Source organism: Microtus oregoni, unplaced genomic scaffold, assembly GCF_018167655.1.
Source record: "Microtus oregoni isolate MIOR12 unplaced genomic scaffold, Mior012 000101F_ref0000407, whole genome shotgun sequence".
NCBI classification, from domain to species: domain Eukaryota; kingdom Metazoa; phylum Chordata; class Mammalia; order Rodentia; family Cricetidae; genus Microtus; species Microtus oregoni.
Window position 1 is genome coordinate 1911126 of NW_024544715.1, and position 288358 is coordinate 2199483.

A 288358-nucleotide genomic window follows, 5' to 3' on the forward strand; every position below is an offset into this window, starting at 1 on the left:
ATATAGATGGAACAGTCTTTGAAATTTCCTGCTTCGTGGAACAGTCTGCCAGACACTATGGGCCTGTAGGCTGTAGATGGATGCTGCAATGGGACAGAAGAACTTTGGGTGACTGTCCAGGTAGTGAGATGTCTCTGCCAATTCTAGAGTTTTGAAAGTTGCTAACAGTGTACTTCCTATTTACTTAGGTAATATTATATCCTTCTGGAATCTTTGATAGAGTTGAAGAATAGATTGTTATAGTTTTCCTTAGTTATGATAAAAAATAAAGTAGATATAAATGTTGTAACTGTAATTCTTGCTTGGTCCCTGTTTTGTTGTATGTGATTTTATTATGTTAAAGTTAAAAACCTTCCTTTTAACAGAAAAGGGAAAATAATGTGAGAAGTCTTTCTGTATATGTATATGTGTTGCTTTTATTGGTTAATAAAGAAGCTGCTTTCGGCCAATGGCTTAACAGACTATAGCCAGGCTGGAAGAGATACATATAGAGAGAAAGTAGGCAGAGTCAAGGGGATGCCATGTAACCACCAGAGGGGAAAGACATGAGCTGCCAGTGGAAACCTTGCCAGTAAGCCACAAGCCTTGTGGTAAAATATAAAATAATGGAAATGGGTTAATTCTAGATGTAAGAGCTAGCTAGCAATGCACTTAAGTGATTGGCCATGCAGTGATTTAAATAATATAGTTTCTGTGTGATTATTTTGGGTCTAAATGATCAGGAAACTAACAAGCGACCTCCAACAAGACAAAGTGCTTAAGCACACATTGAAGCAAAAACAGCTTCAACAAATGGTTCTAGAGAAACTGGCTGTCCATGTGGAGAACAATAAAACTCCATCCTTTCCTTTCCTAGTAACAAAAGCAACATAAAGTGGATCACAGACTTTATAATGAAGTCTGAAACCACTAAAATGAGGGAAATACTTCAAGAGTTGGGTATAGGAAAGAAATTTTTGGAAAAGTCTAATAGTTCAGGAAATGATGAAATAGACAAGTGGGATTTTATTACATTAAAAAGCTTCCACACACAACGTAGAAAACTCTTTAAGAATAGAGACGGCACACATAATGCGAGCAATTATTTTGCAGCTCTCCATCTCATGGGGAGGTCAAAGCCACAATATATAATGAGTTCAAAGAGTAAACACCATTTCAGTCCCGTTAGAATGCCTACATCAAAGAAGCAAATGCTGGGCCAGGTGGTAATGGCACACGCCTTTAATCCCAGCACTCAGGAGGCAGAGGCTGACGAATCTCCGTGAGTTCGAGGCCAGCATGGACTACAGAGTGAGTTGACAGGTTCCACAGCTACACAGAGAAACCTTGTCTTGAAAAACAACAACAACAACAAAAAGAAAAGAGAAAAAGAAAGCAAATGCTGGAAATGCTGGTGAAGCAGATAAGATGCGATCCTTTATGCATGGTCAGTGGGAGAGAAAATTAGCACAGTCATATGGAAATCACTATAGAGGCTGCTCAAAAATAAAACTGGAAGGTGGAGAGATGGCTCAGCAGCTAAGAGCATTGCCTGCTCTTCCAAAAGTCCTGAGTTCAATTCCCAGCAACCACATGGTGGCTCACAACCATCTGAAATGAGATCTTATGCCCTCTTCTGGCCTACAGGCAGACACACAGAATGTTGTATGTATAATAAATAAATAAATATTTTAAAAAACTGGAATGATATATGATCCACTCCTTGGTACACAAACAAAGGAATTGTCAGAGAGCCACACACCAGTGTTTAGTGCCACATGGTTCACAACAGCCAAGTTACAAAATCAGCATAGGTACTCATCCATGGATACACGGGAATGTAAGAGAAAGTCAACTCAGAAAGAAGCCTGCTTACTCTCACATGTGGAGAAGAAAAAGACATGAAAGTAGAAGAGGGTAGGGCTTTTCTTTGTTTTTCCTAGACAGGGTTTCTCAGTAAAGCCCTGGCTGTCCTTGAGCTGGCTCTGTAGACCAGGCTAGTTGAACTCACAGAGATCCATCTGCCTCTGCCTCCTTAGTGCTGGGATTAAAGGTGTGCACCACCGCCTCGGGGCTAGGATAATGTTAAGGGAAGTGGAAACAAAAAAGGTAATAGGAATGAATACGGTCAAAGTACAATATTTGCTTTATGCAAATGTCACAATGAATGGCACCATTATTTTGTCCAATATATGGTAATAAAAGTGTTGGAGAAAATGAAATTTTTGAATATCCCTGCTGGCATTCAAAGGTGTCTTGTTGAGGAGCTGGCAGGTCTCAATTCTGCTTTGCTTCTCTCCTTGGTCTGCTCTCCCTGTGCAGCCTGTATCTCCTGTCTTCCTATCTTCTGTCCCTCGTAGTAGCTATTATTAGTCCTACAGAATGAGCAGGCGTTAAGTGCCCATTCGTGCTGAAGGTCTTCGGCACACAAACAGCAGCACCATAGTCTGTACAGATGGCAGCTCTGCAAGCAGCTTCCCCTGCCCTGAGTCTTTCTGTCTCCTCCCTGGGGAAACCCTCGAAGAGGTTTGTAGCCTCCGGGGTTGAAAAAGTTTTCTGATTAAAAGGGCCACCTAACTACATACCCTAAAACTCCCTGATATTTTGTCAACAGCAACAGAAACCCGGCTGTTTAAGGCTTAACATTCTCTGTCCTCTAGTTATGGAATCAAAAGCTCAACGTCAATTGTGAACGACCACCCTTGTCTGCTTTGGAGCAATCTTCTCCCCTGCCTGTTAGTACTCTCCCTCTCCTGGCGTGTTGATGTGCTATTCTCCTGTCACAGACAAGGAAACCAAGCTCAGACAAATCCCAATATTCTGCCAAGCATCACACGAGGGTGAATTGTGAAACTGATTTGCTGCCTCTGAACTCTCTTTGACATGCTGCTGTTACATATTGTTCTTGCAAGTTCCCAGTACCCACATAAGGAGGTTCACAACTATCCAAAATTCTAGCTCCAAAGGAGCCAATAGCTCTGGTCTCCTGGGGCACTGCACTCATATGTACACATATAGACTTAACAATAAAAAAATAAATAAAAATGAGTGCAGACTATTTCTTACAGGATAATGGAACACAGTTTACTTATACATGTTGTAGAATATTCTTTTACGATGCGTTGCATTTGTTTATGCTCTGGAGCATTTGTGTTAGTGATGCACAGATGTGTGTATTCTTTTGTGTTGTACTTGTTTAACTCTGGGAAGCTGTGCTACTTTGCCTGTCTAAAACAACTGTTTGGTCTAATAAAGAGTTTGATAACTGGACAAAGAAAGGCTAAGCAGCCGGGCAATGGTGGCACACTCCTTTAATCCCAGCACTCTGGAGACAGAGGCAGGTGGATCTCTGTGAGTTCAAGACCAGCCTGGTCTAGAAGAGCTAGTTCCAGGACAGGCTCCAAAGCCACAGAGAAACCCTATCTCGAAAAAGCAAAATAAATAAATAAATAAATAAATAAATAAAATAAAAGGCTAAGCAGGGCTGCCAGGCAGAGAGAATAAACAGGAGGAGGAAAAGAGCTGAGGGCGGAGAAAGAAGAAAAGGAGAGGACATCAGGGGCCAGCCACCCAGCTACACAGAGTAAGAAGTAAAAGATATTCAGAAATAGTAAAGATAAAAACCCAGAGGCAAAATGTAAAAAGGATAATTTAAGAAAAGCTGGCCAGAAATAAGCTAAGGCCAAGTGTTCATAAAGTAATAATTAGACTCCCTGTGTGATTTATTTGGGTTCTGGGTGGTAGACCCCCAAAAGGGTCAAAGAGCCAATGAATAAAAAGCAATACATACTTGGTAAATTGGGACTGAGGACATAGCAGAGTTGATAGACGGCTTGCCTAGCATGCATGAAGACCTGGGTCCCATCCCCAGCACTCCACAAGCCAGGCTGCTTCCCAGGCTCCACTCTCTGGGTGACTCCTGCAAACGATCGATCCATTTATATATATATTTTTTAGCAAAATTTAAAATCAATGCTAAACATTAACTGAAACAATATGGAAAAGGTCAAAATGGATGATCTTATACATATACTTTTTAAAAGACCTTTTGTAAAACTAATAATTACCTTCTGAACTGGAGACTTACCTCAGTGGTAGAGTGTTTGCCTAGCGTGGAACCTAGGGTTCATGAAGCCCAAGGTTCCATCCAAAGCGTAGCAGATGATAATGGTGGTGGTGATGACAGTGGTTGTTAAATTGGGAGCGTAGCCTCCAGCCCCTGGCATCCATCCCAGCCAACCTGGCCTCGGAGATGCATTGCTCTGGACTCCGAATCCCAGCATGCCAGGTCCTGACTCCTGGGGATGGGGGGAGTGGGGGAATGGGGGGTGTCAGGACCACTCCCACAGGTATTTAAGTGTGGTCCCAGAGGAGAAACACGTGGTTTTCGGGTCTGCTTGGGCTTCCTGCTGTCCTGTCTCCCTGCCATGCACTAAGCCATCTGAGAGAGTCATTCATTTTTTTTTTGGGGGGGGGGGGGGTTCGAGACAGGATTTCTCTGTAGCTTTCGTGCCTGCCCCGGAACTAGCTCTTGTAGACCAAGCTGGCCTCGAACTCCCAGAGATCCGCCTGCCTCTGCCTCCCGAGTGCTGGGATTAAAGGCGTGCGCCACCACCGCCCGGCTGAGAGCGTCATTCTTTTTTTTTTTTTTATTTTTTTATTTTTTAAATTTATTTATTTATTAAGGATTTCTGCCTCGTCCCCACAACCGCTTCCCATTTCCCTCCCCCTCCCCCGATCAATTCCCCCTCCCTCATCTGCTCGAAGAGCAATCAGGGTTCCCTGACCTGTGGGAAGCCCAAGGACTGCCCACCTCTATCCAGGTCTCGTAAGGTGAGCATCCAAACTGCCTAGGCTCCCACAAAGCCAGTACGTGCAGTAGGATCAAAAACCCACTGCAATTGTTCTTGAATTCTCAGTATTCCTCATTGTCCGCTATGTCATTCTTAATAAAACGATGGACATTTTGATTTGGTTAGATTTGACCTAATTGGATTTCTTGCGCTGGCGGAGCTGCCTTTCTTATTATTTTTACTTAACAGTGGTGGTGATGATGATGATGGTAGTGGTGGTAGTGATGGTAATGATGATATCAATAACCTCTTTTAAGTAAACACTGACGTTTACTTAAATTAGATTTTTCTCTTAGTGAGACACCTGACACCTAGTTTGTCACAATACCGGGAAGGTCCGTTGTCTGGTTGCCAAATCCCACCTTATTTTCTAAACATGTGGATGGATGGGCTCCGAGAAGTCATTCACAGTGATGTGCGGAGACAATAAATAAATAAACAAATAATATTATTTTCTTTTAAATAGACCACTCATTTTCCAGGTACATTTTCCAGGCTCTGCATCTAACTCTCTGATCAATAATGGCACTAAGAAGTTTGGGTCCCAATGTTGCACTATTGTTTGGATTCCCTACCTACTGAAATCCTAGTCAAAAGGCTTTCTTTGATTTTGTATTACACTGTCTCATTTGGTTGGTTGCCTTAAACAACTTAACTGATTATGTACCAGCTCACCTCGTCCCTCCATGTAGGCACCATATCCAGTACATGGGAGTGACTTCTGGGACCCTGGCTTTTTGGGTTTTTTTTCTCTGACTATCCAGATTCTCTCCATCCTCCCTCAAACAATGCTGTTATCCACAACCTCAGATCCTAATGCTTTCCAGCGTTTGTTATTTGGTTTGTGTGGAAAACAAAATTAGTTGTTTGAGATTGCTTTATTTCCTAGTTGGGGGAGAGGTAATCTGGGGGAGAGCTGGTGAGGTGGCTGAACAAAGCCAGTTGTGCAGTTAATGCTTTAACCTTGCGTATAATTTATACAATAAACAAAGTCACATGCTCCCCTAATAATTTAGATGTAAGCAAATGTTGATTTATTCAGAAAGGCTACTGCCCGGAGCAAGGCCCGCGGCACTAAAATCTCAATGGAACTAGGACAGAAGCAGGCTAGTCTATAATAACATTTGTATAATTTTATTTTTGCCCTTGGCTGAGTTCATTTCCTCATACAGTAGATGCATGAAATTGGCTCTTCAGCCACCTTCAGCTGCTCACTGATACCCGGGCAGGGGCGGAAGCAGTACAAAGCCCTTCTCTAAGTTTGGTTTTTAATCATGTCGGCCTTAGATTCCTAGGTCATTTCTGACAATAATTACCTTTCTCTGAATTGTGTTTTTGGCAACTATCTGCTAGACTAGCTTTGTTTTTCCTAAGATATAGTTTTTTCCATCTAACTCTGAGCAGACTCTGGGAAGTGAGCCGGTTAAACAGATGTGAGTGTTGTTGTAATTTTTTTTTTCTTTATTCAAGCCCTGGGGCATGAAGTCTGAGTTCTCCTACCTTCCTGTCAGCAGTGAAATGAGAGGCTTTGGAAATTCCTGAAATGGTGAGGGATCAGCCCCTCCCACCATTAACCTTTGACTTAAATAAAAATTAAGAACTATATCATATGGGCTTCTGGGGTGGGGAGGTCTGACTTCCTCTCAAGCCAAGATGTTTGAGCTAGTCAATCATTTGTGAGAACTTCTCAAAAGGAGGTAAAGGTCTGCATCTATACAGCCACCCTTACATCGATGTCCACCAATGGGTCTTTCACAACCTAGTCACCTTAAAATGCACCCACTTTTACTCACACTTTCATCTCCGCAAAAGTAACAGCACTATTTGGGGTCAAAAGTTCAAAAATAAAGAATTTTTTTCCTCAGGGCAGGAAATCAAATATGCTAAACCTTCTCCTTAACCTTTTGTTTAGGGGGTAGTTTAACAAATGGGGGGGGGGGAATCCTGAAAATTAAAAATGAAAAAAAATAATTGGCATTTACGGTCTATGTGAACTATGCATTTATCTCTCCTCCCTGCAGCTGGGAAGGTAAACAACAGCCCTAGTGTTTGGGAGGCAAATATTGTTCCCTCCTATTCTCGGTAACCAATCTGCTCCCAGGCCTCCTCCACACGGGTCTGATTGTGCCCTGGGGCTCTGCAGGCAGCAAAGGAGGCTTTCAGAGAAGCCAGGCCCTGTTTTGCCTTCATTACAAATTCCAAATAGAACAAGTTTTCGCCTGGCTTAGGCTCTGGTTATGAAAGTTTCCCACAGCTCTCAAAAAGATACACAATAATAAATGGTCAGGCAGAGAAGTAGAGGGCAGTAGGACCATCACCAAGGGTTTCTGGTCACATCAGAACCAAAATTGCAGGGCCGGAGGATCTGCTGTCACTAAGACCTAGAGATTAAATATTTTGCCTTTGACCTGCAGTCAGGAGTTGGGACCCAGGCTTTGAGGTTCTGGTCTTTGTTTCCAGGTCGGCTGATGAGAGGCCCATGGCCCCAGCCCCAGAACGGAGAGAGTCCTTCGCTCCTGGCCTTGTGGCCCCTGGCTGTCTCTGGGGACATGCTGTGAGGCACCACCGCATTGGGAAATCTTCTACCCCAAGGGGCAGCTGTGGAGCTTCAAATGTTTTCAGGCATTTCCAGCATAAAAGCAAAAATTGATGAGTCTCTGAAACTCAAAGGAAAAAGCCCCGAGGCTGCAGAGGGAGAGGAGGAAGCGTTTTATTGTCTTGCTGCGGGTTTCTTTCTTCCTTTCCTTTAGCTGCTGTCTTTATTGAGTCAAGATGTTCTATGATTGCACCAGGGAAATACCACATGCGAACTCTTCGGGAATCTCAGCTCCGAGTTTACAGAGGAGGCTCCTTGGTGAGCCCAGGTTCCTGCTCCCTGGGTTACCGCCCTTCCTCTTCCACCTACTCCAGATTCCTGTCCTCTCGGCACTCCTCTGAGAGGACTGAGATGTTCCACCACCCCATGACAAGTTCCAGAAGGCTCTCATGAACCCTCAGACCTGGGCTCCATCAACTTCTATACAATAGCTTCATTTTCTACACATTTAAAATTTTTTTCAGACTACTTGAATCCAACTATAGGGAATTTACAAGGTTTTTTTTTTTTAACCAAAAAATTTGATCAGTCTATGTGTCCCTTCCTAAAAGTTGGCTTATATTATTGCTTTTATTCTATTTTATTTTCTGTCAGTAACTAGGGCCTGGCAAGCTGTCATTCACCACACTGACATCATAGGGTTGGACTGTAACTTTATTGCATTTAAGCACTTCATTGTGGCTTTTCATACATAGTTCATGATGCAGTTGTGCAGACATCATAACCCCTCGGCCTCATTGAAGCACATAAGACACAAGAAACACTCAGCGCTGGGACTACAGAAGTGTGTCAATGTGCCTGGTCCCTAAACTCATTGTTTAAGAGTTCTTGAACCTGACCAGATCTCATCATATTAACGAGCTCCACCTAAAGAACACACCGCATCAGTGTGTCCTTTTCAGCCCTACACTTAGTTAAACGTGCAGTAGTCTGGGGCGTGTCTCCGTAGTACAGCCAGTCTAGCATGCAACGTAGCGCCAGAAAAGTGTGTGTGTGTGTGTGTGTGTGTGTGTGTGTGTGTGTGTGTGCTGTGGTGTCTGTGTGTGTGCTGTGTGACTGTGAGGGTGAGGTGTATGTGTATGTGGTGTGTGTGTGTGTGTGTGTTATGTGGTGTGTGTATATTTATCCTTCTGATGGACTTCCCTGGGTAACCCATTGAACAGAAGCACTAGACAGAATCTATAGGAAGACTTTGATTCCTTCTTTTCTCTTTCTGCTTCAGAATACACATAAAATATAAACCTTAAGCTTGATTTTCCTGGAATTATAATACAAACAGAAATAGTTTTATTGAGAAGTCTGCACTTGCAGGGGGATTCTCCAGGCCAATGTGCCACCACGTGACTGTCTTTATTACGGGAATGAAGGGAAAACAGCCAGGAACAATGTGAATTAAAGACCTGAGACTTCATAGTTGAAAACATACTATCTACATGAGACGCTAATCATAAGTTCTCACGTAAAACACAGGTACCCCCGACAGCCTCAGGCTAACCTGTGCACCCGGAGACCACTCTGCCTTGGCTGTGTGTGAGTCAACTGACTGTTTAGGGACTTAATAAAGTTGTGTTCCATAATACCTACCCTTCTGAGGAGGGAGGGAGGGAGTAGGGGAGGGAGGGAGGAAGGAAAGGAGGGAGGGAAGAAAGAAAGGAGGGAGGGAGGGAGGGAAGAAAAGGAAAAGAAAATTTCCACTTTAGAAGATAGGAATAAGATCACATCTGATAAAAAACAGAAAAGCCTCTTCTGGGTGGTTTGGATGAAGCCTTAAACTGGAAACAGCAAATCAGGCCTTCCTTAAAATCCATGAACTCGGAGAAGTATCTATTTCTGTTTAAGGCAGTAATCTGTGTAATAAATCTCAGACCACCAATCAAACTGCTTGTTTGGTAAGAGCAATTTTTTTTAGTGCATAAGATGGCAAGGTTGGCTTGACAGAAAACAGACAAAATGTTTATCAAAACATTAATTATTAAAAAATACTTCCATGCGGCTCCCCACCATTTTCTTAGGAAAAATGACTTTCTTCAGGGCATTTCAAGATGATAGGATTGTCGGCGCCTAAAAAGTGGCCCTGTCAACCCTCTCTGTGAGATTATCCCTGAGATCTCCACCACACCTGTCTGCTCCCCTTCCCCTAGCTCCTGGATGACATGGGCTGCACTGAGTCATCCAACATTCCGTGAGTGAAGCAAGGTTGTCGTCAACAGCACCATAGCCAATCCTTCATCCCTTCTCCTCATCCCCTGTGCTTGCTTGGGTCTGGCTCTGGACCTCAAAGCTGAAGGAGGTAAGGAAGAGCCTCCACTCACATTTAGTTCTTCCATTTTTTATTTTTATTTTTTTTTTTAATTTTGAAACATTTATCTCATATAGTCCAGGCTGGCATCCAGCTCACTGTGTAGTCATGGAATCCAGAACTCCCCATCCTCCTGCCTCTACTTCCTGAATTCTGAGATTAAAGGCTTGTGCCACCCTTTAGATCCTGCTTTAGATCCTGCTACTGTGAACCGAACCCAGGGCTTCATTCAGGCTCGACCAGCACTCCCCCAACTGGGCCGCAGCCGAGCCCTCAAGGTCATTTTCTATTAGGCAGATGTTTGATAAACCAGCCAACAGATAATGAGACAACCGTCTCAGCAGCCTTTAGTGAAAGAAGGGGACCGGGTGGCGGAAGGAAGGGATAGTGGGGGATGGAAAGGTCTCACTGGGGAGGTGGAGATATTGAATTTGAAACTAATCATTACTTAATGTTGATTGACTCAAATCACTGCATAGATTTTTGAACCTCTCCCTCTCCCTCTCTCTCTCTCTCTCTCTCTCTCTCTCTCTCTCTCACACACACACACACACACACACACACACACACACACACACGAATACACTCCAAGCAGAAATATTAATCTCCACACAGCATTCCTCTTTCACGTACCAGCAGGACCACCCCAGGCATCACGGCTCAGCTGAGGACTTTATTTAATTATGGGATGTTCTGCAAATGTCTTCCAAATTGTAGAGATAAAGCTGTATAAAGTGCTGACCTTCAAGAGTGCACAGCCCCTCGTTTATCAGAAGAAAGTCCCCGGTGAGTCCGAATCTTCAACAGCTCCCCATTTGTTTTAATTTACTGTTGTTTTCTTAAATTCTGCTTAACAACCTGCCAAAGAGTGTTCAGGTTTTTCGTTAGATAGCCAACCCCACTGCCGTGTGAGCAATTCTAGGCTCGAAACATGCAGTAAACATGCAGTCGCTGCTGCCAATGCAACACTGCGCAAGCAGATACAGAAATGATCGGTTTAGTTCATGGTTTACAAGAAAAATCTTAGTATCATTAATTCATTTAAAAAATGTTTTCTCAAGGCCTTTTTCACCTTTGTGGCAAACTCAAAGGTCAAGTGAAAGGAAGGAAGGGAGAGAGAGAGAGAGAGAGAGAGAGAGAGAGAGAGAGAGAGAGAGAAAGAGAGAGAATGCTTAGACTATGGTTGTATTTAAAGGCATCATGGTTCACCATGCCTGCCTTCCCTTGTTGCGTCCGGATTCCTCCATTATGGTTACTTAGGTATCTGATGGTTTGTCACAAAGCTAACCATAACTTAGGCAGAAAACTGGACTCCATTAAAAAAACATTAAAAGCCGAGAGGGAGGCAAGTTGATGTGGCATGGCTCTCAGCAATAAGAAAGCAAGGGTGCGTGCTGGAGCTTCGAAATAGAAAGTGACGTCCTCATAAAAACACTGCTCCAGGCGGCTGCGCTGCTCCAAGTTCTCCTGCCAGCTTAGAATATTTCGCTCCAAGGGATTTCGACTTTCAGATGTATCTTTGGATGCAAAATAGGTTGCCCAAGAGACGACAGCCTCCAAGAAGGGCAAGAAGCATTTGTTCCCAATTATGACCACTTTCTGCTTAACCTAAGTTTTTGTTTTCCTAGGTAGAATATTTTATCAGGAGGTGTGCAAGGGCTTTCAATGTGCCACCTGGCTGACATGGAGTGATCCGCTGGCCTTCAAAACCAGAGAGCGCTGCTGTTAGCCGGAAGAGCTAAACAATATTAAGAGCTCCAACATTATTGGATATCAGGGGAACTCTTCATTCTAATTGGAAAACTCAAAGCTTCAGGCAGCTGAGATTTTTGGTTTGGGGGTTTTTCCACGGCATTCCATTGCAGTATAGCTGATCAATACATAAGATGCTGCGCACAAGACCAGAGCGAGGCTCATCAGCTCCCTTGAGTTTTGTATTTGACTTGTTAAACTGCAAAAAAGAGTTAGAGAAACAAATAGAAGACAAATAGCTTGGTCCCTAGCAACCAAAATAGAAAATAAATAAACAACCCAGTGCTCAAAGAAAACCGGAAATGGGGTAATGGGAAGGACAAAGACCTATTTTCAGGCATGGTGCACAGGCAGGTGAGGCTGTCCTGTGGACTATGAAGGGTGCAATTGCCCTTCAGCTGGAATTCTGAAATTGAGGTGTGAGGGCTGGGAGGAGCTCGGTCTGTAAAATGCTTGCCTTACAAGCACGATGTGTTCTATACCCGGCCCCCCAGTGAAAAAGCTGAGCATAGCGGTGAGTGCTTTTAATCCTGCTGCTGCAGACTCAGACACAGGTGGATTTCTGGGCTTCCAAGCCAGGCAAATTAGCCTCCAGGCCAATGAGAGACAACGCTGAAGGACGACAGCCAAAATTATCTACTGACCTCCACAGGTGTGCGTACACAGGTGTGTTTGTACCTACATACACCAACATGTGCCTGCCCACATGTGAACAGAGGCCAACACACACACACGCACACACACACATGCAATTGGTTAGAAAACAAAAGAAATAAAACCCTAAACAACAAAAAGCCTTCAGTGTGTGAGTGTGTGTGAGTGTGTGTGAGTGTGTGTGAGTGTGTGTGTGTGTGTGTGTGTGTGTGTGTGTGTGTGTGTGTACAGTGTAATTGTGGGCATGTGTGAGAATGGAAGTCAATTCTGCTTTCCCCTTATTGGGGCTGGGTCTCTCTGTCCCGGCACTGGTACTCCAGGCTTGCTGACTAGTGACCTTTAGCAGCTCCTACCTCTGCCTCCCACTTCTCCATAGGAATACAGATCATACCATCCAGCTTCTTCCGTGCATCCAGGGAGAGAGCTCTGGTTGCCAGGCTTTCTCTGGCAAGCCCATTTACTTGCTGAGCCATTTCCTTGCTTTGTATGGTTTTCTGAACAGTGTTACACTCTTTCTGAGTGACCTGGAATTCACTATGGACCAACTCATGGCAATCTTCCTGTCTTGGCCTCATAGTATAGGAATTACAGGAGTGAGCCATTACATGCCACCAGCACAGCAGTGAGCCGTTACATGCCACCAACCCAGCAGTGAGCCATTACATGCCACCAGCATAGGAGTGAGGTGTTACATGCCACCAACCCAGCAGTGAATCGTTACATGCCACCAGCACAGGAGTGAGCCGTTACATGCCACCAACACAGAAGTGAGGTGTTACATGCCACCAACACAGGAGTGAGGTGTTACATGCCACCAACCCAGCAGTGAATCGTTACATGCCACCAACAGGAACCTTTTAACCACATCAGACTATGACAATCTTCTGCCATTTCAGCCACATGATGTGTTATGAATACTAAAACTAGAGACTCATTGAAGGAAGTCCAGCACAGTCCCTTCCTAAGAGCCCCCACAGCCAGGAGGTTCTGTGATTTTCCTTTACTTTACTTTCACTTGAGTCTCCACGGAATGAAATGGAAAAGAAACACACTCATAGCTGGCAGAACTTCTTTGTCTCAGTCTTTCGGACTGGGCGCTCCACAGGAGTCCTGAATCCTTGAGTTTTGCCGACACGGACTGAACAAGGCTCTCAACTGATTTGTAAGAGGGCTATGTGGGAGCATGAGAGATGTTGGAACTGGGGTGCTTGGAGCTGGAGAGATAGCTCAGTGGTTAAGAGCACTGATGACTTTCCCAAAGGACCTAGGTTTCAATTCCCAGCACCCATATGACAGCACATAACTATAACTCCAGGATCCAATACCCTCACATAGATATACATGCAGGCAAAACACAAATAGAATAAAGTAAAATAGAATAGAATTATGGTAGTGAGAAGCTAGATTAAACCCAGCATTGTGAAACACCCACCCCAGGGACAATCACGTGTGCCTAGCAGACAGAGCTGTGGGTCTATCCACACACTGATATTTCTAAACTCTACACAGGAACACTTGGACTTGACCAAGTGGGAGAAGGATAAGAGTCAAGCTCAGAGTACAGTTGCCAATTGATTTATATTTTTGTGTTTACATCAGATATAAATGAGAGAAACCAATGCCCAAACAAACTAAAGAATGTTTTGCAATAAGTATCTAATACAAATCCCAGTGGAATTGCATATCTTCACAGCTCAGTGGCAGAGCACTATGTCAGTATGCGTGAGGCCTTGGATTCAGTTTCCAAGAACCTACTTTTTCTAATTTAAAAATCTAAATGAGTGTAGGGGTCCGGTGCTAGTCTGAACCATAAATTATTTCTCTGAACCAGACCCCAACATAAACTATCTCTCTGGACCAGCGTGGAGGCACAGGAATAAAGACACAACTCACATGGCTTTATCGGGAGGGAAAGTCTCAGTGGTCCCTCATGACATCTGTCTCATGGTCGGGTTCCCCGTGGTGATTCCAGCTGAGCTGGTGTTTTGCTGCTGCTGGCCACGATGACTCAAGTGAGTGGACAGGCTTATCCTCCGTGTGCAGTGACATTTCTCAGACCTCCACGATGTTTTCAGGTCCCTGTTTAGGTGCCATTTGTCTCGCTTTTCTACATTTTTAAAATTTTGATCTCTATTTCTGAGCGCTCAATACTCACGTATCCATATATGGTGAAGTTTTTTTTTTGTGTGTGTGGGTTCATCACATCTGGTCACTTTTTCTGTGTTTTTGGGGGTTTGCAGATCAGCCCTACATCTGGGCACCATTAAATGAGGGACTGGAGAAATGTTTCAACAGTTAAAAACCCAGGCTGTTCCTCCAGAAGGCCTAGGTTCAATTTCCAACACCCACATGGAAACTAGCAACCATCAGTAATTCCAGTTCCAAAGGATCCAGCACCCATTTCTGGCCTCTGCTGGCACCTGACACACACACACACACACACACACACACACACACACACACATTTACCGGGTGATCGTGTTATACCTGGTAGAGATGTATTCACAATACTTTTCCACAAACCATTTCCCATCATGCCACACTGTTTCACCACAGACCCAAAGACCATAGGGCTGAGTGACCATGGACTAAAACCATAAACCAAAATAAGTCTTCCCCCATGTTAAGATGACTATCTCGGCATGCATTGTGTCACAGTGACGGAAAGGTGAGAGAAATAAAACACTGTTGTGCCTTAGGACTGACGACGTCTTGTTCCTACTTTATTACCAGGTCCACAAGGCCAATCTCTGGCCCCTAACGACATCCCCAGACACTCTTGCTCACTTCACAGCTGAGAAGAGACTTCCAGTGAGACCAGAGTAAAAGGCTCTTCAGAGGTTGAAACTTTAATTCTTAGGTTAAGAGACGCAGTCCACCTTACACCCATGTAGTGGGCAGAAGCCATGATGGACAAGTTGTTTCATGTGTATTTTGAAGCAAAAAGGCAGCCCCCACAACAGTTTGTCCCCTTTTTACCCCAAAAGTGAGTGTGCAGCTTCTGTGAGCCTGCTGTCACAGGGCAAAGGCTGGCCCAATTTCTCTGCCTTACAGCCACATGAGCAAACTAATTGAGAGAGGTTCTCCTTCTTAGAGACATTTCACACACAGGGCCAGTCCTAAGTGATTCTTCTGACATCTCTGCTAAAGATTGAGCATAGGTTAATACAGGATTGATCTTACCAAGAGAAAAGTAAGCAGAGCCGGTATTCTTTGACTATAGAGAAGTATATGTAACCCTGACCCGTTCCCAAGAGCTGTGGTGCCCCTGTGCTGCAAACTTGAAACCATTTATCACTCAATTTTCATTTTTAACTCTGGGGAATAAAATTGAAGGGCTCACACATGCTAATCAAGTGTTCTACCATTAAGTCACATTGCCAGCCCTCTTCTAATTCTTATTTAACAATCTTACTTGGGTCCTTTCCAGATATTTGTAGAAGCAACTGCAAGAATGAGCAATGAATGAATAAATGAGATAGAGACCATATTCTCAAACCTCTAAAGTCTAGGACGGGGCCACTTTGGAGGAGAATGCCCAAAGTTGGGTGTTAAGTTGGGTGTTAGTTAGGAATAAGTAACTTTAGGCTGTAGATACAGGCCATGTTCACAACTACTGTAGCTCAAATTTCCACAATATTCTCTGGTCCTAAGAATTCCAGAGAAATCCTAAAGTGTGTGTGTGTGTGTGTGTGTGTGTGTGTGTGTGTTTGAGTAGATGCTAGGATGGCAAGACACCTTAAGGCTGCTTTGTTGTTGAGTGTCTTCCAGAATGAAAAAGAGTGAGGAACACACCTGGAAAGAAAAAAAAAATGGTTCTTTCTCTGAACGAGGTGAAATGGACCAGAGTCAAGAGAGGAGGGAGTGTACACACTAAAAACTAACAGTTAAATACTCACTGCTAAAGGGAACGTGGATAGCACCTGGTCCGAGTCTCACAAAACACTGAAAGAGGAGGTGGAAAGAATGTTGGAGTGAGGAGAAGGGGTGGAGTGTTGCGGAACACAGCCCTCCAGGTATGCCATGACTACCGCACTCTGGAATGCTCAGCAGCTCTAATTACATGCTTAAGAGCTACAGAAGATGAAGCCCATCAGCATTTCATCATGAACTGGGGAGAAGGGCTCGTAAGTCCCTGCCCTTCCCCCAGAACCTATAGGCATTTAATAGCTGCTGGGAGAAGCAAAGACATTTTCTTCTGCGGTGTAGGCAGTGGCATAAAAAGGCATAGATGTGGAAGGATACCTCATAGGGAAAGAGAAGGGGATTATCATGAGGAAAAGGAGGACGGGGTTGAACCATGTGGGTATGTGATCAAATGCACCGTACACATGAGTGTGGAATGTCATCGTGAAATGCATTGCATGATCCATGTGTGATAATACAAATGTCTGAAAAAAAACGAAACACAGTCTGGATGCTGAGTTGTGGAGGACCAGCTAGGAGGAAGAGAGATGGACAAGGGAGGGAGAGAAAATCCCTGCAGAGTGACCTGTGGCTTTTGTTACCCAAGGACAAGCACTCTGAAGACCAGTCCAAGCTGCGTGCATCTCAAAGGTGAAAATAACTCCAGAAGAATTTTATCTAAGTCACTGGGTTTCAACCAAATGCCCAAAGAGACTGAAATAAAGTCTTTAGGGGAAAATGCCTCTTTACTGAGTAACAACTGAGGGGCGTTTCTGTTGCTTCTGCTTTATTTGCACCTTTGGGGCTCAAACCAACAGCCTTGCACATGCTAGGCAAGCTCTCTACCGCTGAGCTACATGCTCAGCCCTGAAACTGTTAAATCGATAGTGATTAGAATGGCAGAGTCTCTGGGCCTTTCCTTGTAAAGCCCACTAGAGGTTGCCAAGGACATGATGGATGAATGTTTTCTTTCTTCCTTTTCTTTCTTTTCTTCCTTCTTCCCTCCTTCCCTCCTTCTTTTCTTCCTTCCTTTTAGGTGTGTGTGTGTGTGATTGTGATCTGAAACTGGAATCACAGGCGATTGTGACCTGCATGGTGTGGGCACCAGGAACCACACCCAAGTCCTCCACAAGAGCAGCATGTACACTTAATCACTGAGCCATACATATCTCCACCCTCAGGGATGGATGACTTACAAAGGCTCTAACACAGCGCCTGTGGATACTACCAATGGAGGGCAGAATCTGCAGAGTCCTGTAGAGCTGAAGGAGACAGAGGGTGAGACCTACAGAGGGCAACTAGGTCCTTGCCAGGGTTGAGTAAGTCCCACATCTGCTCATGTGTTTGAACACTTTGTCCCCAGCTGTTTGGAAGGATGTGGAACTTTTCGGCAGCGGAGGAATGAGGAGGCTCACTGGGTAATGCTGTAGACTGCCCGCTTCCTAGCTATTCTTTGCATTCTTGTTGCAGTGCCTTTCCTGCCATGATGTACTATACCCGTCTTTAAATGATGTTTAAACATCAAGAACATTGTTTAAACCAACAAGAATATTGTTTCCTTGTGTTGCTGCATGCCAGGTATCCAGGCATAGCACGGCGAGATCCAGGCAAAGCACCGCGAGATCCAGGCATAGCACAGCGAGAAGTAACTAAGACATCGCCCTGCCCCCAGCCCATGCAGCAAAGCTTGATGTTATCATGGAAGTTGACTCTCAAGAGAAGCTCCATCACTGTGAGCTTGAGAAAAAGGCACAAGCTCCAAGAAAAGGGTTAATAGCAGGCTGAAGGGCCAAAAGGTCCTCAGAGGAGCTGCAGCGGGAGCAGGAGAGCCGTGGTGGAGGGGGCCTGCCTGCCTCTGAGCACACACGGGGGTGTGAATTGGAGGCAGGAAGAGTGCAGGTGGTGTGTAAGGGCAATGTTGGGCGTTGTACACTTTATCAGAAACGGATCAAAGAGAAGGTCTTTTTCCCTCATATTCCCTACTCCTGCCCCATCCTTAATTAAAAGAAAAGATAAGATCCTAAGAAGTTGAAGGGTGGGGGAGAGGGGAAACAGGAACAGAAGTGATTTCTGCATTTGAAGACAGAATCCTACAGGTGAGACTGGCGGCGAGCGTTTCCAATTACAGGGAAAGGTGAGAATGGCAGAGAAGATATGAAATATCATATTTGTGTCTGTTCTTTACCAAAAATGAGGCTCTTCATACCCCAAGGACAATTTTCACAGAGAGTAAAACACACCGTGAGGGACGATGGTGTCTCTCTACAGATTCTTGCAGCAACTCAAATAGTGGTGAGCTCTCATAATGGCTCTCCTGGAATCCCTGGCTCCACACCTGCCGGGTAAGGCCCCCAAGACTCCTTTACTCCAGACACTGGCATTCACTGCACGCCAGGTAAAGCAGACTCCAGCTAGATCAGACACACAAACACACACAGAGACGTGTCCATTGGCAAAGGACTGTACCACTGAGCTGTGCACCCAATACTGTGGTCTCGTTAGCGCCAAACCCCCCACAGGTTCTCCACGTCCCATTTTTTACTCCTTTTCCCCAATCCATGCATTTGTCTCTGCGCTTTCTGCTACCCCAGGGAGGCCTTGGGCTGGCTGCCTCTAGGTTATCTTTGATTTGACAAGCTGCTCCCTCTTAAATGCCTGGCTTTTGTTCTTCATCCCATCCCATAAGTGTCCATCCGTTCTCTTCCATCACTCAAATATATGAGCACATAGTTAGATCTGAGAACCTCCTTTTTCTCCACTCTGGCTTCCTGTCCCTCTCTGCCAATCAAAACAGCAAGCAAACTCCCTTTGATTTGTCTGTTTCTGTGTCTCTATGTGTATCTGTGGCATGTGCGCAGGTGTCCAAAAAGGACAGAGGTTGGATTCCCTGAAACCAGAGTAATGGGTGGTTGGGATGCCCAGTGTGGGTGTAAGGAACCAAACTTGGGTCCTCTGCAAGAGCAGCACATGCTTTTCACTGTGGAGCTGTCTGTTTGTCCCCCACATATGTGGGAAAATTCACTTGTTTCTTGTGTAGATTTATTTTCTGTACTGTGCATTACTTAACTTTCCCTTTGCTGTGACAAAGTCCCCAACAGAACAGCTTAAAAGGGAAAGGATTTGACTCAAAGACCCAGAAGTTTCAGTTTACCTCGCAGGCTACAGCAGAATGCTCAAATCACAATGAGAGAGAGAGAGAGAGGGTGGGGTGGAGAAAGCCTACACTCTGGTCATTTTTCTTAATGTCTTTGATTTTATTTGGGTCACTAGAATGTGAGATATCCCCATACTGAGGGTAGGTCTCTCCTCAGTTGAACCTCTCTGGAAACACACTCACAGATACACCAGAGGTGTACAAAGGCAGGCTTTTCTAATCTCCCTGGTGCTTCTCATGTCAATAGAATTGACAATTAAAATTAAATTTTTCATATTTTATTGCCCATTTAAGTGTTGAACTATGTGATAGTTAATACATTAGCAATATTGAGTAAGCACCATCATTAGTCCCTGACTATGTCCATCCAGCAGCCCCACAGCAGCCTTAGTTCCAACAACACTCCTCCACTTGCCCATGCTTTCCTCCCTTTACCCATCCCATGCCCTCTGGCCATGCCCTCTGCTCTCTGGAGGATTCACCTTGTCTTAGTCAGTGTATATATCACTTAGTCTATATCATGATCTTGGCAACTTTCATAAAAGAAAGCTTTTAATTAGGGCTTGCTTACAGCTTCAGAGGTTTAGTCTATTATCCTCATCGTGGGGAGCATGGCAGCACACAGGCAGACATGGTAGCTGAGAGTTCTGGATACATATCCACAGGCAGCAGCAAAAGAGAGACACTGGGCTTGGCTTAGGTTGAAACCCCAAAGCCCACCTCCAAAGACTCACTTCTTCCACTGAGGCCACACCCACTCCAATAAGACCACACCTCCTAAGCTCTCTCAAGTAGTGCCACTCCCTGATAACCAAGCTTTCAAACAGGTGAGCTGTTGGCAGCCATTCCCACTGAAGCCACCACACACCTATCTGGGACCTTTCGCACAGGTGACATCATAGACACTGCTCCTGGTGGGCTCCTTTCATTCCCTTAGTTTTCAAAGCTCACTCATGTTTCAGCATGTGGATTTGATATTTTCCTGACTGTTGTGACAGAGCACCAGACAAAAGCAGCGTGGGGAAGGAAGGGAGTGTTTGGCTCAGGGTTTGAGGGTGCAGCTCATCATGGCTGGGATGGTATAGTGGGAGAGCAGCTATCACGTCAAACCTGCAGTCAGGAAGCAGAGAGCCAGGCGGGAATGCTGCTGCTCAACCTGCTTTCCTGTCTGCAGGTGAAGCTTCCTCTCCATTCAACCTATTTGGAAATGTCCTCACAAGCACGCCTAGAGGTGTGTCTCATAGGTGATTCTAAGTCCGGTCAAACTGACAGTCAAAAGTCATTATAATATGCATCAGTATTGCCTTCGTTTTTACTGCAAATAATACTCTCCTATGCAGATATGCCACATTTTGTTTGTCCATTCACCAGCTGGTGAGCCCACCTTTTAGCTGCTAAGAATATTGCTGTGTAAGTATTGAAATGTATGTTTCATATGTACACATAACTTTATCTCCCTTATGCACAAATGTTGTGTCAGATAATAATTTGACATTTTGTTGTTCCTAACTTTTGTGTGTATGTGCATCAGATGCATACCTGGGGCCCACAAAAGTCAGAATCAGCAATCTCTTGGAACTGGGGCTACAGATGAGTCACCATGTGGGTGCTGAGAATTGAACCTGGGTCCTCTGCAAGAGCAAGCGCTATCAACCACTAAGCCATCTCTCCAGGGCTAATGCCATCCTTAATCCATTGAGGAACTACCCAGTTTTCTGTGAAAAATGACTACATCTTTTCACATCCCCCAAATAGGTGCAAGCGTTATAGATTTCCTACATTCTTGCCACTTTTTGCTGTTTTCTAAGACTTACTTTTAGTGAGATACACCATTATGTCATTTTGCCAATCTTTCATTATAGATCGACACCTGCCTCCTCTCTCTGTCTCTCTGTCTCTCTGTCTCTGTCTCTCTCTCTCTGTTTCTTTTATTCAATATTTAAATAGACACATATATTCCATATAATTTATCTTGTTTAATCTTTATAATATCTTGAGAAGCAAACATCATTTTTCTTATTTCACAAATGAAGTAACCAAGGATTGGAGGTTGTCAGGGGCACAGTAAACAAACAAACTAAAAGCAATCCTAGGTAGGACAATGGCTCATCCCTCTACCTTCCTCCAAAGCCCATTTCAGGTACCATCCAGCTGCCCCGACAATGCCTTTGCAAGCAGAAATACTAAATCATGTGTCATATTTTTTTCCTTTTTAAAGCTGAATGATACTATTTCCTGTGTGAAAGAACGTGTGTATTCATGGGCAGCAGGGGTGCAGCTGTGCATGTGAGTGCACTCATCTGTGCACATGAAGCAGGGGTGCAACTCTGGGTGTGAGAGCACTCATCTGGGCACATGAGGCAGGGGTGCAGCTCTGGGTGTGAGAGCACTCATCTGGGCACATGAGGCAGGGTTGCAGCTCTGGGTGTGAGAGCACTCATCTGGGCACATGAGGCAGGGGTGCAGCTCTGGGTGTGAGAGCACTCATCTGGGCACATATGGCAGCAGAGGAGGATGGAGATGCAATGCTCTATCAATCTGTTTATTCCTTTGAAACAGGATCTCTTACTAAACCTGGAACTGGGCTGGGCCTTAACAATCCCCAAGTGGTTTTCCTGCCTCCACCTCTCCCCAGACTCAGTTCACGTTTGTGTTGGGGTTACAGAAACATGAATGGCTACGCCAGCTCCTAATATAGGTACTGGCATCCACATGCTGGTGTTCACACCTGTGCTTGCACAGCGAGCGCTCTTCCCCACTGAACCAGCTCTCGGGTACTTTATAAGACAAAAAACAGTGGAGCCCAGTATGACCTGATTATTCTTATGCCATTATCTCCAGGTACTGGTTTTCCAAGTATGTGGCACCACCCAGCTAGACAACTTAGTATCCATCTATTCACCGTGACACTTAGTATCCACCCATCCACCTGTGATACTCAGATGTGGGCACTTCTTATCTATAGCAGTTCTGTGAGCTCAGTGTACAAATATACAGCCCAGTCTCTGTCTCTTACTCTTCTGAATGGGGCCTCAGGTTTTAAGATTCATTCTCAGGGCTTTGGAAACTGAAAACAAAGCCCTGTCCTGCCAAATCGTGACATCACCAAATGGCAATGACACACAGTCTTCCCTCCTCAAACCCTTAGCAGCCCTGGTCTTTTCTGCCCCGTCTAGCTGCTTTCTTGATGGCTCCTTTGCTTACGCCATTCATTTTCTCTTCTATTCAGTAAACGTCTTCCTTCATGTCACATATTGGGCAGAAGCGCTTTGCTGAGCTTTATGTTAGCTGCTGGAGCCACTTCTGAGAGAAGGCAGACATTGTTCTTACCTTATGGAAGCGGAGGATGAGCAAATCTCCAAAATTCATAGGCATTGGCTTTTTTCTAGTTTAAAGGCAAAAGACTAGCCAACTACACCAGCTGACTGTACTAGAGAGCCCTGGGCTGGCCCCAAGGGGAAGGAATAGGCGTTTGAGCGAAAAGCTGGAGAGGAATTAGATGGGAAAGGGGAAGAACAGTTTGCATTCAGGTAAGGTCTCTTTTGTAAAGGCCCACGGCAGTGAGTAAGTTAAGTCGGAAAAGCTATAGAGTAGAAGAGGCATTGGGGGGGGGGCTAACCTCAAAGAGATGGGCAAGATGAGGCAAAGCCTGGAGAGCCCTTGGAGACCTGTTATTAACATCAGGTGCTAAGGTCCAGATCCCATCTATGAGCAGTGGGACTCCATGTCGTCAGCAAGCATAGAAAGCTACAGTCTCTGTCCCAGCTCTGGGGTGACGTCGTTCCTGCGTGCAAAGGAGAAACTTGGCTCCTCTACAGGACATAAACGAAACATGAGCCTAATGTGCGACAGGCTCACTTTCTATATTGGAAGTCAGTGGCATGGATGCAGATTCTTCCTGAACTTTCTTTCGATTTCTCACTGTTAGACTGCCTGGCCACAGATGAGCACTGAGAGTCCCATGTCAACATGGTCCTTTGTCAACTATCAAGGACATTTGGAATATACAAGCCACGGGTAATCAATTCAGTTGCTTTAGGCTGTGAGACCACCCGTGGGGCTGCAGAGAGATATTTCCTGTTGTATATAAAATATACAATTGGCTTTGTGTGCCGCTGGGACTTATTCCCCCTGTCCTGACGGATGGCATTGTGGCCTCTGCCGGAGGCAAGTTACCTGACTCCCCAGAGCAGGGTCCAGTTCAGCTTTGGGAATCTTAGATTCATTAAGAAATAATGGAGCTTGTTTTCATTTGTGGGAACAATTTCCTTTTTCTTCTTTAGGAAGAAATGTAAAGCTATGTGTGGAATTCAGAGGGGATTGCACAGAAAGACAGACTGGTCAGAGAAAGCTGAGACAATCTTCCGGCTTTTAAAGGGATAAACTTGGACACCCTCCTCGCCAGACTTTCAAGTGCTTTCAACATCTGAAGTACATATAACTAGGCAGAGAATGAAAAGCCTTCCTCTTGCACAAAGTGCAGGTTGAACTGAGGCAAGAGCTTGGGAGTGTAATTACAAAGGAAAGTGCCTGCACTTTCCTTGGGACTGGGCAGTGCCTTGTGAACGCAGCTTGCCTGGGGGAGGCAGTAGCTGCAGTCCCATTAGGGCTTCCTAGTCTAATTAGGAAACATACACAGCTAAGCTCCTCACAAATTAAGAGCCAGCTAATTAGGCTGTAAAGATTTTCCTCTAGACCTCACTGCGGTTGGGAAACATCTTCCTTTTATTTGTTGTGAAGAGGAGGTGAAAGGAAATGACAAAGAGGAAAAGAGCAGGAGTAAAGAGACTGGGAAGGAAGAGGGGAGAGGATGGAGAAGGAGGGAGGAAGGAGAGATGGTAGGAAGGAAAAAGGGGAGGTGAGGAAAGGAAGGGAAGGAAAGAAAAAAGAGAAAATGAGAGGGAGGAAGGGAGGGAAGGAGGAAGGAAGAACCAGGATGAATGGATCATCCAGTCAATGTTGACCTGTGTGCCCAGTCCTATCTCCATTCATTCAGTTCCCAGGCACTCGTTGGACCCTGGATTCCATCCAGCCACAGGGTTTGGGATCCAGCACAGCACTGCCCAGGAATTTATTAGCATGGTTACCCTGGGAATGTTCCTGCTCCTCTTCGACCTGCCTGCCTTCCTGCCTCCTTCCTTCCAGAGATCAAAAACTCAATCCCACCATGAAGAGCTTGTTACTCATCCTTCATGGCAAAGCTACCACTTTGCTGCTCCCGAACAGGACAAAGTCTTATTGGGGTTCCCAAGGCCCGCTGTTTCTTGCTACATGAAGAGCAAACAATTCCAGAGAAAGAGGCTCTGTCTAGAGAGATGGGTGCGAGGCAACTAGACAAGTCTTCTTGGAACCAAAAAGAACAAAAAAGGAGTCTCACTCTCCTAGCTACTGTTCCTTGACTTGATTTCCCTCTCTTACTTGCTGGGTAGTGTGGTGTAGAGTTATTCAAAAGCTTGTGCTGATTGACTTAACTTAAGCATGCTTGCTATAAGAGTCCGTTTGCTCTCTAGAATGCCAAAGATGCAGGAGAGAGACAGGAAAGCCAGGGGACTGGGTGAGGACTGACTAAATATCGGTGTGGGCAGCCCTCTTCTTGGAGTTAGGATGCCTCTTCCTCAAGCTGTGGGACTTAGTGAAAGTCACTTTTTCTTCTCACTCATTTCCCACACAGTGGGAATGAGAACCCTGGGGGAAGTGCACAGTAAAGTCCTGGAGGTAAGATACCTGCTAATGACTTCTCATAGTCTCCCTCTATTAAAGAATATCATAAACAAAGAGAGCTGTGATCACAAGACAAGCAGAACTGAGTGAAGAATGTCAGAGGCAGCCGAGATGAAACACACACCAGCTCAGATACAGACTGGGATCTGGGTCGAGACTCACTGAGAGTAAACACGATCTCTAAAGCCTTGCTGGGTGCTGCCACCTTCATCTCTGTCTCTCCGGAGGTAAGCAGTTTGACACCCAAGATCCCAGCGAAGGGAGTGGTGGTTCTGTATAGTCAATCCCACTCAGCCCTGGTCCTTGTGCCCTAACCCTGAAGAAAAGCCAGCTGACTGAGTATGTGTTATCCCTTAAATTGACAAGTATCGCTTAACTTTTTTTTGGTAGATTTTTTTTGGGGGGAGGGGTACATTTTTCTGTCGTAGACTTGATTCTTCCTAGAAGCCTTCTCAGTCCTTTTAGGGTTTGTTTGATCTTCTTCTTTCCTTTGCCCTTCCTTTATTTCTTACTTTCCCCTTCCTTTCTTTTCTGTATTTTTGGGGGGAGGAGGCATAGCTGGGAGAGACAGGGCCTCTTGTAGTTCAGGATGGCCAAGATCTTATTATATAGCCAAGAATGATCATGAATTCCTGATTCTCCTCCCTCCATCTCCTGAGTACTAGGATTACAAACACACTGGGTTGGAGGATTTCTTTCTTTCTTTCTTTTTTAAGATTCATGATTTTAATTTATGTGCATCTGTGTGAGTGTGTGCCGCAAGTTAATGGCTATCTTCAGAGGCTAGAGGAGGACATCTCCCTCTCTAGAGCTGGTTTACAGACATATGAGCCACAGACATGGATGCTGGGAACCAAACTCAGGTCCTCTAGAAGAGCAATAGGTACTCTTAACCACAGAACCATCTCTGCAGCCCTGTTTTTTTTTTTTTTTCTGAGACAGGGTTTCTCGGAACTTTGGTGCTTGTCCCAGAACTAGCTCTTGTAGACCAGGCTGGCCTCGAACTCCCAGAGATCCGCCTGCCTCTGCTTCCCGAGTGCTGGGATTAAAGGTGTGCGCCACCACCGCCCGACTGCAGCCCTGTTTTTGAGATAGGCTCTCAGCCTGGACTTGAACCTACTGTATAGCCAAGGAAAACCGTGAACTCTTGACTCTTGGCCTCTATATCCAAAGTTTGAATTATAGAAATGTTCTAGTATGCACAGAAAGTAACAGAATTGTGACAATTGTCTATCAAAATCTTCAGAAGCCAAACAATAAAATAAAATTAAAAAGCTAATGTGTTCCTGTCATTCTCGTATGAGCCGCTCATGAAGGTTCCAGAGATGTGCAGGCCAACTCGTGTTTTCCCAGTAAGAAATGCAGCGTGCTTCGTACAACATATTTTTTCCATTTTAACGAATTAAAAGAATCCATTATTACAGAGTAACCTTGCAGGGAGAGGCTGAGGGCTGTGTTTTCGAATTTCCTATCTGCCTTTCACAGCTAGACAGTCTATAAGCAGTAGAGGGTCCCGCCATCACACACAGTTGCTTCTTAGGGCTGCTGTGAATGGTCTTCTTACCAACTGTGCTAGACCCGTTCTAAAAGTCCCGTAGGGCTGCTGCCCCGTGCTCTCTTGAACTAATCAGGCTTAGACTCATTAGTCCCGTAGAAATTCTCTTTCCCTCTTAACTGTAAAGAAAACTACATAGATTCCTACTTCCATTAGTGATTTTACTTCAGTTTGGAGATTTATTACTTATTTAATTATTACATTTTGACCAAACAGTCTGTGTGTACATGAAGGATCGCGCACTTGTGTGTGTGTGGGTGTGGGTGTGGATGTGCGCGCCTGTGTGCGCTCACGCGGGTGCATATGTGCATGTTTTAAACTGGAGTACATTTGCCATTCTTTTAAATAAATTGTGTTTTTAACCTTAACATCATTCCATTGGATAAGTTTTACACATCTTTTTTTGCAGGGGTGGAGCATAGAGAGGTTTTTTTAAAAATTGAAATATAACATCCATATCATTAGGGTTTTAAAGTTAGTAATATGCTTAAGGCAGATTTTTTATGGTTAGCAAATCTGAGAGGTTCTGACACCACAGGGCACAGGCGGAGATAACTTACATAAATGTATATGGTCCCCCGAGGGGCCACAATTGTATTGCGGGGCTTCTCATGAACAGCCCAGCTTCAGTGGAACAGCCAAGCAAAGCTAAGTAGTTCTGAACCGGATGAGCTGTCCATGAGCAGAATTACCGGCAAATGGAAGTAGCTTGGATGCCTGCCCCGTTCCTATGAAGCGCAGAAATGGGAAAGCATGTGCATCTAATGAAATGCTTATCTTATCTTATTAAAAATGTTTCTTTTAAAACGGCCACTGCATGACTTGAAAACCGGTACCCTAACAGATTTACCCGGCACAACCGGAACATGAAAAGGTCTGAAGTCTGGGAAAGAAAATCACAAACCTGGAGGTGAACCGGACACAGATTGGTGAGACACCTTAGAAATTGGAATCAGTCCCAAAGTTCAGTTTCCCCTATTTACAAAACTGTATTATCTTTTCTTCTTTCTCTTTCTTTCTTTCTTTCTTCCCTTCTTTCTTTCTCTCTTTCTTCTTTCTTTCTTTCTTTCTTTCTTTCTTTCAGGGGCTTTGTAATTTCTGAAAGGCAAAAGCAAATAATTACAAAGAAAGAAGTTGTGAAAGAATTCTAGCCAAGTCTTGCTTCTCACTCAGTTATACAAAATGCTTAATTAATTGTTTTATGTGCATGAGGCAGTCTTGTCAGAATGAAGTGCGCTCAAAGGAACAGACAGGAAGTGTGCTCTCTAGGAGGCAGCATCATAAAAATTGGATCCTCTCCCCCCAGCCCCCCAACTCTCCACCCTTGCGTCCCTGCTCTTTGATCATTGACTAGGTCTTAGTACACGATCTAGGTTGATCTCAAACCCCCACCTCAGCTTCCTGAGTTCTACAATTACAGGTATGTGCCACCATGAGTACCATGTATATTCTCTCCTGGCTAGCATTTACCTCATGAGGGTTCCCATTCATTCCTCATTATGTTTCATATAAAAAGATAAAAGATCGTCATGACCTGGAGATGTTATAATAACTAGACAAAGACAATATCTATCTACCTACCTATCTCTGTCTACCTATCTATATATACATTTACACACACACACACACACACACACATACACATATATATATATAGACAGGATCTCCCTATATAGCCTTGGCTGTCCTAGAATTCACTATATAGACCAGGCTAGCATCAGACTCAGAGAGACCCACCTGCCTCTGTTGAGAGCAAAGATGTGCACCACTATGCCCAACCTCTGCTTCCTTCACATCCACCCTCCAAAAAAACAAAAACAACAAAAAAACAAACCCAAAAAACAAAACAAAACAAGAAAAACAAAAAGAACCTACAGCAATCATAGTGAAACGCTGTTTCAAAAATAAGTAAGTAAATACTTCATTATTTTTTGCAGTGCTGGGAATTAAACCCAAGGCCTTGTACATTTTAGTTATGTACTCTCCAGCCTCCTCTATTACAAACTCTAGTTTTCAGATAAGGTTTGCTATAGAGGCAGGCTGACCTCAAACTCCAGGCAAGCCTCCTGCTTCAGCCCCCCAGGTGCTGGGATTGCAGATGCATGACACCTTTACTGACTACACTTCTCTCTTGTGATCAAGTATGTTTTCCCACTAAATACAACTACTACAATTGGTGGTTAGACCATAATTGCATGTGATTTCTTCTTGTATTATCTGTATTGCTGTATAATGAATGTTCACATTGGGAAGTCAGAGAAGAAACTCTGACAAAAGATGGCATTGATTTAAGGGCCTCTGTAGGAGGCCTTGGTATCTGTCAGAATCACACGCCAGTGGAAAACGACCCATCAGGGCACACAAGTGGCAGAAGAGCCGCCTTGTCAGAGAGAAGCAATACCAACCTGCGGAGAACATCCCCGGAGAAGCGGAAAGCCATGATGCTTTGCAAAGGCTAATTATAAACAGGTGGTGGCTGGGGCCAAACTCCAGGAGTCACAAAAGCGTTCTGCTCAGTTCATTAATGCTTCTATTCAACTCCAAAAAAAAAAGAAAAGAAAAAGAAAAGAAAAAAGAAAAAAATGCACATTCCACAGCATTACAGGGAGTTTCAGGTTGGCTGATAAAATCCAGGTGATTTACAACCCCTAACCCCTAGCTGACTCGGAGATAAAATAAAACAGCAGAATTGCCCTTTCTGTGTGGCGGGACCTCTCGTGGCATCACTGGTGGAGGGTGCTGGAGCAAGCTCTTCATCCAGAGAACATGCCAGTGAGAAAGGCTGGCCATGCAGCCCCAGCTAGTGAGGTCTCAGCGCAGGCAGCTTGAAGCCAAGTTCTGAGGTCTGTTTGCATTTCTTAATATGAAACTCAACTGAACCTTCAGTGAGTTCCGACTGTGTCTGGCTGCTTCATTGGAGGCTTCTTCAATTTCACATTTCATCTCGGCAGCTAATGTCCACAGCTTGTCAAATCACCACCAAGAAGGCACCTCGGGCTGCCCTGGACAAAACTGCAGCGTTCTGTGGGAACTTGTGATTTGAGGGTTCAGCGACTATGCTGCGACCCAATGGTTCGCCCCACAGAGACCCTGGGAAGGGAGGCACACACTCCTGGAAGGACATCTTATTTTCTCTCCCACAACCATCATCATGCTCAACTTTTTCAGCCAAGTTTCTGGCTGCAATTCAAAATAGCTTTTTGTTTTGTTTCATTTTAGTTTTTTTTTGTTTTCGTTTTTGTTTTTTTTATGATTTTTCAACACTAGTAGAACTCATTTTGACTCTAAAATCTTGGAATAGTCGTGGAAAAGTCTGAGTTTGTGTCCTCTTTGGTTTTTTTTTCCTTCTATTTTTTTTTTTTTTAATTTTGTTCTGTGTTTTGAGGCAGTCCAGGCTGGTCTCACACTCACAGCAGTTCTTTAGTCTTCTGACCTTGGCTTTTTGAGCACTGGCAGTACAGGTGTGCACCACCACCCTGGATGTTTCGTTGCTGACAAAAGCAGTAACCAGCCAGGCGGTGGTGGCACACGCCTTTAATCCCAGCACTCGGGAGGCAGAGGCAGGCGGATCTCTGTGAGTTCGCGACCAGCCTGGTCTACAAGAGCTAGTTCCAGGGACAGGCTCCAAAACCACAGAGAAACCCTGTCTCAAAAAACAAAACAACAACAAAAAAAAAGCAGTAACCATTAGCTGTTGCTAATGATTTTTAGACTGCTGATTTTTAATTATTTGTGGATAGTAAGAGCTTAGGAAGAGTCTGAATACATTCCCCTTCTCATTTGTAATTGAAACACATACGATGTTCACACACGTGTTGCACAAACTCTAAAGAGGCTGACGTTCATTTATGGTATGAATTACAGAAAAAAAAGTATTTTGGGTTTTTTTCTCTCCCTCTTTCTTTCTTTCTTTCTTTCTTTTTTTTTTTTTATTTTCAAGACAGGGTTTCTCCGTAGCTTTTTGGTTCCTGTCCTGGAACTAGTTCTTCTAGACCAGGCTGGCCTCGAACTCACAGAGATATGCCTGCCTCTGCCTCCCAAGTGCTGGGATTAAAGGCGTGCGCCACCACCGCCTGGCTGTCTCCCTCTTTCTTCTTTCCTTTCCTTTCCTTTTCTTTGACACAGGGTTTTCTTATATAGCCCTGGCTGTCCTAGAGCTCTTTATGCAGACCAGGTTAGCCTAGAAATTACAGAGATCCACCTGCCCCTGCTTTCAGAGTGCTGAAAAAGGTATTTTCAAGTCATTTTGTGATTGGAAATATAATTTAAATTGGCCTCGAGGTAAGACAGGGCCTGGCTCTTCTCATACTGTTTTATTAGTAACCTGTTTGTTTGTTTTAGGAGGCAGGCTCTATAGTCCAGGCTGGCCTAGTGCTCCCTGAGTAACCTAGGATTACTTGAACTGGTAATCTGCCTCCTCCACCTCCCAAGTGCTGAATTACAGGTGCACTCTCATGCTTAAATTTTAAAATTTAAAATTTAAAGTTCATCATCTTTAGAGGGCCTAAAGTTTATTTATCTATTTGTATTGCATAAAACAAAATGCATTTTCAAGGTAGTGAAGTGAGAATTTTCTGGAGACTTCCTGCCACTGGAACTACCACAAATTTGGAGATCTGTCCAAGGCTGGACCACTTCAACATATCAATAACCCGACTTTTTTTTTTTTTTAAGTTTTTTGAGACAGGGTTTCTCTGTAGCTTTGGAGCCTGTCCTGGCACTAGCTCTTGTAACCAGGCTGGCCTCGAACTCCCAGAGATCTGCCTGCCTCTACCTCCCGAGTGCTGGGATTAAAGGTGTGTGCCACCACCGCCGCCCCCGCTAATGACCCGACTTTTTAAGTGAGGACCTTGGACCAGCACAATGGCTCAGCAGGTAAAAGGTTCTTGCCTGAGCCTGCCGACCTGAGTTGAGTCCCAGAGCAGATATGAACCAGCTCCACACCACTGTCCTCTGACTTCCAAACACCCGCTTCCCTCTCATTCAGCACAGACACACACGATAATAACCAATACAAGCGAAACCGCTTCCCACCTCATCTCCGAAATGGTGACAACAACATACTAGCCCGCCAAGGAGCGTCCAGCTCTAACATCCAGGATAGCAGCAAATTGTTCTCCACAAGACACGTGGGTTTGAGAGCTCAGGGGGAAGTGTTTCTGTTTCTTAATTAATATACCCTCTAAGCCATGGCTTTAACAAACAGGTTGAAAATCCCTGATTCCAAAACTCTGAAATGCTGTGCCTTAGTTTCTTTTTCTGTTACTGTGATAAAATGCCTTGCGAAAGCAGCTGAAGGGTTGGTTTCACTGACAGTTCCAGGTATGGCTACCACAGGACAGGGAAGTCACAGCGTCAGGAACCTGAAGTGTGAAGTCAAATCACATCCACAGTCAAACACAGAGAAAGAAAGAAATAAGGAAGGAAGGAGGGAGGGAGGAAGGGAGGGAGGAGAGAGGAAGGGGGGAGGGAGGGAGGAAGGGAGGGAGGAGAGAGGAAGGGGTGAGGGAGGGAGGGAGGGGGGAGGGAAGAAAGCCTGTGCTTGGCTTGCTGTCTCTACTCTGCACAGTTAAGGACGCCCTGCCTATGAGATGCTGCCACACGCGTGTGTTGGTCTTCCCACTTCACTAATGTTATCAAATTAATTACCCATAGACATGTTCAACCTCATCTAGACAATTTGTCATTGAGATGCTCTTCCTAGAAGATTCTAGGTTCCATAAATTGACAATTAAAGCTACCACATGCTCCAAAAGTTGAAATTCGTTGAGTAGCATTGTGATTGACCACACAAGCGGAAAACTCCCCACTGTGAGACTTCCTTTGAGGCACAAAAGTCTCGAATAAATTGCACAATGGCAGGGAGATTGGCTCAGCCAAAACTCTTACCCTGCAAGGAGTGCAGCAGCATACATGTGTGATCCAGAGCTGAGAGGCCAGATGTAGGCGCATTCTTGGGGCTTGCTGGTCGGTAAGTCTAGCTGGATCCGTGAACTTCAGTACGAGATTCTGTCTCAAAAATCTAAAACGAAAGAAAAACCCTAAATGTTGACCTCTGGCCTATACACACACACACACACACATAAAATTGCATCTGCATATATGCACATACACACATAAACACATACATAGATACCCCACACAAATGTGTGTGTTTACCTTCAGGCTGTTCATAGAAGGTATTAAGTAAGACATAAACGAATGTGATATTCCGGGCTGGATCCCAGCCACTCATGTCTCTTTATGTGTATGCTTTATTTGAAAATCTGAACTCTCCCTATTCTAGGCATTTCCAGTAAGTTTCCATATCAAATGATTGGGCTTTTTTTCTGCTGAGGCCCCCTCCTCCTCACTTCTCTATGTTAACAACATTTGGAAAATGAACCATTAATTCTGTTGAATTTAGCTTTTTGTAGTGACTTTAAACATTTTATTTCAGTTCACAGAATATATTTACCAAAGACAATATGCAAAAAAACTATGGGTCTCTTTGTGTTGCATTCTAAACATATTTTTGTTTTCTTCTTCCAAAGGAATGATGTTTTCAAAGCAATTGCCTATACCAACACACTTTTCACACTACATATAAAAACCGACCACCATTCCTGGTTCTCATTATAGCATCAATCTCTTGAGTCATTACAGACTGGTTTGTTGGGGCCTATTAAAAAAAAAAAACATAATCCTTTCTTTTTCTGCTGACATTGAAGCAGTTCCTCACCTTAAGAGATAAAATGATGGGTAAAAATCACTTCCTGAAAAAGGCTGCCAGCTACAAATATTTGCAAGGCATATCTGCTGCTGTGTGGGTTTCCTGTTTCTGTATCCTTGGCAGTATAGGCTGTACAACCATACCATCCCCCTGCCCTCCTCTCTCCGTCTCCCTCCCTCCTCTGTGTATGTGTGTGTAGTCTCTCTCTGGTGTGTGTTTATACACATGTTTATGTATTTTATATGAAGTGTCAGCAAAGTCTTTGAATTAATGAACTGTGAAGAACTCAAAAACATACCATTTCAAAATGCATGCTGCAAAGATTTAACACTAATGGGAGGTGACCCTTGAGTTTACAATCGAATATCCCACTCTAACCGAAAAGAATTAAGATAAAAGACAGTCTTCAGTAAAAGTCTTTGAACAAAGACCTAGAGAGGAAGAAGAGATGGAGTGGAAGATGGTCAGAAGTCAGAACTGCAACTGGGGAGATGTGTTTGTATTCCTATCTTTGCCTCCAACAAATAATGGACTCATACAAATTCCCTACAAAGGTACGGGAGGAGGTGGGGGGAGGCAAGGAGAGAACACAGGAGGTATGTTCGGAAGGTTGACAAATAAACCTAAATGGTAGGTATGTTAGGTTTTGTTTTCTTTTAATTTTGCCACTAAAAAAATGCAGTGTAACTCCTTCAATCTCTTTACAATTCTGCATGGTTGAACATTTGAAATGAGTTTGTGTATCACCCCCAGGCACTGATTCAGACTTGATTGGGGCAAAGCAGGCTCCATGTGCTTATTTTTATCCACGTCATTTGGGATATTTATGTCGCCAAAGGAACCAAAACCACGCTGTTCTATTGCCAAATTATCACCTAGCCTTTGATCAGACAGGGCGGCAAGCCTCATCAACAAGTTGTGCGACCTTCCTGTAACAGTAACGTCAGGTCAACTCGAGAAAGTGAAGCGAGAGCCCTAAACACAAATAGAAAGAAACAACCAACAATTCTTGTAATTATCATCATCTGCTGCATTTCCCTCTTTTGGCAAAGAAACACTCCATCCATTTGTAGAAATCGCCTGCGGACACGTTACATCAAAACTAATCACAACGATTAAAATCAGCTTTTCTGTGCAAGAGGAGAGGAAAAAGCAAGTTGGAGGCTGAAATGAGACTGTTTTTCCAACAAAAAAAAAAATCTGGGGAAATTTTCTATATGTATATTTCTCTATAGCCTATGTAAGTCTTTATTTTTGAAGATCAACTGTGAGCCCTGTGATCGGTTAATTTGATTTAAGTTTTATTTTGGAGATTTGGACTAGAGGTAGAGGCGCGAGTTAATTGTATCCTGATCCTTGCCTTGAGGGGTTTCAAAGCCCTGGAGCAACTCTCCTCTGTATTTTGTTCTGTCTACCTTAGCCAAGCTATTGCATTTCTCTCTGGTGTGGCGAGGCGAGCAGATCGCTGGGAGAGAAATCGGAAAAGGGGGGAGAGGAAAAGGAAAAGGGGACTTGGAGAGAGACTTTGTGCTTCAATGTTTCAGGTAAGATCTGACGGTTTGGGTTTGTTATTATTTGCTAAGGAGGGTATGGCTGGGACTTTGGGCGCAACTCGCTTTTACGCATGTGCCAGGCATGGGGCGAGAGCGCGGCACACTCGCACACACGCAGCCGGGCGCGGACGGCGGCTTGGGAGCCGCTCGCACCGGCTGCGGCTCCTCGGTTTTCTTCCTGGCCAAGGGAGCCGAGCGGGCGCGGGCGGTGGCCACGGAAGTCCGAGTCGGGGGCTCCGCGGGGTCGGTAGCCGGAGCGCCGACCGGGCTGGGGCGGGCAGAGGGGAGGTTTCCACGGCCGGGTCCTGAGTCTCGGGAGCGCAGCCCCACGACTCTCGAACCCCCGTCGCCCCCGTCCCTGCTCCCGCGTGCCGCGCGTCCATTCTTCCCGGGGAGCCCCGGGGCTCGGGGCTCGGCGCCTACCTCGTGGGGGTGGGGATCGTCGCCCTGCTCCCAGCCAGCCTTGGCGGCGCCCCCCGGGACACTCGCTCAAAGACGCCATTGTGGCTGCTGAGCGGATCGGGCCCCGGGGCGCCTTATTTATTTATTTATTTGCTTATTTATTTATTTTTCCCTTCCCTTTTCTCCCCGGCCGAGCCCTTTTGTGAGCCGCGGCTAGTGCCGAGAGCCGGCCCGCGTGCAACCCGGGCTGATCCAGATTCGTCGCCTCCGCCCACTCGGGCGCCTTTAAAGCCCTTTTCCATCTCCTCCCATTTCCCCTCCCCCCCTCCCTGGGTGCAAATGTTTCATTTATTTTTAAAAAGCGCCGGTTCTTCTTCCTCCCCACCTCCTCCCTTGTTAGTGAGCTGGGATTAAGAAGTCTCCTTGGGAGGCGGGCGCGGACTGGGGCGCTGGGGTGGGGAGAAGGCTGCGGTCGCCGCAGGTAACGGTGGTGGCTTTTGGCGTTCGCCTCCTCTCCCCGAGCCAGCAACGTGGAGTCCAGAGCCCGGTCCTTCCCTTCTCTTCCTCCTCCTCCTCTGGCGGCCACTGTTCACTTAAAGGGACAGAGTTTCCTGGTCGCCACCGGTGTGCACGGTCTGAACCGGTATTCGGGGCGCAGGGGTAGGAGGAAGGGAGTCAGTTTGGCTCCTTTCTGACCTCTTTCCTCCCCACCCCCAGCCTGCCTCCCCTCTTGGTGGAATTGTGGAGTGCGCTTCCTCTCCTGCCCCCAAGAGGGACCTGGCTGGAAAATAAGAGTCCTCAACTCCTGGAAAAAAGACAGGGGAGGGTGGCACGTTGTGGTGAATTGCTTCCTAAGTGAGGTGGAGCCCCTGAACGTCCAAGAAGGGTAGTGAGAACCTGTGGTGCGGGGACTCCTTGCCTGGACGCCGGCCTGGCACAGGCGTCCGGCATACAACTTTCTAGCGATCGCGGGCCGATAGGGATTGCCTTTGTGCTTTCCAACATTCAGGCTGTCGTGGAAATGATTTTCCAATGTAAACACGTTTTCACTGTCTGTGCTTCGGGTTCCGGCTGGGCCGGAGAGGACTAAGTTAGCAAAGTTTCGATGGGGCGGTCGGCTTTGTACGTGGAGAGTCGCACGCGGAAACTGTCCAGGACCCCTTGGCTCTGGCTTCCTGGCTAAGAGAGACACCGCAGTAGGCAGAAGTAATTTGGTACAAATATTATACTACCGTTTAGACCATAAGACTGGCTGCTTTGCCCACCTCCTCCTGTGTGTGTGTGTGTGTGTGTATGTGTGTTTGTGTGTGTGAGTGTGTGTGTGTGCGCGCGCGCGCCCTTGGTGGCACTTAGACACACGGTTTAACATACTCATTCTTTAAGAAACGTTTGCCTTCTGTTTTCAATCAACTAAACTGGCAGCCGGAGATACAAGTTTATTTGAGAATACCCTCTGGGTACCAAGCATGCTTGGATTGTTTTAGCAAATTAAAAATGAGCAAAATGCTTTTACCTTCTCAGCAGTAGACTCCTTAAGAGACCTCCTGTTTCGTGTGTTATTGTGTGTGCGTTCCGGGGGAAGCGTTTTCTGTGTGTATCTCAAATGTTTTTAATGTGGAAAAAAACCAAAATAAAGGATTTTTTAAAGGCTGAGACTGATGTTGTGGAATGATTCGTTAAATCTGGACCATTTATGATTCATTAAATCAAGAAATTCACCTGCCTGTATGGGAGGCTGTGGGAGTTAATAGCCAGCCGGCTAGGCGAATTTTAAGTAGCTGTGAGTTCATTTGTCTCGGGGATAATGGGCAAGATGCCTATTTAGATTTTGGTGGCATGTGGCTTCGGAGAAGGGGCTGTCTGTGTAGGAGTCCTGCTCATGCAGATTGAGAAGAGCTGCTGGTCACTGTAAGAATAGCAGTAGGTTAAATGTTTACCAGTGAGGTGACAAAGGTGACCCTGGAACTTTATAACTTAAGATCAGAGAGAACTTGGCGGGATGGGACTTTTGTGTGTAAGGAGAACATAAGTGACTAGTCAAAAGTGCCGAAATCTCTAGATGCATTAAGTACGAATGATTGTGTGTGTGTGTGTGGGGGGGGTATCTCCCACCACAGCATGTAAAATGACTGCAGTAGTTTTTGCTCTATTAATTATGCCTGAAGCACAATATAGACTCCCTGAGCACACACTAGAGGTCTCTCTTCTAGCTGTACAATTATTGGCTTGTAATCCTTTGCCAGACCTTGTATAATAAGGGTGTTCAGTGAAGGCCTGGTTCAGAAGTAATTTTGCCTTCCTGGTTATTCTCCGTACTTGGGGGAGAGTATTCATCAATTACTGCCCGTTTTATGCTGCCCACGCATTTGGAAAGGGATTAATTTAAGAAAAACTTCCCTTGACTGGTGAAAATGTTCCTCAGTTTGCTTTGAATCCTGCATTTTAGGCTTGCCTGCACCAAATTATTTACCCAAAGCAATTTCTTTTAAAATGCAAACATAAACAGTGAAAGTTGCATTTGTTGGAGAGTGTTCTGAAATGAAACTTTGGTTTGGCTCTTGAGTTTAGCAATGCTTTCTAGTCTTTCTAAACTCAAAGCGATTGCTGCAGCAGCCTGAAATTTGCTCAGATCTCCCCTTTACATCCCGGGTGAGTCACTCAAACAAGGCTTTTTGAAAGTTGCTTTTTAAACTGTATTTCTGAACTTTTTTCAGCTATTATTTATTATTTTCCAATAAACAAAACATTTATCCTGAAGATAAAGCATCACGGGAATACGATCTTTTGGATATGTGTGTGTGCGCGCGCGCGCGCTTGCTTGTTTTGAGAGCTTCCCCATGAAGGCATGAGAAACAATTGGCCTTCCCTTCCTTGGTAACAGCAGCAGCTCCCTTACTTCTCATTCATAAAAATGTACTATACTAAGGCTTTGCTTTTGAAGAGTTTGGTTTGAGAGCTCTGGGAAGAGGAAGATGAGGTTAACTTTTAAGAATCATATTCTGAAGTTTGTTCTCATTAAGCTCATCCGATCATTCAACCATTATTTCTTAGTGCTGACTGTACAGGAAACTCCCCGCTAGATGCTGGAGACACCATGGTGGGAATGGCATGCAGCGCCATGATTGCTTGATTACAGAGACAGACATTCACCGAATAACTGAACAACTGATAAGAGATTAGTGCTTTGGAAGAAAAGGGAAATTTCAGTAGAATGAACCAAAGAGGGGCGAAAGAGCCAGGACTGGGGTCAGATTTCCAAAGAAAGCTCTAGATTCTAAGATCTAAATGTTGAAGAGGTAGGTGGAAGATCTGGGCTGCAGGATGGAAATCTGGTTTTAACCCTCACCGAGGGATAGGTGGGTGAGAAAGATGGGAGAGGCATGGCGTACTGTGTGCATTGAAAGGACAGTTCTGGAAGTGCACAGGCAGATAACTAGACAGCCCACGGTGGGAGATTCATAACCCTTACATCGCTTAATACAGTGGTTGGGCAAGAACAGATGAAGCCAATAACAGAACGTGATGAAAGAATTTGAGATCCACTTAGAAGGAAAACGGGTGGAACCCAGGGAAAGGTTGGTTACAGGTCCCCAAGAAGGGAGAAGTGTTGAGTGTCAAGGTTTCGGGCATCTTGTGACTTGGCTGTGAAGGGTCCTCCAAGTAGAAGGCAGCTGCTGCTATAGGTTTAGATGATTATGGACCCTTTAGGGGGGAAAACCTTACTTAAGGAAGTAGGCCACCGAGGGTGGGCTCCGAGCTTCGTATCCTGGCCCTGCTTCCTGCCCACTCTCTGCATCAGTCCAAACATGATGTGAGGGTGTGTGGAGTCCACCAGCATACGCCTGTCACCATATAGCCATGGCTTCCATGCCTTTCCCTTGGAGATGGACTGCACTCCTCACATTGTCAGCCCAAGCAAACCTTTGCTTCCTTAAGCAATACAGTAGAAAAATTAGTGAATACAGGGCACGTTAATCAAGTATATGATGGTGTTCAGGATGCGGGCTTTGGTAATGAGAAGCCTCATTCACACCCAGGGCATCTGAATTCACAGAGGCAGCCAAGGCATCTGGTCTGGTCATTCTTCAATTGCTCCGTTTGTTCCCCAGTCCTGTACAGGGCCTGCAGTCCTTCAGGCCCCACCTGCCTGCCTTTCGCATCCTGTCCTCCAAGCCTCTCTTTTCTTTATGACCTGCCCTGGGAGGTCTGCGTAACTAGCTCCTGATAAGCTGGGAGTCATCATTGAGAGAGTCTTGTTTTAACCTGCTGGAACAAAATCAAGTCTGTGTCTTATAACACACATTGTGTCAAGAATCTCATAAAACCAGTGGTGTAGTGACTGGCAAGCTGCCTGTGTTATAAATAACTCTGCATCCATGCCCCTGTAAGCAAATCTAATTCAATTCGTTGGGTCACTGAAAGCAATACGAAAGTAGGAGGAGTGGGTGGGAAGAGGAGGGGCACGGGCAGGAGCTGGGCGACAAGGGAAGGAAATGGGGTGAATAGAATATATCATGTAAATGTATAAAATATGTTATTGCGTATAAAACATTTATACTAGTAACTTAAAAATATTAAGGTATTAAATTACTAGAAAAATGAATTGTTTAGTGACTGGAGAGATTGCTCAATGGTTAAGACTGCTTACTGCTCTTGCAGAGGACCTGAGTTTGGATTCCAGCACCCACATGTTGGCTCACAGTGGCTTATGATGTCTGGCTTCTGTGAGTTCCTGCATTGCATGTGGTGCACATAACTGTAGCAGGCAAGGCACACATACACATAAATAAAATAAGTGAATATATATTTATAAAAAATTAATTTCATCTCCACCTTTTAAAGGCATTTACATACAAATAATATAATCATTGTATGTCATAAGAAAGAAAGAAACGAAGGAAGGAAGGAAAGACCTGTAACTATACAAATCACCCTTACATTGTCTCCTACTTTGATAGATTTTTGTGCATCTGTCCTTTGTATAGATGACTGTCTTGGTCAGTGTTCTATCGCTGTGAAGAGACCCCGTGACTTTGGCGACTGTTGTAAAAGAAAACATTTAATTGGGACATACTCACTTTTTCAGAAGTTTACTCCATTATCAGCATGGTGGGAAGCACGTGTCACACGGGAGACATGGTGCTGAAGAGGTAGCTAAGAGTTCTTCATCTGGATCCAGGGGTGGCAGGGAGAGACAGACACTGGGACTGGCTTGGGTCCACCCCCAGGGGCATACTTCCTTCAACAAGGCCACAATCCTAATTCCTGTCAAGGTCCACTCCCTAAAGACTGAGCATTGGAAGCTATGAGCCTGTGGGGGCCATTCCTACCACCACAGTGACATTTGTGTTGCTGGGGAAAAAAAATCCAAGACAGAAGCAATTAGGAGAAGAAATGATCTTCTTGGTTCTTGGTTTCAGAGGGTTTCATGAGAAAGACATGGTAGGGAGGAAGGTTCGGGAGAGAGGTTCAGTCTGGGGTTGCAGGCTCCTGCGGGGGCTATTTATGTACATGGTGACTAACTAGGAAGCACAAAAATTGTGACTGGGGACTTCCTAGTGACCCATTTCTACCACCTAGGCCCACCTCCTAAACAATCCACAGCCCCCTAAAATACCTTCAACCACTGGAGAACTCCAGGCCATCAACCAGTTGGGGAACATTTTAAATTCAAACTATAATGATCCCTGCATCTCAGACTTGCTGTACTGATCCTTGGCTAGCCTGATCTTCATACAGCCTTTCGTATTTCTGTATAAGTGAACATTTTGGTACTTCTGATGTCTTGTTCCTTCTTTCAATTTGTTCTTATTTCTACAAAACGTATTCTTTGATGTCTAGATTCCTAAAAGATAGAGACCTGCTAGGAAATTGTTTTGTCCAGTATGGGGTTCACTATCAAAACAGCACTTACTACTGACTGTTGGCTAATTTTTAAATAATTTAGAATTGGGCATTAAGTGATCTTACTTTCAATATCAAAATATATTAGGAAAAGAATTTTCACTGAAGAAGCCCGCCATAGATCTTTTATAATAGTATGTCTCTTTCTGCTTGTACTTCTTCCAAAAAATTCCAGGCTGGGGCTACTTCCAGAAAATTCAGGCTTCAGTTATTTCCAGGAAATAATGCAAATACCATTCTCTTCATGGGAGTTTGATACACAAATGAATCCCCTAAGTCTTGGGGGTGAGCTTTGATTAGATAAACATCCATCCTTTCGGCCACATCACCTGGAGTTCCATTTCCAATCTCCCTTGTGTGGTTGCTGAGAGTATACACAGCATCAAACACCCCAAGGCACGCACTATTGCAGGAATCAGCCCAATTCTGGATGCTTTCCCCTCTGCACACTTGAATCCTGCTGTTTCCTGGCTTCGTGAGTGCCCAGAATGTCCGTGGTTAAGAGGAGCAAATCCACCACACCTCACTGAACCCCTGGAATAACACTAACTACAAAGCTTATAGGAGGTAGTGTAAGTCTGGGGTGGTGGTAAACCCAGTGAACTCACTCTCGGATGTGTCAGGTGGAGAATATTAATGATAAACTCAGAGTCACCAATAATGTATTGGTAGTGAACTAAAGGAAAGAAATTATTAAGCTTCCCTTTGGTGTAATTTAACCAGAGTGAGGCTAGATTTGAATCCTTTCTCCCTTCTGTCATTCCTGTCTGTTTCATGAACTTGAATCCAAGCCTACCTGAATGCTGCCTTATCTGTCTCTCTGTCCCTCTCTCCGTACATCCATGTCTCTAATGTGTGTGTGTGTGTGTGTGTGTGTGTGTCTGTCTGTCTGTCTGTCTGTTTATCCGTCCGTCCGTCCTTGCATGTCTGTGTCTGTTCCTCTATTAACAAAGGGCTTTGCTCTGTGTTTACTTCACAGGACAGAAAGCGCCCCATGGGGAAGGAATGAGTACCTTATAAAAATCTTTAACAGAGTTTCACAGTCACTGACTAGCAACACTGCCCAGCCTTTGTGATGAGTGCTCGTTTATAAGGCTGCTTTCAGCCTGTTTTCTGTTTCCAGCATTCATTACCATCACACACACACACACACACACACACACACACACACACTTGGGTCTGGAACTTGGAAGAGTATGTAATTTAAGATTACAGCTATGCATTAGCTTAGGTTATAAAAGCTGATTATATGGGAAATCCAAGGCAAGTAAGGTTGGTTTCTACATTGTTCTTTTAAAGGCAGGTTAAATGAACAGGCTTAGTATGCAATATGATAACAATCTCAAGCCCTACATGACTTTAAAGTATATTATTAACTTTGACTATGGGGTCCAGCAAAAGCTTTGGTCCCTTTGGATGTATTATTTTGTAATAATGCATTACCACAGCCAACCTTAGCATTAATCTCTTTATTGTTCCATGAACATTCCTAGCTCGCTCTCCAATCCAGGCTAATATGAGAGGTTTTTTGTTTGTTTGTTTCTGAGGTGGAGGCTTTCACTATGTGGAATTCTGTAGATCTGGTTAGCCATAAACTCAGAGACCCTTCTGCCTCTGCCACCTGGTTCTGAGCATTTTGATAGACACTCTGCAGAGTGTTCCTGCACTGCCATCAGCTCCCATTCATTCTCTGCCCCCACTTTCCTCCCACTGCTATGCCGTTCATAAGAGAAAAAGCAAAGAATCGAAATGGTTGGAGGTGGTGGACAGATGGCTCAATGGGTAAAGGTGTTTTCTGCACACACATGAGGACCTATGCTTGGGTCCCCAGCACCCACATAAAAGCCTAGGATGGGGCTTCTCACCCATAATTCCAGCAGAGGGGGAGGGGTATGGAGGCAGATGCTGGGAGCTCACTCCCCAGCCAATCTAGCCAAAACAGTCAGCTTCAGATCCAGTGGAAGAGTCTCTCTCAAAAAATAAGATGGAGAGCCATTGAGGTAGACACCAGATAACAACCCCTGGCTTTCCCACATGCCAGCACGCATGTACACACCAACTTACGTAACCCTTGTATCTAAGTACACAACAAAGTGGTTTGTGATTGCTGCCATCAGAACATCCCGGTTGTAAAGCTCTTGCTGAGCAAAGTATACGCTCACACATACTCCGCCACATCAATCAAAATGTGGGTTTGTTTTTCTACTCAGAGCGAACTGACAGTGGCCCCTGCTGCCGCCACAGGCTGCCACTATGACAATGCCTTCTGAACTGGAGAGTGTGCGAGTTGGAAGGATTTCAGATGCTCTCTAGAGGCAGTAAGATTCTTCCTGATACTTCCTTCCTAAGCATCTGCTGTCAGCATCACTTTTTATTTGGATATCAATCCCACTTTGCTGGAAATCTGTAGCTAATGGAACAGAAAATGTATATAAAACCAGAGACCAAGTATCTCTGTGTGAAAGAATCAAACACTACATTGGTCCAGGGCATTAACAATTCTCCCCCAAACCTACCTGCTCCATGCCCATATTCACACCTGCCTCGATCAGTTTCTAACTGTATCGGCTTGACGAACTTCTCTTTTCTAAGCCTTGGTGTTCAGACTGTAAAGTAACTGGTTTGCTGCCCCGTGATTGAGTAACAGCGTGGGCTGGCTATAAACAAGACAGCAATGGGCTGAAGATCATTCTGAGAGTCAAGTGAGGCACACATGCCTGTCATGTTCTGGCCATCAGAAGAAAGTGTAGTCTAAGAGTAGAGGCTGTGTTTATTTTCCTCGCCTCTTTTTGTTAGAATGGGTTTGGTTTTAAGTATTTATTTATGTTTTATTTATGTATGTCAATGTGTCTATATGCCCACAGAGGCCAGAAGAGTTTTTCCTACTCTGTGGAGCTAGTGTACAGGTGGTTGTGAGCTGCCCAACATGGCGTAAAAACCAACTCTTCCTCTGGAAGAGCAGCAACGTACAGCAATATGCCTAACCTTTGAGCTTCTACTTTTAATTTTCCTTCAAAGTTTTATTTCTGTCTCTGTCTCTCCCTCTTTCTGTCTTTCTCTGTCTCTGTCTCTGTCTGTCTGTCTGTCTGTCTCTCTGTCTCTCTCTCTCTCTCTCTATCTCTCTCTCTCTCTCTGTGTGTGTGTGTGTGTGTGTGTGTGTGTGTGTGTGAATGGATGTATTTTCCCTATGTGGGGATTTGTTGCTCTGAGGCTCAAAAAGGGTGTCAAATTCCCTGGACTGGAGTGGGAGGTAGTTACGGACCTTCACATGGGTGCTAGGAACCAAATCCAGGTTTTCAACAAGGACAGCAAATGCTCTTAAGAGCTTAGCCATCTCTGCAACCCGTTTTGCTTGTTTATTTATTTGTTTGTTTCTTCTTCTTCTTCTTGAGTCAGGTCTCACGTAGCCCAGGCTGGCCTCCCTTGTTACTATTCATAGTTGGCCCTGAACATCTATCTGATCGTCCTCTTCTGCCGTCAAGTACTGACATTGCCAGAACTTAGGGCCATACCCAGTTCTTTGAGGCATACAGCGTTGATGCTCAATAAATAGTTTAGAAGCCAGATGCTGACTTTGCCTTCCTGGAAGCCCTTTCTGCTACTGACAAGAGAATCCATGTTCTGCCAGATGCCCTGGCCTGATGGTTTTCGGCATTGTCTGATTAAATAGATCGATCATTTGGGACAGACGAACTTTGTTTAAAAGATAGCCCTCTTTTACTTTTTGTTTTTTTTCGTGTTATTAAAGACAGGGTTTTATGTAGCTCAAGCTGGCCTTAAGCTTTGTGTGCAGCTAATGAAAACTTTGAACTTCTTGGCCTCCGGCTCCCGCCTGCTCGGTGCTGGCATGGTAGGTGTGTGCCACCACAACTATTGTAAGACGTGCTGGCAGATCGAACCCAGCTTCGTGCTCACAGGAAATTCATACTGTGCAGATTCGTAGGGTCACCAAACAATGCAGACAATTAGAGTTGGTGTTGGAAGACAGGGCAAACAAGCCACCCTGTTCTGACCCCGCCCGGTTCTGGAGTTTGTTGCACCATTGAGCGACTCAGGAGCTGGTGCGATACCCATTCCATCCAGCAGATGGCGGTGACGCACACTCCTGATCTTGCCAAGCCTCCGGTTTTTTACTTTCTGGCATTGAGAAAAGCTAGGTTAAGCCAACTTTTAAAACCTGCCTTGGCTGCTCCCTGGGAACAACTGAGGCGCAGAGGGGCAGCTCCAAGCTCGAAGCATCAGCATCTCCAAGTAGCCCATTTCCTCCTGGACAGTGGGCCAGGGAGGAGACATATCCTTGTGTTAGCATCCACGACTGTGATTTCCCGAGAACGGAATTATCTGGGACTGGGGTGGGATGGGGGGAAGAAGTGGAAGGGGGGAGGTTGGAGGGGGTGCTGAATGCCTAATGAAATCAACAGAGGAAAGTGCTATTATCCCCCAGCATCAGCCATATTATCACATGCTCCATTGAAATGACTTGGGATTCATCAGAAATCAAGAATTAAATAAAGATGATAACTCAGTTTTAAGTATTCATGAGCCACCATGAAGGGAAAAGTGTTACATGTTACTGAATAGTAATTTGTAGTTCTGTCTTGTAGGGCACTGGTAACTTGGTCTTCCAGTTGCTTGGAGCCCTGAGTCTGCTGTTAACACTTTGACCATACTCCTAGCTTCATTAAGCACTTTTGAGACACTAATTCTTCTCGGCAACTCTGTAAAATGGGGGAAATAGTTATGTCTTGACCTAGAAAAACCACAAGGACCTGAGGATGTTGTTCAGTAGGGGAAGTGCTTGCCCTGGGACCTGGGTCATCATCATCCATCAATCGGGGATGGTGGCACAGGCCCGTAATCCCAGCACTCAGAAGGCAGAGGTAGAATTAGAACTTCAAGGTCATCCTTGGTTATGTAGCGGAGCTTGAGCCTGCCTGGGATGCAAGAGACTTCATGGGGTAGGGGGAAAAGAGGGTTTCAAAAGAAGCATAAATACATTGGCTGTGTTTCATGCTCAGACTCCAGAAGACAAACCAATGGTGCTCCTACTGCAGAGTAAAGCTCTAACCGTGGGTCCTTGGAGAGCCTGGCCTGATTTACAGACACAGGAAATCAACGACGAGAGGGTATGGGCTTATGTTCTAGTTGTGCATGACACAGCCCGTCAACATTAAAAAAAAAATTTCTTTACATTTTTAATGAGGGGTCTTTAGACATTTATAGCCATTAAGGTATTTTCTGAAACCTAAACTGTTAGCAGAGACCCAGGATGGCCCCACTCCCTGAGAGATTCCACTCCTAGACTTGCCACTGGTGTTCTCCCGAGGAAGTAGGGAAAGTCAGGTGACTTGCTGAGTCTCTTTGTTTGCTACATAGTCAAAGATGATTGAACTCCTGATCCTCCTGCCTCTGCCTTTCCAGTTTTGGCACTGCAGGCACACTCCACCACAGGTTCTTCCCATCACTTCTGAGGGACATCTAGTAAAACAACTCTTACACATGTGTTCTGGCAACACACACTGGTGAAGCAAGCCACCTGCAGCATGCGCTAACTTAGCCTTCCTTGACCTGGGGTGTAGATCATTGGCCTTGCGACATGGAGGCAAGCAGATTCTGAGCCTTTGCTACCTTTATCAAGAACCCTCTCAAAAATAAACAGACTGACAAAGCAAATACCCCTTGAAGTGTGGGAGGCAAGGCTGGTTCTAGGAGCTGAGCTTTCGTGGGTTTGGACTCTGCAGCCTGTGCTACCATCAAATAAAGTGGTTAGACACATCAGTCTCTAAGAGAAAGCCAAAATTTCAGAATTAAGTCTGCTTTTCGGGTGGCTGAAATATTTCAGAGATCTGAAGGAAAGAAGTGACGAGTCATTCCTAGGTTTCGTAAGTCACACTAGCTGCATGAAAAACAGGGTTTTCTGAAGGAAAACCAGATCTTGATCTACCCTCTGCCCAGTTTATCAGTCACTGCTGAGCAGGAAAAACCATGAGAGTTCACAGCCGGTGGAATCATGGGTACTCTGGCAGTCATGCTTGTTGGTAGATGGGTCAGAACTGAGGATGTGAGATGGGATCGAAGCTCTACAACCTTCCACCTGAAGCAATCAGGGCTATTTCTCCTCATGTTTAGCCCTTGCAATCAAACCTTTGTGTTTATGCAAATCACTGAAAAATGCTATTCTTTTGCTTCTGATGTGTCTTTGTGTCTAAATGCACGAGAAACTATGAATATTTCTAGCTGAAGTTCAAATAATTTAAAAAAAAAAGCACAACCAAGCCAGGTGGTGGTGGCACACTCCTTGTATCCCAGCACTCGGGAGGCAGAAGCAAGGGACTACTCTGAGTTCGAGGCCAAACTGGTCTACAGAGCAAGTTCCAGAACAGCCAGAGCTATACCAAGAAACCCTGTCTGTTTTGAGAAAGACAGACAGACAGACAGACAGACAGAGACACAGACACAGAGAGAAGGAGGAAGGAAGGAAGCTGAGCTGGTTCATTCTACATAATTACTTAAGGAGTCTTCCATGGTCATCCCTCCACCTTAAATACTGTGTTAGTCAAAATATATTTTAGGGCCAAGAGAAACGGTGCGTTCTGGTAAAGGTGCCTGCCACTACCAAGCCTGATAGCCTGCGTTCAGCCAGGCTGAACCTGGTGGGTGGAAAGAATCAACTCCCTCAAGTTCTCTAAACTTTAGAAACTGCCCGCATGCAAACAGGAGTGCACACACCCCTAAAGACACGAGTAAATAAAGCATAATACAATTTAAATGCATTTCAGACTTCAGACATAGATTCAGTTTTTGCTTTTGAAAATGGGCTCCTAGATTTCTTTTCTTTTCCTTTGGTTGTACAATTGCAATATTCATGTACTTCAGTTATTTTTGACAGTTCTTCTGCAAACTATAAATGCCTGGGAAGAACATTTCTAAATTACCCCACTAAGGAATAAGACAGATACATTTTTTAACAACTGAAACAAAAGCTACGTTCTGCTAAGTTTCCGCATTAACTCAGTGTCCTTATGGAGAAGGCACAGTGCTTCTCGGCTGACTGGGGGACAAAGCCCTTCGCACACAATAATTCCTAACCTCGGATTATGGATTTGTGTGTATGGCTGCCCACACGTAGGATCTGTTTGTGACTCTTCAAGAGCTCATAGTGGTTTTTACAAATGTTCTGTGCTCCAGGGCTGGGGTGCAGCTCAGTTGGTAGAGTGCTCTCCTAATATTCGGAAAGCCTGGGTTCAAACTGTAGAAATGCTTACACTACACCCTGCTGGCACTGCCTGCAGTCCCAGGGATTTGGTGGTAGAAGCAAGCGCTGGGGTCACCCTTGACTACAGAGTGAGCGCCACATTAGTTAGCGTGGCTTTTGCTTCTGAACCTCGCTGCTGCTGCCCTGTTAGTCAACAGCCCCTGCCCCTTATTCCTTCATTTCCTGGACCTCTTGGTCCTTCTTGGCTTTCTAAGGTTTCCTTTTCATCCTAGGGACATGAGTGATGATGGCCAGTCAGTCTAGTCTAGTAGGAGAGTTCCAGGATAGTAAGAAGCCCTTCAGAAGCAAGGTGAAGAGTTACTAAGGAAGACAATGAAGGATGACCACTGGCTCACACACACACATGCACATATATGAACATGCATACAAGTACATGCACAAAGTGGTTAAGTGGGTACAATTAAGTGCTGTGTAACAGAACAGGTCAGTGTCTGGATGGTGTCACTGTTGCTGGGCATAGCGTGTCCCTTGTTATGGCTGTGCTTGGCAGACTCTCTACTGTCTTACCTCATTCTTCATGGGGGGTTTGATATCAAAATTCTCTTCTTCTCTTAAGTGCCTTTGAACCTGGCTTACAGCTGCTAGACAATCCACATGTCTGTGTTCTCCCAACCCTCAAATATTTCATCTTTAAGCTATAGTGTGGCTGTATTTGGAGAGCTGGCCTCTAGGCATATAGCTAAGGACAAACAGAGCCATAAAGGCCTAGAATTGTTATCTGGTCAGGTTAGCCGCGAGATCTTTCTTCTCTGCTTTTGCATCAAGAGACAGCATTAGTTACTTTGGACTTCACTGTTACAAATACCTGACGAAATCAACTTAAGCTAAGAGAGGTTTATGGCAGCTCAAGGAGGTGGAGTTTAGCATGGTGGAGCAGGCGTGGTAGCAGGTGTGTCCTAGTCTATACTGTCTGGAGGGAGAGCAGTGGTCTCGCTTCACCAGTGGTCAGGGAGGTCAGCACTGCATGCTGGATTCACCTCTTTTCACTCTGAGACCTCAACCCTCAGATGTGCAACACCCACATGCAGTGTGGGTCTTCTGACCTCAGTTAACCCCCTGGACACACCCAGGGGTCTCCAGTCAGTAAGGCTTACCCACCAGAGGCTGCCGAATATACAGCAAGTAGGTGGCTGTCTGTGCACCAGGAACCGAACCCTTGCCAGCTCTTGAGGTGGCCAGCACCTTGATCTTGGAATTCCTGGCCTCCAGAATCATGAGAAATAAATTTGTTTAAAGCCAACTGGTCTGAAAGTGTGCTTTAGAATCCAAGCTGAATAAAATACACACTTCTAAAAATAAAACAGGTGTGAGCACATGCACACGCATGACCACATACATACACACTCAGCTTCCCTTCACTCCTGACTCTTATTTTCAAATCATTTCCTTTCCTCGTGTGTTGTAGTAGCAAGGCCGAGCAGAACAGGATCCCAAACACGGATCTGCAGACAGTCCACAGGGCTTTCTCTAACTTCTCTTCGAGTAGAAACCTCTGCTGCCTTCCGGTAGCCCATGCTATTTAACTGACCTTGTAGGTCACTTTGGTCTCTGCTTGTCACCAAATCTCAGCCTAGTTCCTAATATAGTACTGCCTTTTTCTTTAACTGAATGGTTTTTTTTTCCCAAGTGATTTAGAAAAATGGGAAGCTATCTCTGAATTTCTTAGTATTCCACATAGGTGGTACCATCCGTCATCTGTCTCATTCCAGTTGAAGCAGAAATGCAAGTTTGGAATCAAACTTAGGAAGATGGTTTAAGGAAATGTTCTCTTCTAGACTCTACTGTGAGCTCTCTGTCTCCTCTCTCTCCCCCTCATGTGTGTGAAACATCAAGATTTATATATGAAATTAGAATCCAAACCATTGTTTATTTAATGGAATATTGTCACACCACAAGCCTGCAAGGTCCTGTTTATCTCGAGGATAAATGTCATCACTGTCCCTGTGACAGTCAGATTCTGGCACTGTCTATGAGAGATGTGACAATAGGTAAAGATGAGGCTGTAGAACGTTGGCTTCTGTTGCCGTGGTGACTTTTAGTTTCCATGTTGGTCCTCTGCCCTCACAGGACACCCTTTCCGTGTCGTCCACAGTGAATCAAGGCAGGGTCTGGGTTCCGAGCACAGGAAAGGCACCTGCAGGGCAAGGGAAGTAGTGACAGCTGCAGCGATGTCACCCCAACCTCTGTGAGGTACTTGTCACATCTGCATACACACTCAGGGACACAGATGCACAGGTACAGGAGTGAGGTGCTTTTGTCTGTCTACTGTGTAGCACAGGCTGGCCTCGGTTGTGGAAATCCTCCTGTCTCTGCCTTCCAAGCATTGAGATCACAGGTGTGTACCATTAGTCTGGCCTTTCTGCTTCTAAATAGAACCTACTGGTATGGTTTTACTTGTTTGTTGGTTTGGTTTGGTTTGATTTTGTGTATTCAGTCTTCATAGCAGAGGATAACCTTGAACTTCTGATCCTCTTGGCTAGGGTTACGAGTGTGAGTCACTATACCCAGTTTGTGTGGTGCTGTGGATGAAACGCAGGACCTCATGTTAAGCTCAGTTGTTGAAGGAGCACAGGATGGTGCTGTGATAACTGTAACACCTACTATACCTCCTATTGGAGTTGCTGGTAAAAAGCCACAGCATTTCGTGCCTAAATGTGGCACTGAGCAGAAAAAAGCCCTGGCCATCGTGATGGTGATGAGCTCCTACGGAGAGCCCAGTGCACTGTGAGCTCTGGGGAGGGGGCTTCTCACAACTCAGGGTAAGGAGACTTGGGGGAAATCACAGTGACAGAGACCAGTAGGAGAATTTTTCAAAAAGCAAAGTGAACAGAAAAGGAGGTTCATCTGTGGCTGCCCGAGTTACCAAATGCCAGCCTGACAGGGAGAGGGGCTGTCGTGGGAAGAATTCTCAAAGCTGTGACTAAGCTAAAAAGGGCAGAGGAGCTTCTGCTGAAGAGTGCGGGTGTATTTTTAAAAATGCAAACTGTACAAGTGGGTATTACATATGCTGTCAGTTACAAGCAACTGATGCACTAGCAGCCTGTTACCTGGCACTGCTGGGCTGGGAGAATGGTTCCAGTTCTCCAGGCTTAGGATCTTGTGGGAAGAGAGTAGATGGCTGCTGGAGAGGGTGATGACCTCTCATAGTGCGGCAGAAGCCCAGCAAGGTCCACAGCTCACTGGAGGGAGCAAGTACCTACGAGAGATTAGAGATGCACACAGCTGCACACGGGATGTGCACAGCTGCACACAGGATGCACACAGCTGCACACAGGATGCACATAGCTGCACATGGGATGCACATAGCTGCACACGGGATGCACATAGCTGCACACGGGATGCACACAGCTGCACACGGGATGCACACAGTTGCACATGGGATGCACACAGCTGCACACGGGATGCACACAACTGGGACAGTGAAGCAGATAAAAGAAGTAGATCAAAGATAAATGTGGCTTTGACAGAGACAGGCAAAGAATGTGGGTTCCAAGATGCTGCTGGCTCCTTCCTAGGATCTAGAGCCCACCAATTTGCCCAGCTTACAGTTCTTGTCTTCCGTGGTTTCCCTGGGTTTCCTCGGAAGATGTCTCTATCCCAGGGAGTGTTGTGTCCCTTGACTCTCGTAAGAACTATTTCTATCTGTGTGTCGACCTGCCTAGGGTACACCTTCACTTGGCAGACACTTCTGTGGCATCTCTAGGGGAGCCCACAACCTTCCTGCTCTCTGTGCCTCTCCTGCAGTGACCTTACCATTCGCCCACATTCCCAGTGTAGAATCCTTGTGGCTTTCTTTCTTCCTCTATTACCCCCTAGACTCAGAGTTACACATGAAGACAGATGTGCAGTGCAGGAAAGCATGCGGTGCTCGCTGACACACACACACACTAGATGGCTGCTTCAACCGCCCTGATACAGGGATCACAGGCATACGCCACCGCACCTGACAATAACTGTGAGATCCTTTCCCAGCCGTCAAACTGCTCTTGTCTTCGACATTCTATCCTTGCTTTAAAATATTCCAGAAACTCCCATAGCCTACTGGACATGACAGAAAAGCCTGGGCCTGACCTAGCATCCATACATCCACTGGCCTTGGCCTGACTTACTGGGGACCCCTCCCACCACCCCACTTATATGCCAGATTAAGGCCTCTCTAGATTCCTTGTCCCAAACTGCTGTGTCCTGCTGCCATCTTCTCTTTATAGTGTCCTTTGTCCTCAGGGACCCTTATCTCCTTCAGCTTCAGGACAGATTCCAGATACTTGCTCCCTCAAGCTCTGGGAGCTTCAAGCCCAGGTCTCGGATGCTGGCCTTGAAGGAGAGTTTAGGTTGCAACTGTGTTAGCATCTCCCCATTTCTGTCAAACTTCTCTGGTGTTTGAAGAGGACCAGAGATGGGGAGCAGAGGCAAAGGGAGGGGGAGGGGTTCCTTAAGAGCATCACTAACTGAGTTATCAGAAAAACCCTGGAGACAAATAAAGTATTTATGAGGCTAGAAGATCGTGAACTGTCCAGATGTGGTGATTTAAATGAGAAATGACCCCTCTACTGTCAGACATTTGAATACTTGGTCTCCAGTTGGTGGCACTGCTTGGGGAGACTTAGGAGGCAGGGATTCGCTACAGGAAATGTGCCGTGGGAGAGTTTAAAGTTAAACTTGTAGCTTTGTTCTTGGGGTTTGTGGAAGTCTGAAAGAACATGGCCTTCAAAGGGAGTGGCACTATTAGGAAGCATGACTTTGTTGGAGTGGGTGTGGCCTTGTTGGAGGAAGTGTGTCACTGTGGAGGAGGGATTTGAGGTCTCATATATGCTCAAACCAGTATCTTAATTCGCTTCCTGTTGCCTTCAAGATGTAGAACTCTCAGTTCTTTCTCCAACACCTTGTCTGCCTGCGTGCCTCCATGGTCCTACCTACCATGACGACAGTGGGCAACACATCTGGAACTGTAAACCACCCCAATTAAATGTTTCCATTTGTAACAGTTGCCATGGTCATGGTGTTTCTTCACAGCCATAGAGACCCTAACTAAGACACGGTTCAAGATGTGAGCGCTCAGCTCCTTGATCCTGCTGCCTCTGTTCTCCTGTATCACATACACCAACCCTCTGGAACCACAATCCCAAATCAACATCTTCTTCTGTAAGTTGCCTTGGTTGTGGTGTTTTATCATAGCATAGAAAAGTAATTAGTGCAGCGGGACCTTGTGGAAGTGTAATTAGGGTGACTTTGAAATGGTTTGCTATTACCTTTGGAGAATCAAAGGCTTAATCAAAGAAGCCTCGAATACAGAATGGATGGAAAGGCTTTGAACTTGGGAGATGAAGGTATACAGTGGATACAGAAATTTTGGGTGTTGTTAGTGGGTGAATTATCTACAAACGGTATGATATGTATGAGAGAGACTTCCTGAAATGACGCTAGGGGCCTGTGGTCCATTAACTCAAACTGTCCTTAGTTCAACTTTCTAAGAGGAACGTAGTGATGTCAGCAGCCTGCAAGACTTTGTACTGGGCCTGGTATCAGCATCATGTTCCTCACTGTCCACAGCAACTACTTAAGGGTTGTTGTCCCACCCTTCTGATAAGGAAGCAGCGGCACAGAGAGCTGTATTTTATGTCATTATCATAGCATTGCACAGCTTAGACCACAGCGGAACTGAGATGCCAATCAGTGGACTCCAAAGCTGGGCTAGTGGACTAGATTGTTTCCCGGCTGCTGTAACAAAACACCCGACAAAAGCAAGGGATGAAAGATTTACCTGGACTCTGCTTGAGGGTACAGGGATGGCGTGGAGGAGTGTGAAGCCACTGATCACATTGCGTCTACACAGAGAGGTGAATGCCGGTCCCAGTTCATTAGTTATTCAGTCCAGGACCCCAGCCCTCGGACGGGTGCTGTCCACATGTTGGGTGGGTCTTCTCACGTCCGTTTACCTATCCTGGACACCTCTTCAGCAACACACCCTGAGGCTTGTCTCTTGACAGGATTGACTGACACATGGATATTGCATCTAGGGTGGGCTGGCCACTGTTCTCACACAGCAGCTTCCGGCTTTTCTGGGTCACCAAGCAGCTCCCAAATCAAGACATGGAGACATTATTGGTTAGACATGCTCAACTTTAGCTTTAGCCCATTTATGACTAGCTTTTTTTCTTTAACCTGCTCCTCTTCATCTTCATTTTACCTCATGGCGTTTTACTTTTCCTTCTGCATGATCCACTCTGTCTGTTGATGGGTGGTGTGTGTGTGTGTGTCCCACTCTGTGTGTTGACGGGTGGTGTGTGTGTGTGTACCACTCTGTGTGTTGACGGGTGGTGTGTGTGTGCGTGCCCCACTCTGTCTGTTGACAAGTCGTGTGTGTGCGTGTCCCACTCTGTCTGTTGACTAGTCATGTGTGTGCGTGTCCCATTCTGTGTCTGTTGAAGGGTGGCTGCCTGGCTGGCCTTGGGCGTCTCTCTCTTTTTCTCCCTCATTCTCTCCCTCCTTTCTTCCCTCCTCTCATGCCTGGATTTCTTTTTTTCTTTTCTTTTTTTTTTTTTTTTTTTTTTTTGGTTTTTCGAGACAGGGTTTCTCTGTGGCTTTGGAGCCTGTCCTGGAACTAGCTCTGTAGACCAGGCTGGTCTCGAACTCACAGAGATCCGCCTGCCTCTGCCTCCCGAGTACTGGGATTAAAGGCATGCACCACCATCGCCCGGCTCATGCCTGGATTCCTCCTACTTACTTTCTCTGTCCACCAACCCTGACTATCCCTTGCCTGCCCAGCTGTTGGCCATTCAGCTTTTTATTAGACTAATCAGGCACTTTAGGCAGGCAAGGTGAAACAGCAACTCATCTTTACATAATTAAAGAAATGTAGATAAACAAACATAACACCTCTTCACATTGTTAACAGAAGCAGCAGACACAAACGTAACACTTCTCTGCCTAGTTAAAATAATAACTTAAACAGCTTCTGAATGCATTTGTGTTCTAGAATCCTCTCCAGAGAGGTGAACAGGCCGCATCTCACAGGGATGACTGTTTGCCTCGTCTGTTGAAAAGATGATGAGAGAATGAATGGAGTTAAATCAGAGCTCAACTTCTGTCTCCAGTTCCTGGAACTGGTAGAGTGGAGGGTGACCACACTAAGTGGGCTGACCCCATAATAGAAGACTTAGCACATTTCACAGCCTGCCCACATGCTCACCACCTCCTCCTCACAGCTAACCTCAGCACCACCCCCAGCAATCTGGCTCGGCAGCCTGCTGCGGGCCTGTCAGAGAGCTGCCTTCCTTTTTGGAGGCTTGGGGGGCCAGAGAGCCAGGGTGGAAGCACTGAAGCGTCGATGTCATCCTGAAACAAAGGGGGATTGAAGGGAGGAGGCGGCTCAGATGGAGCGTGTAAGACCCACCCAACCTCAACCCCAGCAGGAGCAGAGCTAGGGAGATGGAAGGAATGGGAGAAGTGGCCAGAGAGATGAGTGCAGGTTTCCAGATACTGGGCAGGAAAACAGAGAAGGGCCAGCCCAGCGATTTACACACGCAGAACAGTGCTGACCTCTGTGAACCCTGGTGAACTCTTCTTCATCATTGGAGAGGTTATCATGAACATGGACAGTGGCACCGGCCCGGGAGGCTGTGATGGGTCCAAGCCTGGGTGTGGGTGTCCCAGGCAAAGAATTTCCCATTTGTTACAAAGTGTGTGTATGTGTGTGTGTGTGTGTGTGTGTGTGTGTGAGAGAGAGAGAGAGAGAGAGAGAGAGACAGAGACAGAGAGAGAGAGAGAGAGAGACAGAGACAGAGACAGAGAGAGAGACAGAGAGAGCAAGCTTGTGGATTCGAGTAGCAGAAGAGGGTATCAGATCCCCTGGAACTGGAATTACAAAAAGTTTTGAGCTGTCATGTAGGTGCTAGGAGCCAAGCCCAGGTGTTCTTAACCACCAAGCCACTTTACCATCCCCCAGAGTAGCTCTGTAACCGGACTGTGGATGCCTGGTTGTCAGGGGGAGGAATCCCGCTTCTGTTCAAGGAAGCACTGCTGTGGCACAAGAGACCTCACCTCCTGCCGCGTGCTCAGGCTGGGGTGGAGGGCGTGATTAAAGAAATTGCTGCCATCTAAACAAAGACCAGATTCTTGGGGGTTTCCCAGAAGTTGGTGTAGGGAAGCCAAGCTTGCTCGAGGAGTGTGTACAAGGCTAGGGGCCTTACGTGCGCAAGTGAGACTTCCATTCAAGAGCAGTTCCAACAACAAGAACAAAGAAATGGCAGAGGCAATTTCATATCCACATCTTCATAGTTTCTTACCCCAGCCCTGTGAAGCAGCACAGAGTTTAATGTTGTTGTTCTCATTCCGTGGATAAGAAAACTGAGCCTCAGAGATGTCAGGGTCTCTTCGGTTTCCCGAGGACGTCACTGTATAGAGATGTCAGGTTCTGTTCGGTTTCCTGAGGACATCACTGTGTAGGATAAATGGGCCAGAGATCAGCACGAAACAAGTGATATATACTAACCACCAGGGACAAAGTTTCCAGTCTGAAAACAAAATCCCCAGAAACTGCGATAAGCAATAAATGTTTTCATCAGTATGGGGTGGGGTTTGAACTCAGAGTCTCACACAGGCTAGGTAAGAACACTGCTGCTGAGCTATGTCCCCAGCCCTTTCCTAATTTAACTTGGAGACAAGGTCGTGTGAGGCCTGAAGACCCATTCTCGCCTCCGTCTCCTTGGAAGCTGGGACTATAGGCACCACTGTATCCTGATGGAGATAAGCAATAGTTTAATGCAAGCTTTGGGAACCAAAATTCATGCACAGAAGCTGTGGGGAACCAAATATGAAAATAATCGATAAAGATAGGGTCTAAGGTGGCTGGAATTGGAGACAGGAGTGAGGCAAGAGAAGAATAGGGTTCTGTTTTGAGTTGTTTTGAGTCAGGCCTCATATAGTTCAGCCCGAACTCAAAGCCACTTGTAGTCAAAGATGATTTTGGATTTCTGATGCCCCTGCCTCCACCTCCGGAGGGCTGGGATTATAGGTGTGCACCTCTATGGGCAGTTTTCTGCAGGGCTGGAGATGGAACCAGGGCCTCAGGCATGGTAGGCAAGCGTCTACCAAGTGAGCAATCCCCTAATTCCTAGGAGTCTTTCTCTATTAATACCAGGGTTTCTGGTAAGCCTAGATTTAAAAAAAAAAATCATTCACTTTTATGTGTATGTGTGAGTGCCTACATGTATGTTTACACACCCCACTGCACATTCGTGCAGTGCCCTAGGAGGCCCGAAGCATGTCAGATCCCCTAGAACTGGAATCACAGCCTGCTGTGAGCCACTATGGGTGCTGGGAACCAAATCCTGAGCCTCTCTACAAAAACTGCCAGTGCTCTTAACTGCTGAGCCATCTCTCCAGTTCCGCAAGGATATAAAACATAATAATTGAAGGATTAATAGAAGCTCAGAGAAAGAAATCGAGGTTCAACCTGAAGATTCGAAAAGCAAAGCAGCCAGCCACTGGCTCTTACCTCTACCTCTGTCTGAAATGGCGATCCTGCCTCCAGGAATCTCAGAATGAGACTGAGACTGAGAGCTGTCTCCTCCTGTTTTATAATGCTCTCTAGAGCTGGGATTAAAGGCTTGTACCACTGGGATTAAAGGCATTCACCGCCCGGTTTCTATGGCAACTAGTGTGGCTACTGGGATTAAAGGTGTGTGTTACCACTGCCGGATTCGTAAGGCTGACCAGTGGGGCTGTTTTCCTCTCTGATCTTCAGGCAAGTGTTATTTATTAAAATACAAATGAAATGCCACTACAAATAATATTTGTATAGTTTTCAGATTCTCCCTCTTGCTTCCTGAATGTTTTGAACCTCTCTTAAATGTTACCACTGCCATCTCTGCGGCAGCTCTCAGAGGGTGTTGGGTGTGTGGCTTGCAGAGTTGTGCTGCCTGGCTTTAAATCCTGGGGTCCATACTTCCCCACTGTGTTCTCCTGGGGAAGCCATAGTCCACAGCTCCTGCTCCTCTGTAACACTGAGAGAAATGAGGTTCACCTTAGGGGCCAGTGAACACAGCACTGCCGTTCACCTTAGGGGGCCAGTGAACACACACTGCCCTCCGGGTGCAGAGCTCTGCTGTTCTTGTTACTTCCAGGACCAAGGCTAAAGCAGTGCAGGATGATGGACAGCAGGTTTTTGTTGCTTTGTTTTGTCAGAAATCACCTTTAAACATAAATTTTGATTCTGTGACTCACAAACACACCGTATCACTTTGTTTACTTTAGTCTAGCCTTTTCTCTCTGTGGGACGCCCCATTCCTCCTCTTTTGCTTTCGTCCCCGTGTCTTGGAACCCATGCTGACATTCCCGAACTGGACATGGCACATGCCTGTAGTTCCACTGATGGGGTGCTGAAGCAAAAGACTCGGAACGTGAAAGCTAACCTAGGCTGTATGACAAAATTCTGCATCAAGAAGTTTGAAGAAGCCGGGCTGTGGTGGCGCACGCCTTTAATCCCAGCACTCGGGAGGCAGAGGCAGGCGGATCTCTGTGAGTTCAAGGCCAGCCTGGTCTACAAGAGCTAGTTCCAGGACGGGCTCCAAAGTCACAGAGAAACCCTGTCTCGAAAAACCAAAAAGAAAAAAAAAAAAAGAAATTTGAAGAAATACACTTAAAAAAAAACCTGAAAAAAATCCAATATGTATGTTTTTATATTTCTCTCTATATTTCCATAGTGAGATATAGACATGACATACTAATGTGTATAACAATACACACACTCGGATATGAAGGCCGGGGACTCATGTTGCATAGAACAGGATGGTGTCATAGAAACTATTCTGAATTCTACTGGTGAATAATAACCTAGAAATTCCAGCAACTAAATCCCTGTCTGTCAGTGGCGTACACTGGTCCTCAACACAACTCAATCTCCCATTCTCTGTGGATACGGCTGTACTTGACCCCACTTCTGACAAGAGAGCTGCAGTCGCTGGTACTGATCGAAGGTTCCGATGTTGTAGATTCATTCGCCCAGCTCTAGAACATGATATAAATGGAATCCCACACAGCCAGGACATGGCTATGACTGGATTATTTTGTCAGTGTCACATTGTTTTAGATGCTTGTCTTGGTTCTTTTTTCTGTTCCTGGGATCAAACACCCTGACAAAGGCAGCAAAGTAAGGGAGAAATAGTTTCTTTTGGCTGACAGTTTGAGGTGGCCACCTATCAAGGCAGGGAAGCCATGGCATAGGAGCTTCAGGCTGATCACGTGGCATCCTCAGTCAGGAAGCAGACAATGGTGAGTGTGCACAGATCATTTTCTCCTTATTATCTGACCCACGATCCCAGCTCAGGGAATGGTGCCACCCACAGTAGGAGGGTCTTCTTGCCTCAGTCTACCTATAAAGACAATCCCATTGAGATTCAGGGAGAACAGCTTCCTAGTTGATCGCATAGATGTTCAAGTTAACAGTGAAGATTAGCAATCATACTGTTGCGTGTAAAATAGTTCTGGTCATTGCTGAGTGGCCTTCCATTGTACTCATAGGCCACAGTTTATTTTTTGACGTCTATTTCACATAAACATATCTATTTTAATAGATACTGCCTAGATCTTAACCCAAATGCCATAAACACCATGTTTCTGACCACAGCATATATTGTAGGAAGTTTTTATTTTGGCGGACTTGGTGGACCTGGTGTCATGTGTCCTTACTTCACATGACTATGGCAAACTACAGCATCTTTTGTACATTTGTCTGATTTATGGCTCTATAAACGCTATCCCTTTTTCTCTTTTCTTCTGCCGTGCCACCAGCTTCTAAAGCCACTTCCTGTGTTATATGATTTTTTTTGTTATTTTAATTATAACTTTTTTAAACCCCAAATCTATCATGTGACTTGAATTTGTTTATAATAGCATTTACTACAGGTGGGGTATAGACTTTAAATTTTTTTATCATAATTTTCAAATAATAGTTGTATGTATTGTGGGATCATATAAATACGCCATCTTTATCTTTGTGTGGCCTCTATGTTTTCCAGTCTTAAACAACTTTCTTTGTCTCTGTGTTATCTGTGAACTTTTCTCAATATTGCTGTAATAATTTGTTTTGTTTACACTTAATACTGTAATCTCTGGGCGATGTGTTTTTGCAGAAGGTTATTTTATTTTAGCTGGGCAGCCAGTTACACTGGTATTGTTCTGTGAGTAATTTGTCTTCCCACTGAGCAGAACTGCTCATTTGGTGTATAATGTAAGTTAAATTCTCACATAGAAGACCGTTCCTAGGTTCTCTTTTCCACTGACCATTCTTCTTCCGATGCTCACATAACCCTTATTTCCTGTCATCTTTGCACTGTGCTCTTAGGTCTGCGGAGGCAATTCCCTTCTTTGCTATTTCCTTCCAGGATTTTTGTGCTGATTTTAAACATCGATTCTCCCGTGAAAGCTTGAAATCATTTTGTGTAGGCTCCTGCCACCCTATGGGTTACACTTTGGGAACGATTGCTCTAGACAAATGGTTTCCTCTTTTGCCCTTTGAAAAAGCCAATGTCATTCTGGCCTCGGGACCAGCACAGGCTGGTTCCTCAATGGGACCTCTCCTACCGTGTGTTCTTTCCTGCAAGTTCCAGTTCAAACTTCTCTTTCACAGGTCAGTGCCCTGAGTCACAGTTGCCACTGTATGCTGGACCCCCAGAAAACCTCAACATCACCACAGCTTTTACTGAACCTTAAATTACATAGTCCTTGTATATTTATCCACTAACATTTGCTTCTCAAAGGTCTGACTCCAGCCACCTCTTCTGCCTCATACTCCCTCACTCAGCACATAGCTGAGAATAGTGGATGTTACTGAATAATTCAATGAGTGAAAGGCCTCTGTGCCTGGTACCAGCTCCGTCCGCTTGGTAGCTACTGTGCTGAGGCAGTATCATGGCTGCACTGTGCTGTCGGTACCTTTCCTGTTGCTTGATTAAACCCCTGACATGAACAATGAGGGAATCTTACTCCCCTCAGTTCCGGAGGCTTCCATTAGTGATGGGTGATGGGGGGGCTGATGTGGCAGGCTGGCAGCGACATTCACCATCATGCCAGACAGGAGGCAGAGTGGAGAAGGAACAGGAAGATGTCAGATAGAGGCCCCAGGGCACAACCCAAGAGAATTTCTTCCCTCAATCTGAACCCACTTTTCACAGTTCCACATCACCCCAAGTCTTATCACGTCAAAGTCTTCAGGAGCCCACTGTCTCTGGAATAGAAAGGAGAGATGCACTTCGTTTCCCACCAGACCATTCTCCACCCAGTCCTGTCGACTGCCAAGATTCACCACCACACCGCTTAGAGTGGTGCACTGTAATCCCCATGTTCGCAGCCACGGGAGGATGCAGGACTCCAGTGTCTTTCTTGGCTATATAGGAAGTTCCCGGTCAGCCTGGGCTACTTCAGATCATGTCTCAAAAATAAAAACAGGCTGACCAGATGGTTCAGTAGGTAAAAGCACTTATTGCAAAACCCGATGACATGAGGTTGACCATATTATGGAAAGAGAGAGAATGGACTCCTGAGAACATTGTCCCTTGACTTCTACACCCATCGCGACCCCTGCACGCACGCGCATACACACACGTGCCCACACTCACCACAGATATAAATAAACATATTAAAGAGTGTTTAAATAAATAAAGATCAACCATGACAACTCCCCCCTTTCCCTCCATCTTCCATTTCTGCAGCTTTTATTGCCAACGAAGTGGGGTGGAGGTGACTAAGGGCAAAGCCATCGACTGATGGAAACTGCCCACACTTCCTTCCTCACACTTTGCCTTGGGCTTCTCATCATCTGAGCCAGAAAGACAACCCCCGCTCTTCCTGTTCTTCGGGGACAACCTCAGACTTCCTGAGACTATCAAATCTTATTTATTCAGTCACTGAAAGTCCCCCGGTGCCTCAGCAAATACACACACTTTGCAGAGCTTGAAAAGTCATCAGAAACTCTCCTGCCATTATGAGCCACACTTAAAAAAAAAAAAAAAGCCACTCTGCACTCTCAAAATTATCATTCCGCCCCAGATTTAAAGCCAGCTGTGGTGACTGGAGTGCACGTTCTGCAGTTCTGGCCGAGAGGGCAATTTAATTAGAAGCCTCTGTCTCTAGGCACCTGTAACTCCACCCCACCCCCAAAAATAATTCTTTAGGATGAAACTCACGCTGCTTCTCCGCCTGAAGGTGTATTTTCTTGCAGAGCATTGAGTAAGATTTCATTTAGGCTATTTTAAAAGTCCTAGTAAAAGGGCAAAGGGGGGATTTCACCACTTAAGAAATCACTCAGATACTTTTTTACTTAAAAAAAAAAAAACTCAAAGCAAAGTGATTTCCTAAGAACTTTCAAGTTGCCTTTCTTGGTGCCTTTGGCACGTATAAAGAAATTCCGTTGAACCGTAATGAAGTTGTTTCCCAAATGTATGTTGTTTGGATAGAGATTCATTTCCACTTTTTAAAAGCAACAGCGTAAAAATGATCCAAGCGGAATTATGCAAAAATCACATCCGTATGTGTGTGCATGTGTGTTTGTGTGTGTACATGTGTTTGTGTGTGCATGTGTATGTTTGTGTGTGTTTGTGTGTGCATGCGTGTTTGTGTGTGCACGTGTATGTTTGTCTGTGTGCACGTGTGTTAGGGGTGCATGTGTGTATTGGTCAGCTACTTGGCTTTTGTATGAAAATGACCTCAGAAGTCTGTGAGGGTCAGCCCTTATTTTTCAGGTGAGAAATTTCATGTCCAAAGAGTTGCCAGAGTGCCTTGGCCTGAATGAGAATGTGAATGGTGAAATGTGTGCTTCACACAGAGAACCCAGTGGATTTTGGAGAGCGCCTTGCCTGGGGTGAGGCTGTAATCACACAGATCCTGGCAGTTACATGAGGGGATGTACGGCCCTGGCAGATCATGTAAGGGGAGCTGGGCGGGGTCCAGGCAGCCTCCTGGCAGCCTGCCTGTCTGTGTGGGCACTAGTTTGCCTTCTTCCAGCCGTTCACCATTTTCAGTGGTGAAAATCTATTCCACCACCGAATTCCCAGCCTCCTTGAGAAGCAGGTGCTTCTTCCCATGTGGGAAAATGAACCCGAGACTTGACTCAAAGAGGTTCGTGCCTGTAAGCCAGCCTTTGGGAGGTAGAGAAAGGAAGATCTGAAATCCAAGGCTCAACTACACAGTGAGTTTGGGGCCAGCCTGGGCTACATGGGTTCTGTCTCAAAAAAAGAAAATGTGAAAATGTCCAAGAGTTAGGCCTAGGGGCACAAGCCTTTAATCCTATCTACTCAAGAAGCTGAGGCAGGAGGATTCAAAATTCAAAGTGTGCCTGAGCTACAGAGTAAGTTCAAGGCCAGCCTAAGCAACTTAGTGGGACTTGGTCTATAATTAATTAATAGTTCTAAGGCCAGGTCACCCAGGTTTGAGTAACCCTTCCTTTTGTCCAACTATATCACTAGAAATCGGATAGACATAAACCTAAATTAAAATGAATGCTAAATTGCATAGTATTGGAGTGTTCCATTGTGGTTCTTTCGTTTACTGACCACAACTAATTAAGGTGACCAAAGAAATACAGCTTGATCATACAGCAACCTTTCCACAGAGAGTTTTTCTGGAGCTGAGAGAATGGCAGCTGTGGACTGTGGTGACATTTAAAATCATGCTACAGGGGCTGGAGAGATGGCTCAGTCGTAAAGAGCACTGCCTGCTCTTCCAGAGATCCTGAGTTCAATTCCCAGCAACCGCATGGTGGCTCACAACCATCTGTAATGAGATTTGGTGCCCTCTTCTGGCCTGCAGACAGAATACCAAGAACACTGTATACATAATAAATAAATAAATCTTTAAAAATAAAATAAAATAAAACCATGCTACAGTACGGATCAAACCGTAGGGTTTTGCTGGTGGGCAGTTTTCTTCCATGTTTCTAGCTGTATTATGCGAGGTTGGATAAGGTCATTTTCACACAAACAAGTGCGAATTTGCTGGTGTGCAGTTTTCTTCCATGTTTCTAGCTGTATGATGTGAGGTTGGATAAGGCCATTTTCACACAAACAAGTGTGAACTTGCTGGTGTGCAGTTTTCTTCCATGTTTCTATCTGTATGATGTGAGGTTGGATAAGGTCATTTTCACACAAACAAGTGTGACGTGCACATTGGTGCTCGCACCCAAACCCTGCTGCTCTTTTTTACCCCGACTAAGCCCCTTATTTCCATAAAGAGTTTGTTTCTATTTTCATGATGTATGTACACTTGACTTTACTCATCTGTAGTGTTCAGTGCAGACAAGTGAGAGGAAGCAGGCCATGCTGGTCCTTCCATAGATGGAGCGGATCCATTACTATGAAGACCTTGATTACATGCACTCCCCTGCAGAGAGAGAATTGCACTCTTCTGGGAAAACGTCCAGTGTGTGTAACGAGCCACACTTCCAGCAGCGAGGCTGGCACCACAGTGCTGCATGGTGTCCAGCGACTGTGACCGCAAAGCACATTGCAGCTCCATTTGTTTTATTCAAATGCATCGTGTGCATCTGGTCGGGAACCTGTGAACCTGGTGTGGATTACACACACAAAGATTTTGTGATGAGCAAATCAATAATATGAGATGCTCTCCAAGACCCAAAAGTAATAAGACAAGGGGTGCAGTCGGTAAGGGTGCTTGCCTCCAAATCTGGCAGCCCGACTTCAGCCCTCAGGGCCCGAATGGTAGATGAGTGTGCTGGCTCCTGAAAGTTGTCCTCGAATGCTACGCCTTTGCCATGGCAAGTGTACACTCGCGCACACACACAAATAAGTAAATAAATTTAAAAAATTAAATCGTGGGGAAAATAAATGACAATACAAGGTGATACACTACTTTCCACATGAAGTTTGAAGTACAGAACTGGCTTAGCCTGGAAACACTGTGGCCCCTGAGACCAGTCAGAGAACGTAGCAGAAGGCGGTGGGACGTAAATTAGGCCTGGAGATGGTCGAAAGATGTATGGTTACCATGGAGCTTTCTTTCTGTTTCCGGGATCTATCAACTGACTACCCATGGTCTGTGATGGCCACACCCTCTCCTCAAATGTTCTCTCCCATCAGTCTCAGCTCCTGTTTGTCAGTGAACGTCAGCCCCTGAGCAAGTGCCTGCCTGCCCAGCCAAGCAGCCTTCCCCAAGTCAAACCCTTTCCCTCATTCTGTTCCCTTTTCCTCCTAGACATCTCCAATATGTAATCTGCCTCCTCCAAGCCCCGGGACGAGAGCACAGCTTCATGAACGAGGGCATGCCTAGCACAGGTTTAGGCAGTTACGTTATAAGCAAATGAAATCCCACTTGAACCAACTCCAACAATAAAGGTATTTTCTTGGCCACTGATGCTGTAAGTCCCAGTATCCATTACTGAGGGAAGATCGAATTTCTCTTTCCGTTTGCCACAGTGCCAGCTTCGGCTTAAATCTCAAGGTTGCAAAAGGACTACAGCAGCTCCAGGCTTCACACTAACATAACATCCTTCATGGTACAGGGCAACTCTTCCCAAGGATTCGAGGAGTCTTGAATGTCTGATCAGGCAGACTGGAGTCATTTCATGTGCTCTCTCCAAAGCCGTAGCAGTTGGTCCAGAGAGAAGATGTTGGGTTGTCTGAGCCAGGGTAGAAGATGCAGAGATTTAAAAGAAGAAAACACTGGTAGGAGGTGAACTGTAGAGAAGGATGCCCGCTAATCACACCGAAAATCTGAATGCAGAAAGACATGTAGGGTCTTCGTGTGAAGAGGCTATTTTGTTTTTTCTAAAAGGGTCTTGCTGTTGTGTAGCCCCAGCTAGCCTCAAACGCATGGTAATCCTGCCTCAGCCTCCTAGCTGCAGGGATCACAGATGAGATTTCACACCAGCTGCTGCCGATGACCTTAGAGGGAGTGTTTAGCCATCATTCAAGGAAAGCTTGATTTCTTCACAGTCTCATGAATGACATGCCAAGGGGAACATAGGTAGATGTTTGTAGACCCTGTGACAAGAGGTGTCGGTGTGGGGAGGGATGGGGTAGATTGTTGGGGACAGAGAAAGTCTGGAGCCAGGAAAGCCTAGGAAGAATAGTCTAGACAAGCACAAGGGTAAGATAATGGGAAGACAGAGCTGGGACTGGGTACGTAGTCATGTGATCCAGTCCTTGCCCAGACCTGGGGGTCCATCCAAAGCACCCCATGAACCAGGCATTGCACATACATGTAATCCCAGTCCTTGAGAGGTAGAGGCAGGAGTTGAGGTCACTTAGGCTACGTAGTGAATTCAAAGGCATCCTGGGCTACAAGAGACCCTATCTTAAAAACAAACAATCCAGAAATGTGTCCAAAACTAGTATGAACCAGTGTAAGAGCTGGCTAGACAGAGAAACTGGCAAGTCTCCTAGACTAAACCAGCTGCTGGGGGCCTGGAAGACCTGCCTGCCACTTCCCCCTGTGTCCCCTCTCTTCCCAGGTCACAGCCACCTTCTTTGCATTTCTGATCTACTCAACTTGGTTCTTGACAAACCCAAGAAGCTGCAGGCATATCTCCAAATGCCACTACCTGTCTCCTCACAGCTGGTGGGCTCCTAGACCTGCTTCAGGTCATGCTTAAAAGTCACCTTCTTTGAGAATCTGCCACAATCCCAAATTAGCATACACCCATTGTTTCTAGTAAGTTCCCCTTTTCTGTTTTGGCACTCACCCAGACCATAGTGGAAGGACTCTGGGCCTGTGTCCAGATGACTGGAGGAAACAATATGCCCCCAGAAGGTTTGCCTAGAGAAATGGCTTCAGGGAAATATGATGTCTTTGATGTGGGTGTCATTGATGTGACCGAATCTTGGACAGAAGTAACTTTAACTGAAAACAGGTTAGTTTAGCTCAGTTTCATGGTAAAGAAGGCTTAGTGGCAGAATCAGCTTGATCTAAGACAACAGAAGCTTGCAAAATGCCTTACACTCAATTGGGACTGAGAAACACAGAGCTTTGATCAGAGGTAGACTATGCTATAACCCTGAAGGCCCACGCCCACCCAGTGACCCACCTTTGCAGCCTTTCTCCTATCCTGGCATGTTCCAGAAACTTCCCAAACAGTGCCGCCTACAGGTCATTAAGTACCCAAACACATGATCCTATGGTGGGTAGTCACACTCAACTCTTACTCCCTTCTCTGCACATACTCCTATGCTGTAGTAGCAATGAAAATGGGGGAAATTTCTGTTTTTGGAAGCCTGCAGTGTTGATGATGACATGGCCTCTTCATTCTTTAAACAGCAAGGACACAAGCTGCATGTACTCAAATGTCACTGGGCTGTAACAAGAGAGGAAGTATGATGGACACTTTTCACGTTCATTATTTTGTCAATTGCAAAAATGGAGCACATAGTCTCTTTTACACAATCAGAGGCAAAATCTACACAAAATTAAGAAATAAGTACTGCTTGGGGGATAGTTAGTGCTGGGGGGATTGTTAGTGTTGGGGGATTGTTAGTGCTGGGGATTGTTAGTGTTGGGGATTGTTAGTGCTGGGGATTATTAGTGCTGAAAGATTATTAGAGCTGTGACATTATCTGTGACTGCCCACACAGGAAGCTGGCCCTGGGCATCTCAACAGAATCAACTCTACTTTCTCACTGAAGGAGCTGATTAGCCTACTTAGGACAGCAAGATTCTCCCGTGTTTAGGAAACAGCAGTAATGTGTATGCCATATGTGTCTAGACTGAACTCTGTCCTCTCCTGTCATATTGGAAATTAGAGGAGTGTGCTGAGCTGTACCCTTCAGCAGAGGGCTTACAAGAGGATGGGCAAGACTCTGCATTTGATGCCCAGGACTGTAACATCCACCACACACATCCAACCCAAAATGCCATTCATCCTGTATAACTTCTCAGAGAGGAACACAGTTGCTTCAGTTCTAGCTTGGTAATAAGAGCCCTGATATGCCCGACAGAAAACCACCTAGAAGAGAATGCTAACCAGATCCACAGCACCTCACACTCTGTAGAGATCCACTCAGAACCGACCAACCCACTCAATGCTGAGCTCCCACCCTGTTCACCCTTTTCCTTGTCGTGGGACTTTGTGTGAGCAAGATGGAGATGGAGGTGCTCTGTTCTAATTTCCTTCATTCCTTGACTTGTGATTCCTGAAGAAGCAGGTGGGATCTGCTGCTCTGGTACTCCATAGTGGGGCTCTCCAACACCTCCTGCCTTACGATCCAGGGACCCTGATGTTGCACAGTAGGTCAGTAGCGCCTGTAACCACCGTTAGCATCCTGTAAGCTCAAGCCCCTGAGTCTTCCCACTCGGGCCACACCCAACAGTGCTACCAGCCATCTGCACCAACACATGGAAGAACCTTATGCCACTTCTTTTGCAGATAAAAAAAAGTAAGTTTTAAAAAGATAAAGTGGATTGTTTGCAGTCATATGACTTTCCGTGGCAGAGTCTCCCCTCCCGCTCCAACCCTTTAACTTCTTACTCATTCAACTCTAGTGTTTTTAACTCATGACTGCAGTCTTGATGCCCAGCATAGGAAGAACAAACAGTAAAGGAGGGATTATTTTCTGAGCTGGGGTGCAGGCTATACTTTAAAAGTTTACCTGGCCAGCTGACTTTCTTGTCTCCTTTCATTCTGTCTTTTCTCCTTCCCTGCCTCCCTCCCCTACTTCTCTTTCTTTCCTTCCTTCTTTCCCTTCCTTTTCTACTCCTTTCCTGTCTCTTATTGCTAAGAGTTGTGGTTTAGAGATAAAAGCAAATGCACTAAGCTAAGTTCTCTCTCCCATCCAATACTATATACATACATATATACATCGTGTGTTTGTGTGTGCACCTTTCATTTCAATTATAAAATTCAGGAGATCTGCATACCACATTCTAAATGCCAAACCTGGCATAGTTTGAAAAATCAAAAGCATTAAACTGATACCGTTGGTTAACTTAAAATACCTCTCACCATTTATAAAACATGATCCCTCTCTGCCTTTTTCCTATATTTAGTTCAATAATAAAAGTATCTAGCAGGGCAAAAGAATCCTGCTTGTCTTGATTTTCCTGTCTCATATTTCAGAAGCTAAGTTGTCAGTTCCCACACTTCTAGAAAGCTGCTTTTTCTCAAAGGAATGAAATATTTGGAGAAGCCCTATGGATGATACACATCTGTGTGCAGCGGTTGACAGCGCATTCCTCCTGACTGACGTAACTAGCCTGGTGGATTAGAGCAATGCCTGCTCATTGACCCCGAGTTTGGCAATACCCAGACATAATCTATGCTTTGAGTGCTTGAATGGGCTTTGCTAGAGAGGTGACCTTGGGGGTTATTTTGGAATGGCCAATTTTTTTTTAAAAAAAAGGGTTGTGCCCACCACTTATAGGTGTCAAGTGGGCAGAACATGACAAGCCCAGAAAGTCCTGTCCCCTTTCCTTTCTGGCTGTGCTCGGTCAAGGTCAGAGAAAATACACATTCTAGCAACAATCAAAATAATGGCAAGTTCTGCTTGTTCTTCACATCAACAAAATATAGAGTATTGAACTTACATATCAAAGTCTATCACTTTGTGATGTTCTCCCCAAAGCAAGCCAATCTCATGACCATCTCTTTGACCATGTGTAAGAAAATAGATGCTGAGCCGGGCGCTGGTGGCGCACGCCTTTAATCCCAGCACTTGGGAGGCAGAGGAAGGCAGATCTCTGTGAGTTTGAGACCAGCCTGGTCTACAAGAGCTAGTTCTAGGACAGGCTCCAAAACCACAGAGAAACCCTGTCTCGAAAAACCAAAAAAAAAGAAAAGAAAAGAAAAGAAAGAAAGAAAATAGATGCTGGGGGCTGGAGAGATGGCTCAGTGGTTAAGAGCCCTGCCTGCTCTTCCAAAGATTCTGAGTTAAATTCCCGGCAACCACATGGTGGCTCACAACCATCTGTAATGAGATCTGGTGCCCTCTTCTGGCCTGCAAGCATTCACGCAGACAGAATATTGTATATATAATAAATAAATTAATTAATTAAAAAAAGAATTTAAAAAAATAGATGCCACTGTAGGTTATGTTAGGTGTGGTCCTTTAAAGAAGAGGGCAAGATGGTTCAGTGGGTAAAGCCTGTTGCTGAAAAGCCTGATGACCTTAGTTCAATGTCTGGAACTGAACAAACTCAACCCAAGGAGAGCCACAAGTTGCCCTCTTATTTCTGCATGACACACCTGTGCATCCCACAATCAATAAAAATCAATAGAAATGTTATAATTAAGTAAAACAAGAAGTGACGCATTAGGGAACTAGGAGGTTGGTAGAGCACTTGCACAAAGCCCCTGGTTCAGTCCCCAGCATCAGTTAAAAGTCAAGCATGGAGTCACATGACTATAATCCCAGTGTCTGGAAGCAAAGGTAGAACGATCAGAAATTCAAGATCACCCTTGGCTAAATGATAAATTCAATGCCAATCTGGGATACATGGCATCCTGTCTCAAAAAGAAAATTGCATATTAAACATCAAGATAATGTCTTGGGTGAGCCTGAAAGGAGTAATACAGACTGGGAAAAGAAAGAGGCAGAGACCAATATCCTGGTAGCAGTGCACAAAACATGGAAATAGCCCCGTGACACTCCCAAGCAAGGTTGCCTGTGGTGGGGGAGTGAAGAGGGACAAGGACAAAAGGCACTCAGTCTACCAATCCCTGCAGCACAAACCCACGACAGTGAACCATGGATGGCAGAGTTGGCTAGCTCTAGTCACTAGCTGAGGTCCACTGGGAAAAGGAAACAGACAAAACTACTAACCAACTGTTGTCCTGCTCCTGGACCTGGGCTGTTGGCTGTGCAAGCCACGCGCATGTGCACTCATCCAATGATGCTCCACAGTCCAGGTTCCCCGCTGAGAGTTCTCTTCTGCCTCTGGTCAGTGCAAACACTGCCACTTTAAAACAGGCAGGCACACAGTCACGCTCCAAATGGAACAGGATGCTGTCTCAGGCTTCGCAAGCGCCCAGTCCTTGAAAGGGGTGGCACTGAGAATAGAGGGACTTTCCCAAACCAAACATTTTCTTGACACCTCCAGCTCCAACTTGGCTTCACAGTCAATTCATCATCGTCCTCATCGGGACGTTACAGTACTCGACACTACTCATTTCTTAAGTCCTCTAACACTGCTCACCACTCTCTCTCCCCAGACGCTGATTAAGTCAAACCAGCAAAGTGTTTACCATGGCACTGTGACCCTTCCAGCGGCCCTGACATGGCCTCTTTCATCACAGCCATCATGTGTGGGTCCCCAAAAATGCTATAGCTGGCAAGATGGAAATCAGCTCAGCATGACTTAGTTGGCTGATGCTGGTTCAAGCTTGTAGCCTGACTCCAAGCAGTTTATTTTTGCCATATTTAAGCAGAGTAAACTTTGGAAGAAAGTTCCTTTTACCATTATTACAACGAAGCTTAAGGCACGACTACATGGAAACTCCTTTGCAAAGAGCATGTCTTTTGTAAAGTACCTGTGACCTCTTCTATAAGGATGGGTTCTGTTGACTGAGAAGCAAGTCTCAGGATGAGGGTTTAAGGAGGAAGTGTTTGTAATAAGCATAATAGTAAAGTCTTTTCAACATACATGGCACCTCTTTCATAAGAATGGGTTCTATTGACTGAGAAATGGTGCTCAGAAGTCTGGGAAATTGCAGTGAAGTCTGGCTCTACAGAGCAGCAAAGGTCACCAGGTTGTAAACGACATCCACTCCCAGCCTTCCGGGTGGAACACAGGTGCACAGGTCCGTTCCTTTGAAGAGACAGACATGCATGTTTATCATTCCTGGCTTCTCTGGTGCTTATGCATGAGCGTGAGAGCCTTGTGCCTTCTACACCAGATGTCACCTGATTGGTAGGTTTTGTCCAGCCTCTAGGCCACTGGGTACTGTTGGACAGGCTGAACCCTGCTTCTCCACTGTGAAGAACAGGAATTAGGGGAGTCAGATAAAGAGATGGGCTGGGAAGCTGTTGGTAAGGTTTTATGGTAAGTTGGTCAATTAGCCTTCTGTAAGTCCTACTTAGACAGGGAGATTATTGTAATTGATGGCCCATGAGTCACTATTCTGCCTTTCTACAGGCCACATGTGATTTATCTGGTCACATAACCAGATCTAGAAGCTTCCTCAAGTAAGTGTTGGGTTCATTTTTAAACAGAAACATAAATGAAAATATGTATCTTTTTTTAATTATTCAGTGAGCAAGCCATCAGCGAAAGTTTCTCGTTATTCTTACAGTGTTGTGCTCTCAATATGTGCACTTGCTGGGTGGGACAATCAATCTTCATGATCAGTTTGACTGGGTTAAAAGAACCTAGGTGATCAGGAAGAATCCCCCCAAACCAGTGCTGAAGTGATGTTTTCAGACAAAAGAAACAGTAGGGGAAGACTCACCCTGAATGTGGGTGTCTCCATTCTATGGTCCTAAGCAGAAGGAAAGGGGAAAAGGAGAAAAACCAGCTGAGCAAAGGCCTTGCCCCTCTGTTTCTCATCTACCAAGGGAAGACCGACATCTAGCACACATGCCGGCCTCTGCAGTTTGAGCAAATGCATGGGGCCAAGCAACCTCAGACCAAACCTTCTAAACCCACAAGACACACTGAAACTTCCCCTCTGTAAGTCATTCTCTCAGGCATTTGGTCACAGCAGCTTAGAAGTAACCTGCTAGAAACACAGCACCCTTAAGCATACTTGAAGTATCAAGACACATGCTCGTTACCACGTTAACGAATTTATGGTCAGTGGGGCACTGCTAGACATTCCTAGGTTCCAGATCAGAGGCTGGAGAGCTAGGGGTGGTTTTAAAATACTAACTTGCCTAACTCCTTTAAGATACATTCTAAATACCAACCGCTATGGTCATGATTATGCCCTTAGCTTCCCATGCAATCTTACCTCATGGATCCATCCATGCAGATCTCCCCCTTCCCCCATGTCGACAGCATTCTCCCAACTCCTAGTGTCCAGATAGCTGCCCATTTGGTACCTTCAGGCTAGACTCATGCTCTCTTCTCTGCCCATCGCCTTCTGGGGCAAAACCACTCCACATTTTCTTATCCCTTCCTCCTTTGTTCTTTGAAAGTGAGGTTTCTGCACTGGGGCACCTTCCACAGTCTGTGGTCTTTGCCTTCTGCCTAGAGGAAAAGTCCATGGAATAAGGGATGGGAGCAATTTACCGCACAGCTTCTCCTTGGGCAAGAGCTGACAGACACATCTTACCAGTTCATCAGGTATCTGTCGAGAGCATCCTGGTGCTACTCTAGGCACTGAGAATGCAGCGTGAGCTGCTTCCGTTTCCATGAAATACGTCCTGCAGAAGGCAAATGACAAACGCGCTAAACAAGCGGCTGGATATATGCTTATGGAATTGTGACTGCCAAGGCAGAAGGAGCACATGATAGGTATAAGAAAAGACATCAGAGTAGATGAAAGAAATTTCACGTGGATGTGAGTGGTGGCTGCCAGGCTCTTAAGGGTAGGGTAGTCAGTAAAGAGCTCACCGAGGTGACCAGCGAGCCTAGGCCTGAATGAGTGAGTCCAAGAACCCTGTGGATACCTGGAGGAAGAGAACTCCAGACAAAGGAAGCAGTATGTGGGGCCCTGAGAGAGGAACATGTCTAATAATCAATGCATAAATGTGTATACGATATTATCAGTCCTGTTATTGTTTGTCTTGGGGTAAAATTACCTCAGGTGGGCCTTGGGTTGCCAATGCCCAAGGTGAGCCTGAGGTTTTGCCCATCTCAGCTTCCCCCATCAGGGTCTGTGATGACAGCCCTGCATGTTGCTACCACCACCCCACTTAGGTGGTGCTGTGGATCACACTGAGGGCTTCTGGTAAGCTGGGCTGACCCTCTCCTTACTGAGCTACATGTCCAGCATGTTCTGTCAGCATTTTCTTCTGTGAAAGAAAACCTCTCCTCTTTGATAAAAGTAGGGCAAAAACACTCACCTTGTTAACAATGTATTAACATTATGACTCCACCATATGACAATCTACCATTTTTAGTGTGTATAAGTGTTAGCTTGTATCATGTAGTGCATCATGTGCGACCTGGTACCCCCAGAGGACAGGAGGAGGCACTGGATTCCCTGGAGCTATGAGCTGCAGTAGGGATGCTGGGAATTTGCGTCCTTCACAAAAGTACCAAGTGCCCATAATACTGAGCTGCCTCTCCAACCCCACTTGTGAATCTTAAAAAGCTGTGATTGGCAAGTCCATTGGTCTCAGTGGGTGTTTTTCTTCAGCAATGACATAAAAACCCCAGTGAATCTGATGCTTCTCACTGAAAGTGAGATGTCTCCAGGGCCCTCGGCACCTCTATCATGGAAGGTGGGATCTAAAAAGAGTTACAGGTTTCTTTTAAAGAAGCAAGCAATGACGACTGGAAATCTAGATGAAACCCAGCAGGCTGTTCGTTCTGCTTGGCAGTCGGGTGGTTTGAGACCCCAGAGTTTCTTCAGGGCCCTGTGCTGTGGCACACATGACTGTTCATTTTAGAAGGAAACAAAGTGTCACTTCATTGAAAACAAGAGAAGAAAAAAGGTATATTCATTTTGGATTATTTTTCTTCCTTTCTTTTTTTCCCTCTTTTCACTTTTTTATTTTTGAGACAAGGTCTCACTCTGCAGCTCTGGCTATTCTGGAACTCACAGAGATGTACATGCCTCTATCTTCTGAGACCTAGATCGAAGGCATGTACCACCACAACCTGCCCTCGAGCTATTTTTCACATTCCAAAAATATCAAGTGAAATAAAAAAATTTCCCATTCATTGATTTTTTTTTTTTTTGGTGGGGGGTGAGTCGATCTTTAGTGTGCTGAGCCAAAGAACCAAAAACTACATGTTCAGGTCAGAACTGTCCAGCACCGACTGGGAATAGGGTCCAGACATGCTGGTTGGTGCAAGGAATTTTATTTAGATATGGCCTCTGATTTAGAGTTTAAAATCCCATTGGTGTGTTGTTTTGTATTGAATGTGAAATGTCCCTCAACAGGCTCGTGGATGTGACTACTTGTCCCCAGCTCTTGGTGCTGTTTCAAATGTGTGTGGAATCTTTGGGATGCAGGGCCTCTCTAGCAGAAGGTAATACCCACCTCCATTTTCAGGCCAAGTCCTCTCTGAATCCTGTTCACTGAGAGGTGAACAAGCCAGCCCACAGGCTCTGGCCACCACAGATCAAGCCATTCCCGCTGACAGGCTTTCCCTTACTGGCAGGCTGCATCTTCTCGGTACAGTTCCTCAGGCTGGGGTGACCTCCAAACCATAAAGTTATTTTGTTGCTACTGTAATGAATCATAAAATAAATATCTGATATGCAGGATATCTGATATGTGACCCCTGGGAAAGAGGTCATTAGACGCCCCCTAAAATGGTCAAGATCCACAGGCTGAAAACAGCAAGCTATGAGTCAAAATAAAGCTCTCCTTCTTGAAGCTGCTTTTGTTAGGTATCTGTCACATGACAAGACGAGCAATCAAAACACAAGTCAAAACAAGGTTCCAGGGGTGCAAACTTGATCAATACTTAGCATCACACAATTAAGAATCAAATGAGTAGGCAATTCAGTCAATAAAGTCCTTGTGATATAGGCATGAGTATCTGAATTCAGTCTACAGAACTCATATAAAAAAGTCAGGTGTTGTGACACACTCCTGTAATCCACTGCTGGGGACACAAAGATGGGGATTTCTGGGACTGGGCAGTCAGTCAGCCTAGTGGAATGGGTGAGTTCCAGCCAATGAGAAACCCTGTCTTAAGAAACAAGATGGACAGCTTCTTGCGGAACTGCACTCAAGGCTGACTTCCGGCCTCCACACAAAAGCACACATGCAAAGAAACTTGCACGCACTCAAATGCTATAGTACACACTGTAAGGCCGGAGGGCAAATCATGGAAGTCGATCCTCTCCTTTCACCACGTGGGCCTCATACAATGAACTCAGATGATAAGGCTTGGCAGCAAATACCTTATCCACTGAGCCATTCCTTGTACTATATATAAAAAGTACTCAAGATGGATTATAAGAAAATCAAAACTAGAACTTCTAATGGGTACCACCCATGCAAGAGCAAATTGATAAATTAATTTTAAAAAAACTAAAAATTGCTCTCTTCAATTGAGACATCTAATAAACAACCCACAGATTGTATCTGATCAAAGACAGGCATTCAGTAGCCCCCATCTCTGATGAGGTCCTCGGTGGATGCCTGAAAATGCAGATGGCACAGAGCTTGCCATTCAACCCTTTCTGTCTTGATTGGGCACCCTGCTCTGCTGGGCAGCATGTGTCTCCTGGCAAAGAGAAAAAGAAGTGGTAAACCCCTATAATCCAAGCACTTCAGAGGCAGGGGCAAGAGGACCAGGGGTTCAAAGTTGCTCTCAGCTTCTTAGTGAGCTTGAGGACAGTCTGCACTGGTTTCTATGAAACAAAAAAGATGAAACACCACTAACAATTAGGAAATCTACATTACAGACCTGATCTGAACAAATACTTTACCAAAGAAGACACAAAGACCCAATGCCAAAAGGCTCTGAAAAGTGACAAGTGAAAGACTGGCCATGCCAAGAACGGGCAAGAATGCAGAGGTGGAACACACCTCAATGCTGGGGATGTGGAAACCACAATCACATTGGAAAATGAGTCAGTAATATTTCAAAAAGATAAAATATGTGTCTCACCCAGGTCCCGACTATTTCATCCTAAGTACTTCCCAGAGAGACCAAGCTTGTACTTATCCAAAGACTCGGGCATGAATGTTTACAACAACTTTATTATAAAAGTCCATGCCGAGAGTAACCCAAATGACCATCAGCAGGTGAAAGTATTTTTAAAAATTGATGGTCTATACACTAGAACACCGCTCAGAGAAAAATGGGTGTATACAGCAATGAATGATTGATACAAGATCATGAGTAGATTTCAGAATAATTAAGTTAGTGACAGGAACCAGACAGACTCGTACTGTGTGATGCTGTTCATGTGACTCTTGAGAAGATGTAGACTAGTTTACAGCGACCTCAAACAGATTAGTACTTACAGAGTGGGAAGATTTTCTAAGGACAAGATTACAAAGGGGCACATGAAAGCTGGAGGGGAAAGGAAGGAAGGGCAAGCAGCAAACTGTGTTTCACATATGTGCGGTCTAGCAAATACCTATCCAACCTCAGTGAAGCTATTGTCTGTGTTGTGTTTAAGGCTGATGTGTTTAAGGTGATGACTGTCTGAGTGGATTAGAAAAAAGACAAGAGCTTACAGACTAGAGAGAACAGGAGGGCCTTCTTAGAGATCAACAGGCTTGTAGCTGGGGAGGAGAGCAGGGTTTGCAATGACCTAGTGGCTAGGAGAGACTCCAGACAGAAGCATGACATATGCAAAGATCAGAGAAGAGACCCGCTACAGTCCATGTGGGCTGCTACAGATGACTGTCACAGACCAGGTGGCATCGAGATCAAGGTGCCTACCAGTCCAGAGTCTGTTGACCAAGCTCATGGACCTCTTTTCTTCACTGTGCTCACATGGCAGAGGAAACAAGAGAGTGGGTCCCCTGGAGTCTCTGTGGTAGAGACCCTACCCTCATGACTAGTTAAAGCCCCACATCCAGATTCACTTTGGAGGATAGATTTCAATACGGGGATCTGGCAGGAAGGGGTAGATAGTTTTCATTATCTTCAGAGGACGTAGGTAGTCTGATATATGTGCCTTCCTAAAGAGAACAATATAATTTACATTTTGTTGTGGCTTATACCTATTTTTAAACAGTCCTCTTTCCCCTTCTATATTTCCAATCTGTTTCTATATAAAGAACTACCCCCTCATATTTAATACCTTTACACAACATGTAACTCAGGGTTCTGCCAGTTTGCTGGTTGGCTCTGCCCTGTGCCATGCTGACTGAGACACTGGGAAGGCAGTCACTGGAAAGGAGCATTCAAAATGGTACCCACACATGCAGGGAGCTTCCTGGGGCCTGACCACCAGCTGCATCCTGATGTAGCATTCTATGGTGTGTGTGACAGCTAGAGTCTGAGTGTGAACATCCTGAGAACAAGAACCATCAACAAACCCAATGAAAAGGCGAGACTTTGATAGCCCAGCTTCGGCAGAATACAGGTTCTACAGCATTCTTTCAGACAAAGTAAACCAGAGGCTTGGACAAAACTCAAGGACAGAGGAAGAATAAAAGATAGTGGCTGGGGCTGGGTGATGGCTCACTGAATAAGAGCAGACACTGCACAAAGCAAGACCGCCTGAGTTTGAATTCCCAGCAACCCCATGAAAAGCATAAATAAACATGCTGCCTCTGTAACCCCAGCACCGTGGAGAGCAGAGACAGGAAGATAGCTGGAGCTAGCCAGCCTAGCTCCAGGTTCAGTAAGAGAGCCTGTCTCAAGGGAAAGAGAGAGAGAGAGAGAGAGAGAGAGAGAGAGAGAGAGAGAGAAAGCAGGACACTTCGTGTGCACATTCTCTCTCACACATGTTCACATGCCCCATTGCACCATGCACACACACATTCACATGTACACACATACAAGAAACTGTGACGGTCTCTGATCTACTGCACTTCCTTCCCTGACATCTGCCAACATGAAAATCTTCGCTTATAGATGTGGTTACACGGTTAGCACAGATGCTTAAATATCTTAGTGTCCTCATAAATATCAAGGCCTCCTTCTCTTGCCTCTCATAGGACAATTTTGAATGAAGCAGCTGGTTAGATAGGTAGTAAATCCTCGAAAGAGAGGGCTTTTGTACTGTTAGTCTGCTTCTCTGTTCTGTGATTAACACTCTGATGAAACTGACTTGGGGAAAAAGGGCCACACAGTCACTGATGGAAGCCAAGGCAGGAACTCGAGGCAGGAGCCTGGAGGCGGGAACTGAAGCAGAGACCACAGAGGAGCTTAGCTTCTGGTTCCCTCTTCCTGGCTTGCTCAGCTTGTTTCCTTACACAGCCCAGGACCACCTGCCCAGGGGTGGCCCCGCCCACCATGGGCTAAGCCCTCCCACACTGATAATTCGTTTAGAAAGTGCCATGAAAAACAGGCCCACCACTAATCTTGTAGAGCCAGTTTCTCAATCAAAGTGGCCCTCTTCCCAGGAGACACTAGTGTGTGTCAGGCCGACAGAAACTAACCAGCCAAGTGTGGACGCTCTGTTTCGCACCTCACAGACCCAACAATAATGCGGCGCTGTGCACGTCAAGGCGAATGTTTTGTTTACTTTCAACCACAGCATTTTAGAAGTCTACCAGAAAAATTTTAACAAATTGTCCCCCCTCCCTGGGAAACATAATTGAGTTTGCACTTGTAAAATTCATGTCTTGAATTTGCAGCATGGAATGCCACCGAGACAGCAGGAAATAGCATTAGCGCTATTTTAGCAAGAATCGTTAAGAATTTGAGGGTCGGTCTAGCCAAGCAATCTTCTTCAGAGTTTAGAGGAGAGGGAAAACCAATTGTTTAAAATGTGAATTGAACCCAGAGTTACAAACAGCAAAGAACTGTACAGAAAGACTTGCCTGTCCCCTGACCTGGGTTTGAGACCTGGTACTGCGACACTGTGAACCTTGTAAGAGGGCCAAAGTTGGTGCTTAAGAGAGAAGCCTTCTCGAACTCAGCTTTTTTTGCCCAGCATGACAGCATACTGTATGGGAGGCCGGAGCTGAATTCATATTAAATTCATAGCCTGTTACGGAGAATTAGGCCATGGAGCATGATGGCCAGGCACTTGGGATGTTTACTCTTTTCATTAACTGTTTTTCTCCTTAAATAATTAATGCTTAGGGATTTTTATTTGCGTGCAGTATACAGAGTGCAATGGCTGATACGGCGAAATTTCTTTGTTGCATTGTATGAGCTGTTGCTACTGTTTTAAAAGTTTATCCAAATAAAAGTTTATCCAGAGAGATCTAGCGGGCAGGACACAAGATTTATGACCCCAATTGTGACATCTTCCTTTGGACCCAAAGGCAAGTGCCACTCATCTATCTCCTGCCTGTGTTTCAGTATCTGTACGGCAGGCGTCACAGCTGCCGGAGCCCCACCAGAACACCATGAAGTGAGACTAATGAGTCTCTGCACGGTGGCCTGATGGACGGCAATAAACGCTTTCATTTAGTCTGTAAAATGATTGCTAACTTAGACTTCAGGAACAGCCAGCTTGAACGACAGAAAAGCTTTGCCATGAAATAGAAGTTTGCAATGCACTTCTTGTTACTATAGTTCCTTCTCCAGGATAATGACAAACCTGTGTTCATTGTAAAGGCCGTGAAGCATAGCTAGGCATAGTGGGGCACAGGTCGTGATTTCTGTCGGCTTAGGGTTCCATGCCCACTGACACAACCACTCACAAGTGGATAATATCCCCTAACTCATATGTAATAAGCATGTAAAGACAATTTATTGTTCTTGTCATTATTCCCAAACAACAACTACTTCCTCAACATTTTCACTATTTAGGTGTCACACCCATCTGGAGATCACATGAGACACAGGAGGCTGCTCATATATTATATACAAGTACTTGGAGTTTAGCATTCTCAGAGGACCAGAGCCCACCCTCAGTAGAGACTAATAACAGCTATAACTATCATTAAGATATTCGGAGACGATCATAATATCACATGCGTAGGGAAAATATCAAATGCAAAATATAAAGGACACTGGGGAGCAGTGGGCAGGGTTAACGATGCAGAGGACGGACAGTTGGACACTGGAGTGAGGGCTTCTGTGTCTCCCGGTCTCCTAGAATACTTCAATGACTAGCCAAAGGATCACATTGGGCCTCTCTTACGTCTGACTAATGAGCGTTGGGTTAATGGGACAGCTCTAACTGAAGCCACAGGACACAGAATTCCACCTGACTTCCAAAGCTCATGGTGAGAACAGTGTCCTTACTTGGGAAGTACAATTAGTGAGTCCAATAAGCTGAGAGATCAAACAGAATGGCCACAATTGACTCTACCCAAAACGGATGTTCACGCTTAAATATGCAAACTTCAGTTGCCTTCGGGAGCAGAACTGAAAAGTAAGTGGAACAATCGAGAAATTTTTAAGAACCCAAAAATCTCACAGTCACATGACTACCAAATATGGGAAGTTGCCAATCAAAAACAACGTGACATTGCATAGCCTTGTGGAACTCACTCAGGAAGATGCCTGGTGTGGTTTCTAAAGTCTGTGTTGGAACCTTGACCCGGTGCAGAAGCACCTTGACATCCACTAAGAGGGATCTACGCACTGCTCTCGTGGGTAGACCCTTGTCATTCCTGTGGTCATCTGTCCCTTCTCTCTCCAGAAGAGGTTTCTTTTAAAACAAGAACTGACCTCTCTTGACCTTCCTTTCTCAAGCCTCTCATTCTCTTCTGCTGCATCCAGAAGGCCCTCACAGGGTGCAGCCATTGGACCTAGGACAGCTCAACCTCTAGACCCGTGACCCAAATACATTTCTGTTCATTACGAACTACCTGATCTGTGGGGCTCTGGTAAGGAGGCACAAAAGGGATTAAAAAAACAAAAACCCAGCATCTACTAACGTAGATGAGGGTGGAGTCCCACACCTCAGAAAGGACCCAACAGTTCAGGGAATGGCCTTCAGTTCTGAAGAAAAAGAAAGGAAAGGAAAGGGCATTTAATTTGCTCTGAGTTTTTTTTTTTTTTCTAAATTCATGTAAGTACTTTTGGTATACACTCTACAAGAGGTGATCCTTGCCCTCAGTCAGCTCAGACTTGAGGAGAGATGATTTTGCATGTGAGAAATCAGAGGTCATATGCTCAGAAAGAAACATGAAGATAATCGAAGCTAGACCTGTGCCAGAAACTTGCCTAGTTACTGTCAAATTTGATCTGTGTCTTGATTCATAGAGAAGTTTAGGAGATTACAAAGATGGAAGCAAGGGGGTGGGGCCTTCAAGCCAAAGGAGGAACACACACAATATAATGCTGCCTAACAAGCCGTGGCTGGCTTTGCGGCTTACCCAAGCAACTATCTATTATCTTTCAAGGGTCCATGTGTCAGCCAGGCCAACCATGCTCGGTGCCTGGCCAGGCCTATCTCACGCAAGCTTGCTCACAGTGCAGAGGTCAGCAGGTGAGTCAGCTGAGGGCTGGATGATCACAGCCGGTTTTGGCTGGGCTGACTCAGCCGCAGCCCTTGCTTTCTCGGGGTCCAGCAGAAGACTAGCTCTGACTTGTGCTAATGACAGAGACAGTGGTTAAGAGCCAGCAGGACCACATGAGGCCTCTTTAGACTCAGATTCAAAACCTCTACCAGTTAGCTCTATACCTGACTAGACAAAGCAAGTCACAGAGCAGCCAGAGTGAAGAAAATAGATCTTATCACTCAGCTGAAGTAAGTCAGTCACATTGCAGACTGGGATGGGTAATCTAACAACAGTTACAAAGATGTCAAAGAAATTGATTTGAGGAAGCAAAAATGGGCTCTAGGGGTGACAAACAAGTTTAGAAGTTTAGTTGGTGGGGGCAGTTGCAAGATCATCATAGGATTGGATGGATTCCATCTTATTTGAGAAGAGTTATAAAGGACATATCCCAGAATAGACTGGAGTTTAAGAAACAATTAAGCAATTACTTGGGGGATAACTCAATGATACGACACTTGCTGAGAGTATGAGGCCCTGGGTTCCATTCTCAGTCTTGGGGAGGTGAGAAACCTGTGCTAATGTTGGTAGGGAATGATAAGGGTTGTACCAGGAATCAGAAGTGGACAGAAAGCAGCTAACTAAACTTGGGAGTCTGAGGGACGAACGTGTGGCAGTGTCCATTGTTGCTGTTGTCTCCCCATGCCTGCTGAGTTAATGGGCTGTGCTGGCCAAGAACAGAGACCATGTTTCCCACTTTTGCGTGCAGTTAAACAAGATCATATGTTTTGGTTTGACCTTCAAGTATCCTAAGTGGACTTGTGTTTAGAATACTCTGACCCAAGCTTTAGAAGGCCATAGAACTTTTAGAAGGTAGAGTTTGCCTGGTGGAAACAGCCACTGGGGATAGAACTTTGGTGGTCCTTGCTTTTGGTTTTAGTCAGAGTGTTCTGCTTTCTGCTCTGTGATACATGACGAGCTTCTGTCACACCCACACACTTTGGTCTTTCTCGCTGTCATGGAATGGAATCAGTCTTTAAACTGTGAGCCAAAATAAACCTTCACCTCCTTAAAGTTGTTTTCATCATGGATTTGGTTACAACTGAGAAGGCATCCAGGCTGCAGCCAAGTGTCATGAGGTAGTTTCTCGAATTTTTGCTAAAGCAGAGTTGAGCACACTGTCTGGCTATTTTCTCCACTCTCTGTCTTCTTTCCTGGAACATAAGCATTCATTTTGGGGGCCAGGAGGATAAAATCAATACCTGAAATAGCATGGTGAGCTGGAGGGAGTCCAGGTTCCAAAAGCCTCCATCGTAACTCTGCTCTGCCCGCCTACTTCCTGACTTCCAGATGAAAGAGAAACTCAGCACACACGCTGTCTGGAATGTGAAATCTCTGCTCATGTGTTAGCCTTCTCTGGACTGTTAGGACAACCCAGGACTGTTAACATTTGTGAGTTCTTTCATAAATCTGGTTTATCACATCCATGGAGATAAAAAGATTTTAAACCCTAAGGTTCAGAGTTATATGAAGAGAACCTGGAAGAGGAACTGAGGCCTCTTAACCTGATATGAAAACACTTTTTTTCATACATCTCTGCTATGCTGTCTGCTTATTTTACCCAAGCATGAATAATCAAATGTTAATACTTGACAAACACTTCTAGGAAATAGAAGAGGATGCTTCTCAGTTTAGCCTGCAAATGACATCACTGTGGTATTGGTCAGATAAACACATCCAAGGCAGGAGAATGACATTGACATTCCTTACAGATACAAATGCACTGATGAACTAGACACACACACATACACACAGACACACACACATACACACATGCGTGCGTGCATGCAAACACACATTTATTTTTTAAATAGATCATTTTCTAACTCTAATTTCTGTTTTTAGATTTATTTATTTTATGTGTTTAAATGTTTTGCCTACATGTATGCATGTGTCCCACATGTATGCCTAGTGCCCAAGGAGGTCAGAAGAAGGTGTCAGATTCTCTGGGTCTAGAATTATAGATGGTTGAAAGCCATTCCATAGGTTCTGAGAACTAAACCCAGGTCACCAATGAGAGCAATACATGCTTTTTACCAGTGAGCACATTCTCCAGCATCCATGGGTACATTTTAAATAGCAGTTAGAAGCTGAACAGTTAATAGCACCTGTTGCTTCTTGCAGAGGACCTGACCTCAGTTCCCAGCACCCATGTCAGGTAGCTTCCAGCTGTTGTAACTCCAGGTTCAGGAGGACCCAATATCTCTGACCTCTGCAGGTGCCTACACTCACGTACAAGGACCCCTCAACCCATCCCACAAAAAATGAATACACATAAACGGTCTTTTGTTTTTAAGTTTTTAGTTAAGAAGAAAAAGAAAATGAAAGCACCTGATTTAGAAGAGATAAAACTGCAGATGACTGTGTGTGTGTGTGTGTGTGTGTGTGTGTCTGTCTGTCTGTCTGTCTATCTGTCTGTCTTGTCTGTTTATGTCTCTGTGTGTAAAACACCAAGAAATCCACTAAAGAGTTGTCAAAAAATAAGTTCTGGAAGGTTGTAAAATACAATTTCCATGCTTAAAACAACGCTGTATGTTAACAGTGAATGGTTCTCAATGAAACAATGAAATTAAGCAGGAAGCAGTCTCATGTAGTCAGGAGCGGTGGCACACACTTACAATCTTACACTCAGGCAGCGCATCACAAGTTTGAGGCTAATCTTGTATACACAGAGAATTAAAGGTAACCCAGACTAGAAAATGGAAAACCGAATAACAGAAACAAATGACCCCTAACAATTTCACGCATGGTAGTATAAAAAAGAAGAACTTCTCTAGGAACATTTTAATGAAGGAAATGCCCGACTTGTGCATTGAAAACCACAAATGTCATGGAAGGAAATGAAAGAAGAAAGAACAAGCAGGGACAGCACCCCATGTTCACAGTTTGAAAGTTGTTAAGATGGCGACACAAATTGACCTGCAAATTCAGTGCACTCTGCCAGAATCCAGCTGCCTTTGTTGTGGTAATTGGCAGTAGGGTCTTGACATGTAGGACAAAATTTGGAGCCTCACAGTGACCAAAACTTTTTTCAGTGCTGAGTGTCAAAGCCAGGGTCTCCCACATACAAGGCAAATGCTCCATCAATGAGAGGTACCACCTAAGCCTCCACAGAACCTCCTCAGAAAGAGGAAAACAAAATTGGAAGACCCCAGTTTTTTCAATTTCAAAACATACTACAAAGATACAGGAGTCAAAACATTGGGTGTTGACATAAAGATTGTACTATAGTTGGAAGATAAAAATGTCCCCTTAGGTTGGGTATGTTGAAGGGCTGGTCCCCAGCTGGTGGCACTGTTGAGAGATAGTTGGATCATGAGAGCACTGACCTCATCAAGAGATTAACCCATTGGGAACTTCATGACTGAATGATCTGTTAGGAAATTGGACCCTGGCTAGAGGAAATAGGTTGTTTGGGTGAGCCTGTCTGGTCTGCCTTCTCCCCCTCCACCTCCAGTCTCACCATGTGGTGAGCCACTCCACTCTATCAAATGTGCCCTATGATTTTTCCACCTCCCCGCCCCCCACAAGATGTTGCAATGGGCTAGGGATGTAAGCCAGGTGATAGAGTACTATCTATCATTCATGAAGATCTCGGCTAGATTGCTAGCCTGCACACCTATAATCCCTACATGAGGATGTAGATGCAGAAGATTATAAATACAATCTCACAGCCAGTTAGCAACAAACTTGCCTCAAACAGGCAGCCTGAGCTACGTAAGACCCAGTTTCCAGAAGCCGTAGAGACAAGTGGCCACAGACTGAAACCATAAGCCAAGTAAATACTTCCCCTTTCCATTGTCTCTCAACTGTTTCATCACAGCAATGGGTGGTGACGAATACAGATTAATGCACAGATTAATGGAATAGACTCAAGATTCCAGAGGCCTCAACTCTATTATCAATTAAATGTGTATGAATGCCAAAACAGTTGAATGAGATATTATTCTCGGCAAATGGGACAGCTATGTCCCTATGAGTATGAGAATATGACAAGGAAGAGAACTAAAAGCCATTATAGAGCATACCATATGCAAAATCACCAGTATAGAGCATACCATATGCAAAATCACCATGTAAAAAGGTGAATTTAATGCTAACCAGCAGTAAAACTCAGAAGAAGATGAAGAACAAGATCTTCATGCCCTTATATTTGGTAATTTTTTTTTGTGGTTGTTGATACTAAAACCACAAACTGACAAGGAAAATAGCTTTATTAGACTTTCCCAAAGTTAAAAACAGTTTTTTTTTATTTCAAAAGATATTCTCATGGGCTGAGGATGTAGCTCTGTTAGTTGCCTAGCATTCATGAAGATCTGGGCTAGATCTCCCAGCACTAAATGCCTATAATCCCAGCACCTAGAAGGTAGAAATAGAGGAAGGGATTAGAAATTCAAGGTCATTCTCAGCTATGTAGCCACAGGAAACCCTCCCCAGCTCTTACTCACAACCAAGATGCCATCAAGAACTGAACAGGAAACCTATAAAGTAGAAAAACATTTATAAATTATGATCTGGTAAGAGACTTTTATCCTCAATATATAAAAAACTTTTATGATTCAACAATAAAAAAGATACTTTAAACATGTAAGAGTTTCATGAGAAATTTAAAGTTTGATTTTTCTGGGAAGCCTCAGCTCTGGTGTTTTCACCACAGGAAGACTCTTCACAGCTGGCCAAACTGCTCCTCCTCTTTAGTCTCTTCTGTCCTAAAGGTCCTGGGTGAGGGGCCACCTGAGTCAGAGGAGGGGGGATTTGTGTAAATAGGAGCAGGACACTGTAGCTGACAACACACACTGTCTAACACACATTTATTTAGTAATGAGAGGAAATTTTGGCACGCACGCTAATATCCAGTCTTTGCTGATGTTTGTAAGTTGAGTGGATGTGTTTCGGGTCTGGGCATTTTGTTTTGTTTGACTTTGCTGTTTTATAACCCAGGCAGGCCCTGAACTCACTATCCTGGTTTCCTGATTACAGGTGGATACTAACTTAGAAGTGATTCTTATTAGAATCTCTTAAAAATCATAAAGTTTCAACTTAACGAAGCCTTTTAAAGGTATAAATTTTGATTTATGATAACTGTCTATCACTGTGAGATGTAAAAATCACAGTGGACCTCATGGGGGTATCCTCTCTCTCCCCCCTTCTTCCCCCTTTCCCTCCGCTGACCTCCTTCTCCTCCTCTTCTACCTGATATATTCTGAAACCAAACACGCAGAACCTTTGTGGCCAAGCTAATGCTTCCGGCGGCTGGGAACAGGAGTGAACCGTGGGAGAGCTGTATTGTCCTAGGGTTGGGACTGACCCAAACCAAGCAGAGCCCAGAGGAGTGAGGAGACTGGAAAGACCAGCCTCGGCTTGGAGATCTGAGAACAGAGTGGGTGTGAGGCAGAGCAAGGGGAGGGAGACCAGCTTTTCCGAGCACCGACTGTGTCGCTGGACACTCCCATTCCCATGAAGCACCCATCAGGGTCCCGACACATCAGGGTCCCAACAACTCCTCTGTCCCATTGGCAGTTCAGACACATGAAGAATGTGTCTGCGGTCACAGCCAGCTAGGTGATCTGCCTACTGCTAAAACTGTCCTTTTTTTTTCTATTTGTTTTTGTTACTCAACTGCCTTCAGCGTCATGAGCAGAGAAGAAAATAGGACAATAAGTAGAAAGGGGATTCCAATATGTAAGCTCAGAGAGCCAGAGCTGACATAGGGAAAGGCAAAGACAGGAATGTGGCCATGGAAGTGAAGGGTCTCATATTGGATAGAATGGACCCATTGGAGGCTGGTGGAATCCAGTTGAAAAAGCAATTTGGGGGAAGAAGCCAAGAGTAGATGCTGGATGTATCTACCAGTAGACTGGTATAATGAGATACTGGGCATCACATGAGATACGCATCTATCACAGGTAAATAGTGTTCCCATCATCCACTGCAAATTAGCCATTTCAGAACCTTGGATTCCTTCATATCCTTCACTGCTGAGAAACTGAATGGTTTCAAAGGTTTATTTGAATTATCTTTGTTGTCAAGTGAAAATAAATTAAACAGTTTTATACCGCAAAATTTATTTTAAAGGATAGGTTTTAAGAATCACCCAGGTATGGTGGTCCTCCCCTTTAATCCTAGCATTTGGGAGGCAGAAGTAAGCAGGGCTCTGTGAGTTTAAGGCTGGGCTGATCTACATAAGGCATTCTGGGCTGTTCAGGGTTACAAAGTGAGACTCCGTCTCAAATCAGCCAACCAACGAACCAATCAATAGTACAGTCAACTTATAAGAGATAGGATCTGAGAACTCAGTCCCTTTAATTCGCACTCCTGTGCAGCCAGCAAGGCCATGTGAGACAGGACAGATGTTCGTCACCTAGTAATGGGGAGAGGCTATGACAAATTCATCTTTAGGAAGTGTCATTGCTGAGGAAACATCATACACAGGCCTACATGGTTTTAGTCTTCAACTTGACCTCTTAATACACCCAAGAGGTGAAGAGATAAAGGAGGCTGCTTGCAGCGAGCATCACATTGGTATTCTGCTAGACACTAAACTCTCTTGATGAGTATGCTCACGTATGATAAATAAAAAACATAACATAACAAGTACACAGAGTGGTCACATAGCGTTTATTATCATCACCAAGTATTGAGTACTGCGCACAATTCCATGTGTTCTCCTTTGAAAGAACATATTTTGCCCTCATGTACACGAGGCTCTGGCTGGATTCCACCCCTATCACTCCATGGCCCGGGCACAATGGCACACACCTGTAACCCCATCACTGGCAAGGCTGCAGCAGGAAGGTCAGAAATTTAAGATCACTCTCAGCTACATATAGATTTTGAGGCAGGCCTGCCCTAGATACCTGTCTCAAAAAAATAAAATTTTATGTATATATAAAATTTATTATTACTAATTCTGTAGTATTTTTCATAGCTGGGGATCGAACCCAGATCCTTACATGCGCTAGGCAAACACTTGCCCACTGATCTACATCTCTATTTACTGTACCCTTATGTGCCCAGCTGCACAACAGGCTCTTTAGGGCATCACCACCGTCACGTGACCGGTGTATTGCACTGCCTGGTAGCTACTCGTCCTAGGTGATGGAAGTCATTTAGCTCTGTTCTTATGGAACTGGCAGGTGGCACATGGCTCTAGCGGACATGCCAGAGGCATCATGAGTATGTACAGGTGCCAAGGTTGCCTCTCAAGTAGAAGAATGAGTAGTCATGGTAACTGAATATTTTGTGGTTTTATATCTGCTGGGAAAACCAATTCTGGGCCCAGGGTTTTCTTTTTATCGCTTCAGACAGGGTGCTAACGTGTCTAGAGATTTGCCCAGCTGCCTGTGCTGACTCTGGTGTCTTCCTGCCCACTCCTTTTGTGTATCACGTGGGCAGCTTATACGACGGCTGTGGGCGGTAATTCTAAAGCTAGGACAGAGTGTGGCCCATAATTGTATTCCAAAGTCAAGTAGACTTGACATTCAGCTCAGGGCCTCTTAATGTGAGCCAGGAGACCTCGAACCATACAAAAGATGATTGGGTGGTCCCTAAAAAAAGTGCAAAAAAAGATTGAAATGGGTTCTCAAGGTGTTTTGAAATACACAATCTAATCTGAAGCACATTCTATTTCCCTAGCATAGAAAATAAACGACATAACCTAGCAATTAACTAGAGTGTACCATTATGGCCACCAAATAGAAACTTTCTTTTTTAAAATCATTTAAGTGGATTTTTTTAAAATGAGTCCCTGGAAGAGATATAATATGGCTTAGCCAGCATTTGCTAAAGATATGATTAATGCCATACGTTCCTTGTGGGTCATGTCTAGAGTTGTGGAGTTAGGAACACTCAGAATGCATACAGACCATCTCTTCACAATAGACTATGCACAGTGGACAGAGGAGGGAATGCTTGCTACTGCAGCCTTTAACACAGCTCTGCAAACCGCAACAGGGGCGATGTCCTGAGGCATGGAGATGGCAGGAGACTGGCTGAACACACAGCCTCTGTCAGTATCTTTTCAGGGCAGATGCTTCTAGCATAAAAACATTGGAATATTAAAAAAATATTCTAAAATGTTTCTAATAAACAATAAAACTTTATTGTTCCTTAAGAAGTTCAGCGCAGCTGAGGAGTTATCTCAATTGGTGAAGTGTCTGATGAGCAAACACGGGCACCTGAGTTCAGATTCCCAAGCCCCAATAAAATCTGGGCTCAGGGACACTTGTCTGTAACATGAGCAAGAGGAAGAGGGGACAGCACGACAGGAGGATCTTCGGAGCTTGCTGGCCAGAGAGTCTAGCCCCATAAGTAAACTTCCACTTCCGTGAGAGACCCTGTCTCAAAAAGTAAGGTAGAGAGCAATTGAGGAAGATACCAGGCATTGACCTCTGGCCTCACACAGACAAATACACATGTGACTGCTTGTATACGCACACACATACATGCATGTGCACACACAGACATACAGACACACACACACACACACACACACACACACACACACACACACACACCAGCATTTGGTAATTCTGTACCAAGCTTTTTCCAAGTTTGCTTAATCCAAACCAAGTTTTTAAAGCTAGTTTTAATTAAAAATAATTTTAATTACATTTATTTATTTATGTGTTTGGGGTGTGTGTGTGTGTGTGTGTGTGTGTGTGTGTGTGTGTATGCACACGCACATGTGCAGGTGTGAACACAGCTGTGTGGCACACACAGGGGAGGAGTCAGAGGACAGATTTTGGGAGTTGAGTCTCTGTTTACACTGTCTGGATCCCAGGACACAAACTCGGGCTTGGCAGCAAGCCCCTTTGCTCACTGAGACATCTCAGAAGCCTTCTAGCTACTATATAAACTCATTCAGAAGCCTGCTCCCTTTGCTGTAGTTACTTAATTTCTCTGTTTCTATAAAATGGGGGCAGGGAGGGGAATAAAACCTCATAAAATTTTTGTGAGGATGAGGCAAGGTTGTACTTGGAGGTTTCATCACAGAATGCCTAGAATATAATAAGTGCTCAATTAATGCTAATCGTTATAATCCCTCGCTCTTTATTAATGTTCTCATGTGCTCAATGGCAACTCCAGGACCTAAGACCGAGCCTCACCTTTATTGCCTTCATTCTCTTGTCTCCATCCCAGATGCAATTCTTGGATGTCTTGATTGGTTTCCGTTTTCAGCTGATCTTGTAGCTCATCCACCAATTGGCCCAGGAACCTTGGGCTTGTCAAAGCTCTGGTGATGGTTTGCAGTTAATGGATTCTTCCCACATTCCCTTAAGTCTAGAGCCTGAGGCCATGCTTCAAAGTTGGCTAGGCCAAGATGAGAATCAGTAAGCCAAGCTTTATGGGTCGCTCCCCTACCTGAGCCAAGGCAGCCCACTTTCCCACTGTCTCTCAGGGGGTTCCGTCTGAGTCTTGTTGAGAAGAAAACACAGTTTGCTTCTAGCACGGACTGGATGATCACTGCAGTGGGGTTTCCAGAACTTACAGAACCTCGCTTAGCTCTGCACTTTGTCTCTTCTCTCAAGCAAAGTCCAAAAGTCTCACCTAATGCCCACCCTAGGGCTCCCTGTGGTTGCGTGCCTCTTGAGTAGCCCAGCTTGCAAGAATGTGGTTTTCGAGTCTCCAGGTTCCACGATGTGCTGGTGCACGCTGGCTGCCTTGTTTCCGATGTCAACCTGTGTACTTGTCACCACCGACACTTTAGCCAGCACATCTGTCCTTGACTCCCAGACAGTCTTTCAGCCTCTCTTTATTTCTCCAAATGCTGTGCATACCGATAAACATTGTCTATGCCCACATTCTGTTTTCCAGAGCCTCCCTTCTACAGAGACAGAAGCTCTGAGGCTCACGATTCACGGGTTACGTGAATCAGATAATCTTCCTAGTGCTGTCAGCATTGCTACTGTCACTCGATCGCCCTACAGTGTGCAGTGTAGTTTTCTCAAGGACACGTCATGTGTGACACCAGGACAGTCAGTGCAGACGGAAGGGTGAGGGCCCTGCTGTCTCTATTACATCACACTCTGCAGAGACTTAGGGACAACATGATGTCACACTTCCTATTGCGCATTTGGTTTTGAAAAGTAAAACCCACAGTTGAAATAAGCATGTTGTCTACTCATAATCCCTGCACTCAGCAGTCGGATGCAGGAGGATTGTAAGGTAAAGGCCAGCCTGGGCTAGCTATGCAGACTTGGTTTCAAAAATGAGGCTGAACAAAAGCCAAATCCATTAAAACACATAGGCATTCAGGTGATGGGTTTTTTTTTTTTTTTTTTTTTTGATTTTCGAGACAGGGTTTCTCTATGGCTTTGGAGCCTGTCCTGGAACTAGCTCTGTAGACCAGGCTGGTCTTGAACTCACAGAGATCCGCCTGCCTCTGCCTCCCAAGTGCTGGGATTAAAGGCGTGCGCCACCACCACCGGCTCAGGTGATGTTTTAAAAATATTTTTAAAACTATATTTTTAATGGTTTCTCAGCTTTCATTTATTTAGATAATAAATATTGATAGATATATTCCTTGTATGAAAGTTTTTGAGGACCTAAAATGGTTCTTTATAATCTCAAATAGATGGCCTCAGTTTTTTAAATTAGTTGTGTGTGTGTGTGTGTGTGTGTGATGTGTCTGTACATGGTATGTATGTGTATAAATGTGTGTGCGCACACACAGCACTACAATGCATGGAGGTCAGAGGACACCTTCCTTCCACTTTTAAATAGGTCCAGGGTGTTGAAAGGACATTTCCAGGCTTGTACAGCAAGCCCTGCTACCCCCTGAGCCATCTTCCCATTACCATCTGAACCTTTAATGGCTTTTTGCTAATGTAAAGTCATTGCAAGGCTAAGCAGTCCAAGGGCTGCTATTTGACACTATGTTCTAGGATTTCCCATCACAGTGCCTTCTAGAATTTTCCACACCAAAGTAAGTCCCACAACAGGGGTTAAGTGTTGGCTCGGGTTGGAAAAGGCTCTGAAGCAAATGGGAGGTCTGTCATGGGTCTCCCAGCATTGGGCTGAGGGTGTGGCCGAGCAGTTGAGGTTCTCCAGGTACACGCTTTCAAGGTGAAGCCCTGGTTCAACCCCAGTGCCATGAAAAGGGCTGCTTGGCCAGCCATGTTGGCTTAGCTAATATTTTAATTGAAGTATAAGTTTTACATTTCCAACGGCAGCTCATCTTTTTTGATAGCTTTAAAAACTAGCGTCAGGAATATTCTGTCCCAGGTTGGCTGGTACTCTCTTGTTTGCCAGTTTTGCTTAAAAATATCAGATGCCTCAACACAGCATAATTCATGAAAACATGATACTTTGAATAATAGTTGCAAAATATGTAATTACTCCTCTGACTTGGACCGTTGAGCTCAATGAAATCTCTCTCTCTTTCTCTTTTTTTCTTGCCATTGTAGACATTTCCCAGATAGATAATTCATTACTGGTTATGTACCATTTATCAGACTCTGTGAAAGTTGAAACCCAAAGAAAACTACAGACCATAGTGAGAAAGCCCTCACTATAAAACAACAAAGAGGCACCGACATGGTACTGTGTTGTTGAAGGTCACACTTTAAGTAGAGGAGGAAGAACTTCTGACACCAGGATTTATCACAGTTTCTTGGTCAAACACTGAATTCTTTGTCTGGATAAAGGACTCCTTTTAGGGCTAACAAGATGGCTGAGCTGTAAAGGCTGTGGTGCCAGCCTTGAGGATCCGAGGTCCGCCCAGGACGACCTGGACAGGAGCACTAACGTCCACTGGCTCCCCTCTGACTTCCATGTGAGCACCGAGTGTGTTCATGCATGCATGCACACTAAATGACTGTAATTTTTCAGAATGAATTCCATTTGAATAGAGGTGTTAAGCTTGACGTAAACTATGAATACAGATAGTGACTTTAGCATAATTGCAGAGTCATTCTCCAGTGATCAAAAGGAACAAGGAGTGCCTCTCCCCTACAGACAGACGTCAGCTCTGGCCAGGTATGACACATGGGGCAATGAGACTCTAGCTGTCACCTCTTTCTTCTACTCTCAGAGGTCACCTCTAACATGATAACAACAGGAAGGAAAAGGCTTAGAGCTGTGCTCCTAGGACACTGAAACAGGGGCATTCTGAGTTTGAGGCCAGCCTGGGCTACATAGTAAGGCCTTATTCCGACCAACTGAAAGAAATAGAACAAAGGTAGAAAGTTTGCTGAGGTCTCACATCATGCCATAAGCAGCCAGCAGCTGGGAGGGGGCATCCCCAAGACCAGTCCTCCCTGCATCCCCCAGTAACTGGGAGGGGGCATCCCCAAGACCAGTCCTCCCTGCCACAGTCTTTGTTCTCTGCTGCCAGATTAGGGCCAGGCAGCTCCCGCTGCCTTCCCTGGCCCTTACCCATCTCCTACCAGAGGCTCCTCCCTCAAGGTACTTTGCTAACTCAGCCCCCATTCCTAGCTCTTGCTTTGCGTTGCATCTTCGCTGGACTTCCTTGAGCCTCTGGCCTGGGTCACCACACCCTGACCACCTTGGCTGGGTCAGTTGTCTTTCTGAACATGCACTCAAAATACTTATGAGGACCCGTCTCTACATTCTTCATCTGCCTTGTGCACTAAACGCAGTGCTCCTGAAGGCAGGCAGTGTTCTCACCAGGGTGCCCCATGGGCCCAGCTCTGTGCCTAGCACATAGTCATCTCCAAGAGGATCACTGCTGAAAGGATGCCTGACTGAGCTAGGAAGCCTTTAACTCGGTACTAACAAATATAAAAATAATGCAGGCCCACACATGTGGGTTTTAGCTTCTATGATCAACTCTCAAAAAGCAAGAAGAAGCAAATGAAAAAGATTTTACTCATATCTTTTGTTTAACCCAGGGTTGTTGTTTTGTGTTTTTGTTTTGTTTTGTTTTGCTTTGTTTTGTTTTTAAGACAGGGGTTCTCTGTGAAATAGTCCTGGCTGCCTTGGAACTGGAACTCACTATGTAGACTAGGCTAACCTTGAACTCACAGAAATTCGCTTATCTCTGCCTACCAGGTGTTGGAATTAAAGATGTGTGCCACAACCACCCAGCTCCAAAAGTTCTTTTTAAAATTACTTTTAGCATTTAGTTATTTAGTTATCTATTCTGCGTGCGTGCGTGCGTGCGTGTGTGTGTGTGTGAATCAGACCCAGGACATTCTGGTGCTCAGCATGGCACCAACAGCCTACAATTTGTCTAATAAATTTGAGGACCATGTTCCCTCGAGGATACTAAACAACAGGTCAATCTCAGAATCCAGTAAGTGGGTGTTTATGAGAAGGGGAAACTGAGCCCCCACCCCCCCCCCGTTACGAAAGAGCTACCATGCCAGGTAAGGTGGGGCACACATGTAAATCTTAGCACTCAGAAGGTTGAAGCAGGGAGACTGATACAAGTTTGAGGCCAACTTCATAGCACATAGTAAGAACCAGGCCAACCAGAACTGTGTGACAAGACCCTGTCCCAGTCACAGACACAGATGGTTCCTCTGGGTGCTTAGGAGCTGGTTTTATAGACTGCAGCCTGATAAATCCAACAAACTTTCTTAAACAGAAGAAGGGTTGTTTTGTTTTTATTTTTACTTTCCTAAATGAACTGCTCAGGAGACTGTGACGAAGGTCAGAACAGAGTGTCCTGTAAGTGATCTCGCTGCAGCTCGGCGTGCTGAGGATCTAGACAGTGGCGGGATCAGATGAGAAGGCGTGTCCACCCTTCCTCGTGTAACTATCCATGGCCAAGAGCTTTCAAGGCAAAGGCAAATTGGGGCTCATCCCTATCATCAGTGTAGGATCAAGTCACACCCAAAGCCAGTGGTTTTCAGAGTTGTCAAAAAAAGTAGTTACTCATGCGTCTCTTAATTAGAAGCCCACGCCCCCCCCCCCAATTTTATGTACATTGGTGTTTTGCCATGGGTTTCAGGTCCCCTGGAACTAGAGTTACAGACAGTTTTGAGTGCCATGTGGGTGTTGGGAACTGAATCTAAGTCCTCTGGAAGAGCAGTCGGTGCGCTTAACTGCTGAGACATCTTTCCGCCTCCCTTTTCTCTCTTGTATACTCATTGTGGCGTCTTTATTCTCAGTGTGCATTCCCTATTAAACAGTACAGAGATATGTGTCTTAGGACTCAGTGAATTGAAGCACTTGCCACACAAGCCACGCTTTAGATAAAGATTGAAAATATGAAATAAAAGTGAGTCTCCCTTCCTCCCGGTCCCCAGCTGACCATTCCCCGCTTGCACGTAACTGCCAGTACGTAGTTTCAGATGTATTTTTCTAAAGGTGATTTGTGTTATGGACTCCATATAAATCCTTCTACTCTTGCTTTGTAAACAAATGGTGGCTGCAGGCATGCTCGTCACACTGCTCCACAGGATTTGAAAGCCATTCCAGTCCCTATACAGGGAAAGCTGATTCAGTCTTCCCTAGTACTGTACGGCACTTTTCAGGCCATCCGCTGGTCTATCTCTCCTGTTGCTAGACTCCCCCGCCACCACCACCATAGTATGGAGTTATAAATAGCCCATCCATGAAGAAGCACTGCTATCATTTTCGATGGGGTGTTTCTGTAGGACAGTATTATTGGCTGTCAGAGAATAAAGCATTCTTAACTTGGCCAGACAGCGTAGATTTGGCCAAATTGTGCTCCCTAGAAAGTCTGGCCAAGTTACAGTTCTATTGGTACAGTGTTTGCTGCCTATTCAAGAGGTGAGGGAGTGTGGCATCTTATATGGCGCCATTTAGTTTCTCTGTGCATGCGCAGGGCCGTTTTTGCCTTATGTTCATGAACCTTTGCAGCTGACTTTCTGTTAATATTGTAAGCGCACATGTCCATACAGCTCATGACAGTACTATTTGTAGGAAGTCATTAAGAGACAGGCTTCTGGGGATGGACCACTGTTGGTGGGTCAGGCTTCTGGGGATGGACCACTGTTGGTGGATCAGGCCTCTGGGGATGGACCACTGTTGGTGGGTCAGGCTTCTGGGGATGGACCACTGTTGGTGGATTGCTGGTCTAGCATGCATAAAGCCCTGGGTTCGATGACTTCTTTGAGCTTAGGAAGTGGAAGTGGAAGGGTCAGGAATTCAGGTCATCTTTAGCTACATAGAATATCTGAGGTCAGCCTAGGGTACATGAGACCCTGTCAAAAGAAGGAAAGGAGGGAGGAAAGGAGGGAGGAAGAGACAGGCTCTCGAGGAAGCCAGGTGTGGTGGCACAGGCCTAGAATCTCAGCACTCGGGAAGACAGAATTGCATTTCAAGGCCAATCTCAATAACGGGGTAAATCATGTCTCAAACAAACAAACTAGAGATTTTGAAGGCAGGCATGATGGTTTGCAACGAAAATCATGCATTTACACAACCAAATCTATACATCTTTTCCTTTGTTGTTCTCTGGATGTTTGTGTTGTGATCATTCATTTATTCAATAAGCATTTATTGAGCATGTACCATGGCTGGCAAAGTCCTAGGTAGGAGAGACACAAAAGTGAGCTAAGCAGACATAGGAAGCTCTTGGGATGATGGGATCCTACTGGTACAGAAGCCAAATGTACTGCATTCAGATTGGTTTTGTTCTTACCAATGCAAATGTTGACCATATGGACACAGCAATTTTGTATGACTGTATAGTGTCCTTTCCCCAGCATGTTACAACCTCCCAATACTCTTACAGGAGATCAGCTCATTTTTCCTCATACGATGAAATCATAAATATTTGAGCCTCCATGGAACACACGGTCCAATCCAGCTATCAGTTCTGCTGATGTGGCACAAAAGCATCCATGCTCAGGACGCTGAAAATGAGTGGGGCCATGTTTCAGTAAAACTTTATGAATTCCGAAAGTGGAATTTCATAGGATTTTTATGTCACAAATAGTCTTTATTTTATTTTTTTATTTTAAAAATGGGAGGAAAACAATGACAAAATCATCAACAAAAAAAGAATCAAATACTCATTCTGAGCCCATGGTGTCTATAAAACACCAAGAGGCCTCGACTGGCCTGTAGGCCACAGGATGCTGACTGAAATCTAAAACATTTCCACCACACTGTCTCCTGGACGCCCTCCAAGCTCTGTCTGCAGCCTGTGATAGAATCAGGTTTAGGAACGAATGCCAGTACCAAGGTCTGCAGAGATCAAAGCATCAGTAATAGTAATAACAAAAGCAATTAATCATTCCCTTGGGCAACTGATGCCACAAACCAGGCCCTCTCCAAGATCCCACCTATTGAGCAGTCTCGGTGTGGCTGCTTTTAGCAGTGTGTAGACCACTATTGGTGACTAAGACCCAAAGTGTTCCAGGGAATCCTCTGCAGCCTTGGCTCCGCCCCTATGGACTGCAAGCCCCGCCTACCTAGCTTCCCCACCCTCCGCAGTTGCCTAAACTCTGCAGTCCTTTGCATCCCCTGGTCAGGACACCTGACACTATGCCATGGTTGTTCCTACTGGAATCGGTGTGAGAACTTAGGTCCGCCTTACTCACCGTTTGGCGGCCATAGTCTGGAACGTGGCTGGACATCAAGTGGGCTGGTAGCGGACGCCCTCCCTTCCCGCGTCAGTGACCTGTCTTTAGGCTGGCGGAGCCGGAACACACATCAGTGTGGAGCCTCACTAAAAATGAAGCTGTGCTGAACAAGATACTGAATTCAAGGCTGACAGCTACAACTTACAAAACACTCTCTCAAAAATTCTAAAAGAGTTAAAAGTTAAAATGCCAGGAGTGGTGGAGCACTTGGGAGGCAGAGGCAAGCAGATCTCTTGTAAGTGCTAGGCCAGCCTGGCCTACAGAGCAAGTTCCAACCCATGTGGAAAAAGCTAGGTATGGCAGCTCATACCTGAAATCCCTGAGCTGGGAGGCAAAGTGGAAACAGGTAGCAGACTAGGGCACCTGGCCATCCAGTCTAGTCTATATGGTGCGTTCCATGCCGGTGAGAAACCCTGCAAATAAATAAATAAATATTAAAAAAAAAACAGGTTCCATGGCATACCGGGCAGGAGAACTTGTCCCCTCCCTCACCAGTGACTGCAATAGCAAAACTGGCCCCAGCTGGCCCCACCCACCCCTTGCTAAGCACACCAGGAGAGCTTGCCCTGACTCTCATCTGAAGGGGGACGGTCACAGTGGAGGCCTGGACTGACAAACTCTGTGGCCACCCAGACTCCATCCAGGGCTCTGAGTTGACCCATACCAACATCTACTTCATATATGACCCCCTGGAGCATGAAGGAACTGGTCCTAAAGAACCATAGCCTCAGGATCTCCAGGACTGGGGCTGCAGCAGAATCTCTGAGAGGAGTTTCAGAGCAGGTCCAGTGAGGATGGTGGACCAGAAGCCAGAGACCTGAACTAGACCAACACCTCATTGCACTGAACATTTGCAAATGAAGCTGTTTGGACAAAGGGGTACACTGCGGGACACACTGCAGCTCCCAAGGCCGCTACAACCAAGGAATTTGGAATGGAGAGGTGGGAGAGAAGGAGGAAATTTTTTAAAATTTTCTTTTGCTAGGGAGGCTACCAGAGTGGAGGACAGACGTGGAAGGAGTGGGGAATGAGTAGGATTAAAGAGCATGATGTGAAATTCCTAAAGAATCAACAAAAGATTATGTTAATAAAAGATGGTGGACGGCAGTTGAAGAAGGACACCTTTCGGTCCTCTGGCTTTTGTGAACACACACACTCACATACACACACACATACACACTCACTCACATACACACACACACATCCACACACACTCACATATACGGAGAGACACAAATAACAAAAAAGACAAATAAATAGTATTTATTTATTTATTTATTTATTTATTTATTCTTTCCAAGACAGGGTTTCTCTGTGTAGCCCTAACTTTCCTAGAACTCACTCTGTAAACCAGGCTGGCTTCAAACTTAGACGTCAGCCTGCCTCTGCCTCCTGAGTGCTGTGACTAAATGTGTTTACCACAGCACCGGGCAATAAATAATATTTTAAACATGGGACTCAAAGACCCTCCACGAAGAGCAAGTTACTGCTGGCCGCTCATTTGTATGGCTGAGCAGACAGAAGGATAAAGGTGGAAACGCTCACATTCTTCTTTGCTCCACTTGCCCTGCGACTCCAGAGGTAACCAGGTCCCTGCTGGAGCGTGGAGACACATTAGCAGAGGAAATTGCCCAACAGGAGAAAAAGTAAACCAAACAAAACCTAACTGGCCCCTCACACTATCCTTGGCCAGTCCTGAACTTCTCATTATTGCTCGTGTTTCTTCATGCTAACAGGACAGAAACAGGAAGATGAGTATTAACAGAGAATTCATCTAGAGCTGACCTTTCCCCCAAACATTTCTTCTCCCTGTGTGAATATCTGTGTGGTGCATGAGCATATGAATGCGTCCATCCACGAACAGGCCAGAGGAAAACATCGTGTGTCCTGCTCTGTCACTCAGTTTTGGGGTGGGAGGGTCAGGGCCGCTCACTGATCCTGAAGCTAGACTATTGCCAGCAAGCCCTGGCATTCTGGCTGCCTCCACCTCCCATAGCTCTGGGTTACAGGCTTGAGCCACAACCAGCTTTGTGTTTAAATGTGTTCAGGGACCCAAACTCAGGTCTAGACACGTGGGAAGCACCCACTCTTACCCACTGAGCCATGTCTATAACCCTCCCCCAAATATTTTTGTATAATGTTTTCATTTGAAGAGAATACTACTAATATTTATACTAAAGAGAATATTACTAAACTCTCAAAGGGCAGCAGGACATCTTAGGTGAAACAGTACAAAGCCCAAGCTAACTTGTTGAATTAGCCTAATTACCTTGATTGGAAATCTGTTTTCTCTCCAACACAACACCTCGTGTTGTCCAGGTTAGCCTCTGTCTTGTTGCATAGCTGAAGATGACTTTGAGCTTCTGCTCCCCCTGCTTCCATCTCCAAGGGCTGAGATTCCAGGCATGTTCTTCCAGGTCTGGTTTGTGCAGTGTTGAGAATTGACTGGAGCTTCGTGGATGCTAAACAACCCAGCAAGCAAGCAGAGACCAACTGAGCTACTTCCTTAGCCTCTGAGTTGTGAGATATATATAGCTAGCTATAGAGGATCTGCCAAATAAGTGCACAGTCAGTTTAAACTATCCCACAGATAACCTAAGTAACTAACCCAAATAGATTTCGATTGCCAAGTATGCAAGGTAACATTTCAGACACTGACTGGAAAAAGAGAAATAAATACAGATAGAAGAGGTATGTTTGATTTGGTCCTGAGCTATAGTGTAGTTATAATGAAGGGAGAAGAGCAGGGTGTAAGGCTGGGGAAAAGGCCCTTTGGCATAGTGTCACATTGTCATCTAGAACCTTGGTCTTACCTACCCATTGTGAAATCAGGAGAAGAGAGTCAATCACTAAAGGAAATCCCAGCTCTAAAGCTTTTTGTAAACTTAAACATTACGCCGGCACATTTTAACCTCTGGGGGAGTTTTTTTTTCCCGTTTATTTATTTATTAAAGATTTCTGTCTCTTTCCCGCCACCTCCTCCCATTTCCCTCCCCCTCCCCCAATCAAGTTCCCCTCCTTTGTCAGCCCATAGAGCTATCAGGGTTCTCTGGGGGAGTTTTTGTGTGTGTATGACAGCAAGGAAGAATTCACATTATATAAATTTGCCTTCCTTTTTACTGTAAGCCTTTAAAAGATCCCACAGGTGTGGCCAGGGCATCCTCAGCAAGCCCACCTTAGTGCTAGAGGAACAACAGAGAGAGAAATGCAGAGTTTACAGTCTAGCGTGATTCCTACTTCGTAAGTCGCCTTCTGAGTATGTTCAGTATCTGGTAGGGTAGGGAAGAAACAGGCAAGAACACATCCTGTGGCAGCTACATGGGCCACAGAAAATAAGCCTGGCTTTGTTGGAAAGCATTCTTATTTCCTATGCAGTTGGCGTGTGGTAATTATATTTGTTTTTTCATTCCTAATGAGCACCTCTTAAGTAATTGGCACCCTGTTCCTGCTCCTTTGCACTGAGCATTACACTGGATCACATCCACGAAAGTGTGTGTGTGTGTGTGTGTGTGTGTGTGTGTGTGTGTTGATGAATGGGAAGGGGAAGCACCCATTATAATTGAAATCAGTTTCCTTGGTACATTTACTATTGGCATACCAAGAAAGAGACAGGAAGTCATAAAACTGATTAAAGGGGGGTTCTCAGCATCTCCAGGGCTGCTACATATGGTTACCTATAGACAGAAGGGGAAAACCATGACACTCTCATGGCCTAAAGCCAAGAAGTCAACACTGTAGAAACAACAGGAATCGTCAAGGTAGGTTCTCTGGTTCTACGATGCGGATCCCAAGGACCGAACTTAGGTAGCGGGACTTGAGGGCCAGTGCCTTTCCCAGCCAAGCCACTGCCAGCGCCTTCATAGAGTTTTAGCTTTGACTTCAATTGTAAAAGTTGGCCTATTAAAGCAAGTTTGGGTCCTTTGCAAACAGCAATATCCTACCTGTGTTTGTTTACAGGACTCTGAAGTCATTGCTCACAGGAAGTACACTGAAGGCGGGCTGCAGTGGCCGCATGGAAAGGGTGGTCTCCAATGGCTTCTTTCCAGGGTTTTAACGTGTTCCCAACCCAATTCAAGCCACAGACACCATTCATTTTATGGGGAATCAGAATTTCTAAAACACGCTCATTAACTTACCTGAAAGGATCAAATTGGAGACCCAGTTCAAGATGGCACTATAAGCTCATGTGACTCCCCAAAGCCTGTACAACAACAAATAGATCCTAGGATGTGTGTGTCTATGTATAATCTAGGATGAATGAACCCCAGGACAGATGTTATTTGCAGACAAGAAATCTCAAAGGAGCCAGGCATGATAACTCACGCTTGTAATCCCAGCTGAGGCAGGAGAATTACCACGAGTTTGAGGCCAGCCTGTGCTACTGAGTAAGACCTTACCTCAAAAACAAACAGCAGCAGCAGGAGAGGGCAGAACTGAGGAAAGAGTGAGGGAAGAGAGAGGGGAGGGAGGGAAGAAAGGAAAAGTTCTGAGAGCCATAAGCAGGGGCTCTGCACGGAGAAATGGGAATTGCTAAGGGCCGGATGTAAGCATCATAAACCCGTGACAGCGATGAATGGGCTGAGTGAGAGAAGGTCAGAGGCTGGAGGGAGCTTAGCTGCTCTAACATCTGCAAGGCACCCAGCAGGGTACCAGTGGCTGCTAAGGTTGATGGAACCACACAGAATGCTAAGTGCTTTGCATAATGTTGCCAATGTAACCACCAAAAAAGCTAAACAGCGCAACAGAAAATCAGGAGGGGAAAGGGTAGGAGGGGAATGGAATAAAAACACCAAATTCTCAGCTCCTCAAGGACCTAACAGAGCCTGTCTGCTGTTGAAACATAAAGAAACAGTGTAAGGCTAGAGAGACGGCTCAGTGGTTGTCCCAGCACCCATGTTAGGCGGCTCACAATGGCCTGCAACTGTAGCTCCAGGCAATCTGATACCCTCTCCGGCCTTTCTGGTTTTTCTCATCCACTGGCATGTACCATACTATCACACAGACACATACACACATTCCTTTTTTTTTTTTTTAAAAAAAAAAAGGAATAGTTTGAACTTGTGGGGATAAACTATTCAGCACATTAAATGTAAGCATGGTCAGTATATTGGTTTATGCCTATAACCCCAGCACTTGGGAGTCTGAGCAGAAAGATTGCCCTGATGCGAGGGTCAAGGCCAGCCCTAGCAACAAGAGCTCCAGGTCAGTCTTGACCACCGTGTACGACTCTTTCAGACAGGTAAACCATGTAGGCCAGTCTAGACCACTGTGTAAGAGTCTCTCAGGCAGGTAAACCATGTAGGATTCCACGCATTTACCTCTGAGGTATTGAATGAGGAAAGAGCAGTTACAAGGGCAATTTTATACTTTATTTCATAATGCTGACATTCGAATAGATAAGTTGGTAAATAAATATCAGAATAAGTGAATATTCTGAATGTATATATGAAAAATGATTTATATACGTTGTTTGAAAAACAAAGGGTGGAATATACCTCAAATAAAAAAATAAATATTTTAAAAATATTTGGATGATATATTAAATACATGCCTATAAAGGTAAAGGAAAGGCTTTTATGGTAGTTTTTCTGCACAGAAAGATCGTGGACTGGAGGAGAAACTTTTTCCTCTAAGAGTTCTTCTCATTGTTAGAAACCATTGCCAGGAGCACCTATGACTCTTGAAGGTGTAAACACAGCTCATAACAACTAATAAGCTGGTGACGGCATGGCTCGGTGGAGAACAACCTGCCACCAAGCCTAGAGAGCTGAGAGCCGTCCTAGAGGAGCAGAGAAAGGACCCTCGCAATGTCCTCTGTCTGCAAAAGTACTATGGCATGTCTGTGCACCCCCAGTGAATATATAGAGTTTTTACTAGCTAAGATAAGAAAGTAAAGAGATGGTGACAGTATCAATACACAAAAGCACACAGGGATGCCCATGCGTTCACTTCTCAAGCATGTTAGACACCTCCATCTCTCCCAGGATGCTTTGTGCTCAACACAAGAGAAATGGCTATAAATGATGGCACCCATGTCTTTAAGGAGTTCAAACACTGTGATAAATGATCTGAGAGATATAGGCACAGAATGTTGGCAAAAAATAAATGTGAAAATAAAAAAGAAGCTAAATGTGGTAGCACATATCTGTCATATCTGTAAGCCCAGCACATGGGAGGTGGCGGTGGGAGGATCAGTTCAAGGCCAGCCTGAAAGCTGCCCCTGGGGAGGGAGTTGGGCTGTTAGGAGGGCTTCCTGACAGTGATGTTGTCACATGGGGTACAGAGATATTCATGCGGAGGGATAGATATATAGGACATGCCCTTCTGTAGGTATATAACTGAATATGTCTGTGTATCTAGGATGTGCAAGCATTGGAATGACACAAAAGTGTGCGAAACAATAACCAGGGATTGGCAATCATTGTGACAGCTGTTGATTAGAGCCACCATTTTGGGCTCTGGTCCAGAAACTCCAATAATAAAACCGGAAGTTTGTGCACTGAGAGCCTAAGGAGAAAGCATAGTTCCCGGGCTTGCAAACTTCCTGGGAACCTGGGAAGTATATTAAAGACTGAAGTCCTAAAGGATGATCAAACATCCAGATGATGGTGAAGAATCTTTCCTACAAGGGTTCTCAAGGTTTACCTAGCTAACCCAGGGCTGAGCAAGTCTTCTCCCAGGTCAGAGGGACAGTGAAAACTCACACAAACAGCACGCAGAGTCTGACCAAAGGGATCCAGAGGAAAGTCTAACAAGACTTTGCCCAGGAGGTCCCCATGGGTGGGAGCCAGCCCTCCATCCCAGCCAGGTCCCCACGCACACACCACGCTGCATGTGGCCTCGGGGGACGCAGGCCTTGGCACCGGCTGGACCAGTTCAAGTCTACACGTGTCTCAGTCACCGCAGCCCCAGCAGAGCCTTGCTGGCAGGTTCGTTATGCCCTGCAGTACTTTCGGTTGGATTTTATGGTCTTTTAAAGCCACCGTGAAAGTCAGTAGGCCTGGAATTCAGACTTCTGACATCTTTTTCCCCCACTGGCAGGACCGGAGTGGCCCAACTTGTTTCTTTTTGCAGCAGGAACCTTAGTGTTTAGGACAAGATAGACGTGATAGAACAATAGCAGAGGAAACTGTGGGTTTATGTCTCCAGGTGGGCTAATTTCCAAACGACACTGGAGAACACTGCTTGTGATCATTTCACAGATTTCCTCGCTGGTTTGCAGGAGCGGGGCTCTCGCACCTGCAAATTTTAATTACACGTTTGTGTTTTTTCTCTGCCGCCAAGATACCACGGTAATTGGAGGTTGCATGTATTAGCTGGGCTTGTTTCTTGGGGGAGTCTAAGAGAAGCAGCTCTATCCCAGGTTTGAATGATGATGACGCGGGATTATCTAGCGTAATTATGCTGCAGAATTCAGGTGACTTCACTTTATCTCCGATGAAATCACCGGTTCAGCTACATGAAGAGTTTTGATGTTCCGTGCCGCTCACCTGAGTGAGGCCACTCGCTGAGCAGATGGCACACTCTCATGTGACCCTTGAAGCTGTGTGTCTGGAAGCACTTGCGCTTGGGTGTTTTGGTTAATTTAAAGAATTTATTTTTAATGTATGCATTTTGCTTGTATGTGTGTATGTGTACTGCCAGGGAGCCTGGTGTGCCAGAGGCCAGAAAGAGCATGTCCAGTCCCCCGGAACAGGAGTGACAGGAATTTGTGAGCCCCATGTGGATCCTGGAAACCCAACTTGAGCCCTCTGCAAGAGTAGCAAGTGCTCCTAACTGCTGGGCCATTTCGTCAGACCTTGATTAATTTAGTATCAGTAGCTCACGTGGACAAACTAAATTCATTTCAACAGACACATTGAAAGGAGTGTGTTTCTGTACCGTGAGAAGTCCTAAGACAAGGAGAGCCGTCTCACAACGCCCGCACTCTGGGAATGTGTGTGTGCTGTGTAAATACCAGTGCTGGGTGTGTGCCCTGGGACTGGTTTTGAATGTGTGTTGGTCTCGCTGGCGGGTGCTACCTGAAGGGTGTCAGTGTGGATTCCAATTGCAGCGAGTACCAAGGACTCTTTCCAGCGTCGCCTGTTATCAAAGGAGGTGGGGGAGGGGTGCTGTTTATTTGAGAGTCTCTATTATTTGGTTTTCTGTTAATTAGGAAAGCTTGGTAAAATTATTTTTTATGTATTAATTATTATCAATAAAAGAGAACATAACTGTAATCATCAAGAAAGGGAAAATTGGGTGGGAAGAGAACTCTAAACCAGAAGCTGGGTCTGACAGAGAGCAGTCGGCCCATGTCTGTGGCTCTCAAGAAGGGCTGTGGTGTCTGTTTGGGGGGCTTTCAGCAGTCACCATGGCTGCCGTGACTGTGGAGTGCTACTGGTATGCAGTGGGAAGGAGTCCCAGTGGGACACGTGGCAGGATGCTAAAGATAGTCCCAAATGACAAAGGCTTGTTCCTGTATCTTTTGTGAATTTCAAATGCAACCCAATATGGAGGTGGAAAGAAAATCTTTTGCCGATGAATGCAGCCTGTTTTGCATATAAACATTCTTTCTGTAAGATTTTAAACAGCATCGAGTTTTCCAAAACCTAAACAATGGTGTACATCCAGAGAAAACCTCAGCGGTTTTATGCAGACTTCCCATGTGTCATTTGGCAACCGGGTCCAGGATAGCTTTGGAAACGCACTTTGGTAAACTGCGTTCTAGCACTCATATTCATGCCCCGCCACCAGCACGCCACCGCCGTGTTTCCTCCTTTAGTGTTGCTGTGCCCAAACATTACTGCTTTCGTTGGTTCGTTTCAAAATAGCTTGACTTCCCTTTATTTCTCATTTGTATTACGAATAGGACAAGATCATTACATTTTATATAATGTGTTTTTGTCTGGGGGTGGGGTGTGTGGAGGTGTCTGTCTGTGCGTCTGTGTGGTCCACAGTGAACAAGTGGAGGGCAGAGGATAACTGGCGGGACTCAGAAGGCAGCAAATTTGTATACTAATGAGATGGATGCTTGTTTCATCTTTACACAAAGAAGTAAACTTTGACTGGGCATTTGATACTGGAAGTCATGGAGCATTTTCAGTGTCCTTTAGAGCTGGGAATTCTGGGAATTCTGCTTCACATAAACACATAGCATAAAATGGTAGAAGTTTGTCTAGTGCCACTTCGGAATTTGTTAGGGACATGCTAGAAATTCTGTCCTAATCCCCAGCCAAAATTCACGCAATGTTTTTTTTTTTAAATGAGCAACTCCATTCTAACACAATATAATCTGAAGATATATTACTGTAAGAGCTGCATGCTGAAGAGTAATAGAAACATGTTAAAGTCTTTGGTTTCTGTAATTTATCATGTTCTATAGAGAAGAAAATTTTGTGTCTATAGTAAACAATTTTTTCAACTCTCACAGTGGTCTGGATTCCTAGTCAAGGTGTTTGGGGTAGCTTATTGGTGTGGTCTGATAGCTTGCACAATGGAGAGTGTGTGTGTTACGTGGGCAAAACCAAGGCTGTGATGACGTGTGGTACAACACAGGGGAATGCAGCCAGAAAGAGGAGAAAGGTGCGCTTGATTTTTTAATTATTTTTTGTTTTTTGTACATTCACAAACCTTTTACTATCAATGCCCTTTTCTTCTGTAACATGATTGGACATGAAGTCCTCACTCAAATTAAGAAACTGGTCTAATTTATTTTGTATCTTGGGAGCATACCACCATGACATCACTCATGGATAAAGAATTGTTGGTTGGTTGGTTGGTTGGTTGGTTGGTTGGTTGGTTGGTTGGTTTTTTGGTTTGGTTGGTTGTTTGGTTGCTTGGTTGGTTTGTTGGTTGGTTCGTTGGTTGGCTGATTTGTTGAAGATACAATAATGAGAAAGAGCCTGCAGCGGTTGGCAACCAAGCCATGAGGTTCATCCACTTTCCATGTGATGGTCCCTGCATTTGGAAGGAGCCAAGCTTTCCACCCGTAGTCAGAGCACCGCACATTGATCAGTTCTGATGGGTTTGTTATACTGCTGACAGACATCACAGAGATCATACATTAGCACTCCTGAATCCTCTGGCCCCAGCAGAACCCTCCCAAAGCCAAAAAAACTGGGAAAGTGAATATATAGATAAGTTGGTAGAGTGCTTGTCTTACACTCAAGTGTGTGAGTCTAGCATTTGAAAGATAAGAGGTCTGGCAGTTCAAGGTTGTCCTGGGATATATAATCCAGGACTGGGATACATGAGAAAAAAAAAAGCAAACAAGCAACAACAACAGCAAAAAAAAAAAAAACCCAAAACCAAATAAAAACCCAAAAAGAACAAAGCAAATAAACAAAAAATTGTTCCAGTGAATATCATCTGACCCGTGGACTGCTGCTGAGCTTCAAACCTGTGATGGTTTACTTCCCCTGAATTATCTGAAATGACTTTCTTACACAGAGAGAAATCTTATTTGTCATTCCATAGCAGCGCAGGTTATGAATGAGGCCAATTTTTAAAAAAGCTATGAATTAGGCCCACATTACTTTCCACCCTCACTGAGAGAATTCACTTGGCGTGTCCAAATAGGTGCGCGTTACCAAAGGTTACGTTTGCTCCTCTGCTTCTTCTAAGGACATTTATCTGAGCTGCGACTGCTGGACGACACACACAGTTGTCACACGTGAGTCAAATCCCGTAAAGAGTTGGCTGTGGGCGTGTTTTAAAACTGCAGCTACGCAAGGTTCTTGAGTGCGTCTCATCTTTTCTTTCTTGGCCTTAGGATTGTGTCACTTTCCCAAGGAAAGCTGACATGTAGCCATTCTCTCCTTTCTGACGCGTCCATCCATTCACTGGCATGGGCTGTACAGGTCGAGGAAGAAACAACCCTGACTCCTGCTAATGTAATAAGGGTCAGAGACTCAGTCCTGTTCCTCCAGCTAGTGAGAACACCTTTCCACACTTCATGGTTACTTGTATTAGTGAGCCCTTAGATTCTCTACACAAAAGCAGAGGGATTTTAGATGTAATGGCTATGTACCAGCACAACTATTTTATACTTAGTAATAACAATGGAAGCAAAGGGTTCAGAAATGGTTTGTGCAAATATGTCCTTAGAATGCCTAGAACAAATCCAGATGGATTATACCCAGAATGAGAGCAAGACGTCTGCAGAGAGATGACACTATCTATGAGCTGCGCTTTCTTGGAGAGCTTTGGAGATCTCTTCAGAGTACCTAAGAGGGTGCTCAGCAAAAGAATTATAATGACAGGAGAACCGGAACATTCCAGCACAGATACTGAGTGGTGTTTAAGTGTATGAACAGACCATCCTTGGACATTATGGAATCCTAAATCTCTGAAGATTATCGCCATATTAAATTTCTTTATTTCAGTCAACTGAAGTGTAATTTTCCTGTCCCTATGTTTTATGGAATTCTTCAATATTAGAGAAAGAAGGAAAGATGGCTGTCTCCAGATGTCTCTAGAAAGTCTGGTTAGCCTTTTTAGTCGGAAATCTCATCGGGAAAGTGTTCAGACAGGGCCCACGTCCTCTTCTGGGGATTTCTGCACTGGATTCCAAGCCAAGCACATATTCTAGAACAGGCTTGTGACAGTAGCCCTTAGCTCAGGCCTAGCTTCACCTCTGCTGTTCCCAGGCATCCTTCTCTGGATTCTGCTGCATGTTCACAACATGAATGGTTTCAGAACACAGCTCTCTGTGCCTTTAGTACTCCTTGATTTGATACGAACAGGGGTTCCCAAGGTGGCTGAAGATCCCTCCTGTATCCAAGAAGCACCCGCTTACTACTCAAGCTTATTTAACTCTCCCCGTTTGGAACTTAGCTGTCTTATTACCAACAACGTGATAGACAGCATGATTCTCCGACCTTTATAGTCTTTACTCAATATTGTAGCCAAGGTTCTTCAGTGACAGCCAAGCTCCAAACCAATTGGTTGTTCAACTGGTGAACTTGCCCTTCCCGTCCTATGAAATCTTGGTCTGCAGGTGGCAATGGATGAGCCATGGTCCCAAATCTAGGTGTTGTTTTAATTCCCAGGCTGTTGCCATATAATTGACTCAGACTTTTGGACAATATGTGCATCGTCGTTATACATTTTATGTGCTGGGTGTCTTTCCATCTAAAATTAGTTTCCAGTAGCTGGTGTTCTGTTTGAAGGGAGAGGATAAAGACCCAGTTTTAAAAACATCTTTCTGACCCTAGGTCAACTTGAAGCTACCCATTCCTCAAGAACAGCCCTCACCCTGCTTCCCTCCAACAATTAATGTAACAGCTCTGTCCTTGTCACTGTCATAAAAATCCAGGCAACGCTGCCGTCCCTCCTCCCCATTGAGTCCCAAACGCTTTTTGCAAGGAGAATCTGACAGCCTGAATAGAAGAGTGTTGCTGGGGGTGGGAGGAAGGCAGGGGAGGGGGAGGAGGTGTTTCTTTCCCATGACATTTGAGCTGGGAGTTGTCAGGAAAAGAGGGTCTGAGTGGGCTTCTTTTCCATACTTAGTGAGGCTCTGAGGAGAGCGAAGCAGCCAGCGAGCTGAGCCAGCCTCCTGGAGCAAGCACTTCTGGGGTGCGTGAGCACTTCTGGGGTGCGTGGGGGCTGCAGTAGCACAGTGGTGGGCCCGCATTGAGAACCCAAACCCAGGCCTAAGTCCTTCACCCTGCATATTGAAAACAAACAACCATCTTCACATTCCATTTCTGTATGTAATCAGGTGCAAGACCGTGTGCACATGCCACAATGCGTGGGTAGAGGTCTGAGGCCAGCTTTGGAGAATTGATTCTCTTCTCTACAACGTCCGTTCTGGGGATAGAACTCCGGCTGTGAGGTCTGAGGGCAAATACCTTCCTTCAGACACTGAGACATCTTGCCAGCTTCCTCACTCTGCATAAGACCTGGGTCTTTGGTAGCAGGGTGCTAACATGCCCTCAGTTTTCCTCAAGCAAAGGAAAATAGAACGACTTCCTTGCTGTGTGTTGTGGAGTGTAGTTCAGTTACATGGGAAAGGGGCTTGGCAAACTGTAACCCATTGTGCAAAACCCAATTCCATGTTAATGTTTGAGGTGATTTTCCCCAATAGTGTGTTAAATATTACTTCAGCCATAAGATGGGGTTGGTTTAAAAATATTCAGGAGCAATTCCTATCCGTTCCCCACAAGTCAAATCAATTGTTTACAACCAAAATTGAAAAAGAAGAAAAGGAAAATACACGTGAATGCAGCGTTAGAGTTGTTTAGTTTAAAACAGGGTCTCATGAGGCCCGTGGGGTCTCAAACTCATTCTGTTTATGTAGCTAAAGATAGCCCCTTCCTCCACTTTCTAAGCGGCTGAGATTACAGGCACTTGCCCCTATGCCTGATGTCCTGGTGTTTTTTTCTCCAGAGCTAACACAGAGCCCAGGGCTTTAAGTATGCTATTCTACCTAAGCTAAGCTACACTGCTTTCTCTTATATTTATGGGTGTTTGCCTGCATGTCTGTCTATGTACTTGTTTCACGCCTGATACCCTCAAGGCCAGAAAGAGGCATCTGATCCCCATGGTTGTGAGCTGCTATGTGGGTGCTAGGAATCAAATCTGGGTCCTCTAGAAGGGCAACAATTGCTTTTATCCACAGAGCCATCTCCTCAGTCCCTCAGTCTTTAATAGAACTGACCTACAAAGGTTGCTTTAGCATAAGGAAGGCAGCATGGGTAGGGAACGAACCGGCAGTGTTTGCTGTCAGTCTTCAGAGCTGGTATCAAAAGCAGAAGATCGGCTGCAAATTAGCTAGGAAGAGAATGTCAGCCCTGAATGAGCTTGAAATGGATCATGCTAATTTGATTTTTTTAAAACTTGTATTATTCTAAGGTGTAATCATTAGCTGCATGGTGACATAAAAGAGGACTGTCTTTACACCCTATCACAGGCAGGTTCGCCAAGGTGACATAAAAGACTGTCTTTACACCCTATCACAGGTGGGTTTGTGTTTGTTTTCTGTTGTTAATTTTTTAATATCAAAAGTAAAAAATATTTAAGTGCAATGACTGAACCAGCATGCTAGGTGCTTGCTTAGCATGTGCGAAGCCATGGAAAGAGAAGAGCGAAGCTTGAACTGGTTGGTCCGCCGTTACCAGCTAACTTGTCATCTTTCCCGTTGATAACTTCTACTTCTTCCTTTTGCTGCATTTGGGTTTTCTCTGACATCATTGAGAATATCACCATTGTGGTTCATTAAGCAGGTAGGAAATGAATTCTCTGTTGACTGTAGAAGAAAAAGACCTCCAATATTCTAACTTAAAATCCTACAAATGTTTCAAAAAACAGGGCTTTGATCTTCTTGGTTGGGATTGCATAGGCAATATTTGTCTGAAATGTATCATTCTGTTGCTGTTTCCTTCTGACAGAGAGAGGCACTTTTGTGTGAAAAAGCTGCCTAGGGAGAGCTGGAGAGGCTTTTGAAGGCTTTGAAGAGGAAAAGTATATGTTTATTTCTTGTTTGGATCACCAAGTCCCAGGCCTGTTTCTGCATGAGAACAGGCTCTCAAATTCCAGGCTCCCTTCAGATAGGGTCCTCCTTTTGAGCTGCACAGATTAATGTATCCCTCCTCTCAAGAAGTCACAAGTAGATAGCGCAGCCATTGTTACATAATTTTTATGTAACTTTCCACTGAATTGCTAGCACATTGCCTGATGCTCTGAGACATGCCTGGGGTTTCTTATCCCAACATAAGGATTAACAGAAGCCTTGCAGTCCCTGTTCTGAGGGAAAATTCCCAGAACAGATACTATCCTAAAAGATAGACTTGAGCAGCAGGATCTGTTGGGAAATATGATTTATGACAGATTAGGCAGCTAATATCAAAGGGAGGATGATGGGGATGTGAGTTCCAGGAGGAGGTGAGCTTGACCTTCTAGATCTTGTCCTCTCATCCCTTCCCTACCAGGGTCCCCTGCAGCCTGAAGCCAGGGAAAACGCGTCCTGTTCTTATCTCGGTGAGCAGCCCCAAGTGGCACAGACCTCCACACTGACACTCCCACCAGCCTGGAGACACCAGGGACAATTCTGGAGTAAAAAATAACAGCTAGTTAATACCTTCTCTTTCCCTTTAAGATCCCAATGCCCAGGGAGATATTTGGGGACCATAGCCTAAGATTCTTGAGCCAGAAGAGAAAATGCCTTTTGTGTGGGCTGTGACTTCGGAACGAGACCACAGGGCCTGTGGAGTCAAGTTGAGCTTCCAGTGCCAGACTCTGGGCTCTCATGGCATCCTGGCTGCTCCACACCATGCTTCAACAGATGCTCTGTGAACCACCACCCTCCCAGGCTGCAAGTTCAGACTCCCTGTCCAGTAGGAAAAGACTCATGGAGCCCCACCATCATCCTTGGTGGGAAAAGACACGTTCTCTGTGAATTGTTAAGGAGCTCAGAGATCCTGTAGCGTGGTGGGAGGGGCACATCCTATCTGTTTGTTTGGGGACAAAGAGAGCTTGATGGAACTGGCCTGGTGCCTTCGAGGTGCAGGTGCGAGACTGTCAGGGTAGGAGACACAGCCAGGGAAAACACCAGGCAGGAGGCTGGGCAAAGATCACTGTCCTTGTGGAATCCGGTCTCCCACTCCCTCCAAAGAACCCAGGGGCTGTGAGCAGATCAGGAGACTTTGTCAAATCTCTGGGCCCAGGAAGTAATTCAATGATGGGGCACATGCCAGGCATGTTTCATATCCAGAAGGGAAGGAGAGAGGAGAGAGAAAATGAGCAGGGGAGGAGGGAGGAGAGGAGGAGAAATAGTGATAGTAGCAGTAATAAACAATAATGATAATGGTTTAAGATACCCAAAATTTGTTTGAAACAGTTTAGAAGAAAACAAGATTTAAATACAGCAATAAAATGGCAAGTCATTAGATCTAATTAGTTCCCAAAATGGTTCTTGGTCATTAGGCACTTGGTAGGCACTGGGTATAAAAGGATACAACAGAACAAACCATTGAGCTCACATTGGACCAGACACAGGTATTGTCTTGGGTAAGAAGTGTAAAAAATACTTGTGAAAAAGATTTTTTTCCTTAAGCGAAACGTTAACATCATAAATCCAGAGAGAAAATGATCCAAGCGTAAGAAAGTCTCTGAATGGGTAGTTCCCACATTAATAACAAACAATGATGCAAGCACTTAGCACAGATCCCCCCACTCTTTCTTTAGCAGACACTGCTGTGTTGATCCTCAGGTACTAAAGCTGACTCTTCCATATGTCTTTCAAACAACCACATCCCACAGGGATAAGGTTCTGGAGACCATGTGTGTTCACCCTGCATGAGAAGCATCTAGCAAAAAATTTAAAGGTACAATTAATTCAGCCCGAAGAGTAAGGTAGTACTCAGGAAACAAATCAGACACAAAGCTCACAAAACGCGAGTACTCAAAGGGAGCTGGGTGAGGAGTGTGGAGCTATTCTAATGCACCTCTAAGCATTTGGGTATTTTTTTTCTTCTTCTTCAGAGTCAGGCTGGGATTCTATATGTCTCAGAGACTTGAAGTCCCAGGTACATTCTGAGAAGGTTTATTTTCACAAACAGAGAGAAATGTGCCGGGGATTTAGCTCTCTGGATAGAGTGCTTGCCATACAACTGCGAAGAGTGAAAGTTGGAACCTCAGCGCCAATATAAAAGCCAGGCATGGCGACCTGTGTCTGTCAACCCCAGCAGAGTGTGGAGCCAGGCAGATGGCCAAAGCTCACTAGCCAGCTAGGCTGCCTGAAACTAAATCTCCATCCAGGTCAGTTTCTCAAAAACTTAGAGAAACAACTGATGAAAACAACCTGGTCTCCAAACACACCTACACAGGCAAGAGCATCTCCATAGGCATGTGCATACCATACACCCCACCACCACCACACACACCAGAAGGGAAAATCAAGGCTCCATCTCCACATCATGATAGTTAAAGGCATTAAGACAATCTGATGGCTGACTCTATCCAAGCCCTTTTGGTGGATCCCCTCAGGCACATAACCATGTGAAAAGGAAAGTGACAAATGTAAAAGGTCTGCAGAATCAGAGCGAAAAAGGTCCCTGTTATAACACTGTCCTCCTTAGCGCTTTTCCCCACGTTTCGATCTTTCTCACCGCTGCTGGGATTCTGTACTGCCTCTCCCTGTCTTCTCCTGGACAGCTGCTACTCAAAGAAAAGTTCATCTAACCTGTTCAGGCTTGGCCCACACAGTCCTGTCATCTGAGGAAACAGTTACCAGCAGCTGCTGACTTCGGTGTCTGTGATGTCTCCTTTTGTCTGGTTATCATCCATGGCTTTGCAAAATTCCTCTGAATACTCTCTGTCCCCCCCCCAACTTCTCTGTAGATATATCATTGTAAAATAATGCAGAAGCATTGCCATCTGAGGATTGGTGATGCAGGGCAGTTGGTGGAATGCCTGCCTAGCGGGCTCAGAGCCCTGGATCCGGTCTCCAGCATGACATGAAGCGGCTAGGTGGCCCAGACCTGCAATCCCAGAAAAACAAAAAACAAGAGGAACACTAGTTCAGGGTTATTCTTAATTGTTTATCAAATTTGAAGGCAATGTGGACTAGACCCAGCTTCAAAAACATAATAGCAAAGACAAGTATTAGAGATGGTTTTGTGAAACCATCGGAGTCTGCACAGATAATTAAGAACGTGTCAACTATACCAGACAGTAAGGCACCCGAGGCAGAGTGAGGACACTTGAACAAAGGCTCCTGACATAAGCAGACATAAATGGCCCAGTTTATAAGGTCACTCTAGTGAGACTACAGCCCAGGCTTGGAACATGAGTGGAGCTCCATGAATTGAGACCGGAAAAGTGACTTGAAGGTTACAATAGCCAGGAAGTAGCAGTGATTGATATTAGCAAGGCTGTTGGCTCTGGGTCCATGTATCTTGCCAGCTCACTGTCTCTCCTTGTACAGAGGGAAAGATAGAAAGGGTAGTTCATGGGTTAATGGGTGACGCGAACAAGTTCAGTTCCCAGCTATACACATGCATGCGAATCTGTTGAGTACCTTCTATGTGCCAGTCACGTGCCAGGCAAGCTCGGTACCAATAAAAAATAATAGTTCAAGGTAAAGCACACCAAGGCATCCATGGACATCCAAAGACAAGAAGCCTGGACACAATAGGAAGCAGTCCACTCTCTTTCCTCTGCCCCGATATTGCTGAACGGTGGCAGCCGCCTGGATTAGTGACAGACAAGCTATTGGAGCAGGAGAGCATGGTATGGATGGGACAGATTTGGCATGGATGCAACCGGGCAAAGAAGAAAACTTCCATGCTCCTGGCTTGTGAGGATGGGAGTGTAGAAGAGGGTCATCCCAACCGATTTGTACCTTGGAAGTGATGATCCCTCAGTGTGCCTCTATTTAGAAACACAGTGTTTAAGGAAGTAACTATGATAAATGAGGTCCTGAGGGTAGGACCTTAATCTGGTAGAGCTGGGGTCTTTTGAACAAGAAAGACATAAAAAGACACTGGAGATCTCTCTACACCCTTTCAACCAGAGAAGAATCAGCCAGCTCCCACTGGACCTTCAAGTTGGGACTTTTAGCCTTCAGAACTTTGGGGAAATAAATTTCTGTCATTTAAGCCCTCCAGCCCCAAGCATTTTGTGACGGCAGTTAAAGCAGACTAAAACAAAGGCAACAACAGCTCACTCACTGGGGACTGAAGGCAAACCATGCGCTAAGCAGGGTGTGGCACTCCTGTGGAGCTGGGAGCTGGGGAAGGACCTGGCAGATGAGCAGGGGTTGTTTAAAGTCTTAGATGAAGTATGGTGGCCTGAGTCTGAGGTGCAGCCTGGACGTGGGCAGAGGGTAAAGCAAGGATTAGCATTTCTTAGTTGTAAGCAAGAGAGATTTCGTCAGGAGTGATTGGCAGTTCAGGTGCCATGATCTATAATGGAAGTGGAGCATTACTGAAACCCAAGGTCAGAATCTTAGAGTGTGTCCACTTGGAGGCCGGTCTCCAGCACTGTCAGCTGGAGTGCACACTACAGGCATCACGGCTGGACTCCTTTATGGCCCCACTGTTCTTCCTTCTCTCAACTAGGTGAGTGACACTTAGCCTGATTCCTGAGAGGCAGGCTCATATTGGCATAGGGATTGGTGTCCCAGACACCCATTCTTGATCATGTGACAGACCATGCCCCTTCTCAGTGTCTGTGAGCTGTGGGAGTGACAGGTGCTTTAATAGAAGCATTGCGTGTAGAGAAGGACACTAAGATCATTGTTTTGGGTTCTAGGTTTGCTTGATTTAAAGGATGTTTAGTTGAATACACAGGACTTGGGAAAATCCAGTAGTTTTTTTGGAGATATGGGTTACTCAGTCGAGCAGGGAAAGCCATGGAGACAGGTTCATGGGTGATGGATAAACACCCATCTCCAATAATGAAGCAAGAAGGGACCACGTTTCTTGGATATAAAATTAAAACAATACCGAAGCATAGTTTCTGGGAAATTAAAGTCTTTCAATACACGTTGAAGGGTGCACCCCACCCCAGTCCCCTGAATAGGAACAGGACATACCCAGCATCAAATTCTCAGCTCAAAGGAGATTTATTTCCCTGGAGGGGCAAGTAGGGCATGGGGAGAGGCCGCAAGGGCAGCAGCAACAGCAAGCAAGCAAGAGAGCAAAGGAGCAAGAGCGAGAGCCAGAGAGGGTGTTTCTAAGGAATGGGTTTTTAAGAAGAAGGGTGCTGTGGTGAGCTGGTGGATCCAGATTGGACATATTAGCCAAATAGTGAATTTTGATTGTTGGACCTTGGTGTTTTGTCTCAGGAAAGAGTCAGTGGCCAAATAAGGGAATAGACCTTGGGGGCTAGCTTTAGGAATGCAACTTTCTCTAGCAAGAGAGAGGAAAAAGGGTAAAAGGGCAAAACCTGTCTGTAATGCAATGCTTGCCATGCTCAGACCTGTTAGAGCCCTTACCTGCCTTCTCCCAAAGACACCGCTGCCAATGGTCACACTTACCCCCCCCCCCCCCCCCACACACACACAGAGATGCTTACTCTGCAGAATTTGTCCCTATCTTGTTAGTTCAGTTTTGTCCATCAAAAGTCTTAGTGGCAAGTCCCCTCAATACTTACAGATCTACGTTATCTGGTCTACAGTTGGCATTCTGTTGAATGGATCAGACATTATTCACCATCCACTTCCAAAATTAGATTCAGTTCGGCAATTTTGAATTAGGAGCCGTGATTCAACAGCATTCTGGAACATGTCTGAATCCAGCCCTGGTTCTTAGAAATGAGTTGCTGGGTTGAAAGGGTTACACATTTGCCCATTGGTTCCACCCGCCATCCGTCCTCTAGAGCAGAGCTTCTTACCCTTCCTAATGCTGCAGCCCTTTAATGCAGTCCCTCATGGTGTGGTGATCCACAACCATAAAATTATGTTGATTGCTACTTCATAACTGTAATTTTGCTACTGTTATGAATCAGAATGCAAATGTCTGCTTTGCAGGATATCTGCTATGTGGCCCCTGTCAAAGTGTCATTTGATTCCAAAAGGTGTCATGACCCACAGGTTGAGAACCACTGCTCTCTAAGGTGGTACCAATATGCACTGCTTGCAGTGATAGATGGTGTCTAATTAGAGCCCCACATCTGGACTGCTTAAGCTATTTTGGGTCATGGACTTCTTTAAAATTTGCTGCAAACCGTGGATCTCTGTTCTAGGAAAATATGCCGATATATCACACACATGCTGCAAATAATTTCTGTGGGTTTTAACCACCCAGGAGCCTACCCCTTTCTATGAAGTAACTCTGAATATGCACGTGTGAATGGGTCTCCATCTGAACTGCTCACAAGAATCACTTGCAGAGATTGGACAAGCTCCCAGGCTAGACCACTATTAAGAGTAAGCCCAGCAGGCATCCTGGGAAGGAGCTTTCGGTCAGCAGATTCTGCAGTCTCTACATGTGATTTTAACTCACAATCAGACTCAAAAGCTACTGCAGTAGAGAGGCCAGAGGGAAGTAAGGAATTAAAGAGGTCCCAGTGACATGGCTCCACAGATACATATGCTGACTGCTGAGCCGGACAGCCTGCGTAGTGACAGCCTGCGTAGTGAAAAGAGAGAACTGACCCTACACGTTCTTCTTTTGACTTCCAAATGTAGACCCTGGCATGCATTCACATGACCCACCCCCCAACACTAATAAATACAATTAAAACAATTTATGTAAAGAATGAAGACAGGACTGGAGAGATGACTCTGCAGGTTAGGAATACTGGCTGCTCTTTCAGAGGACCCAGGTTCAATTCCCAGCACTCACATGGTAGTTCACAACTCTGTAACTCCAATTCCAGGGAATTCAACACCCTCTTCTGGTCTCCATGGACACTAGACACTCACATGGTACACAGACATACATACAAGCAGAACACCCGTACACATAAAATAAAATAATAATAAAAATTTTAAAATTAATCAATAAAAGAGCAAAGACAATGTGGATCAGCAGAGGAGAAATGAGAAAGAAAATTGGTGCTTCAGGGCAGGGTCAACTCAGATTTAGCACCCTCCCAGCCTTTCCCACACTGCCTGAGCTGTGGACATGGCCTGAAAGACACCTTACCATAGTCCTGCTTACCAACACAAGGCAGCTTTGCACCCTTGACCCTCACCCCACCGTCCCTCCTTCGCTGATTCTTTCTTTTGGGTGTTGTCTTGGTCCATTATCTGCTGCTCTTACAAAATAACAGAGAGGACGACTTATAAGGAAAGGAGCTGATTTTGACTCATGATTCTGTAGGCTGGGAGCCCCGCAAACATGGTGAGGGCATGGGCCTACTTCAACCATGACAGAGAGCAGAAAGGCAAGCAGGCTGGTACAGAAGCGAGATGAACAAACACACATGGTGGCCTCACTTTATAACAACCCAGTCTTGGAGTAGCTAGTCTAGTCCCTTGAGAAAGGCATCAACAGCCCCTCTGTTTTTCAGGGCTCTTTGTAAGGCGAGCACCTACTACCAAGTTACATCCCCAGACCATGTGTAAATCCCTCTGGGTGATCAAGTCATTAAGGCTCCACCATCCAACACCATCGCAACAACAAACATCTGCACAGGCTTCAGTGGGGACACTTGACGTTCACACCAGAGCAGCTATGTATAGCCACCTCTCCTGGGCCTGAGCTTCTCGAGAACTATGTGGTCAGCCAGGAGCAGCAGTGCCTGGGAGCGTGAGCCCCCTTGCCCACATGGGACTGGCTCCTCCAGACACTTGGAGAAGGCCCAGCACTAGCAGTTTCTATTGGCGTCCTGGGCCATTTGGAGGCCAAGTCAAGTGTCAGGATCAGCTGTGACTGCCGGCCAGGATGGTCCAAGTATGTGGACTTTCTAGCATTTTTCCCCCTTTGGAGTCCTTTTACACAAGGGAGACTGGTGCCAAGGAAATCCTATACAGAATGCTGACGAATTAAACTGGGGCTAAATCCTGAAGTTAGGCTTGGTGTTAAAAAAAAAAAAAAAAGGAAATATGGTTATGTTTTGGCTAGGGGAAGACATGGATTACAGTGCTGTTGAAAATCAGGGCCTAGGCAGCCTTGACCCCAGTCCTTTACTTCTCTTAAATGATTGACAGGTCACATTGATTCAGCATGTGGAGCTTCTAAGGAAGAGGTTTCATAATTTTCATCCGATTTTCCAGGGGATTCGCAGTTCCAATGTGGTTAGTTACCATTGCTGGAAAGGAAATTGCTTTCTGGTTTAATAAATTATATTAGCTTTAGCAGCAGTGTCTCTTGTGGTGGGGTCAGACTGGTATTAGATTTGTTTGTGATGAGAGTGGCTCTTGCATCCCTGAGCGACATTCCCGACCTCTGGAGACACCTGAGAATCTGCATTTTAAACTAGTTCTCCAGGTGAATGGGAGATTCTGATGCAGCCTTGGGCTTCAAGTCTAAAAGACAGTAACGCTTGCAAGCTCAATTCCCAGAACCCAAAAGAAAAAGACAGATGAGGTGCAACCTGCTTATAGCTAATTCTAGCACTGAGGAGGTAGAAACTGTGGATACCTGTGCCATCCTGGCTGGTTAGCTTAGCCTACTCTGTGAATCCCAGGGCAGTGAGACACCCCTTTTCAAAAAACAAACTCGACAGGACCCAAATCTGACCTCTGTGCTGAATCCTGAATGCACACATACATACACACACAGAGTTCTAAGAAAGCTTAATTAACTATGAATTTAGAACACGTATTAGTCACAAAAACCATTGTGCCAAGGTCTAAAAACCCTTGCTATCAAATTCCTAAATGCCACCACACTGGGAATGACACCAGGTAACTACTTCCCAGTCCCCTCTCTCTCTCCGTGGTCATCCCCTTAAATGTTGTCTCTGGGTGTCAAGAAGTGGCCTGGCTTGGATTTTGTCTTCAAACCCCAGTAGTTCAAAACGGTCTCCAGGATGGGAGATCTTCTAAGGCATGCAGAAATGCGACAGTCGGAGGAAAGGCACAGGAGAAAACCATCAGTAAGCACAGCAGCCTACCTAAGCCACAGCCTCTCGAGAGCCAGGCGATGTGTGCTTCCTGAATCATGGCCCCTTCCTACCTGCTCGACCATGTGCTTGGCAGATGGTACCAAAAATCCATCATCCTAGAACCTCACAGAACAGGCCATCTATGAAGGAAAGAGATTTATTTCTTACAGTTCTGGAAGTTGGGAAGTTTAAGATCAATGAAAAGGACAAAATCTATTGAGAACCTTTTCATGCAGGTGTGGATGATGCCGAAGCCTGAAGCAGCACAGGGTGTCTGATGCAAGACGGCGCAACTGTGCCAGAGAGAGCCGGCTTTTATGGCAAGCCACTCCCTCCATTACCCATTAAGCCATTAATCCGAGCGGATTAATAGAGCCATGAGGGCCAGGCCCTCGTGACCCAGGCTTCTCCTAAAGGTCTCACCTCTCAAGTGTCATTAATATATCACTTTAAGGATTAAGTCTCTAGCACATAAAATTGGAGGAGCCATTCAAACCATAGGCTCTATTGATGGCATATTTTGGCTTCTGAATGTTTAAATATTTAATACTTAGAACTTAAACAGTAAACTCTATGCAGTTGAATCTGTGAAAATATACAGGAGTACAGATTTTTTTCCCCATAAAAAATAGAAAAATAATCAAATGAGACTGGGCTAGAGAATTGTTCAGAAAGTGTGTGCTCTGAGGTCGGACTAACTGGCTAAAGAAATCTAGGAGGAGCTATTTAAGCCCTCTAGGTTTCCACTCATGCATGACACAGGAACCAGCTTCACATGTACCAGTAAGAAAAAAATTAGTGTTCCAAGCCCAGACCCTCAGCAAACACTCCCTAAGTATGAACCTGGAACCACACACACACACACACACACACACACACACACACACACACACACACACCACACCTACCCAAGTTAGATTTTTATGGAATTGTTAATTTTCTCTTATAGAAAAGAATGCTAAAGTCCAGTCTTTTTGTGTGTTTTTTAACTTTAGGGAAGGAGCGGAAGAGAGATAGGACAGCAAAGTGGTTCCTCAATGTTAGAGGAGGCTGGTTTTATTCCGAGAGTCTCATGTGATCCTGGGACGGGTCAGTAGGAGGACAGACTTAGAGTAACAATGCAGAGGCATGTTGCCCCATCTCTGCCTCAGCTCACAGGATGGAAGAGCTGGATACAGTGTTTCTGGGTTCCCTGCTCCTCTCTACCACAGTTTTCACTGGCAGGCTAGAAGCATCCCCAGCATTAAGTTGAAGAAATAGAACAAACTCATTCCAGGGCTTCTTTAAATATTCAGAAAAACCCATGTGCCCCTATCAGTTAAATTAAGCTTTTCTAAGAAAAAGTAAGTCAATTAGTTCAAAATGTGGGTTAGTGCTTCTGGGTATTTAAAAGGGATTTTTTTTTTCTTTTTTAGTTCATTAGAAACACAGCCACAGGGCAGGTACATACCATACTCCTCCTCACATCCTGTGAGGAGCCACCAAACACCTTGACCAGTTTTTGAGATCTGGAGCTTCAGTGCTGGACCTTAAACTGTCTCAGAGCTTGGAATGGATCATTAATATTTAGCCTTTTATTTCACATCCTGTATCTTCAGATTCACTATCCACAGTCACTAAGAAGTGCCTGCCAATGCTACCGAGACAGGAGGTTTCCGTCTCCATTTAGGGATGCTTTGTGAACTTTTGTCAATGAAGTCAGGCCTCTGGGAAATTATGAGATACCATTGTGGAATATGCGTTGAACACAAACTTCAGAACCATTTTGTCCGAATGGCCTAACCTAAACACAATGAACCAAAGAGAACGAAACAGAAATAAAACATGATATTTCTTAAGAAAATGGCTTTCTGGAAGTGATTTCGTGACCAAAGACTATGAACATTCTCATGACTTGTGCTCACCTTCCTTAAGAAGCTGTCCTTCCCTGATAATGACCAAAAAAAAAAAATGAAAAAAGTTTTATATCAACATTAGAAATAAAACATTATTTTTAATTTTGTTCTTTATTTTGTTTTGATCTCACTACTTCAATAAGCTATTTGAATATAGCAAACAGTCCCAGAAATATTTTATATACTGAGACGATTATAAAAAACCCCATTACTCTAAAACATTTATTACATGACATTAATGAATATCATTAGCTCTTCTTCCACTTTAATTAGTATTGTGATGAAATGAAAATATATATTACTTAATAACAGTACTGATGGATGCTTCTGTGGACTCCAAAGATATATGGCTAGAAGAGAAGGAAATGACTCTCCCTGTTAATAGTAGGTTTGACTATCTTTGCATTTGAATTCTTTATTGGCCAAGTGACATTTTATTATCAGGATATTATAATAAAGGGAGACAACACATTTTCAGATTCCACAAACACACGCTTTGCTTACAAAAAACCATCTTCCTCTTGTACGTTGTTCATTTAAAAAAAACCTAGGAAACAGGTCCAGAATTATAGTCACCTGGTAGGAATTAGAATTTAAACATTCTACTCCTGTCAATCACTATGTTAAGTTTACTGTGACCTGTTTTTCTGGCATAGAATGAAAGACAAAAATATACACTATTCTACCTTGCCCCCCAAGATGCTCACTGAAGAGCCCAGGACTTAAGTAGAGTGTTTTACGGGCTAATCTGGCTGTGTGCATGAGCATTCCTTTTGTCTCCAAACTCCTCTAAAGCACAAAAGTGTCTTTACTTCCAATAAACTAGAAAAATAGAACCGAAGTCGGGCAAAGATTATGCCGTGTCTTAGCCTGTTTATGCCATACTCAAAGTCCAGGACCTAGGCCTAGCAGCCTCCTGCCTTCCAAATCCCCAAGTCAAAGGCACAGAAATTTGAATGGCAAAGAATTATTTCCTTAAGAGTGAGCAGTGTGTGCATGCATGTGTGTGTGTGAGAGAGAGACAGACAGACAGAGACAGAGAGACAGAGAGTATGTGTGTGTGTAGAGTATGTGTTTGTGTGAGAGAGAAAGCGTGTGTGAGAAAGTGTGTGAGAGAGAAAATGTGTGTGAGAATGTGTGAGAGAGAGAAAGTGTGTGTGTGTGTGTGTGTGTGTGTGAGAGAGAGAGAGAGAGAGAGAGAGAGAGAGAGAGAGAGAGAAAGTTTATTGTTTGTTTACTTAGAGGCTGAAAGTGGTCAAGGAGTTTTGGTCATGTGCTTTGGAACCAGTCAGCCTACCCTTGTGAGGTCTGGAAGACCTGAGTCACATGGTTTAACTTTTATTTTAAAGGTTTCTGCAGTGCTGGGAATCAAACTGCAGGCCTTTTAACTGCCAAGCTGGTGCTCTTTCACACCACAGCCTACAGCAGAACCTTAAAAACTGTTCAGCCTTGGTTTTCTTCTGTATAAAGAAATCTTGGAGTTTTAATAGCCCAGAGTTCAGCCTTGGGTGGCTCAGCATGTCTGTCATTCCAGAATTTGGGAGGTTGAATGAAGAGAGAGGATCTTGAATTTGGGGCCAACCTGCGCTATATCATGAGTCCCTGTCTCAAAACTCAAAATGACAATAATAAAAACAAAATGACCAATGGTTAAATGTGTACTATTGTTTCAGATAACATATTAAATGCTTGGACACATACTAACATATTTAATTTTCAAAAAAACAATCAAAGGTTGTGTCCCAGAACACAGAACAGGGAGAGTAAGAAAATAAAAAGACCTGGACAGGCTCTAAAGCTACAGAGAAACCCTGTCTCAACAAACAGACAAACAGACAAACAAGCACCTGAGAAGGTGAAGTGGGGTCCATCCCCCCAACAACCTGGGTTCAGTTACACTGCACCCTGCAGTCAGTGTCTGCTCTCTCCCTACACGTGAGAGCCTGGGCAGTTGTGTTTACTAAATGCCAGGCACCTTGCTAAAACATTTGGGGGTGGATAAATGGGGCTGCAGTCCCAAGCCATGTGTTTGTCCTTTCAGAGTCATTTCTGTTCCACTTTTAGAGTTAGATGACAGGAGTTCGAATTTCATCTGAGTTCAAAAACATTACTCAAGATGATCTTCACTTGCATGCAACAGAATTAATAGTAAATTTTTTAAAAGACATGTCAAAATAGCTTCGATTTGAATTCATATTTAGCCTCAAAAGCACTTTATGAATCTTTAAGTAATCGAATCAAGAGAGCATGGTTTTCTCTTTTGATTTGTTTTTTTTTTTTAAAGTGATTAACTAAATGCCTTTCCTGGCCTCTGCCCAAGAGCCCACAAAATCCTGAGGGTTTACAATATAAATCCTCTCCAACTCACCTCTCATAACACACAGACACCTCCATTCCTGCCCTCTCTTTAAAGAGTCCACAATAGCTGGCTCCCCTGGGTCAGGGGAGGTGGCCCCTTTCTCTACTGCTGCAGTAAATTACAATTTTTGCACCAGAGAAAACCGTGGTGATGGACACATTAGCCCAATGCAGTCATTGAGTTCTCTTTAACTCCAGGGGCTGGTGTTGTCTAAGCATCCTTTTTTTGTCCTTCTTTTGAATTGTAGAATATCATTCATGCTATTTTAGATTTTTCATGTTAGAAAACTGATAAATATAAGATTTAACTAAATGTAACCCATTTGTTTATGTGTTCATTTGTTTGTAATAAATGGCTGGAGAGCTTGCCCTGCCCTGGACAGCATACTGAGACTTTAGGTGTATTGGGTTTGTAGAGGAAGCAAGGTAGCTCAAAGGCACTGAGAAAATTTCCTAACAGATGAACCTCAAGACTGGATGCTGTATCTGAGTCGGTGGGAACATGTTGATGTCATTTTGAAGAGATTGCCTAGTGGTTTTCTTAAAAGGCCCTTCTAACTGATATTGACAACAAAATTATAAGAATCTAAAATGGGAACCCAAGGTTTATTAGATCAGGTATGTGTGGATGTAGGGGGCTGTGCGTGGAGGATTTCCGCCCCCAAATAACCTTGTCTCTACTTTCTGAGATGGGAAACACAGAGACATGCATGGTACTTTCAGGTAATGTTGGCAGAGACGGCTCATGTGGTCAAGGCTTCTTGTGTAAGCTGCACAGCCCTTCAGGTGGCTTATGAGTCTAGCAGTTGGGTGACAGTAGCCAAAGCCCCACCTTGAACTGGATTGCTGTTTGTAACAGAGAAAGCACAGCCTGCACAGTTTGAAGTGGTGATCGGAATAGACTTCCTGATGTGGAGTCAGGTGGAGCTTAGAAAACAGACAGGCTAAACAAGTAATATTGCCTCTACAAAAATCATACAGCATTTTTTAATTTTTTTGATTTCAAATTGAGTTTATGGAACCACATTATGTAAAAGATTATTTAATAAACCTGGTATTGAACTCTTTTTATGAGTTCAACTGCAATTTCATGTTATTGGGTTTTAAAAACTAAGCAACTCTCCTCCCTTATCTTTGTTTCCTTTGATGGAAGCAGTAGGGAAAGATCACATATTTCTCCTTGTTTGTTTTGTTTGGCCTTTCTGCCTGGTAACTATGTTGGTTACCAACCTGACGAGATCTTTTCAGTATTTGATGAAGTATTCTTATAGGTATTAAATTTTGGTAGCCAGGCAGAAGCTGATGCGATGCGAGAAGGTGGGTGAACAGTCCTGCGACAATCACGCCAAAGCATACTTTCCAAGGTGCGTTTTTCATCCCTAGTTTAAGTTCGGGTCCTGCTCTTCATTCGCATAAGGTCGAGGCAGTTCCTGAAACTGCTGTTTCTCCTAGTCCGTTAAAAAGTTATTCGTGCCTGGGTGGTATTTCCTCCTCTTCAGCCCTGCCATTCCCCACCTCCATCGCCTGGCTTTTGCCAGTAGGGACTTGCCCTGGGGGGTATTTTGTCCTGGAAACACAAAACTATTTTCTTTTCTGGAAATACGTTGACGTCAACTGGAAGCTGTTTTTGGTTGCTTTGTTTCCCGGAGCGTCCAATCCAGCATACTGCCTCCGGCAAACTGCTAGCAATTGGAAGCAGCTCCCCCAGAGGAGAGTGGAGCCGGTGTCTGCGTGGGTGCTGGTTGGGGAGTGGCTGTAGGCTCGCCGGTCTGCTGCAAAAGTGGGGGGGGGGGGGAGGAAGACCTGAAGAACTACTCCCCGCCCCCCCCTTGGGCCCCAGTTTGGAGCTGGATCCTCAGGCAGAGGTCGGAGCTTGAGTGCACCCTCATCTCGTGGTGCTTTTAAGAATTCGAGGTAGTTAGGTGATTTGCCCCACTGAGTTTTCAGCACTGCAGCAAGTCTCAGAGAATCCAAAACCTGGCCGCATGCTGGGACCAAAGGCCCGCTCTCCGGAAGTGGCGGGGTGCGACTATCAAGTGCCGCTCATAAGCTGATCTCCGGGTCAATGAACTTAGCTGCCCACTGCTTAAAGTTCTAGGAAGCTAATACATCTCGCTACATATTTCCAGTGGCTAAGACAGAGAACAGAACGCGGTGACAAATCCGACCACATCTCTCATCTCTACTACCACCTGGGGAAGGATTCCCCAGAAGTCCATCCCAAAGATCCAAAGATCCTCAACTCCTTGGACAGATGTAGGCTGCCTGTGATGAGAGGGCGCGTGGGCGTGTGTGTGTGTGTGTGTGTGTGTGTGTGTATTTCCCCAAGGAGCTGAAGGAAACCTGAGAGACAGGGACTTGTTACAACTTGTTTCACACCTGGCATTACTTCCCCAAAGCTCTGTGGTGTCCATGGCTAAGGAGGCTCTTGCAGGGCGATAAAGATGGCTGCAGAAAAGCTGCTATCACCTCCCTCCTTAGATGCCCACGCGGCCCGGACTTAACCTTTCTTTCTTCTTACTTAATATTCTTTGTAAATTACAATTTGATGGATGGTTTCTATTGAGGCACAAAATGATAAACGCCCTGAAATAAAAAAGATAGGCAACAGGGAAAGAGAGAATAGTTGAGACAGATTCCCCATAGCTGAATTGAGACTTAGATGCAAATTCCAATGACGCACGCAAGGACCCAGTGAGGCTGCCTCCAGGAGGTCCGGCCTGGCACATGGGTTCTCTACTGGAATCTGGCTCCCTTGGTTCTTTATGGTCTTGAGTCTCAGACATCTCAGGAGAGAGCCTGGGGACACTTGGGCTTCCCACGGAGTTGGAGAAAGTTAGGATGAAGCTCATCTCTGGAGACTACCCTGGCTATTGCCACCAAAGAACAGTTAAAGGGTGGCAGTAGGGTGCTATTCCCCACCACCACCAGGAGAGAACGGAAGGTGGGGACCGAGAAGAGGAGCCCAGAGCCTAGGTGCACCGGAGGCAGGAGTTTGGCTGGAAGTGGGATTGTATTTCCTATGGGAAAGAGGGACCTGGCGAGCTCTTTGGCTGTCTTTCCAGTTTCCGAGGTGCCCGCCCCCACGCGCCGGAGGCAGCGCAGCCCCGAGGGCGAATGCAGGGCAGTTGGCGAACTTAAAAGTGAGAGCGCGCTCAAGATCGGATTTGCCAGAATTGTGGGAGAGTGGGGTCGACCCAAAGCCCAAGTTCACTTTTTCCGACAGCTCGCTCTCCCGCTTGTCCTTTAGGGATCCGCGCAGCTTCAGTGCCAACCTGGCACCCCTTGCCCCGGTGTGTTGTGTCATTTTGCTCTGGGGCAGGAAGGATAGTGGCCCGAATGGGTGGCGAGTGGGTCCCTGAGGTCCCGGAAAGCTCCTCTTCCCACGTCTCCCCTCCCACCAACACCTCCCAGTCTTTCCTTCTTGCACTTTCCCGGGGCTGGCTAAACCGGCGCGGACTTGCCCCAGACCTTTGGGGAGCGCCCCAGGTCTTTAATGACAGCTTAAAAGTGGCAGTTGGAAAAGTCTAAACAGAGGAGGCTGACGTGGGGCGTGTTCCGCTCCTTAGCAAGAGTCGGGATGGGAGCTGGGAGCCGCGCTGCTGGCCCCAGGCCCCTGCGCCTCGCCGCCAGCAAGTAGGTGGGGGAGCCGCCGCTGCCGCCAGCCCCATCCCGCTCCCAAGCCTCGCCCGCTGCGCCCTGGCCGCGGGCACTGAGAGGGTGCAGGGCCTCGCGGAGCCTCCTCCACCCAGCTCATTAACCTGCCTGCTCCGGGCGGTCCGGACACCGGCTTCTCGCTGCAGCACCCGCGGCCAGCACACTGCCGCAGCTGCCGGGATCCCCCGACTCCGGGGGGCAATGAGGGGGCGGTGGAGGGGGCACTGCTCCTCCGGCATTACTTAGAGAAGCGACACCGCCCCGCCCTGCCGTCGGCCCTCCCTCGCGCCCGCCGGGGCCCGCGCGCCGGCTCTGCTAGAGGGTAAGTTGGGAGTGTTTCGCCCCCACCGACAGCTCTCCCTCCCTTTCCTATTTTCTCCCCCAAAGTTTTCCTAGAAGTGGAGATCGGGCTGGGGGAGTAAGAAGGTCCGGGTGGCCTCCCTCTTTTACCCTCTCTTGGCCATAGTTACCCCCCACTTCGTCTCCCTGGCATCTCCTCGCCCCTCCCGAGTAGCGCTCAGGAATGACAATTGGAGCGCGGCTCCTTTAAGAGCCCGGCTTTGCCTCCCGGTAGCTGAAGGTCATTAAACACAAAAGCTCTCAGCGCTGCGGTCCAATATAGCGCATGCGCCCTGCCCGAGGACTGGCAGGGAGACGGCAATATGGCGAGAATGCCTGGCAGCGGGGACTGTAACACCAGCGCGGGCGGCAGCGCCGCCTCAGCGGCAGAGAACAATGGGGAGCGGGGCGAGGGCGAGCGCGGGGCTGGGGGCCGTGGCCGCCGCCGCGGCCGCCCGCACTACTGCAGCGCGGGCGAGGAGGAGGAAGAGGAGGAGGAGGAGGAGGAGGAGGAGGACGAGATCCAGGAGGTGCAGATAACGGGGGACGAGGAGGAGGACGGAGGTGGGGGGCTGGAGGAGGACGAGGAGGAGGAAGAGGAGGAGATGGGGATGGACTGGGAAGAGCCCCTGGAGCCGGAGGACTCGGCCGGGGAGGAGCTGGAGCCCGAGCCGGTCCATATGATCCATATGGACCAGAGCGCCGCGCTGGAGCCCGAGGCGCCGCCGCGTCTGCTGGCTCCCCGGGCCCGCGCGGGGCCGCCGGGGGACAGCGCGGAGCTGGACCCCGACGTGCTGCAGCGCCCCGAGCGGGCCCGGCTGAGCGAGAACACCCGGTTGGCTACCCGCTACGCCGTGCGCATCTTCCGGGAGTACCTGAGCGAAAAGGCTCAGAGCCCGGACTTCGAGACCATGGACAAGGGGGCGCTGTGTCGCGTGCTGCGCTCCTTTTACGCCGAGGCCCGTTCTAAGAGCGGCCAGCTCTACAGCAAGTCTTCGCTCATCAGCATCCGCAGCTCTCTCAACCGCTACCTCAATGAGCCCCCGTACTGTCGCACGCTCGACCTCACCAAGGACCCCGAGCTGCGCAGCGCCAACCTGACTCTAGCCGCAGTCATCCGCAAGCTCGAGGAGCAGGGCGCGGGGCCGGTGGTGCAGAAGCAAGCCATCACGCGCGCTGACCTGCGCAAGCTCTACACCTCCAGCGTCTTCAGCACCAACACGCCCTTTGGGCTGCTCAACAAGGTCTGGTTCGAGACCTGCATGTACTTCTGCACGCGCGGCCGCGAAAACCAGCGCGAGCTGGAGGAGGACTCCTTCGGGCTGGCCATGGACGAGGACGGTCGCAAGTTCGTATACTTCAAGTCGCTCGGGCCTTACCACAAGTCGCGCTCCTCGTCCTGGAGTAAGAAGCGAGCGGAAAGCAGCGACGAAGAGAACTTGCCGCGCATGTACGAGACCGGCACCGAGTTCTGTCCCTATGCCAGCTTTGTCAAGTACCTGTCGAAGCGCAATCCCCTCTGTAAGGCATTCTTCCAGCGGCCACGGGACCACTGCAGTGAGGGCGATGTAACCTGGTACGAGAACAAAGCCATAGGCAAGAACTTGCTGGGCACCAGGATGCAGATGCTCTCCAAGGCAGCCAAGCTGTCCAAGACCTACACTAATCACTGCATCGGCGCGGTGTCCATCGCCACGCTCAACAGCATCGCGGGCATCGGGACCAAGCTAGGCTCCCCGGCCCCGCAGGGCTGCTATACCGAATCTCTGAACGGGTCAGCTCGTCACCACTCCCACCATCCCCCCACCCATCCTTCCCACCACCACCGCCCCCAGCCGCCCTCTCTGGGGAACACTTATATCCTCCCCAAAGACAGCCAGGTCGGGCCCGACGTGAAATCCGAGGCTGTGCCCAAGCGCGCACTGTACGAGTCAGTGTTTGGGTCCGGGGAAATCTGCGGCCCTTCTTCCCCCAAAAGACTTTGTATCCGTCCTTCCTCGGAACCTGTGGATGCGGTGGTGGTGGTTTCCGTGAAACACGACCCCCTGCCTCTTCTTCCAGAAGTCAATGGGCACCGAAGCACCAATTCTCCCACCATAGTTTCACCTGCTATTGTTTCCCCCACCCAGGTAACCAAACCAAAGTCTATGCATGAAATATTTGTCTGTTACACTTTAGGACTAACTTTTGTGCTCCCGTCAGTTGAGGGGGTGGGGGATTCTTTTTTAAGTAGCTGTTATACTGCACTGGGTTTGATACATTCCCTAGAAATGTAACTCTTAGTGTTTGGGGGCAAACTCTAGCCCTAACCTTAAAAGATGCCAGGGGGCCTTAGCTTCCAAGTCTCTGCAGCGAAGTAACAAATTAACGCTAGAAACCTCAGAGTTCTCAGAACAAAAGGTTTAAGCTCATTCTTGAAGTGCCTCTCCATGATGCCTGAGTTTTATAAGGGAAGGATTGCCAGAGTGCAGAATAGAGGTAGTTATCTTAAGTAAATTAGAATAAAGTTACTTTTAAAATGCTCCATTACATACTCGCCATAACTTCTAAAGGTAGAAAAATACGCTTCTAAATTATTAAAAGAAAAACCTGCCAATCCCACTTCCCGTAGATAGCTTTTGTTGTTGTTAAAGAAAAGGGGCGGAGATGCAGCGGCAGACAGTGGAGTGCCTGTTTATTCTTTTTACATGCAGCCGCGTGTACCGTGACCTTTGGGGTGCCGTTCTCATTAGTGTTGTTAACAGTACTCAGATGGGAAAGTGATGGCTGAGCTAGGGACATGATACACAGACGTGCAGCTGTGACGTGCCAAGCTGGCTGTGGGCACTGAAACAGGTTTATTCATCCCTAGCCTGTAGAGGCTCGCTATCTGGGGCCCAAACAAGGAAGAGGGGCGAGAATCCGCTCAGAGTAAGTGGACAGCAGGACTAGGATAAAGCTTGGACAAATCAGTTCGCCTGTCTGGGCTTTAGGTATTGTTGTTGAACCTGAAAGAAACCCACAGCAAAATTCCTTAATCGGTGACAGTAGTGTGCACAGAGATGACCTGCCCGCTAGTGTCTTTCCCCTGCTGCTGTGCCTGGAGAAGCCTGCTCACCGGACTGTTAGGGTTATGTTCCTGTCTTGGATGCTTCTCCAGAAGGCAGACATGGATGGGAGCTCTCTTGTGGCCCCGTTTGTTGGCAGGAGTCACAGGAAGTTTTTACTTTCTTGACACCCCACCCCCACCCATCCACACATGCTATCAGCAGAAATAGGAGAAATAGCGAGGCCCATCACTACCTCTGTGCTCTTTCTCCAAAGTGGAAATTCCAGTTCTGGACAAGCTGACCCTTTCAGAGGCTTAGGCATGCCTCAAGGCGGCCAGGAGGGCTGCAAGTGGCAGTATAAACATCCCTGGCTTCTAAACCCACAGAGCCTGCCGCAGTGTGTCCTGTGCCTCTCTCTCTGTGCAGTTCATTCTATCAGGAGTCCTTTAAAAGAAATTTAAGGATGGAGAGTCGAATTGGAGTTTACTTTTTCTTTGAAAGCAAAACAAAAATGTTCACATTCTTCTAATAAATACCCCTCAAGTGCCCTGGGTTTAAAATCACACCTGATTGGGAGTGTTAACCCCGAGAATGTATATTAAATATGTATGTATGCTGGACGGTAATGAAATGGTCAGTTCTGGATTTGGTGTCATGTGGCTGTGTGACTGAAGGGTCCATAACAGTTTTTGGTTTGTTTGTTTTTCTTCTTCTTTCCCGGCTTTTGTTTTGAGCACACCCTTCCACCCCATCACTGCGTTTCATTTACCCTAGGGAGCCAAACCAGCCTAGAAAACTTTTTACTGAGACTTCTTTTATTCTCAAGTCGCTGTCAGGCATCTCCCAAGTTAAATGGATATGGGTATATTTTACTTCTATGATTACCAACCATGGCTGTCCAGCAAGGTCTTAGCTGCTAGGCTCTTTTAGTTACAACTACAGAAAAGGGGTTCTATTTGCGCTTTTTGGGGGGTTCCTAAAGATCAAGCCCAGGCCCCTGTGCATAATAGGCAGGTGCTGTATTGAGCTCCACCCCCAGCCCTGTTTGCATGTGTTTAGTCATCAACTTTCCAGTTAGAACACAGTGGAAAGCGTTTCTGCTTTTAAGAAATCAGCAGGTTTAACAACTGGCTTCTGCAGAACTCACTCGAAGGGCCCTGGGCATTCTCATCACGAAACACATTTGCTTTATGTAGAAAGATTCACTAAACTTTACCTTTGGCATATATTAAATCCCTATCTTTGCAGATTAATGATGGTCAAGGTTAGTGGTCAGTGGCAACATGGAAGGATCCATTCTTCTCGGTCACCTCAACTCTTGGAGATGCTCAGACTTTGAACTCCAACTGCGTTCTTCTTAATACCACCCCACACGGCACTGAACCATGGTTTTCCCAACATACACACCTGTCATAAAGTTTGATTTAAACATCAGGCACAATAAGAGATGGGCAGTAGTACCTTTTGATAAAAGTAGAACCAGTACAGTATCCTAAAAGAAAACTTAACTAATACTTATCTTAAAACTTATCTAAAACTTCTTTATTTCTGGAATTTCCCATTTAATATCTTTAGACCATAAGTGACCGCGGGAAGGAGAACTATGGGTAAAGGATGACCAATCTCCTTGCAAGGGTGCTAACAAATGTCTTCATCTATGGGGAAGGTAGAAAAATGAATACACCCAAGATGAGTAGGAGGATGGAGTCTGTGAGTTTCGCTGGAGTTGTCTGCTTTGGGAGGGTGATGGTAACTCTGACCCGGCTCTGGCTCTCCTCTGTGGTGTTAGCAGTCAAACCACTTTATGTCCGCTCCCTCTGCACGGTGTCGTAATGATCATGTTTTGGGTAGTAATTGCTCTCTTCGTTCCACTTCATTATTTATTTCAGTGTCTGGGAACTGAATCCAGGGCTTTGCATATGTTGGAGATCTCCATTTAAAAATGTAACACCGTCGAGTGTCACACACTGTAATCCCATCACTGGAAGGTTGAGGCAGGGGGGTCTCATATGTATGTGAGGCTAGTCTGGGCTTTAGAGTGCAATCTTATCTCAAAAATAAAATTTTAAAAATATTAATTGGAAAAGTAGGTTTAATATTATATCCTAAATCTTTATAACTATTATCTTTGCAGCATTTCCCTATTTAAGTAGATGGTAGAGATTCGCAATTCGTTTTTAGTTGTGCTATGATCGAATCAGGACTCGCCAGTGTGATCATCAGGCCCTAACACTGAGCTGTACCTGGAGTTTTATACTTCATCACTCAAAAGAAGAAGTATTAATAATCTTATGTTCTACTTGCCATAGTTTTTTGTTGATGTTTTGGTAGATGGTTTGTGTGTCTAGTGCTAAATAAAAATGGGAAAGTTAGTTCACTTTAAAACATACTTCGGGCTGAAGATGTAGCTCAATGTTAGAGCTCTTACTTTGCTGTTATTCTTTCGTTTTTGGGTTTTTGAGACAGGGTTTCTCTGTGTAACAGCCCTAGCTGTCCTGGAACTAGCTCTGGAGATCAGGCTGCCATTGAACTCACAGAGGTCTGCCTGCCTCTGCCTCTGGAGTGCTAAGATTATACTTTGCATGCACAGAGCCCCTCATATCTCTCTCTCTCTCTCTCTCTCTCTCTCTCTCTCTCTCTCTCTCTCTCTCTCTCTGTGTGTGTGTGTGTGTGTCTCACACACTCTCTCTCTGTCTCTCTCACTTTCTCTCTGTATCTCTCACTCTGCCTCTGTCTCTGTCTCTCTCTCTCACTTTCTCTCTGTCTTTCTCTCTCTGTATCTCTCTCACTCTCTTTGTATCTCACCCTGCCTCTGTCTCTCTCTGTTTGTCTCTGTGTGTCTGTCTGTCTCTCTGTCTCCTTTCTAATGTGTGTCCCTCTCCCCCCAACATCCAGAGTACTTCCAACTTGTGACCAAGGTGTCTGGTTACACTTGCTTGGCTCTAGTCCAGATTAATTCTGGAAATACTTTTAAAGAAATGCGGTAAGTAGAAGTCCAGTAGCATAAAGGTTCAGGTGGGGTGAGTACCCTCTTTCTGTGTGACCTGCCTCGTCGTGTTCTTGAGTTGGTCCTTACAGCACACAAGCTAGACAGAGGAGCAGCCACCTAGCTGACACACACATAGCCCTCCAATTCACCTCTGGAAGAAGCCAGAAGCTAACATCACTGTTGCGTTTGGGGGTGCAGTGCTGTTGAGAGAAGGCTGTGCCGTGTAACCCAAACTGGCCTAGAATTGCCAGTGGTGGAGCCTTTGCTCCTAAGTGCTAGAATTCCAGGTGTGCCCTACAACACCTGGCTCCTGGAATTGGCTCTCATTCTGTGCTGCCGTGTGCCGCGCTTGTGTTTGATGGACAGAAGTGTGCATTTGATGGACTGAAACTGACTCCCAGGTTGTATTATGGGTTGGAAGACTAGGCAGGTGAGAGTTTGTGCAGGCAGGAAGGACAGTGATGGAAACAAGGCTTCTCGCACTGACCACTTGGCAGCACTAGGCTTAATTGCCTCGTTAAAAATTGTGTTTCCTGGTGTTTTTTTTTTTTTTTAATTTTGGTTTGTGGCTACCTTCCTTTTTCAACAGTAGGATGCTTGCTCTTTTAGGGAAATTTCAAACTGGCAGAGGAACTACCTGTGCTGTGCAGAAGTACAGAGCTGTTTTGTCATTCAGTAAGTAGTTTCTGAGTGTTGACTATTTCAGCTTTATGCTAGGAGTTTATAAACTGATCAGTTTTCTACTTGGCAGGCAGTCTCCTTGGCGAGATTTCAGTCTCATTTCGTATTAAAACCAGATCAAAAGGAAAAATGTTAGAAGGTGATGGAGGGTGTAAGGCCTCATGTAGCTCAGGCTAGGCTTCACTCCTACACCTCCTCTTTCTGTCTCGTAAGCACTAAGGATACAGGTAGCACCATCGTACCTGGCTGGTACTCTCAACTGTTGTTTGGAAGAAAGTAATCTAGTTTTATATCCTCCTTTGTGTAAGCTTACATACTAATATTTCTATCAAGTACTAGGGATGTTATTAGTATTATTTTGCTTTCATTGCTGTGGATGATGTAGCATCTCACTGTGTTACTCAGGCTAGTCTCCAGTTTCCTGTCTCAGGCATTTGAGCAGCTAAAATTACAGGGGCGCGCCACCAGAACTTTATTATTTGAAGCGTATAGAGATCTATACCAGGGACACAGCAGTTCGCTGCATTAGAGCAGATATATGAACTAGGAAAAGAAGGATGTGCTGAGAAACAGGAGCTTGCGTGTCGTCTTTGAACTTCTCTGAGCCTCGTTGTCATCCACAAAACTCATGGTTAACCCTCCCAACCCCTAAATCTCCTAACATTTTAAGTAAGATTTTGCTGGATTGCATTCACAGCTGTCCCGGGCCATAGGCTGGGTACTCCTAATGTAAAATTTAATGTTTTTATCACTTTGATTTGAAATAAAATACCCCTAAAGACACCCACTTGTTGTTATTAAGTAGATTTTGAACAGAGAGGAAGCTCGCATCCCTTTTGGTTTTCTGAGACAAGTCTCATGGAGCCCACACGGGCCCTGCACTCATTCTGAGGCCAAGAGTAAGCTTGATCCTCCTGAAGTGGGATCACAGGTATATACCATGTCACCCAGCTGATGTGACGCTGGGGACTGAACCTACAGCTTCATGCATTCGAGCCAAGCCCCCTCCTCTAGTTTGAGAAACTCCTTTTGGAACTGCCAGTTGAACTGGAGGTCACTTGGGAGGTTACTGGAGGCGGCGTTTGCAGCCAAGGAAGCCCACTTTAGCTCCGAAGTCCTTGGGTTCAGGTTATCTTTTGGTGTTGTACCTGCCATTTCCAAAGCTGACTGTTTTTGGAATTCCTCGTTAACCGCCTGTACTACAGCTCCTAGAGCAAGCGTGTGACCAGGCTTTGGTTCCTATAAGCGGTGTGATCTCTCTCTCTGCTTAAAGTTCGCTGCATTGAACTGATTGGTGAAGAACTGGGTGAAAGCTTCTTTGGAGAATAATACATAAGGAATGGTGTGATTGAATTCATTGTTTCAGAAGGAATATGATTGATCTTAATAAACTAAAGTGAAAAAATAAAATGTAGTTTTAGGTCTTTGAAGTGGCCCATTGTGTGTGTGTATGTTTGTGTATGTGTGTATGTGATATGTGTGTTTGTGTGTGTGTGTGGTGTGTGTGTTGTTTGTGCATGTGTGTTCTGTGAATGTGTGTGTGTTTGTGTATGTGTGTGTGTTGTGTGTGTGCATGTGTGTTCTGTGAATGTGTGTGTGTGTGTGTGTGTGTGTTTGTGTGTGTTAGGCCAGAGGTTGACTTCGTCTTCCTTGCTTGCTCTCTACCTTAATTTTTGAACTCAGGTCTCTCATGGAACCTGGAGCTCATGGGTTTGTCTAGCTGGCCGACCAGTCACACGTAGTGTTTTCTTGCGGCTTTCTCCTCTAATCCACTGCTGATGCTGTACCTGTCCTGGGCCTGGCTTTTCTGAAGGGTCTGACCATTATGCTCATGACAAACACTTCACAGAGCCATTCCTACAGCTGAAGTGCCGTTTTATGTAACACTTTTATGTTTTATGATGCTGAATTCAGTTCAGTGTCCTACTGTGTGTTACAAAGGGGAATGAGGTCCAGACCATGTGGTCGCAAATACACTAGAAATGGGTAGACTCTTCAAGCCTGGCTTCTGGAAATGTCTCTTGGACTTTCTTGCTTAGGTAGCTTCCTCTTGGCCTGCTCTTTCCCACCCTCCAGAGAGGACAGACTGAATGGTGTGGTCTGTGAAGAATGAGCAGCAATGTCCTGGAAGATTCCTTCGTACAGCAAAGGCCATGATGGTGGGCTCTGCTCGTGTCCATGACTGTAACTGGGTGGGAAAGCTTGATATAGTGGGCTTCAGAAGGCCAGACCTTATCGGGCGAGGCAGCTTTAAACACTTTCCATAGTTCTCCCAGTCCCTCTGACCCACATTTTTTTGTCAGGCTACCTTTCCATACCTTTCCGGCCAGAGGGAGAGCTATCTGTATTTAAGAGTGAACTTAGTGGCATTTTTTTCCCCTTACATCATAGCTTAAATTTTGTTCGAGTCTTAAATAATGGCTTTTTTTTTTTGTAATTATAAAAGTAGAAATAGCAGATGGCAGCGTTGAGCAATCCTTGAACTGCTTCTAGGTGCTCCCCTGTTAGCACAGGGCTTTCCACATTGTCAGTCCCAGGGGAATACTCTTGTTCTAGAGACCCTCTACATTCTGAGCTGTGTGATTGGAGTGGTTGTTTGAATCCTCTGAGGCACAGGACAGTGAGGATGGTGTCAGTCTCTCATGGTGAACCCCTTAGAGACACCCCAATACCTGAGAGACTTTCTGTGACCTTGAAGGGGGCAAAGGAAGACTGGCTAGAAGAACTGTTTTATTCTGACTCCCCAGCCCTTCCAGCCTCCACCTCAGTTCCCAGCCCATCTCCCCTGAAATACTGAGCAGCCCCATGCTGGTAGACCCCTCCCCCATGAGGACAAACCTTGTCTGGGAGCACCAGGCCTCATTCACACCTGGAACTGCAGCTTTCCGCTGCCTGGCAGTGACCTCTGAAAGGCTTGTTGTGATTGGGTCTGAGAGGAGGGGGGCAAGAATGTGCCACAGGAAGGGGCTGACAGATTTAAGATGGCATATGGGGGCAGGGCCCCAGAGAGAAGAGCGGCTGACCCAGGATGTCACTTCCTTTACGAGGTGTTCAGTTACCACATTAAGATGTCAGGACAGTTTGGGAAACTTGTAATTGTCAATCTTCTGTTTTACTTCATGCCTGTAGTCAAAGTTAATGTAGCTAGTTCAGTGTTTCCCTAGGTGGTTCTTTCCGGACACATGGAGAGGGAGCCACTGTTGACAGCTCAGCTCCATTTGGAGCCTTTCGGCAAAGCTAGGAGGCTACATTAAAACATGTATAATATGTTTATAGACTTAGCATTAAATATAATAAATATTTAAAATCTTGTAGTCTCTATAGATTTGTCTACCTTATTCTTTTATAAAAATTTTCATAATCTTTATGCACATGCACACAGATAAATTTGATTGTGTGTGTGTGTTTATGATAGGGTTTCACTATGTGTAATCCCAAGCTAGCCTGGAACTGTCTGCTATGTGACCCAGAGTAGACTCGAATTTGTGGCTATCCTCCTGCCTCAGCTTACTGAGTGCTGCATTCGGGTTACAGGTGTGCATCACCACACCCAGCTTACATGTGGTACTTTAAAAGAACAATCCTTCATTGTGTTGTGGTCTGGGAAGTAATTACTTTGAGCATGCTTCCTGAGCATGGTTAATTCTGATTCCCTTGCTTGCTCCCGTTTCTAACACTGTGTGACTTGCAGGCATGTGAGTGTTTTCCACCTTCCCAATGTCATGGGTCACAGAGTAGACTAGCCAGCCAGATCACGGCAGAAAGGAAAATAGAAGTGCTGGGTTCTTGTTTCATTGGGCTATAGGCTGCAGGGACAAACAGGGCTCAATTCATGATGGTGTCCTGGTTTAAGAGCTCCCAGCCTCTCACTGAGCAGTCAGTGAAGGGGTAGGGTACGATCATAGCCCCAAGGCCATATCCCCACGGACTTACCAGCACAGCACTACCTCCTGAAGTCCCAGCACCTCCGAAAACCATGCTAAGCATCTGAAGCCTCCAGCTGATGAGTTTAGGAGGGAGGCAGGCATTCCCTACCCAAACCATACAGTGTGGAAAGTCACCGTACTGACCTGGTCCGCACCTTTATCTCGACAGGAGCCCTAAATGGTTTCTGTTCACTGGGGGTTTTGCTGGGTACTGAGCTGGTCGCTTGCCCGGGCTCACGGAGCTATAGCCCTGCTTTATAGTTTACTGCGGGACAAGGCTAGTAAGTGTTGACTGACTTGATGACCATCAGGTAACCTAGCTGGGATTTGAACTCAGAGATTTAAATACGCGGTATATTGGTGCCAAATTTCTTATCAACTTACAAAAGAAAAGACGATGGTATATCAAATCACATCTCAGGCTTGGGGGTTTCCCTTGACAACCCGTTTTTACACAACACTAAAATATAAGTATATACAAATGTAGGGAATGCAAATATCTTTTCCTATGATTGGCAGACACACGTGGGCTTTGCTGGATCTGGGGACTGGAACAAACCCTTCAGAGACCAAATGACAGAACAGTTAGGACCAGTCCCCACAGCTAGACCCTAGACCTGCTGGAAGCTCTGCCTTCCACTCCCTGGGTGCCATCTCCTCCTTAGCAAATGGGATGTCCATTGGGATTAAATTAATTACCATTGGAAAAGTTCTCAGTTAGGTTAGGGATGTGGCTCCATTGGTAGAAGGCTTGCTTAGCACATATAAAGCCCTGGGTTCAGTTCCTAGCACAGAATAAACCGGGTGTGATGGCACATGCTTTACAAACCCAGCACTCAAGAGATGGAGGCAAGAAGATCAGGGTTCAAAGTTACCCTCAGCTACATAGTGAGTTCAAGGCCAGTTTGGGCTTGATCCTTTCTCAAAAACAAAACAAAACAAAACAGCAAAGGAAAGAAGAAAAGAAAGAAAAGAGAAGATTGAAGATTGCTTCTCAAGACATTCTAGAAATAGTTACTATCATTTTGTAAGCACCAAGTATTGCTTGTGGGGAAAATGCGATTTTTGAGTCAAGCCCCATGCCAGTCTTTGCTGTTCCGGGGCTGAATAGCGACCTCGCACTTTCTTCTCTATGAACTGGACAGGGATCACGGGAGACCATGGGCCTCCTGATAGATGGTGAAATTTTGTTGTAGCTTGTGGTGCTCTCTGACCTCTCCCCATTTATATCACAGAAGCCATCTTTAGCTGGCTTGATTCCCTCTAAAATTTGACTAGGTGCCTACGAGGAGTTCACTCTCCCATCCTGGGCTTGCTCTGCAAACCTCTCCTGTTTCTCTTTGTAGGAACGTGGGGATTTTCAAGGCTAAAGGGAGTCGGGGACCACAGATGGATAGGCTTAGACAAAATCTTTTTATACGATTGGGGGGTTAGAGGTTCATCATACTGGATGCCTTTAATTTTTTTTAACTTTTATCTCTCTGTGTGTGAATATGTATTAAGTATGTGTGTGAGTGCATGCGTGCGTGCGTGCGTGTGTGTGTATGTAGGTCAGAAGGAAGCTTGCAGGAGTCTGCTCTTTCCTTCTACCCTGTGGGTTCTGAGGCCTGAGCTCTAGTTTTTGGGCTTGGCTACAGCGCCTTTATCCACTGAGCCCTCTCAGCAGCCCCACACTGGTGTTCTTAAGATGTGAAAATTGTTATAGCGATCACTTTTAAAGGTCGACTAATTTCTTACTTCAGAGTAGAGTTTCTACTGATCTAGACCTCATCTTCTACCATTGGCATTTCTCAAATGCGTAAATGGACTACAGTTTTCTAACTGGAAGTTAGAATTGACGCCACCTTCTGCACTGGCTACACTATAGATGAGAAGAAGCGCATTTGATGTTGCGGTGTCCCGGCAGTGTGCGAATAGACTCCAGCGCCAGGGTGACTGGACTCTTAATGGAACACCGCCAACCAATGCGTGACCTCTTGTGCCTTCGTTTAGTGTGACCAAGTGTGCTTATAAAATAGAGCTGATTGATGTGACAGTGCAGGGATTTATTGCTTTCAGTTTGCCCTTCAAAAGTCCATGAAACCTGGCCAGTATAGTCCTTGTAGGAAAAGTTCATGGGCTTTTAGATTTTAGGTTTCATTAGTAAGATAGCTCATCTAGAATATTATAGCTTCTAGTTTTTAGCATCCTTTCAGATAAGACTTATCTTAATAGGTTTTAGATATTTTAGGCATTTTCTTTCATCTTGAACAAAAATCTTATTGTATTTTTTTTCCTTCTAGGAGAGAGATGGGAGGGCAGAGGGATAGAAGGAAGGAGGAGGAGAGGAGAAGGGAGAGAGAACGGGGGACAGAATATTTATTTTTCAGTGGCTTGAGATAGCAATTCAAAAACACGTTGCTGTGGAAACAGACCAAAATAAAAGTAGCAGGAACTTTAGGAACTGATTATGGTCGTGCCATTTTCCCCTCCCACACCCCAGTGTCTGTCACGTGTTGAAAAGTAATAGCAAGCCATCCCCAGAACTGGTGACTTCTTTCTCGGAGACTTTTTCAGACTGGTAATAACTAAGTTTCACGAATTTTTCTTAGGTCTCTATTGTTTTAATGTTTTTTTGCATTTGTTTGTGTATATGTATACACGTGTGCCAATGTGCACGTTATCACACATATGTAGAGGTCAAAGGAGGAGTCGGTTCTCTTCTACCATGTGGGTTCTGGTGGTTAAACTCAGCCCTCAGGCTTGGCAGCGAGGCCTTTACCCCTGAGCTGTCTCACTGGGCATTTTAGGAAGGGAAACGTGAGGTGAGGAGAGTCTCGGATCCCATTCTGGCAGCTCCCACTGGTTTTGGTGACATTCTTTGAAGTGAGAGCTGTGATAACAGAGAGGAGAGACATAAGTGATGGAGACTCGTACGCAGCAAAGCTCTGAGAGGTTTGAAGGATTGTTTCAAGAGAGGGTCCCTAGTAATCCAAGCTAGCCTGGAATTTGCTCGTTGTGAAGGCTGGCCCTGAACTTCTGACCCTCTCTACCCCATCACCTAAATGTTAGGATTGCAGTCAAGGCCTCTGCACCCAGTTTTATTTAGTACTAGAGATGGAACTGAGGACTTAACACATGCTAGACGAGCACCCTGCCAACTGAACTACACCCTCGGTGCCGTGATTGATTCACAGATGTGTTTGTTGAAATTCGCCATCTTATTGGAGTTTCCATTGCTATGACAGCACGAACATCGTGACCAAAGAGCAAGGAGGAAAGGGCTTGGCCTGCACTTCCATATCATCCTTCACCACTGGTGGAAGTCAGGACAGGAACAGAGCAGGAACCTGGAGGCGGGGCTGACGTAGAGGCCATGGAGGGACGCTGCTTACTGACTTGTTTCCCATGGCCTGTTTAGCCTGCTATTCTTCTAGAACCCACAACCACCAGCTAGGGATGGCCCCATCCACAGTAGGCTGGGCCCACCTCCATCAATCACTAATAAGAAAATGCCTTACAGCAGGATCTTGTGGAGATATTTCCTCGATTAAGGTTCTCTCCTTCCAGGTAACGCTAGTTTGTGTGTCGTAAGATCAGTGGATATAAGACCAGGCAGCAGGCTTACTATGCACAAGGGTTGGAGGAACCTGGAGAAGAAGAATTTAGATGGCTTAAGAGAAGACACTGGGGGCCACAGTTAGAAATTTTATGTGCCCAGTAGGCTGTTTGGAAGGGAAGGTCACCTCATTTCATGACTGATCACAGTCAGAGCAAACTGTTGGTTTGTCTCCAAGAAACATGACTGAAGGTGGCCAGACAGAACTGAGAAGTTTAGCTGTAAGTTTATACAGTATGTGGAAACTCAAGAAAAAATAATTTGTAAGAAAATATCAAGGCTTTTCTTTGCAATAACACTTCAGCTTAGCACAGGCTGGGTGTCCTTTATCCATTAAGTTTAGGACATGAAGTATTTCCAGTTTCAGATTTTCATTTTGGGATTTTTAGAGTATGTTTATATACATAATAGGATATCTTGGGGTAGGACTCAAACATATATGTGAAATTTACGTTTGTTCCGTATTTTCCTTATGCATACAGCCTGGAGCCGATTCTATAGTACTATCTTCATGCGTTTCTTTGCGCTGCGATCCAGCACTTTAAGATGAGGAATTTCCCACTCTGGTGGCAGGTCAGCACTCAGAACAATTTGGATATTTGATACAGGATGCTTAACCAGTATGCACACTCGAGCTGAAAGGCCCCAGCAAACTGGCACGTTCCCAGGATCACAGTCACCCTAAGTCTGAACCATGTTGCTTGGTGTGTATTTGTGTGACTGAAATAAAAATGAAATCCTCTTTGGAGGAATTAGTCATGTGTGTTCTGGGGAGTAGTAAGTCCTGACAATGTGATGAGCCTGCGATATTCTGTAAGAGAGGAAATGCCCACTGAGGGGGATCCACTTTCCTCACGACCCCAGACCGGTCCCATTCAACAGGTGGAAAGACCCAGTTTTCCGAGAGTTCAACTTCTCAGCTTCACCCACCTCCCAGAAAATAAGGGGAAAGTTGTAGTTCCTGGTTGAGATCTAGGCCTCTTATCCGGTGGCACTTCTGAGAAGCTTGATAACTAACATTGTAAACATGGTAAAGTGGACGGAGCTAGGCCTGGGGCAGGCCTGTGATCCTGAGGCAGGAGGGTCACAAAGCTCAAGGCTAGCCTGGGCAAAGGAGTTAGGTGCTGTCTCAAAATTAAAAGTTCAAACAGGAAAGTAAAGGCTGCCTATAGCTCAGTGGTAGGATGCATGCCTAGCATGTTTCAGAAATGATTTCATTCTCCAGTGACAAAAAAAAAATGGCGGGAGGGAGGGAGGGAGGGAAAGGAGGGAGGGAGGGAAAGAAGGAAGGAGTGTGCAGGCAGGAAAGGATGGGCATCAGCCTGTGCTCGGCATGGCTCTGGTTTGGAGACTGTATAAAATAAGCGTCATGAATTCGAGTGAAGTGGTCCCAGTCCCACTTCAGCTGCCAGTGACCAGAAGCTATCGTCTTAGATTGATTGGGGGTTTTTGTTTTTATACAAAGATGAACATGCACACACCCAACCCCACCTTTTCTGCACTGGTGGGGTGCTCATGTTGGGGTGCTCGCAGACACTCATGGTGACCAGGCCAGTTCTCTGTTGGGCAAACTGAGGGCTCACTCCCCAAAACGTTTCCTCTCTTCCACTTCACTCAAGGCATTTAATTAAAAGAAAAAAAAAACCCACATAGTTCTGATGCAGAGTTGTGACTGGTAAAAGAACCAGTAAAAATGACCATAAAGTGCCCGACAAATAGAAAATGTTTAATAACACCACAGCGCTTTGCGGGCAAGGATTTGGCTCCTGGCATGGGATGGCAGGCCCTCCCCACCAAGCCAGCTCTTGCTGGCTCTTGGCAGGCAGCACTTGCCCAGCAGGAACTCGCTGCTGAAAGGACTCAGCCCTCTGGGAGTCACCTGACTTGTTTCTGCTGCAAGAACATCTCTGGGAAGTGACAACCCCAGACATGTAGACCTTTCGTTGGTGACAACAGTGCACAAGGAATAAAGGCCACTTTGATGACCCAGGAGCCCAAAGGGAAACAAGGGAAAGACAGAGTAAAAAGACAAGGTGAGGAAGGCGAGGGGGCCGCCCCCTGCAGCCTGCGATTCCTCATTGATTCAGGTAGAATGGCCAAGGGACGGGACAAATTCAAGTCGTGTAAATGACTAACCTGGGTGCCTATTGGGTAAGGCCCTTCTCATCCGTTGAAGTAGACCCTGGAAAGGTAGCATCCTCCCCATGTATTTGAAGCCCCCCGTGAATGCCACAGACTCCTGCCGTGCTGTTTCTTCCTACATATTTGTGCATGTTTAATGCCTTCCATGGAATAAAGTACACACCGGGCACTCTGGCCATCCCTTTTCTATATGAGATGCAGCAGCAACAGTCATATTCATTCTTTTTCCTTCTGCGCAGTTCCCCAGAAGCCTCTTGATGTCGGCTCAGCAGCCTCAGTGGATTTCTTTCCCATTATTAAATAAAGCAGTTCCACTTTTAAATCCTGAAAATAGAGACAGCACACCCCAAAATGAACCAATCCCGAAGTCGATACAGCTGAAAAGCTTTGCCTTTCAAAGGACATTTTTACAACTTCTCTTTGGCTTACCGGAATCCCCAGCAGCGGGCTCTTATGCTCCCGGGTGGCTATTCAGTGAATGACATGAGCACAGGACTTACTGCTTGGGTTCCATGGGTCGATCCTATGACTATGAAGGTCTAATTGTAAGGCATTAGAAGTCAAGGTGCTAGGGGAGGGGATGGCCCACACCTCAGGTGAGAGCAGTGGGATGATTGATACAAGGTCTCAGCATGTTCAGTATTTGGAACAGTGTGTAATTTGGAAGTTACAATTTGTTTACTTCTAGAATTTTCCATTGAATATTCTCAGACCACAGTTGACCATGGTAAGCGAAATCTTTGAAAACCGCCTCACAGGTGTTCAGGGGTGTTCTAAGTCCGTAATGAAACTGGTACCGTGGGACTGTGGTAGAGTGTTTGTCTAGTGAGCTTGATGCTCAGAGTTTGATTTCTAGTACTAAAAAATAAAAATCTTGAAGTAAGTATTTAATAGATTAAAGCTTGAAAATTCTGCTGTCTGGTGGGTGGCAAGTTGGGGATCATTTATTCCCGATTTTCAGTATTCCCCTAAGAGTAAGACAAAGGACCCCGGAAATAGCTGGATATTTGTAAGCCAGCGACCTCAACCGTCGCGTCCCAGCTCAAGCAAGTCACCAAAATGGAGAAGTCGCAAAGCTTTTGTTCCCCTGTTACGTCACGAGAGGCTGACTTAGTTACAGAAAAATGCTTAAAAGATGAATATTGCAGATTTCACCAGCTAGAATTTAAAGTGACTTCCTGGTACTGGCAGTATGTCTTTGGTGCTTGGTGGCATGACCCATCTTGCTAGAGAAAAGAGACACCCTGGGGTCTTTTCCTAGTTATTAGCAAAGGGTTTATAGCATCATTTTCCCATCAGACTGTTTGATACCAGCGAAGCACAGTCTGGATTTGTTTCAGTAAATTAATAAAAACACTTAACTGTCTATGTTTTTAAGCTTTCATCATTAATTTTTTTGTGAATTTTTTGCAATAATAGTTTCAATAATATTCTCATGACCATTTGGCCGGAAAGGATCCCATCCTAGTCTCTGGTGCATCGCATAGAATGGTAGCATTCTGTGTGAAAACCTGCTCGACCAAGAGGCAGGATGTCATTTTCTCCACACTCCCTTTCCTACCTAATCAAAAGGACTTGCTAAGTAGACATAAGCCAAGTGAATTCATATCCAGGCCTTGATTGTGTTTCTAGTAACTTTTTTGGAATTGATGCCAGCATTGTCTCTACCATGAAGTGTAATTCCAATTAGGTTCTTAGGCGTCTGTGAATTGCTGGTTTAAAGATGTAGACCTCCTCCCTGAGCAGCCTGTCCTCATGGCTGGCAATACAGTAGTTGATTATATATATATGAATATGAATGTGTGTGTACACATATGTGTGTGTATATATACACATGGTTCCATACACACACACACACACACACACACACATATATATATATGTTTCCATAGAGACTCAGTATATCCGCTGTATAATGCTCACAAAAAGCTTGTAGGCTAAGAAATGCTAAATAATATGCTCCAGCAGTAGTTAGTGAATGCTAAACTTAGGACTAGGTTTCTCGTGTGTTCATTCATTTAACAATTATTCATTGGGTCCCTACTGTGTACCCATTAAGGAAGACCTAATGATGGAAAAAGGCTCATTTTCCAAGGACTCAATATTTTGGTGGGAAAGGCAGACCTTGGAACTGACAAGACTGGTCATTAAAATAGACGAAAGCCACCAAACCCGCCTTATGATGTCCAGTCTCCCCTGTCACTTGGGTCCCACGCCACAGAAGCAGGCTTTCACACTGACCAGTCTTGTTGACGTTGTTACAGGAAGGTTTCATGTGGCAGTGGGCAGGTGAAGCTGTGACTGGCTTTATCTGTTCTTCCAGATAAAGGTGGTCGCTGTTGCATGAGATTTATAAAATGTAGCATTTCCTAAGTTAAAAAAATGATACATGTGCAGAGGGCAGAGGACAAGCTCGGGGTCATTCTTCACCTTCCACCTCATTTGAGACAGTCTCATGTTCAGTGCCCTGTCAACAAGACTAGTCTATGGACTTGGGAAGCACTCTCGTCCCCACCCTTTCCCTTTGGGAGCTCTGGAATTACAGATGTAAGCTACCACATCAGGCTTTCTGTGGAATTTGGAGATCTGAGCTCAGCAAGTTCTTCACCCTCTGAGCAATCTCTGCAGCCTGCATTTCCTAATTCATGCTGGTTTAAATCAGGGTGGTGAACTCTGGAACACGTGTTAGCCAACCTCCGGAGAACTCAGCAGTCTTTTTGGGGTCAGGAGAGGGAGACATTCAAGATGAAAAGAGGAGTCTGAAAGGACAAGAACTGGTCCCAGCTGTGGAGTCAGTGTTCTCCCTGACGACAAGGCCTCTCTCCTGTGTAAGGTTCTGCGTGACCTCAGGGATTCCATGCCACTGTGCTTCATGCAGGCCTCTCGTGACATCCCATCATGCCACCCAGAACACTAAATGAGTCACTCTGGGTGCGGGAAGCGGGGGCATCTTTGTGCTTTCAGGTGCTTCTTCTGCAAATGCTGATTCTTTCTCTCTAACTCTTGTGAGGGAGAGCTGAGGGGAACCTGCGGGATCAGCAGCCAACAGCATAGGTCTACACGCCTACCAAATGCTGACTCATAGCTGAGTCATGGGGTTAGCTTCTGAGAGAGATTGGCTGGTAGGGATGCAGCTAAGCTCCATCCTGCCCTGCCAAGCCATCAGATGGCCACCAACCAGGTAGGCGCGGACCAGGCCCATAAGGATCAAGAAATGATATCTGGCCAGGCAATACACATAGAATCTGTCTCTTACCTGAGAACCTATGATTCTGTTTTGACAAAATATCTGCAAGTAAAATGCTTGTAAATTAGGTCAGAACAAATACGTGGAGAGAAATTATTTTTTAAAGCTCCAATTTGACAGCTCATGTACTAAAGCTCCAACTTGTGTGTCCCTGGTATAAATTTTAATATTAGGTCAGGTTCTTTAACATCAAACATATTTGTGTGTACTCTATAAAGTCATATCTATTGCTATTTCTATTTGCCATTTATATGTTAAGAGAGAAAAGGGGGGTCTTGAAGTTTTTTTTTTCTCTTTAGGGGCCCAACACCCAGTTCCCAAATAAATAAACAGAGACTTATTCTTACTTATGAATGAATGTCCAGCCTTAGCTTGGACTGTTTCTAGCCAACTTTTCTTACTTAAATTATCCTGTTTCCCTTTATGTTTTGCCTCTTGTCTTTTTACCTCTCTTTATATCTTTTGTTCCCTCTTACTCCATGACTGGCTGGGTGGCTGGGTGGCTAGCCACTGCCGTCTTCCTCTCCTTCTTTTCTCTCTCCTTCCTCTTCCCTTCTGTTCTCTCTTCCTGGCAGCCTTGCCTATTCTCTTTCCTGCCTGGCTACAAGCCGTTCAGCTCTTTATTAGACCAATCAGGTCCTTTAGACAGACACAGTCACACAGCTTCACAGAGCTAAACAAATGCAACATAAAAGAATGCAACACATTTTTGCATCATTAAACAAATTCTACAGCATAAATAACACATCTTAAACTAATATTTCACAACAGGGTCTTTTTTATAATATACTTTACATGCATTGGACTGAATGTGTTTGAGTCAATGGTTGAAATTTTCTAATTATGTTTAATGTGATGTATTCAGAATAGTACTTAAAAGAATAGTGGTCTGTAATGGTGGTATAAGCCAATCATCCCAGCTGCTTAGGAGGCTGAGAAAGGAGCATAATAACTTTAAGGCCCCCTTGGGCTGCAGATTCAACTTAAGATCACCTGGGCAATTTAGTGAAACCCTACCTCAAAATAAAAAGTAAAATGAGGGCTGGGGATACAACTATGGTAAAGTACTTGCTAGCATGCATGAGGCTCTGGGTTTAATCCCAAGCATAACAAGAAGGTTGAATATTTTAAAGCGTTGGCATTAACATTTTCATAAAATCCAGTCATTTATTCTTTATTAAAGTCCATTCCATGGGTAGGGACATTGCTCCATTGTTTATTACTCTCCTTCCCATGCCTAGTACATCCTGAGAGCTCAGACACATTTACAGAAAAAGCATATTTTGTAGTATCATTTAACGTTAATTCTCTGCCCCCACCTCCCCCAGCTGAAAGCTCAAAGGTTTCCCCTAAATATTATATCCTCATCTGAAAATATGAAAACTTGTTTCTTGGTTTTACAGATTAGAAGTGAAAGCTTTCCCAGTAGCACACACAGGAAGTATGCTGTTCCTTACGCACATGCTGCCTACACCTGGGAGCCCGGCACAGCACTGTCCTCCCTTGGGCCAGGGTGAACACAGAGCCTGAAATTTGTCCTGTTCAATATTGCGCATGTTCCCGTTTCAATTGTTCTGCTCTCAGTTCTTAGTGCACAACAGAAAGCACATACAGCCCAGGTAAAAGCTTTCCAGGTGAGAGGGCGTCTGCGTGGCAGGATGAATCTAGGCTGGCAGGGATTTGCCGAGTAACCAAGACTTCCAGTCTCATGGGTGTTCTTTTCTGTATCTCTCTAGACATGGCACTTTTTCCTTCCTGTTCTATTCCCATTTCTCCTGCATCATCTACTTAACTCCTAGCCACAGAAATACAACCAAGAAGAACTGTCACAGAAATCATCATTTTGTTTCACCCAGTCACCTAATGTGAAGGATTTTCTCTAAGGATAGGCACGCAGCAGTACTGGGAATTTTGGAGGGAGCTTCTACAACTTTAGGTGGGACAGTGTTATGATTTGAGTTTGGGAAATACAGCAGCAAGAATTCTATACATGGTGCTTTAGAATACCAAGAGTTAAATATCCCCCGTGCACTGGTACTGGTTCAGGTGACTGCCTGCCCCCTAACAGAAGTCGGTCTCTAAGTAAGCGCTTTTCTAGAGAAGGGGCAGGAAGGGCCAGGGTCCTTGTCTGGGTTGCTCTCAAGGTCTAGATAAACAACGTGCTGTGTTTTGCAATGTCAGTGATGATGATATGAGTCCTGCTTGGCTTCTATGAGCTTTGATCATGGTCCTACCTTTTTGATTTTTCAAAAAGGAATTAAAATCAGTATTCTTTTTTTTTAAATTTATTTATTTATTAAAGATTTCTGTCTCTTCCCAGCCACCGCCTCCCATTTCCCTCCCCCTCCCCCAATTAAGCCCCCCCCCCCCCTCAGCCCGAAAAGCAATCAGGGTTCCCTGTCCTGTGGGAAGTCCAAGGAACCCCCCACCTCCATCCAGGTCTAGTAAGTTGAGCATCCAAACTGCCTAGGCTCCCACAAAGCCAGTACGTGCAGTAGGATCAGAAACCCATTGCCATTGTTCTTGAGTTCTCAGTAGTCCTCATTGTCCGCTATGTTCAGAGAGTCCGGTTTTATCCCAGGCTTTTCCAGACCCAGGCCAGCTGGTCTTGGTGAGTTAAAATCAGTATTCTTAAGATGATTTAATATTTGAAAATTGGTGCTTTGTTCTAGTATAGGTACAACCTTAAGGAGTTACCTTTTCTCCCCTGTATGTGTGTATGAGCGTGCACACACACACATGTGCGTACACACATGTGTGTGCATGTATGTGTGTACAGGTGATTGTATACTTATGGAGGCCTGAGGACAACATTGGTATCATCATCAGGAGCACCTGGAGCTCACTAATTAGGCCAGACTGGCTAGCAAGCCCCGGTTACCCTCCATGGCCACCTCCTGAATGTTGGCATTGCCAGTCTCTGTGTGTAGCCACTCCCATGTATTTTTATTTTTATATGGATTCTGGGAATCAAATTTAGGTCCTCAGACTTGTAAGGCAAGTGCTTTATTGACTGAACCATCCCGCCATCCAGACCCTTCTTTTTTCATATAAAGAATAACATCTGAGCCATGGGAATGGTGACATTTGTAACCACAGCACTAGGGAGGTGGAGGCAGAGGATCAGTTCAAAGTCATCCTCAGCCCTAGAGTGACTTTGAGGCCAGTTGGGGGTGCATGGAACTGTGTCACAACTCTCCTCCTGCATATATAATGAATAATGTTTGGTATTATATAATACTTAATGGCATTTAAATATATTTATCATTTATTTTATTGTTCATAAATTCACTTAATTTTCTTTATGATATACTCTGTTTTCAGTTCTGAATGCGCAGAGGGAGAAAAGGCAGGAAAAAGGATTTTGAACCAAGAGATATGGTAGACAAAAGGAAGTACACGAGCAAAGGCCTCCCAAAAGAGGGCATGAACATTCAAGGATACTCCAGAACAAAGGGCTCTGGTCTTGGAGCACAGAGTCTGGTGGGGAAGTGGTGAGAGGGAAAACCAAGGGGGCTGGAGAAGGGTCCCATCCTTATGTCAAGTCCACGATGGAGATTTCAGGTCTTGGGCAGCACCGAAGGCAGGGGCAAAGGAGAGCAACTTGCTCCTCCTCTGGTGTTTGTCGTTCTGTGTTTTCTTATTTCTGTCTCATTGACATACAAACTGGGTTGCAGAGAGGTCGGGTCAAAGGGCCCGGGGTTAGGATGGTAGCGAGGGTGAGAAATTGGTAGAACTTTCGGCTGGTTTTGAGGGTTGAGGGCTTGCAGAGTCACAGGTTTCTGGCACAACAAGGCAGACAGACCAGGAGTCATTTCTAGGAACGGAGATATGTCTGGGATACCCATGTGGGCACAGTGCTGAGTGGATGGCATCCAAGTGTGAGGGGTCTGGGCTAGATGGCCAGATCTGGAGCTCCGCAGGGCGATGACTGAAGCCATTTGCATGGATTGTCCTGCTTGAAAAGAAATGGTAGGAGCAAAAGACACAGCTCAGCAACTGGGCCTTCCGGAGCCTGGGCCGGAAGGGGAGAGGAACGCGACAGACACAAAGCTGCAGTAAGGCAGTTTCAGAAGCAAAGCAAGGGGCCCATTTGCTTAGTGCAGCCTGGAGTTCTAGCAAGATGAGGCGTACAGTGTGTGTTTGGATTCCCTTAGGGAGGCCTGTGGTCATCTTGGCAAGGGAGGTTTGAGGAGGGATAGATGTACTGAAATACGGGCTGCTGCAGGGGAGCCGTAGTGCAGTCCAGGGAGGTAAGGAATCTGGGAGGGTGGTGTGGGTTGGCCCTCTGTGTGCTGTGAATATGTTTTATTGCTATTGGTTAATAAAGAAGCTCCTTTGGCCTATGGCAGGGCAAAATATACCAAGGCGGGAAATCCAAGCAGAGATAGAGGAGGAAGAAAGGCAGAGTCAGGGAGACGCCATGTAACTGCAGAAGGAAAAGAATGCCAGAACCTTACCAGTAAGCCATAACCTCATGGCAATACACCGATTAATAGAAATGGGTTAATTGAAGATATAATAGCTAGTTGGGAATGCGCCTGAGTCATTGCCAAACAGTGTTGTAGTTAATATAGTTTTTGTGTGATTATTTGGGTCTGTGGGTGGCTGGGAAACCCAAAAGCAGCCTCTGTTTACGGGAGAGTTCTGTACCTTTAAGAAGGGAGACTGAAAAACTGACATAATCTGAATGAGGAATCTGGAGTCAGGACACAGCAGGACTCTGAGGGTGGGTCACCTGACTGGCTATGGGTTGTCTTATTAACGCTTTACTGTACTTTTCAAAAGATACAGGCAAATAACTTTGTATTAATAAATCAAGATTCTAATCAATTTTTGGAGGTTCTGTGATGGCTTCACAGGACCAAGAAAAAAAAAAGATACAGGTAGAAAAGATTAGCCCAGGCTAGACCAGTGCCGCACAGTCTTTCTGCTAGGCCAGAGGAGACCCTGCCCAGCGGGACTAGTGTTCCAGAGGTAGTTGGAGGCAGCAGAGGAAGACTAGAATTCTGTCACTAAAGGATCCTGGCTCCCTGTTTGTTCAAGAAAGTTCCCAATCAACTTGAGTTCAACTGGAATTTGAAGTAATTCAGAGTCAAAGCTAAGGCTCCAGTTCTCCATTGCAAACACAGCCGTGACTGCTCGTGCCTGTCACCCTACTACTTAGAAGCTGAGGCAGGGCGAGGGCTGAGAGTTCAAAGCCAGCCTGGACTAACAGCAAAACCCCGTTGCCGACCCAAACATGTAAAGGAACACATAAATACATGTAAACTGTTGGAAAACATTGCTGAAATAGAGAAACCCATAGCAGCCTTCTGCATAGCACACCAGGCCTGGGGTTTCTTGGAATTAAAATCTTCTTTTGGTCACATTACCTGATTTTAAGGAGGGTACCTGTGTGCAGAAAGGGTCACTGTCTAGGTTTCAGGCTGAGCTAGGCATGTGGAAACCTGACGTATGAAAGGAAAAAGACCTCTAGTTGTTCCCCAACCTTTTTTTTCCCTGGAAACAACTGTAGTTTTTCATTTGTTTGTTTACTATTTATTTTATTGGCTTTTTATGACAGGGTTTTTCTGTGTAGCCCTGGCTGTCCTGGAACTCACTGTGTAGACCAGGCTGGCCTCTAACTCACAAAGCTCTGCCTACCGCTGCCTCCTGAGTGCTGGGGTTAAAGGTGTGCACCACACTGCTCAGATTATTTATTTTCTTATGGAGCTCTTTTAAGAACAGCTTTGGGTTCACAGAAAACCGAATGGAGAGTTAGCGCTCCCGTGGATTTGTCTCTGTGTAAGAAGAACCTCCCAGACTGGGCCTGGGGGCCCCTGTCCCAGTAGCTAAGATGCAGAAGCATGAAGCTTGAGGATTCAAGGCTAGGTTGGGCTGCATACAGAGTTTCCAGGCCAGTCTGAGCTACCTAGGGACATCCTGTCTCCAAAGATAAGAAAAGTAAAAAGTGAAAAGGGAAAGAACAAAAAAAACCCCATCAGTCCCCATGACTAGAGAGCTGCACACTGGTTTCAGCTGGGATACCAGCTCAGCTGGTGTGGGATCTATACACATCAGTGTCCAGCGCTTCCGTGGGGGCTTCTCTTGTACACTCTGTAGCTCTGGATGAACGTGTCCACCAAAGAGGGTCACACTGAAAGCGGCACTGGAGCCCTCTGGTCCCTCTGTGCACCCTCCTCCTCCCATGCATTCGTTCATCTGCGGTAGTCCTCTTCCATGTAAACATAACAATTTGTTTTCCCATCTCACCGTTCCGGAAGAGCCTGTGGTGCAACCTTATTAATAGGTTTGTTTTGGTTTGAGTACACAAAAGGAAAATTTAGTCACTGACCTGGAATTAATGACTTTAAAGCAGCAAATCCCTTAATTTGTGTAATTGTCCTTATCTAACGCCAGCTTTGTTCTCTTCTCTGTCATTATTCCCACTCCCTTTTTAAAGCTCTCTGTAGTTAATATTTCAGCAGGAACTTCTTTTTCCTTCTTTGGCCATGAAGGAAAAATCCTGCCCTAGGCCTGCCCCTCCCTAGTGACTCTAGGCTGGGCACTACCCCTCCTTTCCACCCTCCACCCCTCCCCATCTCCCCTCTCTACCCCCCTCCCAACTCCCCATCTAGGAAGAGCCCTTGGGGTTTTGAAGATATCTACTACAACACAAGAGGCTGGAGGCAGCCACATTAAAGGATTAGCAGAGAGGCACTGTGTGGGAATAAAGGGGTTAAAGCACACACACACACACACACACACCCCGCCGCCCCGTGTTCACAGCTGTCCTTGCTGGGTCCACTCTGCACACACTCACTCCCATGTTCACAATTGTCCTTGCTGCGTCCACTCTGCACACACACCCGTGATCACAACTGTCCTTGCTGGGTCCACTCTGCACACACACCCATGATCACAGCTGTCCTTGCTAGGTCCACTCTGCACACACACACACACACACACACACACACACACAAATGCAATGCTTTAGAGTCAGTCAAAGTGGGCATTGTATGATTGGGTTCTTGGGAAGTTCTTGGCAGAGGAAACTCAAAATGTGCAGGAACAGAACTAAGATGCCAGTTTGTTCCCTCTCTTAAGTGCTTCATCAATGAAGCCATGAGATGGAGCCTCTCCTGGATTCCCAGTGACCTTCTCCACGCCTTGAAGCAAAGACAGAGAACAGGGAAACCGGTTAGGGACTCCAGGAGCACCTCTGGTCTGACTTTTGCCTTTTCTCGTTTTACCACTTGCCTTTCTAGAGAGTTCTCTTCTGGTAACAATATCAGCAGTTTGGTGTGATATTTAGACTTTCTAGTGCCCATGAAAACTGTGCATAAGTATTTAGGAAAAACCAGACAGCTGTCCACACCTGTCCTCCCTGCTGCTCTCCTGTGGCGTCCTACCTGAGACCACCCACCTACATCACAACCTCAGAGGTGGAAAGGACACAGAAGTCCCGGGAAGTTCCTTGTGCGGGGTGATGTGGTCTCCTCCTCAGGTTGCTCCAGAGTCCCCAGGAATGAAAGCAGCACATTTGTCAAGTCAAGTCTGGTTTCCAGCTGCTCCCTTTTCTCGCGTGTAACTGTCACAATTTCATGTGGATTGTGTTTTTACCTGGCCTCATGCCTTGGCATCATGGGATATGTAGTCCAGGGCAACGAGAGCCTGGAGCTGTGGTAACTCAGATCAATAATTGTTCTCTGCTCCTTATCGGACAGCCACTGTGGGCGCCAGAAATGACAGCTGGCAGTCAAAGTGGCAAGGTCTCCACCCTCTTGGAGCTTAGACTCCAAGGAATTAGATGGAAAGAAGGGCGAGCTAGACAACAATAAGGAACTATTACAAGGCAGAAAGTGTTCTACAGAAATGAATGCAGGGGACCATGACAGGTGGCCAGCAGAGAAGGCTGTGCACATAGGCTGTTAGGTAAGGAGTCCCACAGTGGTATAGTGGTGCTCCGAGGATGGCCCCATCAGACCGAGGAAACGGCTCGTGGAAGCTAGCCTGAGCCCTTCTTCCCGAAGGCTAGGAAGGGTAGGAAAAAGAAAGGTCCACAGGAGAAGAAAGGTTCCCACAGCCAGGGTGAGTGAACTTAGTGCCCCTGTCAAAGGAGGTCTTTGAAGACTGGCAGCTAGGATTGGCTTGGTGTCTAGAAGACAAGGTGTTTTCTTGTTGTCATTGTTTTTGGGGGAAATGAGCCTTGGTATTCAACCTCTTTGTTGAGTCCCATCCCGCTCTTTTCAGTGCAGCTCCCCTGCACTAAATACAATGAGAACAAGTTGGGCTTTTTTGGTTTTGTTTTCAGAAGAAAAATGACCTTTGCAGCTCTTAACAGCACAGGTAGTTTGTATCTTGAATTGTTCACAAATGAAAAGAGACTAAAGTTTAACACACAGACATGTTAAAATGTCAGAGTAGACCATGGCAAATGAGCTGCCTCTGGCTTCTGCCTGCCGGTCCCCGTTTTCTTCTCACGAGACAAGCACGGTTAGTTTCCCGCAGGGTCTTCACAGCTCATTCCCATCACACGTGGTTTCTGGAAGGTAGGTTTTACCAGAAGCTTGGATGGGAGGCCCCTGCTTACAGGTTCGGACCAAGCAGAACTCTACAGAACACGGTAGAATGGTATCTACGGTGAGTTTAGAGGTTGGTGTAAACCAAAGCCACAAACAAAGAATGTTATGGGATGAAACGGAAATAAATGTACTGTGAAATCGAGGTAATTCTGTCTACAGAGACAGGATGTTTGGAAATGAAACGAGACCTTGAATTTTCTCATTTTATATGCATGAGAGGAAACTTTTGGTGTCCTTTCTTCCTTTTCCGGCAGACTGGAAAGTGAGAAGGGCCAATAAACTCTGCCTCGTGGGGCCCTTCACTCGGGCGTGAACACACCCAGCAGAGAAATAAAAGCCCAGGCAGGAGCTGCCCCCAGTGCCAGGAGGTAGGCAAGGCCGCTCGCTGTCCCAGGGTAAATCCTAATCTAGCTGCTCCAGGACACACCTCCTCAACCCTCCATGGGGTGCACTAGTGGGTGCCTGGGGATCTTTGCATTGGAAGCTGTCACCGTGTAGCAGCCACAGTGTCCCCCTTCCTGCCCTGTTTTCTCTAGGGCCACTGCTAGGGCATCCCAAGCCCTGTTCGGGTGGAAGGGTTCCACAGAACTGTGGGTTCTAGGTTGTAGTTTGTCCCCTGTGAAAGCTGCGTTGTCACACTGAGCATGCTCAGACCCCAGACCCCAGAGCCCAGGAGTGCTTTGTAATAGAACCCACAGGAGTTTGCTGCCTTGTGCCTTGATGGTGTCCCACACAACCTGTAACACTGCTGGCAGATTATCTTGCTTTACAGGACAGGGATTTTTTTTTCCTCACAGAACCACGCACAGCTTTCCTTAAGTACAATTTTTTAGATTTTCATGTCTTTACGCACCAGCCCTGGAAGAATGTGTATTGAGGGTGCTATTGTTTTCATTATATTGATAAAAAAAAAAAAGAGAGAGAGAGACTCAAAGTAGTCAAGTCCTGTGACAGTTTCAAACAGAGACTAAGTCATTGTCTGTAATAATTCAGCCTGAGTTAGAGGAGACACTAGCACTACTCTATGTAAAAAATAATATTTAATTACGTGAGATCTCAGGTCAGGTAGGTTTGGGGAATGATGCCATCCTCTTTGATAGCCGATACCTATTTTGCATGTCACACTATACACTTGTGATCTCAGAGATGGTTTAAGCGGGGGCAGGATGCCCAGGAGTGGCTAGCCTGGACTATAGAGACCCTATCTGGGAACAAACAAAACATCCAAAATAATACAGTCAACAAAAGAGAGTTGCCGCTTTGGCTTGTTTGCAGTGGGCTGTAGTCAGGGGGTGCAGTGTGTGCTTAGCATACACAAACCCTGGGCTCAATCCCTGACAAGACAGCAAGGCACCTGTTTGACTAACTCAGTGGTTCCCAGATTCCCTCGGTTTTTAGCCCTCCCTCACTCCCACTTGGCAGTTTGTAGTATCCCAACTTCTCCTAACATGGTGAGAGACACATCACCACAGAAAACAGGCAAGTTCTCACCAACTTTGAAAGAGTTCTTTAAGCTTGTACAGTTCGAAATAATTACAACAATAATACAGAAATTCCAGAAGTTCATACAGCTGCTAATGAGTGTTTTGGCTTGGCCGAATTACTCAGTCTACATAAACTTCTTCTGAGAATGGTATAGTATTGATTCATGGTACTAGAAGGACAGTCATGGGTTAAGAGTACTGAATGTTCTCCCAGAGGACCCAGGTTCAATTCCCAGCCCCTACACAAGGACTTAAAACCTCTGTGACACCACTCCCAAGGGATCTGACACCTTGTCAGGCATCCAAAAACCCATACATATCAAAATAAATTATTATTAAATTTAGGAAATGGTAGTGTTAGTTCACTCATCCTGCTCATTGACTAGGTTAGATGGGCCACCTTGCACACAGCCCTTGTCCCCATGTCTAACACAAGAAGTGCTCAGAAAATGCCAACATGGATGATGCAATTCGTGACCTCTGAGCAGACTGGCTCTACAGAAGACTCCTATCTTAGACTCTGTCTTGATTGAAGACAGCAACAGAAAAGTCTGGAAAGGAATCCTTCAAGCTCTGATTATATTTGAGAAAGTAGGTAAAAGTGCCTCACCCTTTGTAGCTGGAGAAAAATCATCTCCCTGACTGTATTAGTTTTTAGACTTGTGAAGCAAAGTGCCACACTGAGTGGCGTTCTGTAGCCAGAGTTTCTTGTCCCGCAGGTCTGGACGCTTGAACCTGGAGACTGAGGTGTTGGCAGGTGGCCCCTTCTGAGGGTAGTGAGGATGAATGGCTCTCTCCTGTCTAGGAGGAGCTTAGATGAACTGGAGTTGTGTTGCTTTATGCTTTTTTTTCCTTTTAGAATTCAGTTCTTCTAATCACCCTTACTAAGGTACATGCTAGTTAAAATGGACCATTTTTAAGTAAATGCACCAAGTATACAGTTAGTAGATTTTTAAAAATCTGTGACCCAGTCAAGAAATGCACTGTTTCTACCATCTTAGAGGCTTCCTCCTGTCTCTGCGTGGCCTGTTTCCTCGCTCACCCAGGGACCATCCCAGCTTCCATTGCTGTCCTATGTCCTGCCACACATTAACTGAAGCTGTCTTCCCCAGAGTTTCATATAGACAAAATTATACCACATCTATTTATTTCTCTGGATTTTTTGTTTATATCTACTGTGTGTGTGTACAGGTGCATAAGCTTTTCTGGGTATAATTGCACATGTATGCACATACATGTGGAGACCAGAGGACAACATGTGTTCCGTAGATGCTGTCTACCTTGTTTTTTAACTGGTCTAGAGCTCACCAAGTAGGCTAGGCTGGCTAACCAGGGGTTCTCAGCAATCTCTTCCTTCCCTGATCTGAAATTACAAGCAAGTACTACCATGTATTCATTTATTCATTCATTCAGTTCTTTATTCATTTGTATATATGTGTGTTTGTATAATATATATTATATATACATCCATACATATACAATATATACATTACATGTATATATACACACATATATTTTAAGCATGGCTTCTCACAGATCAAACTCCAGTCCGTGTTCTTGCAAAGCACACACTTTACTGACTCAGCTGTGTCCCCAACTTTGTCAAGAGTTTAGTACCAAAGATTCTAGTCACCATAACCCACCCTTAGAATTCTGCAGCTGCCAGAGCACAATGTTGATAGAGCTTCCTTTAATACATTGCTCCTGAAGTTGGGCAGTGATGGCACACGCCTTTAATTCCAACACAGAGGAGGCAGAGGCAGGCAGGTCTCTCTGAGTTCAAGGGCAGCCTGGCTTACAGAGCAAGTTCTAGGACAGGTTCTGATGCTACACAGAGAAACTCTGTCTCTAAAAAAAACAAAAACAAAAAGAAGAAGAAAAAGGAGAAGGAAAAGAAAAAGGAAGGAAGGAAGGAAAAAAGAAAGAAAGAAAGAACTACCACCACCACCAAATCCCAATACAATTAATTTTTTTTTTTTTTACTGTGCCTATGGCTCTGTATTCAAAACCCATGACCTGGGTCTGCCTGCCTGGGAGGAAAGTAATTCTTTTCCCTGTTCATGAAAGGGGCTGTGTTTGTTTGTCTGCTTGTTTTATTTTTGAGACAGAGACTGGACCTCAGATTGACCTTGAATTTATGATCCTCCTGCCTCAGCTCTCAAGTATAGGGGTTATAGTCATGTATTTTACAATCAGCTAACAATTTAATTTCTTAAAACATTTAACAGTAAGAACTTTGATCATGTCCACCTGGAAAATGAGTTTAATTGAGGGGAATTCAGGTCTTTGCCAGCATTAGCCTCTTGAGATAGTGGAGCATGCCTGAGGTAGTATTTTCAGGGTGGTGTCTGAGGTCATTGCAGTGATTACATGTGATGTCATATGGTGGCACATGCCTGTAATTCCAGCACTCAAGAAGTGGAGACAGGAGGAACAAGACTTTAAGCCTTCAGTTGAGGCCAGTTTAGGATACATGAGTTACTGTCCCAGAGAACAAACAAACAAGCAAAGGCCAAGAAGGTTTCACAGTGAGACCATGTGGCCGGTGCACCACCAAGCTAATGTTGTAAAGGGCAGAGCAGTGGGCGGGGCAGAGCAGAGGGCAGGGCAGAGCAGTGGGCGGGGCAGCTAGTGTCTTCAGAAGCCCTTGAATCTGGCTCCCCAGACTTGCAGCCTTTGGAAGGTAAAAGGAAAGATGGCAGCCCAACATTGAGATAGTCCATGCCATGCTAATTAAAACAGGGACACTCTGACAAGCTCAGGATCTCCAGAACCTGCCAAGCTAAAGTAAACTTTCTAGAAGACATAACCCAAAAGCTGTCTATTTCAGTTTGGCGCTTGGGACATAGTAAGCGATTCAGAACAAATGTGGGAAATTGCCTGGCGCCATCTTTTTAGTAGCTATTTTTAGGATGATTTTTTTTTTAAAAAAATTCTCATTTGTTACAGTTTATCCTTTTATAGTTTTATCCTTTTTCCTTCATATTACTTTAGAAATACATGTGAATTAAGGTCAATTGCATTTGTGTCGACATCTCAAACTAAATCACTAAATTATCTTCATATCAATCATGAAGAGGTAGTAATTTTAGCTTAAGTGGCAATTAAAAAGTAAGAATTAAACTTAATAACCTCCATAGGGGTATCTGAGGTCTTCCACACAGAACCTTAGCAGATCCTCTCAGTCACCAATAAGGTGGGTGTCATCTCCTCCCATGAAGGCTGACAAGGTCCCACGGGCTCCTCTGCACTGAGCACTGGCAGAAAGGAAACATCGGACATATAATGCATTGAAACCCAGAACCCCACATGCCAGGCGCTTCTCGGCTGAACTCCCTTGAACCTCAGTTTCCCTCCTTTTTTTTTTTTTAAGATCTCAAACATCTCTTTTCCAGCCTCGCTCTCTCTAGCTATTCATTATCAGAATGTTAATATGCAAATTCCGTGTCAGAGCTCCTAACTCAAATGTGGTTCTGTGTGAGGAGCTGAACGTTAATTTCCTTAAGTGTATTGTCAGGTTTGACATCGAGGACATACTCATGCTAATTAGAACAGGTCCAGTGAATAGACTCCTGCTCGGGCTGTCTCATTAAAACTGCGCAGAATTGATTTTGATGCTTTCCTACAGATCTTTAAATGAAGGGGACACACGGCAGCAATTGGTTCTGAATACATCAGCTTTTACCTAGGGCGGCCACCTCCCTTTCCACGTTACTTTTTACATTTTGAGTATGCTAATGTCTTACCTCCTCCTATCTCTCTCGTTATTGTCATCCAACCAAATTACATTAGAGCAACTGAATATAGCTTCACAAAGAGACGCAGCTTTCACTGCTTAATTTGTTTAACATTTTAATAGCTGTACATCAAGTACATGGATCAGGATAGCAAGTCTATTATTAAAATTATTCCAGTGATAGAACTTGAGTCTCAATTTATATAAGTGGTAGGCTGAATATTAAATTTTGGGCCATCTCCAAATGGTGAAGAGCAGAACAGAAAATTACAGACAGTATTATTAACTGGATTAGATTACCTTTTAGCTTAAGACAATTAGAGGGCTCTTGCATGTTCAAATATAAAGCTTGAGAATTTTCATAAGTTGGTCTCAATAAACCCCTTTCCAAAAGTAACAGAATGGTCTGTAAGCAAAGAGTTTCAGCAACCCTGGGGCCTCGGCTTTCTTATTTGAGTATACAATGCACAGCAAGGAGACAGACAGGTGCTCTGGTTCATGCCAGTAATCACAACTGGTGGGGGCTGGAGCCTGGAGGATAGTGAGTTTGAGGCCACCAAGGCTATATGGCAAGTGTCTACTTTCTGTTTTTTTTTTTCGTTTATTTATTTATTAAAGATTTCTGTCTCTTCCCCGCCACCTCCTCCCATTTCCCTCCCCCTCCCCCAATCAAGTTCCCCTCCCTTGTTAGCCCATAGAGCTATCAGGGTTCCCTGCCCAGTGGGAAGTCCAAGGAACACCTATCTCCATCCAGGTCTAGTAAGGTGAGCATCCAAACTGCCTAGGCTCCCACAAAGCCAGTACGTGCAGTAGGATCAAAAACCCATTGCCATTGTTCTTGAGTTCTCAGTAGTCCTCATTGTCCACTATGTTCAGCGAGTCCGGTTATATCCCAGGTTTTTTCAGACCCAGGCCAGCTGGCCTTGGTGAGTTCCCGATAGAACATCCCCATTGTCTCAGTGTGTGGGTGCACCCCTCGCTGTCCTGAGTTCCATGCTCGTACTCTCTCTCCTTTTGCTGCTGATTTGGACCTTGAGATTTCTGTCCGGTGCTCCAATGTGGGTCTCTGTCTCTGTCTCCTTTCATCGCCTGATGAAGGTTAATATTCAGGAGGATGCCTATATGTTTTTCTTTGGGTTCTCCTTATTTACCTTCTCTAGGATCACTAATTATAGGCTCAATGTCCTTTGTTTATGGCTAGAAACCAAATATGAGCGAGTACATCCCATGCTCCTCTTTTTGGGTCTGGCTTACCTCACTCAGGATAGTGTTTCCTATTTCCATCCATTTGTATGCAAAATTCAAAAAGTCCTTGTTTTTTACTGCTGAGTAGTACTCTAATATGTATACATTCCATACTTTCTTCATCCATTCTTCCATTGAAGGGCATCTAGGTTGTTTCCAGGTTCTGGCTATTACAAACAATGCTGCTATGAACATAGTAGAGCATATACTTTTGTTGTATGATAAGGCCTCTCTTGGGTATATTCCCAAGAGTGGTATTGCTGGGTCCAGGGGTAGGTTGATCCCGAATTTCCTGAGAAACCGCCACACTGCTTTCCAAAGTGGTTGCACAAGTTTGCATTCCCACCAGCAATGGATGAGTGTACCCCTTTCTCCACAACCTCTCCAGCAAAGGCTATCATTGGTGTTTTTTATTTTAGCCATTCTGACAGGTGTAAGATGGTATCTTAAATGGACATTTTCTTAGTTAATGATGTGTTAGGGTCCGGCCCACTGTCAGTAGTGCTACTCCTAAGATGGCAATCCCAGGTTCTATAAGAAAGCAGGCTGAGCAAGCTACGAGGAACAAGCCAGTAACAACACTCACCCGTGGCCTCTGCATCAGCTCCTGTCTCCGGGTTCCTGTCTGGTTTGGGTTCCTGCCTTAGCTTCCCTCAGTGGACTGTGATCCTGAATATGTAAACCACATAAATCTTTTTCTCCCCAAACAACTTTTGATCATGGTGTTTCGTCATAACAATAGTAACACTAAGACACCCATCTCCTGCCCTAGGCATAACTGTTAATTGATAGAGAAGTTGTGTTTGAACAGCTTTGAGAATGAAAGAAAAGTCAGAAAAGGCATTACTTCACAACTCATCTATTTATTGAGGTTTTGAGACAGGGTCTCACTGTATAGTGCTAGTTGGCTCACTCCTCCTGCCTCTGCTGCCCAGGTTCTGGATTATCAGCCATGTTCCCCATGTCTGGCTCTACTTGTTTGTCTTGGTGATAAGACTATCAGGAGCTCACTGGTCCACACTCCACAACAGCCACCTAGGGGCTACCTTTCTAGGTGTTCGGGTCGCAACTGCATTCTATGCAGAACAGAAAATGCTGGGATTGCACAATAGAAAATGGATGGATAGCATCCAAAAATAATAAGGAAATAAGGATGATGGCTAAGCAACATATGTGAGATGGAAATTTTATACCTCTCAAAAGTTGTTATTAATTAAAAAAATTATGATCATTTGCAAAATTTTGAAAACCGGTATTAAAAGTGACAAATTTTGTTGTTTTGTTTTTTTGAATTATATTCTAGGCACTAAAGAAATATTTTCTATAACTTGTTACTATTGTCCATGAGGTTTTTTAAAAAAATAGTCATCATAAAAGACATAATGATTACTATTGCCCCGAGGGGGAAACTGGGGTATAATGCATGCGCTGCACCCAGGGTGGAGGAGCTGCAGCGCTCGGTGCAGCTGCAGCATCATTCCACTCTGCCTCCACATTGTGCTACTCAAGTGTTGGCAACAGCTTTCCAACTAGAAAACCCTGAAACATGGCTGTCAGGTCACAGTATTATACCTGAAAATAGCTCATTTCATCTTAAGATGTTACTACTTTTATCCAGAGTAAATGTCCACCTGGTTCCTTGCAGCCTTTCTCAAAGTCTGGGAGTTTAAATTTCACAAGCCTATATTGCTGCATTCTGTTTCCTGAAGTTCTGCGTGTCTTCCACGCCAGGGTTAATCTCGTGGTTCCCCTCTGCCTCTGTTCTCTGTATTGAGGTGTTCTGGCTCTGTGTGGTGATTGAAGAGATGAAACAACCTCTGTGTAGAAAGGTAAATGATGGGCACCATGATGCAACATGCTTTTAGTCCCCCCTGGAGTTCCACATTAGGTTGATGCAGCCCACAGATGCTTATATTCTGTGTGTACTAAACCCAGCTTTTGGTGTAGAGGGTCCAGCAAAGCAAAATGCAGAGCTCCCCTCCCGGATGAACCCCCATCCTGGCTAATTTCCAAGCCTGCTTTTGGATAGTACATTTCCTTGGTGAAGACATCCTGGGTGAGAACTGGGATGATTTGACTGCCTTGTTCTCTGTCTCTCTGTTGTAGAGGTGCAGAGTCATCGCTGGTTTGGCCACCTCCTTGTCATTTTCTAGGCCAACACAATACTCAGCTTCCTAATATTCTGCTCCGTCATCATATCACTCTGGGTAGGGCAGACCTCCCAGTTCCTTGCGACAACATTGTTTCTGTCCTGGGAGTTATTAATATCCTAACTTCATTTTCACAGAATCCGAACTCTCATTGCTGTTGACATTTTTGCTAATAGACATGGGAACATGTGCCTCTGGAACACTGTGAGACTGGGAAGATAATCTTTTTGTTTTGATGGGTGAGATGGGGGTGTGTTTTTGGAGGTTTCTGTCCTGCCTGGTCCCACAGCAGTTCAGTTTAAAGAAACACACAGAGGCCTACATAAATTATAAACTGGTTAGCCTATAAGCTCAGGCTTCTTATTAATCAACACTTACATCTTAAATTAACTCACAATTCTTGTCTGTGTTAGCCACATGGCTTGGTAACTTTCATCAGTGAGGCAGTCACATCTTGTTTGCTCTGTGTCTGGGTGACGACTGCAGACTGATCCTTTCATTTTCCAAGAATTCTCCCATTCTTGTCACCCCTCCACCTATACTCCTGCCTGGCTACTGACCACTCAGCATTTTATTAAACAAATACAAGCGACAAATCTTTACAGGGTACAAGAACATTGTCCCACAGAAGGCATTTGAGGGCTACTACCTTAAAGGACAAAACACTGTGGTCATTTTTTGGAAAAAGATGAGAACACCACAACTGTATCTGGGCTTCGAACCGACTCTTCTATTTGTCAACATTTATTCATGAGCCTCTGCATTAGCAAACTTCCCACTAGGGCCAGCAATACATCTAGTTGATTTCCAGAAACTTAGGCTTCTACCCTGTGGTCTTGAGAAGGGTCATTTAAATTTACTAGCAGGTGACAGGAGCAATTTGCAAAGCCTGGAGGACCCGAACCTCTCTAGTCTGCTCATCACAAAAGCTCATGAACAAAGGGACAAAGTAGGACCTTGCTCTGGAACAAGCTAAAGGGCAGGAGACACTGACTTCCAGAACTACTGGTGAGTCTAGTGGTCAGGAATGTAGCTTAGCTGATGGACTACCTGCCTAGCGTGACTTTGATCCCATACCACATGAATTGAGCATAGTGAAGCATGCCTGTAATCCCAGCATTTTGGAGGTGGAGGCAGGGGAATCAGAAGTTTAAGGTCATGAGGTTATGGAGATGGCTCAGTTGGTAACATGTTTACTATGTAAGCATGAAGACCCAAGTTTGAAGCCTACCACCTCCATGAAAGCAACCCCAGGGCAGGAGGGGAGAGACAGGGGGGATCTGGGTGCTTGATGGCCACCCAATCCAGACAAACCTTTGAGCTCCAGATTCACTGAGGGACTCTTCTCGATAAAAAAATAAATAAATAAATAAATAAAAAGGACAATAGAGGAACACACCTGATGGTGACCTCTAGCCTTTGCATATGTAAACATTTAATTGGGGCTGGCTTACAGTTCAGATGTTTAGTTCATTCTCATCATGGTGGGTGGCATGGTGCTAGAGAGGCAGCTGAGAGTTCTCCATCTGGGTCCATGGGCAGCAGGGAGAGACAGTCAGCCACTGGGCCTGGCTTGAGCTTCTGAAAACTCACGCCCCACCCCGCAGTGACACACCTCATTTAACAAGACTATACCTAACAGTGCCAGTCCCTATGGCCCTGTGGAAGCTGTTTGTATTCAAACCAGCATGACTGCACATACACACCAATAAGTTCAAGTCATCCTCGGCTACATAGCAAGTTCAAGCCTGGGATATGTGAGCCCTTGTCTCAAGAAAACACAAGCAAACATAAACTGGTCTATCCCAGCACACTGTTCCTCCTGTGCGTATCTTCTTTTCCTTCCTTTTCCTTTTCCTCAGTTTCCCTTCCCATCTCTTACCTCAGCCCTTTCCCTCTCGTCCTCTGCTTCTCACTTCTCCTTGCTTTCTTTTCTTTGGCTGTTCTGACCTTTTCCATTTATCTAGCCATGGCTCTTTCCATCCTCACACAAACCACATTTAACCATCACATTGTCCCACTATCTTGACTTTATTTTTTTTACTGTCTTGTGACTAAATAACTGTATCGTAAAACATAAATGGAGCTTTTACAAGCAACCATGAAAGACTTCCCATTCTGTTATCTTGAGTGGCAAGGCTCCCTGGTGTCCCTGGTGTGCACAAATAGAAATACAGTGCAGGTCCTGGTGGTCTGGATGCTACTACATCGACCCGACAGAGACAGAATGTCTGGGATGGGAGGGTATGAGCTTCAATCCCAGAGTCCTTGCCACTGCTGGCCTCCCGGCCCCAATCTACAGATGGTTGTCTTGCTGGTCCTTTTTCGTAAAAGACAATAACCACCCTTGCCCCCCCCCCCACACAATGACATAAAGGTCATGGCTATTCATAGTGTGTGGGGTTCTTGGCTCTCATAAACGGCTACTCTATCTGATAAGTCAGTGTGTAAATAGAAGGCATGGTATTTCCATTTTCATAGCGATTTTTTTCTTCCCTGTCAGGTTGATCTTTAAAAACATTTTTGCAGGAGGGGTGGCACATGCCTGTATACCCAATGCTTAGAGTCTGGAGTTACACAGGAAGTGAAGCCAGCCTGGGCTCCATGAGACCCTGTCCCAAAAAAAAAAACCAATTTTTTTTTAAATTGGTTCATTTTTTAATCCTTTTGGTATTTATTTTAAGCAATGTCTTCTAGAACACAGATGTCTCCTGTTCAGTGTGAACCTTGTAAAGAATAGCTCAGAAAGTGCCGAGGGCCGGGATGAGTGCAGTGTGTCCCTTTTCCTAACCTCTACTGGCATTTAGGACTGTCTCCAAAGCTGGAAGTCTCAGAGCCACTGTGGTGCCCCCTCTGTTGACACCAGGGCCAGTGTTCTGTTGTGAGACTGGCCTCACTGTCACACCTGACTGCCGGCCGACCCGTGCCCACCACATCATGAGAAGATAGCCGGAGGAGCCCACTCAACTCCACATTTATTTGCTCAATGCCATGTCCCGTTTGGTTATGAGCCACTAAGGGTTAGGATGAGTCAAGTAAACATGGGGAAAATGAGAGCAAGGACCCTAGGAAGCATCGGATGTCTCATATGAGAAGAATTTTGGCAAAGCACAAGGGTTGGACATGCCTGCCCACAAGGACACATGGCCCATTGGATCTAGTGTGTAAACATGAACGTATCTTCAAATACCCACTTTCCCTGTTGTTAATCACCTTCTCGATCACTTGGAAAGATAAACACTGACTCTGCTTATAGACTTATAACTCTGCGTGTTATGAAAGCAGATTTCTTGCATTCTGTTGAAGAATTTCAGACAAGCTCCTAAAGACTGCCCTGGGGAGATGGCACCCTCACTACCGTGCCCACCACACGAGCGTGAGGACCTGAGTTCTAATCCCCATGTGCCATGTAAAAGCAGGGCATAGTGGCATGCATCTCTAACTTTAGCACTAGAGAGTCACACACAGGAGGCCTCCTGGGACACAGTAACCAGTCACATTATCCAAAGGTTCCGTGAAAGACTGTTTGAGATTCTAAGGCCAAGAGCAGCCCATGAAGATGCCTGACATCACTCTAGCTTTAACACATGTACACACCTGTGCACGTATACACACACTCCATACAGACGCACACAGATTGCCCTGGGTTTTACTTATTTAAGACATGTTTTTACTATGTATCCCAATTTGGTCTCTTACCTTATAACCCTCCTGCCTCAGCTTCCCAAGTGCTGGAATCTAACATGCGGTCCAAGATTTTAGAGCAATACATGATATAAACAATACTCTAAAACAAGGCTACTCAGAAAAGACTTTCAAGTAGGCAAACACCTTGCTTTAGTAACTGATCCCTCCTGTAAGTGAAAGCAAAACCAAAGTAATATAGTGATTAAAATTTAATCTTCCCCATCAGCTGGAGAAAGTAGTCTGGTTGTTGAGAACACTTTCTAAGCTGGCTTCCTTTTCTGCCTGTGCTATTTTGGGAGTGCCTTTCATTTGATTGCCAATTCTTCATTCCTGCAGAGGGATTTAGAACTCTCATTCTGACCTCCTGAAATGCAAGCTTTCTTAAGATGTTTGAGTCTCAAAGTTTTGTACTTTTTAAGATCGTAGAACTGGAAAGAGCATCCTAGACCATCTGCTCCAACCACGGGCATGTGTTAGACAGGGGAAACTGAAGAAAGAGACAGAAGAATTGTCCAAGGCTACAGGAAGCAGTGCTGACATGGCTTAGGCCGAAACTTAGCTGCTCCTTCACCAGGTCCTTGGGAAAACAGGTCTAGGTTTAGGAGTCTCTCTTCATGTCTGCATCATTAGTGGCACCAGTTGAATTTCCTTGCTTGTCTTACAAGCTTGAAGACTTGAGTTCAATGCCCAGAGCATACAAAAAAGGTTTGGACATGGTGGCACATGCATGCCATTTAAGACTGGAGAACCTATAATTGAACTTGTCTCAAAGGGGGTTGAATGGCATGCCTTTGGGTGATGATGCCGTAAGTAGTCTCCTTCTGGCCTACACACACACACACACACACACACACACACACACACCTGTATATTCAACACATACATACACACACATGTATATTCATACACACACACACACACACACACACACACTCATAAAACAAAACACAACAACAACCAAAAAAGTAATTGGGTCAAAGTTGGAATAATCTTGTGATGTGGAAATACTAAATATAGGTATGCTGTATTTTAAAATGACATGCCCTAAATTTATGAAACCAAGAGAAGTGTGTTCTTCTCTGAAGTATTATTTGCCTTCAGAGGGACTCAGGTAAGGGCACCTAGAAGTAGTCCTCACAGCAGGCATGCTCAACTGTGGGCCAGGGGCCACAAGCATCCCAGCATACCTGTGAATGTGGCCAGACATTTGGTGGTGGCACTGCTGTCATAATGTCCAAAGGCTGGACACGCTGATTTAATGTGTGACAACTTAAAAAGCATTTTATATTCATAGGCATCTCTTGCCACCACAGATTTCTGAGCATGTAGTCATTGTTCGTGTGAACTCTCAACTCCCTGAGGAGCCACAGTACCTTAGCCTGGTCCCAAATGCAGTAGCCAGTGAGCATGTTCTAAATGAACGAGTCAGTGAGCTTTTAAGGAATGCATAAATTTGTGTCTCTTAATTTTTATCATTTTAATACAGATAGGGCAAACAGCTGAGCATTTTAAAATCTAGCAGGGGCAGGGCGTTCCTAGAGACTCAGTTAGGGTTTCAGGAAACACATTAACTTTTGCTGCCCTACTGGGCAAGGGATGGTGATGGTGCGTGTGTGTGTCTGTGTGTGTGTGTGTGTGTGTGTGTGTGTGTGTGTCTGTGTGCAGGTCAGAGGGCAGTGTGGGTGTCATCCTCAGCAATGCTATCCAGCTTCACATCTGTGTGTGCCAGAGAAGACCTGTTTGGGTGCCATTTCTTACGTGTTCTCTGCCTTGTTTGAGGAAGGGTCTCTCATTGGCTTGGAACTCAGCAGGTATGCTGAGATGACTGGCTGGTGAGGGGTCTGCCTGCCTGTTTCTTCTCAGTGCTGGCATCGCAAGCACTCACTCCAAGCCCAGATTCTTATGTGGGTTTTAGGGATTGCTCATGGGTCTCCATGCTTCCAAGGCAAGCACTTTCTCAGCTGAGCCATCTTCCTGCTGCACAAGGAACTTTTTAGTTTTTCGAGACAGGGTTTCTCTGTGCTTTTACAAGGAACTTTTATGGGAACATATAACAGTCAGCGGGCAGTCATAACAGTGTCTTCTTCGAGGTAGATGTGACCCATAGAACTAGAACTTGGGGGTACAGAGAGTGCCACTTTTCTGTAATGGAGAATGTATAGAAAGGGAGAGTCCACTGCCCGGGCAGCTGCCTCTGCCTCCTCTGTGACCAGTAACGGCCCTTATACTTGCTATAGCCCTCCCTAGACAGACAGACGGATGGAAAGAATGTGGATGGGTACAAATGGTGAATCCACCCCTTCTGGGAAAGCCAGAGCACATGGGGACTAGGAGAGTGGCAACCTTATCTCGCTACACAAAGGCCAGCGTGTAAAATATCAGAGTAAATTCATTACTAGGTAATTATAGGCTAAGCCACTTGACCTCAGAGTCGACTTCCTTCTCTGTAAAAGGCGATAATGCTTAGCATCTCATAGTGGTTTCTGGTTGCAGCCTAGAAGGCCCTCCGTGTTAGACTCTGTGTCACAGCCAAACCCTCTTGCTGCTAACATCCTTCCTTTGAGGCTTGCAGAGCCCTGACCTCCAGGATCATGGGAGATTTTGTCTGTCCCTAGGTCTGAATCATTCTGCCCTTCCTGGGTCTTAGAGCCTGGCAGGCAGGCTTCTGGGAAGAGGGCCTCAAGATTGGCCTCAAGAGTGTAGCCACCCTGAACTTTTGCCTCTGGCCTTGAGGAGCAAACTAAATAGGCTCTGTGTTTGCTGGGTATGAGCTTACCATGACCTGAGGCCTGTTTGATTTTCTGTTCTGCACATTTCCTTTCTGGCAAGAAAATAAAGGGGAGGAAGCAGTTTCCCGAAGTTCGTTCCACTTCTGATTTCGTCTTCCAGTTCCTTCTATGTTGTTAAAAATCTCTATTGTGGAGGTACGCTGCAGCGCGCACTGACAGCCTTCCCAGCTGACGTCATGGAGCGATAGCCTCCTGACTTTCCCTATTAAGAACAGGATTTAAAAAAATTTTCCCCAAGTCGTAGCTGTCCGTTTCTTGTAGTATTAATTTCTTCTACAAAAATAGCTCAGTCACTCCAGCAAGTCCTCCGAGCACGAGGCCTGAGTTTAATCCATGGAGCCTTTGTTTAAAATCTAGGAACTTTTATTTGCGACCTCGTTGTTGGGGGGTGGAAACAGGCGAACTCCCTGACCAGCCAGTCCAGCACACTGCGAAAAACTGTCTGAAAAAACATAAAGTCAGGACACCTGGGCAAGGACGCCTGAGGTTGTCTCTGACCTCCATACACATGCGCATACGTACTCACACATGCGTCTACATTCATGAACATATACATATACACTTTTTTAAAAAGCTTGCTTGTAACATTATCAGCTATTCCCAAACTCCTAATATTTTGATGCAATAATTTCTGGGGTTTTATTGTTCATATATTTTAAAGAACAAACAACCAAATAGGCTTCCCCTCTAGAACTATTGTCCCTGGGCCCCTCCGTCACTCTAGCGCCACATTTGTGTGTGTGAAATTAGCGTACAGGTGCAGCTGTTCATTTAAGAGTGATGCGTCTTAAGTATATTACAAATATCTAATCAATATAATTTTAAAAATATTTGACAAAATTCCATACATACATTTCTCTTAAGTTCATTTTCCTTTTGGAGAAGAAAGAGACGGGGACAGAGAGAAATGCTGTTGACTGGGCTTTCTTTCCAGTGTGGCAATCTAATAATGGAACTTTCAGATTTCACTATTCCAAAGAAGAAGAAACGCACAGTGAGGGCATTTAGTCCAGATCTGCGAGACACCCTGTGCGTGGTAGCATATGAACAGCTGTGACCGTCTTCCTGGCTGTTGCAGGAAGAGAGAATGCATGGCTGCAGCTTAGGAAAGAGCTGTGCACTCGTGTACCAGGTTAGAGGTCATTTCAAAACAACTTTGAAGCACGCCGTATTTTTTTTTTATTTATTTCTTCCAGTGAACTTAAGATTTTTATATGGAAAGAAAGAATGCATTTCACTCAGGAGCCTGTGTGCTCTCCCACTTCCTGCAGTTTTCCCAATGTGTGGTAGCATCTCAATGCTCTGTCCCCTTTCCTCTTCCTCTACACCCGGAAGCACCACACTCGGGGCTACAGTCCTTGGCCTGGACTCTGCTCAAAGATATTAACAAGTTTCTTATTTTTGCTAGGTCTTCAGAAGGCTCCGGGCATCTAGGCATCTGGGTTACCAGTTTGCGGTGTGTGTGTGTGTGTGTGTGTGTGTGTTTGTATGTGTGTGCGTGCACGCGCGCGAGAGAGAAACAGAGAGAGACAGAGAGAGAGACAGAGAGACAGAGACAGAGAAGGAGGGAAAGACAGCATCCCTCACCTGGGATGGTCCCTGCATGTAAAATAATGCAGGGTCTTCATGGACCCTGTACACATCTGCCTACAGATGTTAAACCACTTATTATCCCTAATACAATGAAATTGCTATGTAAACGGTTGTTCTACAGTACTGTAAGGCATTGTAGTTAAAAAAAATATGCCCAGTATAGATTTTAAACAATACTGCCAACCTTCCTTTCACTCTTGGGTGTGTCATCCCAGATATTGAAGGTGCTGTAACTGTCACTGTCCCTTCTGTATGCAAAGCACCCACTGTCCCTCTTCAGAAGCGCAATTTCATCTTCCATCATATTTTAGTTTTTCGAGACATGTTCTCATGTAGCTCAGTCTGTCCTCTAACTCACATGTGGCTGATGATGGATGACCTTCAACTCCAGATCCTCCTGCCCCCGGCTTCTCAGTGCTGGGTTACAGGTGTGTGCCACCACACCCAGCTTCTGCAGCGATAGGGAGGCACACGTGGCTTTACAAGTGTTAGCAAGCACGAGTTACATCCCTAGGTCACGCTTCTCCCTGTCTCTTTCACCGCCCTCCCTACCACACACACGAGAAGGGGCTTCATTCTAGCCTGGCCTAGAGCTCACTATGTACCCTGGACGAGTCTTGAACTGTGGCAGTCCTCCACTGGCGGCTATGCCCAGCTTCTCCTGCTATCTTTACCCTCCAAAAGGTTGGAAGGGTCATCCCTGTCGGGCCTCAGAGGAAGCTGGGTGCATATGGTTTGGGTTTCTCCAGGATCACCCAGACCACGGGACTGAGCCGAACCCAGATCCTCAGACTCTAGACACATAGGTTCTGTCTCGTCGCACTAAATATACCCTATACACAGACCTTTGCCAGACATATGAAGTCTTGAAGATGGCCTTTACTTAAAAATAAAGTGATTCAGTACAGTTTGGTGATGGAAACACGTTTAAACTATACTGTAAATCGGCCCCAACCTGGCATTTGATTTTTCAAGTGATGAAGGGGGTGGTTCTGCTAAGGAGCTACAAAAGCAATACTGAGATTCTTCTTTTTTTTTCCTGAGGCGGTTTCCCTGTGTAGCCCTGGCTATCTCAGAACTCACTCTGTAGACCAGGCTGGCCTCGAACCCAGAGATTCACCTGCCCCTGCCACCCGAGTCCTGGTCTTAAAACTGTGAGCCATCACCACCTGGCCTGAGATACTTACAGTGTGGAAACTCCAAGTCAACTTGCATGTGTATACACACATTAATTAAAAATAAAATCTTAGCTCATGTTCTCCCTCCTTCTGCTCCTCATCGGGACCTTGGGAGCTCAGTCCAGTGCTCCAGTGTGGGTCTCTGTCTCTGTCTCCATCCATCACCAGATGAAGGTTCTATGATGATATGCAAGATATTCGTCAGTATTGCTCTAGGATAGGGTCATTTCAGGTTCCCCATCCTCAGCTGCCCAAGGAACTAACTGGGGACCTCGGCTTGGGTATCTGGGAGCCACTCTAGGTTCAAGTCTCTTGCCAACCCTAAGGTGGCTCCCTTAACTAAGAACCGTGCTTCCGTGCTCCCCCATCCAACCTTCCTTCATCCCAATCCCCCCCTTCCCCAAGCTCCCCCCATTCTCCCCCTCTCCCCCCTCTCTCCCCATCTCCCCTTACCCCCATCCCACCCCACCCCCAAGATCTCAATTTTCTTCCCGGCAATTTTTTCTACTTCCCATAGCCAAGACAACATGAGCAAAGAAGTCGGGACCACGAGGGGAGCACCCACCCACTGAGACAGTGGAGCTGATCTATTGGGAGCTCACCAAGGCCAGCTGAACTGTGACTGAAAAAGCATGGGATAAAACTGGACTCTCTGAGCATGGCGAACAATGAGGGCTGATGAGAACCCAAGGACAATGGCACGGGGTTTTGAACCTACGTAATGTGCTGGCTTTGTGGGAGCCTAGCCAGTTTGGATGTTCACCTTCCTAGAAATGCACGGAGCGGGGAGGACCTAGGACTTACCACAGGGCAGGGAAATCTGACTGCTCTTTGGGCTGGAGAGGGAGGGGGAGAGGAGTGGGGGGAGGGGGAGAAGGGTGGGAGGAGGGGGAGGGAAATGGGAGGCTGGGAGGAGGAGGAAATTTGTTTTGTTTTTTCTTTTCTCAATAAAAAAAAAAGTTAAAAAAAATCTTAAAAATACAGTAAAGAAAATAGGCCCCATGATTTGAAGGAGCCCATGCATTAAGTAAGTGGAAGTTTTGACATGGATCTCACAAGATTTTGGGGCCTAATTCCGCATAGTCTTCCTCACAATTGAGACTGATGGACATTGTCCCCTAAGTAGATTATGAATGTAGTAATCATCAGATTTGAAGCACTCTGGTACTTGTTGGTATTTTAAAACTTATGTAATGATTGAGAAATAATTTTTTGGTTTCTCTCTGTGGGCTTAAGTTAATTCTGTTGTTTATTTCGAGTCAGTCAACAGAAAGTAGCGCGTAGCACCTGAGAAAGGCCTGGTAAAGAGCGCTGCGGGAATGAGAAGCAGGAGCTCCCTTCAGTACTCGGGCACTGTCTGAGGCGCTTGCAGTTGGCTCAAGGGGCAATGGCTGGCAACGGTGTGATTTTAAAAAGAATCTTTGAAAATCCAACAGAGTTGTGTCATTCCTGAAATAACATACCCGAGTCAACCACAGCTCTCCATCCCAGGGAGCAGGTTCTTGTCTATGAGACTTTGATTATAGTTTGCTTGCTACGAATGGAATGGCTGTCAGGGTCTGGAAGAGAGTGAGTCAGAGTGCTGCTTTCCCTGGGCTATGTAGTCTGTACATGTTAGTGTTTTGTTTGTGTGTGTGTGTGTGCATGTGTGTGTGCATGCGTGTGTGTGCCTGTGTGTGTGTGTGTGTGTGTGTGTGTGTGTGTGTGAGAGAGAGAGAGAGAGAGAGAGAGAGAGAGAGAGAGAGAGAGAGATAGACAGAGACAGAGAGAGAGGTGGGGACAGAGGAGACTGACAAAGACTGGTTCATACATCTTAGTTGAAACTGGGGAAAGATCCTAATCTATACCGGATTCCTTGCCTACTCTGTTGTATACTGTAAATTAAAATAGAAAATAATGAGGCATTTGCCCTGCACATGCCTTTCGGGAGGTGTCACCAGGAAGCCCGGGTCTTTCCCCAGTGAAAGGCTGATAAAGTCCAGCTTGCGAGTGAGAGTGGGGAAGACAGGGCGTGCATTCTTAACAAATAAGGCCATTAGAACTTCCAGTTTAAACTTCAGTTCTTTCCTTGGAGGCGGTGCCCCCGGGGTGCCTGTTTGAACAGCACACGGCCAGGTTCTACTGAAGAGACAAATTTTTCATTAGCTTCTGTGGGAAGATGCCTGAAGTGAAATCCCTTGAAGGATTCTGCTTTCCCAAGCCATTGCTGGGTAGGTGAGATGGATGATGAAGCTACCACGAGGCAAAAAACTGAAGCAGCTGGGAGATGTTAATGTTGAGATAAACTGATTGACGTGGTGGGAAATCTGTGCGGGCCAGATATGAGCAAAGGAGGAATGAGAAAGAGTTCAGGGCGCTGCTTCCTTCCAGAGTAGTTCAGTTAGACTCCGCAGGTCCTATGAAAGGAAATGATACGAACCTTTTCACCTCGCCCCAGCCACATCTGCTGGCAGGAATGGACCCCGGGGCCTCTCACAGGGTAGACAGGTACTCTGCCACTGAGCTATCTCCAGCCTTGGTTGGATTGTTGTTGTTATTGTTGTTGTTTTGTTTCTAGGCAGTATTTAATGAAAATTAAGTGTTTGATCAAGAGAGTGTTTTTGACTAGGTTTCTGTAAAGATTATTTTTGGTTAAATTTTGTTGTTTGGCATTTTGCTAGAATTTAGAATAAAGAGAAAAATCTTGAATATGCATGTATCTTAGGTATGTATACCTGTGCAGCACACAGATTAACATAGAATTTTCTAGCTCTCTGAAGGTTTTCCTCTCCATTCCCACTGAATGGCCTCCAGAGACTGCCAGTGTTCTGACCTCTGTCATTACAGATGTGTCCTGCCTGTCTGCCTGTCACTTCCCATGGATAGACACACAGTGTGTGCTCTTGTCCATCTGATGACTGTCTGTCCCTCCCAGAAGGCCTCATTTTCCCTCATTATATGTTTTCTCTTTTCTTTTCTTTTTTTGTAATAATGTCAATAAAAACAGCAGAAATGCTGTCAGAAACGATGAGGGGAATGAACGTATGGTAGGGCCCTGCACTCCTGGGTTCAATTAAAAAATTCTCCTTCTGCTTTGGAAATCAGTATGGTGATTTCTCAGAAAATTAGGAAACAACCTACCTCAAGACCCAGCTATACCACTTTTGGGTATATGCCCAAAGGATACTGCATCATATCACAAGGACATGTGGTCAAGTATGTTCATAGCAGCATTATTTATTTATTTATTTATTTATTTATTTATTTATTTACTAGTCAAAACCTAGAAACAACCTAAATGTCCCTCAACCAAGGAATGGATAAGAAGATGTGGTACATCTACACAATTGAGTACTACACAGTGGAAAAAAATAATGACATCTTGAAATTTGCAGGCAAATGGATGGATCTAGAAAACATCATATTGAATGAGGTAACCCAGACTTAGAAAGACAAATATAGTTGAACTCACTTATAAGTGACCTTTGGACATAAAGCAAAGAAAACCAGCCTACAGTTCACAACCCTAGAGAACCTAGACAGCAATGAGGACCCTAAGAGAGACATGCATGGATCTAATCTACATGGGATGTATAAAAAGACAAGCTCTCCTAAGTAAATTGGGAGCATGGGAACCATAGGAGAATGTGGAAGGGGAGGGAGAAGAAAGGGAAGGGAGCGGAGAAAAATATATAGCTTAATAAAAAATTAATTTCTGAAAAAAAAGTTCCCCCTGTTTGGAAGATCTTGAATTCCAGGCCCATGCTGAGATACATATTAGGACCTTGTCTCAAAAAGCAAAAGACAAACAAAAGCCAACCAATCAAAAACACAACAACAAGCCACAAAATGCTCCTGCTTCCCTAGCCCAAGAATGAAAGCTTCAGATTTGTCATGAGCTGCCCTCCAAAAATAGTAAGAAAATGTCAAGCATACTTTCTTCTGTTGCCCAAGATGATAGCCAGGGTCCATAGGAGCTATTTAAATTAAAAATCAAATGCATTCAAATTCGTGATAATTAAAAACTCAGAAGCTGAGCATGGTGAGATCACCTGTGATCCCACAGCACTCGGGAGACCGACTCTGGAAAGTAGGAATTCAACACCACATGTTGCTTTATGTTGAATTTAAGGCCAGCCTGGGCTACATGAGATCCAGTCTCTGCAAAAACAAGTAAGTATCCATTCCCTCCATGGCACTGAGGCCATCAGGTACCACAGTGAGCAACATTCCCACGGTGGCAAACTATTAGCTCCCTGAGGCCATCGTGTACCACTGTGAGCAACATTCCTACAGCAGCAAACAGTGACCTTCCTGGCTTTTCTTCCTCATTTACAGGTGAGGATGTAGTATTGAGCTCTTTCTGAGGGTTGGGACAAACAAGTGGTTGAACCCTCTGCTGTACTGAACCCATAACTTCTAGAATGTGCCTTGCACACCTTGGGACTTTAGTGATGTTCTTTGGGACATTCTTGTTCTCCTACTTGTCAGTCTCTTAACCCCTGGGTCTCAACTAGACTGTCCCTCCCAGCCCACACCAGGGGCTCAGACTGTCCCCTGGACCTTCCCACTGTCCCTCCCAGCCCACACCAATGGCTCAGACTGTCCCTCCCAGCCCACACCAGAGGCTCAGACTGTCTCCTGGACCTTCCCGCTGTCCCTCCCAGCATTGATCAAAGTAAAGTGATCCTCCATGAGCTGCCATGTCATATGGCCTTCTTGTTCCCTAATGACATCCATTTGCTGATCTCTCCTGGGAACCCAGACCCTGGGTGTAGTCATTTCTTTCCTACCCACCAGCTCCTGAATAACCACATTGAGGCTTACAATTACTTATAAATCCTCTGCTCAGGCTTGTTACTAGTTAACTCGTACATTTAAATTAACCCATTTCTATTCATCTATGTATAGTCATGAAGGTTTGTGAATTTGATCTGTCATCTAGCATGTCTTACTTCCTGAGCAGCTGACTGATGTTCCTCTGACTCCACCCTCCTCCCTCCCATCATCCTCAGTTTGGCTTTCCCGCCTAACTTCCTGTCTGGCTATCAGGCAGCTTTTTATTAACCAATGAGAGTAATGCATATTCACAGTGCACAGAAGGATTATTCTCACTGGGGCTAGACTTTCTCCTTCGCTGTATTGTCCAGAACATGGTACCATTCCCGACACTTAGGAGATGTTAATTCATATCAAGGAAGGAAGAAGCTGCCGGCCACAGGAGGCCAGAACAGTAACTGCCGGTTTAGAGTGAGGGCGGAGTTTTTTATCGCGCAGTAGAGGCAGCTCCAAGAAAGATGTTACTGGAAACAGTTTTCTGTGTGACCAGCTTTCAGAGTATCTTTCTGTGCCCTGAGCTGATCCTTCAGCAAAGCAGCTGTACATTGAAGTCCTCTGTACTTATTTCTGGTTCTAGTTTGTGGTTTTCCCATCTGTAGAAGTAATGGGGACAGACGTGTGCACACTACAGGCCGGCAGGTAAATGATTACACAGACAGAAAATAGCATCTAAGAAGGGTGCTAGAGACCTCTGCTGCATCTGTGACAGGAATCTGTTCTTAGCATGACAGGCCAAGTCTCTCAAGGCCAGCCTGCCTCAAAGGGAGGTGACAGAAATTACAGCTCACACAAAAATCCGTTTACCCTAGTAGCATGCAATCCAGAGACAAAGGGGCTCAGCATGGCAGATTCCAGGCCTCAGTTTGCACCGTGACCCCTGGTTTCATCTTCAGGTTTCGAGGGAGACAGCTGTTGCATGGTGAGTAACCATAGTTCTAAGTATTCAGTGTCTCCATGAAGGGAAGGGAGCATGTACTCTGTCATAGGCCACCTCTGCTCTGGGTCTTCCTGGGGGCTGGAGAGCTTGCTCAGGTGGTAAAGTATTTACCTCGCAAGCCTGGGAACCTGCATTTCAGTTCCCAGAACATACAGGAACAGAAGCCCACTGTGGTGGTGGCGGCACACATTTGTAAATCCTTCACCAGGGAAGCTGATACAGCCTTGGGCTCACCACCTAGTCAGTACAGCCTACCTGACAAGTTACATAGGCATGAGAGATCTTGTCTCAAAAATCAGAGTGGAAGATGTCCTAGGAATGGCACCTCAGGGTGACCTCTGGCTTCTCCATGTGTCTGTATATACATGTGCACCCTCATGCATGTACATGCACACAGATACAAAGAGAAACTAATTTAGAGGGTCTTATCTAAGGGGGCATGTGCTAGAGGATGCATTAGGATGGGGCAAGAGTCTAGAAAACTCCAGGAGGTTCAGGAGGTCAATTCTAATCCTTACCCTGAAGGGCTCAGCCCTGCCCCCTCCCTATGTCCAGCTGAAGACATGATGGTTCCATTTTAAATTTAGCAGTAGCCATCCATTTGTGATTTACAATGTAAATGGTAGAGATCTGGAATCCTTAACCGATCAGTTATGCTTTGGATTTTTGCTCTTTCTCTGTAGACCCGGCAGTGTTGGTGCTGTGCTGAATGAGGTCACAGTCTAACTACAGTATTAACCCTGCAAATCTGTTCATTTCCGCCCGAGCACCCCCAGGCGGGATACAGAATGTGTCCAATTGAAGTTATTTCAATTCTGCAGGGCAGTGATGGGCTGAATTGTAACAAGGATATGTGCATGTATGTGTGCATACATAGCCAGGGAATCATCCAGGAAGCCATGTAATAAGTATTTCTTTAAAAAAAACATAATTTCTTTATTGATTCTTGGGGAATTTCACATCATGCACCCTAATTCTGCTCCCCTCCCAGTCCTCCATATCCTTCCCTCACCCCTGCAGTGCCCCACCAAAAGAAAATTAAAAACAAAAACAAGCAAGCAAACAAACAAACAAAAAGCCCTTTCTTCTCCTTCTTTCCCGCCTGTCCAATACCTCTTCACTCATCCTGGTGGCATTGGGAGCCGCAGTTTGTCCAGTCAGCTTTACTAGCAAATGTTCATTGCAATGACTAGCAAGTCATTCGAATCTGGTTCAGGGCCTCTGGTTTCTGGTACACCATCCTCACTGGATACTGACCAAAACTCCCCTCAGATATTCCTTGACCACCCCAAGTCATAGAGGTCCTGCAGAGCATCTCACAGGACCAGTTCCTTCATGATCTGCAGCAGGTCCTTGATGGGATAGATGTTAGGGTGGGCCAACCCAAGGCCTGGCTGTGGGCCTGGCTGGTACCTGAGCTGGTCAGTCTCAGGTGAGGAGGCAGAGCCCATGCCTTCAGGGTCAGTTCTCCCTCACCCGCGGTGATGGGTGGAGTCATCTCTCCCGAGTGTCGGGGCCAGCTGTCTTGTGTGGTGAGGGGCCGCGCCAATGAGGTGTGGTACCGGCTCAGCACAGCACTCTGGTTTCACCATGTGTGCTTCCTCTGCTTTCCTGAGCTGACATAGGCCAGAGACATCAACTTAGATCCAGCGGCAGCAGGACCATGGACCCAGACATGGCCGTTGGCAGCAGTTTGGGTCCAACAGGTGTTTGTGAAAAGTGCTTTCTTATTGCTTTGTGGGGTGTGTGGGCATGATATACGTATATGTGTGTGAGTCGGTGAATATGTGTACACACAAGTCACAGCATACATGTGGAAACCAGAGGTCAACCTAGGGATTGGTCCTCTACCTTCCATCTTGTGTGTGGCAGGTCCCGGGTGCTGGGTACTTTTATGTAAATTTGACATGGGCTATTGTAATCTGAGAGGAGGGAGCCTCAATTCAGAAAATGCTCCCCTAAGATTGGGCTGCAGACAAGTCTATAAGGCATTTTCTTAATTAATAAGGCAGTTTCTTAATTAGTGATTGATGTGGGAGAGTCCAGCCATTATGGGTGGGGCCACCCCTGGGTTCTATAAGAAAGCACCTCTCCATGGCTTCTGCTTTCAAGTTCCTGCCCTGACATCTTTCAGTGATGGGTCACGATGTGTAAACAGAAAACAAATAAACCCTTTCCTCCCCACCGTGCTTTTGGCCATGATGTTTCATCATAACAATAGTAATCCTAGCTAAACAGAAATTGGTCCCAGGGTAGTGGGTGTTGCTGTAACAGACCTGACCATGTTGTCCTGGGGAGAATTGTGGAAAGACTTTGGAACTTTAGGCTAAGTCACTGAGTGTTGAGAGCTCAGTGGGCTGTTCCGCAGGGGCTCCAAAGGTAACTATGTTGAGAGCACTGTGGACCTTGGATGCCTGGTTTGTGATGTTTCAGAAGGGAAGCAAAGATTCTACCAGGCTTTTGTGTGAAGAATCTGTGGTTCTGGTCAGCTGGACCTGAAGAATCGGCTGTGATTAACAAGGGCCGAGAATTACTGAAGTGAAACCTTTGCTTTTCTGGGACAATGAAAGCTGGCCAGCTGGGACTGGAGAATCAGCTGTGATGAAGAAGAGGCCAGCATCACCGTGGTGAAATCTGGGAAGGGTTTCCTTGGGGTCAGCACACAGAAGCTGTGCTCCCCAGGCAGCTGAAGTGGGTAGTGTAAGAGTCATCTGATGACGAACCCGATCGGCACGGTACACTACAGCCCAGAACCCCTGGACTCAAGTGGTCCTCCTGTCTCAGACTCCTGACTACTGGCATGCGTCACCATGCACTGGTTTGAAGGCAGCAGGGGGTCATGGAGAGCAGCTGAACACTGTGGCAGGGCTGCAGTTCCCGGAGAGAACACAGAAGAGGCATTGGTGACAGAGCAGCCCAGTTGCAGCAGAGACCCCAGCATTTTGGAGACACCAGTGCCATGGGATGACCACCAAGAGCAGCAGCGGTGGGGGAGCAGAGCCAGCCAGAGCCTAGAAGACGAGCTGTGTGGGCAGCAGAGGGTTCAAGCAGAGAAGTGACCCGACCATTTGGAGGAGCCCAGAAGATCGTGAGTGGATCCCAGACATGGGGCGTTGAATTATTTACACAGTTGGAGTTTGATTATGACTCTGCCCTGGTTCCGGTTCTTTCCTCTTGAAATAAGAAAGTATTTAACTTTTTTTAAAAATAGGTTCCCACAGTTAAAAGACTTCGGCTATTAAAAGAGTGAGTTTTTAAAGGGGGTTGAATTTGTATGACTTGTGGGACTTTGTAAGTTTAAAATTTTTATATTGTGATGTCAATATTTAATACATGAGCTTGAGGATGAACAAGAAAAGAAAGGTTGAGGCTTAACAGTGGTGTGTTTGTGTGTTGACAGGGGTCAGTTGTGCTGGCTACTTTTATGTCATATGAGAGGAGAGAACCTCAATTGAGAAGATACCTCTATAAAATTGGGGTGCAGGCAAGCCGTTAAGGCGTTTTTTAGTGACTGATGAAGGGGTATGCACCGAACTTGGTGGGTGTCACTCATCACTAGCCTGGTGGTCCCAGGTTCCATAAGAAAGCAAGCTGAGCAAGCCGTGAGGAGCAAGTCAGTAAGCAGCATCCCGGTGGCCTCTGTGACAGATCCTGCCTCCAGCTTCCTGTCTGCCTTCCTTCCGTGATGGATTGTGATGTGGAAGTGTGAGACAAATGAGCCCCCCCCCCCCCCCCCCCCCCGCCGCCGCCGCCCCAACTTGCTTTTGGCAAGTTTCCTCACAGCAGCGGTAAAGCTAGCTGGGGCACTCCCTTTGTTGATCGCGGTTGTACTTCATATGCCAGGCTAGCTGACTCAGAAGCTCCCGGCAGTCTCCTGCTTCAGCTCCTCACTGGGCAGTGGGAACGGGGATTACAGACTTGCTGCTGGGCCAGGGCAGATATGAATTCTAAATCCATTCCTCATACTTACATAGCCAGCATTTTATTTTCTGTACCATCTCCACAGCCCTTGATCACTTTTTAAGGGTGAGGTATCGTCTGCCATCCAGAATTAAAAATACTTCTTCTGGCACTTAACCTTAATATGTTCTACCATCTGTGACTTTGCTTCGTTCCCGCTCCCACCCCATAATAACCCTTTCAACTCCTTTTCTTTGTGTGTTCCAAGCACCCTTTTGTGTCCTTAATTTCTATTTTGCATTATTGAAGAATACAGTAAAGAATGCTCTAGTGAATACCCATGAATTTGCCACCCGATTTAGGAACTGAAAATGAACTCTTTTCGAGTGGCATTTTCTGGGCTCTGTTTCCTGCGCCTTGCAGAAGAGCACCACACAGATGGTAAACATTTTGTGCAAGGCCCCATCACCTCGCCGTTCCTAGTGGCTGTCTGGGAAAGCTTGCCAGTGGCAGTCTCTCTTGGACTTGGGCTTAACCCTAAGTAGTCTAACATCTGAGCGCCAGGTAACACCTCAACCTGTTCCAGGATCAAGAAACCCATACTTTGCAAATTTATGTTATCCCTTGCACTTTAAGCACAAGACTAAGCAACTTCCCTTCTGAAATCTCTATCAGAGACATTTTTCATGTAACCCATTTACTACTTTTGGCACATATGGTGAGTGTGTTTGAAAACAGTCTCTGCCTAAATTTCAAATCTGAGAATGGAGAGAGAGAGAGAGAGAGAGAGAGAGAGAGAGGGAGAGAGCTCGCATGCGCGTGTGTTCAGTCTTACAGAATGCTCTTTTGGTTTGTTCCTCAATTGATCTATCATTTGATGACTCTAAGTATCTGACCCCTTGGAGTGCCAGAACCTGGCATGACTTGCCTGTGGCGTGGAATCACCATGGTGTTTACTCATTTATGCTGTATCCTGGGACAACTGGCATCTTTTCTGCTCTTGAGAGTGCAGTTCCTTCAGTGTGTTCCTGCTGCTGCCATGTGCCGCTCGTGTCCTGGTCTCTTCCTGCTGCTGCACATGCCTCCCGCGTCCTGGTCTGTTTGCTTACATCACACCTTTTGCTGCCGTGACTACACTTCATAGCAGCAGCATTTGCCTCGTCCTCTTCACCTTGGAAACTCTGAGAAGTCAGGCACACAGCAAAGAAGCTTGTCTGGGATCTGTTGTTATGAAGCATCCTCGAGCCACAAATTCCCAGGAAGAGAGCTGGGGAGCAAGAAACTGGCTTTTTATTTTTTAAAATCTATGGAATGATAAACTCATGGTGTCTGTTTGAACAGCTGATGGCTACAACTGTACAATACTCCTTTGTGATTCAAAAGCTAGAGCCTTAGAATCTGCCCTGTAGAACACACATGGCTTAGTTCCTATGCATAAGAATGAGGAAGTTTTCAAAGAGAACCATAAACTATACATGGTTTATTTGGGTGCATAGTGTTTTAAGCATTGATTATCTTTTCATTTAAAATGAATAGGATTTCTCCATAAGCCACTTGTCATTTGCATAATGTGAAAATGCATTTGTATAATAAGCCCTCAGAGTCCGCAGAATTGGATCCCGGGCACATGAAGTTCCTTTCTCTCTGTTGCAGGTTTTGCTTTGCTTATAATACTGAAAACCAAAGTGAGAGGACCTGACATTTCCCAGATGTTATTAAAGAGCTCGTCATCGCCGCTCACCCGCTCATTTCCCAGGATCTATGTTCTCGTCGTCATTGGCAACAGAACCGTGTCTAACTGTGCTTCTCTCTCTGTAGGACAGTCGGCCCAATATGTCAAGACCTCTGATCACTAGATCCCCCGCATCGCCACTGAACAACCAAGGCATTCCCACTCCAGCCCAGCTCACCAAGTCCAATGCACCGGTCCACATTGACGTGGGCGGTCACATGTACACCAGCAGCCTGGCCACCCTCACCAAATACCCCGAGTCAAGGTAACTGCAAAAGTGGGGATGTCGCTCTCAGAAGTGTGTGTGTGTTTGATGCTGTCAACTGCTTTTCCTTTGATCAGAAGAACAGTGTGGCCCTACCAATACCAAGCACAGGGCATGACCTGCTGAGGCTATTCAGGGCCATGGCCGTTTGATTCCACAGTTGGGGCATGGAGTACTCGTCCGAATGCCACTTTCTGAGTGCCGTGGTAGACGCCTGTAATTCCAGCCTTCAGGGACCTAAGGAGAAGGATCATGAATTCAAGGCAGGCTGGGGCTATATAATGAGCTCAAGACCAACCAGGACTATAAAATGAGGCCCTATCTCAAAATAAAAATGACGGGTGGGGGGCGGTGAAATGACCCAGAGCAGGGCTAATGGCCTCAGTTCAAACCATGTCAAGATGGAAGGAGAGAATCCAGAGCATTGTTCTCTAAGCTCCACCTGTGCTCTGTGGTGTGTGGGCACAGACAGAGAGACAGACACACACACGAGGGAGAGAGAGAGACAGACAGACAGACAGAGACAGACAGAGAGAATAATGTTTATAACATAAATAGACAATATTGAGTATAAATCATAGTTGTGATAAGAATGTTATAAAGTATTTTAGTTTTTTTAAAGATCTTTCTTGATACCTAAAAGAATTTCAGCCAGGCAGTGGTGGCACACACCTTTAATCCCAACACTCGGGAGGCAGAGGCAGGCAGATCTCTGTGAGTTCGAGGCCAACTTGGTCTACAAGAGCTAGTTCCAGGGCAGACTCCAAAGTAACACAAAGAAACCCTGTCTCGAAAAACCAAAAAAATAAAAAAAGCATTTGAAAGCTGGGGTGAAAAGGATAGAAAAATGTGTTCTCTTGACTTCCAGATTTACTTTCCAGATAAAAATGAAGTGATTAAAATATAGGTTTGTAAGCTATCCACAAAGCTGTGCATTTACCCCTGGCTCTCAGCTGTTCGTGCAGGTGTGACTCGGAAATGCTAAGAAAGCGATACAAAATCACATGGTCACGGTGGCTGTAGTTTTAGTTTTCAGGAATATGACTCTTAAGCTCACTGCATAGAAAAGGCTGACCTCAAGCCCGCAGAGATTTGCTGCCCCTCTGCCTCCTCGGTGCTGTGATTGAAGGAGGCGTTCCCCACTGCCCTGGGCTCATTAATGTTTTATTTCCTTGATGTGAAAATTTAGTTTATAAAATGGTTAATAACTTTTTATATACATTGATTTGTATTTTCCTCATGCATATAAATATTTTGCCCACATATAAATATGTACAGCATGTGCATGCGTGGTGGCCTCGGAAGCGAGCAGAGGGCTTCCGTTCTCCTGGATCTGCAGTTATGGATGCTTGGGGGCTACCACGTGGGTTCTGGGAGCCAAATCTAGTCCTCATTTTCAGTAGCCACAAGTGCTCTTAATAGTTGAGCCTTCTCTGCAGCCCAGGGTTCCAACATCTTAAGCGACTTGTCCATTGACTAAAAAAATAAGAATCTGGCTCTATAACTATTATTCTTTTTAAAGAGTACCTATTTGTATTTCTTCCAACCTCCTGTTGATACTGACATCAACTACAGAAAACTGCTTCTGGCCCTTCAGATGAGGGAGTTAAATCCAGGGTCAAGAACAAACCATCTACAAAGGTCCATATCCTGTCCTGAAATGTAGGGCAAGTTAGTGACATAGTCTGGTGGCCTTTGCTTTTGTTTGCTTTTAAAACTTCTGATTTAAGGGGGAAGTTAATGCAGCCAGAGGGGCTTCCTTCTCAAATACATAGGAACAGAAATATTTCCGATTTGGCGTGTTTTCAAAGTTTAGAATATTTTTCTATGTATAATGAGATATCCGGGGAAATAGAACCCAAGCTGAACATGAAATTCATCTATGTTTCATATATATATATTACACACATATCCTGAGGATCATTCTGTATCATGTTTTTAGTAACTCTGTGGACAAAACAAAATTTCAGGACATGGAATTTTCTATGTAGGGTCTTATGTTAGTGCTCAAAGGGTCTTGGAAACTGGGGAAATAGCTAAATTGGTAAGGTGTTTGCCACAAAGGCATGGATCTCACTCCCAGAACTCACAAAAGGAAGCTGGTATGTCCCTATAATCCCAGCTGTCCTGCTTATCCTAGTCACCTAGGAAGAAAGAACTTCCGTTGAGGAATTGCCTCGACCAGCTAGGCATGCCTGTGGGTACTGTCTTGATTGCTAATGAGTCTAGGGAATTCAGCCCACCGTCGGCTTTCCAGTCCCTAGGCAGGGGTCATGGGTTGTATAAGAAAGCTAGCTAGACATGAGTCTTCAAGCAAGCCAGCTGGCAGGCAGCATTCCTCTGTAGGATCCACTTAAGGCTCACGTTTGACTTCCTGCCTTGGCTTCCCTCAGTGCTGGGTTGTGACCTAGAAATACAAGGTAACTGAAGGCTTTCCTCCTCCTTTTCGGGTGTTTGATCACAGGGGCAGAATAAACAGTACCAGGGAGGGAGTAAGTGGATCCTTGGGTCTCAATGGCCAACCAGCTAATTAGGCAAGCCCTAGGCCAATGAGGGACCCTGTTTACAAAAACATGATGGACCGACCGCTCCTGAGGGATGACACCCAGGGTTGACTTTTGGCCTCTATACACACGTGCATTTCTCCAAGCCCCACAAACATGCATGAACACATATGTGCACACGTTCCAATAGATGCCCACTCAAAGTTCTGGACTTTGGAGCATTTTGGATGTGAGTGGTTGGACCATTGGCCTGTGCCTTAGGCTACTGGTTTTGGTCTAGTTGCTCAGTGCAGCTGCTTGGATCTTCTACAGTCTGATGCTCTCTGAGGGTCAACCATCTGTAGCACCCTGGATTCGCTTGAACTTTGGACAGTGGTGGAAGATAAAAGGTTGGCCACTCTCTTCATTCTGTTTCTGTCTCTCATAATTTTCCAGTCACCTCCTGTTGGTACTACATATTTTAGACCTCAATTAATGTCTCGTTTGGAGACTTCCTAGTCTATCTTTCCATGAGTTTCCTCGAGTTTCGTGATTCAGATCCTGAGCCATATCAGATTTCGTAGATGCCTTTATTCTCTCTAGCTGCCTGGTCTCTTACAGCAGTCAGCTGCCACATGCACTACTGAGCATCCAAAGAGAGGACAGTCCGAATTGAAATTCCCTTTTGATGTACATTACACACTCAATTTTGAGGCATAGAACTAAAAAAAAAAAACCCTCTTAAATATCTCAGTGATTTTTATATTGCTTCCTTTTCATGTTGGCATGGTAATATTCTGAATTAAGTGGAAATGCATTTCAGACCAATTCTGTCTCTTTTCGCTTTTCCCATGTGCCTGCTAGAAAATGTGAACTTGCTTCTGCGTCTTCTTTCCTGCATGGCAGCACTAAACTAGGAATCCTGGCTTCTAGGAAAAGAATTAAACCTGCCCATTCCCCATCCTGATACTTGCACACACCGCAAACTGACTTTTCTCGGCAGCATATTAGAAAAGGCAGGATTATCGGCATGCCTTCCTAAGTTTTACTCTCATTTCCAGTCACCCATAGTGCCGAAGCAGCAACGACAAAGAAACGTTTTGTTTTCTTTGGATGTTTCAGGGGTCAAACTCAGGGCCTTGTGCTCGGCAAGCACATGTTCTATCACTAAGCCTCACCTCCCAAGCAGAAGTGATTTGATTCGTTGTATCTGCATTTAGACACAGGTTCTGCCATTCACCCAGCAGTTCTTTGATGGGTTGGTAGGGTCCAATGGCCAAACACCTGCCTTTCCTATTTCAGAACAGGTACAAACATGTCTTCTTGCAAAGCTAATAATTAATGTGATCATAGATATATCTTCATAGTCCTGTGTTTGATGCAGAGAAAACTGCCTCCCGAATTCTAAATGGACCCCACTCCTTCTATGCCTATAGCCAAGACACAGCCTGACATCAGGCTCTCCTTCCCTGTATCTGGGATTGTGTCCTCTCTTGCACACTCACCCTGAGCTCATCTTTTCTAACAGGACATAGCATTAAACTCGTGTCAGGTATCAAAGAAGCTTATAACTAAAACTAATGACACTGGTCAGATAATACCGACTTAGGGTGTCATTTGGCCACCATGTGCTGCTCTGCTTCTCCTTGGTTCTTGTGACACTGCAGTAATTAAACATTCATCCCAAAGAAAATTCAGAAAGGGACCCACACTCAGATTTTGGCAGTCAAGCATATTTAGAAGAACAGACATTTGTGATTTTCCCCTTAACTCAAATGTCCCTTCCAATTTCTGTGAAGATCTCCGACCTAGCCAAACCCAGACAGCCGGCTGGGTTACTCATGACCTTGGAATTATTAGCAACTCCTCTGGTTAGCATTCTCTAGGTTCTAGGGGCTTGGAACCCTCCTTCCCTGCCCTACCCACTGAGCCCCTGTCAACCCCTGGTTCTTCTCTAGCTGCCTCTTCTGATGGAGTGGCCCAGAGAGAAGAGGCGCTTTAGGAACTACAGGGAAGACTTTAGTTAAGAAATTCTGATTTGTAAGTAACAAATAACCTTAAAAGACATGTAATGTAGGAGGTGAGGCGTAGGAGGTGAGCTGTAGGGCGTGAGGTGTGGAACGTGGGGTGGGGGAAGTGAGGTGCGTGGGGTGAGGTGTGGGGTGCGGGGTGCGGGAGGTAAGGTGTGGGAGGGTGCGGTGTAGCAATTTACAGCCCTGCTCTAGGGAAAGGCTTCTCCAATGTAACAGTTCCGCTCCAGCAGCGGAGGGCTTCCCCAGGGAAGTTGTTACAGTTGGGCTCCAGTGCCCCAGCGTGTAACAGCTCTGCTCTGCTAGGGCCGGTTTTCCTAGCGAAAGTGTTACAGTCCCGCTCAGCTTGGCTCTGGCTCTGCTCTGGGGAAAGAAGGTCTCACCCAAACTTCGTTCAAGAAGAGATTTATTGCGAGGGGAGGATCTAGGAGAGTGGCTGCATCTGCCAGTGTGGAAAAAGGGTGCAGGGCTTATATAGGGCTTCTTAGGGGCAGAGTTTTTCCAGGGTGGGAATGGGTAAGATTGCAGTCTCTTGAGCTCAGCTTGGCTAGATCTCTGCTCAAGGATCGGTTGATTTTCTGATTTTCTGCTCAGGGATTGACTAGTTTCCCTGTACAGGGATTGTTTGGTTTTCTTCTTAGTTGGACAGGGGCAGATTTGACTCTGGTTTCTGAGCCATAGTGTGTTTCTTTCACTGACCCCTTTTTAACCTTTTGGCTCTAATTTCAGGGCCTGGGCACATTTCTTTCACTGACTTATTCTATGACTAAAGTGTGTTTCTTTGGCACTGGTCAGGGTGTGTTTCGTTGGTACTGGGTTCAAGGCTAAAGTATTTCTTTCACTGGCTCCGGTCTTTGCTCCAGGGTGGGCTTCTTTGGCTAGACCTTTTACCCTGCGGTGGGTACACAGTTTGGTGGTACAGTACACGAGCAAGGATCTGAGTTTAAGCCCAAGCACTGGCAAAGAAAGGAAGGGAAGACACTATAAATCTTCAATTAGGATTACAGCTTGGAGTTGCAGTCCACAAGAACACCTGATCTCTAACTAGCAAAGTTTAAAGGGAAAAAACCCCACAAACAAACCAAAAACCAGAGCAAGGACAGTGGGATATATCCTACCACCTGGGAGGCTGAAGTAGACATATATTGAGTTTAAGGCTAAGATGGCCTACAATAGGAGTCACCATGAGAAAAACCAAAACAAACCCATATAGGAGGCAGCCATGGACATGGAAAGATGGGCAATCAGAGGTCAACGAACTAGGACTCGTGGATCTGCTGCCTGTTTTACAAATAAAGTCTAGCTAGAGACAACAGTAAAGAAAAATATGTCCCCATCAGAGTTTTTCAACTGGATTTGGTAGTACAGACCTGTAATCTGAGCTGCTCAGGAAGCAGTCAGGATTGTGAATTCAAAGCCATCCTGGGCAACTTATCAAGATTGTGTCTCTCAAAATATTTTTTAAGAGCGTGGAGGATCTGAGAATGTAGCTCAGTAGGAGGACATTTGCCTGACATGCCTGATCCAACCCAGCACTGCTTTAAAATAAGCAGACTACACAAATTCTCTCACTTGATTCGAAGTGTGAGCATCTCAGGGGAGGTGGTTATAGATGCTGTGCTCTTCCTTTGGGCTGTGCAGATTTGAAGGGCAGGTCTGATTATGACTGGGTCAAAAACATTGATAACGCCTTATGAACACCATTGATAAGGAAAGACTTAAGTATTGCAATATTGTTTATTAAGCCCCATGTCAAAATACAAAGCATCCTGAAGGCATATGTTTATGATGAACAAGGAGGACTTGTCTGAGTTCAAAGTTGGGACTTTCACATCTGTCACTGTCCCTTCTGGCAAAGACAGTTTTAGTAAGTTTGAATAAGCATCTAGTTGATGCTTATTCAGACTTGAACTCTCCCACCTGGGGAGGTGGACTAGTCAGTGGGACCCATGCGGTGTTAATAAAGTGAGGGTCTCGGTGTCAGCCAGAGAGCTTCTAGGTCCCCTGAGCCATCTGAGCTGATGGCTTGACAGGGCTTTTGTATATTTTAAACCCAGACCATGAGTTAAGTCCCATGTAAGTAGATTATGCTAAATGGGTGTCTCTGAAATAGCTGCGGTGTTCCTTAGCATATGGGGATGTGTGGGTAACTGCAGGACTCAAGAGACTTCCTTTGCAGGCGTGGAATTGATGCCTATGGCCACCCAAGGGTGCATTCAGAGCTTCAGGATGGAGGAGCCAAGCATGTGTGCCCCATCAGCAGAGGTCCGTCATCTGGAGGGCATCACTCTCACACATATTAGCCATTAAAGCATCACTTCAGTGGAGCTGTCCTGAGGGGGAAGGCACATGGTGTAGTATGAGACAGTTCGGGAGGCCAGAGCTGTGAGTTCCAGGCCTCTCTACATTACATATATATGTGCCCCGTCTCAAAACAAAACCACCTAAAATAGGGAGATAGACAGATGGCTCATTGGTTAAGAGCACTTCCTGCTCCTCCAGAAAGCACAAGTTTGGTTCCCAACACCCATGCCCATGTTGAGTGGTTCATAACCAGAGGATCCAACACCCTCTTCTCTTCTCTATTGCACAAACACTTGAACTCACACATGAACACACACACGCACACACACACACACACACATACACATATAATTTTAAATGCAGTAAATATTTTTAAAACCCTGAAATAAAAGGATCTTTGAAGCCCATATTCTGAAGACAAATACAATGTTTGCATTTCTGTGCACTTGTATCCTGGCCTAGAACACTAGATGTGGGGATTCTGTGATGTCACATTTCCTGTCTTCGTGCTTCCAGTTTTAATGCTGTCACTTCTAGACGTGGGTCCCACTGTGTTATCACATGAGCCCAGATTTTAAAGACCTCAGGAAATAAATGCTGTTAAAATGAATGCATCTGATTTGCCAAATGGTTCGCCAAACTTTTCTCCAGAATTGCTGCATGGAGCCAGGCTCAGTGGTGTGTATCTGTAATCTGAGGTCTCAGGAGGCAAAGACAGGAGGATCCCAGATGAGGCTTGTCTGGGCTGCATAGAGAGAATCAACCTAAAGAGCAAACAGACAGACAAACACAGAAGGCTACGGCATGCCAGAGACTAAGCCGTTTTTATGCCCTGCCTTTTGAGCCACGTGTTGGATAATTCAGTGCCTATGTTAAAGTGTCACAGGGTAGGTCAGCCATGAACTGTCCGCAGAAAGGGAGGGGAGAAGATACTGCTATCTCCATGAAATGACATGCACCCAGTGACTGAGGAGCAAGGCTTGCAAAGCCTTGGACTTTGGGACCCTGGAAATGGAGCGTTTGGAGTTTCCCAGGGCTAATGGGGAGGCTTCTTCCTTCTCTGTCTCCTCTCCTCATTTTACAGTCTTGATTTCCCACAGTTTGCTCCTCTGAGATGCAGGTGAACAACGGAAAAGACCTCTATGTTTAAATAAGGAGCCCGCTTTTCTGTTTAGTGCTGGGAGACTATCCTTTAGGAATAGGTACTGTACGGTTCCTTGGCCACAGGAGAACAAGATGGGCCTTGCTTGCTTTCAGTGTGGGTGGATGTGTGGACTCGGAGAGTCTTGTCTCAAAGTATAATTTAGAGACAAGATAACTGCACTTGACAAGAAAGTGCCTATACTTTCCCCCACCACGTTCTGATGTCCATTCATGGATTATTGTGTTTTCCCTTCCATCAATGCAACACTCAATGGCCTACAAAAGCCCTAGTCTCTTATAACCACCTCTATCGCTTGTCAGACAGAAGTAGCAGAGAAAACAGCAGTCAAAAGCAACAGTTCACCAGATAGTGAATTACTACTAAGAAATAGCTGGGCGTGGAGGAAGGAGGATCGGGAGTGTAGGGCCATGTCTGTTACACTATGAGTTTGAGCTAGCCTGGGCTGTATGAGACACTATCTTAGAAAAGAGTACTGCACATGATAAATAGACCCTCTGGGAATTAATGTGCCCACTGTATTAAATCTAAAGATAATTTTCATATAGTTAGTTCTTTCTCCAAGAAATGTCTTTGTTTATCTTAAAATAAAGTTAAGCTGAAAGTCCAGTTTGCCTTTCACCAGGAAGCAGAATTTCGCTGCTGTGGCATGCTGAGTCTTTCCTGTGTCCTGTGATGCATTTGCCAGTACATATGGGGATTTCTACTTTGCCCCTCTGTGCCAGTGGTCAGGGACACACAGGATGTCCACGCTGCAGGCCCTGGTGTAGAGCAGCCTCTTCTCTGCTTGATCCCCCACAATGCCATTAGTGACCAGCATTGTCCTTCATTTTTGCATGTGAAGTTATGTTTGGTTTTGACTGAAGTAGTGAATTAAATCTGTTGAAATAAATGTGTGTTGAGGCTTCATGGAAGCAAATAATGCTTTAGCTTAGTCCTCATTCTTTCCGGTCAGACTGGGAAAGAAGGCAAAGGGCCTTCACATGTAAGTACCTGCTGGCACCCTGCTGTTAGAGTCTGGGAATACCAGAGAGGATGGTTACAGGCAGGACTTCAGGTCATATCATGTATGTTAATTATGACCGAATTTGTCAAGAACCCAGCTTCCTGTTGGACATTTTCCTGTTACCCTACCAGGCTGCTTCCTTCTGTGCAACCCAGTGTCCTCTCTGTACATTGACCGTGTGAGTTTCTGTGTTAATTACCGTTTGCTGCAAGAAGAAACTTCTCTGGTAAGGTTGAGTGGTACCCTGATCTGTGGGTATGACAATGTCATTAGGAGTTATTTTGTTGCTATGTTCATCTAGAGAATAATGGTAGTAGATTTCCCCTAGGGCCCATGACCTATCTAGCCTTAGGTTCTTTGAGACAGGGTCTCTCCCTGAAGCTGCAGCTTGCTAATTTGGCTCAGCCAGCTGGCCAGCAAGCCACTCAGATCCTTCTGTCTCTTCGAATCCCGGACCTGGGATTGCAGACATGTGCCGCAGTGCCCAGCTTTGATGTGGGCTCTGGAGATGAAGCTTAGCTTCCCCTGCTGGCCTCTCCAGCCGGAGTAAATGCTCCTGAATCCTCGTTGCTGTGAAGAGACACCGTGACCATGGCAACTCTTATAAAGGAAAACATTTCATTGTGGCTGCCTTACAGTTCAGAAGTTCGGTCCATTCTCATCATAGTGGGCAGTGTGGCAGCATGCATGTAGACATGGTGCCAGGGGAATAGCTGAGAGTCCTACATCTTGCAGGCAACAGGAAAACAACTGCAACACTGGGCAGTATCCTGAGCACAGGGAACCTCAAAGCCTGCTCCCACAGTGACACACTTCCAACAAGGCCACACCCACTCCAACAAAGCCACACCTCCCAATAGTGCCACTTCCTGTGAGATGATGGAGGCCAGTTACATTCAAACTACTACATTGTATGTTTTCCAGGAATCTTCATCCCAAGGCAGATACCCAAAAGCTCCTCAGTCTGAGGGCAGAAAGAGTCATTGCCCTGCAACTGTATCAGTGAGTTGTTGAATATAATCAGGAGACCACACTGGGAACTGGGGGGAGGGATATATGGGTAAAACGCTTTCTGTGCAATCATGAAGACCTAGATTTGAATCCCCAGAGCTCACAAACATGTGGTAGTTAGTATCTTAATCTCAGTGTTTCTCCTGGAGAGGCAGAGCAGAGATAGGAGACTCCAGGAGGTTGTCCAGCCAGCTAGCCTGGCATGCATAGCAGCAGATAACAGAGGAAGACCCATCTCAAAACAGGTGGACTTGAGCACTGAGGCCCAAGGCTGCCTTCTGACCTCCATGCGCACACTCAGCTCATTCATGAATGCATGCACATGCTCACTGAAACAAAACAAAACAGCACCATGTCCCTGGAAGTGACACTGGCTCTGAACAATGGCTTCATGTTGTTAGTAAATGCCTGTATCAGGTGACTTAGAAATGGCATTGCACCTTACCAGAGAACCAGGATGTTTTAGCAATGCAAAGCATACAGGCTGGGGAGCTTTATCCCAGAAAGGTGGACTGGCGCTCACACCGTCTACCTCTTTGATTTGGACTTAGTGAGCTGTAGGATCCACCCTAACCTCATGAAGCTCAGTATGCCCCACCATCTAAAAAATTATTTTTAAAAAGCAACCTAGATGATCCTGAGGACTTCTGAGCTTACTTAAAACCTGAAATCTCCCCTGGCCTCAAAGGAGCTCAATCCATACAAAAAGAAAAGAAAGGTCCTTCCCAACACCTCTGTCTTTGGGGCCTCAGGTAAACCTGACTATTAGCCCGTGACCCCGTCCCCCCACCCCAATCTCCCTGTCTGTACACGAGGTGTTGGGTTTACAGGTAGGCACCCCACACCCATTGATTGAAACTAAGCCCTTGGGAACGTTAGGCAAGCATTCTACCAACTTAGTTATATGCCTAGATGAACCCACCTTTCTTTCCTCTAGTTTGAATAATGCAAGATTGGCCCATTAATCTATAGTCTTAAGCACTTTAGGAAAGAGGTCTCACCTCACATTTTGGCAATATACCATGTAAGGAATGAACGGGCATGAGGGAGAATTCAGAAAGAGAATTAGTAGATGCATGAAATTATTGGACTAAAGGTCCTAACAACTAGGCTAACACGTGAAACTGTGTTCGAATGGGGCACGTTCCTTTCTTCCCACCATGCGGTGTCTGAGATGCTTGGAAAGCTGGACAGGAAAGCAGTGGCTTTGTCTCTCCAAGAACAGGTTGCTGGTGGGCACCTGAGGAGCTCATCTGCTTGGCAAAAGCACTTCCCTTTTCCTCAGGACTTCTGCATGGGGGGTGGAAGAACAAGTAGGCGGCTGCTGCCATGTCGATGGACTAATGCTGCCGGCTTCTGTGTATGCCCACCCGAAGCAAGAGAGGAATAACGACAAGTTCTCGTTCCTAGCTGGAATCGTTTACGTCTTTAGCTGATCTGCAGGTTGGGGCCTGGTTCTTCTGGTTTTTTGTTTGTGTGTTTGTTGTTGGAGAGCATGGGGAGAAATATCTAGAGATACACCTGTTGTTCAGTGTGCTGAAGGACTGGCATGGACCTCTGTGGGGAACTCTTGAACTATGTGAACCAACCATAAGCTCAGCAGGGAAGTGGTGATCCCCCCAGACAGACATCTCCAGAGCGAGTGTTCTTGGCCCTGCAGCGCCAAAGGCAGAGAGTTGTCAGGAGCCTTCTTGGGAGTTTCCCAAGCACACATCTGTAAGAGTTGTCTTTAGATCATGAACAGATCTGAACTTTTTGTGAGCAGGCAGTTAGCACAAGGTCTCAGCAGCCAACACCAGAACTTGTGATGCTGCTGAAGCCAGCTTCCAGCTGCTGAGCATGAGGTCCTGAGGCACAGGCCTGACTCCGCAGGCCATGTTGATCACATGACACTTTGAGTTGGTGACCGCTAAGTATATGCACAGAATCACCTAGAAATAGTGGCTTCAGAGAGCATATAGCCAAACAGGCACATTCCATGGTGATCCAACAAAACACTCAGATTCTGAGAGGCTGTTGGCCACAAGGATGTTCAGTGCACCCTCTGACATGTCTATGTGCTGCTGACTGTGGAATGAATTTCAGTTTTCAACTTTTCTCTCTTCTCTTAAGGAGGCCCAGCTTACTGTCCTGAGGTGGTGGTGTCCTTGGAAAGCCCAGTTTCTGGATGTGTTTTTAAGCTTCATGACTCTAAAGTCATATGGTCACAGGATGAATTTGTTTCCATTCATTCAACCATCTTTTGATGCTCTCAGTATTTAAATGAGACTGTTGCTGTATAAACTCTTGAATGACGGTAGTAATGAAGGTGTGTGTGTTTGTGTGTGTGTGTGTGTGTGTGTGTGTGTGTGTGTTGGCTAACTCTGTCAACTTCTCACAAGCTAGGGTTATCTGAAAGAAGGAAACCTCAATTGAGAAAATGCCTTCAAAAGATCAAGTCATAGGGCATTTTGTTAATTAGTGATTGATGTGAGAGGGTTCAACTCATTGTAGGTGGTGCCATTCCTGGGCTTGTGGACCTGGGTCCTATAAGGTACCTGGCTGAGCAAGCCGGTAAGCAGCATTCCTCCATGGCCTCTGTATTAACTCCTGCCTCCTGGTTCCTGCTCTGTTTGAGTTCCTGTCCTGACTTCTTCTGATGATGCAGTGTAAGCCAAATAAACCCTTTCCTACCTAAGTTGCTTGGGTCATGGTGTTTCATCACAGCAATAGTAACCCTAACTAAGACAGTGTACCTGTGTGTGTGTTTGTGTATTTGTGTGTGCGTGCATGCATTTATATAGGTGTGAATTTGTATATGTGTGTGCCATGTATGCATGTATATGTCATGTATTGTATATGTCTCTGGTGCATATGCACATGTGAATGTGCATTTGTATATGGCATGTATGCATGTCTTTACACATGCACTTATATATGTGTGGTGTTTATGCATATGGAGTGTGCATCAGTGTATACGTGTGTCATGTACGCATGTAATTATGCATTCATGACTGCATTGTGAAGTATTTATGCATGTGATGTGTAAGTTTATATGTGTGTGTGTTGTGCATGTTAGTATGTATGTGTGACATGTATGTATGTCCATGCATTTATGTACATGTGTGGTATTTATGCATATGGTAGGTTGTGCATTTGTGTCTCTGAACACGGGAGATTAAGAAAGCAGTACAAATAAGCCTAGGTGGATTCAGTATTCTGTCCATCTTCCTGAAGATGTAAGAAAAGCGTTGGCCTGGTCTCCTGGCAATTTTGTGTTCTTTTCATTAAACTCTGTTAAGCTTCTATATTTTTCTCTTAAACATACTAAGCAAAAGATTTAAATACTTTCATTATAAGCCACTGTTTTGCTGGCAGGATCACAAGTGGGGAAAACTGTGAAGTTGAAAATAGAAACGTTGGCTTGGCCATCGTCCTCTCGTATGATCAATATGATGTGCGTTTATGTGAAGCAACGACTGTGGCATATTGTCAGTGATTTCCAACAGTCTGGAACCGTGCAACAACAAAGGAAGCGTAGGCACACTCCACTCCCCAGCCTGTGCTTATTGGTGGTCACAAAGCATGAGGAGAGAGGGGGCCAGGGCTCACCTGTAAGCCGCAGTGCCAGGGGACAGACCCGGGGATTTGCTAGACAGGGTGGAAGACCCGAGAATGTTGTATCACATTCTATAATCCGCTAGTCAGGTTTGTCATGACAAAGAAGCCCAGGAATAAGGGTAGACATCAGGCACAGCTCAGATTCACTCAAAATTTCCTGTCAGAAGCAATGTGAAGACCTGGGGATGTGGTTTGGTGGTAGAGTGTTTGGCCAGCATGTGGTGTGTGCTGGGTTTGAGGATTTGGCACCATGAGAAGGAGCAGAGAAAGATAGGAGGGGAAAGAGATGTAAGGTCCAAGAAAGGAAGGTAGGAAGAAAGAAAGGAAGGAGGGAGGCAAAGAAAGAGGGAGGGAGACAAGAAGGAAAGGAGGGAGGGAGAGAGGGAGGGAGGGAGGGAGGGAGGGAGGAAGGGAGGGAGAGAGGAACCATAACTGCAAGATGGCAGGCAGGAAAGGGTCAGGAGTTGGGCTCTGAGACAGGTGGGCAGACTCAGGACAGTACTGTAGGCCTAAACTTCAGCTCTTGTCTTTGATTTGCCTTGCAGTGCTGGGGATTGAACCCCGGTACTCACACACACTGAGCAAGGTCAATCATGTATCTTCATCCCCAGCTTGACATTTAGTGTGCTTCAGTGGTTTTACAAGTTTAAGGGAAGAAAGGGGCTTGGGACAGTTCAAAGATGGACTGGCCCCCACTCTTAGGAACACAGAGTAGCTCAGCATCCTCAAGGCTACTTGATGGTACTACAACCCAGTTTCTGCACTGCTACAATCAAACGTTCCCTGTACTAGGCATTTTTCTACTTAGTATTACCGTGGTGAGAATTCAAGCAGATAATCTGTAAAAATTTCAGCCCAGTGTTGAACACACTCTCAATAAATGTTAGCTATTATAGCATTTTCCCCGACTGAATAGGGATTATTACTGGAAAATGGAAAACATATTCTAGAGTTCTGAAATCAAGAGAAAAGCCTAAGGAGCGTGTCAAAAATCCCTCTAAATATAGAACTGACTGTTGGGAGGAGGAAGGGGGTGGCTGCGGAGGCAGGCCCGTGCACACATGTTCATGCTTGCCTGTTCACACAGAAAGCAAGACAAAAACCAAAAGAGACTGTGTTCACTGAAAATACCCAGCTGGGCTCCAGGAAAAGGCCTGATGATTTTGTCCTGGGCTCATCTGAGAAAAATAGCCGTTCGTTCTAGAAACCATTTAAAACAGACACTCGCATGAACCAGGAGCACACTCGGGCGATCCAGTTCTCTTTGTCCCACTCAGCCTGGTCCTTTAGATGGGAAGAATTGTGACTGGGGCACAGCAATCAGTCTGCTAAGGCTGACATCTGATTGGGCACAGCACTCAGCCGTCTAAGGCTGACATCTAATTGGGCACAGCACTCAGCCGTCTAAGGCTGACATCTGATTGGGCACAGCACTCAATTGTCTAAGGCTGACATCTGATTGGGCACAGCACTCAGTCGGCTAAGGCTGACATCTGATTGGGCACAGCACTCAGTCGGCTAAGGCTGACATCTGATTGGGCACAGCACTCAGTCGGCTAAGGCTGACATCTGATTGGGCACAGCACTCAGTCATCATTGAAGGCTGAACCTCTGCCAACAGTTACCGAGTCCATGGCAGGAGGGCATGGTACTTTACAGAGAGATAAAACAACCTTGGGCAGTAAAGGAGAAGGTCCGAGCCAGGGCCTGTGGTCCAGCTGCCTTGGGAGTTCTGGCATGGTTATTTATCGGCCTGCTGCAGCGTCCTCGCCTGTAAAGTAGGGAGCCTCATGAAGTCATGACTTGACACCATGTGCCCCGCAGAGAACAGTGAATGTTTTACCGTGTGTCCACATGCCCCTTGTAAAAATTCGCTGTCGGATGGGATCCCATTTCTCTAGTTAAAATAACAACAACAAAATCAAAACTCAAGCTGAAGGGCTGGGGATGGCTTAGTGAGTAAAGTACCTGTTGTACAAGCATGGGGCCCTGAATTGGGACCCCGAGCACCCACATACAAAGCCCAGTGCGCTGGTGCACACCCATCATCCTCTGGAAGGTAGAGAGGGCAGGTGCTGGAGCCGGCTCCCAGGCAGGGAGTCTGTGAACTCAAGGCTCCATGAGAAACCCTGGCTCAAAAGTGAGGCAGAGAGCACATGAGGAAGACTCCCGGCTTTGCCTTTGTATTATTACACCCGCTCTGCAAGTGAGGACACTTTAGGCACATGTGTGCATGGGAGCACACACACACAACAACAGTAATAAAAGCATTTAACATTTCCCGTAGATTAAGTCCCCTTGGCCTGCACTGAACCGTGCGTCTCTGAGCCGAGCTCCCGTGTTGACACTGCACATGCTCCGTCATTTTCACTTTAAATGTTCTTCCTTCTTCCCCGCTGTCTCTCCTCCCCGCTGCCTCCAGTTCCATCTATCACAGGAAACGATGCTGCCCTAGGGAGAAGGTGCTGGAAGCATGGCTTCCCATAAGTAGATACAATTTGCTTTGGTTTGTACTTAAGAAATTATTTTCTTTCTTCCCTTAAATTACTTCTATCCATTTCTATAACAAGATCTAAATCAATTTTTATCTGTAGTCACAAAACATGAAATTCCCCAAGACTGGAAAATTTAAGAATTATTCCAGAACCCTGGATGATCATAAACATTTTATTTGCTTGAAATGAAATGTTCTTTATGATCATTCAGGGTGGTTTTTTTTTTCTCCTTCCTTATTTTTGTTCACGGTTTCAGGAAATATCGTCTGTCATGGCAGAGAAGGTATCATGGAATCCCTCGATTGATCTACTGCTATGTTGTAAACATATTCGTTACTAATGTATCATCTCTCTTCATTCACCCCCTCTCTCCTTCCTCTGTAATCTCAGCAGAAAAGAGAGGAAGGAACCCCTTGATCACAGTCATCTCTGCCCGTGTGTGCTTATCTCCCTGATGTTCTGAGGCCAGCCAAACCCTGTGGTGACATTTCTCCCACACCTATAACACACACACACACACACACACACACACACACACACACACACACAGCTGTGCATGGACACACAAGTGCCCTTACCCATCCCTCTACCATGTCTTCCATCTATCTTAGACTTCACATATTAGGTTAGGGAAGAAATTTGGTTGGGAAGCCAAAATAGAAGACATTAAAAAAAAATCTAAAGCTTCATGTTTTTTGTGCCATCAGCTTCAGTTGCCTGGCAAAACCATCTCATAGGGCGAAAGGCTTATTTTGTCTTACAGTAGCTGACTCCATTGTTGTTACGCTGACGAGAGGCACAGAATCGTAGGATCACGCGATGGAACAAAAGTGGTTACCTCATGGTACCCAGGAGTGCAGAGAAAGAAGCAGAAAGGCCTAGGGACAAATATACAACTTTTAAATCACATCCCCAGTGACCTGTTCCTCCAACTAGGTCCCACTTCTGATAGCCCATTGGCTGGGAACTCATTAACATGTTGATGAAGTTAGCACCCCATCCATCCAGTTACTTCGCAATAGTACATCACCAGTTGGGGACCTTTGGTGGCAAGGTACTCGTGTGTGTGTGTGTGTGTGTGTGTGTGTGTGTGTGTGTGTTGGGGGTGCTTTTCATATCCAAAATTAATTTCTTTTTAATGCTCCATTAGGTGGTAGACTCATGATAGATTTTCTTTCTGTTCAGTTAATTTCCACCCTCTACATCCTCCCAATTTTCAACTAATGGGTACTACTTATAGCTTAAAAATACCCCCCAGTGCTAAAGAGGTCATTTGGGAGTTACCTCTGAATCTGGTAGCCAGCAAAAGTGTCTGGACCAGAAACTAAACGGAGTCTCTCTCCCCAGTCTAAGCCATCTTTCCCTTAGAACGGGAAGGTGGAGGCATTTATTGGAAACAAACTCCTGCATGGGTATAAAGGCCCACCTCATGTCCTTCCTCCCCTTCCTCCCCTTTGCCTCTTGGTCAGTCTTAGGAGTTCATTCTCCAAGGGTTTTTCTCATCTCCTTGTCACGTCCGTCCTACGGAAACTGCAGGTAATGAATGACCCCCTCTGGTTACCATGGTGGTTGGGTTAGAGAGCTGGGAAGGTTTCATTTGTCCTTAGATAAACAAAGCAAGTGTCCAGTTCCACGCCTAGAAACAGGATGTGCTCAGGTGTCTCCCAGGCATTGTGGGAAGTGTAGGGTGTAAGAACTGGGGACAGAAGGTGGCTGCAGAAGGCCTGGGAACCCCCGCCCCCAGCAGCTTCTGCGGCTGTTCCAGATTCAGTGTGAGGACACAGCGTCTGGGGTAGTCGTGACCAAGTAGGTGGGGTCAGGAGGCCACTCTGTGCGCATCCTCCCCGGAGCTCTCGCTGCTCTGCAGCCCTCTGTTCCCACCCTAGGTCTGCTCCTTGCAGGTCTCCCAGCTGTGTTGACAGGAACCGCAGAAGCCCTGCGTGGTTTACTTGGTGTGCTGTGACTTGGGTTGTGGTGGCTTTCACAGCACACCATTTTTTTCACTGACTTTGGCTAGAAGCCCCAGATCTTCAGCGTTCTCTATCCTGGCTATCAAATAAATTATTTCCCCTACACAATAATTACCAACATATTATCTTGGACTATCAAGATTTACTGAACTGTAACAATTGTACATTTCCCTAAAATAAGCTGTTTGTTTGATTTTTTTTCTTAAAGCATCAATGAAGATCTTGATCTTGATCTAGTGATCAAGAAAAGCTGTTAAATCAGACCAGGCTTGTCATCTGAGCGCCATCATTTAAATATGGTCCCTTTGGCCAAGCGACTTAACATCTGGGCTTATTTCCCTAACTGCAAGATGAGAAGCTCAGGCCACCTGTGGGGACCAAGAGGGACCAACACATGGCTCTAAGACGTTGAGGGGACCTAGTAATAACTAGCCTTAGAGTGGCTGCCCTCTAGGGGCTGGAATGTGCCAGTCTCCACTGGCCACCACAGAGCAGGAGATGAGATTTAGAGAAACTGTTTCTGCCCACCTGTGTCTCCAGGAGAGTCTATCTATGATTGTTGCTGCATTTACAAAACAAAAGGTTGAACTGGGTCTTTCCTTTCTAAGAGCATGGTTGGCTATCAGTGAGGGCTGTAACAGTTTAAGGTGACTGGATGACTAAGTGAAACCCTGCAGGTGGATGGGGCTCACTCTGAGTCTCTGTGCCCCCCCCCTCCCGCCTTACACTCATACTTAGTGAGAGCACTGTGGTGTGCACACCTGGAATCCTAGCATTTAAAGGCTCCCCATGAATTTCCATTATCTGCCAGGGCTGAGAGACACCACACCATGCCCATGACATGGTCAAAAGCAAGCACGGGAGACAGGTGTGGATGAGCCATGGCTGTGAGGAGACGTGACTTCAGACATGGTAGCGTCTCACTTTTGTCTCGTTTCTAAATTTGCTTTCTCTTAAGATTCCCAAGAGAATAGTCTGCCATCAATCCCATCACTCTCAGAACAAATCTGCGGCCCATCACCTGATGTACCGGACCCCTCACTCTACATCCTCTGCTTCAGCCTCCTTTTTCAGTCAGCCTGATTCAACACAGCAGTCGCTGGAGAAGCCTTCATCTCCTGAGCCCCAGCCTGCCCTGACCTCCTAGCCAAGTGCTCAGCTAATCTCCCCTCCTTCTCCACCCCAGGGAGCCTCCCCTGATAACCCCCGTGGAGTCGATGCTGGCTGTACCTCCTTTGTATTCTACCGTCCACTCCACCATGGTGATTCACACGGCATGCAGCCGTTGGCCCGTGCATTCAGCCCCGTGGACTACTAAATTCCACAAAAGCAAGGTCTATGTCTTTGTCACACACCCACACCCATTACTGGTATAGACGGGCTCAGTGATACTGAATGAATAACCAAATGATTACACAAGCATGGAGGAAAGGGAAATTCTTGAGAAACCGACTCAGTAACTTACAGAAACCAGGTCTTAGAGATGAATGACTGCAGAAGAAAACAGTTTTAAGGACAGATTCATACAGGGGCAGGTAAACCAGATTTTAGCCCTTTCATATTTATATGCACGCTGTGTCCACCACAACTATGCCAGGTAAAAGGGGAGCCCAGTATAGCAGGAAGCCTGGCCAACTTTTCACCCAAAGGAGCCTGTTCACCGCAGGTTCTGCCCTGAGCAACAAGCAAGAAGACTCAGCACTGCTCATGTGAAAAAGCACCAAAGAAGGAAAATATTCAACATGACCTACATCTGATTCTAGCAGGCCTCATAATGCTAGTAATTAATGAAGAATTCAGATAAAATGATGTGATGTTTTGAGATTTAGTTCAAATCCCCCAGCATAGGGCAGTGAGGCAGGGAGGTGGACATGAATGAAATGAAATCAGTTAAGAGTTCATGGGTTTTGAAATGGGGGTGACGATATCTTTCTTCACTTAGATTCATTTTATTATTCTGTCAGTTTTGGTGTGAGGCTGAAGTTATCCAGAATAAATTAGTTATTATTAAATTAGCTACTATTAATAAAATAGTTATTAACCTTTAAAACATCATGGAAGTCTTTCTCAGCATTAGCGAAGATACATTTTTTAAAAGGGAGAGAAAAAAGACCTCAGCCATATATCATCCGGAGACGGCTTGGTCTTGGTCAGTTGGAAACCAGGAATGTTCTCCAAGGTCTGAACACTGTAATCAGTCCACATAGTTTCCAGGCAGCAGCGTTTACCCACCACTGCCGCGTGATTTGTAACTCATTCATATGTCCACAAGAAGTACCGTCCCGTTGATTTCTCCCCTTACTTGTTTAGCCAAACAATAATTTTCCACAGGAATCCACCGCATCTCAAAACCACCAGGAGACAGCATCTTACGGCTGTTGGCACCTCCTGCCCTTCTTTTCTGCTCTGTTTTCACAGGCTCCTCCTTTAAGGTGGGCAGAAAGTGGAGCACTGAGATCCCATTTTAATTCTAACATTTACTGCTCAGATAGGGAAGGTCCTGCCCCTCATAAGGGCATTCACCTCAGTCAGGAATGTGTATCTGCCACCCCAGGACCGTTTACAATCCTCTCACTTTCTCCCTACAGTCCTGACCCTTTCTCCACAGCCCATTCTGACTGAAGCATGCAGGCTTTCCCACTACCCTCCTCCATCTGGGAGAATGTAAGTCGGCCTAGTCTTTGCTAGTTCCTGTTCCTTGGGGTCACTCCTACCCAATCTGGTCTTTCCCAGCAGTAGTGAGCCCATTTCCTTCAGGTTCTAGTTGACTAGTGTAGCTCCATACCGCTGGGTCATAGGTCTGGATAAAAGGTCCAAGGCCAGGATCAGGTGACTTGACCACTGTGGGGGTTTCATTCAGGAAGAGAACATCAGTGCTGGACTGGGGTCTTCTCCTCAGCCCTTGAAACCCTGGCTGGGATCAGTCCCACTGCTCAGGCCTTGCCTACGGCCCAGCTGCTTTTCGAGTCTGCACTGGCTGCCTGGAGTTCTTCCTCTCTTGCTTTCTCTTTATAATTTCTCATGTGCCTCAGACACCTTCTGTTGAATACATATCACATTTTCTGTCTTGGTTTTACACCGTAAAAAACATTTCAGCGACACCCCCATTTCAGAGACACCCCCATTTCAGTGACTAAACACCCATTTCAGTGATACCCCATTTCAGTGACGAAACCCGCATTTCAGTGACAACACCCCCATTTCAGCGACAAAACCCCCATTTCAGCGATACTCCCATTTGAGTGACACCCTTTTCCTAATTTGGAGAATTGAAAAGCCAACAATTTCTTAAGTCGAGCTTAAGAAACTTCTCTTGGCTCCCATGGACTATCGCTATTCCTGTGAACCTTTGGGCTCAGAATGACTTGTGGGGTTTGGTCATCAACTGTGAGGGGGAAGCTTATTTTAGAAAACAAATGGAACTATTTTATACAAAGGAAATGTCGATACAGGAAGACGTGCATCCAGATGACAGCTCGTCAGTGGCTGTCACATTGTTCTGCACTCTGCTCACACAGGAGCGGGCAGTTCCTGTCTACCCACTCAGCACACACGCACTGTGGCTCGTCCTGTGCCCTGCACTGCCAGGCTCGGGAGTGAGTATTCGAGAGCACTAGAGCATACGACTTAATTAAAAATAAAATACTTTTCATTCCTGTTTAAGGAAGTGATGAAACCATTGATGCTGGCCCCTAAATTAATCAGTATCAGGGCTTGTATTTCATTATACAGTTCTTGTTTAGCAAATATAGACAAAAACAACTCTCAAACAAAAGCTCTCTTTGCGCAGTGACAATTTTTTTCGTTCCCATGAGGGCAAGGCTGTCCCTGTCCTATCGGCAGCCGAATCCCCCATTGCAACTTAACCCGTTGGGCCAGTTCTTCATATTTTCAACCTGATTTCTTCATCATTAGGATGAGGATAATGGATTTGTCACATGTAGAAAGTGCTGAGGCTGGTGGAAGAGGCCTGGGAAGCGTTTCATTAATCCAGCCTCCTTTCTTCCCTGTCAACCATACATCTATCATGTTATTAAGTGAAGAGTAAAGTGTTTCAGTAAGAGACAAGCAAGTGTCATCCCTTCCCATCCTGCAGCAGGCTGTCCTGGAAGACAGCGCGTGAGTGACGCAATGGGTTTGTCTGTCTGATTGATGCGTCGGTGCGAAAAGAACGAGCAGTAACAGAGAGAAAGAACCATGGAGCGATGATAATCTGCACCCTTAAGAATCATGCTTAGTTCACGGAAAGTTCAACAAAAAACTTGCTGGGTTTGAGAAATGCAGACCCACGGTGGCTTTCTTGCATCCGCCTTTGGGTAGGATATGAGTTTAGAATTATCTTTGAAATATTTTCATTGAAACAGAAGTTCACATGTCTGATTCCAGAGAAGGAAAAAAATATGATTTGTCATGTTGAAGAGTAGAATACTTGATTTTCTGTGACCTTTGCCACATTTCAACATAGTACTAGACAATGCAGTATTTCAAAATAATCTTTAAAGCAATAAATAACATTCCAAAACCAAGACGGGCAAGTTATGACAACATTGAAAAAATTGTATTTAAAAAATGGGGTAATACATCCACCCATACTATTAATGAGAAGTCAGATGAGCCTCTGGTGAGGAGTGTACTGCCTGCCGACACGCTCCGGTGCCACTGGCCGGCCCTCACTCGCTCGTAGTGTGGACTCTATTGCCGTCTTTTTAGAAGCCTGGGGCTCATGAGTGGGAAAACGCTGAAACACATTTTTAGAAACAGAACCCTTTGTAAACAGTAGGATAGGTTTAAAAGACACGCGGGAGAAGTGACACCACAAGCGGATGGCAGAGAGCAGGTAACACTGGGGAAAGCTCTCCCGTCACAGCTATCGCCACCTCAGGAGCGTTTCCTTTACAGGTGACAGACAGGGAAGACAGGCACGTGTCTGAGCAGACCTGAGACCATTCTGAGTTTTCTCCTCAATAAGGACCAGCACGTCTCAGACCCGTCTCTGCTGAGTGGGTGATTGGCGCAGTCCGCTGTCCGTGGAAGCTTTTCACAGTGGCACAAGCTGAAGCTGGGAGTCTTCGTGGCCAAACAACTGATCTAATTGTCTTCACTCTTCCCTCTTTTTTTTTTTTTTATCACAGAATCGGAAGACTGTTTGATGGTACAGAACCCATTGTTTTGGACAGTCTCAAACAGCACTATTTCATTGACAGAGATGGACAGATGTTCAGATATATCTTGAATTTTCTACGAACATCAAAACTCCTCATTCCTGATGATTTCAAGGTGAGGGAATCCATGTTAATAGTCAATTTGTGATTTGTTTTGATGTGCTCAAAAAAAAAAAAACCCTATTTCTAGTCCTACTCCCTTGCCATGCACAGCAACTCACATGGCACCAGCAACCCCTAGCATGGCGACACTGTCTTTGTGGAGCAGAGTGCATGCCATTCATGTAGGATCAGGAAGCATTCACTTTTATTTAAATAATATACTTCATTTTAGGAAATTGAAAAGAAGTTGGTTAAATTCAAATTTAATTTCTGTTATGTCTTAGCATTTTAGATAGTAAAAGGAACTTAACTCAATAAAAATTTGTCTCCCAGAAATTTAAATATGCTTTTAGAATTTCTCCTTTTAAATGGAGTAGCAAGAATTGGCATCAACCATAGTAAAGGGAGCCTGGCAGGCAATGGAATTTGACCAGAGAGACATAAAACGTGTTAGTATTAGAGAGGAATGCGTGAAATAGAATTTTTATGGCTGGTAATGTTTCTCTAAATAGAAGATTTTTAAAGCTACTAATTCTGAATACTATTAGAACTGATAGAGAACTAATTAGAACCTCTAAATGCAGAACCAATGCCCTCCAATCAACAGAATAACAAGTATCACTGATAGCTTCTGACAGAAAAAAGCACAACAAAAATTGTAATGTACAGGTGGAAATAAATTTGATAAGAAGTGGGCAGAATGTATTCAAAAAACGAATTTCTATTTTGAGACAGAAAGGATATATTTAAGACTTATACACAAGGAATTTTTTTAAAGATCCATGTGAAGCAAAGAAGATCATATTCAGATAGAAAATGTCTTAGTAGAAGAAATATTTGCAACAAGAGATTAATATCCATCATAAAAGAGTTCCTCCAGATCTATGAAGGTAGATAAACAATCTAGGAGAAATTTTTAGATATAAACAAGATTTTCCCAAAGGGAGAAAAAGGTTTTGTCAGTAAATATTTAAAGTGATATTCATTCTCTCTCTAGTAAAAAAAGGCACAAGACTAAAATGATATAATCCCTTTTATAAATTAATTTGAATAAAATAATAAAGATTTATGGACACAATGTTGGGGGAATGTACAGTGTGGTTGGGAAGGAAAGTGATTAAACCTTCTTGGAGGATAATTCAGCAATAGCTATTAAATTTCTGACATGCTGCTGTCTAGCAGTTTCATGCTTATGAATTTAGCTTCTATAAATATTCACAAGAGCATGCAAACATGTGTGTACATAGGATGTCTGGTAGTTGTGTTTATAATAGGAAAACATACCTAAAAGGAGTTCAGAAACAGCAGATGGTAGAATATAATATAGAATATCCATATAATGAAATAATTTTAAAGAATGTAACTCATGCATATCTATTGATATATGGGGCAAAAAACCAAACTTTTATGATTTGGTGAAAATAGCAAGTTATCAAAAGATATGCAGTGTGTTTCTATTTGTGTAAAATATCATGTGTGTTATAATATCTGAAATAGCATCTTCTCAATACACGGATGCAGCTCTCTTACACTGCAGAGCTGGTGAATTAGCCAAGGCTTTAGAGCCTGGGATAGAAAGTGAGATGTGCACTCCTGAGAGAGCCCGGAACTTACTGCTGGCCTGGGAGAGCAGGCGCCAGAGTCTTCCTCACGCCCATTGCAGAGGTGCAGGGGACTTGCGCGTCCTAACGGCAGCTCTCAATCGCCTTAGTTTCTTATTAAAGGTGCATAGATTTTCATGTAAAACAAACATGCCCTGACGTAACTCCTCTGTGCTCGATTGTGTTTGAGAAATAACCCTTGGCACATGCGCACTGCTTTAAATTCAGGAAAGAGAAGGTGACAGAGGCCCCTGAGCCCCTTAGTAATTTGGGATCTGCCGGTTTATAGTGGTTCACTAACACTTGGTTATAATGGGTTGGGGAGGTGGCTCGGTGGGAAAAGTTCTTTCTGTGCAAGCATGGGGACCTGAGTTCAGATCCTCAGTTTCCATGGAAAAGCCAGGCAGAGAGAGAGGTGAACCGTGGGGCTCAATGGCCAGTGGTTCAGTGACAGACCCTGTCTCAAACGCTAACAATGACAATAATGTAGAGATTGATAGAAGGCAAGCATTGCTCCCAGACTTCCGTGTCTTCACCCGCACATACACACCCACCCATACATACGCACTCCCACACCAGCAGGAAATAAATTAACAAATTCCAGTCATATAACCTTCTGAATCCGACCTAAATATGCTGTCCTAGAGTGACTAACTGCTTGCATGGTAATATTCTTACAGACATAGACACACGCTTTTCTAAAGAATATTGTATACTATGCCCAAGACAATTGCTTATTTAGTTACAGATGTCATAGGACACCAGATGTTGAATATCAATAGAAAATGTATTTCTCTTAACTCATCAAGAACTAACCTGACAACAAAAAGCTTGCGTGTATATAATCTCATCATGTATAACTCCTGTTTCTAACAGGGATGCCACTCCAGGGAACCTTAAGATAGTAAAATGGTTATTATTGTTAGAAAACAAATATAGCCATTTATTTTTAATGGCAGCATATTTCAAGGAAGGAGCTTGGTATTTTAAATAAAGAGTTTGTCTTAACCCTCAGTCACAAACTTTCCTGGGAGACACTGTTCTGTCTCAAGGAACATTAGATTAGATGCTGATATGGGCAGTTCCAACGGCCAGGCTCTGGGGACTCACCCAGTCACCTAAGACTGGGCCATTTGCTTAACCACACCTATGGAGTGTCCCCTGAGGATTTCCAAACCCCAAATATCAGCTGTTCATCAACTCTAAGTAGAGAACACATCCTTTAGTTGATCATAGCCCAAGCTTGAGAGGTGGGGGGGGGGGTCTAAAACCAACCAATCAAACTAACAAAAAAAAAAAAACACATATCTGGGGACATTCAAATGCTTCCTTTGGAGCTGGGAGATAGGCTTACATCACAGTGTTCCGGGACTGAGGCAGAGAAGCAAGAAGGGTGGAAGCTGAGATGTCCATTTAGCTCTGTGGCCCTTGATGGAATTAAACCACAAAGAGAAGAGAAGTGCGTGGGAACCACACATGCCCATGTGAGCTGTCAGAATGCCAGAATTTTCCTTCTGACCCTGACAATGGGACATGGCCTTGTCATGTTGCAGGATTGCTTTGCAGGTTTGCCATGGAGAATGATCTTTGATTGCTTCCTTCTGACTCCAGCATTTAATGCTGGGCAAGCAAGGGTGTGAAGTCCTACAATATTAGTATCCTGCGCCCATCAGCATCCAATTCCACAAATATGTTGTCTGTGCTTAAAGCCCACTTAACAATTCTGATAACGTCATATTTCAGAAGCTTGTGTCCTGGCTTCCGTGGAAAGTCAGTTTTCAGTGTCCGTGATGGCAGAACGTCTCTTGAGTGTTTTTATGTGGATCTAACTGCCCTTCCTCTCGATTCTGTCCTCAATCATAACGACTTGCTTATTGCTACTTCAGACCCCACATACAAACGCCAATGCGTGTTTGTAATTCCCAGTTCCCCAGAAGTCTGATGCTTTGCTCTTCTCCTCTTCAGGGCCCATAAGATTATCTCTCCCTCCTGCTTGTTATTTTTAACTTCTCTGAAAACAGACCTCCTGTGATCCCTCTGTGAATATCCACCATTCCTAGATCTATACAAACCACTACCAGGCAGCCTAGCTCATCAATCTAAACTGTATCCAAAACTCTAATACTTTTTAATATTATAGAAGTATGCATCTACTGTAGAAAAAGTGAAAACATAAAAAAGCAAAAAGCATTTATGTACAATCTTCCCACTGCTCAGATTGTCAGTGTTAGAACTTGCCCAAGATTATTTCTCTGTTGCTGGTATAAACTGTGACCAAAAGCAACTTGGAGCAGAAAGGGCTTGCTTGGCTTAAAGTTACAATCCATCACGGGCAAGCCAAGACAGGAAGTCAAGGCAGGAACCTGCAGTAGGAACCGAAACAGAGACAACAGAGGAATGCTGCTTCCGGGCTTTCTTCCTCTAGCTTGCTCAGCTTACACATCCCTAGGACCATCCACCCAGGAATGGGTGGGCCCTCTTGCATCAATTAGCGATTAAGAAAATTCCCCCACTCAAAGGTCTGTCTATGGAGGCAATCTTCCATGTGAAGCTCCCTCTTTCCAGATAGGAAGAGTGGACAGCCAATGGGAGCTATCACAGAACCTTGCATAGCCTCTGGAACTTTTACTGTACCTATTTTTAACAATTTTCTACTTGCCCTTTATACTAAATTTTATTTCGTGTAATGCCATAATTATGTCGAAGTTTACTTGGTTGATCCCCAAAGTGGCCCTGTACAGTAGTTTTTCTGAGATACTACCTGGCCACACACTGAGTGAGCATTACAGCTCTTCATTCTCTATACTGTAAGTCCGGTTCCTGTTCACTTAGCGCTAAGGCTGGGCCAGCTGTCCCACAGAATGGCTTGTCATCTGGATTTTCCTGTTTACCATTCACACAGTTTAGCTCATTCAGTCATCTCCCGATGTCATTTGGCCTGGAAGTCACATCTGAAGGCTGTGGGTTCCACATCTTTCCAAGAGCACATACCCTGTGAGATTGCGTGCTCCGTCTTACTGCACATGAGCAAGCTTGTGCCAACCTAGGATGCTAAGGTTGAACTTTGCCAGATAATGAGGCATATGCCCTTGGGCTGCAGCAGAAATGAGCTCTGTGAAGCCTACTTCTCAGCCTCAGCATGGCCAACATTTGAGGCCAAATGATTCTCTGGGGTTGGGCTGTCCTGTACAATGTAGGACTTTGATCAGTTTCCTGGCCTCTCCCCGCCAAAGAGCCAGCAGTGCTCCACCCCCAGTTATAGCAACAAAGAACATCTCTAAGCGTTGCTAAATGGCCTCAGGCATTAGAATCAGCCCAGCTGAGAACCGGCCTTCTAGCTTATGGAAAAAGAGTGTTTATGGGGCGGGGTAGAGACTTTGGCCAGTTTATCTCATGGAATTAGGGAAGCCTTCTTTCATGGGTAGAAAGAGTAGGACAGTTCTGAGGATCACGGCTGCTAGACTTTCCTGACTTCTTCTAAATCACTGTCTCTACCCTGGATCCCGCCAGCAGTGACCAGAGTCTCTTCTCTCCTCTGGTTCCACCGAGAGACTCCTTAGCCAACTCTGACAATACAAGCATAGCTTCTAGTTACTTCAGTTGTTAGAACTTACTCAGAGTGGAGGAACCTCATCCTGACTCGGGGTCCCTGCACGAGCCCTGGACTCACTCCCACTCGGGGGGAGGGGGGGTCCCTGCGCCAGTCCTGGACCTCACCCCCACTCAGGGTACCTGCGTCATCCCTGGACTCACTCCCCCAAGGGGACCTGCGCCATCTCTGGACCTCACCCCCACTCCGGGTCCCTGTGCCAGCCCTCTCAGCTGCTGCCACCTGGCCTTCGGCTCCCCTCCCAGAGACTATGTTACCCTTGCCCGTGTGTGCTTCTTTCCGCACAAGGATGCTCCCTCAGAGGCCGGAAACTAGCTGCAGTAACCTAGGAGGACCAAGAGCCAGGCAGGCAGCCAGTCCCAGCCTCAGCCCTTTCTAGACAGTGCCCGGAGCCCCTCCCTTCACCAAGTCCTAAATCAGGCCTGCCTCCCGTAGTGCAATGCTCATGTGACTTGCAAGCCTGATTGTTGCTCCAGCGTCTCTACCTTCAGGGCTGTCATCAAGCGCCAGGTCACTGTCGGCTGTGCTTGGTCTAGTCTTTCTCTGCAGGGTGGCGGGGGAGGTGGAGACACAACAAAGCACAGAAGGGACACATTGCTGCATCCATTTCCTTTAATAGACATCAAAGGTAAATGGGAAGTTGGGTGCCGTTGCTCCCCAAACCCAAGAGTTGTCAGGAGAAGCTGGGAGGGGCGAGGACTTCTGGTAAAAAGCTGTGTGGGTCAGAGCAGAATAGGAACAGGTGAGCCAACTTCTCTGGCTCTGAGAACGGAGAAAGCGAGCCCAGGCCTGGAAAGATGGCTCCATAAGATGCTGAAGTGTTGGTCACACAAGAACCAAGACTTGAGTTCCATCCCACATGAAACTGAGCATACACTTGCAGTATCCGCACTGTGGAGTAGAGACGTACAGATTCCCTGGGCTTACTGGCCAGCCAGCCGTAGGCTTAGGCTAAGGAGAGATCCTTGGAAAACAAGGTATAGAGCAACTGAGGAATGAGACTGTGGTTGATTTTTGGTGTGTGTGTGTGTGTGTGTGTGTGTGTGTGTGCGCGCGCGCATGTGTATATGTATGCTTACATACACACATGAAGAAAACACCAGAATGCCAGCCTAAGAAAGAATTGCAGAGTGAGGAAAATGATTAACCTTAGAAGTCTAAACACTGCACAACCATCCTGGCCACCCCACCCCCATAGGGCGAAAGTCCTTAAAGTCAAGTGGAGGTAAGTCACTTCTGATGGTGGGGTGCTGCCTTAAAACAAAGAACGGTACCCTCTATGGCCTCCCGGTGATGCCGCGCTGTCAGGAGCCAGGATCCCAGGGTCCCAGGAATACAGTCCTGAGTCCTGACTGCATCCCCAGGGTGTTTGGCACAGATGTGGCTTTTAAAGCAAATGAGTGAATGGATCAGTGGGCCTGCAAGCAGAAGATGTGTCAGCGAGTGTAAAACATCAAGTGTGTCAGTAGCTGAAGCCTTTGAGGCTTCTGCAGACAGAAGCTCTGTGAAAAGCCGAGTCCCGGGCGCAGGTCCAGTGCACATGCTGCATGCGTGGCCAGCAGGACTTTCAGAGGAGGTTAGGTTACAGGAGTAGAAGGGTTTTCCTGGAGAACCCAGGTTGGCCCTCGTAGGAGGGGGCAAGAGGCTCGAGGTCGATTGTGACTGAACAAAGCGCTGTGATGCTGGCCACCAGGAAGCAGCTGCCCCCTAGCATCTGGAAGAGGGGGTCCTGCTGACCCCTTGGTTTCAGCCCAGTGACATCCATTTCTGACTTCCGACCTCCCAGACTATAAGAGAATGAGTCTGTGTTGATATAAGCCACCAAGCTTGCGGTCATCTATACAGGAGCAATGAGAGACTAATGCATGGTGTATTTACCCCTACCCATGAAACATGTAATTAACAAAAACATTTTTTAAGATTTATTTTTCAGTATGAGTGCATTAGTGCATGTGTAGGTGCATACATGTGTGTGTAAGCATGTGTGCATGTGTGTAAGCATGTGTGTGTAAGCATCTGTGCATTGTGTAAGCATGTGTGCATGTGTGTAAGCATGTGTGCATGTGTGTAAGCATGTGTGCATTGTGTAAGCATGTGTGCATGTGTGTAAACATGTGTGTAAGCATGTGTGCATTGTGTGTAAGCATGTGTGCATTGTATAAGCATGTGTGCATGTGTGTGTAAGCGTGTGTGTGTGTGTAAGCATGTGTGCGTGTGTGTAAGCATGTGTGCATGTGTGTGTGTGTGTGTGTGTAAGCGTGTGTGCATGTGCACAGGCACACCTGAACTGTGTATGTACAGGTACCTATGGAGGCCAGAAGAGGGAACTGGATCTCCTGGAGCTACAGGCCCAGCTCTAGGAGCCACCCAGATGGGTGCTAGGAACTGAACTTGGGTCTTCATGAAGAGCAGCAGGTGCTTTTAACCACTGAGCCATCTCTCCAGTCCAAGAAATATGTTTTTAGCACATGCTTCATTTGTAAGTTGGATTCCACCCATGTTTATTTTCCTGTGTGCTGGTCTTCAGGTCTTAGAGTAGCTCACCTATGAAGTGGGGTCACTCTCTTTCTAGCTCAAAAACTGGCTTACATTTCAAAAAATTAAGTACATAATCTCAGAAGCTAAAGTCACTGAAACATGATAAGTTTCTGGGGGAAAAAACGTTTCCCTTTACTAGTTTAGGGGGATGAGCAGTTGAGGAAGTGGCCTTGGGTTCTCGCTGCTGGGTTGGCCTCCACCATTCTCTAGTTGTTATAATGGACGCTTCTCACTCATGAGTGAGGAAAAGCAGGAGCCCTGCCCACTGCTGCACTGACATCTGCCCTGCCCACTGCTGCATTGACTGACATCTGCCCACTGCTGCCCTGACATCCGCCCTGCCCACTGCTGCCCTGACATCCGCCCTGCCCACTGCTGCACTGACTGACATCCGCCCTGCCCGCTGCTGCACTGACATCCGCCCTGCCCACTGCTGCCCTGACATCCGCCCTGCCCACTGCTGCACTGACTGACATCCGCCCTGCCCACTGCTGCCCTGACATCCGCCCTGCCCACTGCTGCACTGACTGACATCTGCCCTGCCCACTGCTGCACTGACATCCGCCCTGCCCACTGCTGCACTGACATCCGCCCTGCCCACTGCTGCACTGACATCTGCCCTGCCCACTGCAGCACTGACATCTGCCTATTCCTACCAAGCATCTTCAGATGAAGAGAGGGGGGTTATTTAATCTATACGAGGTGAAGAAAGGTCACTGCCCAATCAGAAAGGGGTCATAAAGAAGATTTCAAAGAGTAGAGGCAACAGGGGGATGAGCCCAGGACCAGCAAACCCCAAAAGAGCCATGTGGGAATTTAAAATCATGGGATTAAACAGGCCTGCTAAAGGGTAAGACCCAGGTTTCTAAAGAAAAAGCCAGCAGTGAGCCAGAGCTAGAACTGTGGGCTAGGAAGTACAGAAAGACAAACAAAAAGGAGACTGCCAAGAAAGCGAATATCCAGAGTAACCCTAACCATGCAGAAAATGGTGGCATAGTGAGAAGAACCCGTGCAATGATCAGGCTGGTCAGTACTTAAGGCACGCTGGCATGATGAGCTGTCAATATGAATCATTTTCCAGTGGTACCCTTCATCTTCATGGAGAGAGCTTGTCTGCCTAGGAACCAAAGAGCAGTGGGATAAAGGAAAGCACAGCCAGGATAGTTAAAAGGAAGAAAGATACCCAGTTGTGTGGCACCATTCAGTGTGAGGCCACCTAGGGCTTAAGAAGGAGGGCTGGGGGCATTCTAAATTTTCATTAGCAACAGAAGGTGCCAAGAAAGGCCAGAAGTCTCAAAGCAGCTGTTGTTTCTCTTACATTCCAAGAAAAGATGATGATAATTATAAATTCAAGCATTAGACCAGGAGATGCGCTATCCATCCGTGAGATGCTATGTCCATCCATGAGATGCTCTGTCCATCCGTGAGATGCTCTGTCCATCCGTGAGATGCACTGTCCATCCGTGAGATGCTCTGTCCATCCGTGAGATGCTCTGTCCATCCGTGAGGTGCTCTGTCCATCCGTGAGATGCACTGTCCATCCGTGAGATGCTCTGTCCATCCGTGAGATGCTCTGTCCATCCGTGAGGTGCTCTGTCCATCCGTGAGATGCACTGTCCATCCGTGAGATGCTCTGTCCATCCGTGAGATGCTCTGTCCATCCGTGAGATGCACTGTCCATCCGTGAGATGCTCTGTCCATCCGTGAGATGCTCTGTCCATCCGTGAGATGTGCTGTCCATCCGTGAGATGCTCTGTCCATCCGTGAGATGCACTGTCCATCCGTGAGATGCTCCGTCCATCCGTGAGATGCTCTGTCCATCCGTGAGATGCACTGTCCATCCGTGAGATGCTCTGTCCATCCGTGAGATGCTCCGTCCATCCGTGAGATGCACTGTCTATCCTTGAGGTGCTCTGTCCATCCGTGAGATGTTCTGTCCATCCGTGAGATGCTCTGTCCATCTTTGAGATGTTCTGTCCATCCGTGAGATGCTCTGTCCATCTCTGAGATGTTCTGTCCATCCGTGAGATGAGCTGTCCATCCATGAAATGCTCTTTCCATCTCTGAGATGCGCTGTCCATCCATGAGATGCTCTGTCCATCCGTGAGATGCACTGTCCATCCGTGAGATGCTCTGTCCATCCGTGAGATGCACTGTCCATCCGTGAGATGCTCAGTCCTTCCGTGAGATGTTCTGTCCATCCGTGAGATGCTCTTTCCATCTCTGAGATGTTCTGTCCATCCGTGAGATGAGCTGTCCATCCATGAGATGCTCTGTCCATCTCTGAGATGTTCTGTCCATCCGTGAGATGCTCTGTCCATCTCTGAGATGCTCTGTCCATCTCTGAGATGTTCTGTCCATCCGTGAGATGCTCTGTCCATCTCTGAGATGTTCTGTCCATCCGTGAGATGCTCTGTCCATCTCTGAGATGTTCTGTCCATCCGTGAGATGTTCTGTCCATCTCTGAGATGTTCTGTCCATCCATGAAATGCTCTTTCCATCTCTGAGATGTGCTGTCCATCCATGAGATGCTCTTTCCATCTCTGAGATGCGCTGTCCATCCATGAGATGCGCTGTCCATCCGTGAGATGCGCTGTCCATCCATGAGATGCTCTGTCCATCCGTGAGATGCTCTGTCCATCCGTGAGATGCTCTGTCCATCCATGAGATGCTCTGTCCATCCGTGAGATGCACTGTCCATCCGTGAGATGCTCTGTCCATCCGTGAGATGCTCTGTCCATCCGTGAGATGCTCTGTCCATCCGTGAGATGCGCTATCCATCCGTGAGATGCTCTGTCCATCCGTGAGATGCACTGTCCATCCGTGAGATGCTCTGCCCATCCGTGAGATGCTCTGTCCATCCGTGAGATGCACTGTCCATCCGTGAGATGCTCTGTCCATCCGTGAGATGCTCCGTCCATCCGTGAGATGCACTGTCTATCCTTGAGGTGCTCCGTCCATCCGTGAGATGTTCTGTCCATCCGTGAGATGCTCTGTCCATCTTTGAGATGCTCTGTCCATCCGTGAGATGAGCTGTCCATCCATGAAATGCTCTTTCCATCTCTGAGATGCGCTGTCCATCCATGAGATGCTCTGTCCATCCGTGAGATGCACTGTCCATCCGTGAGATGCTCTGTCCATCCGTGAGATGCACTGTCCATCCCTGAGATGCTCTGTCCTTCCGTGAGATGTTCTGTCCATCCGTGAGATGCTCTTTCCATCTCTGAGATGTTCTGTCCATCCATGAGATGAGCTGTCCATCCATGAGATGCTCTGTCCATCTCTGAGATGTTCTGTCCATCCGTGAGATGCTCTGTCCATCTCTGAGATGCTCTGTCCATCTCTGAGATGTTCTGTCCATCCGTGAGATGCTCTGTCCATCTCTGAGATGTTCTGTCCATCCGTGAGATGCTCTGTCCATCTCTGAGATGTTCTGTCCATCCGTGAGATGTTCTGTCCATCTCTGAGATGTTCTGTCCATCCATGAAATGCTCTTTCCATCTCTGAGATGTGCTGTCCATCCATGAGATGCTCTTTCCATCTCTGAGATGCGCTGTCCATCCATGAGATGCGCTGTCCATCCGTGAGATGCGCTGTCCATCCATGAGATGCTCTGTCCATCCGTGAGATGCTCTGTCCATCCGTGAGATGCTCTGTCCATCCATGAGATGCTCTGTCCATCCGTGAGATTCACTGTCCATCCGTGAGATGCTCTGTCCATCCGTGAGATGCTCTGTCCATCCATGAGATGCTCTGTCCATCCATGAGATGCTCTCTCCATCTGTGAGATGCTCTGTCCATCCGTGAGATGCTCTGTCCATTCATGAGATGCTCTGTCCATCCGTGAGATGCACTGTCCATCCGTGAGATGCTCTGTCCATCCATGAGATGCTCTGTCCATCCGTGAGATGCTCTGTCCATCCGTGAGATGCGCTGTCCAACCATGGTATGTGCTATCCATCCATGACCAGGCTTCAAAGTCACTTATAAAATATGTGGCCTGTGTATTTAAAGAAAAAAAAAAGGTAAGGACTTAGTGAGCAAAGAGGGACTCTAACCCTAAGTCCTTCTAGACTCATTCCCTTTGATTTATTTGTGTATGTATGTATTTATTATTTACTGTGCTGGGTGTGAACCCAAGGTCACGTCTTGCCAAACACCATCAGCTTTATCCCCTTTGGTTATGAGATCTCTATCACAGCTTCTGTAGATGCAGCGTTTTAGAGTGGAAGAAGCTGTAATATGATTTGTTCCCCTGAGTTTTCAGACAGAAGCTGAGGTCTGAACAGTGAAGGAGGAGCCTCGGGCAGCTTGAGGATGTGACCCCATTCTTGAATGCCATCTGTCCCCTCAAAACCCTGCTTTAAACTGTAGCATTCCAACAAGACCCCTACCAAATGCCACTACTAAGCTCAAGATCTTAGAATGATGGCTTCGTTACTGCTAACAGCCAAAGTTCAGTGTTGATTTATTGCCTGAACCCCACAAAGTGTCTCATCTAGCCCTGTTGTCTTGTTACTTTGTACAGTGATTCACATAGGAACAGACTGTGCAGTTCAGTATGATACCGGGTGTTGGATGAGGGAATCAAAGTTTTTAGTTAGAAAAAATTCAAACCCCCACAGCATGGAAGTTAGGGTGGGGTAAATTACGGTGGCTCTCAGGACACTCCCAGACATCAAATGAGGACCTCAAACACAGCAGCCCTGGTGAAGGGGACTCAGAGACAAAACAGAGAGCTGGGGTGTCAAGAGAGGATGACCTTTGCGCTGGGGGGCAGGGCAGGTGGACCAGCAGCACTGGCAGCCAAGCCCTATCTCCTGTACATGACAAAGAAAGACTTTCCAATTTGATGAAGCTAGGCACTTGAGTTGGGGAGATGACCCCATATTACCTGGTTGTACTGTGTTATGGGGGTTCTGAAAAATCCAAGAGGATGCAGGAAGGTCAGAGTCAGAAATAGACTTGTGGCAAGGCAGGCAGAGGACGGAATGGCTGCGGGCAGCCCCTGGAAGCCAGACTCATCCTTAAGATGCCAGCGTAGACTCCAACGCCTTTGACCAGGACTATGAGAATCACCTTTATACAATGTTTGCTGTTTTTGTTGGGGAAAGGTTGACTTTGGCTCACGGATTTAGAAGGCTACATCCGATGTGCTGGAGAATGCATGGGCCAGTTCACATCACGCAGGCTGGGAAGGCAAAGGAGATGCTGCCAGCCATTTGGCTCTTTCCTTTCACCTCTTCCATCCTGGCCGACAGCGACTGGAAACTTGGTGTCCTCAGCAGCGGCGAACCTCTCGCTGAGCAGAGGCTGTCCTGTGCATTCCTGAGCGACACCTTCAGTGTTGTGTGCTATTGGGGTGTTAGGGAGCATATCAGCAGTGTCAAGTACAAGTGGCTGATGAAGCCCCTCAGAGGCACAACAAATGAAAGAGAGCTGGAAGGTTAATTCCAGCCAGCATGAGGCAAGGCCAGTGTTTGAGGGGCGCGTCAGCGAAAGGGAAAATCACAACAGCTCTGGCCCTAAGTACATGGAACATTTTTTCTACTTTTCTGGCCTTTTGTTTTCCTGCCTTGGAGCGCTCGGTTCATCAGCCCATTTGTTGATTTGGATTTGGGTTATTGAGTTTTTGTATTTTTATTTTTTTATTTTAGGTATTAATCCCCTGCCAGATGTATAGTTGGCAAAGGTTTTCTCCCCCTTCGTAGCTGCCCCTGCTGTCTTCTTGCCTGTACAGAAGCCTTTGGCTTCATACAGCCCTCTTGATCAGTCCAGAAAGCCCTTCCGAGACATATTTTAAAGTGTTTAGCCTATGCATTCCTCTAGCAATTTTAGAGTTCCAGGTCTGACAGTCAGATTTCATGCATTTTAATGGAGTTTTACAAGATAAAAGATATTCTTTTGAAATCATGTTCAAGATTGTGAGGTGTCAGGGAAATGCAGTTAAACATTGCTTTCCAGTTTCATCCCGCCCCTGTGAGAATGTGGGTCAGTAAGAGAACTAATGAAGACAGATATTAGTGACAGTGGGGGCAAGAGGAGCCCTTACACACTGCTGGTGGGAAGGCACACTGGTGTGACCACTGTGGAAATCACTATGCAGGTACCATACACACGCACACACAAATACAAGTACTGGACTTGCGTAAGCAGCTTTAGGGATCTAAGGCCGCTTCCCACAGGTACCTTCCCACAGGTACCTTCCCACAGGCACTTGATCATCCATCTTAATGCCTTCCAGCTGCCAGGATACACGGCCAACCCAGATGCCCATCACAGGACTGATAAGAGTTCCATTCTCAAACCCCCTGCCTGCACGAAGATGTCCACATACATCATGACACACACTGGCCCATACCCATGTGTGACACGCACACAATAGTAAATAATAAAATTGTAAAAAGTATAGTGTGTACACACAATAGAGTTGTATTCAGCAGTAAAGAGGCACAAAATCATGCAAGTAGCAGAAGAGATGGAACTAGGGGTCATCATGTTAAGCAAAGTAAGCATTAATATCACGTTTTCTTTTTGTGTGCAGGATCTAGGGGTGTGTGTGTGTGTGTGTGTGTGTGTGTGTGTGTGTGTTGCAGGGCTAGGGCTTAAACCCAAAGCCTTATACATGTTAGACCAGGACTACTTAGTTACATCCTGACCCTTATTTAAGTTTTCCTTTTCTTTTTTGAGTTGCCTGGGCTGGCCTTGAACTTTCAGTTCTCCCTTCTCAACCTCCTATGTCACTACTATGATTGATTCTGGGTTTTGTCTGGGGCGTGTATGTGTGTGTATGCACAGGAATATGTGTACTTACTTGGAAGCCAGAGATCAGCCTTGGCACTCCATCCACTTTGTCTTACTTCCTGACATTTGCTGACATGAGGCTGGCTGACCAGTGAGCCTCGGGCATCGACCTGTCTGCACGTGTCCAGAGTGGGCATGACAATGCTGCCCGGCTTATTAGCTTGCGTTCTGGGAAGGAACTCAGGTCCTCACACTTACGCAACCATTACGCCCCTGATGGGGCATCTCCCAGCCCTCCACTCTGTCTAAATCTATTTGAGAATGCTCAATTTAGTATTTTAGGTCAATTTCTTGCAGTCATGGAGACTTTGGTAGCCAGCAGAAACCCAGGTCTACTGTCTCCTGCCCTTAAGGCTTAGCATAGTTCCCTAGGTCTTGTTATTATTGCTCTTTTGTTCCTTTCTTTCTGTGTGTTTGTTTTGTTTGGTTGGTTAGTTTTTTGAGACATGATATTTTTGTCATAGTCTTGACTGTCCTGGAACTAGCTTTGTAGAGCAGGCTGACCTTGAACTCACAGAGATCCTCCTGCCTCTGCCTCCCAAATGCTGGGATTTAAGGTGTGCACCCCACACCCACCCTATTCTTTTGTTCTTATGTCTTTAAACAGAGTCTCATGTAGCCAAGACTGGCTTTGAACTCCTGATCCTCCTGCCGCTACCTCAAAAATGCTGTGATTATGTAAACATACCTAACTTGAATTTGCCCTATCTTGAGAGTGGACACATCTCAGCTAATTCTCAATTTCTTAAAACCAAACTGTGTCCCCAGGGTCAGGAGGCCATGCAAACAGAAACACGGGCAAGGAGGATTGGCAGAGCCACGTCTTCCTTTGCTGGGAAGGTGGAAGGCTGAGTAAAGAAGTATCAGATTTTGCGAGATGAGTGTCCACGACAGCATCTTACATCTTTCTGGTCCTTATTTCCCAATAGAGGAAGTGGACTGTCCAATGAGAGGTACACTGGTATAAACCATTGTACCATTCTCCAGGTCCCGAAGATGTGAATGAAGCTGCTACCATGGTTACTGCTTCCTTGGGGAGGGGGAGGGAACTGTGAATGTAGTTCTGTATCCTCTGCTTCTGGTCTGCCCCTTGCTCTTAGAGTCATGAGGCCATGTATTTACGGAGCTGGCTCTCATGTGAATAGCAATCACCACCTGTCACCTTGGGCTCATGGAAGGAAGGCAGAGATGACTTTGTCAGTTGATTAAAGTGTTCTCAGCCAACATGTCTGGACAAGTATCCACTTATCTCACACCCAGGGATGATTGTGACCATGGCTACATTGAGACATAATATTGACCTGCTTGTCAACACCACCTCTCATGCTGCCTCTCCATCCTATCCTTGGCCCCATTCTCTTTGTCTTCTCTTTCAGTAGCTCCTGTGTGGATTTGGGGCTTTAATTCAGGCCATCTGCACATGCCTAAGCCTTCCAGAAATGGATAAGGTCCTATTTCTCACCCAGTTCCCAGGAGTCAGAGTTGTGTGCTGTTGGCATCTCTGCTTTGAGACAACAGTGACAGGCGGCCAGGGGCAGGGTGAGAACCTTCCAAATCTCTATCAGCCTTGCCTAACCCATCACGTACCAACACCCAAGTTTAAGTAAAAGCCACATGCGCATCCTCTCCACAGCCACTCAAGCCTGTCCCCAGGCCATGCTGCTTCCTTCACCTCCCCACGATGAGTTCTGAAGGTGGCAAGAACGGAAGGCCCCCGTGTGTGTGTCTGCAGCTGAGCCTAAGCTCCTGGGCGCCCAGCAGAGCAGACTACATTTGATTCCCACCAGCACCGTTCAGCTTGAGATCCCCAAGAACATTTCTGAACTGAAAGAGGAAAGCGAATCCTTTTACATTTCAGGGTTCATCTGTGAAATGGGAGTATGGATGGGGCCTGGTTTCATAGGGGATTTGAGGACTTCATTCATGAAAATCCCTAAAGAGGCCAATCTGCTAGCCCTTAATCCCCTGTGTCTCTAACGAAATGAATGAATGCCTTGCTTAGGGTTTCTGTTGTTGTAATGAAACCAGGGCCAAAGCAACTTGGGGAGGAAAGGGTTTACTCGGCTTACGCGTCCATGTCATTATTTTGTCCCCAAAGGAAGTCAGGACAGGAACTCCAGCAGGGCAGGGACCTGGAGGCAGGAGCTGATGGAGGCCATGGAGGGGTGCTGCTCCCCATGGCTTGCTCAGCCTGCCATCTTGTAGAACCTAGGACCACCAGCCCAGGGATAGCACCACCAGCGATGGACTGGGCCTGTCACCAGTGATCACAAGTTGAGAAAATGCTCTGCAGGCTGGCCCACACCCCGATCTCATGGAGGCATCTTCTCAGTTGGGGTCCCTCCTCTCAGATGACTCTAGTTGTGACAAGTTGACAGAAATCAACTTGTAGCCAGCACAAGGAGTGAATGAATGAATGAGTGATTGCAAATAGAGTCTTTACAAATGTGTTGTATGTGAAACGTTCACATTGAGATTTGATTATTGAAATACAACAGAAGTGAACAGACATCAATTTCAATATAACATTTAAAGTTAGTTATGTGACAACTTCATACATGCATACAAGATTGTATTTTGATCCCCACTCCTTCCCCCAACTCCTCATAAATCAACTCCTCAATCCCTACTCCAATTTCATTTCTTCTTTTTGAAAAATAGCCCACTGAGTCCGGTCTGTGTTGAGCCCAGGCTCCTGTGCAGAGCCATTTCCTGGGGCACGGGCAGCCTGTAAGTCACTCCCTTAAAGAAAACAGACTCCTTCTCTCCTTGCAGTCCATAGTTGTCAAAAGCTCCGTTACTGGGGGAAGGCTTGTGAGCCCTTCTCCCTGCTTGCTGGAATGTACAGAGGGCCACGGCTGTTGTGGGTTCATCGCTACAGTGGCTCTGTTGTACCCAGAAGTGTCACACACACGTGTATCCCAACAGTGTGTGTGGGGGGGGGGAGGTTGAACATGAGTTCAAGGCCACACACCTGTATCCCTACACTGGGGGAATGGACCCTGAGTTCAAGGCCACACACCTGTAGTCCCAACACAGGGCGTGGAGGATCATGAGTTCAAGGGCAACCTGAGCTATCTTGTAAGAGCTTAAGCAAAACAAATCAAACAAAGTACAACTATTTTGGCACCTTATATAAGTGTTTCCCACTATGAAATGCCTTTTAATTCCCCCCAGGACTATACTTTGTTATATGAAGAGGCAAAATATTTTCAACTTCAGCCAATGTTGTTGGAGCTGGAACGATGGAAACAGGACAGAGAAACTGGCCGCTTTTCACGGCCCTGTGAGTGCCTCGTGGTGCGTGTGGCCCCGGACCTTGGAGAAAGGATCACCCTCAGTGGGGACAAGTCCTTGATAGAAGAAGTCTTTCCAGAGATTGGTGATGTGATGTGCAACTCCGTCAATGCAGGCTGGAATCACGACTCCACGCATGTCATCAGGTTCCCACTAAACGGCTACTGTCACCTCAACTCAGTCCAGGTATGTCAGCATACACCGTACGGCACCAGTGACTCTCCTGCAGGGGGCTGAGGAACTGTCATGGGCAGTACTTACATTGGGTTGGTGGTTTCTCAGCATCCATCCCATAAATCCACAAGTCTTTGTTGAGCACCTACTATGTGCCCGATACTATGTGTACCTACTGTGAGAACAGGTGATGCAGAAGAAAACACACAACAGTTCTGTGTTTGTGGAGTTTGTGTCTCAAAAGTGGGTGGGGAGAGACATTAACCACCATAAACCCTGCCCATATAGTAAGAAGAGGGCATCCGGGGCAGTGTTTGTGTTAGTGTTTGTCACTGTAACAAGCACCTGAAAGAAACAACTTCATTTGCTTTGGCTCATGGTCTCAGAGGTGATCACTTGGTTCACATTGGGCTGCAGTGAGGTAAAACATTGTTACCGACAGGTGTGGTAGAGGAGAGTCGCTCACCTTATGGTGACCAGAAAAAAAAAACAGGGCAACAAACAGGAAGTGGCTCTGGCATGATGTGTCCCTCAGAAGTACATCTTCAAGTGAGCTACTTCCTCCAATCAGGCCCTACCTCCTGACAGCCATTCACTGTGAAGCCGTCAGCGGATCAAGGAATTGATTCGGTTCGTGTCCTCAGTGACTGAGTCCACCAGCTGCAGGACAGGCTTTCTCTGCCAGCCTTGTGGAGTGTACTCCATACCCAACCCCTAGTGGTCTGCCAGGCAGAAAGATCAAGTTGTAAGGAGCCCACAGTAGAAGAGCCCTCGGCATGTTGAGTGCTATCAGGAATGTCACTTGAAGGAAAGGAACCAGAATGAGTTTGAATAGTACAGGAGGCTAAGGATGATGGGAGAAGTCATGGTGAGCCTCGGCGAGATTTTCTGCTTTAGTGGGGTTTGGGAGAGAAGCGTTGCGGTGTTTGCTGTTAGGTTCATTCGCTTGTGGGAGGCGAAAGGAAAGCCAGAAGATGAATCTGAACGGAAGAGGAAGCTGCTATAACTTTCTTCTAAAATAAAAACTCCAGGGTCCAAGAATGTAGATCAGTTGGGCTTACCCAGCATGAATTGGGCACTGAGACTGATTTTTAGTACCCCATGAGCTGTGGTGAAAACCTATATAATTCTAACACTTGGGAGGTAGAGGCAAGAGGATCAGAAACTTGAGGTCAGGGCTAGAGAGATAACTCCATGGTTAGGACCACCTGGGTTCAGTACCCAGCATCCACATTGGTTGGCTCACAAGTACCTGCAACTCCAGTCTGATGATCTCTCCTGGCCTCCTTGGATAACTGCACACAAATGATGCACACCCTGACAAGCAGTCGTGTGTGTGTGTGTGTGTGTGTGTGTGTGTGTGTGTGTAAATGAAATAAACACATTCAAGGTCATCTTCAGCTCATTAGCAAGTCCAAGGCCAGCTTTATCTACATTGAGACCCTGTCTTGAAAAAAACAAAACAAAACAAAAAAAACCGAACAGTAGATGATAATAGAGAAGGAGGAGGCAGGTCACCAAGCGATGATCGATGATCTCGGTCTTGGTCTTGGTCTGAGTGTCTCAACTGCTGGTTTCACAAGCTTTTCTGACAGAAGTGAGTAGAACTGTCATGTTCTGTGGTGGAGACACCTTTGGGAGAAGAAAACATGGGGGTGGGATTGATGATTTGGTGCTATGTGCCTTAGATGATTATAGGTGCTGTGTCCATCTTAGCTCAGGGTGCTGAGTATCTGTTCTGCACCCCCCAGCCCTGGGTGTGGCCAGTGGGTCACTGTCTTCTGACAGCAAGCTAGTGTGCCTGCCTTGTGGTGAGGACGCAGAGGCACACCCGAGTCTTCCCCAGAGCCCTGCAACACTGAACGCTATTAGAAGGCAGTAGGCCCCTGCTCTCTTTAGTTGGATCTGGCCCATGACTTTGTTCACTGTGTGGTCATCAGTGGGCTGGGACATAGCTCAGTGGCAAAGTGCTCACCTAGCGAATGCAAGCCCTATCAATATTCCATCCCCAGCACCACTAAGTGCTCTCCAAGAGTTGAAAGGCTAGAAACTCTATGGGATCATGCTGCCTCAGGGAAATTGTCATGCACTGTTTATAATTTTTCAAATGTATGAGCAATTGTCACAGAGCAGAATAGCAGGAAACTCAGAAAAATGAAACCTGCCAGCATGCGGAGGAAGGTACCCAGTCTTACTAGGGTTCCAGAGGGCAACAGTTGCATTCTCATCTTTGTGGATGGTACCCACTGGAGTTATGAGGTGATCGTACACCGCTACACACACACACACACACACACACGCACGCACGCACACTAGGCTGTGTTGTCTCTAAATGCTTGTGAAGCATCAAACTTTTCTCCTCCCATTCACCCTTCCAGGCACCCAGCTGACCAAAGGCAGAGTAAGAAGGTCTCAGCCCCTCCCCTTGTCCAGTGAGCACCTTCTGTCTTCCGTGTGCCTGATGCATTGGCCAGATCATCTGTGGGAGTCTCTCCTGTCCCACCTTCATCACTCATACAGCCCCAAGCCATTCTTGCTTCCCACTCTACCCACCACCAAGAGGCAGACACCTGTCTGTCAGCACACAGAGACAGGGCATCAGATACCTGCAGATATACCCAGTCATTTAGACATTCCTAAAACCAAGGAACTTTGCTATGGACTTCGTGTTTAACCACCCTGTGAGTTAGCTCAGCTGGTAGAGGTGCTTGCCTTTAAGTCTGATGACTTGAGTTCAGTTGCTGGGTCACTCAGTCACACAGAGAGAGAGACAGAGACAGAGAGAGAGAGAGAGAGAGAGAGAGAGAGAGAGAGAGAGAGAGAGAGAATACATATGTAAATAAATAATTGAAAAAAATAGAATGAAAAGCAATGTCTTCCTAAGCAGTTTACGAGGCACTCTAACAAGCACTTGGCCACACGCAGGCCAGCACGGGCCACACCAGATACTCGGCACATTCTGTGTATGGAACTCTGGGCCAGAAGACAACCAGCGTCCATGACGCCCCTGGGGGAAATAAGCATGAGAAAGAGGTTTGTTGCTGTCTAGTGGCTCCTCGTGCTCGGATGTCCTCTCCTAACGGGGCAGAAGATCCTTTCAGAGCACACTGTCACCTGATGGGTTCCATTCCCCCCTCTGCTAGAGTTCTGCCCAGAGCTGTCTGCCACCATTGTATTCACCAGAACTCAGGGACGGTCCCATCACCCTGTCCTTAGTCCCATGAGCGGATGTGCAAAGCGAATTCACCTGCCCCAGCTGAGTACTGTGGAGAGCGCTTGCAACTGTTCTCAGTCCGGGCCTTGTGTGTGAAACACATCCTCGTTTTTTTCCAGTCTCTCCTAGTACATTATTTTACTTCTGTATTCTGTGTAAAAGTTGGTGATAAGAACCGATAATTAAGAAGCTGGAGCCAATGGAGCACAGTGGCAGAGTACTGGCCTAACATGCACAAGATGCTGGCTTCAATTCCTAGCACTGCATTTAATTAATTAATTAGTTAAACTACTAATTAAAATTAGGATTGCCTTGCTTAGTTATAGTTAGGGTTTTGCTTGCTTATTTTGAGCCAGACTCGCACTGTGTAGCCCAGGCTGGTCCCACACTCTTGATCCTCCCGCCCTTGCCTTTCCAAGCGCTGAACGTGACATCACACATGGTCCATGTTATTACTGACAGGTTGAGAGTCAGTTAACAGCATTTCAGTCCACTCAAAACAGAAGAAAGCTGAAGCAAGCTTATCTTTAAAGTTATGGTTTACGGTGTCCCTTTCCTTCAGAGATGTGTGCAGTCTGATTGATTCCTTCAGAGATGTGTGCAGTCTGATTCCTTCAGAGATGTGTGCAGTCTGATTCCTTCAGAGATGTATGCAATCTGATTGATTCCTTCAGAGATGTGTGCAATCTGATTGATTCCTTCAGAGATGTGTGCAGTCTGATTCCTTCAGAGATGTGTGCAGTCTGATTCCTTCAGAGATGTGTGCAGTCTGATTCCTTCAGAGATGTGTGCAGTCTGATTCCTTCAGAGATGTGTGCAGTCTGATTGATTCCTTCTGAGATGTGTGCAGTCTGATTGATTCCTTCAGAGATGTGTGCAGTCTGATTGATTCCTTCAGAGATGTGTGCAGTCTGATTCCTTCAGAGATGTGTGCAGTCTGATTCCTTCAGAGATGTGTGCAGTCTGATTCCTTCAGAGATGTGTGCAGTCTGATTCCTTCAGAGATGTGTGCAGTCTGATTGATTCCTTCAGAGATGTGTGCAGTCTGATTCCTTCAGAGATGTGTGCAGTCTGATTCCTTCAGAGATGTGTGCAGTCTGATTGATTCCTTTAGAGATGTGTGCAGTCTGATTCTCTCCAGTGAACTATCTGTTGGATTGCCAAAGAAACAGAGTGCGCGCAGTTAGCTCCCTGTCTCCCTATCTCGGGGTCACAGGGTGGCTTCCCGTATCCAGGTATCCAGAATACAGATACTAGGGTTTGATACCAGATCCTAGCATTTGACTTGGAAATTAAACAACATTTAATTAAACAGCAGTTAGGCTAAAGGAGACCTTTAAAGTATCTTATTGTTTGTTTGTGGTCCTAGGGGTCAAAACCAGGGCCTTGTGATGCTGGGCAAGCCCTCTCCCACAAGTGACAGCCCCAGCTAGAAATAGCTTAATTTTCTCACGAAAAACCATTGCCTTCATTCTGGAATGTACATGAATTGAGCTTTGGAACGCATCTTTGGTGTGTTTATGTGGCCGATACACTTGCCTTGCCCCTAAGGAGATGTCTGCCTTGTTGTCTTCACAGGTCCTCGAGCGGTTGCAGCAACGAGGATTTGAAATTGTGGGCTCCTGTGGGGGAGGAGTGGACTCGTCCCAGTTCAGTGAATATGTCCTCCGCCGGGAGCTGAGGCGGACACCCCGCGTACCCTCAGTCATCCGGATAAAACAGGAACCACTGGACTAAACAGACATATTTCTTATGCAAAAAGAAAACACACACAACCTAACAGTATGCGAAAAGGAACGTTTGTGTGCAGCTGGGACAGTAAACCAAGCTCTGAAGCTACAATTGAATAAAAGACGTTTCTATGCTCTAGAAATCACACCTGTGTTCATATGGGAACAATTGGAATCATGATATCCTCAAGATGTAAAAAAATATATATAAATATATAAATATATATATATGTCAAAAGGTAGGAAATGCAGAGAGAGAGAGAGAGAGCTACGGTGGGTGCTGCGATGGCCACGCGTGTCCTGGGCCTCTGAGGTCTCTGTCCAGTAAATAAGCCATGCCAGGGAGGACAGAGTCTCCTGATGCTGTCAGTTGCCAACAGTCATGCATTGTTTCTTTCTTCCTTTATCTTTCTTCCGTTTCTTTTCTTTTTTTTTTTTTAAAAAACAAAACACCTCGGCTGGTGTTTCTTTGCAAGTGGAGGTGTCATGTTTCATCAGGCAGGGACCAGGAGGGAATCAAGGACCACTGGAGCACACTGCATGGGACGTACATAGACAGGACATTTGAACTGTGGTTTGTACAGGAGTGGCACTTTTTTGTCCTCCTCATAACCGTGACCTTTCCTTGTTTTTATGCTGATTGTTGATCGTTTGGCAGAGGGGCCAGAGCTATTTCTTGCTAGAGATCTCCAGTTTCAGTCTGCTGCTTTCCTACAGTTTTTTCAGATTTTATAATGTATTAAATACAATAAACTCTGTTTAAAAAATGAGTCCTGTGTAGACCACACATGTTGGGATAGGATGGATTGAGATGAAATTTTTCCTGTTTCCCTGTGTTGGGCGTCAGAAAGAGCTCTTGGCGGCTGGAGCAGCTCTAAAGGCCCACGGACAGATAAGGCTGTGGCCTCTTCTCTTCCAGCTTGGCCAATGCTTCCTGCTTCCCAGGCTTTGTTATTCTGCCTTGTTGAATAAGATAAATCACTTTATGTTTTTCTTGATGAGGAGGAAGAGGATGGAAAACAGGACCTCATTCAAGCTAAGCTTGAATTCTAAAACTGATACTTCCCAGGCCAATCTCTGTGTCTCCTTCCTCTTCTCGATACAGCCTGCCCTCCCTCCCTCCACCTTCCCCTACACAGCCCCTCTCCCTACAGCCCTCCCTCCCTCTACCTTCCCCTACACACCCCCTCTCCCTACAGCCCTCCCTCCCTCCACCTTCCCCTACACAGCCCTCTCTCCCTACAGCCCTCCCTCCCTCCACCTTCCCCTACACAGCCCTCTCTCCCTACAGCCCTCCCTCCCTCCACCTTCCCCTACACAGCCCTCTCTCCCTACAGCCCTCCCTCCCTCCACCTTCCCCTACACAACCCTCTCTCCCTACAGCCCTCCTTCCCTCTACCTTCCCCTACACACCCCCTCTCCCTACAGCCTTCCCTGAGGTTCCTGTAGCCCTTGCAGTGCTCAGAGTCAGTGTGTCACCCATCCAGGTCCTAACTTCTGATCCTCATGCCTTCACTTCAGAATCTGGGGTCACAGGTTTGCACCACCATGCCTGGACTCCAGTCTTTATTCCTACAAGCTTCGCAGTCATGCTTAGGTTATCTTGCTGCAGAGGGAACCAGACCAATATTACGTGGTTTAACAAGTGTTCTTGCTTGTGGTTCTGGGATTCTCAAGTGCACACTGGTCCTGGCTGGTCTGCTCCTGTTCTATGATGTCATCCAGGGGGTGGCAGAGCCGTGATGTCTTACCAGGTGGCTGCCAGCACTCCCTGCGGCTAAGACCCTCTGCAGCACGATGCTGCTGTAAGTGCTCTGAGAAGCAAGGGATGGAAAGTGCAGGGCTGTAAGAGGCCACAGCCAACCTGTGCTATGGCTGCGGTCTGTTTTCTGAGCAGACATAACCGGTTCAGACTGAGGCAAAGTTCAGAAAACCCATCGGATGAGGACAATAACAACAAATTTGTGGTCAACTTAAAGGCACTATAGTATCAGCCAAAAGATCTTTCAAGATAGGTGTTAGAGCTTCACAACTAATAAGCTCCCGAATAATCACCTCACCAGTCAGAGGTACAAACCCTGAGATGCCCATCTTTCTTTAGAACGAAATCCCCAGCTTTTCCAGGACACTGGTGACTCTGGTCTCTCCTTCCCGATGCCTTTCTTCCATCCTCCTTCCAGCCACCCCAGACCACCCTGCATGCTGCTAAGATTGGCAGGTAAGGTATACTGTGTTTTGGTGCAGCGATGCTCCTGCAGTGCTGGGCTATTACCATCCTGAACTCACCTTCCTGGTTTAAATTAAAAAACCTGTGCCTGAGGACACCGGTAATGAAAATATCATTGCTACTGGAACTCAAAGTAAGCCGCTCCTGTCTGCCGCCGCCTCTGACACAGAGGCAGCCTGAACGTTTAATTTCTTTAGTGACTGCCAACCAGGCTGCCACAGTCATCCATAATGTCCCCTTATATGAGACTAATAAACCACAGAATTCAATGGAGACTGCCAGGGCTGCCCCTGCCAGCTGCTTCGTCATCCCACTAAAAGAAGAAATTTCACCATGGTTTTTAGAACAATCTATTTTCATTAGGCAAGGTATCCCTGGATGAGTAAAATGAGGACCATGCTCTGGGTCCCACTGTTCCAATCAAGTTCATATTTAGTGCTGCGGAGATGGCCCAGTCAGTAAAGGGTGCCTTGCAAACACGAGGGTGTGTTTGAGCCCCAGAACGCATGCAAAAAGCTAGGCTCAGGATAATGCTCACTGGTAAGACGGGAAGTAGAGACAGGTAGTTTTGGAGCCTGCTGGCCAGCTACTCCAGTCTACTCAGCGAGGTTCCAGCCTGTGCTGCAGCTCTCCAACAAAGAAGGTGCCTGAGAAATGACCCTCTGCCTTCACACACACAGGACACGAGACGAACTTTATCCAGCACCCTCTTTGTGCAGTTAGCACTGTCCCCCCAAAATGTATGTGTTCTCCACTGACTGCGACTATTTTGATCAGCTCAGTGGAACCTCCATGTTCAGACACTAAAGCACTTCAGAAACAGTAGGTCAGTCACAACATAAGTGGGCCACAGCCTCAACTTCTTCTATCACTTTTTCACTGTCCAATAGGTAGTTCATATGCGAATATGACCAGCTGTGCTTAGAGCAACCCGGACAGCTGTGCTTAGAGCAACCCAGACAGCTGTGCTTAGAGCAACCCGCACAGCTGTGCTTAGAGCAACCCGGACAGCTGTGCTCTTTCCCTCTGAGAATCTGATCAAGGACTGCATGTGATGGCTATCAATAATATCTTTTTAGCGACCTTCTGAGTTTTCCTTTGAGAGGAGGGTGTCCCCAAGTGGACTCATCTAAAGAGTCTAGCTCACTTGTTCTTAACACAGCACAAAGCCTTGGGTTTGCTTAACTCCTCCCTTGTCGGTAGAGTCCAAAGAAGGAATTTTCTGTTTCTGCAGGAACACTGCATAGCGGATGGCATGTCCTTACTGCCTCACTTCCTAAGAGCTGCTTTGGTCCGTGTTAATTATGACAATTTTTTTATTGTTGTTCTTGTTATAGTTTGAGACAGGGCCTCACTATATAGCCCTTGCTGGCCTGGAACTCACAATATAGACCCTGCCCCTGGCTCCCGAGTACTGGGAATAATGATGTGCCAACCTGGCTGGCCGGTTTTTTTGTCTCTTGCATAAAGTAACTTCTACCAAATGTAAAACTTGATTTTTCTCCTTATAATTATTAATTAGTTCATAGGGTGATAATATAAGACTGTGAATATCTATTTCCTCCACATATATGTCTGCTGGTTTTACCATTCATTGGCAGTATTTTCTTCAATTAATTTTTACTTTGTTGGTTATAAAAATCTTAAAAGTGTTCTTTGAATGGTCAAGCCATTGATTCTTGAAATAACTTTTTTTTTAAGAAAATACATTTTTTTTAAACCTGGGGCAGACAAACCAAAATCTCTAATATATTCTTTCTTAAGAAATACTTTGGAAAAACAGAGCACGCCTAAACTGGTTTCCAAATCGTGGGTAAGTTTCCACATAGGAAGAAGAGCCATGCACCGAGCGGGCACCGCGTGCCAGGAATATGCACCGAGCAGGCCCTGTGTACCAGGAATATGCACTAAGCGGAACTGAGCAGGCACCGTGTGCCAGGAATGTGCAGAGCGGGCACCGTGTGTCAGGAATATGCAGAGCAGGCACCGTGTGCCAGGAATATGCACCGAGCAGGCCCTGTGTACTAGGAATATGCACTAGGCGGAAATGAGCGGGCACCGTGTGCCAGGAATGTGCACTGAGCGGAACTGAGTGGGCACCATGTGCCAGGAATATGCACTGAGCGGGCACCGTGTGCCAGGAATATGCACTGAGCGGGCACCGTGTGCCAGGAATATGCACTGAGCGGGCACCGTGTGCCAGGAATATGCACTGAGTGGGCACCGTGTGCCAGGAATATGCACTGAGCGGGCACCGTGTGCTAGGAATATGCACTGAGCGGAACTGAGCGGGCACCATGTACCAGGAATGTGCACTGAGCGGGCACCGTGTGCCAGGAATGTGCTAACCTTTAACTCTAGTGGTTCTTTTCATCTGGATGAGCACACAGGTTTATCTTGTTTCTCAAGTAAGTAAGACTGGGAGAAATGGAGTAAACTGCATAATGGAAGTGAGTGTTCCCTTAAGTGTTTACAGGAGAGGCAAAATAAAACCACACCACCGAGAGAGAATTACACTCAAGTTGTAACAGCAAAGAAGTACAGATTCTTTTAAAAAAGTTATTACATTTTTAATTTATTTGTATGTTGTTGTTGTATCCACACCTGTGCCGTGCTGTGTGGAGATTGGTGAATAAATTGTGGGAGCCGGTTCTTGCCTTCTACTGTGGAATTCCTGGCGATTGAACAGGACCCGGGTTGTCAGGCTTGGTGGCAAGTGCATGTCTGTTGATCCAACTCTTTGATCTTAAAGTAGATTTGTTTAAGATTGTGTGTGTGTGTGTGTGTGTGTGTGTGTGTGTGTGTGTGTGTGTGTTATGTGAGGAGGTGCCCTGAAAGGCCAGAAGAGTTTCAGATCCCTTGGAGCTGGAGTTATAAGCAGTTGTAAATCATCTAACATGGGTGTTGGAAACCAAGCTCTCCCTTTTTGCAAGAGCAGAAAGCACCGTTAACCACTGACCCATCTCCCCAGCCCCTGAAGTAGATTATCAATACATCTGCTCCTTAGATTAGCAATGTATTCCTAGAGACAAATACTTTGAGCATCTCATAACATTCTGGTGCCTGGTTTGGGTTAGACCTTAATGACTATGAAATGGTTCTGCCCTGGGTTGCTGGGGTGTAGTGAGCAGGGTTTTCACATCCAGAGGCAGAAGGAAGTTATCTACATATCTAACCATAGTCCAAAGCACACTAAGATGTGCATAACTTCTTATTTATAAACCATGGACTAGAAAAAGGTCAAATCATCAGGGGTCATATCTAGGGAAAACATAAAAGAAACCATCCCCAGGGAGGTAGTACTGGGGAAGCATGTGCCAGGAGGATTGGCTAAGGGCAGGGAGGAAGTTGTCTCTGAGCTTGGGATAAAACACTGTGTGGGGTACAGCTCGGCTGAACTGGAAACAGAACAAGGAACAGTAGAAAAGATGAGTTAAATCCACTGGGAGAGGTGGAGTTGAGCCTGAGTCCAAAGCCCACCTGCTGGAGAGTCACTGAACATGCTCTATAGATATTCATTGAGGGGCTCTGCAGGAACAACAGGCTGGGAAGTCTGTTGATGGGAAGGACAACTAAAGGGCTGCCTTCTCCACCCATACATCTATAATGTATAACACAGGCTAAGAGCTGGCAACTATTAAGATATATGAGGAAAGAAATCATTACCTTGAATGTCTGGGCGACACGGAGATGCCTACAGGGGCCAGGAAAATCACATTAACTATTAGCAAGAGGCAAAATCCTGCAGCATGTATTCTCCATTCAGAGAGTCAGAACCTCCCCAACCAACTCCAGGAAGCCACAACTATAGAAGAACATGGGTGCACTTCAAACGAATTTTCTGCAAAACCTATAAATCAGGGAGACTGCCCAGCAGTTAATAGTACTAGCTGCTCTTCCAGAAGACCCAGGTTTGATTCCCAGCACCCACATGATGGCTCACAATAGTCTGTAGCTCCAGTTCCAAAGGGCCTAACATCCTCTGCTGACCTCCACAGGAACTACACACACACACATGGTACACAGACATACCTAAAAGTACACACACACACACACACACACACACACACACACCACCCCATTAGATGTTGTGTGCCATGAAAGGCGCTGTCTGGGGGATTTACATATCTCTGCTGCTTTATTGCTTCAATTTTACATGTGAGAGTAAGTAAAATAATACTAAAATACCTCAAAGCAATTTTAAAACCAACAAATTTATTTTTGTGTGAAATATCTAGATAAGTAAATGTAGGAACAAACTATCCTTCAAAATAAACAGACCAAGTAAGACATCTGCCAACTACCAGTTTGTAACTCAGACTTATGAAATAAATAAAACAATTTTAGACATTCCATAAAAATGCCATTTAAGTGGAACTTCATGGTGATAACATAAGAACTAACTTGTTTAAGGCCATAAGTTTCATAAAAAGATGAAAATTTGATGCTCACTTTTTATCATGCTACATAATCATAAAGATTTGAATCCTGGCCTATTACTGACAGCAATAGTAATCTGTCACCCCATGAAATGCTGGGTGTCATTAAAAGCAATGTCTAAATCATCAAAGTCTCCCAACCGAAAAAAAAAAAAAAAAAAAGCCCAGGATCAGATGGTTTCAGTGCAAAATTCTACAAGATTTACAAAGAAGAACTAATACCAATATTCCTCAAATTGTTCCACATAATAGAACAGAAGAAATATTGCCAAACTCTTTTTACGAGGCTACAATTACCCTGATATACAAACCACACAAAGACATTACTAAGAAAGAGAATTACAGACCGATCTCATTCGTGAACATTGAGGCAAAAACACTCAATAAAATATTGGCAAACTGAATCCAAGAACACATCAGAAAAATCATTCACAATAACCAAGAAGGCTTCATCCCAGAGATGCAGGGATGGGTTCAACATAAAAAATCTGTCAATGTAATCAACCATGTAAACAAACTGAAAAATAAAAAATACATAATCATCTCCTTAGATGCTGAAAAAGCCTTTGACCAAATACAACATCCCTTCATGATAAAGGTCTTGGAGAGAGCAGGGATACAAGGAACATACCTAAACACAGTAAGGGCAATGTACAGCAAGCCAACAGCCAACTTCAAACTAAATGGAGAGAAACTCCCAGCGAATCCACTAAAATCAGGAACAAGACAAGGTTGTCCACTCTTTCCATATTTATTCAATATACTACTTGAGGTCCTAGCTAGAGCAATAAGACACCAAAAGGAGATCAAGGAGATAACAAATCAAAAATGAAGTCAAACATTCACTATTTGCTGTTAATATAATAGTTTACATAAGTGACCCCAAAAATTCTATCAAGGAACTTCTACAAATCATAAGCAACTTCAGTAATGTAGCAGGATACAAGATTAACTCAGAAAAATCAGTAGCCCTCCTGTACACAGATGACAAATGGGTTGAGAAAGAAATCACAGAAGCGTCACCCTTCACAATAGCCACAAATGTCATAAAATATCTTGGAGTAGCTCTAACAAATGGAAGGCCTGTATGACAAGAGCTTTAAGTCTTTGAAGAAAGAAACTGAAGAAGACATAAGAAAATGGAAATATCTCCCATGCTCTTGGGTAGGTAGAACTAACATAGTAAAAAATGGCAATATTACCAAAAGCAATCTACAGATTCAATGCAATCCCCATCAAAATCCCAGTAAAATTCTTCATAGACCTCGAAAGAACAATACTCAACTTCATTTGGAAACAAAAAGCCCAGGATAGCCAAAACAATCCTGTACAATAAAAGAACTTCTGAAGGCATCACAATCCATGGCTTCCACCTCTACTACAGAGCTATAGTATTAAAAACAGCCTGGTATTGGCATAAAAGCAGACAGGAGGACCAATGGAACCAAATCAAAGACCCGGATATCAATTCCCACACCTACGAAGACCTGATGCAAAAAAATTAAAATGGAAAAAGAAGCATATTTAACAAATGGTGCTGGCATAACTGGATATCAACATGTAGAAGAATGAAAATAGACCTATATCTATCACCATGCACAAAACTCAAGCCCAAATGGATCAAAGAACTTAACATAAAACCAACCACACTGAACCTTATAGAAGAGAAAGTGGGAAGTACACTTGAATGCATTGGCCCAGGAGACCACTTCCTAAATAGAACCCTAGTAGCACAGACACTGAGAGAAATAATTAATAAAAGGGACCTCCTGAAACTGAAAAGCTTCTGTAAAGCAAAGGACATGGTCAACAAGACAAAACAACAGCCTAGAGAATGGGAAAAGATCTTCACCAACACCACATCAGACAGAGGTCTGATCTCCAAAATATACAAAGAACTCGAGAAATTGGTCATCAAAAGAACAAATAATCCAATAAAAAAAATGGGGTACAGACATAAACATAGAATTCTCAACAGAGGAATCTAAAATGGCTGAAAGACACTTAAGGAAATGCTCAACATCCTTAGCCACCAGAGAAATGCAAATCAAACAACTCTGAGATTCCGTCTTACACCTGTTAAGAATGGCCAAGATTAAAAACACTGATGACAACTTATGCTGGAGAGGTTGTGGGGAAAATGGAACACTTCTGCATTGCTGGTGGGAATGCAGGCTGGTATAGCCACTTTGGAAATCAGTATGGCGATTTCTCAGAAAATTAGGAAACAACCTTCCTCAAGACCCAGCAATGACACTTTTGGGTGTATACCCAAAGGATGCTCAATCATACCACAAAAACATGTGCTCAACTATGTTCATAGCAGCATTATTTGTAATAGTCAAAACCTGGAAACAACCTAAATGTTCCTCAACCATCCAGCTCCCAAATAAATCTCACTGGGAAGCTTATTCTTAGTTATGAATGCCCAGCCTTAACTTGGTTTGTTTCTTGCCAGCTTTGCTTTACTTAAATTATCCCGTCTACCTTCTCCCTCTGGGCTTTATCTTTCTTACCTCTATATATTTTATGGCTGGCTGGGTAGCTGGGTGGCTGGCCACTGATGTCCTCCTTTCCTTGTTCTGTTGTTGCCCCTTTCTCCCTCTCTGTCCCTTTCTCTCTCCCTCCATCCCCCACCCTGTTCTCCTATTCATTCTCTCTGCCTGCTAGCCCCACCTCTCCTTGCTCCTGCCTTGCTATTGGCTGTTCAATTTTTTTTATTAAGACCATTGGGTGTTTTAGACAGGTGCAGTAACACAGCTTCACAGAGTTAAACAAATGCATTATAAACAAAAGTCACACACTAAAAAATAATATTACCCAACATGGGTTTTCAAGCCCTTGGAGGCACTTCTCTTCTGGTGTCTTACATCCAAGGTCTGGAAGAATATCATGGTGCAGAGATAAGCCAGGCAGAGAGAGTCCCTAAGTGGCAGAGTCAGAGCTGAGACTCCAGGGAGAGCAATTTCTGTCTCTGGGCTTTTACTAATCATGCTTCGCTCAGCATGGTAAAATGTGCCATCGCAGATATCTCAATCAGTGGCAGTAGCCCATGCCTGTAAACTCAGCACTTAGGCAATCAAGGCAGGGAGATTGTAAGTTCAAGACCATCCTATGATACATAGCATGTCTGAGGACAGCCTGGGCTATCAGTTCCTTTTCTCATTGCTGTGATTAAATAAATACCTGATTGAAAGGAACTTAAGAAAGAAAATACATATTTTATCTTACAGTTCAAGGAGAGATACTGCCCATCCTTGTGAGGAAGGTGTCATGCCAGGAGCATGGCTTAGCTGGTCAGCTTGCGCTTGCAGGGAAGAAGTGAAGAGAGGACAGGAAGTGGGGTTGCCGAAGTAACCTTAAAGCCAGGAACCAAGTATTCGAGCACATGAGCCTATGACGAACACTTTGCATCTAAACTCCAACACTTAAGATACATTGCGAGAGACCGTGACAAAAGTAAACAGAAGTCAGACCGAGATATTTAAAACTAAACAGTGCAACTCCAGGTGAATTACATAGTAAAGACAAAATTAACAAGAAAGAATGATAGTTAATACTGACTGTCAACTTGGCGGGATCGTTGCGTACCTATATCTGTGAGGGATTATCTGGATTATGTTAATCAAGCTGAGAAGACCTAAATGTGGGCAGACAGACCATTCTGTGGACTGGGGTCCTAGACTAAACCAATCTGTGACTCAGTGAGGCCTTCCTTCCTCAGGTTGCTTCTTGTCGGATATTTCATCATAGCAACAAGGAGAGAAACCGAGATGGGAAGCATTTCGAATGGAATGAAAATATGATCTAATGGCTGAGCTTGGACACACACCTTTAGTCCCAGAACTTAGGAGCTAAAAGCAGGCAGTTCTCTGATTTGAAGCAAGCCTGGTCTGCAAAGACTCTGTCTCTGTTCTTGCAAAAGGCCTGGATTTGGTTTCTAGCAACCACATACTGGCCCTCAATTATACATAATTCCAGTTGCAAGAGATCTAACTCCCTCTTCTGACCTCCATATGCATCAGGCACACATGTGGTGCAGGGACATACATGAGGCACACGTAAAGTGAAACAAATATAAAAATAATTAGCGTAGCATTGTGATAGAGCAGTATCTTTGGCAAGGTTTCTAGAACAGTATCTGGAGTAGGAAAAGAAAAAAAGTTTTAAATAAATGACCCCAGCTTCTACCTTAACAAAACAGCAATGGAGACTTTCCTGATGTCATTCATCTCAGGCAGGTGGAAGTCACCCCACAGGCTGCCCTGGGTCCTCGAGGCTTGGCATGGCTGAAGACATTCGCAGGCCCACCTAGTGCCCTGCAGCACCAGTCAGGAGGGAGACATTATAATGAGCAAATGTGTGTGGGAGAAATGGGAGAGGAAGAGAAGCGGGATGGTTCGTGTGCTGTGGAGAGAGGGAGCGGGCAAAGTGAAGGCAGTGAGGAGCAGACTAGCATGAGGCCTGCTGCCACCCAGAACCATGTGACGTCAGAGCCTGGACTGCTGCCAAGGGCCATGTCTGGGTCTGTGTCGACATCAGTGACCCATGCTTGCACCAAAGGCCACAGGATGCCCAGTGTGGTCATGCAGGTGTCGGAGGGCCATGCTACCCAGGGGCCTTACCGATCTGAATGGCCTGTGGTACCACCCAGTGCCATGGTGACGTTCGGGACTGAGCTGCAGCTGAGGCCCATGTCTGGGTCCGTGGCCCTACTGCAGCCAGGGTCTGAGTTGATGTCCTTGGCTCCTGTTACTACCCAAGACCATGGGGATGCCCAGGCTCTGGCCTGTCTCCTGAGACCATGTTCATGTCCAAGAGCAGCTGTGCCATGTTGATTTGGGTGGCCTGTGCTGCCACCAGGGGCCATGGTGTCATCCAGGCCTGAGCGCCGCCCAGGGCCATGTCTGGGTCCATATCCCTAGGGAAGCCAGGGTCTAGGTGATGCCCGTGGCTGCTGTTACCACCAAGACCTGTGTGAATGCCTGGGGTCTGATCGGCTACCTAAGACTATGTCGGTGTGCAAAAGCCAGGCTGCCACCGGAATCATACAGATGTGGGTGATCTGAGCTGACCCAGGGGCCATGGTGCCTGCTGGACCGAGCTGCTGCTGACGGCCATGTCTGGCTCTGTGGCCCTGCTGCAGCTGGGATCTGTGTTGATCTCTGTGTTCATGTCACCAGAGAGCCGTAAGAACCATGCATGCTGATGCATGATGTAATCTGATGGTGGGACTGAACTAGCCGTGCCCTTCACTGACCCGGGGAAAACGGGCTCTGCCCCTCGCTGGACACGGCAGCAAGGGAACTGGTCCTGACCCTCACAGGAGAGCTGGCCCCAGTGACCGGGGCATGGGAGAGCCAGCTACCTGCACTGGGGGGAGATGTCGCTCACCATAGGCTTGGGAGAGCTGGCCCTGATGGTCTGGTTGTAAGGAGCTGTGCTGTTCCTGGGGCGGGGGGGGGGGGGGTCCCAGTGGCCACGTGTGACCAACTCAGCTACCACGCAGGCCCACATCCAGGGCCTTGGGTCTGTCCACCCTAACATCTACCCCATCTACTAGCTGGTGGAGCTTGTGAAGGGACTGGTTTTGCTGAACAATACATGCTGGGTCTCTGTGACTCAGGGTGGCGACAGGATATCCCAGAGGAGTTTCAGAGAGGCTCCAGTGCTGATCATGGGCCAGAACCCAGAGGCCTTGAACCGGACCGGTGAGTCATTGCAGTGAACACTAGTTAGTAAACCCGACAGAACAAAAGGATACACTATGTGACACACCAAGGTTCCCAGTGCCACTAGGATGAATGAAGAGGTGTTGGAGAGGAGGAAAAGAGAGAGGAGCAAAGTGGTTTTGTTATGTGTTTGTTTTGTTATAGTTTAGTTTAAATTTTATTTTTAATTTTCTTTTATGGGAGATGCTGCAAGGGTGAAGAGCAGATATGGAGGGACTGGGAAATAAGCAGAATTAGGATGCATTATGTGAAATTTTCAAAGAATGGATAAAGACATGTGGTGTAGGAGGTCCTTCTGTATTTATGTTGCTTTCATTGTTTAATAAAGAAACTGCTTTGGGCCTGGTGATAGGGCAGAACTTACATAGGCTTCTGGGACGAAGAAGGAGAGTCACAGACAGAGAGAACCACCATGAAGCTGCCAGGTCAGACATGCTGAATCTTTTCCGGTAAGCCACGACCTCGTGGTGACATACAGATTATTAGACATGGGTTGAAGCAAGATGTGAGAGTTAGCAAATAAGAGGATAGAGCTTATGGGCCAAGAAGTAATTTAATTAATACAATTTCTGTGTGGTTATTTTGGCGGTTAAGCTAGGTGGGTGGCGGGATGCGGCCCGCTCCCCCTCTTACTACAGAAATGATATTAAAAAAAGAAACACAATGGAAATTCACAGTAAACAGAACTCAAGATTAGAATGGAAGTCAGTAAAAATATTAAAAATAGAGAAAAAGTAGATTTGCCATGCTGATCAGGGATAAAATCAGGGACATCAGATCGAAGGCAAGTGGGCAGGAGTATATGTGGCAGGCTGATGGAGTCCTGCTATAACCCAGTCCTGGCCAGCTATGCAGCTCAGAGCCATGTGGGTTCCTGGGAATGGAGGAAGTCAGGACAAACTGACAACTAGGCCAGGTGGAATTTAAACAAAGATTTCCTGGGTCCACAGGAGTATATTTAACACTTAAATGACATTAACACATTTCAACCCAAATGTTTCTCAGCAACATATGTCTAAAGAATCTTGCTATTTTGTCATTTGGTAGATGGATTTGTGATACATTTATTTTGTTTCTATTTTTCTGCTTATTTATTGTAGTACATTTTTGGGTTTGTTTTTAAAATCTATCTATCTATCTATCTATCTATCTATCTATCTATCTATCTATCTTACACCCTGGTCACAGTTTCCCATCCCTCGTCTCCTCCCAGTCACTCTCTTGTATTCCCTCCCTGTTCCCACCCCACAATCCACCTCTCCTCTGTTTTTGTTTAGGAAAAGCCAGGTCTCCCATGAATACCAACAAAGCAGGGCATATCGAGTTGCAGTAAGACTAAGCACCTCCCCATGTATTAAGGCTGGGAAAGGTGACCCAATATGAGGGGTAGGGTCCCAAAACCTGGCAGGAGAGTCAGAGACAGCCCCTGTTCCCTCTGTTAGAAGTCCCACAAGAGAACCAAGCTACACAACAGTAACATAAGCAAAGGGCCTAGGTCAGTCCTATGCAGGCTCCCTGGTTGTCAGTTCAGTATCTGTGAGCCCCTGTGAGCCCAGGTTAGCTGATCCTGTGGGTTTTCTTATGGTGTCCTTGACCCCTCTGGCTCCTACAGTCCTTTCCCCCCTTCTGCAGGATTCCCCAAACTCTGCCCAATGTTTGGCTGTGGGTCTGCACCTGCTTCCATCAGTTGCTGGATGAAGCCTCTCTGATGACAACTGGGCTAGGCACCAACCTGGTCACAGGAGATGGCCAGTTCAGGGTGCATATCCACTATTGCTAGGAGTATTAGCTGGAGTCATCGCTGTAGAGTCCTACGAGATTCCCTGGTACCAGGCTTTTACCCGACCCCCTTTCCAGACGTCTCCTTCAGTACTCTCCCTACACATCCCACATACAACCTGGTCACTCATTTTCCCGTCCCAACCTACCCTCTGTCCACTTATGAAATCTCCTTTATTTCCCCTTCCCAGGGAGTTCTGGACATCCCCCTATTAACTCTCCTTGTTACTCAATCCACTCACGAGTGAGTACATACCATATTTTTCTTTCTCGTTTTGGGATGATTTTCTAGTGTCCTTGTTTTTAACAGCGGAGTAATACTCCATTGTGCAAATGTACTACGTTGTCTTTATCCAGTCTTTGGTTGAGGGACATCTAGGTTGTTTCCAGGTTCTTGCTATTTTAAATCAAGCTGCTATGAACATAGCTGAACAGGTGTCCTTGTAGTATGACTGGATATATTTGGGTATATGCCCAAGAGAGGTATAGCTGGGTCTTGTGGTAGGTTGATTCCCAGTTTTCCAGGAAACTGCCACACTGACTTCCGGAGTGGCTGTACACATTTTCACTCCCATCAGCAATGGAGGAGAGTTCCTCCTGCTCTGCATACTCTCCAGGATGAGCTGTTGCTTGTTTTGAACTTAGCCATTCTGACAGGTGTAAGATGGAATCTCTGAGTCATTTTGATTTGCATTTCCCTAATGGCTAAGGATGTTGAACATCTCCTTAAGTGTTTCTTGGCCATTGGAGATTCTTCACTTGAGAGTTCTCTGTTTACATCTGCACTCCAAGTTTAAACTGAATTATTTGATTTTGATATCTAGTTTCTTGGGTTCTTTATATAATTTGGAAATCAGTCCTCTGTCAGATATGGGGTTGGTGAAGATCTTTTTCTATCCTATAGGCTGCTATTTTGTCCGATTGATGGTATCCTTTGCCTTACAGAAACTTTTCAATCCATGAGGCCCCATTTCTTAACTGCTGATCTTAGTGACTGTGCTACAGGTGCTCTATTCAGGGAGTTGTCTCCAGTGTGTTCAAGGCTACTTCCTGCTTTCTCTTCTATCAGGTTTAGTGTATCTGGATTCCTATTGAGGCATTTTATCCACTTGGACTTGAGTTTTTGCATAGCAATAGATACGGATCTATTTGCATTCTTCTGCATGCCAACATCCAGTTATGCCAGCACCACATGTTGAAGATGTTTTCTTTTTTCACACCAAACTCACTAGAAAGTTACAGGTGTACAGGCCCATCCCTAGCTTATCCACACAGTAAACAATGTCTGGGAGGGGCTTTTCGGTGTAGCTGCCTGTAATCCGTGTAGAGAGCTCTAGTGGCCCAGTTGCCTGAGTCAGCAAGCTTCCATAAATTAACCTTCACCCATGCTCCTATAAGCTACTCCATCAGATTTAAGGGCACAAGGTAGATTTGGAGGAATCACTTTTTTGGTCTATCATCCCATCTGGATTCCTGGTGTAAGGATATGTATGTTTACAACTCCACAAGAAATGTCCCTCAACAGAAGAACATACTGAAACAATAGCAATTCGTCAGAAGAAACATGTTCAGACAACTCTGGAGACATGGAAGAGCTGTCAGAGAAGGCCTTGCTGGGGCTAAGGTTGAATCTTAGAATGATCCTATCAAGAAGACAAGGGAAGATGATTGGGGAACAAAGGCTTTAGGGAAACAGCTCATGTAGAATACAGATGCTTGAACACGCATGGTGCAAGTTCCTTGTGGGGTTGGAGAAGTCAGGAAGGGAGCCATATCCAAGAAAGCTACACCCAGTTAACCCTGAGACTCAGCAGGGGAAGCAGAAACTGGCACTAAGGAACCCAGGGCATCTGAAAGCAGAAGTGACAGAAGTAGAATTGTTTTTCAGGAACACTAGTTCTGTGATAGAATGGGGCAGGGCGTGGAGCAGACAGAGGCAGAAGAGGTAAGTCAGGTTATCTAGCTGTCTTCCAGACAGATGATAAATGGAAGCAATTGGGGCAGAAGTGATGGGTGAATGCATGGGGTATTTTCAAGGTAGAAACAGCAGACTTGATGAGAATTAGATGTGGGTGGTGACGAGAGAAGGAATGCATGTGTCTTTGCACGAGCAGAAGGGTGCTGGGTCCTCCTTTGCTACATGGCCCTGTTGCACCTCAGCCTAGTACTGACGAGGGATCTTATCTTGATATGCAAAGCAGATACATGATTTTGAGGGCTCCAGGGTTTGTCATTGCTGTTGTTTATCAATAAACACCAATTAATCATCTTCTATTTGTTGAATGCTGTGAGGCACTGGAAAATTCAAAGAGTTAAAGTTACTGTTCCTGGTTTCAGAGTATTCCACATGCGGGCAGACCATGAACAGATGAGGAGCTGTGGTATAACAGAGCAGGAGAGGAGGAGATTTACTGGTAAGAACAACTCTGCTCTATAAGAAATTGTACTAGTTAGCTCTGTGTCACGAGGACATAATACCTGAAACTGCCTTCTTATAAAGAGAAGAAGAGTTAGTTCATGACTTTGGAGAATTGAGTCCAAGTCAGGCAATCCCATTAGTTTGGGACTCTAGAGAGTGCACTACCTTATGAGTATATTATGGAGTACCTCATATATTACTGGTTAGAAAGAGACCTTAGGGGAAAGAAATGGAAGAGAAGGGGAATAGGGAGAGAGACAGAGGAAGGGAGGGAGGGAGGGAGGGAGGGAGGGAGGGAGGGAGGGGGGAAGGAGAGGAGAAATGAATACATGGAGAACGAAGGGCAAGTGGTAAAAGGAGAAACAGGCCCCATGATTCCTTTTCAGAGCACATCCTCAATGACCTCAGGAACTCCTGACAGGCCCACTTCTCAGTGGCCCACAGTATCTCCCAATGCTACTGCCCTGGGGATGAAGGCATTGTCTACGGACATCTGAGATCTCATCCCAGTAACTGTTGAGAAGGCATCACTGATGTTTAAGCTTCTGAGAGAATGAAGCAGCTGAGGTCAAAAGCCACAGGATTGAGATTAAGGATAAACCAGTCACTGAAAGTGCAGACAGATCAAGACAACACAAGAAACAAGCAATGCCCAAACTCCTATCCAAGATCTCAATCCCAGAGTCCCAAAGTTGGCTCTCCTTCCCAAAGTGCACAGCCAAACAAACTATACTATCAAGCAATGCCAAAAACATTCTTAAAGCCCACCCCTACACCTGAAAACCCACACAATGGAAGTTCAGCATGTATTTGTCCTAAAAGTAGAATTTCCATAACAGAAATTAGCTCCAGGCAATGGAAACATGTTTCAAAGCACATTTTAACTAACACAACAATGTTAAAAACAGTCAGAAGCCGCCAGCAGTTAACAGTGGGGTTTATCTGCCAGTTTCTCTCAGATCAAGGAGCACACTCAATGCTGAATGCACCTCATAGCCTTGCCAGTGATGGATATCAAAACAAAGCCAGCTCTGATGAAAAATTAATGAAAATGGGCACTGCCATAAGAAAATGATTTTATCCCACCTTTGTATTGGTTTTTAACCAGACCCATCATTAGAAATGTGTAATCTTATCCTAAGGCTTCAGGCTAAGGGCACCCACAGTGGAACGAGGACCGCATGGGCAGACCTCAGCTTATAGCAAATCGTTACCCAGGCAGGCCAGCCTACCTCCCTCTCCTCTCTTGCCCGCGAACCTGACTCTCCCAAGCTTTGAGCCTTGGTACCTTTGAGGCACATAGTGAAACCCTACACTGTTCCTAAGCACATAGGCTTTTGGAGATCCTCTTCTGGTAATCTTTAAGTAAGGTAGATGTGCTCCTGTAAGATAGACTGGTGAGCAAGAGTGCTTGCTGCCAAGGCTGATGGCTTGAGTTTGATCTGGGATACACACGATGGAAGGAGAGAACCAACTCCCAAGAGTTGGCCTCTCACCTGGGCATGTGCACTGTGACCTGTGTGCATCCCCACGCAAAACAAACAAATAAATGTACTTTTAGAAATTTAAAGCAAATATATCCCCAGCCGACACAATGCAAAGATGTTCCATCTCCTCCAAATGTTTTAGAATTTCTTGGGAGATATTTACCTTCTTGTCCCATGACCACTGTCTCCAGGCTTCGCTCTCCTGTTCCTTGCATCTCTCCTGCTGTCTCTAAACTCAGTCACAAGCCGATTCTGCCAACCTCTTTGCCTCAATGTTGGGCAAGGCTAGGCCACAGCTAGGCTAGCAGCTGTGGAGAAAGGGCTGAAACTTCTTTGCCTTGCTCACCACTGAGTCTCTGGTGTGAACTAATTGGGTCATCATAGGAGCCTGACAATAATGACAGAGCATCGCCATTCCTTCAGAGTCAGAAAGAAGAAGGGGTTGCCAGGGGCCAGCAAGGGCCAGGGAGAAGGGATGTTATTGTTTAACGACGACATGGAGTTTCACTAGGAGAGGACAAAGTTCTAGAGATGGAAAGGAGTGCTTGCACAGTGTGTGACTGTGTGATAATGCCATGGACTGCCTGCTTCAAAATATTGGAATTTAATTCTGTCTTATGAATATTTTACTGCAGGGGGAAAACTGAATATGCAATCATAGGAAAACAGGGCTAAGGTTCTAAATTTAAAAATGATCTAAACTGAACATCTGTCCTCAGAGTTTGTATGCAGTACAGTGGAGTTCATAAATGGCCAGGGTGGTTGGGAAGGCATCCCAAACACATTCAACTAGGGAGAGGGAAAGGTTAGAAATTCCAGATGCATTTTTTATAAAATATTTCCTACTTTTGAGCATATATTTAATCTAGTTAAAGAGACTAATGAGGAAACACATGTATATAATTTAGAAACACAGAGCCGTGCTCTGGGGAATATCATTAGAACAATGACACTCCCTGTTAGATTAGTCACAAAACTGTTTTGAAACAGAGGCTCGTGTATCCAAGACTGGCTTTGAACCTATGGCTGAAATGGCCTTGAGCTGCTGACTCTGTGCCCCAGGAGTGCTGGGATTACAGGTGTGTGGGTGTGTGTGTGTGTGTGTGTGTGTGTGTGTGTGTGGTGTGTACATGCACATATGCACATGCATCTGTTTATGTATATGTGTATGTATGTGTGTCTATATAAGTATATGTATTTATGTACACATATGTGGTACCAGAGATCAAACTCTGGGCTTACAAGACACACTCAAGCAACTGCATTTCTTTACTGAACTGACACATTTGAAGACCACTGTTTAACGATAAGTTTTAGACAAATGTCGTAGGTTCTCCGCTAGCCTTGACTCCAAGTAGCTGAGGAGGACCTTGCACTTTTGATCCTATGGCCACTGCTTCTCCAGTACTGAGATTATAGGTGTGTGCCCCCATGATCCATGCGTGTGATACCTGGGGCTCTGTGCATGCTAAGCAAGCCTTAAGGTCTGAGCCCCAGTCAAGGAATATTTTCTTACCTCCAAATCACTCTTCCAGTCTGAGTCCATAGGCCAAAGGTCTTCTCACGTGTCTTTCACATCCGTAGCCCACATCGCCAAACTCTGCCTACCGTATGGCAGGTTCTCATTGACAGCCACTGAGTGGACCATCAGCAACACTCTCCTGAAAGCAAGCGCCATGCTGTGGCAGCTCCATGAAAACTAGGGCAGATTGCTCTTCTCTCCTCTTCTTCCTCTTCTTCCTCTTCCTCCCTGTCTTCTCTTCTGCCCCTTTCCCCTTCTTTTAACCTCATGCTTCGTCTATAGGATTTTCTTGAAGTTTATAAAACCAAGACTGTAATGAGTCTTTCTCTCTCCCACCAGCCAGCTGCAAATAATGACATGGAGACTTTTTATTAATTATGAAAGCTCAACCTTAGCTTAGGCTTGTTTCTAACTAGCTTTTATAACTTAACCCATTTCTATTAATAGACATGCTGTCACATGGCTTGTGGCATTTACCTTTCCTCCTGCATGTCCTCCTTTCTCTGTGTTTGGCTGGCTATTCCCCCTTTCTTCTTCCCAGAGCTCTCTCTGTCTGGAATTCTCACCTATGCCTCCTGCCTAGCTATTGGTTATTTGACTCTTTATTATACCAGTCACAGCAATAAATCTTCACACAGTGCACAAATATCCCACAACATTTCCCTTTTTTTGTCTAAATAAAAAAGTAAAGGTTTTAACTCTAACACAGTAGAACTATATATAATAAGAACAATTATAGGAAGAATTACATTTACAATATACAGTCCATTTGAATTTGGCAAAGTCAGAGAAAATACTCTATTATTTATCTTATCTTGGTAAGCCCAAAGTTTTATATCTAATTTACTTTCCATGATAACTAAGAAAAACTGTAACTATGAATAAAAAACTTCAACCCCATCAGAGAACTGAGTAAAATATATTTTCTGAGTAAACAGGAAGTGCAGAGCAAACAACCTCCAAAACTATAGAAATGACAAGGATAGCTGGCCGCCTGGACAGTCACCCAAGTTTCCTCTGCAACACTGAGGCATCCATCTTTGACCTACAGGCCTAGAATATTTGACAAATTTTTTTGTGAACCAGGAATTTTGAAGGACTGTCCTAACTCTTCTTTGACCAAGTTCAGCAGTCACTTTCTTTTGTGTCCTGCTTGTCTAATTTGTACAGTTTACTGTCACCAGTCAAGATAGGGCAGTTTCTTGCCCAGATGGAAATAAAATGCAAACTCCATATGAAAGTTCTTTGATGCCCATCATCGTTTTTTTAAGTAAATTGGTGCTGCCAGGAGTAGACATGTCTTACTTTCATAAAGAGTCTAGTTATTAAAACATTTTAAATGCCATATTCTGAAGGTCTCTGAAGTGTCTGAATACCATCTATCTATTTAAAATATATCCCTGTTTGTCTTTGAAAACATAACTAATATGGCTCTAAGTTTGATTGTTATAGATGACTAGCTACTAACCTGTATTTCTTTATTATCCTAATAACTTTCAATGACTAGAAATTTACATTACATTGTTGAATAAGCTGTATATGCACAAAATATTTAAAAAGAGTAGAAATATATATAGTATAACAAAATAACCTTAAATTTGTACCAATATATAAAATCCACACTAATGTAAAATATGTGAAACTAGTAGTTGTTTTTTAGTTCAAAAGTAGAGTCAACAATCCATCCCTTTATCCCATCGATTCTGTACTATATCTTTATCTATAATTATTTTAAAGAACTCAAGAACAATGGCAATGGGTTTTTGATCCTACTGCACGTACTGGCTTTGTGGGAGCCTAGGCAGTTTGGATGCTCACCTTACTAGACCTGGATGGAGGTGGGGGTTCCTTGGACTTTCCACAGGACAGGGAACCCTGATTGCTTTTCGGGCTGGGGGGGGACTTAACTGGGGGAGGGGAAAGGAATTGGGAGGCGGTGGCGGGGAAGAGACAGAAATCTTTAATAAATAAATAAAAAAATAAAATAAAGATAAACAAACATATACACACACACTACTAACTCCATTTATTATTTCTCAAATGTACATGTGTCTAGAGATGACCACTTGGGATTGGACACCTATCATGGGTTCATTTCTGGAGAAGACTGATTCTCCCTCTCTCAGCCCCCATTGATTGCAATAGCTCTTCATTAGGCTCTGGGGGCTTATGAATTTTCCCTATTCACATTGATACATTGGCATTCTGTATGTTTTTATAAGTGCATAAAATATTGAAATAGATTATTTAAAGTCTATGAGCTTATAGAAGATAGCAGGCCCCAGTCCTTGAATGAGGTAACCTCACTTAGCACAGGAAGTATAATGCCCTCTGCCCTAGTATCCTGGAGCCCACACTACCCAGACTTCCTCCTCATTTATAAGGAACAGTACTCTGTCAGTCTTCTTGGGCTGACTCACCTTCTAGATGGGAGGTGGCAAAACACCATCCTCCTCAGCAAAGCATCCGACCTCGCCCTCTTTGATGGCTCATCCTTCCAGCTTCTAAGAAGGGCAGGAGAAGAGAGAGCCAACAACTAAGAAACTCTTGTGTTCTCAAGCTGCTTTCTCACAGATTTTCCTCCACATTCTGCCCTAGGAGTGTATTTAAAATGACATCATTCCTGAGATTCAATAATGTTCATACTGTTATCATAGGCCACTCTTCGTGGTCCACAGATCTCAGGATGTGGTAGAAATAGGCTGGTCCAGAAGTGGAGAGCAGACCTGCTCCTTCATTGGTTGGCTGAGAAACCTTGGCAGATAAACTGACAATCCTTAACCCTGTTTCTATTGAAAACTGAGAACAATCAGTGTCCAAATTCCTTAACTTTAATAATAACCACAAATATTAATACTTTAATAATAACCACAGGCAAAATGGGATGTTAGAATTGAATAGAACCACTTGAAAGGGGTATCCAGAGTCACCAGAGACCCTATGTGCCTCTGGGACACTGAGGAGACCTGGCCTAACTGAGAGCTGCCACCCTCTGGGCACACCTAGGGTGTTCCTAGCATGGGCTGGCAGGCTACAACATAACCCATCCTCATTTCTGCTCCTAGCCATTCACCTTCACACTTGCCCAACACCAGGCAGATTGGGATTAAAGCATCCTGGCTGAGATTCCATCCAGATACCACAGCTTCTTCCGTGATGAAGCAGATAGCAGACCTCACTCCCAAAGTTCCTCTCTTGCATAGCTGGCCTTTGGCTTGAGGGAGGCCCAGTCAGGGAAGCATGTGGCAATCTGCTTCTGCCACACACACCGGTCCTATGGGTGGGTAGTAGGTATGAGGATGTGCAGGTAGAACCTGGGGCACCTAGGATGTGGAACACTAGAGAAAGTCCTAGAAGGAGGGCTTCAGGTACCTGCCAGGGAACGGGTGTGGCTGCAGGGACTTGCTAAGTCTGATTTAGGAAAGCACAAAGCAAATGCAAGGCCGGTACCAACTACATCCAGAGCTCTGTCTGATGGCTCTGGACTAGAGTTTAGAGACCCATCTTTCTTTCCTAGCCTGGGTGGCCAAGTCATACCACTTCCTTGGGCTTCTATAAAACTCTCCATTGGTGAAGCCGGGAATGAACCCTGCTTCTCCAATGAGCACATCTAACCCAGCTTCCGAAGTGGTGACATACTCCAAGTGACTCATCCTCCCAAGAACGCTGAGTTTACTTGCAAGTTAGGAGCTGGGGGCAGTTCTTCTTTTTCACACCGTTTATGAGTTCTAATTCATAGTCCCATTCAATCTGCTCATTGAAAACAGGCAACCAAATGGTTTCGAGAACTCTGCCAGTTATGTGACCATCACCATCATACCATGATCTGTTCTGGTTCAGAGCTGTTACTCCTCCAAGGAACAATGACTGTGCCCTCACCACCGCCTCCCAGTGCCTTTCAGCCCTCCCTGCCTCAGCAACCACTAATCTACTTTCTACTTCTGTAGAATTGTCTGTTTTGAACATTTCATACAGATGGAATCATGCATATGTGGTCTTGCAGGGATAATTTTTACATTAAAACAAATAGTTCTACAATGAGAAGCAGGCAGGAAATTAGACTCATTTTAAATCACAAAAGATTTATTTCAAAGACATCCTCCTTGCATCTGTCAGCTTCCTGCTAGTCTAACTTTCCTGCAGGGACAGTAATTCATTCTCCCCTCTCCCTGGGGCCGCTTTGTGGATGAAAGGATTTTAATGATCTTTTACCCCCATTCTGGCTCCAATCTTAGAAGACCCCAGAGCCCAGTCTGATAAGCTCAGAGAACATTTCCAGAAAAATCTATTAGTGATTTTTTTTCTTTTCATCACTTTCCTTCACTCCTTATATTCCAATCATATGTACACACACCGAACCTGTCCTTAGTGATGAAATAACATTACGTCAGTGTTTCAGACTTCTATATATTAGTAAGAGGCTGAGTGGGGCTGTTCCTGGCTTAGCTCACATCATCCTCCAAGCCTCATGGAAGGGGCTGCTTCCTGTGTCTTTACTGAGATACAGTGTTCAAGCATCTTTCCAGAGCACAGTGTGATGAATTAATCTAAGCATCAATGTGTATGGGACGGCAGTGGTCAGATGGGAGAAAGTGTTGGGAACTTCTGTTCTTCTTGCCTGGTTATTTGAGAGGCACTTCCTACTGTTTCATTCACTGCAACCTGAAACAGTGACATGGAATGGCGTGGTGTGGACAGTGCCAGCTCAAGGAGTATTTTCAGGAAGGAAAGAAAGGTGAGAGAGAATGAAACACAGAGAAGGAAAGAGAAAGGACGGGGAAGAGGGAGAAAGGGAGCAGGAAGTGGGGAGCAGGAAGACAGGCTAGAAGAGAAAGCTGCCTTCCTATGATCAACCATTGATGAAATGTAACTCCTGAACTTGCTTTTTCATGAATCATTCCTGCCCTGAATTAGGAGAGCAGAACCCAGACTTGAGAGCAGAGGTGAAAGCAGGTAGGAGAGGTGTCAGGCAGGGCTGAGCGGAAGTTATTAGCCTGACACGAGGTACGTCTCACCAGAGGGCGCCTGCATCCCTTTCCTCATCAGGCCTTTCTAGAGGGCACATGAGGACTCTTTAATGTTGTAGGACAAGCAGCGGGCTGTGTCCCGCCACCCGGCTTGCTTAGCCCCTAAATAATTACACAGAAACTGTATTAATTTAAACACTGCCTGGCCCATGAGCTCTAGCCTCTTACTGGCTAACTCTCACATCTTGATTAACCCATTTCTATTAATGTGTATTGCCACTTTACTGTGGCTTACCGGCATGAATCCAACCAGCGTCCGTCTGTCTCGGGCAGGAGAATCATGGCATCTGCCACACTTTCCTTCTTCCCAGCATTCTGTTCTGTCTACTCTACCCACTTAAGGGCTGCCCTATCAAAAGGCCAAGGCAGTCTCTTTATTCAACCAATGAAAGCAACACACACACAGAAGAACCTCCTACACCACTTTAAGCTGTTGTGTGTTGAAAAAAACCCATGCATGGAGTACAAAGCTTCAGCCTGCACTGGGTCCCTTAGAGCTGTGTACTTGGAACATGGCTCAATCTTGATTATCTAAGGGACACAAGCAACCAATGGGCATCATAGAGAGAAGGGTCAGTGAAGGTCAGGGAGTTTTTGCCTTCTCTCTAGCATTCTTCTTAAGACACTGCCTGCCATGAATGTACCCTAGACAGAGATTCCACTCCTGTCACCCTTCCTTTCTATGGAATATAAAATGAGCTGGACCAAGGACAAGAAACAAACTTCAGGGCAGGGTACTGGGCAGTCTGAGTACAGACAGAGGCTGTTTCTCAAGGAAGTGTGCCTGCCCCAGGGAACTGGAGGGCCATGCACTCTGTTTCCACCGACAATGGGCACACCAGCGCCGCCCTCAGAAGCCTGTAGTGACAGCAGCGGGCAGTTGTCCAGAAGCTCCAAGGCACGGGCTGCCCAGTCCTCCCACGGCTAGATGCGCTGACACTGGACCTTCAGCCACAGCACAGCACTTAACCAGTGCCCTCAGGGACACAAGGCTGGCGTGCTGTGCCCAGTGCATTGTTTGCTGTTCAGTGGACCTCAGACAAGTTTTCCCTCTCACGAGCGGATATCCATCCCAAGGCATCTGCCACTTTGGGGTGCAGGAGAGCCAAAGGATTTACCCATGAGGCACGGAGAACCTTCACCACCCAGCTCCTTCTTCTCATTTCAATATCCCAGAGGTTAAAAAGAAATTTCCTTTAAAAAAAAAAAAGTCTGCCAGGATGAAACATAGCACTTGCACATACTCCAGCAAAGACTCTTGGGAGATGTTTGGTTCCTTAGCTTTCTCTGTGCCTCACCCACAGGCTGTATGGCTCAAGAATAGAGACCTCTTTCGTCAAAAACTACTTAAGGAAGAGAAGGGGTTAGTGGGGCCTAGAGCTGGAGGGTACAGCCTGTGACGGCTCAGGAGGAAGACGACAAGTCACACTGCCATCCACAGTCAGGCAGTGAGGAAGATGAATGCTCTCGCCACGCTCACATTCTACTTTTTGTGTGATCTGGGACCTAAGTCCCTGAATGATGCTGCTGTGCGCATTTAGGGCTACCCCTCCTAATCTAGAAGTTTCTTCACAGTCCTGGTCATAAAGGTTATCACTTAGGGGCACTAAACCTGATAAAGCTAACATTAATACTGAGCAACACAATCCCAGCCTGCTGTGTGCAGAACATGCTGCACGGCGGGGCTGCGTGCTGCAGGGGTGAGAGTTGCCGGGCTGTGTGTTGTGGGGCTGCGTGCTGTAGCCACACACCTATGAGGAGTCTGCAGTGGCATAGGCAGTCCCTTCATAGGGTTGTTTTGCGGTCGGAGTCACAGGGCTCTTTTCCCATCTCATCTTACCGAAGCCTCCAACACTGGTGAGCTTAGCTCTACGCTAGTGAGTCTGAGGCAGAAGTTGCGGAGTGCCTCATATCATGGGTAATGGTACACATATGGACCCCACAGACTTCTGGGAACTCAAGCCATCTTTACTAATTTGCCCTTCCTTAATTAAAAAAAAAAAGACTTGTGAGCACACGCGTGCTGAATATAAATGAATTTGGTTATGACATGGCATATAATGAATATATGAACTATATCCATTTTATTTCCTAGACTGAAAATTAAAACAAAGATTTTTGTAGGCCCTCAGCCATATGCTTACTGATGCTGAAGAAGTTGGCCCTGATACCACACCACTCAAAGAGCTAGGAACAGTTCACAGTCCAAGGCCAGTGCTTCTGAGACTGAGCCAACCACTCACCCTTGGGTATACAGTTGCTCACACAAAAGAAACCCTCTGTGCAAGAGTCTGCTAGGGCTGAAATAATAAAGTAGAGAGGAAGTCTTTTAACAGCAACTGAACTCTCCTAAAAGCATATGCCAAGAGACAAGAAGGAAGGAGGCAGGGCTGAGATACGATGTTTTAAGCCCATCGGTCCTATGAATACTCACTGGTGTGCCCAGGCACAAGAGCCTGCTATTTGGTGACTGCTCTGGGCTAGGAGAAGAATTTGGCTTGAGGAGGCATGTGAGAAAGAAAGAGTAAGCCTCCAATTTAGCTAGACTGCATGCCTCTGTGTGGAGCTCTCCCTAGGTCTCGCACATGTGGGATGACTCTGGCCATGTGTGTCACATGGGATGAAGGTAGCTGGCCCTCAGAGCATGCGTAGATTGGCTCCCAGACTGGTGTGCCTATGCAGTGAAGGGTGATCCACATGATCCATGGCCCAGAGCAAATGGAACCACAAGGCCTTCTTCAAAAAGTCCAGCACGTCGTAGACCAAAAAAGTCAAAGCATGACTGAATGCCCACGAAGACATCTTTGGGGGTGGCGGGGGATTAGTGCAGTTCAATCAGTCATTCCCTTCTCTGTCTAGACCAGCACAGGCCTTACCTTACATTTACTTGTATTGTTATATGACTGCTATTCTACCTTTTCTTCAAATATGTGATAATACTAAATATTTATATTTTAAAAGCAGTATTGTCAAATTTCTATTCCTTTACTGTTAAATGTCATCTAATCTACAAGTCAGACAGCTGACAAAAACAAGCTCCACAGGGAGCTGAAAAGCAATCAAGGAAGACTTCACATCAGCCTCAGGCCTTTATGTTCATATACAGATGCACCTGCACACACACGTGTGCCCCTACACACATATGTACCTCACACATGTGTGCCCTCTACACACATATGCACCTGCACACACGTGTGTGCGCAATACACACATGTGTGCCCTCTACATACATATGCACCTGCACACACGTGTGCCCTCTACACATATATGCACCTGCACACACGTGTGTGTGCAATACACACATATGCCCTCTACATACATATGCACCTGCACACATGTGTGCCCTCTACACACATATGCACCTGCACACGTGTGCCCTCTACACACATATGCACCTTCACACACGTGTGCCCTCTACACACTTATGCACCTGCACATACGTGTGTGCCCTCTACACACATATGCACCTGCACACACACGTGTGCCCTCTACACACATATGTACCTCACAGACACGTGTGCCGTCTACACACATATGCACCTGCACATACATGTACCTGCACACACATATGCCCTCTACACACATTTGAACCTGCACATACATGTACCTACACACACATATGCTTTAAAAATCCCGTAGAGCCTCATTTCCAGCACACGTGGAGAAAAGCTATGTTGGCTAACTTAAGATTTGTACCTTGCTCAATAATTAAAGCAAAGAGCTAGATGTCTAGTTTATGTATGCAATCCCAGCACTTAGAAAGTGAAGAGGGGGATTGAGAATTCTGGGCCATCTTCAATGTAGTAAGTTCAAGGTCACTGTGAGCTACATGAGACACTGTTTCTTTCCTTTATTTCTTTTTTTTTCCCAAGGGGCAAATAACATCAGACAAGAAATTAGCAATGGTACATAAGAAAAGCCAATTTACTTTCTTAAACCCTTTTGGAAGATGGCTGCCTATAGAGCCAGGAGAGTATTCTTGTGAATGTACTGCCATGTAGCTGTGTTCTGGGCCCAGGATGAGGCTCCTGGGGAGTTCCCAGAGTGTACCTGCTGTCCACCCTCCCCTCAGCGGTGCAGCGACAGAAGCCACTTCCAAACACGCCACTTCAGGTGACCATCACTAGACCTATGCTATCATTGAGCGGCCAAGGTATGTTCAACAATACACAACAACAAACGTCTCAACTACTGTGGTGAAGAATGAACAGAGAAGAAAGACACTGAGGTTTTAAGTGTGCCTGTCTGAGGCCAAGTAGCCTGGTTCTGACAGCTATCTGCTAAAAGGCAGATTCAGTTTCTACTATTGCTGCTCTCCATGAGCCTCCAGGAAGGGCAAGCTCCCACATAATAATAATAATAATAATAATAATAATAATAATAAATATAAATATAAATATAATAAAAATAATAAAACACATTCTTTGTGTTTTGCCTGGGGGTTTCTGAGAGACTGGAGGAGAAGCCACCTTAGCCACACATCCAGGGAATTTGAAGCTAAGGGGGAGAGCACAGCTCCCAACCCCATGGACCTGAAGGTCATTAGACCAAAGCCACGTAGCCACGAGTCAAACAGCAGGATACAGGGCTTCAAGCAGCAAGGTGCGGGCGTGTGTCACAGACAGGTGTGCATTTCCTACCTTCTCTCTGATTTCTTGCTACAAGTGTGGACTGGGTACACTGCTACGCCTTCATCACACCAGTTCTGTGTGTGGCAGTAGCTTTGTCAAGTTACCAGATGCATCTGTCACCACCCCAATCTGGGACTAAGTTTGATCATCACGTAGAGTTTTTCAAAGCAATGTCCTAAGGGAGGAGATTTATAGTTTGATTTTCTTTATGCCAGTACTGGGAACTGTACTTGTGCCTGCTAGGCATGCTCTCTGATGCCTAAAAAAATCCTATATAGATGAACTTTTTATAAACCAATAAGCAGTTTCAGAGAAATTGAATAATTTCCAAATCCCAACCCCAAGATTTATGACTTGAAAGTCATAGTTGCCAATATCATAAAATGGCGTTTGGCATCACCAAAGACATTCTCTTAGATATCCTACTTTAAGAGACCTTCATTAAGAGTGAGTTTCCCTGGAAACTCAGGGATGAAATCTCCCCAACACCATGAAAACCAGCCCGCCCCCACCTTCTCCTCAGTGCTGACCACAAAGGGAAGGCACTTTTGTACCACACCCTCCTACCTGTGTTCTCCTCCAGTCTTGGAATCACTGGTGTCCGCTGCAGCTCACCATGCCTTGCCTTATGCTTATGCTAGAATACATACTCCATTGCAGTCAGTGTCCTTCTTCTCTTGGCTCTGAAAGAACTGAGTGATTCCAGAATGGTTTGTGGCCATTAATTAATTTTCATTAGTTAATACAGATGAATAAAAGCTTAGGGCTTGCCCTGTGAAATGTGTGGAAAATCCACTTTGCTTGTAAGCTGTGAATCTGAAAAATTATTCAATTTTTTTATAACTGCTTATTGGTTTATAAAAACTTCATCTATATGTTTTTAAATGCATCGGATACGTGATGGTTTATATCAACTGCCAACTTGACAGGATCTAGAATCACATAAGAGACAAATCTCCAAGCATGTCTCTTGGTGTTAACTTGGAAAAGACACACAGTAAACGTGGGTGGCAGCATCCTGTGGGCTAAGGTCTTGGAGTGAACACACGGAGGCACTGAGCTGAGCACCAGTGTTCACTATTCTTTGCTTCCTGACCGTGGGTACAGACAGTGTAACCAGCTGCCTTATGCTCACACAGCCATGCCTTCCCTACCATGACAGACTACTCTCAAGCATGGAGCCAAATAAAACTCTTTCTTCTAAATTGCTGTATAAGGCATTTTGTTATTTAAATATGATAATTAATGTTACACTATAGTGTAACTACATATAAATAACCTTATTATCTTTCTTAATACACAAATCATATGAGATGAGTGACATTACTGTCACAGAAATAGAGGACACTGATAGTAGTAAGTAGTGTGAGGGAGATTCAAATCCCAGTTAGATCCTAAAAGACATAGTTTTTAATGGGCTTCCACCACAGTCCAAGGATTTGCTTAAAGTAATATGAAGGTAATAGAAAAGTGCCTGGTGTCAGAGGCAGGGAATGGGGGGCCTCGGGGCAAGGGATGAGCCCTGAGTCACAGCAAAGCAGCTGGAGTCGGCAGAGACTATGAAGGTGGAACCAACTGGGAGAGATTGAGGGAGCAGGAAGGAAGACATTGGGCGTTGTTTAGCAAGGTGTATGTCTGAGTCTAAATGATCAAGGTGATGGAAGAGATGAACGCATAAGCAGACGGGAGAGAGCAGTGTGGGCACCAGACAAACATAGCAGGGAAGAGCTGAAAGATACAAAATGAACGTGGAAGCCATAGTCATAGTGACTGAAGTACCAAAGGCAGGAAACCTCCCTACAAAGAGGAGCTGAGAGCTGAGACGAGGTTGTCAGAAGCAGGAGACATGGACGAAGAGTCACTGAGGGCAGGAGAGATGGACGAAGAGTCACTGAGGGTAGGAGCACATGGAAGAAGAACCACAACTACCAGTAACTCCAGTTCTAGGGGATCTGATGACCTCTTTTGGACAACATGGGCACCCACACACGTGCACATATTAATATACACACATACACATAAAGAAATCTTTTAAAAAGACATTTGAGTGAATAAAGAAAAACATACATACACAACACACATATATACACATATGCAGTTTTACTCAGCTGTAAAGAAGAATTAAATTATATCATTTGCAGGAAAATGAATAGAATTGGAAAACAATGGAATGAGTTAATCAAACAAACCAGACTCAGATATATATGATACACAGAATACATATTTAAATAAAAATGTGTGAACATATATATGACATAAAAGTAAAAGGGGGCTATGTAGAAGTTGGATCCTTTTCATGGAGGAGGTAGAGGCAATATGAGAAGGTAATGAAGAATAAGAAAGGCAAAATATCATATGTATTATCTCAAATGCATAAGGAGAACCACTTGCCAGGAGGAAGAAACCATCGGAAGAGGGGAGGACGGACAGGGGAGGACTATGGGGGAAGTGATATATAAGAATGAAAATGGTATAATGAAACCCATATTTTCACCAGCTACAAAAATTAATGGGAGAAAAAGGAAAACATAGAGTGTGAACTTGTGTGTGGTAGGATTCCAAAGCCAAACACAATTGCATAAGCTATAAAGGGAAAATTAGAGAATTTAAATGTCAAAGTCAGTAACTTCTGAAACAATATGCCGGATTGAGAGCACAGTGGTTCCTCCATACCTGAGAGAGATTGGTGCCAAGGTGCTCCCCACCCAACAGTGATCAAAATCAATGGGTGCTCAAGTCCCTTACAAAAAAAGGCTTGTATACGGGTGCAGTGGCGCATAACTGTAGTCCCAGCTATTTGGGCAGCTGAAGAAAAGGGTTCAAGACCAACCCAAGGAACATAGCAAAACTCAGCTTGAAAAATACTAAATAAAATGACTTAGTATTGGGGGCTGGAGAAATGGCTCAGTGGTTAAGAGCATTGTCTGCTCTTCCAAAGGTCCTGAGTTCAATTCCCGGCAACCACATGGTGGCTCACAACCATCTGTAATGAGATCTGATGCCCTCTTTTGGCCTGCAGGCATACATGCAGACAGAATATTGTATACATAATAAATAAATAAATATTATGAAAAAAATGACTTAGTATTTGCAAATCTACACATAATACCCTTCTGACTTTTAGTCACCTCTAGGCACTTGTAGGTACTACAGGACTGAACTCAAACTCACTGTCTCCTGCCTCAGCCTCCCTAGTTCAGGGACTACATTCGTGTGCCTGCTCAGAGTGCAGTGTTTTGTTTTGTTTCATAAATTTATATTCTACACAAAAAGAAATGTGGAGAAACACTCATGATATCCAAAGCTAAGTTGGAGAAGTGGCTTTTCTGGTGCACACCTGCAGTGTCAGCACTTGGCAGACTGAGGCAGAAGGATCGCAAGTTCAAGGTCAACCTAGGCTACACAACAAGACCTTGTCTCAACAAGCAACAGCCATGTATTTACAGTGGATTCTGGATACTCAACATGACTCAGGTGTGCACTGAGTCAGGATTCCCAGAACTGGCAATTGGCATGACCAGAAGTGCCACTAAAGGACAACCCTCCCTGTTCTGGTCCAAGGATTGCCAGAAGGCCTTGGGAGCCCGGCAGCCCAGGGAGCCAGGCAGCCTTGGGAGTCAGGGGTTATGGTATCCTCTGTTTGCCTCTCAGAATCAAGAAAAGGCCCATTTGCTCTCTCTCTTTCTTCTCTGTTTCCCCTTTCTTCAACAAGTTTCCATCTTATGTACATTCAGAGAAACTCCATGATTATTCAAGAATGATTTGTTTGAATGTATGTGATATCCGAGTGAAGGGCTTGTTAAAAAGAGAGAGACAGAAAGAGATGATGGAATGGTGACATTGGCAAATGCCCCAAAGACCAGGCCCAGTATGAGTGATGTTATGAGAAGGAAGGATCAAGGGTGTCGCTGCCAGCCTTATACACTTGCAGATTTCTTGAATGAATTACAAATGCCTCCATCCTGTTGGGCCTGTCTGGAGGGTGTTTGCCTCACCTAATGCCAGGCACTGCTTTGCTTTAAATTGTCTGAAAGCAAAACTTGGCATCTCTTCTCCTTTGGCAGAATGACAAGCCCGCCTCTCCTAGGCCATTCATTCTCCACAGGCTAGAGTGGGGCAGGGAGGTTGTTTGTGAAGCACTTCGGGGAAGCCAGGCCTGCTTGACTTCTCAGTGGAAGGTTTGTATCTGTAACAAAGGGTACAGAAACCATGATGACTCCAGCCAGCTGCCCTCAGAGTTCCAGCTGTTGACACTGTTTGTTTGTTATTTATTACATTAGCCTTTGAAAGAAAAAAGTTTGAATCAGTAAGAATTAGTGCCCATATGCTTTCTTATAAATATCTCCAGGCAAATCGAAGGTTATTTCATAAGACTACCAAAGTTATAAGCCAGCTTCGTTCCATCTCAGCAGGAATCTGGGAAGAGCACCAGGTAAGAAGCTCTCTCTCTTTGCTTTGTTTAAGAAGCTGGGCATTCATTCACCTAAGAAAGTGACCAGCTGGGCAAATCACAAGCCTTTAGGGAGTAAAGACAGAAAAAGAAACTACCCAACCACACTTCCAACTAACAGTTATGGGTTTTGGTGATCCCGATGTTGACAAGAACTTTTCAGAGCTCCAGAGCTCCAGGCCCCAACAGGGGCCTTGACTCTAAAGAAGACATAGAACTTTGCTGAATTAAGGTCTCACTCCTTTCTCTCCTGAGGAATCATCAGATGGAAGGCTGAGATGGTTAAAAGCAAGGATGAAGAAGAAACCAGGATTCTGTTTCAGCTGATGGGCTGGCCTTGCTCCTTCAGACTCTGCAGAGCTGCAGCACTAGTCAAGGAAGTGAGTTCACTGTAGGCCAAGCCTTTCTGCTCTTTGCTGTGCAGACTCACAGCTCAGCCTCTTCAGCTAGGTTCCCAGTAGTGTGGCTTCCACTGCAGGATGTCCCCTTTCTTCCCAGTGCCCTCCCCAATGTTGTAATTCCTGAAGCCCAAGTCTGTCTTCTGTGAGGAGAAAACAGGTGTAGAGTGCTGGGATTAGTAAGGTTGGTTGTTCACATACTTTGGGGGATGATCAAACTGGAAGCCTGGGAGTCTGCATTAGGAGGGTTAGAAGGAAAAAATATCTGTCAATATTGACTATGGGCCACGCAGCTTTGCTTGGGGATTAAGGGGTGGACCATTGGGTGTAGACAGAGACAGAGTTTATGTTTCCCAGTTGCCAAGACTGGAATAATCACACAGAAACTACATTAATTACAACAGTGCTTGGCCAATGACTCAGGCGTATTCCTAGCTAACTCTTACATCTAAATTAATCCATTTCTCTTAATCTATGTCACGAGGCTATGACCTACCAGTAAGGTTCCAGTGTCTGTCTCTTTCAGCAACTACATGGTGTCTCTCTGACTCCACCTACTCTCTCTCTATATATCTTTTTGAATTTCCTGCCTGGCTTTATTCTGCCCCGTCAAAGGCCAAAGCAGCTTATCTATTAACCAATGGTAATAAAACATATTCACAGCATATGATGGACAATCCCACATCATCTCTCCTTTTCTGCCTAAATAAAAACAAAGGTTTAACTTTAACGTAATAAAATTACATGTAACAAAACAGGTATCAAACAAGAATTATAGTTATAATATTTAGTCTATATGTATCTGGCAAAATTAAAGAAAATATTTTATCATCTATTTTATCTTTGTGAGTCTAAGGTTTCATATTTATCTTTTATCATAACTAAGAAAAACTATAACTACCTGTCTCAACTCCACCAATATCCATATCCAGAAGGATATAATATTAAGTAAACAAGAAGCACATTGTAAGCAACTTACAAAACTCTAGAATTGATAGAGACATCTCACTTCCTGAAAAGTCACCCAAAGTTCTTCTGTAATGTTGGGGCATCCATCTTCAGCCTACAGGGCTATAAGATCTGGCAAACTTTTCCAAGAAGCAGGAAATTTGAAAGACAGTTTTGCCTATATTGGCAGTTTGTCAGGCACTTTCTTCTGTACCCTGCAGAATGTCTGGCAGACTCTTTCATTGAGTAGGAACCCTGAAGAACACTCACACCTTCTTTAGGCAAGTTCAGCAGTCATTTTTCTGTGGGTCCTGCATGTCTAGTTCATACAGCATACTGTCAAGTAGTCCAGGAAAGAGCAGTTTCTATTCTTGTCACATTAAAGGCAAATTCCATATTGAGTTTCTTCATGCCCATAAACTTTTCTGAAGTAATTGGTGCAGCCAGAAGCAGACATATTTCACTGTCAAGAAAAGTCTAAGTTCTTAAAATATTTTAAATGCCATATTCTGTAAGTCTTTGAAAGGTTTGAAGAATATCTATCTATCTGAAATATATCTCTGTACATCTAGAAAATCTAACATGACTATAAAATGTTTGACTGTTATAGATGACTATCTATTAATCTGTATTTCCTAATTATACATACAATAACTTAAACAAGCAGAAATACATATACACAGTGTAACAAATCAAACAAATTTGCATCAATAGACAAAGATACATACCCATGCCAAGTATACATTTTTATATCATACTCCCCTTATTACTTTTTTTATAAATTGACTGTGACCATTAATCATTTATAATCAACCCCCTTTAAATGAAAACAAACATTTATAAACAACCATTTTGGGAATTTGGGCATTGTTTTCCCCCAACTGCTTCCTGTTGTTTGTTGGGTGAAGCATTTTTAGGGTTCACAGAAACCTTTCAGGGGCTCTTGTTCCATCAAACCAAACCACATTTGTCTGGAAAGAATCCACAGGTTCTCATCTTCTGTGGAAACCAAAGCAGAACTTCTTTTTCAAAATAACATATCCTTAGACTCAAATTTTGAAGTCAAGAAACCTTTAAAATGTATATTTTGGTTTAGCATAGGAGCCAATACAATGAAATGTCTCTCTGTACTTAGTACATTCACAGTCAAAAAATTAAAAGAAAACACAATAATATACATAATCCAGACTCTTTGCATATATTCCATCTTTATGTGACTTTTTATTCTATTAATTTTTAATATTTATTTTATTATCTTTACTCCTTTAATCTATGACTATCTGTACCTTTCTTTTCTCTATCTTAAGCACATGTATATTTATCCAACACTGTGACCCATTTTTCATTTCAATCTGTCTTATTGTTTATATGTAACCATTTTCTGACCATATTGGGTGCCAATTTGTAGTAGTACCAAAGAGTTCCATAGTAGCCCAGAATGGAATATAACAAAGCTGTATTTATTTGGGGAAAAACTCATGGTAAGGGTAGCGATCCACAGTCCTCTCCATGTGCTCGGAACTGGATCTGAATCGAGCAGAAAAGAGGACCATGCCCCCTATGCATCCACACTTATAGTACATGAGACCATGCTTAAAGTGGGCCGGTAGCTTAGAGGCTATTGGCTAAGGGAGTTCCCACAACAGTTGGGAGTCTTTCCCCTGCAGATATATCTGGTCCTGTGTGAGGTGAGGACTAGGATGACATATTGCCATGGGGGTGTGAGGAATAGAGAAGAAGGGTTACATCAGGGGACCGATACAGTCAGTATTCTGGGAAGTACTGCTGTGACTGACAGGCTTAAGAGATAGGGGAATCTTACTACAGAACTCACTGGAAAATACAGTGACATTTTATTTATGCTTCATAAATAAAGCTTGCCTGGAAACCAGAAGATAAAACTAAGCCACTGGAGGCCAGGCTGTAGTGGTACACACCTTTAATCCCAGGATTTGGGGAAGATAGGCAAATGGATCTCTGTGAGTCAAGGCCACCCTGGGCTACCTAAGATCAATGCAGAAAGAGACCCAGGTGGTGGTGGGTCATACCTTTAATCCCAGCAGTAGAGAAGAATATAAGCCAGGATCAGGCAGGAACTCTTTTGCTCTTTCAATCTGAGGATTTCTTAAAGGTAAGAGCTTTCTAATGGCTTGGCTGCTTTGCTTTTTTGATCTTCTGGTTGAACCCCAATATCTGTCTCTGGGTTTTTATTATTCATGTTATAGGGAAAGGCTTCACTGGGGAACATGGCTTAAATGGCTCAAGTGATCTTGCTCTCTGTGAGGCTTACAAAGCAAGTAAAAATGGTTTTGCATTTGGAGTTGCTACCCAACCATGCTGAGGAGGCACCTGGTGGGGGATGGAAGACAAGCATGTGACTCAAAAGGTGACCTGTGCTGCCTGCCACCAACACACAGCCAAAGGACAGCAGCCAGGCCCTTCCAGTGCTGGTTTGACTCCTGCTGACTTAATAAAGTCCCTGTTGGTGGACTCTGCATCAGTCTCCATACCTGACAGTGAGGGCTGAGAGCTCTGGGAGAGACCCTGCAGGTGCTAAGACCTCTGGCTTGATGGGGATATAGTCCATGTCTTCTGATCTCTTACTGTGGGATTAAAGTGAAAAATGTATCCATTGTATGTTACCAAACACCCCATGTAAGTCTGTAACTTCACCCTAACCCCTAAAGAACCCAGAAGGAGAAGACAGAATAGGGTGAAAGAGTCGCAGAAAGAGGATAAGGATTCTATGATGCCATGAGTTCTTCAGGGCATCCCTTCAAATCCTGACTCACCTGAGGACAGAATCATGAAGGATGCTAAGTGGGAGCAAAAGGAGGTCACATAAAGATTCAGTCTTGAACAAAGAAACTAATAAAAATACTATTTTGTTTCTTAAAGAGAAGATGCTTCCAACGATAGCTGAGAGAATTGGCATAAGGAATTGTTTGAAACAGACTGACCCAATAAGAACAGGGCAGAGGTGGACATGGAAAAAGGGATGAAGATGGAGACCACCGAGGGTAGAATAAAGCACCAGTGTTCAACAACACTTCAAACACAATTACGTGACCTTATATGACCTTCACACACAAACATGGAACTCAAAACACATCTGACCTGAGATTTCTTTCAAAATTGGTTAAAAACCTTCCTGCATCTCCTTCCTTCTTCTTTACTGTGATGACTCTGAAGATTACAGCTCTGAATTCCAGCCTTAGTAAGGGCTCAACTTTTCTTTTTCCTGCTGAGGCCATTGAATAAGCAAAAATGTGTTGCTTCCTGACAGGTTGAGAGGCTGCTGGGAAATGCCCTGCCATTATTGTTGAGACTATTAAAGACCAGATCCACTGAGTGACCATGGCATCATTGGTAGGAAATCATAGGACAGAAGGGACACTACACTCTGTTCCTTGTGATCAGCAGAGATCAGCCTACCTCTGCCTCCCGTGTGCTGGGATTAAAGGAGTACAAATACATGTTTGATTGGTTTAGTGTATATGTAAAGAGGGATACACCTGTGCCACAGTGTGTGCGAGGTGGTCGGAGAACTTGGGGATACACCTGTGCCACAGTGTGTGTGAGGTGGTCGGAGAACTTGGGGATACACCTGTGCCACAGTGTGTGTGAGGTGGTCGGAGAACTTGGGGATACACCTGTGCCACAGTGTGTGTGAGGTGGTTGGAGAACTTGAGGGAGTTGGCGCTCTTCTGCCATGTGGTTCCAGGGATTACACTCAGATCATCATTCTTTGCAGCAAGCAGCTTTACCTACTGAGCACAGGCCTAACTTAGCCTAACTTAATAAACCCTTATTCTGTCTGAAGAAGATAAACTGAAATAAAAAAAAGACGTTGTATGAGATGTACCATCTGATGTGGTACGCAGAGTGTGCTACATGGATGTAAAACCAATGAACATGAGAATTTCTGGGATGGAAGTGTCAGTCCCACACTTTGAGGGTGAATGTGAGAATGGTGTGAAATGGATCCAACTTAACAACCAGGAACTCTACGGACTGCAAGTCGTGGGGCAGGGGGACCGCTAAAGTTAAGCTCTGTAGCTGAAGTGGGAATCAGTGCCTTACCAGGTGACTCGAACAAATGCTCAGCCAGGCAGCTTCCAGGCTAGTCTTAAGGGCTCAGGGGCATGTGAGTAGTCCTAGGGGATGACCCAGACTTTGTTGAGCCAGTTTCTGCTGTGTTATGGCCATATATAGTGTTTGGAGTTGGATCATTGCCCCCACTGTCCCATGTGCTGCAGGCTTGTTTACCAGCATATGGTGAGATTATTTGACACAGTCTTTAAGAGACAGGGTTTTAGCCTAGTCTGTTTGGATGCTCACCTTCCTAGAACTGGATGGAGGGGGGAGGACCTTGGACTTCCCACAGGGCAGGGAACCCTGACTGCTTTTTGGACTAGAGAGGGAGGGGGAGGGAGGGAGGAGGGGGAGGGAAATGGGAGGAGGGGAGGAGGTAGAAATTTTTAAGTAAAAATAGATAGATAGATAGATAGATAGATAGATAGATAGATAGATAGATAGACAGGGCTTTCCTTCTAGGAGGGAGTTAAGTGATGGGATCTGCCCTTGAAGGGATACTAGAACCTCACTTACCCCATTCCTGTTTTTCTACACTTCATGGCAGACATGAGGTGAACAGTGCTCCTATTACATACTCCTAGCATGGAACCTTGCACCAGTCCCAAGCAACAGAGCAACTAATCTAGACCTGAAACTTGAAATATGGGCTTTAATAAATATTTTCTCTTTGTGAATTTCCTTAGAGATTCTCTTACAAAGCTAACAATACAGATATTATTTTTTTACCTGTAAAACGAGTTGCCTGTATCAGTATCTAAATAAAACTCCTTGGGATATGTATGCATCCTACTACTTCAAAAGCCCTATAAAATTCTGTGGTTAATAATACACGTCTAGGACCATTACTAAACACAAGAAAGTAGTTTTTAAAGATTAGATCAATGTATAAATCAAATGGCAAATTCAGTAAAAAAAAATTCTTAAGGACATAGTATCATTTTTTATACAGTCACAAATCATGCTAATACATTTCCTCAGAGGCCCATTAAAAATGAAAATCTTTAGTTATTAGTATTGCTATCAGTGTTACTATCACAATTACTTTTATTTTCACAGTGTTTGATCTGTATGAAAAACTTGTGAGGGAAATTTATAAGGGGACTGGGAGATGACTCCACAGGTAAAATTGATTGCTATGCAAATGTAAGGAACTGTGTTCAGGTCCCCATATGAAAAGCTGGGCACAGCAGTGTGAGCCTGTAATCCCAGTGCTGGGATGGTGTGGAAAACAGCTCCCTCCTCCAACAGATTGGCACTCATGTGGCCAACTAAAATCCACTTAAAACCTGAGAGGGCTTGCAAAGGAATTCTACACACTAAAAGACAAAGTTTAGCCACATTTTTTCCCCCAAACAGGCTTTGTTTGCTGGCAGCACATGGCAGCTCCTTTAAGAGATGTTTTACAGATTCAGCAGTAGTAGCTGCATGGCTTCAAAATGGCAGCTTCCCAGCCCATGGGCCATGCTGCTAGAACAAACTCTGGCTCTGGATGGGGTTTGTGAGAAGCATGCTATGGCTTGCTTGATGGCAATGTGGACCAGCTGTGTACCTGGAAGTGGGGTGGTATGTGTGTGGTTCTTGAAAGCAGCGAGCAGCTCCACCATGTTGGAGTGGGCACGGCAGGTCGAAAGCACCATATGTACCCTAGGAATGCCACAGCTTAGATTTTTAAGCACTTAGCATTTTAAGAAGCGCTTTTGGTCAGAAAATAATTACAGATATGCAATAAAGACAAATCCAGATTAAAAAGACCTATAAATGGGTCAAAGGGTTGTATAAATGTATGTAGGCTTGGGAGAGAGAAGAAAAAAATATAGACAGTTATAAAAAGAAGCAAAGTCTTTAAAAAGACAGAATACAGACAGTCATAGATTAAAGGAGTAAAGATAATAAAATAAATATTAAAAAGTAATAATAAAGAGTAAAAACAAGCCATATAAAGGTGAAATATGCACAGAGTCTGGATTATGTATATTATTGTATCTTCTTTGAATTTTTTGACTGTGAAGAAGCTAAGTACAGAGAGACATTTCATTGTATGGACTGCTAAGTTAAACCAACATAAAGGTATCTTGATTCCAAAATTTGATTCTAAGGATATGTTGCTTTGGAAAAGAGGTTCTTCTTTTATTTTAACAGAAGATGAGAACTTGTGGATTGCTTCCAGACCAATATGGTTTGATGGAACAAGACCCCCCCAAAAGGTTGCAGTGAACACTCCCACAAAGAAAATACTTTGCTCAATAAACAGCAGGAAGAAGTTTGGAGAAGCTCGCCCATATTCCCAAATATTGTTTATACATGTTTGTTTACATTTAAAGGGGGATATGCTATAGAGATTTGCACTGGTATGGATCTTGGTTGATTGATGCAAATTTAAGGTTAATTTTGTTACACTGTGTACATGTATTTCTGACCTTGATTAAGATATTGTGATTGCGTAGTTCATTTAAAAATTTATAATTAAGAAATATAGGTTAACAGATAATCATCTATAATAATCAAGCTTGTAGTCATGTTAGTTAGATTCACTAGATGGACTAGATGTAATTCAGATAGATAGGGATTCTTGAAATCTTTCAAAGTCTACAGAATATGCCATTTAAATGTTTTAAAAATTTAGGACTTTTCATGACAATGAGACACATATGTTCCTGACAGCACCAATCTATTTCAAGAGGAAGATGGGCATCAAAAAGGCACCTTATGGAGTTTGTTAGATGAACTAGACATGCAGGTTTCTAGGTGATACTCAAGCTGCTGACCCATGGGTCACACGTTAAGTAACCTGCCTTCTCGGCAAAAGGCTTTCTCCACAAAATATTGTCAAGATGCACTCTTGCCTTTGTTCAGCCTGTCCTTATGTCTGTGACACTGCCATCTGGCCAGGTTGTCTGCCATGGGGACAGTCCCTTGACTCCAAAGCAGCCATCTCTAGCCTGGCCAGATACCAAAAAGACAGTTTAGCAGAAAAGGACTTTCTAAAGCATTGGTATTCAACAGGTCCAGGACTGATGACAATACAGGCCAAAAGGAACCCTCAAGAGAGAACAATGGACAGAGGCGCAGCGGCGGCGGCGCCAGAAGCGGCGCAGCGGCGGCCAGACCCAAGCGGCTGGGACAGGCGTGCAATAAGGAGAGCAGATCGCCCTACTACAATTGAATCAAAGAGGTAGGCCTTTGGTTGGCCAGGTCACTGGCACAAGGGGAGCCTGGTCCTGTCCTGAAGATCCTTCGGAGGGGTGAGAGGGTTCTTGGCCTGCAGCAGGAACCACGAAAGAGAGTGAGGGCATTTTGTAAGCGGAGCCCTTGGCCAGCAGGGAAACCTGATCCGGTTTCTAAAGGATCCATTGGATAGGATCAATAGGAGGAGATGGGCAGGTGCCAAGGCAAGAACTCACCCAATAATCCGAAAAACAACATGAAAACATCAGAACCCAATGATCTTACAACAGAAGTATTTGAACAACCTAACACAGAAGAAGTGGAAAAAATCGACTTTATGAAGATAATAGAGTCCCTTAAACAACATGTAAAAAATGCCCTTATAGAAATGGATGAGAAGTATAACAAAAAGTTTGAAGAAATGAGTAAATACGTACATGATACCCTGGGAAACCAAGAAAAAACCATCAAACAGGTAATGGAAACAGTTCAAGAATTGAAAACTGAAATGAAGGCAAAGAAGAAAATACAAACTGAGGACCAGCTGGACATGGAAAATCTAGGCCAACGAGCAGAGTCTACAGAAACAAGCATAATCAATAGAATACAAGAGCTAGAAGAAAGACTCTCAGATGCTGAGGACACCATAGAGAAAATAAACGAACAGATCAAAGAAAACAGCAAAGCCAACAAATTCTCAACACAAAACATTCAGGAACTATGGGACACAATAAAAAAACCAAACCTAAGAATAATAGGAATAGAAGAAGGAGAAGAGTCACAGCTCAAAGGCTCAGAAAATATTTTCAACAAAATTATGGAAGAAAACTTTCCCAACTTAAAGAAAGATATTCATTTAAATATTCAAGAAGCATACAGAACACCAAACAGACTGGATCAAAGAAAAACATCTCCTCGCCATATAATAATCAAAACACAAAATATACAGGTTAAAGAAAGAATATTAAGAGCTGCAAAAGAAAAAGGGCAAGTAACTTATAAAGGTAAACCGATCAGACTTACACCTGACTTCTCGATGGAAACTATGAAAGCCAGAAGGTCCTGGATAGAGGTTCTGCAGAAGCTAAGAGACCATGGATACAAACCCAAACTACTATACCCAGCCAAGCTATCGTTCACTATCAATGGAGAAAACAAGACATTCCAGGATAAGAACAAATTTAAACAATACGTAGCCACAAATCCAGCCCTACAGAAATAGAAGGAAAATCGCAACCCAAGGAATCCAACACTGCCAACACTGCCTACAATAACCCAGGCATCTAATGACCCTTCACGAGCACATCTCAAAGAAAGGAGACACACAATCTCTACTACCAAAAGCAATAAGAATAACCGGAGTAAACAACCACTGGTCATTAATATCACTTAATATTAATGGGCTCAATTCACCTATAAAAAGGCACAGGCTAAAAGATTGGATACGAAAACAGGATCCAACATTCTGCTGTTTGCAAGAAACACATCTCAACCACAAAGACAGGCACCTACTCAGAGTAAAGGGTTGGGAAAAGGTGTTTCAAGCAAATGGTCCTAAGACAAAAGCAGGTGTGGCCATACTAATTTCTAACAAAACTGACTTCAAACTAAAATCAATCAGAAGAGACCGAGACGGTCACTTTATACTCATAACAGGAACAATTCATCAGGAGGACGTCTCAATCCTGAATATATACGCTCCCAATATAAAAGCACCTACTTATGTAAAAGAAATATTACTAGAACTCAAGGCAGACATCAAACCACACACACACTAGTAGTAGGAGACTTGAACACACCTCTCTCTCCAAGGGACAGGTCAATCAGACAGAAACCTAATAGAGAATTAAGAGAATTATTGGAGGTAATGAAGCAAATGGACTTAACAGACATCTATAGAACATTCCACCCAAATAGGAAAGAATATACCTTCTTCTCTGCAGCTCATGGAACCTTCTCAAAAATTGACCACATACTCGGAAACAAAGGAAACCTCCACAGATACAAAAAAATATCAGTGTCCACCTGTGTCTTATCAGATCATCACGGATTAAAGTTAGAAGGCAACAACCACGCTGCCCCCAAAAAACCGACAAACTCATGGAAACTGAACAGTCAACTACTGAACCACACCTGGGTCAAGGAAGAAATCAAGAAAGAAATTAAAGTCTTCCTTGAATTTAATGAAAATAAAGGGACAACATACTCAAACCTATGGGACACAATGAAAGCAGTGCTAAGAGGAAAGTTCATAGCACTAAGTGCCCACTTAAAGAAAACGGAGAATGCATACATTGGGGACTTAAAAACACACCTGAAAGCTCTAGAAAAAAAAGAAGCAGACGCGCCCAGGAGAAGTAGAAGACTGGAAATAATAAAACTGAGGGCTGAAATCAACAAAATAGAAACCCAGAAAACAGTCCAAAGAATCAATGAAACAAAAAGCTGGTTCTTGGAGAAAATCAACAAGATCGACAAACCCCTATCCAAACTAATTAAACGACAGAGAGAGAACACGCAAATAAATAAGATCAGAAATGAAAAGGGGGACATAACCACAGACACAGAGGAAATTCAGAGAATCATTAGATCTTACTACAAAAGCCTGTATGCCACAAAACTGGAAAATACAAAAGAAATGGACATTTTTTTAAATAAGTATCATATACCAAAGCTAAACCAAGACCAGGTGAATGATCTAAATAGACCGGTTTCTCGCGAAGAATTAGAAATGGTTATCAAAAATCTCCCTTCGAAAAAAAGCCCAGGACCAGATGGTTTCAATGCAGAATTCTACCAGAACTTCCAAGAAGAATTAATACCTATACTCCTTAAGGTATTTCACAATATAGAATCAGAAGAGTCATTGCCAAATTCCTTTTATGAAGCTACAGTTACCCTGATACCAAAACCACAAAAAGACCCAACCAAGAAAGAGAATTACAGACCGATCTCACTCATGAACATCGACGCAAAAATCTTCAATAAAATACTGGCAAACCGAATCCAAGAACACATAAGAAAAATTATCCATTATGATCAAGTAGGCTTCATCCCAGAGATGCAGGGCTGGTTCAACATACGCAAATCTATCAATGTAATCCACCATATAAATAAACTGAAAGAAAAAAACCATATGATCATTTCACTAGATGCGGAAAAAGCATTCGACAAAATTCAACACCCCTTTATGATAAAGGTCTTGGAGAGAATAGGGATACAAGGGTCCTACCTAAATATAATAAAAGCTATTTACAGCAAGCCAACAGCTAACATTAAATTAAACGGAGAAAAACTCAAAGCCATCCCACTAAAATCAGGAACACGACAAGGATGTCCACTCTCGCCATACCTCTTCAATATAGTGCTTGAAATTCTAGCAATAGCAATAAGACAACATAAGGAGATCAAGGGGATTCGTATTGGAAAGGAAGAAGTTAAGCTTTCGTTATTTGCAGATGATATGATAGTGTACATAAGCGACCCCAAAAATTCTACCAAAGAACTCCTACAGCTGATAAACAGCTTTAGTAACGTGGCAGGATACAAGATCAACTCCGAAAAATCAGTTGCCTTCCTATACACCAAGGATAAGGAAGCAGAGAGGGAAATCAGAGAAGCATCACCTTTCACGATAGCCACAAATAGCATAAAATACCTTGGATTAACCCTGACCAAGGAAGTGAAAGATCTACTTGACAAGAACTATAAGTCTTTGAAGAAAGAAATTGAAGAAGACACCAGAAAATGGAAAGACCTCCCTTGCTCTTGGATTGGGAGGACCAACATAGTAAAAATGGCAATTCTACCAAAAGCAATCTATAGATTCAATGCAATCCCCATCAAAATCCCATTAAAATTCTTCACAGATCTGGAGAAGACAATAATCAACTTTATATGGAAAAACAAAAAACCCAGGATAGCCAAAACAATCTTATACAATAAAGGTTTGTCTGGAGGCATTACCATCCCTGACTTCAAACTCTATTACAGAGCTACAGTATTGAAAACAGCTTGGTTTTGGCATAAAAACAGAGAAGTCGACCAATGGAATCGAATAGAAGACCCTGACATTAACCCACAAACCTATGAACACCTGATCTTCGATAAAGGAGCTAAAAGTATACAATGGAAAAAAGAGAGCATCTTCAACAAATGGTGCTGGCAAAACTGGATGTCAATCTGTAGAAGAATGAAAATAGATCCATATCTATCACCATGCACAAAACTCAAATCCAAATGGATTAAAGACCTCAATATCAGTCCGAACACACTGAACCTGATAGAAGAGAAAGTGGGAAGTACTCTACAGCACATGGGCACAGGAGACCACTTCCTATGTATAACCCCAGCAGCACAGACACTAAGGGCATCATTGAATAAATGGGACTTCCTGAGGCTGAGAAGCTTCTGTAAAGCAAAGGACACTGTCACTAAGACAAAAAGACAACCCACTGACTGGGAGAAGATCTTCACCAACCCTGCAACTGACAAAGGTTTGATCTCCAAAATATATAAAGAACTCAAGAAACTAGACCGTAAAAGGCTAATCAACCCAATTATAAAATGGGGCACTGATCTGAACAGAGAATTCTCAACAGAAGAACTTCAAATGGCCAAAAGACACTTAAGGTCATGCTCAACTTCCTTAGCGATCAGGGAAATGCAAATCAAGACAACTTTAAGATACCACCTTACACCTGTCAGAATGGCTAAAATAAAAAACACCAATGATAGCCTTTGCTGGAGAGGTTGTGGAGAAAGGGGTACACTCACCCATTGCTGGTGGGAATGCAAACTTGTGCAACCACTCTGGAAAGCAGTGTTTCGGTTTCTCAGGAAATTCGGGATCAACCTACCCCTGGATCCAGCAATACCACTCTTGGGAATATACCCAAGAGAGGCCCTATCATACAACAAAAGTATATGCTCAACTATGTTCATGGCAGCATTGTTTGTAATAGCCAGAACCTGGAAACAACCTAGATGCCCTTCAACGGAAGAATGGATGAAGAAAGTATGGAATATATACATATTAGAGTATTACTCAGCAGTAAAAAACAAGGACTTCTTGAATTTTGCATACAAATGGATGGAAATAGAAAACACTATCCTGAGTGAGGTAAGCCAGACCCAAAAAGAGGAACATGGGATGTACTCACTCATATTTGGTTTCTAGCCATAAATAAAGGACATTGAGCCTATAATTCATGTTCCTAGAGAAGCTAAATAAGGTGAATCCAAAGACAAACACATAGGCATCCTCAGGAATATTAACCTTCATCAGGCGATGAAAGGAGACAGAGACAGAGACCCACACGGGAGCACCGGACAGAAATCTCAAGGTCCAAATCAGGAGCAGAAGGAGACGGAGCACGAGCAAGGAACTCAGGACCACGAGGGGTGCACCCACACACTAAGACAATGGGGATGTTCTATTGGGATCTCACCAAGGCCAGCTGGCCTAGGTCTGAAAAAGCATGGGATAAATCCGGACTAGCTGAACATAGCGGACAATGAGGAATACTGAGAATTCAAGAACAATTGCAGTGGGTTTTTGATCCTACTGCACGCACTGGCTTTGTGGAAGCCTAGGTAGTTTGAATGCTCACCTTACGAGACCTGGATAGAGGTGGGCAGTCCTTGGGCTTCCCACAGGTCAGGGAACCCTGATTGCTCTTCGAGCAGATGAGGGGGGGGGGGGACTTGATCGGGGGAGGGGGAGGGAAATGGGAAGCGGTTGTGGGGACGAGGCAGAAATCCTTAATAAATAAATAAATTAAAAAAAAAAGAGAGAACAATGGCAGCACAAAAAGCTGGCCATAGACACAGAGACAACTGGAGCATCAGTTAAAAGAAAGAGCTTCTGATACTGCAGGGACAAATGATAGCCAGTGAGCAAGCTGGACTAGCAAGATGGCTCAGCAGGCGAAAACACTGGCTGCCAAGTCTGAGAACCTGAGCTTCACTCCTCAGAGCCCACACTGTGAAAGGAGAGGACAGACTCCCATCGGTTGTTATCTGACTTCTACATATATGCTAAGGTTTGCAATACACTAAACAAACAAAAACATGACAGGTGCTGGGCATGGTGGCACACACCTTTAATCCAGGCACTCAGGAGGCAGAGGCAGTCTTATGTTCTGTAACCTTCCACTAAATCCCATAAATGCCAATACCTTGAATATCCCACCATGCTTCACAAACCCAACCAAGGGCTTCTTTACTTTGAGGCAAGCTTTTACGTTAGCCAGGATTTTCCTATAGAATATAGGGCAAAAAGTAAATTTAAAAGGTAGTTTAAATGTAGAATCATTAGTGGTCATATTTACCTCAGAGACTGTATGGTATCATTCCATCCTGTCTCACTTAGGGTGACAGTGGTAGTTTGAATAAAATTGAACCAAACAAGTTCATAGGGAGTGACACTATTAGGAGATGGGCCCTTGTGGAGTAGACATGGCATTGTTGGAGAAAGTGTGTCACTGCAGGGGTGGACTTTGAGATCTTGTATATGCACAAGCCACACCCAGTGTCTCAGTCCCCGTTGTCTTCAGATCAAGATGTAGGATTCTCAGCTCCTTCTCCAGCACCATGTCTGCTTGCACAAGACCATGTTGCACCATGATGATAAGGGACTAAACCTCTGAACCGTAAGCCACTCCAGTGAAATGTTTTCCTTTATAAGAGTTGCCATGGTCATTGTGTCTCTTCACAGCAACACAAACCCTAACTAAGACATTGGTAAATGCCACTAAAAAGCAACAGAGGAAGAATGGAAGGATCACAGGGCTGGCAGCTTAACACAAGCCATCAATTTCCTACAGTTCTAGAGGCTAGAAATCCAAAATCAAGACCCCAGCTGGGCTAGGATGCACCAACCCAACTGTCCTCAGCTTAAGATGGCCATCCTCCCCCTCTCTCTCTCTGACCTTATTCTGTATGTTTGCGCCTTAATCTTTTCTTGAGAAAATATCAGTTACAATATATTAGGGCCCATCCTTGTGACTTTATTTTAGCTCTACTTTTTAAACCCCCTACCTCCAAATACAATCAGATTTTGAGTTAGTTAGGGTTAGGACTTCAACATAGGAATGGCTGTGTGTGCCACAATTCAGCCCCTAACTTTCCCATGTTCTTCTTTAGGATGGCTGATGGGTTGATTAGCCATGGCTAAGTATCACTATAGCAACTTCCATGACAACTCTGTGAACTCTGCAATGAGATACAGTCTCAGTTGGCCATGACAGGAGAGCAGAGATTGATGTTGGAGGTCAATGACATGCCTTGTGGTTTTATTGCTGGTCCTGTCTTGTTCAACACATTTATGGACAAGGAATGAACATAGATTTGCTTATGAAGTTTTTCAAGACATAGGCTAAAGTGGATATGGTGTGATACATGCTTGCAATCCTAACACTCAGAAGGTAGAGAGGGAGGATTAGGAGTTCAAGGTCAACCTCATCTTCACAGCAAGTTTAAAGTCAACCTGAAATAATCTCTCAAAACAACCACAACTTTTGGCTGAGAGAATTAATGAACAACATAGTTGCCTGAGTAACTTAAACTCAAAGGTCTTCATCAGTGACCATGGGATGTCCTGAAGACATCGGAAAGAATAAAGTCTAAACTAATTCCTGAAAGGAGCACATACGGGCTGGAACTGTGAGTTGGTTGTGGTAAGGTAGGGCAGGACCTTTGCTGTGGACAACAGTTGATGCAACTGAGGCTCAGCTGTCTTGCCAGAAAGAACGTGACCACTTGAGAGAGGGGTTACAATGGGAATAGGACATGTGGCTTGCATTCTTTACAGAATCCTCTGATTTGGCCTATAAATTGGATGAGGATGAGGTGGAGGTGATGGTCTGCTGTTTCTTACAGCTGGGGAACTGAATGGGGAAAAAAAGGTCAAGTTAGATCTGTTAAGAAGCCCCTCCTGGGACCTGAAAATTTAGAACCAAGAATCAGATGGCAAAAGAACATGGTAAAGTTGAAGAAGAGATGCCTCGGCTTTAATAGGAAAGGGAAATCCATGATTGAACATGTAGACAGGAGCCTTAGCTATGACGCAGTATAAGAAACTATGTCAATTAGGGAATACTTGACACCCAAACTGTCAAAATTTGAATCGAGAAAGACTTTTACACAAGCAATGAAAGCCTGTCACTGTCACAGCCTAGCTTATAAGACTATTTTGGGCCTTGATAATATTTATCCCTTTAGCCATCCAAAACAAACATGAAGACAAACATGAATGGATAATGGTGAACATTCAGAGAAACTGCCTTGTCTCTAGAAGGTTTTCTTAAGTAATACTGAATTTGTATGTCTTACACATTTGTAAAAGCAAATGAGGAAGAACAATAAGGGCAGCCATGAAAAGAGTTTAAATACAGGCACTCCATAGGAATGGGAAAAGGTTGTTGGATGGAAACCCTAGTACCAAGGGTAGACTATCTCCTGCTAAAAATTGGTAAGTCATAAAAAATAATGACATTGTTTATTGGATTCTGCCAGAACTAGGTGACCAGTCCCTGTTGCTGAAGGCACTGCCAGCTTTAGCTGCAGGACATTTTAAAAATCAACCTGGAACTGGAAGCTCCCTTCCTACTGACTAGCTTCCATGAGCACCACGCAGGTTGCTTAGGGAGAAGTGTCACCAACAGTTCTACTTGGCTATGGGCCCTGGGTGATGATAGCAGTATCATGGCAGGCAAGATGTACCCCATGGTGCAGTAGTGGCATGACGGCTTTGGGTGTGATCAAGAATGCTCTTATTAGAGTCAACACTTGAGTCAACTCACATCTGGTACTCTATTCAGGGCGTAAGTGTAGCATGACTAATAAAAACCCAGAGACAGATATTGGGGTCCAAGATGAAAGATTAGAGAAGCCAAGCAGTCGAGATACTGGAGAGTTCTTACCTCTACGGAATCTTCAGTGCGAAAGAGGGAAAGTTCCTGTCTCATCCCACCTTATATTCCTCTCTAGTGCTGGGCCTAAAGGTGTATACAATCACTGCCCAGCCTCTATGGCTAACCAGTGTGGCTGCTGGGATTAAAGGTTTGTGCCACCTCTGCCTGGCCTGTGTGGCTGACAGTTTCCTGAAGGCAAAGGATTACCATGAATATGCCTTGTTGATCTACATTCATTAGTCTAATGCCTGCCTTCGCCACACCATTTTCATTATCTAGAAGGGAGGGGCGTTCTGCTAGGATTATGCTTAGAAAAAACATTGTTTCTAGGAATGCCCTGTTTACAATCCTCTTTAACATTGCCTTGTTTGCCACAATTATAGCACTTGATATTTGCATTTTTCCTCAAATCTCTAGAAATCACCTCTCCAATCCAAGCATCATCATGGTCATGAGATATTGATTGTATCTTGAATCCATTCCTCCACGGGTGCTGTCCTTGCCTTTAAAGGCCTATTATCTTTTTGTATTGAGAATTAGCATTTTCAAAAGCCATAGACTCAATTATTATTTATCTAGCTTTTGAATTTGGTATTTTCTATTTACTGCTGAAGTCACTCTTTGTAAGAAATCCATGAAAACTTCCTTTGGGCTCTATATAGCTTTATTAAATGACTCAATAGGCCCCAGTGAGTAGACCACAGCTATTTTTTAACATACATTTATTTATTATGTATACAATATTTTGTCTGTGTGTATGCCTGCAGGCCAGAGGAGGGTACCAGACCCCATTACAGATGGTTGTGAGCCACCACGTGGTTGCTGGGAATTGAACTCAGGACCTTTGGAAGAGCAGGCAGTGCTCTTAACCTCTGAGCCATGTCTCCAGCCCCCGACCACAGGTATTTTTTAAGTGGATGTGATGTGCTTGTCAAACTGCCTTCTATACATGTGCTTATGCTCCATAGTCCATTGTTTCTCTCATTCTTAATCAGCCATGGATGGAAAGTCACGTTTTCTATAGTGGGAGCTATATTACAAATATTCCTCACTAGTCAACTCCAGAGAAGAAATAACCGCTGCAGGGAACAGGGGCCTGACGCTCAGCCATAGACAGAGACAAGCAATCAGACATTTTATATTCAAACTCAGGGAATATCATGGAAGATGGGACAGAAAAAACATAAGAGCTAGAAGAGGTACTGTTGTATAGCAATTTCCTGAGTTTCATTCCAGACACTCTATAAGACTAAAGAAGTAAATGAAATTTTTAAAAACTTAGTGAATAACTCAAATCTCAGGAAGTTCCTAAAATTTATAAAATTCACAAGACCCCCTTACTAAGGTTATAAAAATGGTAACAGTGACTGATTTCCTTAAGAACAAAAGGCTAATGCAAGGTAGAAAAAGTTTTCTAAAGATGTTCACTTGTATATATGACTAGGAACAGCAAGATGGTATTGTTTTAACCACAACAAAGACATTTCTCAGAAAGAGCCACTTATGAAGAATTTTGGGTCTGGGGAAAGGGAGAGAAAGTAATGACCATCATCTTTATAGACCTTAAGGTTCTAAGTTCCTAGTCTATGGAAACACAAAACCCAGACATGTCTTGATTTCCACTGTTTATTTGTGAAGTCAGAAATTGTGAAGACTTATTAGAGATACAAAATCATATATGATTTCTGTATTTGAGGGAAGGGTGTTCTCCCTAAATTTGTGTGCACTAGAGTCTCAGAACACATTACTGGGGAAAAAAAGTAGTAACAGAAGTTATTACAAAGAGTCAAGATGAGGTTATACTGGACTAAGCACAAATCCAAATCCAATGACTAGAGTCCTTTTGGGAAGAGAAGATATAAAGTCACAGAGAATCCATGTAAGGACAGAAAAGTTTTCCTGTCATAAGCCAGGCCCTACCAGTAGCCAAAAGACAATGAAGGGGTTTCCTCTAGAACCTGAGGAGGGAGTGTGGTCCTGCTTGGAGCTCTGCATTTGGTCTTCTGGCTTCCAGAACTGTGAGAGAATAAGTTTCTTTTGCTGCATGACTTAGCGTCTTTTCCTGTTGCTGTGTAAAATACTCTCACAAAAGTAACTTAAGGAAGAGTTTATTGTGCACACAATTCAAGGGGGTAGCCCACCACAGCAAGGGTGCCAAGAAGGCAGTGTCTTAAAGCAGCCGGTCACATCCCATCCTCCATCAGGAAGCAGAAAGCGAGCCACGAACTCACATTGCTGCTCCACTCCTCTCCAGGACCTCATCAAGGGAATGGTGCCGTCCACAATGGGTGGGTCTTTCCATCTTAATTAATGTTATCAATATAATCCCCATGGGCATGCCTCAAGCTACATCTCATAAGTGATTCAAGATTCTATGAAGCTGACAAATAACACTAACCATCTACGGTGGAG

General features: G+C 45.2%; 1 protein-coding gene and 1 long non-coding RNA gene across 4 annotated transcripts; one reads left to right on the plus strand and one right to left on the minus strand.

Annotated features, from left to right (window-relative positions):
• Positions 1–34618: 34618 nt before the first annotated feature.
• Positions 34619–235479, plus strand: LOC121443156 (BTB/POZ domain-containing protein KCTD1). Of its 3 annotated transcripts, none has more exons than XM_041644828.1 (5): positions 34619–34725; positions 188238–188416; positions 211610–211754; positions 229472–229777; positions 234558–235479. In XM_041644828.1, exons 1-5 carry the CDS (start codon positions 34717–34719, stop codon positions 234714–234716), a joined length of 798 nt encoding a protein of 265 aa, XP_041500762.1. In that variant the 5' UTR covers positions 34619–34716; the 3' UTR covers positions 234717–235479. The 3 variants fall into 3 exon arrangements, with proteins under 3 accessions (XP_041500762.1, XP_041500763.1, XP_041500761.1); XM_041644829.1 differs by lacking the exon at positions 34619–34725 and adding an exon at positions 129905–130706; XM_041644827.1 differs by lacking the exon at positions 34619–34725 and adding an exon at positions 130760–132852.
• On the minus strand, positions 50226–54550 carry LOC121443158. The gene is made up of 3 exons (XR_005973636.1): positions 54078–54550; positions 51364–51512; positions 50226–50450 (listed from the first exon to the last, which is right to left on the minus strand). It is a non-coding gene; the product is annotated as an uncharacterized LOC121443158 (long non-coding RNA).
• Positions 235480–288358: the final 52879 nt, after the last annotated feature.

Bases quoted from the DNA above. Each gene is read 5' to 3' on its own strand.
- LOC121443156 (XM_041644827.1), top strand. From the start codon at position 131,047: ATGGCGAGAATGCCTGGCAGCGGGGACTGTAACACCAGCGCGGGCGGC. The intron at 132,853-188,237 runs GTAACCAAACCA...CTCTCTCTGTAG, and splicing joins CTATTGTTTCCCCCACCCAG to GACAGTCGGCCCAATATGTC. The intron at 211,755-229,471 runs GTGAGGGAATCC...AATTCCCCCCAG, and splicing joins TCATTCCTGATGATTTCAAG to GACTATACTTTGTTATATGA.